At 43.6% G+C, this 245400-nt stretch overlaps 4 protein-coding genes and 1 pseudogene across 13 annotated transcripts; 3 read left to right on the top strand and 2 right to left on the bottom strand.

The window, feature by feature from the left end:
* Positions 1-99487: 99487 nt before the first annotated feature.
* On the top strand, positions 99488-144879 carry PSMF1 (proteasome inhibitor subunit 1). 2 transcript variants are annotated; one of them, XM_061437128.1, is made up of 8 exons: positions 99488-99633; positions 104721-105237; positions 110260-110412; positions 111938-112020; positions 114590-114772; positions 142181-142234; positions 143428-143586; positions 144115-144879. In XM_061437128.1, the coding sequence occupies exons 2-8, from the start codon at positions 105109-105111 to the stop codon at positions 144164-144166; spliced, it is 813 nt and encodes a 270-aa protein (XP_061293112.1). In that variant the 5' UTR covers positions 99488-99633; positions 104721-105108; the 3' UTR covers positions 144167-144879. The 2 variants fall into 2 exon arrangements, with proteins under 2 accessions (XP_061293112.1, XP_061293113.1); XM_061437129.1 differs by lacking the exon at positions 104721-105237 and having other exon boundaries at positions 99492-99633.
* A 1507-nt stretch (positions 144880-146386) lies between these two features.
* On the bottom strand, positions 146387-162704 carry TMEM74B (transmembrane protein 74B). 2 transcript variants are annotated; one of them, XM_061437131.1, is made up of 2 exons: positions 162581-162704; positions 146387-158730 (listed from the first exon to the last, which is right to left on the bottom strand). In XM_061437131.1, the coding sequence occupies exon 2, from the start codon at positions 158687-158689 to the stop codon at positions 157988-157990; it is 702 nt and encodes a 233-aa protein (XP_061293115.1). In that variant the 5' UTR covers positions 158690-158730; positions 162581-162704; the 3' UTR covers positions 146387-157987. The 2 variants fall into 2 exon arrangements, with proteins under 2 accessions (XP_061293115.1, XP_061293114.1); XM_061437130.1 differs by lacking the exon at positions 162581-162704 and adding an exon at positions 162332-162417.
* Positions 162705-173456: 10752 nt separating this feature from the next.
* On the top strand, positions 173457-181573 carry C13H20orf202 (chromosome 13 C20orf202 homolog). Its single transcript, XM_061437126.1, has 2 exons — positions 173457-173971; positions 175955-181573. Exons 1-2 carry the CDS (start codon positions 173906-173908, stop codon positions 176186-176188), a joined length of 300 nt encoding a protein of 99 aa, XP_061293110.1. The 5' UTR covers positions 173457-173905; the 3' UTR covers positions 176189-181573.
* A 12345-nt stretch (positions 181574-193918) lies between these two features.
* On the top strand, positions 193919-243460 carry RAD21L1 (RAD21 cohesin complex component like 1). 8 transcript variants are annotated; one of them, XM_061437112.1, is made up of 16 exons: positions 193919-194643; positions 199259-199544; positions 201434-201565; positions 201856-206133; positions 207316-207445; positions 208998-209091; positions 211747-211853; positions 220563-220733; positions 221883-221978; positions 222930-223037; positions 226425-226651; positions 226883-226982; positions 227811-227935; positions 231097-231192; positions 235241-235318; positions 241921-243460. In XM_061437112.1, the coding sequence occupies exons 4-16, from the start codon at positions 205990-205992 to the stop codon at positions 242107-242109; spliced, it is 1665 nt and encodes a 554-aa protein (XP_061293096.1). In that variant the 5' UTR covers positions 193919-194643; positions 199259-199544; positions 201434-201565; positions 201856-205989; the 3' UTR covers positions 242110-243460. The 8 variants fall into 8 exon arrangements, 7 of the variants coding, with proteins under 7 accessions (XP_061293096.1, XP_061293098.1, XP_061293101.1 ...); XM_061437113.1 differs by having other exon boundaries at positions 193934-194643; positions 201434-203432; positions 205958-206133; XM_061437114.1 differs by having other exon boundaries at positions 199262-199544; positions 201434-206133.
* LOC133258876 (small ribosomal subunit protein eS27-like) lies at positions 239698-240001 on the bottom strand (annotated as a pseudogene).
* Positions 243461-245400: the final 1940 nt, after the last annotated feature.

Below are 245400 nucleotides of genomic sequence, written 5' to 3'. Positions count from 1 at the left end.
TCTGATTTTGGTAGTAGGATAACACTAGCACCACTAGCACCAGAAGAGCAAAGCAGACCAGACTAGAATTGCAAGGGCTCCGGAAACCAAATGGTCATTGCAACCACAGCCCCCAAAGTAGGTGAGAACCTATATGTACACCTAAACAGTGAAACTGCCTACTAAATTAAAGATTTAAAATAGACCTAGATATAATATAACAGCCCAGATTTCTAGGATATGTGGAAAATTAAATGTCATACCAGAAACCAGAAAACCATAATTTGAATGAGAAAAGACAATTAACCAATGCTAATACCTGATGATTCAGATATTGGAATTATCTGACAAGGATTTTAAAGCAGCCATAAAAAAATGCTTTGAGAAGAAATCATACTTTCTTTTGAAAAAATTAAAATGGAAGATCTCAACAAAGAAATAGAAATTAACTAAAAAGAACCAGAAATTTATAAAACTGAAAAAATATTTGAAACAAAAACATTGCTAATAGAATCAATAACAGAGTGGAGATGCCCAATGATGGACAAATACCCCAGCTCCCTCCTTCAGCAAGTGGGGGAGCCTGAGGCATGGTCTACGCTGTCTCCCAGAACTCCCCAGCAGGGTTGAGCTCCTGTTTTGCCCAGTGGTAACTGTCTTAATGATCCATGGATTGCCTTTAGGTCCTGTTTCACTCATTCTCAGCCCTGTGTTTCCCAAGATCAATTCCCAAGAAAAGTTCTTGAACTCCAGTCTGTGTCTCAAGATCTCCTCAGCAACCCAACCAATACAGTTACTAATTCTTCTGACCACTCTTGAGGTGTGCAGGTAAAAGCAATGCCTATTTCAGAGTAAATCTTCACTAATAATTTCCATTATCTATACCAGTTTCATCATCTATAAAAGAGAGTTGGGCTTCCCTGGTGGCTCATTACGATAAAGAATCTGCCTGCGATGCAGGAGACATGGGTTTGATCCCTGGGTTGGGAAGATCCCCTGGAGAAGGAAATGGCAACCCACTCCTGTATTCTTGCCTGGAGAATTCCAGGGACAGAGGAGCCTGGTGGCCTAAAGTCCGTGGGGTCACAAAGAGTCAGACATGACTGAGCAACTAACACACAAAAGAGAGGCACCCCAGCTTCTTCCACTGAACTTTGTATTGTTCTCTTAAATCACAACCTCTGCAACAACCCCTGTCTTTCTTCTTTACTTGGGCTATTTTTTCCCAGGGGAAGGCTAGCAGCCTTGGCCCTGGGATGCTCAGGCAAACAAAGGCACTGCTTTAAGCCAGCACTGCCCCCCGCCTCGCCAACCCCAGTGGAATCACAGCCTCCATGGTAGGTTGGGGTTATTGTTTTTAATACCAGTGTGAAATAAATTGAAAAATTACCCATAAAATACAGGTTTTCAACAGCTGGCCTGAAATTTCTTTCCATAAACAAACAAGTTTAAAGAGATGCCTTAATGCCACCCGCCAACTCCTCCCCCAGTCTTTTATGTCCCCCTGTGGGAGTGGGGTCTGCTGAAAGTCTCGCCTCCCGGGCACAGGCAGGCTGCTGGGGGCCACGGGTCATCCCTAGGCCCTTTGCTAACCTGCATCTCTTACCCTAGTCTGTCTGCTCCATGAGGAACCTCTCAGACTCATCCCCCACCCCTAGTTCCCATACTGAGCATAGACTTAGAAGCCAAACTATCTAGGTTTGAAACAGAGATTTCATAAATATTTTTAAGCAAATTACTTATCTCTGCTTCTGTTTCCTCCACTGAAAACAGGGATCATGTTAGTACCTACTTCATAGGGTTGTTTGAGGATTAGATTAAATATATATGAAGCTCTTAGAACAGTGCCTGGCACGAGGCCACTCGGTGTAGCTGTTAGCTATTATTAGTTTTACAGGCAGAAGAGAAAGTAGGATAGAAGATGGAGCAGGAGGCTTAGTGACATTTAGATTTTCCACAGTGAGCCTTGTTTGGGGTTTCCTCTGGGGTGTTTATGTAAACATCTGCCCAGTGCCCTGCAGTTTGCAAAGCTTGCTGACATCTGCTCTTTCATCCCACCTGACATTTAACTGCAGAAGAATACAGGGCATGGGTTATGATTAGCCCAGCTTACAAAAAGGAAACTGAGGCCTAGTAGGTGAACAGACTCCCCCCATGTCTCAGAAAGTGGTAGACACCTATTTGGTGGTTCGAGGATACAAGATGAATCCTGATCCTGGTTGTAACACTCTGCCTTGACTCTCATCATAGACTTAGCCTTGGTCCTTCATCACACACTGATTCTTGACCCTGATCTTAGAATGAATCATAATCCTGGTCCCATATGGGGCTCTGACCCCATTCTTGATCATGGACTGAGTCCCAGTCTAAGTTGTCACCTTGGGATCAGTTGGAACCTCGAATATTGTTTCACAGTAGATGCTGACTTCAGGCTCTGATGGAACCCTGATCCTATGACAGACTGAATCCTGGTCCTTCTTATAGCCCAAGTCATACTCCTAGCCCCATACTGACATATGGTCCTGGTTTCATCCTGAGCCTCCACTCTGGCCCCAGACAGAGCCCTCAGTGGGGTCTCTAACCTGGGACACTACTTCTAGCCTCTTTCTGCATCTACTCTGTGAATCCCAGTTTCCCCTCTTCCCCAGGATTTAGTCCATCGCCTGGAAGACAATGAGAAAGAAAACTGCTCTCAGCACCCTTTGGAGAAGACCCAGGCATCAGAGCAGGATTTATAACCTATTACAGGAGGCAAGACCCTCATCTCCTTACCTGTGTTTGAAAACCCCCCTAATCCCACCCAGAGCCAGCCTCGAAGACCCAAGCCCTCCTGATGCCAGAACTCTGAGGAGTTCTATTGTTTGGGTGGCTTTCAGTTCTGATTATTTAATACAGTAGTTCATGGTTTTACACTCACAGCCCTGGTCCGCTGGGATAGGGGTTTTCTTGCTTTTGCGGTTAAAGTTGTAACACTTTTTCAAACAAGGGGAAAAATTTTAAAACAACAGTGAAAATATTTCTAAAACATGTTCACCATCAAGTTGATCTCTCAGGAATTGACTGGGGGAGAGAAGGGAAGGACAAAGAGAAGTTTTGCATAGTTGGGGGAGGCAGGTCTCTGGTGGGCTGGGGCAGATGTGCAGGGACCAGCCTTGGCTCTGGGGAGATGGGGGGCGGGGACTGACTGCAGAAAAGTGAAGGAAAAAGTCAAGGTTCATACCTCTGAACCTTCCCACTCTGGAAGAAGTTGAGCCTCTTACTTGCTATGCACCCTTAACTGTGAGCCTCACTTTTTGTCTGTGAAATGGAGATGATACATCTGTCCAAGGAAGATTCTGGAGATCAAATGACGACTGCAGAGCACCCAGCTCAAGTTCTGACTTGAGTGGGGGTGGGTGCAAATTATAGCAGTTGATGTTGTTATTATTTATACATATTTATATATATAAAAAATATATATATATATAACAATATAGAAATATATTGTTTGTCAGCTGAGAGGCAGTAGAGCTTGGTGGTAAATGGAGGCCAGCATCAGACCACCTGGGTTCAAGTCCTGGTTCTATTACTTATTTATTACTTGACCTTCCGATGGCTCAGCAGGTGAAGACTCCACCTGCAATGCAGGAGTCACAGGAGACACAAGTTCAATCCCTAGATCAGGAAGAGCCCCTGGAGTAGGAAATGGCAACCCACTCCAGTATTCTTGCTTGGGAAATCCCATGAACAGATGAGCCTGACGGGCTATAGTCCATGGGGTTGCAGAGTCAGACACGACTGAGCATGCACACATGATATGTGACCTTGGGCAATTTGTGGAACCCTTCTGTGCCTTAGTTTCCTCATCTGTAAAATGGGCATGGTAATCAAGTTATTGTGAGGGTTAAAATGAGTTAAGGCATGCAAAGCACTTAGAACTTGCCTGGCACATTGTAAGTGCCTAATACGTGTTGTTGTTTAGTCACCAAGTCGGGTGAGCATTTCAGGCAGTGGAAACAGCAGATGCAAAGGCTCAGAGGTGGGAATGAACTTGGGCTCAAAGTAGTGAAGGGAGGTAGAGTGGCTGGAGTGGAGGGAGCAGGGAGTGGTGTGTGGGAAGTAGGGCAGAGCAGAAGCACCGGTGGTGGGCTTGGGACATGCACAGCCTTGTTGGGGTGTATTCCCAGGGAGATGGGAGGGGTGGGTGGTGGTGGGGATAAGGAAGCAGGAGCTGCGACCTTTGAGGAGGACTGGGGAGGGACAAGATCAGACACTAGCATTAGAAAAGCTGGAGTTCTGGGTCCTTCTACTCTCTCCCCTTAATTCTCACAACAACCCATTTCACAGATGGGGAAATGGAGGCCCCAGAGAGTCACACAGAGGGAACACAGATCTGGCTGCCGCTAGGTCCAGAGCCCTAGCTCCCTGATCTCCCCCTTGTCTTCTCTGGCATCTGACTCCCAGCCCTAAGGATCCTCAGGACCCATAGCCTCCCGCAGCCCACACAGTCCTCAACCGCCTTCTTCCTAGCCAGCTCAGCCAAAATTGGGCTGAGGAAAAAGTGACAGGCATCAACCCTCCAGTTATCTTCAGTCCTCTTAATCCCAGCCCTTACCTGGGGGCCTCCCTAGTCTCTCTCCAATTCCTTGTAACTTCAGACCAGTTCAGTTCCTGGGAATTCTTGGTAAAGATATCCACAGTCCCAAGTCTCCCGCTCCTGCCATTTCTCCGGCTCCATCAGTGGGTGCCCTGCCCATACCATTTGGTGTTCACCATTTAGATACTTGCTGGCCAGACCTTGGGGCTCTGACCACCCACCAGGCAGGCTGGGAGAGTTAGCACCCTGGGAGATGGTAGATAAGCCTCAGCTTCCTTGCCCCTTGGGTGGGATGACTCTGGTCTCCAGACTTCCCAGTAGGATGGAAACCAGGTTGCCCACTTGCTTTCTGGGGTCTGCTCCCAAGTAACCCATTTGCACTTGAACTCTCAATGGCACCCCACTCCAGTACTTTTGCCTAGAAAATCCCATGGATGGAGGAGCCTGGTGGGCTGCAGTCCATGGCGTCGATAGAGTCGGACACGACTGAGTGACATCACTTTCACTTTTCACTTTCATGCATTGGAGAAGGAAATGGCAACCCACTCCAGTGTTCTTGCCTGGAGAATCCCAGGGACGGGGAAGCCTAGTGGGCTGCCGTCCATTGGGTCGCACAGAGTCGGACACGACTGAAGCGACTTAGCAGCAGCAGCAGCAGCAGCAAGATAAGCACCATGGCTAGTCAGTTTTACCTGTGAAATAGCTCTCAAACCCAGATCCTTCTGTCCATCACCTCTGTGACTGCCCACCTAGTCCAAGTGCCCGGCACTTCCTGCCTGTATGCATGGGAAGGCCTCCCAGGTGGTCTTCCAGTTTTGCCTCTGCCTCCGACCCCCCAAAAGCCAAAGGGATCTGATATAAAGGAAACCAGGTCATCTCCTTCTCCTGCTTAACACTTGCTGTGGCCCCCGTTTCTCCCCTCATCACAGCCTGCAGGGCCCACAGGATGTGGTCCTGCTGACCTCTTCTCACCTCTCCCCCGGGCCACACTGGTTGCCTTCCTGCTCTTCAGACACACCCCCTCACAACGGTCTCGGGGCCTTTTTTCTTGCTGTTCCCTCTGCCTGGAACACTCCCCAGATCTCCCACGCTGAGCTCTTTCTGGTCCTCCTGTTCTCAGCTTGAATGTCACCTTCTCGGGGAGGCATTCCTTGATCACGTAATCAAGGAGTCCCGATTCTCCACCACCATGCTCCGTCCCTTTAGCCTGCTTCATTCCCTTTAAGCCTTTTCCCACCATCTGAGTTGGCCTTGCGGATTTGCTCTCTTGCTGACTGTGACTGTACTCCCAAACCAGGGACCTTGTCTGCACACAATGGGCTTCTTGCCCCAGGCCCTCGGCTGGCTTCTGAGTCGAGCTGTGAGATTGGTGATGTCCCCGCCCTCTTGGAGTTGATAATCTGATTGGACAGGGGCTGGGGGTGGCAGACAGATGATGCACCAGTTGCGGAAAACGCCACAAAGGAAAAGGACTGGGAGAGAGAGAGTAGCCAGCTGGGGGAGCAGTAGTGGTTTAGCCGCTCAGTTGTGTCTGATTCTTTGCAACCCCATGGCCTGTAGCCCGCCAGGCTCCTCTGTCCATTGGATTCTCCAGGCAAGAATACTGGGGTGGGTTGCCATTTCCTTCTCCAGGGGATCTTCCTGACCCAGGGATCGAACCCAGGTCTCCTGCATTACAGGCAGATTCTTAGGGGTAATATTCTCTAAGAGAAAGGGAGATTGGATATGGGGTCCTTGCCTCAGGTACCAGCAGGAAGCTTACCAGCCCTCACTTGGCTGTTTTCTGCATCCCTAGTTCTTGGTTCTTCTTTATGTGAGGAGGAGGGAAAGATGGCTGCTCATGGTCCTGAACTAGCCAGAATTCCTACCCCTGGGTGCAACCCCCTTTGCTAGCTTCCTTCTTCTCTTGGTTCAGCTGGCCAGCTCTGCCTCCCCACCCTCCTCCATCTGCCTCCAGTCTCTGGTCTCTGTCCTGTCCACCCCACTTTGCTCCCATCTTCACTTCACTTCTCTCTGTCATCATGAAACATCTCAGAAGTTCTGCCCATCTGTGTGGTGGTTGCTTTCTCACCCTCTTCTCTCTCCATCCTCCCTGAAGGTTTGGCTTCCACTCTTCCTCTGTACTCAGCGGATCTGGTCACTTTTTGTCAGGAGATCCACTTTTTTCTAGGACTCTGCAGCTGGTATGGGTGGGGGCTTCTGGCTCAGAGTCTCCCAGGAGGTTGCTGTCCAGATATCAGCTGGGGCCACCCACACCTGAAGGTTTCGCTGCAACCAGAGGGTCTGCCCCCAAGGTGGCTCACTCACATGGCCAGCAAGCTGGTGCTGGCTCTTGACTGGGGATCTTGGTTCCTCTCCATGTGGGCCCCTCCACAGGGCTGCTTAAGTCTCCTCGCTACATGGCAGCTCATTTCCCCAGTGAAGGATTCCATACTAAGCACTTTACACACAATCTCTTTTAATCCTCACAACATCCATGCTGCTGCTGCTGCTGCTAAGTCGCTTCAGTCGTGTCCGACTCTGTGCAACCCCATAGACGGCAGCCCACCAGGCTCCGCCGTCCATGGGACTTTCCAGGCAAGAGTACTGGAGTGGGGTGCCATTGCCTTCTCCGTACAACATCCATAAGGGCCCCAAATAATGATTATATACATTTCTCAGATGAAGAAACCAGAGTTCAGAGAGAAGAAGTAACTTACCCAAGTCAAGGGCACAGCTAGGATTCAACTTCAGATCTCTCTGGTTCCAAAGCCCTACTCCTTACTACTGGGCTGCCTCTCTGAATCATCACAAAGTTCCAGCAAATAATCTGTGGCTGGGAATCACTTTGATTTGATTTGATTTAAATCTCCTCTTACTGGTAGCCTGGTCCCACTCACTCCATTGTGGGTGCCGCCCTTTTTTAGACCCTTTATCAATGAGTCACTGGTGTTACCCATTCTTCCTTCCCAATATTCTCGCCATCCCCTTCTTTTTTCCAGCCCTACACTTTCAGTCTTATCTTGGGCCATCTGGTCTTCTACCTGGAGACAAAGTCAGAAGAGGCAATACTTTCTGCTGACATTCTTTGATCTTACCCACCCAGTCTACCCTCAGCTCTCCTCTACCCATCCTCTTAGAAGACAGAGATGCAAAGGATGACCCCATAAGGCAGAATTCATTTTGCATATTTTGCAGGTATGGAAATAGAGGATCAGCTAAGGTAACATAAGGAGTGGGGAGAGGACTGGAACAAAAACACAGGCTTGTCTTATTTCAAACCCTATGCTCTTTCCACTCTACCCACTGACCTATCAACTCATCCACCCACCCTCCTATCCTCTCATCCATCCATTGACCCATCCACCTATCAATCAGTCAACCCATCTTCCCATCTACAAACCTATAATCACCCATCTTTTTACACTTCCATTCTCTCATCCATCCATCCGTCCATCTATCCATCCATCCTCCCATGCTCCAATCCACTTAATCCACCCATTTATTTGATAGTTACTGAGAACCTACCATCCATCAATCACTATTCTAAGGACTGAAGTTGGCTTTGAGCTAGACAAAGTCCTGCCCTCTTGGAGTTCACATTTTGGTTGTGGGAGGCAGACAACAAATAAATGCACTCTGCATGTGAGGCTTAAGTGCCTCAAAGAAAAGTAAAGAGGAGAGCAATGTTGAGAGCAACTAAGACAAGTTGATGGTTAAGGAAGTCCTCTCTGACAAGGTGTCACTTAAGCAGCAGTCCAAAGGAAGTGAGAAAGCAAATCTTTGTGACAACTGCCTAGAAGAATATTCCAGGTAGAAGGAACAGCCATGCAAAGGACTTGAGGTGGAAATGGGCTTCATGGGCCTGAGAATCAGCAGGGAGGCTGGTGTGGATGAAGCAAAATGAGGGAAGGAGAGATGGAAGAGGAAGAGACTGGTTAGGCTAGATGACCTCCACCCTTGTTGGTCACTGTGAAAACAGTTACCCACACTATCTGAAAGTAAAGCATTCCTATGAAAACTTTTGTAAGCCAGAATGGTGTAGGCTGAAAAAACAATTGCCTTAGGATACACCTTGATGCGGAAGCTGAAGCTCCAATACTTTGGCCACCTCGTGCAAAGAGCTGACTCATTGGAAAAGACCCTGATGCTGGAAAAGATTGAGGTCAGGAGGAAAAGGGGTCAACAGAGGATGAGATGGTTCGATGGTATCACTGACTCAATGGACATGAGTTTGAGCAAACTCCAGGAGATAGTGAAGGACAAGGAAGCCTGGCGTACTCACAAAGAATCGGACACGAGAGCAACTAAACAACAAACATCTTGCTGATGGATATGCACAGTATAAACTGAGATAAAGCACAGATGCTCACAGACACAGTTCAAAGCTATGGTGGTTTGATACTGAGATGCTGAGTGTAGTTCTGGGCGGATGGAGCTGGGTGCGGCCCCTCTCGCTGCCCAGGCAGTGTGCTGGCTTGATAAGGACTTGCTGCAAAACAAACGCTGAGTGCTATTTTGTCTTCACTTTTTTTTTTTTTTTGTAAAAGTGAAAATCCTTTTTGGATTTATTTTGGTTAGTGTAAACAGGTACTAAAGTAGATGTTTCATAAAAGCAGAGTGGTCTAAAGTGAACTTTCATAAAGCGGGGGATGCCTATAAATGAATTCTGTTTCCATTGAGTTAGCCAACAGGGTCGCTCCAATAATAGATTGATTCCTCATCTGCCAAGGAAGGGGCCACAGAGCTGTGGGCATCAATACTTCCTGATCTCTCTTTTCAACCAACCAGCCCAGTGCCTTTCACAACTGCCACTGGAGCTGGCGCCAGAGACAGGTGCCTAGGAGGCTGAGTCCTGTGCCTCAGTTTCCACAGGAGATGAGCCTGTCCTTCACTGGGTGAGGAAGGAGAGGGGCTAACCATTCCTGAACACTATTAACATCTCTCAACCTATTTCATCTTCACCACTTTCCAAAGCTGGTGTCATTGAATCCATCTTATAGAAGAGGAAATTGAGGCTCTGAGAGGTCATGAGCTTGCTTCAGGTCACATGGCCAGGAGATGGCACCAAATTCACCCATATTTCTACTTTTTCAACTCTACTCAATTAAATCTTTCAAAAACTTAGCTTGAGTTCCTACTGGGTGCTGGACTCAGCGTAAGAGACACTTGTAGCCTTATGGCCAATTTTGAAGGCCAACTTCATAGTCACCTGGCACAACCCACCATTCTCTTGATGGGAAACAAGAGACGCTCTGAAGGTACATCCTGCAGGTCACACAGCTTAGAGAGGAGGCGGCTGGGAGAGTAATAGCTTATTTTATTACACCTCTGAACGGTCAGAAAGGGAGAGAAGCCATATTTTCCTCCACAACTTTAGTAACTTGACTTGGAGCTTGACAACAGATGTGTCCCCAGACTGTTGGCTATAAACCAAACCAATTTTCTCTACCGATTGTCATTGTGTTTGGGGGCATAGAGCCTGGGACATAGTTGTGCCTATTCTGGGGTAATAATTCCATCAAATAAGCACATCTGATAAAAGGCAGAATTTATTCATCAATAGATTTCTTAACTGATCAATCAATTGATTTCTATGTCCCTATTGTACAAAGGATTTGAGGCAGCTTAGGAAGAAAGTAAAGAGTGGAAACTGGTCATCTTCTGTGAATCTTACATTCTGCTCATCAAGGAATACCAAAAAAAAAAAAATCCAGCTGCTACATAGCTGGGGAACAAATTCTTGGTATGGAAGTAATTCTTCTAAGGCCAGTGTCCTCAGAGTACATTCCAAATGCTTTTCCTATTTTCAAATTTAATTAGGAGATGTTTCTGTAGTGTGAGTCATCTTTTAATAATGGGGGGTGTTTATTAGGGAGTGGGTGGGAAGGGGACAGGACAGTTGGACAATTCAAATCTGAGCTCCCTGGGTGTGTGATCTTGGGTAGCCACTTCACTGTCTGAGCACCAGCTCCTTTGTCTGTAAATTAAGATTTAGGTAACATAGATTTGGGGAATGCTAAACTAGCTCATACGGGCTTCCCTGGTAGCTCAGCTGGTAAAGCATCTGCCTGCAATGCAGGAGACCCTGGTTTGATTCCTGGGGCAGGAAGATTCCCTGGAGATGGGATAAGCTACCCACTCCACTTTTGATGGGCTTCCCTGGTGGCTCAGATGGTAAAGAATCCACCTGCAGTGCAGGAGACCTGGGTTCAACCCATGGATTGAGAAGATCCCCTGAAGGAGAGCATGGCAACCCACTCCAGTATTCTTGCCTGGAGAATCCCCGTGGACAGAGGTGCCTGGCTACTGTCCATGGGGTCACAAAGAGTTGGACACAACTGAGTGACTAAGCACAGCACAAACTAGATCATACATATGAAAAAAAACCCAGCACTGTCTTCTTTTCCCATTCTTCTTCTCACTTAGTCTACTAATCAGCCTTGGGGACCATGGAAGGAATGTTGTTTTCTTCCTCCAGCATGAATTACAGCCTTCCAGAGACCATTCAGCGCTCCTCTGAAATGGCATTTCAGATCAAGTCAGATGTACCTTCTTACACTGGCATATCTTTCTGTCTCCACACAGAGCCAAGCACATAACTGTAAAAATGTCTTTGGATAGGGTGGGAAGTTCATTCACAAAAGGGAAAAATCTCCTGGGTTGGGAAGGAGCCCTAGAATATAAGTGCTAAGATTTGGTTAAAGGGTAAGAAGAGGGCATCTGGGAGTTACCGCAAATGGAGGCAGGACTGAGCTGAACAATGCTGTTGTTGAAGGTGATGGTGGTAGATTATAGTCAAAGAGAGGGAGAGAGCACAAGAGCTGGAAGGGAAAATATGAGCTTCCATGAAAGAAAAGGGCTGATTCACTGATTCGTTTTGGGGATGAGCATCTCTTCCCCCCTGCTGGAGAGATCTCTGCTTCTCTGGGACAACAGGCATTGGTCAGGGTTTGCCCATCATGCTTTCTTACTCCCTTTCCTCTGTCTCTGGGGAACTCTTTTCCAATTCTGGGAGTCTGGATGAAGGTGTCAGTCAAGATGCCTGTCATTCTGGCTACAAGAGGAGGGCTTTCTAGTTAGACTAGAACTGGAGCCAGTTGGAATCTTTTCTTTCTGTTGGGGCTACAGAGAGGATCTCCCTCTTCAGGCTATTGCAGTGTAGTCTTGGGGATGTTGTTTCATTATTTATACCACATGGAACAAAGCTTGTCTGAAGCAGAAAAAAATGATGCTACCCAATAGAGATACAGAGAGAAGCAAAGCTAAGTGTAGGGGGAGGGCTGCCAATATTGTCCATGTGTCTGCATCTCACCATACCCACAGCCCATTGGACGTGACCTTTTTGGGATTACTACATTCCCTTTGTTCAACAAGATTTCTGAAATAGGGAACTAAAATACTTCTGATTGGTACAGCTGGCAAATCAAGACAGACCTCCTCTTTAGAAATAGCCAGAGCAGGAATGGAATGCAGTAGACATGGAGAGGCTGAGTGAAGGTCTAAGATGTTCTGCTGACTCACTGCAGCCCTTGCTCAAGTCACTGCCCCTCTCTGGGCCTCAGATTCATCATTGGTGGTGAAATGAACAGGAAATAACATCATTTATTTATGCCTCATCTTGTTGTGATTATATTTTAAGGCAGCTTACAAATATTAAGAGATTGAGCCAAAGCAAGAATGACACCCAGTTGTGAATGCGACTGGTGATGGAAGTAAAGTCTGATGCTGTAAAGAGCAATATTGCATAGGAACCTGGAATGTTAGGTACATGAATCAAGGCAAATTGGAAGTGGTAAAACAGGAGATGGCAAGAGTGAACATCAACATTTTAGGAAGTAGTGAACTAAAATGGACTGGAATGGGTGAATTTAACTTAGATGATCATTATAGCTACTACTGTGGGCAAGAATGCCTTAAAAGAAATGGAATAGACCTCATAGTCAACAAAAGAGTCTGAAATGCAGTAGTTGGGTACAATCTCAAAAATGAAAGAATGATCTTTGTTCATTGCCAAGGCAAACCATTCAATATCACAGTAATCCAACTCTATGCCCCAACCAGTAATGCTGAAAAAGCTGAAGTTGAACAGTTCTATAAAGACATACAAGACCTTCAGAACTAACACCTAAAAAAGATGTCCTTTTCATTATAGGGGACTGGAATGAAAAAGTAGGAAGTAAAGAGATACCTGGAGTAACAGGCAAATTTGGCCTTGGAGTATAGAATGAAGCAGGGCAAAGGCTAACAGAGTTTTGCCAAGAGAATTCACTGGTCATAGCAAACACCCTCTTCCAACAACACAGGAGAAGACGCTACACATGGACTTCACCAGATGGTCAACACCGAAATAAGATTGATTATATTCTTTGCAGCCAAAGATGGAGAAGCTCTATACAGTCAGCAAAAAAACACCAGGAGCTGACTGTGGCTCAGATCATGAACTCCTTATTGCCAAATTCAGACTTAAATTGAAGAAAGTAGGGAAAACCACTAGACCATTCAGGTATGACCTAAATCAAATCCCTTATGATTATATAAGTGACAAAGAGATTCAAGCAATTAGATCTGATAGACAGACTGCCTGAAGAACTATGGATGGAGGAGGTTCATGACATTGTACAGGAGGCAGTGATGATCAAGACCATCCCCCCAAAAAAAGAAATGCAAAAAGGCAAATGGTTGTCTGAGGAGGCCTTACAAATAGCTGAGAAAAGAAGAGAAGCTAAAGGCAGAGGAGAAAAGGAAAGATATACCCATCTGAATGCAAAGTTCCAAAAATTAGCAAGGAGAGACGAGAAACCTTCCTCAGTGATCAGTGCAAAGAAATAGAGGAAAACAACAGAATAGGAAAGACTAGAGATTTCTTCAAGAAAATTAAAGATACCAAGGGAACATTTCATGCAAAGATGGGCACAATAAAGGACAGAAATGGATGGACCTAACAAAAGCAGAAGATATTAAGAAGAGGTGGCAAGAATACACAGAAGAACTGTACAAAAAAGATCTTCATGACCCAGATAACCACGATGATGTGATCACTCACCTAGAGCCAGACATCTTGGAACATGAAGTCAAGTTGGCCTTAGGAAGCATCACTAAGAACAAAGCTAGTGTAGGTGGTGGAATTCCAGTTGAGCTATTTCAAATCCTAAAGATGCTGTGAACATGCTGCATTAAATATGCCAGCAAATTTGGAAAACTCAGCAGTGGCCACAGGACTGGAAAAGGTCAGTTTTTATTCCAATCCCAAATAAAGACAATGCCAAAGAATGTTCAACCTACCACACAATTGCACTCATCTCACACACTAGCAAAGTAATGCTCTAAGTCCTCCAATCCAGGCTTCAACAGTATGTGAACTGTGAACTTGGAGATGTTCAAGCTGGATTTAGAAAAGACAGAGGAACCAGAGATCAAATTGCCAACATCTGTTGGATCATAGAAAAAGCAAGAGTTCCAGAAAAACATCTATTTCCGCTTTACCGACTATGCCAAAGCCTTTGACTGTGTGGATCACAACAAACTGTGGAAAATTCTTCAAGAGATGGGAATACCAGATCACCTGACCTGCCTCCTGAGAAGTCTGTATGCAGGTCAAGATGCAACAGTTAGAACCAGACATGGAACAACAGACTGGTTCCAAATCGGGAAAGGAGTATGTCAAGCCTGTATATTGTCACCCTGCTTATTTAACTTATATGCAGAGTACATCATGAGAAATGCTGGGCTGGATGAAGCACAAGCTGGAATCAAGATTGCTGGGAGAAATATCAATAACCTCAGATATGCAGATGACACCACCCTTATGGCAGAAAGCAAAGAAAAACTAAAGAGCCTCTTGATGAAAATGAAAGAGGAGAGTGAAAAAACTGGCTTAAAACTCAACATCCAGAAAACTAAGATCATTGCCTCTGGTCCCATCACTTCATGGCGAATAGATGGGGAAACAATGGAAACAGTAAGAGACTTTGTTTTGGGGGGGGCTCCAAAATCTCTGCAGATGGTGACTGCAGCCATGAAATTAAAAGACACTTGTTACTTTGAAGAAAAGCTATAACCAACCTAGATCAGATCAGATCAGATCAGTCGCTCAGTCGTGTCCGACTCTTTGCAACCCCATGAATTGCAGCACGCCAGGCCTCCCTGTCCATCACCAACTCCCGGAGTTCACCCAGACTCACATCCATCGAGTCAGTGATGCCATCCAGCCATCTCATCTTCTGTCGTCCCCTTCTCCTCCTGCCCCCAATCCCTCCCAGCATCAGAGTCTTTTCCGATGAGTCAACTCTTTGCATGAGGTGGCCAAAGTACTGGAGTTTCAGCTTTAGCATCATTCCTTCCAAAGAAATCCCAGGGCTGATCTCCTTCAGAATGGACTGGTTGGATCTCCTTGCAGTCCAAGGGACTCTCAAGAGTCTTCTCCAACACCACAGTTCAAAAGCATCAATTCTTTGGGCTCAGCCTTTTTCACAGTCCAACTCTCACATCCATACATGACCACAGGAAAAACCAAAGCCTTGACTAGACGAACCTTTGTTGGCAAAGTAATGTCTCTGCTTTTGAATATGCTATCTAGGTTGGTCATAAATTTCCTTCCAAGGAGTAAGTGTCTTTTAATTTCATGGCTGCGGTCACTGTCTTTAGTGATTTTGGAGCCCAGAAAAATAACCAACCTAGAGAACATATTAAAAATCAGAGACATTACTTTGCCAACAAAGGTCCATCTAGTCAAAGCTATGGTTTCTCCAGTAGTCACGTATGGATCTGAGAGTTGGACTATAAAGAAAGCTGAGCACTGAAGAATTGATGCCTTTGAACTGTGGTGTTGGAGAAGACTCTTGAGAGTTCCTTGGACTGCAAGGAGATCCAACCAGTCAATCCTAAAGGAAATCAGTCCTGAATAGTCATTGGAAGGACTGATGCTGAAGCTAAAGCTCCAGTACTTTGGCCACCTGATGCAAAGAAATGACTCATGGGAAAAGACTCTGATGATGGGAAAGATTGAAGGTGGGAGGAAAACGGAAGGACAGAGGATCAGATGGTTGGATGGCATCACCAAATCAATGGACATGAGTTTGAGCAAGCTCTGGGAGTTGGTGATAGGGAAGCCTGGCATGCTGCAGTCCATGGTGTCACAAAGAGTTGGACATGACTGAGTGACTGAACTGAACTATAGATATTATAAAACCAGAAGATGAGTAAACAGGTAATGAAATTGAGAGGAGGAAAAAGAATGTGAGCTCAAGGATGAGACCAAGTTCCTGAATGAGTGCTGTGAGGTTCTGAACAGATGTCAGAAGTGACTAGCACGGTTTGTTCTGAGCTTTCTTACAGTCAAAGTGAAGAAAGAAAAACATGGTTACATGGTTTCATAGCGGGGAAACCCCCAAGCCAGTTCCCGAGCAGAAGACCAACTTTTCCTGGAATAAAAATTTAGACTAAATTTTCTGTTTTTCCCCATTATAAAGACTTTGTGAAACACCATGATCAGAGAGAAAAGACAAGTAACAGGCTGGAGAAAATATTAATAGTTGCAACAAATATAAATCAGAGGATTTAAATCCATAATAAATCAAGACCTCATTCAAATCTGTCAGAAAACACATCATCATAAAATGGGCAAAGGGGAATAAAGAACCAATTCACAGCAGAATTCACAATAGATAAAATACCTGTCAAATCAGCAAAAACCATCAAAAGAATGGGCAATACCAGTGTTGTTGAAGATATGAGGCAATGGACCAGCTCAGACACCTCTGTTTTCTTTTAGAAAACGAGATGGCTGGTTGGCATCATGGACTCAATAGATATGAGTTTGAGCAAGCTCCAGGAGATGGTGAAGGACAAGGAAGCCTGGTGTGCTACAGTCCATGGGGTTGCACAGAGTTGGACACGACTGAATGACTGAACAACAACAACATCATTTGACATATTGTATGTTTATGTGTTTATCTGTTTGGGACAGTTTCCCTGACCAGACTGTGAGTTCCATGAGAATGACTATTGCCTTTTCACTGTTAAATCCCCAGCACATAGAACAATATCCCAGAACAGAGTCATAGGTGCTCAATAAATATTTAGCAAAGAGCATGAGCAAGTGACATGAATGAACAGACAGCATGTAAATTAGTGTAGCATATTTTGGAAGGTGATCTGGCAGCATCCATTCGATTTTAAAGCCTCACTCACTGATTCAGAAATTCCTCCTTTGGCCATCTTCTCAACAGAAACACACAAATTCTCAAAGGAATGGATCAAAGAATGTTCTGTTAAATGGCATTGTTAAATGGCAAAAGTTGGAACTAATCTAAATGCACAATAACAAGACACTGATTAAGTTATGGTATGTCCTCACTACAGTCCATGGAATTCTCCAGGCCAGAATACTGGAGTGGGTAGCCTTTCCCTTCTCCAGAGGATCTTCCTAACCCAGGGATCAAACCCAGGTCTCCCACATTTCAGGAGGATTCTTTACCAGCTGAGCCACCAGGGAAGCCCATGGAATACCATATGTACTTCTTTAAAAAAGTAAGAACAGATTTATGATACTTAATGTGGTCTGATCTCTAGGACACATTACTCAAAGAAAATAGCCAGACACAGAGCAACAGCAGGTAGTATCTGTGGGAAAAACAAAAACTCTATTTCTCATCCACCTATGTATCTATATATCTATTTCATATATCTACCACTGTGAACAGTTTGGTCAATCTATCCATACAAACAGACAAATATCTTGGAAAGAAAGACCAAACTGTTCACAATGGTAGCGTCTGGAGAAGAGGAAAAAAAATGGGGGTGGGGGGCAGTGTGCAAAGGACTATGTTTACTTAGAATTCTATTTAAGTATAAAATGCTTTTAAAGTGAGCACACATAGGGGTAAAAGTTGATAACATTTCACAAAATCTATACATCTAACCAGCATTCAGATAAAGAAGGAGAATATGACCAGCACCCAGGGCCCCTCTCTGCTCCTCATCCTCTTGAGGGTCATTATCTGTATCCTCCTATCACCTTTGTCACCTTAGATTCATCTGTCCACTTTTGAACTTTGTATAAATGTGACCCTAAGATGGATACTTGCCAACAAAGGTTCGTCTAGTCAAGGCTATGGTTTTCCCAGTAGTCATGTATGGATGTGAAAGTTGGACTGTGAAGAAGGCTGAGCGCCGAAGAATTGATGCTTTTGAACTGTGGTGTTGGAGAAGACTCTTGAGAGTCCCTTGGACTGCAAGGAGTTCCAACCAGTCCATCCTAAAGGAGATCAGTCCTGGGTGTTCATTGGAAGGACTGATGCTAAAGCTGAAACTCCAGTACTTTGGCCACCTCATGCGAAGAGTTGACTCATTGGAAAAGACTCTGATGCTGGGAGGGATTGGGGGCAGGAGGAGAAGGGGACAACAGAGGATGAGATGGCTGGATGGCATCACTGACTCGATGGACGTGAGTCTGGGTGAACTCCGGGAGTTGGTGATGGACAGGGAGGCCTAGCGTGCTGAGATTCACGGGGTTGCAAAGAATCGGATATGACTGAGCGATGGAACTGAACTGAACTGAAGATGGATACAACTCTGTGTTTGGGCACCCAACATTCTATTTGTGTGTTTCACTATTTTTACTTTTTGATTGATATATTTGTGTACATTTCAACTGTGTTCAAAGAGAATGTATCACCTGTATTCTACATATGTGAGTTGGGTAATTATAATTTATTAATTAAAATACATCAACACAGACAGTGTGTGAGCACCAACAATTTGCCTTCAGCATATACAACAGGGAGTTCCCCAAGGTAAGAGTAGAGAATGAGGTCATAGGCTGCTGTTTCGGACCCCTCCTCCCAGAGCTGGTGGCTGGGATCAGGGAATCTGTTTTCTGGGCTTTCTTTGGCTGTGGCTGAGGCTTTCCTGAGAGTTAGAAGTTTGGCTTCCCTGATAGCTCAGACATAAAGAATCTGTCTGCAATGCAGGAGACCAGCGTTCAATCCCTGGGTAGCAAAGATCCCCTGGAAAAGGGAATGCCTCCCACTCCAGTATTCTTGCCTGGAGAATTCCATGAACAGAGACTTGTGGACTATAGTCTACGGGGTCGCAAAGAGTCAGGCCTGACTGAATGACTAACACACACACACAGGTTTGGCAGATGGTGCTCATTTTTCATGATAATACAGCTTCCCTCTGGTGGCCCCACCTCCCTGAGCTTGAGCAAGGTCCCCCGCAGGCCAGCACAACCCAGAGAGGAGATGGACTTTGGTGTAGCAAGGGCTGAACCCAGATTGTCTGGCTTTAGATTCTGAACCCATATTTTACAGTTTGGTAGCGAAATGGGCAACCAAGAAAATGATGAAGACTTGCTAACCAAGAGGCACAGGGCTGCACAGATATCGGCACCCAGGGAGACTGGGTGGGCATGGATTGGGGGAGAATGGGAGTTCAGGGACCCTGGTGCAAAATGCAAAAGAAAAGCCTGCAGGCCAGGCGGGGTGGTGGTGGCTCGGGTGGGTGGAGGGGGTTCCGAGGCTGTGTGTTCCTTTGGGACCTTCTTGACCTCTGCGGGTGAAGGAGCCAAAGCTACCATCTTTGGTCACTGGGAAACATTGAAGAGTTTCATCTGTCATCTGTGATTCATTATACCCATTTCCAACGTTGCACAGGGAAAGCAGGCATAAGCAGACAATATTTGAAAAAAATTTTCTTTAAGAATTTTTATTAACTATTCCCCTCCCTCCCTTCTTTTCTTACTTCCTTCACTTTCTCTTCTTTTCTTCTCATTTTGTTTCTCTCCTTCGCCCTCTCCTCCTGCCCTTCTTCTACTTCCTCCTCCTCTTTCTTCTCCTCCTTCTCTTCTTCTTTCTCCTCTTTTTCCTTCTCTTCTGAATATTTAACAGACATATGCTGTACAAACACAGATAGTACAAAAGGGTTTACTGGGGAACGTGTACACTTGTCCCCTAGCCCCTCAGTTCCCCTTCCAGGAAGCAGCAACTCTTTTTAGCTTCTTTCTTGTGTTTTCACTCAGAAGTGGTTTGTGTAACCAAATGGAAAAGGAGGTGACAATGGGAGATGATATCAGACGTGGTCCCAAGACCTTCCCTTTAAACACCAGCCAGCCACAAGGAAGGCCTCTGCTGTCCCCATTTCTGGAGCCTGGGTTAGCCTCCTTAAAATCGAAGCATCCCCCTGCCCTCTCAGAGTGGGTTTGGAGGTCCAGGAGAGAGGGCGGTGCAGTCCTGTGGTGTAAGGGCCCCATACTTCACAGTGTTCCCCTTTTCACCTGCTGCGAGACACCCTGGCCACTATTTTTTTTTATCAGTACTTAGAGAGCTGCCTCTCTTTTTCGCAGCTGCATGGATTCCATGGTTCAGATGTGCCATTCGCTTATTTAATTGATGCCCTGTTGATATTTAAGTTGTTTCCTGCCTTTTGCTATAACCACAAGGCTGTAACACCTGTCTTTATGCAGATGTCGTCTGCACATTATGAGCATGTGCAGAATAAACTCTTAGAAGTAGAGTCAGTGCAGCAGAGGTAATAGGTATCTCTTGTAACCTGTTAAATGTTGCCAAATGGCCTGACCCTCCAATCAGTGCAGCAGCCTGTTCCCCACCAGCAAGTCGCCCAATACTTTTCATGTAATTTGCCGTCTGTATTCTAATTTTGTCAACTGTCCCAATAATGTCCTTTATAGATTTTTTTTTTCAATGCAAGATGCAGCCCAGGATCACCTATTGTATTAGTTGTTGTGTCTGTTTAGTCTTCTTTAATCCGGAATCGTTTCTGACCTTTCTTTGTCTTTTATGACTTTGACATTTTTGAAGAATGTAAGTATGTTGCTTTATGGGTGTTACATCACTCACTTGGGTTTTTGTTGTGTTTCTCTTGATTAGACTCAGGTTATGCCTCTTCAGTGGAATGACTGAGAAGTGATGTTATGTCCTCCCTCCTGTGTTGCATCAGGAGGCACATGGTATCAGTTTGTCCCTTTGCTTGTGTTAACTTTGATGACTTGGTTAAGGTGGTATTGTTTCTCTGCTGTAAAGATATTACTTTTTCTTTTGTGATTAGCTTTTAGGGATATACTTTAATATCTTTATTAAACAGATGTCCTTGTCAAACACACATTTCAAGGGTAAATTTCTTCATTGGGAGTGATGGGAAGCATTTGCTCCTGTGTTTAGGAACCATTTGCTCCTGTGTTTAGGAACCATTGGGTTGCCTTTTCATTAAATTTTGATAATGATTTTCTTTTCTTAAATTTAGATTTTAATTTAAATTTTACTTTATTTAAAAAACAACCCAAATGGTTGAGCTTAGTCCTATAGCTTTTGATCCACCATGATGGTAATAATTTTTTTTCCTTTTTAATTTTCGTTTCTCTAGCACCTCCAAGTAGGATTGCTTTCCCAGAAGTCATGTGGGTCTCAGGCCCAGGGACGAGCCTGGTTTGCCTTGCCCTCTCTGATAACAGTCAGAGACATTCTTGGCTGCAGTAAGGGGCAGAGAGATGCTTCCTCCCATTCCCAGGGGACTTCTGCTGTCATAGGCTGCCGGTCAGAAGTGGGCCAGGCTGAGATTACAGCCAGACCTGAAAGCCAGCCCAAGTCCTACAATTATTATCCCCTAACCATACCCCGTCCCCAACCTGGGGGCAGTCCTTCTATCCATTGCATCCTCCGGATGTTGAACAGTGTTCCAGAAGGAGGACAACCCTCGCAGCATTGTGCTGGCACACCACCTACCCCCCCTCACCTTTCCATACTGGTACCTGGAGTGGCCCCAGAGGAGGAAAACTTTCAAGGTGTTTTAGCCTTAGATCTCTGCTCACATAAAATCCTAGTCAAAACGCCAGCTCACTCAATATCTCAGGGTGGAGTTGAAAACCCTTTGTACGTTCTACTCTTCACTTTGCAAGCATTCCCAGCCATATATGCCAATTGCCATAACGTCTTGACAGTCACTAATGAAATAAATTATTCATAGCCAATTCTTATAAGGTAAAAATTTTAAACTCTTTCAAATTATGTTATGGCTAAGGACTATAAAGAAAGCTGAGCGCCGAAGAATTGATGTTTTTGAACTGTGGTGTTGGAGAAGACTCTTGAGAGTCCCTTGGACTGCAAGGAGATCCAACCAGTCCATCCTAAAGGAGATCAGTCCTGGGTGTTCATTGGAAGGACTGATGTTGAAGCTGAAACTCCAATACTTTGGCCGCCTGATGCAAAGAGCTGACTCATTGGAAAAGACTCTGATGCCGGGAAAGATTGAGGGCAGGAGGAGAAGGAGACGACAGAGGATGAGATGGTTGGATGGCATCACCAACTCAGTGGACATGGGTTTGGGTGGACTCCGGGAGTTGGTGATGGACAGGGAGGCCTGGAGTGCTGCGGTTCATGGGGTCACAACAAGTCAGACACGACTGAGCAACTGAACTGAACTGAACTGAAAATATATTTAGAGTGGGTACATTTAAAAATATTTGATATACTTTTATTTAAGAAAAGAATGCCAGGGACACATAGTGAGCCACCCTCTCGCACATCCCCCTTTCCAAATAAATCAGGGTCACCTGTTTTTGTCTATCTCTAAACCGTTCCCTTTAGTGTTATCCTCAAATTGCATGTTAGTGATGGGACCAAGTTCCCTCCCCTTTAACCGTTAGCCCCTTGAGGCATCCTGGTCCACCATCATTCCCTGGCTCCAAGAGTAGTACCCTATCTTAAAAGAAGAGATGGGTACATTGGGCTCCATTTACATTGAGAGGCTCTTTATTGAGGTAAGGTGATGAAAAAAGAGCTATAGGATAGATGACAGAATGAATGAATGAGTGAATTCACACTGGTTCCTTGTGAGGTCTGAGGGCTGTGACACTTCATTTGCATGGTGATTGCAAAAGGCTTTCAGGGTTTAGATTTGGAGGAAGAAGGACTGTCCTCTGTTCTCACTTTACAGACCCTACTGGTGCAGGTAACCACTCCCAGGAGACTGTGAACAGCCTGGAGCCACCTCATCCTTCCCTGGGGTGTATTTCTTTTGATGCTGTCTGGCAGTGACTGGTCACATCAGTGACTTTACCAGACCCCACGGGACTGCACTGCTCTCTCTCCTGAACCTCCAAAACCACCATACCTCTGAGAGGACAGGGGGACGCTCTGTTTCTAAGAAGGCTAACCCAGGCTCCAGAAATGGGGACAGGGGAGGCCTTTCTTGTGGCTGGCTTGTGTTTAAAGGGAAGGTGTTGGGACCATGTCTGGATATCATCTCCCATCACCTCTAGGGATGCTCCTGCTGAGGACACTGCAGAGCTCTGGGAGGGACCTGCCATGAGGAGATCTGCCCTCCCCAAGCGCTAGGAAGTGGAGCTGTGTTGACATGTCCACTCTGGCACTTCATAGCTCTTTGACCTTGGACTGGTGATTTCTTCTCTCTGGGTCTGAATTTCCCTCTCAGTAAAATGAGGATAATCTGCTCTGCACCCTCTTAATGCCAATGTGAAGATCAAATAAGAGTGGGTGTGAAAAGGCTTTGCAGGGAGCCCTGCACACACAGGGGAAACATTCTCATTAAGAGGGAAATGAACTTTTATTAAAGGAAAAGTAAAATTCAAAAGAATGAGCTAACCAGCGTCTTTAAAAGAAGTGGCAAACAGGACAGTGCTCATTCCTGACTTACCCACTCCTCCCCCACCTGGCAGGCTCCTGTACCTCTCTGAGGGTCAGTATCTCCCCTAGGAAGGCCTGCCAGACTGCACTGCCCTCCCAGCATGCCTCCTCCATCTGCCTGATTTATGCCCTGAATTATGACTATTTACCTGACAGTCTCCCCTCTTGGTCTGGGAATTTCTCTGGGTAAAAACTGCACCTGATTCATTTCAGAATTTCCAGCACTTCGCACAGAGCCCGGTGCATTGTAGGCACTCATAATTGCTTATAGTCATAGCTCCAGGCTAGAGGATAGCTAATAGTGGAATAGCAGGGGCTGGAGTCTAAGGTTGGTGGACGTTGAAAGCAGGCAAATTGACACTCCCTTCCCAGCACCTTATCTGAATGACTCTCCATCCAGTTTTGAAACAAGGTCTAATCTACCCATGACTTCAGACCAGGTGAAAGTGCCTGGGTGTGGGGTGACTTATTTGTTCTGGTTTGCCCAGGACTTTCTCAGTTTTAGTTCTAAAATATCATTTCCTGGGCAAACCAGGGCACTTGGTCACCCTACTTTGAGTTAAGGATCTGGGTCCTGTTTGCCATTGAATATCTGTGGTAGATATTGTATTTATTCTGACATTACCCCTCTCCTATTTTCCTTCTCCCATGCTGGCAGAGTCCACCTCTTTTGTTAGAGGCTAAAAATGGCAGATACTTTCCAAGCCTCTCTTTTAGTGAAGTGTGGTCATGTGACCTGGTGGCCAACAAGACAAAAGAAAGAGTCAGCTGAGAGTTTCTGGGAAAGGGTTTCTTCCCTCTCTATATACTTATCTCCCCCACCCCGCTTCTTCCTGCTTTTGGATATTGTCATGTGAGGATGTGATGCTTGGAGCTGTTGCAGCCATCTTGTGGCCGTGAGGGAACATCTCACAATATTTCTGAAGGATCAAAAGAGTTTGATAATGAGCTAACCCTGGGACCACAGATTTCTTATTTTGTGTGATAATAATAAATCTCTTTGGGCCTAATGAATCTTTTTTTAGAATAAAGCATTTTGTAAAAATATTTTAATAATCCTGGCAATTGTCATATACCTTACACAGAAAATTGACAAATTGGACTACATTAAGTATTTTGTTTATCAAAATAATCATTAAGAGAACAAAAAACAGTCCATGTACTTGGAGAAGATATTTGAAATAACTCTCCAGTAAAAGACTCATATATATCAATGACAGATGAACAACCAATTTTTTAAAAAATGGGACAAAACTTGAAAAGGAACCCCACAAAAAGAGGAGACCTAAGTATCCAATAAGAGCATAAAAATGTGCTTAACATCATTATTTATCACAGAAATGCAAATTAAAGCTGCAATGTGATATAATCTCATATCCACCAGAATGGCTAACGTTTAAAAGACTAACAATACAAAGTGTTGGTGAGGACATGGAATAACTGAAACTCTCATATTCTGATGGTAAGAGTCTAAATTAGTATAATTACTTTGAAAAGTGTTGACCAGTAGCTACTGAAACTGAACACAAACTTACCTAATGACCAGGTAGCTTCACTCCTTGGTATTTACCCAAGAGAAATGAACACATATCCACAAAACGATTGTGTATGTATAGTTTTATTCATAATAAAGATGTTCACAGTAACTCTATTCATAATAGCAGAACACAAGAAACACCACCAATGTCCATCCATAAGAGATAGATAAATGAGTTGTGATATATCTGTACTATTCTATACATAATGGAATATTACATCAGTTCAGTTCAGTCGCTCAGTCATGTCTGACTCTTTGCGACCCCATGGACTGCAGCACGCCAGGCCTCCCTGTCCATCACCAACTCCCAGAGCTTACTCAAACTCATATCCATCGCGTTGGTGATGTCATCCAACCATCTCATCCTCTGTCGTTCCCTTCTCCTCCTGCCTTCAGTCTTTCCCATCATCAGGGTCTTTTCCAGTGAATCAGTTCTTTGCATCAGGTGGCCAAAGTATTGGAGTTTCAGCTTCAGCATCAGTCCTTCCAATGAACATTCAGAACTGATTTCCTTTAGGATGGACTGGTTGGATCTCCTTGCAGTCCAAGGGACTCTCAAGAGTCTTCTCCAACACCACAGTTCAAAAGCATCAATTCTTTGGCACTCAGCCTTCTTCACAGTCCAACTCTCACATCCATACATGACCACAGGAAAAACCATAGCCTTGACTAGACGGACCTTTGTTGGCAAAGTAATGTCTCTGCTTTTGAATATGCTATCTAGGTTGGTCATAACTTTCTTCTGAGGAGTAAGCATCTTTTAATTTCATGGCTGCAGTCACCATCTGCAGTGATTTTGGAGCCCCCAAAAATAAAGTCTGACACTGTTTCCACTGTTTCCCCATCTATTTTCCATGAAGTGATGGGACCAGATGCCATGATCTTCGTTTTCTGAATGTTGAGCTTTAAGCCAACTTTTTCACTCTCCATTTTCACTTTCATCAAGAGGTTTTTTAGTTCCTCTTCACTTTCTGCCATAAGGGTGGTGTCATCTGCATATCTGAGGTTATTGATATTTCTCCCCACAATCTTGATTCCAGCTTGTGCTTCTTCCAGTCCAGCATTTCTCATGATATACTCTGCATATAAGTTAAATAAGCAGGGTGACAATATACAGCCTTGACATACTCCTTTTCATATTTGGAACCAGTCTGTTGTTCCATGTCCAGTTCTAACTGTTGCTTCCTGACCTGCATACAGATTTCTCAAGAGGCAGATCAGGTGGTCTGGTATTCCCATCTCTTTCAGAATTTTCCACAGTTGATTGTGATCCACACAGTCAAAGGCTTTGGCATAGTCAATAAAGCAGAAATAGATGTTTTTCTGGAACTCTCTTGCTTTTTCCATGATCCAGTGGATGTTGGCAATTTGATCTCTTGTTCCTCTGCCTTTTCTAAAACCAGCTTGAACATCTGGAAGTTCATGGTTCACGTATTGCTGAAGCCTGGATTGGAGAATTTTGAGCATTACTTTACTAGCGTGTGAGATGAGTGCAATTGTGCGGTAGTTTGAGCAATCTTTGGCATTGCCTTTCTTTGGGATTGGAATGAAAACTGACCTTTTCCAGTAAAAAAGAATAAACTACTGATATGTGCAATGACAGGGATTAATCTTAAAATCATTTTGTTCAGCATAAGAAACTAGACATTAAGAAGTTCATACTGAAAGATTTCATTTCTGTGACGTGCAAGAACTGGCAACACTAATCTGTGCTTTTTGAAGTCAGGTTAGTGGTTATCCTTTGCAATGATGGCAGATGATGGGAGAATTAGCCATGAAAGGGAAATGAAGTTGGCTTCTTCATTATGGTGCTGATCTGGATTGATCTAAGTCACTGGCCATTTCTTCATCTGCTTCTCTTCTTTGTATATTGTACTTAAGTGTTACAGTATCTCCTAGTTTTCTTAAAGACAGAGTTTGTATTTCTGTTTATTGTTCTTGTCTCGGGGAGATATTTTTAACAAGATAAGGGGAGTAGAAATGCCTTTATTTAGTTCAGCATCTTAAAATACCATTTCATTAGAGTTTTGAATATTAAAACACCATTATACTGTGCGTCAGCAATGTGGGTTTCATGAATCTTGCTAGACAACCTGTATTATAGCCCAGATGGCTTAATGTTCTGCTTTTACAAATGCATTTGATACAGTTAATGAAATAGCAAATTATATATTAAGGAAAGCACAGATAAGTCTTTGCTGGCTGGGCAGAGGGCAGAGAGAGGGGCAGTCTCAGGAAGCCTTGGCAAAAGCCCAGAGGTGGAAAAGAGGGGTTGAGGGGTAAGGCCAGTGTATCCCTGCTGTGGCACCGACCTTGGAGGTTTCTGTTTAGACATCCCCTCAAAGGGAACTTCTCCCCACCCATCATTTTTACCTCCGACCTGTGCTCTATTTTCCTCACCTGACTGCCTGGCAATGGGTTAAATATTGACTTCTTCATCTTTACTGTCTATCTGCCCCCACTGGAATGTAAGTGCCATGATGGCAGATGTTTGCACTTCTGTATGCCCAGTGCCTAGAACAGGGCCTGATGTATTAGTAGATGCTCAATAAAGAGCTATTGAATGCACGAATGAATGAGTGGCTGAATGAGTTCCAGGTTTTTATCAGAAGCTCACAGCTTGGAGGACACACATAGAGGCTGAGGGGCAATGAGAGAGTCTGGTGGTCCAGGCAGTGGGTCCTGAGCTGTTTGCTGTAGTGGTCACTGCTCTTGGGAAACACAGCTGCTTCCTCTCTAGTAACTGCCTCCTTAGAAGCCAGGGGACTATGAGAAAGAACACAAAGTCCCTTTATTCAGGGGAATGGATTCCATCTCGAGGCAAATTGTTACCTCTGAGGCCACCAGCTGCCCAGCCAGCCCATCACCATGGCCTCCCTCTCAAGGATGTGGGAACAGGCTGGGCCAGAGCTGAAATTGCCCTGGAAACTAGTTTCCTCTTTAATTAACAGGGAGAGCGACCAAGCCTGCTAATGGAGTGGGATATGTGGTGGGGTAAGGGCAGGTTCATAAAGTCCCCAAAGGAGCAAGGTCTGTTTATTTTCTCCAAAATGTTCCCCTTTACCCAGAATAGGGTGGGGCCCAGCGGGCCGCAGGCAGGGAAAAAGCTTTAACCTCCAGCCTGCGCAGCTCAGCACGTCACAATTTGACTTGCTTTTTTTTTCTTTTTAATAATTGCAAACTTAATGAAAAAATAACCTAACCCCAAACACAGCAGGAACTCATGGCAGTTGGCGGGAGCCCCTGGCAGCTATGAGGACAAGATGCAAAGGGTCCAGAGTAGCTGCTGGAAGATAAGGGATGCCCTTCATCTGGAGCCTCTTTCTCTCTCCATCACCAGCCTTGACTCCCTATTGCCTGTTCATCGTACCCAAATGTCTCAGCCTATCCTTAGAGCAGACTTTCTTCAGGCCCCTCCAGGGAGGACACAGGCCCAGAGGGGAAAGTTGTCAGGTGTGTGCATGTGAGAGCTACGCAGTTAGTGAGGTTGGTTGGCATGACTTCTCAGAGAGAGCGGGAGGGAAGTAAAAATACATCCTATTAAAATCTGCACTCTGGCTGGGTATGCCCAGCATACCAGGCAGCTAGTCCTGGGAAACAGGCTCTGTGGTATCCTTTTTTTACATCTCAGGACATGAGCCCAGGCCTGTCTGGTTTTTAACTCACAAGTTAAGTGCTCTGAAGGGAGCTGGGGGTAGAAATCAAACAGCAGCAGCAGCTTCCATGGATTGTGGACTTACTCCGTGCTGGACACTGTGCTGAGTTTTCACTGTCACTATCTTTTTTAATCTTTACAGAAATCTTACATGGTAGGTGGTGTTATTGGCCCATTGTACAAATGTGGCACAGAGAGTTGGTCCAGAGTTGTGCAATCAGGAAATGGCCTAAGCTTTTATCATCCCTCGAGAACGTATGATCTACAGTGAGTGGGGCCAGAAGTGAGTTTTGCGATCTCCCAAGAGCAGATAGCTTATCGGTTTTATTCATTTTGTGTTCCCAGGGTCTAGAACACAGTTTAGCATGTAGTAAATGTCTAATAAATATTTGTGGAGCGAACAAATGAATGAAGGTGTATGGACCTGGAAGTAACTTCCAAAAGAACCATCCCAGTTCTCCCTTCCCCAGCCAGATGACCTCAACTTACCTTGAAGCAGACAGGTATAAAGGGGCTCAAGAAGCCAAGCTGAGAGGTAGAACTTGATTTGAAAGAGAGCAGGGAGCTACAGTAGATTTTTGAGAAAAGAATTTCCAAGTTATGGGAGTTGGGGTGGGGGAAACTGTCTTTCTGTGTCCCATGGATTTCAGGAAATTAGTCAAGGTCAATGAATCTTTGGCCAGAAGGCAGGTTATCTCCAGGGCTATGTGTGTATTGAGGGCAGAAGAGGACATTTCTCAGAGTTTGCAATTCCCAGGCTTGTCACGCGCTTTGGGTTGGTGGCTGAGAGTACCAGGGTCAAGCCAACCATCCAGGTCTTCAGCTTGCCCTGGTAAATCCCTCGATCCCTGGGGCAGGGACACCGAAACATATGTCCGGAGCCAGCTTCCAGAATCAGTGTATCATTGAATTTTTGAACAATGGATTTTTTGAATTTCAAACTTGGAGCCTTGGAGACCCAGGAACACCCATCTCAGATTCTGAGGCCATAGAAACTGTTGAGTCTAGAATAATCATAGGAGCAAAACTGAGTTCTTACCATGCTCTAGGCACTGTTTACAACTATTAACTCATTTAGTCCTCATAACCCCTCCATGATCATAGCTACTGTACTCCTTACTTTACGAATGTGGAAACTGAAACACCAGAAGGTCATGAATTTTGCCCAAGGTCACTCAGTTAGTAGGGGTGGGGCTGGCGGTGGATGATCCAAGGCCATCAGGCTGTAGAGCCCACTGCACTTAAAATCATTGAGACGCAGAATCATAGAAAGCTACATGGGCAGACTTATACAGCCACTGAATCTTAAAACTGTAGCATTGGAGAATCTACCATCGTTGACTTGTCAAATTCTGGGGTCAGAAAATTCAGGCATTTTATAACCCTGGAATTCTAGGCTCTTGGGGGCTTTGAATCAGAGAGGTTTGGATTCTTGTGTATCAGACCAACAGAGAGGACCCTGGGTTGCAGACCCTCTTCCATGGCAGACAGGGATACTGAGGTCCACAGAGGGAAATGGAGGTATCCAAGAGAGGCAGAGTCTGGTGGACCGAGTGTTGGTGTTTAGAGAGAGAAATCTGAGTGAACAAAGCAGGGCCCAGGGCGGGCAGCGATCTGTTTGTGATTAGCTGTGGGTTTCAGTGCTGCCGAGGAATGTGTCCACGGTACCACTTACCCTGCAGGTTGCTGCCCACTTTCTTCCCCATCAGATGTTTCCCTGGGAGCCTGCCTTCGCCAGGCTTGATATCCTGTTTACACTGCTGACAAATTGAATTTTCAGAAGTTGGCCTCCTAGAAGCCAACTTAATATGTTAGAAGTTTTCTTTGCCTGCATTCTGTTTCTTGGTGGGTTGCTTGCTCTCCAGAAGCCCAGAGGGAACCCATAGAGATATTCAACACTCAAATATCACCAAAGCAGGATAAAGGAGGGGCGGGATCCATGGACAGACCCCAGGGGCAGCAATAGAGACGGAGTGTCCCCAGACAGGGAATGATAGGCTTTCCCAGGTTCCATGCTGCTCAGGCCATCTCTGGGAACATAGCTGGAGGCCCTTGATCTTTCAGTACCGTCAGCCAAATGGGACTTGTCCAGTGGAGGGATGGGGAGAGGTGAGTGGAAAGCTCTAAGAGATCTTTAGCCTGAAGCAGATGGAGTGAGTGCTTTGCTCAGTCCTGTCCAACTCTTTGTGACCCTGTGGACTGTAGCCCACCAGGTTCCTCATTCCATGGGATTCTCCAGGCAAGAATACTGGAGTGGACTGTCATTTCCTTCTCCAGGGGATCTTCCCAACTCAAGGACTGAACCACATCTCCTGTGTCTCCTGAATTGCAGGCAGATTCTTCACAGCTGAGCCATTTGGGATGCCCACAGTAGATGAGAGGAAGCTTGAATTCTATAGCTTAGCTTCCCAGGTGCTGCCCCCTTGAAGGCAGAGAGAATTCTTGGGAGTAGACCCAACACCAAGGGTAGAAACCATCTGGAAAATTTGGTTCTATCAAAAGCATCGGTTCTCAAAGTATAGTCTGGACTCTCTGGAGTCCTGAGACCATTCCAGGGGGTCTATAAGGTCAAAATTATTTTTGCCACACTGAGACATCATTTATCCTTATCACTGTTCGTGGAATTCTTCAAAGTTGATGTGGCATGTAATAGCACCATCACTTCAAAAACAAACAAAAAAGATTAACGTGAAAATTCATGGAAAAAAAATACCTGTTTTCAATAAAGATCAATATTATTAACTTTCCTTTAGATTCAGGCTCCAATATGAATTTTTCAAATTATTGCATTAAAATATTTATCATGATTACTGAGATTTTTAGCATCCCTTAAATCTTATACTCATTTAACTACCCCTTGTCCTGGCTCTAGATATAATCCACATGAATAGACGCTGTTTGGGGGTCCTCAGTTTTTAAAGGTATAAAGGCATCTCAAGACCAAAAATGTCTGAGAATCACTGATCAAAGGGACCACGTTCCTTCAGCTCAAGCTATCCAACAATGAAAGGGATTATGTTCCAAGGTAATGAGTTCCCATCGCAAGGTATTTGCAAACACAGTGATTAAAGCATCAGGGGTGGGGAAAGCAGACCGTGTCCAGGGATCTCTTGCCTAGATGCCTAGAGCACCTGCCTAGAGCATTTGGCCTCCAGCTTCTCCATGGCTCCTGGTAGCCAAAGGATCTTCTCATTTTCCCACAAAGGAAACTCCTCCCAGCGGTTTCGTTTCACACTCTAAGCAAAAACCAAAGTCTTCAATATGGCCGACGAGGTGCCCTGGCCCCACCTCCCTCTCCTAGCCCCTAACTGGCCCCACTATCACCACGCTGTCTTCTTTTCGGATCCAGACATGTCAAACCCATCTCAGGGCTTCGCACCTAATGTTCCCCATGCCTGAACACCCTTCTCTTCTCTCTTCCACGTGGCTGCTCCTTCATCTTCTTCAACTTGATGGCCACTTCCTCCAGGGAACCTTCCCTGACTACCCCTGAGAAAACAGGATTTCTCTAACATCTCTCTGTCATCTCTCATCCCCTTGTTTCCTTCACAGATGTCACCACCATCTACTTTACCTTTATTTGTTGGCATGTATTGTTCTCATCTGTTCTCCCCATGAGACCATCAGCGCCTCCAGTCCAGGAAGCCCGTCCTGATGGTGGATCCCAGTACCTGACCTAGCACCTGGCATGGGGCTTGAGAAATACTTGTTCAGCAAATAAGTTCATTATGAATGAACAAATGAGCAAGTTAAGTAAGTGGTGAAACCAGTTGCCCACCGATGCCCTCACATTCACCCAAGGCACCCAGGCCTGAAGCCCAGTTCAACACAGATTGCTGGAAACATCAGTAACCAATGCTGGATGGTGTCTGTTAAAGTATTAAGTGTTACATGTTTGCCTCTCAGCATTAACCAAGTGGGAGGAAAGAGAGATCAGCCTGCCTGGAAAAATCAGCTATGGCTTGGATGAGCTGGGGCTTGAATACAAACCTCTAGGCCTTTGCTACAGCTTCCCTGGTGGCTCAGTCGGTAAAGCATCTGCCTATAATGCCCCAGGTTCGATCCCTGGAGTTGGGAAGATCCCTTGGAGAAGGAAATGACAATCCACTCTGGTATTCTTGCCTGGGTAAATCCTGAGGACAGAGGAGCCTGGAGGGGTACAGTCCATGGGGGTGCAAAGAGTCCGTCATGACTGAGCGACTAACACTTACTTCCAGAACATCTGTGCTATGGGGCAGGAGCTGTGTCTGTTTATTCACTGCTCTGCCCCAAGCACCTATCCCATGGTAGGTGCTCAGCAAATGGTGTCGGGTGAATAAAAATAATACATGTATAATATGGACCAGGCACTATATAGGTATTATCTTATTTAATCTCAAAGATCAGTGAAATAGGGATGTTATCATCTTTATTTGATAAATAAAGAAACTGAGGCAGAGCGAAGTTAAAGACTAATTTACCCAAGATCACACCACTAATAAAGGTTGGAGCCAGAGACCATGGGTTCTAATCCAGTCCAGTCTGCCTTCGTCTTAGCCATTACCCCAGCCTCCACTTGCTTGCTATGTGATCCCATTACTTACCCTCCCTGAGCCTCAGTTTCTTTATCTTTTAATGTAATACCCATGTCACAAGGTGACCGTGAAAGTTCAATTCCTACAGAGCTCTTAGAGCCCTGCCTGGCACACAGTAAATCTCAGTTCCAATGAGCCATTCTCATTGGATATTCTATCGGCTCTTATGGAACAAAAGGGCATAGAATGAAACTTCCCAAATGGACAAATCTTCTGTGATTTCTGGAAAGTCTTGGGAAACTTGTCAGTTATGGAAGTTGCAGAGAAGAAAGCCTTAGAGGGGAATGTGAAAATGGTGACCTCGCCCAGGCAGGCTGATTTGTAAACTACTTTAGGAGGGATTGCATAAGACATAGCACTGATGCTCCCTGTTTCCCAGGCACTGTGCTAAGAGCTCCAGAGTGTCCCTTGTTGATTCTCCCCCTCCAGTCCTATTATACAGTTGGCACCACTGAGGCCTGAAGAAGTGAAAGGACTTTCCCCAAATCCCACAGAGGGTCAGAAGCAGAATTGGGACTCAAACTCAAGGGAGGGCCCCAAAGCCCACACCCCCAACCACTGTGATCAGTCACCAAGGAACAAGGCGGGCCATGAAGACAAGGCAGAAGGTTAGAACATTCTAGAGACCCAGAACTGGACCATCAGGCTTTGCCCTGGCCAGGGTCCCACCCTCCTCTTCTGGCCTTCCTTTCCATCTCCCACCCTCCCAGGTTCCTGCCTAGGAACCCCTGCCACAGCTACGCTTTCCACTGGTTCCCAAGGTAAGTATCAGTGTCCAAGAGTTTATTCATGAGAGCTCTCAGGATACTTACTACCTTGAGACAGCAAGGAAGACAGGACTGGGGTGACAGAAAAGCTGATGCATGGTGGAGGTGATAAAAATCTCAGCTGATCCCACAAGGAGCTCTGGCGCTGAGATGACCCTTCAGAGTTGCCCCCAGCTAAGGACAGAATCGAATATTTGTATTACACATTGCCAGGGGCTGCCCCCAGGAAAGCATGGACAAGGCAGTTCCCAGCTTCGAGTCATCAGCAGCTGATTCCCATCAGCCAGAAAGGGTGGCCGAAGGGATCCAGGCGGAGGCCCCAGGATCCACTCCACCTGCCCATTGTTATCTATGGTATGCTATGCTAAGTCACTTCAGTCATGTCTGACTCTGTGTGACCCCATAGACGGCAGCCCACCAGGCTTCCCCGTCCCTGGGATTCTCTAGGCAAGAACACTGGAGTGGGTTGCCATTTCCTTCTCCAATGCATGAAAGTGAAAAGCGAAAGTGAAGTCGCTCAGTCGTGTCCGACCCTCAGCGACTCCATGGACTGCAGCCTTCCAGGATCCTCTGTCCATGGGATTTTCCAAGCAAGAGTACTGGAGTGGGTTGCCATTGCCTTCTCCGATTGTTATCTAAGAATGAGCTAAATACCGGGGATCCCACTGACCATGCACGCTCTACCTCTCAAAAAGCCTCCCTGCGTATGTTCTGTGGAGTCCCTCACTTCATCCTTGAAGGAGGACGCTATTATCCCCACTTTACAGGTGTGGAAACTGAGGCTCAGTGAGATGAAGATCTCTCCTGGAATTACGTGATTGGAGAATGCTGTAGCTGGGGTTCAAAACCAAGCTGTGAGACCTTAGGATCCTGCTTTTGTACCTTGTAAGAACATTTCCCAGGAACTTATAGTCCAAACATCTGATGTCTTGTAATAAATGTTGGGAGGAAATGCAACCTCAGGGTGGGGGATGGGGCCATCCCGCCCAGAAAGCCTGAGAAGAGAGGCAAGGTCAGCCAGGTGGAGAAGCTCCAGCCACAAGGCCCTACATGACACAGACTCTGCCCCTCGGGAATATTTGATGAGTGAACAAATGCATGAATGGTCAGATGGGTGAATGGATTGCTGCTGATAGAGTGCAGACTAGAAGACCAGACAGGAGGCAGGGAGTCCCATGAGGTGTCTAGAGCAGCTGTCCAGGTGAGAGGGAGTGGCACCTAACCCTGCAGGGAACGTGGGGATGGGGCAGTAAGAGAGACGGGAGGTGGACTGTACAGGATTCTCTAGAGCCTCTCTCTGCATGGTTGCTCAAATCCTACCCATGTTCCCGTCTCCATGCCCTATGCTGTGCCAGATCCCTTCCCTTTCCGTGCTGTGTTGCCCATTTCCCAGCTGCCTCCTGCTCCGCTTCCTCTGGGAAGACTCCCCAACACTGCAGCTCTCCCTCACTTGCCCTGCAGGACACCTGCCTTTCCCCTCACAGTTTAACCTTCCGTTTGGAGAGATCTGTGTTCAGGTCCCAGCTCTGCGTCACTTGAAGGCCAGACCAGTGGGGAACTCCGAACAGTGGAATGAGATGAGGAGTGCGGAGACACTTGTCCAGCATGGTGGGATCTCCCTGCTCCCGTATTGCCTGCTTGTTAGCTCTCTAGAGGCAACATCTGAAGATAGGTGTCAGAGTCTGGATCATTGAAAATAGGAACATCATTGAGGATGGACCCTAAATTCTCATGGAGAAGAAAGCACAACTCTTTGCAGAGGGGCTTGCAAAAACCCATGATTAGAAGGTACCAACCTGCCAATGGGAGAAGGCAATGGCACCCCACTCCAGTACTCTTGCCTGGAAAATCCCATGGATGGAGGACCCTGGTAGGCTGCAGTCCATGGAGTAGCTGAGGGTCGGACACAACTGAGCGACTTCACTTTCACTTTTCACTTTCATGCATTGGAGAAGGAAATGGCAACCTACTCCAGTGTTCTTGCCTGGAGAATCCCAGGGACAGGGGATCCTGGTGGGCTGCCATCTATGGGGTCACACAGAGTCGGACACAACTGAAGTGACTTAGCAGCAGCAGCAGCAACCTGCCAACGAAGGAGACGTAAGAGATGTGGATTCGCTCCCTGGGTCGGGAAGACCCCCTGGAGGAGGAAATGGCACCCCATTCCAGTATTCTTGCCTGGGAAATCCCATGGACAGAGGAGGCTGGCAGGCTACAATCCATAGCATCCATAGGCAAAGAGTTGGACACGACTAAAGTGACATAGCACATCAGAACAAAAACTCTCTGAAATAAATGAGTTTGGACTCCATCAGAGCCCCTAGTACAGGGAACCAGGCCTGATTTTGTGCACCACAAAATCAAGTGAGGCCTGAGGAATAAAAGGCATGCAGCCCGTGTGAGGGGCGCACCACCCTCACGTCTATGTCTGTATCAGTTGACTCCTTTGTTTGCTGGCAAACTGGATCACACAAAAAGGGGATCGACTGAACTGGAAAGCCCAGGCTGGAGCTCCAGGTAGGCAGGATGTAAGGACTCCAATGATGTCATTAAGGTGAATTTCCATTGTTTTTTGCTCAGCATTCTCTAGTGTTGGCTTCATGCCCAGGTCACTGCAGAGGCATAATGGCATTAGGAGTGCCTGCTTGGACTATTTTGGTCACAGACCCTGAACCAATTGCTGTGGCCAAGGCCTGGGAGATGCCCCCCATTACACTGACCAAAGAGCAGGAAGGGGTTCTCAAACAGAAATGAGAAGAAAGGGGAATGGACTCTACGGAGGTAAGTAACCAGCGTTTTCCATAAGGACCTGCTATACACTAGGTGGGCTTCCCAGGTGGCGCTAGTGGTAAAGAACCCGCCTGCCAATGCAGGTGACCTAAGAGAAATCCCTGGGAAGATCCCCTGGAGGAGGGCATGGCAACCTGCTCCAGTATTCTTGCCTGGAGAATCCCATGGACAGAGGAGCTTGGCAGGCGATAGTCCACCGGGTCTCAAAGAGTCAGACACAACTGAATCAACTTAGCACACAGCTACCTAAGTAATAAGTAGCTACTATGTGCTTTGCTATTTATAGGTGAGGAAACAGCCTGAGAGAGATAAAGTCACACTCACAGTTCCAAGGGTCAAAGGCAGGCTTCTATCTGGCACCAGAACCTGAACTCTTGAGCATTCCAGCATCTTGTTTCCAGGCAACATCTGCTAGAACTCAGGCTTGATGCAGGTGGTTAGAAGGAGGGGAACACTCCCAGGAGGTCTTCCAGGACCCCCTCTCAGACAGTCTGACACCCGGCAGCAGTGGCTTTAATTAAACCACACAGAGCAAACCCATCTGGGACTATCTGAGGGGACAGAAGAGCTGGAATGTGGTAGCCAGGGCTTGTGTGCGTGAGCTCAGACCAGCCAGGCCTGAAGGAAGAAAAGGCTCCATCCACCCTCACAGGACTCTGTGGGGTTATTCTGAATATTTATTGAGCATTTTTTTCTCATGGCTAGAAAAATTCTAGGTCCTTTGTGTGTCTTAACTTCTTTAATCTTTTCAGCAACTCTGTGAAGTTGGTGCTCTTACCAATTTCCATTGTTGAATTATGGAAACTGAGGCACCCTGCGGTCTCAGCTCAGAGAAGGTGCTCAGAAAGTGTGTTTATTGTTATATCAGAGGATCTTTAAACTTGGATTCTCTGGGTTTCTCCAGGACTCAGTTTCCCCATCTGCAGCTCCTACCATCTCTCAAAGAGTCTGTTTCTACCACATCATGGGACCAGCATGTCCTATTTCCTTTCTCTCCTGCCCTTTCTCCACTCAAAGGCCAGAGTTTGGACAAGGATCATTCTGTACTTAGACTTGTGGGGTGTGTTCTCAAAAATAAAGATCATGACTGACATGAAATTGTCTAAGGTCACTAAAGTCAATAAAAGCAGAGCTCAGATTCAATCCTAAGTCTGATAGCCAGCAAAGTATTACTTTTACTATGTACTTTTCATCATATGACATAAAGGCTGGAGGGAATAGAATGAATAATTGACTAATCATTGTTTTAGTCAAAGGCACAAAATTAGTGCCAGATAGATCCTGGATCACCCTGCATTGGAAGAACAGATAGATGGGTCTGTGTGTAAATGGATGAAGGGATGTACTTAGAGGAGAGTGAATTGGATGGGGAGGAGATGAGTGGGTAGGTGAAAGGATGGATGGATAAGGTGAAGCTTGCACGGATGCTGGATTACTGACTAGATGGAAGAGTAACTTGGTAGATGGTTAGGGGGAAGGATGGACGTGAGATTAGGTGGGCAGACACTTGAATACTTGGATGAATAGATGGATGGGTAAATAGGACAGAGGGAAGGACAAGTAGGTAGCTAGATGGGAGGACAAATAGAATAATGCTGACAGAAACATAGGCGAGTGTCTCTGGCCTCCTGGCTACCTCCTCCTGGCTGCCTTTTCCAGTGGAAAACTGAAAATCACGGGCCCTGGAAAGATATTTCCCTGTGTGGTCTGTTAATAGAGGCCCAGAAAGGCCAGCTGAAGCTGAAAGGCCATCCCCCACCAAGACCCTGTCATTAACCACTCTCTCCTACCCCGCCCTTGGGTGAAAGTATGAGCTGGTGGCCACTGAGGGTCTGGGCCCACCCAGGCCCCTCATTAAGTCTTATTAAACCCACAGAGGGGAGGATGAAGGGGAGGACGCTTTTCTCCCAAAGGTCAGCTGCTGGAAAAAGAAGGTACAGATGTACTCTGGGGGTGGTCGTCTAGTCTCAAGCCCTGAGGAATGTGAAAGTTTGCCTGACCCAACCCGCTCCACCCCCAACTTGCAGGCTGGGAAACCAAGGCCCATCCAGGAGAGATGAAAGGCCCACACAGAAGTCAGCACAGCGTCAGACTTAAACCCTGGCCTCCTGACTTATAGACAGCATGCTAGCCTTTCCCTGAAATCTGCAGCCTTAACATCCACATTGGAGAAGGAAAGGAATTAACATGATTGGGGGCCCCTACATATGCTGTTGGCCCCCAGGGGCTCAAGCACTCTCTGTCCTTGAAGCTACTGCTTTCCTCTGTGTCTCTGCTGGTAAAATGGGGATTATTTGCCCTTTCATTGATTCAATAACTATTTATTAAACGCCTACTACGGGCCAAGCACTGATCGAGGTGCTAGGAATATGGCATTAACTAGTGAAACAAGGTTTCCACTCTCACAGAGCTTACCTTTTAGAAAGGGATAGAGACAATAAACTAGCAGGTAAATAAAATGTACTATGAAGAAAATCAAATAGGGATATGAGATGTATGGTAATGTACGGATACTCTTTTGGTGGAATGATTAGGGTCGGAGTGCCTCTCTAAGAAGGTGACCATGACTAAAGTATCAACTGTCCATCAAATCTATGCTCCCCTTTGCAGTTATATGGAGCTGGAGCTGACAAGCGGCTCCCTGGGCAGGGTCAATGTTTCCCAGCCCTCTTTGGGCATCCAGCTGTGGCCATGTGACCAGCTCTTGCCAATGGGATGAGAGCAGAATTGATGAGTGCCACTTCTAAACCTAGACTTTCAGAAGTGGGTGTGCTTGCTTCATACTTCTTCCTTTTCCACTGGTGGAGTGCAAGTGACAGCAAGACCCCAGGATGGAAGAGCCTGAACTCCTGTATCACCATGTGGAAAAGAGCCACCTACTGCACTGGTGCAACCATTACATGAGTGAGAGACACACTTTTGCTGTGTTTGAGCCATTGCACCTTCTGGGGACTTTTTGTTTCAGCCCTTTAGCTGAGCTGAGGCATACCATGATGTTCAAACTGAGACCTGTAGGCATGTGATGAGCTGGATTATGGCATCACAGGCAGAGGAAATGGACTGAGCTTGGCATATCAGAGGAATAGAATGGACACCAGTGTGATCAGAATGAATGGCACAAGACCTGAAACATACAGGCAGGGCCTCAGTCAGGAGTGCTGACTTTAGGGGAGGCCACTGTGGGTTGAACCAGACATGGAACAATGAATTAGTTCCAAACTGGGAAAGGAGTGTGTCAAGGCTGTATATTGTCACCCTGCTTATTTAACTTATATGCAGAGTACATTATATGAAATGCCAGGCTGGATGAAGCACAAGTGGGTAATAAGATTGCCTCAAGAAATATCACTAACCTCAGATATGCAGATGACACTACCCTTATGACAGAAAGCGAAGAAAAACTAAGGAACCTCTTGATGAAAGTAAAAGAGGAGAGTGAAAAAGTTGACTTGAAACTCACCATTCAAAAAACTAAGATCATGGCATCCGGTCCCACCATTTCATGGTAAATAGATGGGGAAAAAATGGAAACAATGACTTTATTTTCTTGGGCTCCAAAATCACTGCAAATGGTGACTACAGCTATGAAATTAAAAGATGCTTGCTTCTTGCAAGAAAAGCTATGACCAACCTAGACAACATATTAAAAGGCAGAGTCATTACTTTGCCAACAAAGGTCCATCTAGTCAAAGCTATGGTTTTTCCAGTAGTCATGTATGGATGTGAGAGTTGGACTATAAAGAAAGCTGAGCACCGAAGAATTGATGCTTTTGAACTGTGGTGTTGGAGAAGACTCTTGAGAGTCCCTTGGACTGCAAGGAGATCCAACCAGTCCATCCTAAAGGAAATCAGTCCTGAATATTCACTGGAAGGATTGATGCTGAACTGAAACTCCAATACTTTGGCCACCTGATGGGCAGAACTGACTCATTTGAAAAGACCCTGATGCTGGAAAAGACTGAAGGCAGGAGGAGAAGGGAACAACAGAGGATGAGATGGCTGGATGGCATCACCGACTCGATGGACATGAGTTTGGGTGAACTCCGGGAGTTGGTGATGGACAGGGAGGCCTGGCGTGCTGCAGTCCATGGGGTCACAAAGAGTTGGACACAACTGAGCAACTGAACTGAACTGAACTGAACTGTCTGTGGGTTGGGCCACAAGCAGGGGAAAATTACAAAAAACTGGTTCACATTTTGGAAAGGTCCCTCCGGCCGCTGGGCAGAGATGAGCTGGAGGAGGCAGGACTGGATGTGGGACCAGGAGGGGCTGGTGGATTCATCCTGGCAGAAGGTGATGGTGGTCTGAATGAGGCTGAGGGGTAAGAGAGAGGGGAGTAAAGTGAATAGATTCAGGGTATATTTTGGAGGGCTTACTGATGGATTGGTTGTGGAGGGTGGGAGAAACGAAATAATCCAAACAAAATCTAACTCAAGAGCCAATACATATAGTAATAGATCTATCGGAGAAGGCAATGGCACCCCACTCCAGTACGCTTGCCTGGAAAATCCCATGGATGGAGGAGCCTCGTAGGCTGCAGTCCATGGGGTCGCTGAGGGTCAGACACGAATGAGCGACTTCACTTTCACTTTTCACTTTCATGCACTGGAGAAGGAAATGGCAACCCACTCCAGTGTTCTTGCCTGGGGAATCCCAGGGACGGGGGAGCCTGGTGGACTGCCATCTATGGGGTCACACAGTCGGACACGACTGAAGTGACTCAGCAGCAATAGATCAATAGGGCTTCCCTGGTGGCTCAGACGGTTAAGAGTCTGCCTGCAATGTGGGAGGCCTGGGTAGATCCCTGGGTTGGGAAGATCCCCTGAAGAAGGGAAAGGCAATCCTCTCCACTATTCTTGCTTGGTGAATTCCATGGATAGAGGAGCCTGGCAGGCTACAGTCCAAGGGTTCACAAAGTGTCAGACAGGACTTAATGACTAATACTTTCACATTCATTAGACTTTTGGAGTATCTTTCCAGCTCACAAACTGCCTCCCTGGAGAACCTCCCACCCATGGGTACTCTGATTAGCTCATAACCCATCCCCTCCCCCGTTGCTGAATGGACCAGCAGTGGGCTGCAGATTAGGGCTCAGTGGATCAGGTCATCCTGGCCATCAGAAGTGAGGCTGAAGTGGGAATCAAACCAGGTTCAGGGCTTTCTCCTTGACAGAGACCCCAGGGAGATGGTCCTAGAAGTGGAGGAAGAATAAGCCTTCCCAGGGCTAGGAGAGGAAGCTTGTAACTGCAAATGGAATCAACCCCTCTCAACCACAGCTGGAATCACCATTTGCCAAGTGAGGAGAGGTTCACTTGGCCTGGCAGTAGTAGATTGCAGAGCCCTAACCTGGCAGGGCAGGAGAGGGTCTCCCAGGACAGAAGACAGGTGAGGCAGGCCAGATCCTGTGCCCCAGGGTGGGAGTCATGACCACTGGGATCTGTCCACATATTTCTTCCCCAGCTGTCAAGTGGCTGAGTGGAGTAGATTATGCTTTCCAAAAAGGCACAGTATTTCCATTCCCAAATGCTCTTCAAGAACCTCGGCACTCTCTTTCAACAGGAGAGTCGATTTCACCTCCCCTGGAACCCGGGCAGAATTTGGGACTGACATTAAATACAGTGTAGCGGAGGTGACACTGTCAAACTTCCAAGGATGAGACAGGAAAGATGATAGAGCTTCACCCTGGCTCGGTCTTGGGACACACCTTTGGAATCCAGTCTTCCACACTGTGAGGAAGCCCAGGTCCCAAGAAGTCAGATATAGATGATCAGGCTGACAGCCCAGCCCAGGTTAAGTGTGAAGGTCCTGGAGTCTAACTGGGTTCAAATCCATGACCCTTCATGAGTTCTTTCACCTCATTTCTTTATCTGTAAAGTGAAGATGACAGTAATAATACCTCTGTCCTGTTTTGTCAGGATCACATAAGTTAATCCATTTAAGCCCTTAGAACAGTACCAGGTAAGGTGAGCTAGTTATGAAGTGATAACAACAACTGCAGAGTCCTCGACCAATGAACGGGCTTGGCACACAGTAGGTACTCAGTAAATGGTAGGAAATGTTCTTCGCTTTCTCTCACTCTGTGTCATGTATCACCACTCAGCATGGTACTTATCTGTTTACGGGGTTGTTGTCATGTCCTCCACCAGAATATGAGCACCATGAGGGCAGAGATTCTCTTTCATTCTCTGCTTTACCCCCAGAGCCCAGAACAGTGCCCAGTACATGGTAGGCACTCAATAAATATTTGTTAAATGAATACATTTCTATTCTAGTTTTTAGTTCCATGCTTGGCACACAACAAGTGCTCAATACATGTTGATCATCCTCACCTCTATCAGCTTCTCCATCCTTCCAACCCCTTTTCCACTTGCTCCAGGAAGCCCTCCTGGGCCCCAGGGTACCCACTGATTGCCTTGGGTCCTAGCCACCCCAGGCCAAGTTCTCCACTGACCACCTGAGCCCGGTTATCAGGTGTCACACTTCCTGTTGAGCAGACGCTCACCTTGTTCCCTGAGCCTCCTGCCCAGCATGTGTGCCATGCTAGGTCTTAGAAGGGGCTGTTGAGCAGAACCAGCTCAGAGAGGAACTCCTGGTTCCCTGTCCACCCCCAACCCCACCCCAGACACACTCCTGTCCCTGGACAGACCACAGAGATTTTCCACATTGCTGAGGAATGGTCAGATGCCACCAGACCCTCCCCTCTACCACCCCTCCTGGCTGCAGGAACTGCAGCCCCACTGGGGCCAGAGCCATGCCCCATGCGTGACTCCAACATCTGTAATACTTTCCTTTCTCCTCATAGACCTCCTCCTTCAAATTCCTCCCACTTCATTATTAGTATATATAAAAAATTTAAAAATTAAGCTGTCTTAATCATTTTCCATATTAGCTGACAGCCGGCTCCCATATGCCTGGGAGTGAGACCATTCCTCCTGTGCTCCCCTCCGCTTTTCCAAAATAGCTAACACCAAACAAAACCCAGTTTTCGAAAACCCTCAGTCTTGGATCCTCCATAGCCCTGTTTCCTGGGGTCCTGTCTGGCTGATGTGGCCTGAGTCAGAAGTAAGGGATGGAGGTTCTCTTACATTCCCAGTGAGAACAGACCTCAGGATTGGGCCAATCATGGTTCAAATCCCATCATCAACACTCCCATTTTTCCTTTGTCTGTTTTGTCTAGCTCAGGCCCAGAAAAGGAAAAAACATGAATTCTAGAGCAGACAGGTCTGAATTCAAACTCCAGCCCTGTTGTTTATACCAGCTGTGCACCCTTGGGCCAGTCACTTAGCCTCTTTGAGCCTCAGTTTCCTCAACTGTAAAATGGCAGAAAAAATAGCACCAACTTCTTGGTGTTGTGATGAGGAGTCAAGAACACCATGCATGCATGCCAGGCACTGAGCCAGGCCCCTATTAGCATCCCCTCATTTCATCTGCACCACAACTCACTTTACAGAGAACAGAGGGCCTGAGAGATTGGGAATCTCCTCTGAAAACAAGCAGCATGGAGGTGGAGGAGCTGGATTCTAACTTGGTAGGTTTCCTGACCCCAGCCCCTGTACCTTCAGGATCCATCCTGGTGCTGGCCTTCTAGAAGTACTCCATAAGGGCTGGTCTCCCTCCTACCCAGCTTCACCTTGGTCTTTCCTTCTCTCTTGGCCTTGAACCTGGGAACCAGGAATTGGCAGCCCTACTAAGTCTTCCCCCACTACTCCACCTCTTCATTGCTAGGCTGTGGTCATCAGGAGGGTAGGTAGGGGCCCATGGCCCATGCATGGCTGACTCAGGCCATCCCGGCTCTACTCTGGCTGCTCATCAGAATCACCTGGGCCGCATCTCTGGGCTTGAAGAAGTAGAGGTTCTGAATGGAACCTGAACTGAATGTGAAGTCCCAAGCCAGAAAGAGATACATGATTTTTCCAGACCTAAAACTTGAAGACTGTTTTGGTTTTTGCTTAATTGATTTTTTTTTGCAAACTAATTTTTTTTCTTTACAAAAATTAGCTTACTTCATTGTAAAACCCCCCAATATAGCTCCTAGAATATAAATATCCCAAATAGAGTTTGGCTAAAATAGCTACCTGTTCTTAAAATATTTATATTGATATTAATATGTCATAAAGACTTCTAATACTTCCTCTACACTCTTGATACAAACCCCAGTGGTTTTAGCTCTCTATAGTAAATATTATTTGTGAGCCAGGCACTTTGCATATATAATAATTTCTCATCCTTTTTATAGCCCTTGGGGGGAGGTATCATTTATCTCCATTTTAAAGATGAGGAAATTGAAGCATAAAGTACTTAAAGGTCTGTAAGATCCGTGAGCTGGATTTGAACCCAGGTTCCAGCTGCAGAGTCATATTTGTGCTAATGTGGCCTCCACATGATTCTCCAGGAAGCCCCTGGCCCCACCAGAAAATAACACCTTCCCACAGCCCTGACCCATAGTCTGTGAACTTCTCTCCTTGGACCAGACTGGCCTTTGCCCTGAGAGGCAGCATCAAGTCTAGGTGCCTGGGTTCAAATCCCAGCTCATTCACTCACTAACCATGGCAGCTGGGATAAGTCCTTCACCTCCTCAGCTTCTGTTTCCTCCTATGTTCAGTAGAAATACTACCCTCCCACCCCACCTTTTAGGGTTATTGATGGAGTGAAGCAATCATGTACCTAAAGTGCTATCCCAGAGTGGCTATAATTCTTATTTTACTTCTAAGTCCCTAAGTGGGGTATGTAATATAGGTTCTGATTACTCATTGATGGTGAAAGGAAGACTTAGAATAACAAAATCAAGGGACTAGAAATATTACAAAATTCTGGCAATAGATCCCTCTGGGAGTGAGATTATGGGTGATTTTGTTGTTATCTTGGTGATTTCCCCCCCAAACTCTCAGCTTGAAGAATATGATACTGTGTTTCCCTAATTCTATGACATTATAAGCTATGAGGTGCATTGTCAATAGCATTTTTTCAGAGGAAAAATGAAAATCCTACTATATGGAATTGTAAGACATCTCCCAATTTTAGAAAAGTTAAAGTCTATGGGGGAAAGTACCTTTGAATCAAGGAAATATGTTTGTAATCAGGTAATCAAGGTGGTGGTCTACAGGAGAGGATAAAATTTATTTTTGATTTTGCATTTTTATTGTTGAAGTATAGTTGATTTACAATATTGTGTTAGTTTCAGGTGTGCAGCAAAGTGATTCAGTTAAATATATACAATATATATTTAAATACATATATACACATACATCGGAGAAGGCGATGGCACCCCACTCCAGTACTCTTGCCTGGAAAATCCCATGGACGGAGGGGCCCGGTAGGCTTCAGTCCATGGGGTCGCTCAGAGTTGGACAGGACTGAGTGACTTCACTTTCACTTTTCACCTTCATGCATTGGAGAAGGAAATGGCAACCCACTCCAGTATTCTTGACTGGAGAATCCCAGGGACAGGGGAACCTGGTGGGCTGCCGTCTATGGGGTCACACAGAGTGAGACATGACTGAAGCGACTTAGCAGCAGCAGCAGCAGCATACACATACATATACATTTAAATATATATATATATATTTAACTGAATATATATTTTTCAGATTTTTTCCATTATAGGTTATTACAAGATGATGAATATATTTCCCTGGCTATACAGTAAATCCTTTCTGTTTATCTATTTTTCTGTTAATCCCATACTCCAAATTTATCTTTGGGAGCCATAAGTTTGTTTTCTATGGCTATGAGCCTGTTTCTGTTTTGGAAATAGGTTCATTTGTATTAGATAAAATTTATTTGTGAAAGAAGAGGATACAATGAAAGTTTCATTGCATGCTAGAACCCTGGAATGTCAGTTTAGCCCTGCCACACACACCTGAATGGCCTAGGGCGCTTGAAGGTAAATATGGTGCCCAGGGCGGCCCTGGTCCTAATAACCCAGCATCTCTGGGCTGGGACCTGGGGTCTGTGTTTTACGCTGACAGGGTGGATGCTGAGAACTGTGTTAGAAACAAGCCTTCTCCTCACTTTGTCTCTGTCTTACAGATGAGAAGTCTCAGGACCCTGCTGCTTGAGTGGTATAAGCAGCAATCTCCTCCTTTAGCCCCAGGGTCTTTCTTACCTTCTCCTCCTCTTTGCTCTCTCTGCCTAGAGCTGTTTTTTCCCTCTCTCCCTAATGGAGTGTCCCCTGTTCTCCATTAAGGAGACTCTGGGTATTTTTGTCTCTTTGAGTGCTGCATTCTATTGCCAGCAAATAACTTCAAATAGAAAAAATGTGCCCAGAATTAAACTGGAAAACAGAAAATAAATAGGAAGTGAGGTGGGTTGAGTATTAGCCTGTTTTCTCAGAGAAGAGGAAGTGGCGATCCCAGCATCCACTGTCAGGGAGGGTGCCGAGGTGGAAGAAGGATGGTCACAGGACTGGGGCGTGAAAGGACTGGGTGCTGTGGAGACTGGATGGCAATGCGCGTGATGCACTTTGCACAGAACATCTCTGCTCATGACGTCTGAAGTTACTAGGCAGACTTGATGCTGTGGATTTTGCGATGATCATGTGGACAGAGTGTCAAGAGACCCAAAGTCCTCCAATGATACTTCCCAGTCCAGAGCTGTTTGAAAACACACCATCCGGTGTCACTTGTCAGTAGGTGCAACTTCAACAGCATCTTTCTATGGCCTTCCCTACTCTGACCCAGCTGTTCACAGCTGAGAGTCACCTTTCAAAAGCTTAACTCAGATCATATGATTCTCCAACTCCAAAACTTTCCAAAGCTCCCCACTGTCTACAAAACATAGTTCAAACCTGCAGCCTTGGAGCCCCCCAGCATAGAGGGCAGAGAGAGTTTTAAAGCTCATTTTCCTCTCCCTTCCTTCCACCCTCTGGTCTCTAGCCACACAGAGCTGCTCCTGGGTCCCCCCCAGAAAAGACCTTCCCTTCCTTTCCACTCAACTGGAAGTCAGGCTCTGAGAGTTAAGTTAATCATATGCCTTCACTCCAGTCACACTTTGTTACTGGTCAGAGTGAGAACTTCCCTTGTTTTATTATTTGCCCCTTTCATGCCCGAGTCCTATTAACCAATCTTCTTCTACCTCGGCACCCTCTCTAATGTGTCTGGTGTATGTCTTTAAATATGTGTGTGCCCTTGGAGAATATACAGTGTTGTTTTCTATGTGCATGTTTTTAATTTACATAAATGCTATTAATATCATTTCTTACCTTTTCCCCTCAACACTGTTTAAAGATCTAGGCTCTGTGTGTATGAGCAACCATCATTTCTAACTCCTGCATGGTCTATCATGGTGGGCATCCTCCATGCCTTACCTGCCGATTCCCTGATGTTGGAGGCCTAGGTTACCCCTAACTCCCCACAAGAAACCTCTGGACCACTTGTCATGCAAGAGGACTTAACAGCTTCTGATTATTGCATAAGCCCTTCATTGTCTAATAATAAGTGGCAGGTACCTAATTTAAAGTAAAGCTGATTTAAACAAAGGACGGAGTGTAGATTTAAATGTTCATTACCAGCTGCTTCTAATTAAATGCTACTTTTCATCTTAGAACTTCCACACCCCCACCCTCCCACCTCTAGCGACTCCAAGGGAAGGAGGGCTGCTGCAAAGTGGCAGCAGGTAACTGCCAGGACCGCAGCCCGCGCCCTCCTCCTTGTTGCTGGGGCCTGGTTTTGTCCTGTCTTCAATTCCCTCCCCAGATGCACATGTTTCAGAGGAGGTGGACTTCAGGTTCAGGAGGTGAATCTTTCTCTAAGGCAGTGTTTCTCAATTATTTTTTCCCATTATTATCCGCCTACACAGACTTCTTAGACATTCTTTCTCCTAATTGTGCCCCCATGAAATTTTATTACCACAGATGATATATTTGTTTATATAGTATTGCCCTTTGGAGAACCACAAACCATTGTAATAACTAAGATTTTTTCATCACCCTCCCCTGAACAAATTTTCACCTCAGAGGAGATATTGCTTCAATTGTATGCGTGCAAACATGCTCAGTTGCTAAGTCGTATCTGACTCTTTGTGACCCTGTAGACTGTAGCCCTGCAGGCTCCTCTATCTGTGGGATTTCCCAGGCAAGAATACTGGAGTAGGTTGCCATTTCCTTCTTCAGAGATCTTCCTGACCCAGGGTTGAACCCATGTCTCCTGCATTGACAGATGGGTTCTTTACCACTGAGCCACCAGGGAAGACATTTGTCCCTATTGAGACTGCATCAACAGAGGCAATTGCCCTGGCCTGTGATTGATTAGAACATGGGCTGGTGAGGCCAGTGTAGACAGTAAATGTGAAAACCTCAAAAGAAGGAACAGTTTCTTTCCAACCTTTGGTCTTTATCATGGCTGAATGTGATGCCTGGATCTGCAGCAGCCATCTTGTGACTGTAAGGACAAGACTGATGTGCTTCTGGTAGACAGAAATAGGAGACAGAACCTAGGAAATTAATCATATTGTTCAGCTAAAGCAACCATTCCTGAAGGTGCCCTGACCATAAAATCCCCATTATATGAAATAATACATTTTCTCTTTTTAAGCCCATTCAGCTGTTTTATTGTTATCTGTAATTACAGTTGAAGGCATCCTAACAGATTTTCTTCTCTTTCCTAAACACTCTAGCAAATGTCTTAAGCAGAGGTTCACTGGCATTGGTTGGTCTGGTTAGGCCAAGAGCCCACACTCAAACCAGTGACATGCCCACCTACCCTTGTGTCTTAGGGGTACAAAGGAGTCAAATCCCCCAAGGACTGAGAGTGGGGACTACTCCTCAGGGAGGACCAGGAAGGTTTTTCCCAGAGGGACTGTGAATGCTGGGAAGGCAGACATGACAGCTGGGTTCCACACTCACACTGTTCCTTCTGCGTGAAGCATCTTGCCATCCTCTCCCGCTCCCACCCCCACCCCGCACCACCCTACACGCTCATCCTAGTGCAACCCACAGCTTCCTTCACTGGAAGCTCTCCCCAGAGCCCATTTGAAGTTATTCCTTCTCCTTTGTTGGTGCCTCATGGGGCATGCATGGTCTACCCATGGTCCTGAGTGGCCAGTCTTCATGGCACATAACCACCTACCCACTCATCATTAATCAGCAACTTCTGTGGCCACCCCCTGACCTTGGGGTACCAAGAAAGAAGGAGACATGTTCCCCATCCTTGAGGATGTCACAGTCCAGAGAGAAGAGCAAGACTCGTAGGTGATCATTCAATACATAACTTTTAGAGCCTTCTCCAAGTCAGTTCCCAGGGTACAGAGGTGAGTAAAATATTCCTTATCCTCAGAGAAAGAGGGAACTCTCCAGCTGGTGGGACAAACAGACTCAGAATAAATTAGTAAAATGTTTAATGGGATGACAGAAGCTACTTCCCATCACTCTGACTAGGAAGAACAATGAGATTCCCTAGACTGCCCTGACTTAGATGTCAGACAAGTTGGCACCATTACCAGAGGTTGGTGCAGTGGATGTCTTTGTGCCCTGACCAAGGTGACCCTTCGTCTTACTCCTAGATTGGCCAAGCTCATGCTTGTGTAAACAGACATGGATCTGATGGGAAGGAGAGGTGGAGAAAGCAACACCTGACCTCCAGGAATCAGAACTAGTGCTGCGTGGGCAGAGGTAGTCTATGCAAGCAGAGGCTAAGATTTTGGAGTAGAAGGTGATTTTTTTTTTAAGAGTCATCATCTATGGAAGGAAAGAGGAGGAAGCAGGGCAGAGCAGCAGGTCCAGCAGAGCCTTCAGCAACCTGGTGAGGAAATTGGGAGCAAGAATGGCCCTTCAAACTGCCCCAAAGAGGTCCAGGTGTGTGGACCTTTACCCCTGTCCCGCTTATTCACCAGATGCAAGCTGCCCCAGCAAGGCTTGACTTCTGTCCAAGAAGTCACCCTGATGGGGTTGACACCAAGGCACTCTGCCTTCTTTAGGCCTTCTAGGATTAGCCTCAGTGACCACTCTTAAGAGGGGGAGGTCAGAATAGCCAAAACTAAGGTCTAGAGAGTAGGAGCCCTTGAAAAAAGTTGTTTTGCATGGTTAGCTCTTTGAAATGTGAAGCTAAGTCTTTGAGACTGCCTGAGAGACCTTTGATAGAAAACTCCATAGATAAGGAAAGCGCATAATAATTGCTGATGCCCCAGTGCAGTCAAAAAGAATGAGGAGCCACTGTGTGTGCTCATGTGACAGTTTTTGGTCATGTGGCAAAGGGATGGGTACTGGAAAAGGTGAGAAATTAGGAATAATAATATAATCTACCATGACATATTTCTGGTGAATGACAACCCCTCCAACTTCATCCCATGACCCTTCCTCACTGGCCCACCATGCTCAAGGTCAACTGCTCTAACCTTCAGCCCTTCGCAGCCTTTCAGCCTTTTCAACACACTGTACCTTTTACCTGAAATACTCTTTCTTCCCCTGCCCCACTCAGATCTCAACTGAGAAGTTGCTTCCTTAAAGAGTTATTGGATCTGTGCCAAGAGATTTGCATGGACACCAGCCTTGACTCTGGGAACAGGCATGGTTAGGTGAGGCCAGGTATCTACATGTAGTCTGAGCTCTCCTTTTCATTCCTGGGAAACCCTGTCTCCTTTTCATTCCTCCATTTTCCCTTCTGCTGGAAACAGATAAAAATACTTTATTGTATCAGGTAAGAATTCTCTCAGCTGCAAACATCAAAAACCCCAAGTAATAGTTGCTTAAACAATACCTGACAAAAAGCCCAGAAGCAGGAAGTTCCAGGGTCAGTTACCCCACACAGTAATGTGATTAAGGACCCAAGTGCTCATTCACACTTGTTCCACTCTTCTCTCCCCTTCTCACTCTTTCCATTCCAGTTCCACTCCATCATCTACCAACCATTTGCCTTTTGTCCACAAGCTGTTGCCTCGTGGTGGCAAGATGACTGTCATGGCTCCAAAGACTTAGAAGGAAGCTTTGAAAGGAGGGCTGGCATCTATGAATTCTGTTCACATGTTTGTCTATTTTATCAGGAAGCAAAATAGCCTTCCCAGAACCCACTCAGCAGCTTACCCTTACAACCCACCGGGCAGACACAGACCACATGGCCATCCTAGTAGGTGAGGGAAGCGGGTATGCCAGTATTAGACTTTTATCTTCAGCCTCCTTGGCGGGAGGCAGCAAAGGAAAAGGAGGTAAGAACTGGTTCCTGTAATCAATCCACAATGCATATCTTTCTACCTCAGAGTTTTCGTGAAAACTTAGGTTTGCTGGTAGCACTCTGAAGGGCACAGCCTACTTTAAAAATAAATACTTTTTGGCCATACCACATAGTACATGGAATCTTAGGTCCCTGACCAGGGATTGAACTTGCACCTCTTACATTGGAAGCTTGGAATCTTAGCCACTAGACTGCCAGAGAAGTCCCGAGGATACAATCTACTTTTGTTGCTATTCATGACCTATTAAGAGAAATCAGTAATGGAAGAGAACAATAATACTTTCCATTTGTTTGACAATAGACTTTTCAAAGGTGGAGAGAAAAGCTAATACTAAGCACAGCCCTTCCCAAGTGGCACTAGTGATAAAGACTCTGCCTGCCAATGCAGGAGACTCAAGAGACACAGGTTTGATCCCTGGGTAGGGAAGATCTCCTGGAGGAGGAAAATGACAACCCACTCCAGCATTCTTGCCTGAAAAATTCCATAGACAAGCATGGCAGGCTACAGTCCAGGGGGTTATAAGGAATTGGACATGAGTGAGCGACCGAGCATACACACAGGCACAGCCCAGGTCCCCCAGACCATGCTGAGTGCCTGACCTGAAAGCCTATCTCCTCCTCTGGTGACCTCTTCAATTAGGTCAAAACAGCCTCTGCTAAACCACCCAGGGTCGCCATGCTGCCAAATTCCATGCTCACTTTGCTGCTGTTCATGATTTGAATTATTTGCTATTCATTATTTGAATCTGCCTCTGCATTCATGTTATTTTATTGGCCAGTTGATTGCTCTCTCCTTGATATATGATCCCACCCAGGCTTCTGTAGTCTGGCAGGCCTGGCCGCTTCTCCTCCACCTGGCTTCTAAACGCAGACTGACTCAGGACTCATACGGGAGCTCTTCTCCTTTTACCCCCACCTCCACCTAATCTCCACCTCATCTGTCCCAGGGTTTCTCAAATCCTAGCTTGGATCAGCCTCACCTGGTGGGCTTGTTAACACAGGTCACTGGGTCTCTCCCCTCACAGATTCTACAGGTCTGGGGTGAAACCTGAGTGTATTTCTAACTGAGTTCCAGGTGATGGTGATGCTGCTGATCCTGGGACCCCACCTGGAGAACCACTTGGTCTCAGCCAGTGTTCAGAGCCTTGGTTCTCAGCCTTGGCTGCATATTGGAATCACCTGGGGAGCCTGAAAATACTGATGCCAGGGTCCCAACCCCATAGAGATTCTGATTTTAGTGGACTGTATTGTATCTTGGGCATCTGGAGTGTGTAAACCTCCTTGGGTGCACCCAAAGTTGAGAACTGTTGATCTGAATACTACCTAAATGTGGATGACCCCCAGATTCATTTCCCTTTCCCAGACTTGTCCTTTAGTTTCAGCCCAACCAACATTCATGCAAAATCTCCACTTGGTTGAGTCACAGATGTCTCAGCGTAATACATTCAAAGTGGATGTCTGAATCTTTACCTCCAAATATGCTACTTTTCTGTCTTCTCCGTCTCGGCAGATGGCAATTGTATGTCTCTAATTGCTCAGGCTAAAAATCTTGAAGTTATCCTTAACACCTCTTTCCCCTTCAGGTCCCTAAGTGCAATCTTTCAGCATACCCTGCTGATTTTACCTTTCATCTTCAATTCTCCGCCTGACTGCTAACACCTCGGTCAGGATGCTATCAACTCTTCCCTGAGTGGTCTTTGCAGCATCCTACTTCTCTTTACTCCCTCACCAATGCACTCTCCCCATAGCAATCAGAATAATCTCTGAAAATCATAGACCAGACCACGACACAGTCCCTGTTTATAGTGCTACAAAACTTCCCTTTCCTTTGACATAAAATATCAGCTCCTGTACCCTTCTCAGCCATTCTTTCCCTGGCTTAGGGGCTGCAACTATACTGGCCTTCCTTCTGTTCCTTAAACACATGCAGTCATTTCTTGCATTTGTGGTTCCATTCACCTGGACTTGGATTTCCCTGGGTCTCTGTTTAGCCAGCTTCTTCTCATTATTCAGGTCTAGGCATCACATCTCCAGAAAGAATAGCCCTGACCTGTCAGTTATTCTTTTCCTTTTTGAAGTCTTTTTTGGCTTTATTGAGGTATAACTGACAAAAAACTGTGTATATTTAAGGTACGCAATGTGAGGATTTCATATAAATATATATTGTGACATGATCACCACAGTCAAGTTAATTGTCATTCATTACCACACATAATTGCCTTTTCCCCTCTCTTAATCCTCCCTCCATACTCCCCCCGACAATCCCATTTGTCCTGTATATCTGTGGGTTGGTTTCTGTTTTGTTGTGTTTGTTCATTTGTTTTGCTTTTTAGATTTCACCTATATGTGAAATCAAACAGTATTTGTCTTTCTCTGTCTTATTTGTTAGCATAATACCTCAGGGTCCATCTATTTTGTCACAAATAGCAAGATTTCATAATTTTTATGGCTGATAATATTACCTTGTGTATATATACTACATCTGTATCCATTCATCTGTTGATGGACACTTACATTGTTTCCATATCTTGGCCATTGTAAATAGTGCTACAATGAACATAGGGGTACATGTATCTTTTGGAATTAATGTTTTGGTTTTCTTTGGGAAAATATCCAAAAGTGGAATTACTAGATCATATGGTAGTTCTATTTTTAATTTTTTAAATTAAATACCACAGTGTTTTCCAGAGTGGCTGTACCTATTTACATTCCCACCAACAATGCACAAGGGTTCCCTTTTTCCCACATGCTCTCAACATATATTTGTTTTCCTTTTGGTAACAGCCACTCTGACAGGTGTGAGATGATATCTCACTGTGGTTTTGACTTGCATTTCCTTGATGATTAGTGATGGTGAGCATCTTTTCATGTGCTGTTGGTTACCTGTATGTCTTCTTTGAGTAAATGTCCTCTGCCCGTTTTTTACATTTAATTTTAATTTTATATTATAGTTGATTTACAATGTTGTATTAGTTTCCAGTGTATAGCAAAGGGATTCAGTTGTACATATATCCCTGGTGGCTCAGATGGTAAAGAGTCTGCCTGCAATGTGGGAGACCTGGGTCTGATCCCTGGGTTAGGAAGATCCTCTCGAGTAGGAAATGGCAACCCACTCCAGTATTCTTGCCCGGGAAATCCCATGGATGAAGGAGCCTGCCAGGCTACAGTCCATAGGGTCGAAAAGAGTTGGACACAACTGAGCAACTTCACTTTCATTTTTTTTTATACATATATCCATTCTTTTTCAGATTCTTTTCCCATATAGGAATTAAAAAATATTTAGTAGAGTTTCTTGTGCTATACAGTAGGTCTTTAATAAGCTCTCTGCCTCTTTCTCTTTTCCTTCTAAGGTCCCTATAATGCAAATATTGTCCTAGAGCTCTCTTAAACTAATCTCATTTTTCTCTTTTTAATTTTTTCTGTTCAGCTTGGTTGTTTTCCACTACTTTGTCTTCAAGGTTGCTGATCTGTTCCTCTGTATTATCTAATCTACTCTTGATCTAGTGTATTTTAAAATTTCAGTTATTGTATTCTCCAGCTCTGTTTGATTCTTATATTTTCTAGCTCTCTGTTAAACTTCTCATGGTGTTCATTCATTCTTCTCCTGAGTTCATTAAGAAGCTTTATGATAATTAGCTTGAAATGTTAGTCACTCAGTCATGCCAGACTCTTTGTGACCTCATGGACTGCAGCCCACCAGGCTCCTCTGTCCACGGGATTTTCCAAGTAAGAATATTGGAGTGGGTTGCCATTTCCTTCTCCAGGGGTTCTTCCCGACCCAGGGATCAAACGTGGGTCTCCTGCACTACAGGCAGATTCTTTACCAACTGAGCTATAAGGGAAGCCCTAATTAGCTTGAACTCTTTATCAAATAGACTGCTTAGGCACACTTTGCATTGCTCATCTTCTGGGATTTTATCCTGTTCCTTCATTTGAAACATATTCTTCTGTTACCTCATCGTTCCTTTTTCTCTAGTTTTATTTTGGTGACTTAGGTAGGTTACATTTCCCGGTTGTGCAGGAGTGGTCTTGTTTGGACACCTCTTATGCAGCCCAGCAGCATTCTCTGCCTAGTCACCAGAGCTGTATGCTGTAGAGGTGCCCCCGCGTGGGCTGCATGGGCCCTTCTGTTGTGGCAGGGCTGAATACTGTGGTCATAGAGTAGGTAGGGCTATCCGCTGGCCTGGTTGGCTGCCAGGCCCTGCCTCGTGTGGAGGCTACTGGCCTACCGGTGGGCAGGGCCAAGTCCCTGGGTGGTTGGCTTGGTTACCCGTGGGGTCTCCGCAGCTGTTGTCAGGTAGTTATGAACAGGGCAATGTCCCTTCATGGCTGGCTGGTCAGAGTGGTGAGCAGGTAAGCTGCTGGCACTAATAGGCTAGAGAGAGGACTCCAAAATGGTGCTGCCAAGCACCCGTGTCCTCATGGTAGAACGAGCTCCCCAAAATGGCTGCCACCAGTGTCTATGTCCCAGGGGGGAGTCTCAGATGCTTCCTGCCTCTCCAGGTGAGTCTCTAAGATCAGCCAGTGAGTCTGGTCTAGGCTCCTTTTAAATTACTACCTCTGTACAGGGTCTCAGAGCAGGTGAGATTTTGCATGCACCCTCTAAGAATGGAGTCTCTGCTTCCTAAAGCCCTGGAACTTCCCTATACACAGTCTTTGCATGCGTGCATATCAAGTCACTTCAGTCGTGTCCAACTCTGTGTGACCCTATGGATTATAGCCCACCAGGCTCCTCTGTCCATGGGGACTCTCCAGGCAAGAATACTGGAGTGGGTTGCCATGCCCTCCTCCAGGGGATCAAACTGGCATCTCTTAGGTCTCCTGCTTTGGTGTGCAGCTTCTCTACCACTAGTGCAACCTGGGAAGCCCCACACAAGCCCTGCTGCTGCTGCTGCTGCTGCTGCTGCGTCGCTTCAGTCGTGTCTGACTCTCTGCGACCCCATAGACGGCCTCCTACCAGGCTCCTCTGTCCCTGGGATTCCTACTGGCCTTCAAATCAAGACATTATGGGAAAACTAATACAATTATGTAAAGTTTAAAAAAAAAAAAAAGACATTATGGGGGGTCATCTTCCTAGTGCATGGCCTAGGTTGGGAGCTCCTTAAGGGGCTTGGACCCCTTGCTCCTTTGGGAAAACACTGCAGCTGTGATTATCCTCCCAGTTTTGAGTTGCCTACCAAGAATTGTGGGTCTTAACTATAAGCAACAGTTAGAATTGGACATGGAACAACAGACTGGTTCCAAACAGGAAAAGGAGTACATCAAGGCTGTATATTGTCACCCTGCTTATTTAACTTATACGCAGAGTACATCGTGAGAAATGCTGGGCTGGAAGAAGCACAAGCTGGAATCAAGAAAATGAAGAACTAAAGAGCCTCTTGATGAAAGTGAAAGAGGAGAGTGAAAAATTTGGCTTAAAGCTCAACATTCAGAAAACTAAGATCATGGCATCTGGTCCCATCACTTCATGGGAAATAGATGGGGAAACCGTGGAAACAGTGGCTGACTTTATTTTTCTGGGCTCCAAAATCACTGCAGATAGTGATTGCAGCCATGAAATTAAAAGACATTTACTCCTTGGAAGGAAAGTTATGACCAGCCTAGACAGCATATTCAAAAGCAGAGACACTACTTTGTCAACAAAAGTCCGTCTAGTCAAGGCTGTGGTTTTTCCAGTGGTCATGTATGGATGTGAGAGTTGGACTATAAAGAAAGCTGAGCGCAGAAGAATTGATGCTTTTTTTTTTTTTTGGCTCAAGACCCAGATTCTTTTTTTTTTTTTTTTAATTTTTTTTTTCTAATTTTATTTTATTTTTAATCTTTACATAATTGTATTAGTTTTGCCAAATATCAAAATGAATCCGCCACAGGTATACATGTGTTCCCCATCCCGAACCCTCCTCCCTCCTCCCTCCCCATACCAACCCTCTGGGCCGTCCAGTGCACCAGCCCCAAGCATCCAGCATCGTGCATCGAACCTGGACTGGCAACTCGTTTCCTACATGATATTTTACATGTTTCAATGCCATTCTCCCAAATCTTCCCACCCTCTCCCTCTCCCACAGAGTCCATAAGACTGTTCTATACATCAGTGTCTCTTTTGCTGTCTCGTATACAGAGTTATTGTTACCATCTTTCTAAATTCCATATATATGCGTTAGTATACTGTATTTATGTTTTTCCTTCTGGCTTACTTCACTCTGTATAATAGGCTCCAGTTTCATCCACCTCATTAGAACTGATTCAAATGTATTCTTTTTAATGGCTGAGTAATACTCCATTGTGTATATGTACCACAGCTTTCTTATCCATTCATCTGCTGATGGACATCTAGGTTGCTTCCATGTCCTGGCTATTATAAACAGTGCTGCGATGAACATTGGGGTACACGTTTGAACTGTGGTGTTGGAAAAGACTCTTGAGAGTCCCTTGGACTGCAAGGAGATCAACCAGTCCATTCTGAAGGAGATCAGTCCTGGGTGTTCATTGGAAGGACTGATGCTGAAGCTGAAACTCCAATACTTTGGCCACCCGATGCGAAGGGCTGACTTATTTGAAAAGACCCTGATGCTGGGAAAGATTGAAGGCAGGAGGAGAAGGGGACGACAGAGGATGAGATGGTTGGATGGCATCATCGACTCAGTGGATATGGGTTTGGGTGGACTCTGGGAGTTGGTGATGGACAGGGAGGCCTGGCGTGCTGCGGTTCATGGGGTCTCAAAGAGTCGGACATGACTGAGTGACTGAACTGAACTGAACTATACCACATCTCTGCTTCTCCCACCTGTCTTGTTGTGGTTCCTTTTTCATGTCTTTAGCTGTGGGAAATCTTCTCTGCAGGCTTCCAGGTCATTGATAGTTGCTCTGTAAATAGTTGTAATATTGGTGCAATTGTTGGAGGAGGTAAGCTCAGGGTCTTCTTACTCCACCATCTTGGCAATACCGTCCCCATCATACTTCGTATCTTTCTTAGACCCTGTAAGTCTGCACTTGTTTGATTTGTAAATTTACTGGTTCATAGTTTTTCCACCTAGTCTATGAGCTCCATGAGGGCAGGAACCATGTCTGTGTTGTTCAAGACTAGAGCCTCAGTGTCCAGAAGAGCGAATGATACTTAGTGGCTGCTCTAAAAACATTTGAGAAAGGAATGCTGAAGGGGAAGATGGGAGGGCAGAGAGAGAGAAATGAGGGGAAGGAGAAAGGAAGGTCTGGCAATTCTTAGAGCCCATGAACTACCCAGGACCATTTCCCATGCTTCCACCCAAGAAACCATCTGAATCAGAGATTGGATCTCAAGTCAGTATCTTGGTAGCTCAGGATTATTTTTACTAGAGAAACAGAATATACAAGCAAAATGTATAAATGCCTGTAATTTCCTTGAGAGCAGTGTCCATAGATTACATACCCTTTCTACTAGTGTTCTGGTGTGTGCACAGACACTGACTCTGCCTGGGAATTCAATACATGTTCCAAGAATGATTTGAAGGCTTCTCTGGTAGCCCAGACAGTAAAGAATCTGCCTACCATGCAGGAGACCCAGGTTCAATCCCTGGGTTGGGAAGATAACCCTGGAGAAGGGAATGACAACCCACTCCAGTATTCTTGCCTGGAGAATTCCAGGGACAGAGGAGCCTGGCGGGCTACGGCCCATGGGGTCACAAAGAGTCAGACATGACTGAGCGACTAAGCACAGCACACCAGGCTCCTCTGTCCATGAGAGACTAACACTTACCTAAAGGTACTCTAAGATTATCTCGTCTTGGTCTCTCCATTGACTGAGCTAAGCAGTTCTGATATCCCCTTCCATAGGACTGCTGCCAAACTTAGAACTTCATCCTGGAAGAAAGAACTGGCAGTCTCTTCCAGTTGATGAGGATCCTCATATGCCCTGGCTACATCTGCAGCCCTGCCCTTCCTAGGTGACTCCAGTTGCACCAGCCTGTCCCAGCAGCTTGAGTGTATCCTTAGTTACAAGCACTCTGCAGGAAGATGTCTAACTGCCTTTGCTAGCACATAGTTAATCCCCCAGGGGGCTTCCTCTAATTAAAAACAAAACCGCAACTGTAGCTGTGCTAAAGCATATCCACATGGTGCTGCTTAAAAGGGACAGATTTACAAGGTGTCAACAACTCCCGAGGGCAGCCCTGCCCCAGCACCAGGTGCTGCAAATCATCAAAATTGGAACCAAATGAGTTGCTGGGGCTCAAGAGACAATACCCAGTAGGTCTGCTGGGTGGTTCTGAGAAACTTATGGGAAATATTTGAAACACATTAATTATGCTTCTGCCACAGGGCCTTTGCACTTATGTTGTGGATTTAAGTATTTGTTGTTGCTGTTGTTGTTCAGTTGTTCAGTCATATCCAACTCTTTGTGACCCCATGGATTGCAGCACACCAGTCTTCCCTGTCCTTCACCATCTCTCAGAAATTGCTCAAACTCATGTCCATTGAGTCGATGATGCCATCCAACCATCTCATCATCTGTCCTCCCTTTCTCATCGTGCCTTCAATCTTTTCCAACATCAGGGTCTTTTCCAGTGAGTCGGCTCTTTGCATCAGCTGGCCAAAGGATTGGAGCTTCATCTTCAGCATCAGCCCTTCCAGTAAATATTCCAGGTTAATTTCCTTTAGGATTGACTGGTTTGATCTCTTTGCTGTCCAAGGGACTCTCAAGAGTCTTCTCCAGCACCACAGTTCGAAAGCATCTATTTCTTCGGCACTCACCCTTCTTTATGGTTCAACTTTCATGTCCGTACATGACTACTGGAAAAACCATAGCTTTGACTATATGGACCTTTGTTGGCAAAGTAATGTATCTGCTGTATATTTTCAAGCACTGTCTAGGTTTGTCATAGCTTTTCTTCCAAGGAGAGACCGTCTTTTAATTTCAAGGCTGCAGTCACCGTATGGTTATAATTTTCCATCCATTGTATTTTTATCCTAATTGACCCTTAGATTGTCTCATTTTTGGTCAGTAGGAACCTCTTTAAGTTGGCTCTTGGGTCATTTTGACATATCTCCATTAGTTTTATATGTAGTAAAATGTCTATGTGTATGACAAAATATTCCAGGCTTTTCTCGTCCTCATTTCTGACCATCTCGCCAAGCAGTCCTGGTTCCTTTTCATGGAAAATGGTAGTTTAAAATCTCAATCAGAATGCTAGGAATGCTCAGTGCTACTGGGCTGGTCGTTATTTCTAGACCTTGTCAGTGGTCAGAGCTATAATATATGTATTAATATGTATAGTAGCTCAGGAGTTAATACTGGAACTTTCAATTCTAACTTAAAACTCAGATTGTTTATTCAACTTCTTTATAATATATTTGTATCTTTTTTCTTATGCACTGAGAATGCTAGCTCTCAGTGTCAGAGAGGATGATAGCAAGAGTCCATAATTGGTCATTTTCTTGATCCCATGCTATACACACAGCAATCTTAGATTAACAATACTAACACTATTACCATCAATTATAATTACTGAGAAGAGATTTAAAATTTTTGCATAGATGATCTCATTCCCTTTCTCATTTTTAAGTTTACATTATTATACATTAAATCTTTTAATAATGTATTCTCCCCTTTTTAACCATCACCTAATCTTGGTTCTGCAAAAAGGTATATATTAATGCTCACCACCAGTCTTTATTTTGACATCTCTTTACCATAATCATTTTTATTTCCATATCAAAGTTTCTTATATTTAAAGAAAAGAAAACTAGGATTGCAAAGACAAGGCCTTAAAGAAATTGGCTACCAATAAAATTTGAAAAGAAAACTTAATCATTTCAGAAATGGTTAACCAGCTAAGTCTGGCAATGGTATGGGGAAATGGGCAGTCTCATAACTTGTTAATAAGAATGAACATTGTTATAGCATCTCTGAAGAAAAATGTAGCAGTACATTATCAGTGTTTGCACTTGCATACCCTTTGACTCAGCAATTCTCCTCCAGGAATCAAAGGGAAAAGAAGACTTTAGGCATACAAAGATAGCATGTTCATTTTTGCTGTCTGAAGCTCATTGTCTAATAGATTCTTCAGGAAAGACTCATGGAAACAATATCCCCCAAGTTCCTGTGTGTTGATAACAGTTTGTGTCCTTTGTATTTGGAAATCAGTTTTGATGGATATAAAAACCTTATTTATCATTTTCTTTCCTTTGGTATCTTAAATATGTTGCTCTATTTCATTTGACCATAAAGTGGTGTTTAAAAAAAGTATGATGACAAGCCTATGTTATTTCTTTATGTAATGACTTTTTTTTTTTTTTTTTTTTGCATAGGTGTCCAAGTTTTCTTTATTTTTCTTTAAAGTCTAGGAATTTTCCTGGAACATGTCTTGGTCAGTTGAGGTCAATATTGTCAAGTATTTATGTTTTCTTTCGATACATAATTTCAAAAAACATTTTTTTACTTCAAGAAAGTTTCTTTGAATTTCATGACTGTTTTGAGAGCCCCTTGTCAGCCTGTTTCAAAACCAGATGGGGGGAAATTTCCAGATGAAACTGGTAAGAGAGGGAGAGCAGGTTGACATGAGTAACTTTTTTTCCCAGTGAAGTTTGAGCCCACGCTGCAAATTAATCTCATTTCTTAGATACAGGTAATCGCCCATTGAATCAAACCCAGAAAGGGCAAGGGATCCAGCCAAGGTCACACTGAGAGTTGAGAAGAGCTGCCCTCCCCTCCCCTCCACTGCATCCAAGTCACGGATCAGAGTCATCACATAAAATGAATCAGCGTCAAAATATGAATTCTAGAAGAGAGCTTTGGCAGGGCCATCCTAGACAGACCCATGATCTTATGATGTTTGTTTCAAACAGTTCCTACTTCGCCAAGTTCATTATCCCACTGAACTGCCCAGATGTGCCTTCTGCCACAGTGGGACACAGTTCTGAGGTTTTCTATCACCATGGTATGCTTTGGGCCAGATCTGCAACATCTAGACTTTCATTGACTCCATATTTTTCTTCATATTCCACTTTTCTTTGTGTAAATAAATATCTTAAAATGCACATAAGAAGATGTACTTTAAAAATTTTTAATCACATCACAACTATAAATAGAAAAGCAAGCATCTATCCCTTGTTACGTTTCCCTGGTGGCTCAGATGGTAAAGAATCCATCTGCAATGCAGGAGGCCCAGGTTTGATCCCTGGGTCAGGAAGATCCCCTGGAGAAGGAAATGGCAACCCATGCCACTATTCTTGCCTGGAGAATTCCATGGACAGAGGAACCTGGTAGGCTACAGTCCATGGGGTCGCAAAGAGTCAGACATGACTGAGTGATGAACACTTTCAATTTCATCCCTTGTTATGACTAGAAAGTATCTATAAAAGTAAACACTCTAACAACTGAATAATGTATTAAATTCTTGCTAGATAGTCTTGCCTACATGAAAAATGTGAACCCGAGGCATGTTCTCTGTTTAAAAAATGATCAGCAAGTGTCAGAAAAGTGCTGGAGACATACTGCCTCCTGAGACTTTCTTTTTTAAAGATATCGGAAGGACTAATGAAGACTTAGAAATGGAATAACACTCCCTCTGTGTGATTCAATGGTTAAGAGTTCTGCCTGAATCCTGCCCAGATCCCCTTGGGTACACCCAAGGGTACATCCACACTTGAATGGGAACTGACACAGTGGGGAAAGAACTGGAGAAGGAATTCACTGGTGCCATTAACTCCTTTCCCTGTTTCAGTCAGCAGTTGGTATATAACAACCACCCCAAACCTCAGTGGCTTGAATGACTGATTACTGTAGCTCATGCATTTGTTACATAGCTTAGTGTAGCTAACCTCCTCTTTTGTAGGAGGAAAGGCAAATGGCATAAATAGAGGGAGAGGTTAGGGACTGGGACCAATAATGCCACCTTCCACAGTAATGAAATTGCTTGCGTTATTTTTGTCACTTTCGCCGCTTATAAGATAATGATGTTGTCGGACTATAGTTATCAACTCTTTAGCCTTTTCACCCTGAGGGACTCTTTTTAGTTTTTTCTCTACAGGTCCAAATCCTGAAAGATTTTTATGTCTTAATTAAACTGAATTTAATAAGGTGAAATATCTTTTCAGCTTTTTGAAATAGCACTATCTTTTGGGACCTCAATTTTGAAATCACTAGATTAGATTCCCTTTACATATCTAACATTCCAGTTTTTCCAAGATTCTACAAATTTATTAAGCAATTATTCTATGATAGTATGCTTTTAAAATTGTCAAGAATCTAGTATTTTTTTTGTTACATACTTCTAGGGTTCAAAAGCTAGTCAAAGAAACTTTATTTTCAAAGAGTCTGTGTTTGTATTTCTAAGATTCAAAGGCTTTATGTGCCAGCACATCTTAAAACAATAACTGAAGGGTTTCCCATGCATTTTGTATTCTTTGTCCTGTTTCCTTATGCAGGATAAAGTCTGTTTTAGGGAAAGTTCCATATGCACTTGAAAAGAATATGCATTTTTTACTGCTATTGGGTAAAGTAGTCTATAAAAGCCAGTTAATTATAGTTGTTTAATGGTGTTCATTCTATACCCTTGTTGATTTTATGTTTACAAATTCTATAGATTACTGAGGGAGCTGTATTGAAACCTTCAACAATAATTATGGATTTGTCTATTTCATCTTTCAGTTCTGTGTGTATGCTTTCTATATTTTAAAGCTCTTTTTCTGGATGCATACATGCACACTTTAAAATTGTTTGTCCTCTTAGTGAATAGATCTATTTATCATTATTTAATGTTTCTTTTTACCCCTAGTGATTTTCTTGGCTCAGAAATTCACTTTGATATTAATGTAGTCACTCTGTAACTAGTGCTAGTATGGTATATAATTTTCATCCTTTCAATTTTAACCTGCCTATGTAATCATATTTAAAGTAAATTTCTTTTAGACAACATATAGTTAGTTGGGTCATTTTTTAAAATCTATTTTGACCATTTTTCACTTTTGATTATTAATAGTAAATTTAGACCATTTATATTTAATGTACTTGTTATTGATATGTTTGGGTTTAAGTTTTATGTTTTATTGTTTATTGTTTTATATGTTTTATTGTTTTCTGGTTGTTCCCTCTATTTTTCATTTCACTGTTCTTCCTTTCCTATTTTTGAGGGGTTATTTGAACATGTTTTAGTATTCCACTTTAATTTACCTATGGTGTGTGTGTTTACTATCTCTCATTGTATAATTAAGTTTAGAGGTTGCTCCACTGATTGCAGCTGACGTTGATACTTGTCACAATCATTTGGAGTTAATATTTTATGACTTCAAGAGAATTGTAGACACTTCACCTTCAGATATGTCTGTTCACTCTCCTCTCTTTATGTTATAATTATCTAATGTATTACATCTACATATATTGAAATTTCCATCAGATAGTGTTCAGGCAAATTTTCACTTATAGCTTTCAAACATATTTTAAAGAATGCAAGAGGAAAAGAATAGTCCCTTATTTTTTACTCACATGTTTGCCATTCTATGACCCATTATCACCAGCTGTGTTGCTCCTTCTTCATTTCTGATCTTCCAAGTTCCCTTCTGTATCTTCTATCAGGAAAATGTCCTTTAGCAATTCTCTTAGAGTAGGTGGCTTGCTGGCTATGGGTTCTCTTAGTTTTCTTTCACCTGAGACTGACTTTTTAATTTCACCTTCATTCCTGAAGGGCATTTTTGCTATATACGGAATTCTGAGTTGACAGTTCTTTTCTTTCAGCATTTTAAATATGTTACCCACTTCCTTCTTATTCTCTTGGCTTGTACTGTAAAAATCTTCTCCAAAAATGAAGGGGAAAAGTATTATAGGGGATATCAGACAGTTAATAAAGATGAGTGAGTGAGTGAAAGGCACTCAGTTGTGTCCGACTCTTTGCGACCCCATGGACTATACAGTCCATGGAATTCTCCAGGCCAGAATACTAGAGTGGGTAGCCGTTCTCTTCTCCAGGGGCATCTTCCCAACCCAGGGATTGAACTCAGATCTTCTGCATTGCAAGTAGATTCTTTACCATCTAAGCTACCAGGGAAGCCCATTGTGTGTTATTTTTCTTGATCTTGTATTGCTTGGGGTATTTGTCAGCTTTTCAAATTTTGTGGTTTATTTTCATTTTCTTCTCTCATTCTAAATAAACATTCACATTTATACCTAAATATATATTCATAATTTTCTTTTCTTTTTCTTAAAGAGGGTCATCCAAAATGGCATAAACTTTAGACTTCACAAAAACTAGATCCTGTCCTGCGTCCATCCTCTACATTTGCCTTCGATCCCTTCAAGGAGATGTCAAGATGAGAAAAAAAAAACAGACAGACACTGGCTGAGTCCCCAGCTAGATTCCTCCTTCTTGGCCCAGTTCAGGAGCTGAAAAATTCTGCATGAAGTGCCTAGGTAGACACCTCTGAGTAACCTCCTGCAGATTTCTGCAGGTCAGAGAATCCAGGTGAGCCTGACACCTGACGGTGGCAGCTGTGAGGCAACAAAAGCCAATAGGCTCAGCTAAAAATCAAAATGAGGAAGGCATAGCAGGAGCAGGCAGCTAGTCCTGATTGCAGGACTAGATATACAAGATGCTCCCTCCATCCAGGGATTGTGTGATGCCCTGTAGACCTGGACATAACCCAGCAGGGAAGAAGACTATTAAATGGAGATTTCAACCTCTGTCTCTGCTCCTCCTCCTTTCTCCTACCTCTGCCCAGACATCCCATTTGCCCCACTGTTTCTCCCAGGACAGGCCAAGCACACTCCAGTCCAGTCTCAGGGCCTTTGCACTCTCCATTCCCTCACCCAGACGGACCCTTCTTCTCTGAGTCTTCATAGACCTCACTCCCTCACATCTTCCAGGTCTCTGAATGAAGGTCACCTCATCAGAACACTTTATCTGACCACCCTCAATAAAATAACACTCATTCTCCATCACTACTTTTGCCTTCCCTCTGCTGAATTTTTCATTAGAACACTTAACACTTATGACATTATATCATATATTTGTTTTTTTTGTTTCGTTTTTCACCTCTCTCTCCCACTGGGATGCAGATGAAACTTCATGGTATAAGAAGTTTTTATCTGATGTCATGGCTATATTCTCACCCTGTTTAAAAAAAAAGAAAATACGTAGTATACAGAGGCCCTTGATAAACATTTGTTGAATAAATAATAATTAATTCTCTCCCATATGTATGAATGGAAACTATTAATAATAAATTAAGTTTGTGCAAGGAAAAATAAAATTATAGTTCCTGGAATTTGTACCTGACTTTTCTATCCTTGGTGTTAAGATAGACTTTTTAGAGTCTTGTTGGGTATAAGATTCTATAATCTGCCCTGCATTTGTTTCTAAGTCTCTATTATAGAGACTGTGATTCTCTGTGTCTGTATCAAGAATCTTGGAAATCCTGGCCTTGGTGGCTCTGGACAGCTCACCCTGAAATATAAAGCTGGATCTTAATGACTCCAAGATGTACAGGATAAACCAAGGGCACCCAGCTTGATTTCACATAGCGGTTCCAGCTTGGAGGGATAATTGGAAAGATTATCACCAGGAAATTGTTTACAGGACAGGCGAACTCCAGACACAGCCATCACCACCCCCAGCCCCAGGCTGGTTTTCATTTCACATAAATGGTTTTCTGAGCAGACAAAAGGGCAGAACCCTGCCTGGTTTGGTGGATTTATGAGGCAAAAAGGGAATGCCCACAGAGGTCAGGGATGTCCCAGCCATCAGGGAAAGGTAAAGGTCCTAAGATAATGGCAGTGCTCCCCCTCCCCCAACCAAGGCAATAGGATAGTTCAGTCCCAGGGCCAGCACACCCACAGGCTTGCTGGGGCCAGGCAAGGGACCTAAACAAGCAAATACAGCTAGGCAGAGGCCAAGGTAGACAGGATACCTATACCCCTTCTCAAGAAGGCAACTCTGACCAATTTTTTTTCCCATCAGGCATGGCAATGTGGCCAGATTTTCTGAGTTCCCTTTAAAAGCCAAATCCCAAGTTTGTACATGAAATCTTCCCATTTTAAATGTTGGTAATGGAATAAAAAAATTTTTTTAAGCACCATTTTCTAGTTAATATTTCCACGTAACAAGTAATTCCAAATTTAGTGACGTAAAGCCACCATTTTATTACTTTCATGGATTCTTTGTGTCAAAAGTCTAGACAGGGCACTGCGGGGACAGCTTGACTCTGCTCCACGGTGTCTGGGGCTTCAGCTGGGAAGATTCAAACGGCCAGGGCTACAGTCATCTGGAGGCTTCTCTGCTGCTGCCCAGGCAGGGGTGACTCAAAGGCTGGGACTGTCCACTGGAGCAAGTGCCTACACGTGGCTTCTCCATGTGGCCCAGGCTTTTCACAGCATGTGCTCGGGTTCCCAGACAGAGTATCCTGAGAGTGAGCACTGTGTGAGAGCCAGGTGGAAGCTGCCTGACATGGTATGCTTTAGCCTCACAAAGTTCTCTCTCCTATAAGAGGATTATACTTTCTGTGCCACTGACATCAGGACTGGCCACATGACTTACTTTGGCCAAAGATCTGTGAGCTTGAGTGATGTCATGGCACTTCCGAGCAGGTGCTTTAAGAACCACCGTATGTTTCCACCATAGGTTTTCCCCCCTTCTGGGATATCACACCAGGTGTCCCAGTAGGGTCACTGGGTCCCAGAAAGGACCCAGCTGGGTCCTAGAAGGAAGATGATGTGGAGAGAGCTGCAGCCAATCCTGGGTGTAGGATGCACAAGAAATAAACATTGGTTATTGTAAACCTGAGAGATGTGACATTTGTTACCGCAGCATAACTTAGAGAAGCTGACTGATACACAAATATAACCAATGAATTGATAAAATTTTTTCATTATTTGTTAGAGTATAAATTGTATAAGTAGTATACTTACCTTTTATAAGTAGTACATTGATGCTTTACATTAGTTTCTCATTGTTCTAATAAACAGAAGCACTCCCCCTCCCCAAATATTTATAAGGATTTATATTTTTAAACAAGTCTGGTAAATATTTCTTGCATCTTCTCCATTCTTTTTCTGAAATCCTGGATCATCTTTGTGTGTGCTTGGGTGCTTGTGTGCTAAGTCGCTTCAGTCGTGTCTGACTCTTTGTGACCCTACAGACCATAGCCCAGCTGGCTCCCCTGTCCGCGGGATTCTCCAGGCAAGAATACTGGGGTGGGTTGCTAGTTCCTCCTCCAGGGGATCTTCCCAACTCAGGGATTGAACCTGCACCCCTTATATCTCCTGCATTGGCAGGCAGGTTCTTTACCACTAGTGCGATCTTCACCATCATTATTTTGAATTCTTTTTCTGGAAGGTTGCCTATCTCCACTTCCTTTAGTTGTTTTTCTGGAGTTTTATCTTTTTCCTTCACCTGGCAGATAACCCTCTCTGCCTGTTCATTTTGATTAAGTTTTGGTAATTGTGGTTTTCTTTCTGGAGGCTGTGGGATTGTAGTTCTTCTTGCTTCTTCAGTCTGCCCTCTGGTGGATGAGGCTAACAGGCTAGTATAAGCTTCCTGATGGGAGAGATTGGCTGTGGGAAAAACTGGGTCTTGCTCTGGAGAGCAGGGGAGTGCTCAGTAAAACTTTAATCCAATTGTCTGCTAATGGGTGGGGCTGCACTCCCTCCCTATTAATTGTTTGGCCTGAGGCAACCCATCCCTGGAGTCTAAGGCTCTTGTTGTTCAGACTCTTTGTGACCCCATGGGCTGCAGCAATCCAGGCTTCCCTGTACTTCACCATCTCCCAGAGCTTGCTCAAACCTATGTCCACGGAGTCGGTGATGCCATCCAACCATCTTATCTTCTGTAGTTCCCTTCTCCTCCTACCTTCAATCTTTCCCAGTATCAGGGCCTTTTCTAATGAGTCTGTGTAGGGCCACCCTAGACAGATGGGTCATGGTGGAGAGTTTTAACAAAACGTGGTCCACTGGAGAAGGGAATGACAAACCACTTCAGTATTCGTGCCTTGATAACAGTAAAAAAGGGCAAAAAATAGGAAACAGAAAGATAATTCCCCAGGTTGGTAGGTGCCCAATATGCTACTGAAGAAAGTGGAGAAATAACTCCAGATAGAATGAAGAGATGGAGCCAAAGCAAAAACAACACCCAGTTGTGGATGTAACTGGTGATGGAAGTAAAGTCCGATGCTGTAAAGAACATTGCGTAGGAACCTGGAGTGTTAGGTTCATGAATCAAGGTAAATTGGAAGTGGTCAAACAGGAGATGGCAAGAATGAACTTGACATTTTAGGAATCAGTGAACTAAAATGGACTGGAATGGGTGAATTTAACTCAGATGACCATTATATCTACTACTGTGGGCAGGAATCCCTTAGAAGAAATGGAGTAGCCTTCATAGTCAACAAGAGAGTCCGAAATATGATACTTGGGTGCAATCTCAAAAATGACAGAATGATCTCTGTTTGTTTCCAAGGCAAACCATTGAATATCAGTTAATCCAACTCTATGCCCCAACCAGTAATGCTTAAAAAGCTGAAGTTGAATGGTTCTATGAAAACCTACAAGACCTTCTGGAACTAACACCCAAAAAAGATGTCCTTTTCATTATAGGGGACTAGAATGAAAAAGTAGGAAGTCAAGAGATACCTGGAGTAACAGGCAAATTGGACCTGGGAGTACAGAATGAAGCAGGGCAAAGGTTAACAGTTTTGCCAAGAGAATGCACTGGTCATAGCAAACACCCTCTTCCAACAACACAAGAGACAATTCTACACATGGACGTCACCAGATTATCAACACCAAAATCAGATTGATTATATTCTTTGCAGCCAAAGATGGAGAAGCTCTGTACAGTCAGCAAAAACAAGACCAAGAGCTGACTATTGCTCAGATCATGAACTCCTTATTGCCAAATTCAGACTTAAATTGAAGAAAGTAGGGAAAACCACTAGACCCTTCAGGTATGACCTAAATCAAATCCCTATGATTATACACTGGGAGTGACAAAGAGATTCAAGGGATTAAATCTGATAGAGTGCATGAAGAACTATGGACAGAGGTTTGTGACATTGTACAGGAGGCAAGGGTCAAGACCATCCCCAGAGAAAAGAAATGCAGAAAGGCAAAATGGTTGTCTGAGGAGGACTTACAAATAGTTGAGAAAAGAAGAGAAGCTAAACACAAAGGAGAAAAGGAAAGATATACCCTTCTGAATGCAGAGTTCCAAAGAATAGCAAGGAGAAAGCCTTCCTCAGTGATCAGTGCAAAGAAAAAGAGGAAAACAATAGAATGGGAAAGACTAGAGATCTCTTCAAGAAAATTAGAGATACCAAGGGAACATTTCATGCAAAGATGGACACACTAAAGGACAGAAATGGTATGGACTTAACAGAAGCAGAAGATATTAACAAGAGGTGGCAAGAATACACAGAAGAACTATACAAAAAAGATCTTCATGACCCAGATAACTACAATGGTGTGATCACTCACCTAGAGCCAAACATCCTGGAATGTGAAGTCAAGTGGGCCTTAGGAAGCATCCTAAGAACAAAGCTAGTGGAGGTGATGGAATTCCAGTTGAGCTATTCCAAATCCTAAAAGATGATGCTGTGAAAATGCTCCACTCAATATGCCAGCAAATTTGGAAAACTCAGCAGTGGCCACAGGACTGGAAAAGGTCAGTTTTCATTCTGATCCCAAAGAAAGGCAATGCCAAAGAATGTTCAACCTACCACACAATTGCACTTATCTCATGCTGGCAAAGTAATGCTCAAAATTCTCCAAGTCAGGCTTCAACAGTACATGAAACCTGAACTTCCAGGCATTCAAGCTGGATTTAGAAAAGGCAGAGGAACCAGAGGTCAAATTGCCGACATCCACTGGATCATCAAAAAAGCAAGAGAATTCCAGAAAAACATCTACTTCTTATTTATTGACTATGCCAAAGCCTTTGACTGTGTGGATCACAACAAACTGTGGAAAATTCTTAAAGAGATGGGAATATCAGACTACCTGACCTGCCTCCTGAGAAATCTGTATGCAGGTCAAGAAGCAACAGTTAAAACTGGACACGGAACAAAAGACTGGTTCCAAATAGGAAAAGGAGTACGTCAAGGCTGTATACTGTCACCCTGCTAATTTAACTTATATGCAGAGTACATTATGTGAAATGCCAGGCTGGATGAAGCACAAGCTGGAATCAAGATTGCCAGGAGAAATATCAATAACCTCAGATATGCAAATGACACCACCCTTATGGCAGAAAGTGAAGAAGAACTAAAGAGCCTCTTGATGAAAGTGAAAGAGGAAAGTGAAAAAGTTGAATTAAAACTCAACATTCAGAAAACTAAGATCATGACATCTGGTCCAATCACTTCATGGCAAATAAATGGGGAAACAGTGGAAACAGTGAGAGACTTTATTTTGGGGGGCTCCAAAATCACTACAGATGGTGACTGCAGCCATGAAATTAAAAGATGCTTGCTCCTTGGAAGAAAAGCTATGACCAACCTAGACAGCATATTAAGAAGCAGAGACATTATTTTGCCAACAAAGGTCCGTCTAGTCAAGGCTGTGGTTTTTCCAGTAGTCACGTATGGATGTGAGAGTTGGACCACAGAGAAGGCTGTGCATTGAAGAATTGATGCTTTTGAACTGTGGTGCTGGAGAAGACTCTTGAGAGTCCCTTGGACTGCAAGGAGACCCAACCTGTCCATCCTAAAGGAAATCAGTCCTGAATGTTCATTGGAAGGACTGATGCTGAAGCTGAAACTCCAATACTTTGGTCACCTGATGCGAAGAACTGACTCATTAGAAAAGACCCTGATGCTGGGAAAGATTGAAGGCGGGAGGAGAAGGGGACAACTTTGGATGAGATGGTTGGATTGCATCACCAACTCAATGGACACGAGTTTTAGCAAGCTCTGGGAGTTGGTGATGGACACGGAGACCTGGCATGCTGCAGTCCATAGGGTCGCAAAGAGTCGGACACGACTGAGTGACTGAACTGACTGACTGATGGTAGGGCTAATGATGACATCCAAAAGGGCTCTCACCAAGGGCAGGACTGCTGCTGCCATTGCCCTTGTCTCTGTAGTTAGCCACTGTGGCTCCAGACCTCCGCAGGCATCCCTCTAACACATGCATGTAGGTCTGGTTCAGTCTCCTGAGGGGCCGCTGCTCCTTTCCCCTGGGTCCTAGTGCACAAAATATTTTGTCTGTGCCCTCCAAGAGTGGGGTCTCTATATCTCCCAGTCCTGTGGAAGTCCTGCAGTCAAATCTCACTGGCCTTCAAGGTCAGATTCCCTGGGGATTTCTGTCACTTTGCCAGATCCCCAGGCTGGAAAGCCTGACGTGGGGCTCAGAACTTTCACAGCAGTGGGAGAACTTCTTTGGTATTATTTTTTGTCCAGTTTGTAGATCACCCACCTGGCGGGTTTGGGATTTGCTTTTATCGTGATTGCGCCCCTTCTACCGTCTTACTGTGGCTTCTCCTTTGTCTTTGGGCATGGGCGATCTTTTTCGGTGGGTTCCAGCATCCTCCTGCTGTTGATGGCTGTTCACTAGTTGCGATTTCAGTGCTCTCACAGGAGATGAGCGCACATCTTCTGCTCCACCATCTTGAACCAATCTTTTATTTTTAAACAAGTTTGAAGAAATGTCATTGTTTTCCACAATGGCCCGTCCCTCGTTTTAGGATACTAAAGACTGTAAAGTCCCGCAATAAGGAAAACTTCATTAACTCAGTGTTTCCCAAAATCACTTCATGGTAGAACCTGCCATTTAATGTATCATGAGAGTCTGGGACACAGGTTATTCAGGTTATTCTCAAATTGGTTTTTTTCTGTTTGCTATTAGGTAGTAAGCACAAGGTGCTTTACATGTATGATATCATTTAAATGCTATAACAGCCTCTTTGAGAGAGACAACATTATTCCCATTTTCCAGCTGAGAAAGCAAAGGCTTAGAGAGACAAATTGACTTGCTTGGAGAAACCACAGTAAAAAAAAAAAAAAAATGATGGAAGCAGGGCTTGTATCTAGGTCTGGAAACAAAGACTGAGCTCTTAACCCACCTAACTTCTTCCTGGCTCCAAACTCAGCTCCCAGCTCTGGAGCTATTTGTTGATGCTTTAGTATCCACTGAATCCTGTCCTCTCCACTTTACTCCTAACTATACCCCTTCATGCTCCTCATAGCCTTCCATCTCCTCTCCATCTTTAAGCCTTCTTTAAGGCTTAGCTCATGATCCATCCTCCAGAAAGCCTTCCTTGACTACTTTTCTTCATAGTGAACTCTCTCTTACTTTATAGTGGAGTAGAACATTTCCCTAAGATGTAAAGTCTCACACGCCCTTAGACATACTGAATCAAAGACTCCAGGGACAGGGTCCACCTGTCTGCGTTTCAGCAAGTCTTCCTAGTAAGATACAGGTGTATTTTCAAGTGTAAGAACCACTAATCTAAGTTCACAACTTTGGTTCCTTTCTCCTGACCAGCATGTAGTGTAGGAGGAGACACTGGACGAAATTCTGGAGATGTGAGATGAATCTGTTAGGGAGGGGGCTTCTGGGAAATTTCATCATCCTTAATAGGATGAAAGACTCTACTCATTAAGATGTTTTTGGTTTTAAGCCACAGAAAATCCAGCTAATAGGAGCTTAAGTAAACAGAAGTTTTATTATTCTCACTTTTAAAAAGTCTAGAGCTAAGCAGCAGCTAGCCTTGGCTTGATGGCTTAGCAATGTCTGTGATTCTCTTGGCCTTTGCCTCCGAACACAGAATGGCTGCCACAGATTAGGAGTCACATCATATTCCAGGCAGGAGGAAGAAGTGAGGAAGGCTGCTGCAAACCATGTCTGTCCCTCCTCTAGGGGAAAGTAGAGATTTCCCAGAAGCCCCTAGGAGGTTTCCACAAATGTCTCACTGGCCAGAATAGGTCATAGGGGCACCTCTGGCAGCAAGGGAGATTGGCTATTTGGGTATTTGGGTATTTGGGTTTTCCAACTAAAGAGCCTCTTGATGAAAGTGAAAGAGGAGAGTGAAAAAGTTGGCTTAAAACTCAACATTCAGAAAACTAAGATCATGGCATCCGGTCCCATCACTTCATGGCAAATAGATGGGGAAACAATGGCTAACTTTATTTTTCTGGGTTCCAAAATCACTGCAGATGGTGATTGTAGCCATGAAATTAAAAGATGCTTACTCCTTGGAAGGAAAGTTATGACCAACCTAGACAGCATATTAAAAAGCAGAGACATTACTTTGTCAACAAAGGTCCGTCTAGTCAAGGCTATGGTTTATCCAGTGGTCATGTATGGATGTGAGAGTTGGACTATAAAGAAAACAGTGTGGAAGAATTGATGCTTTTGAACTGTGGTGTTGGAGAAGACTCTTGAGAGTCCCTTGGACTGCAAGGAGATCCAACCAGTCCATCCTAAAGGAGATCAGTCCTGGGTGTTCATTGGAAGGACTGATGTTGAAGCTGAAACTCCAGTACTCTGGCCACCTCATGAGAAGAGTTGACTTATTGGAAAAGACCCTGATGCTGGGAAAGATTGAGGGCAGGAGGAGAAGGGGATGACAGAGGATGAGATGGTTGGATGGCATCATCGACTCAGTGGACATGGGTTTGGGTGGACTCTGAAAGTTGGTGATGGACAGGGAGGCCTGGCGTGCTGCAGTTCATGGGGTCGCAAAGAGTCAGACACACTCACACACTCAGTGAGCCACTGAACTGAACTGAACCTCTATAGTGAAGGCAGGAAAAGAAGGGTTGGGGATGATGTGGGGTGAGCAAACCCACAGTGTCTTCCTCACTGACATGAGATCTAGCTACTCCCAGCTGAAAAACTTTCTGACAGAAAGTAGTACCAGTTAAGACAAGGGATCAGACAAAAATCTGATGTGAGATGACTCTATTAGGGAGGAGGCTTCTGGGAAATTTCATCAACCTTAATAAAATGGTCATCCTATTAAAATGGTGCGGAAGTCAGGCCCAGGGTCAGTGCACAAACTAATGAGGCTCCACCACAGATTTCTCCAATATTTTTCCTGTCTTACTACGTTTGTTTTCCATAGAATCATTCCTCCTAGAATATCAGAGGAATGCACCCTCGGAATTTACCAAAAGATGCAGACAGGGTAGAGGAATTTGGGTACCGAGGTGGGAAAGTGAAAGTGAAGGTCACTCAGTCATGTTTAACTCTTTGCAACCCCATGGACTATACAGTCCATGGAATTCTCCAGGCCAGAATACTGGACTGGGTAGCTTTTCCCTTCTCCAGGGGATCTTCCCAACCCAGGGATCGAACCCAGGTCTCCCACATTGCAGGAAAATTCTTTACCAGCTGAGCCACAAGGTGGGAAAGACTTGGGCTAATTTCTGGCCTGTCATTTCTATGCTGTGTGACCTTAGGCAGGTGGCTCCACCTCTCTGAGCATCAGTTTTTTCATCTGTAAAATGGACCTAATGAGAGCCCCTGCTCCCCTCAGTGAGGTATGAGGATTAAATGAGATCAACAGCATATTAATAAAACAACAAGCTCCATTCCTAGTACTAAGGTAGGTGCTCAGTGAACTGGTTTCTATTGTCGCTATTATCAATCATTTTAGCACAATCTTGCTGTTGTGGAGTTGAAGACGTTGCTTTTTAAACATCAGGCCACAGAAAATCAGTGGACAGGATTCTTATTGCACCTCCTTTGAGGTGCTTTAATGAAATGCAGAGCGAAATTCTTATTAGCATATCGGTCCTTTCTGTGTAAAGGACCGTCATCCTAAGCATGACAGTGGTACCCTTGAGTGTAGGGGGAAGAAGGTGCCTACCTCCTCAGCCCCTTTATCAGCAGCTCAAGTCCAGTCGGGGGAGGGGAGGTCAGTGACTATCCCCCTCCCAGGATGGAGGTGGCCAGCATCCTGAGCTGCCCTCCACACTTCCTGACATTTGTGGTTTAATCAAGCCCCATTAATCCCTCCAAGTATCAAAGCCCAGCACAGGAACCACAAACTCCCACAGCCTCTGACGGGAATTGTGTGGCTAAAGCCAAGGGGAACTCTTTGAAAGGTAATTAGTGTCCTTTGAATTCAGGGCCCTTTGATTTTGCTTCCTGGCTTTAAATGGTCACAGGAGATTTTGCAGCAAGGAGGAAAACAAAAAAGCAGCAGCCAAAGCTCCTTGCACTGGGCCTTCTGCCTCCTCTCGGGTTGTGATATGGCTTGGGAGAGGGTATTTGTGAATATGGTCAGAGGTGGATGAGTTGTCGAAGGGTTGTTTACTCATTCATTCATTCAGGCTCATGCTCTGCGCCAGGCACCATTGGTAAGCATGGGATGTGCAAATTTCACTGGTCATTCGTTTATTTTTAACATCTCCATGTCAGACACCAAGCTGGGCCCCATGGTCCTAAGCTTGTTATTCACTGGAGGAGGCACACCATAAACAGATAAATAAATAAAAATAATGGCTTTGAGAATAGAGTGTGTGCGAAATCAGTTGCTCAGCCATATCTAACTCTTTTACGACCCCATGGTCTGTAGCCCGCCAGGCTCCTCTGTCCACGGGATTTCTCAGGCAAGATTACTGGAGTGGGTTGCCATTCCCTTCTCCAGGGGATCTTCCCGACCCAGGGATCAAACCTGGGTCTCCAGCGTTGGCAGGCAGATTCTTTACCACTGAGCTACCTGGGAAGCCTGAGAAATGAGTACCAAGAACTAAATACTGTTCATTCAATGAAAAATGGAAGAAGTGTCTTCACTGTGGGGTCAGTCCCTCTAATTCTTAAACTGGGACACCTTCTTAATACATCTTTTCCTTTGCCATCTTTTAATACCCATAAGGTTGAAGAGAAGTCTTTATTTCCAGTAAGGAAACAGTCAAAGGGCAATCATTAATTAGAATTTCATTTCCGGGTCAGGGATTAATAAAGAATAGAGGGGAATGTGACAAACTCAAAAGAATCATATTTTATGCAAAGAAGGCAGTTGTTGGTCACTGCTCTCCTATTGTTTCATGTGGAAATGTGGGATATTTCAGGTATTTTGTGAAATCTTCAAATTTAAAAATATCGATGTAAAGTGTAGTACAAGACTAAGAAATTAATCTGTAGATCAAAATACTCATGGGAGCATGAGTTTGCATCCTCCATACAATAGCCAACCTCTAAGATGACCCCAGTGGCCCCACCTGCTGGTGTTTATTCTCTGTGTCATCTTTCCTGCATTGAATCAGGGCTGGCCTCTGCAATCAGTAGGAAACGGTAGACCTGGTAGTGTGTGGTTTCTGAAGCTAGCTCACAAAAGCACTGAGATTCCATCTTGTTCACCTGAATCACTCGCTCTGGGGGCAGCAGCCAAGCCATGAGGACACTCAAGCCGTCCTCCTTTGAGACCCATGGAAAGAGGTGCTGAGGCTCTCAGCCTCCAGCCAGCACCAGCTGGACAGCCACAGAAGTAAAACTACTTGGAAGAGAGTCCTTCGGCCCTAGTCAAGCTTCAGGTGAGTGAAGCTCCTGCCAATACCTAATTGGACCCTCATGAAAGACCGTTAGACAGAGCTGGCTGGACTGCTCCCAAATTCCTGACCCATAGAAACCATGAGAGATCACAGGTGATTATTGTTGTGACTGTTGTTGTGTAACCCAAGGGTTGACAAATTTTATCTATAAAGGGCCAGGTAATGCTTCCAGTGTGGCTCAGCTGGTAAAGAATCCACCTGCAATGCGGGAGCTGGGTTGGGAAGATCCCCAGGAGAAGGGAATGGCCACCCACTCCAGTGTTCTGGCCTGGAGAATTCCATGGACAGAGGAGAAACTGGCAGGCTGCAGTCCATGGGGTCGCAAAGAGTCAGACACGACTGAACGACTAACACTTTCACTTTCACAGTAAATATTTCAATCTGTACAGACCATATAATCTCTGTTAAAACTATTCAAGTCTGAAAAAAGTAGCCCTGGGTCATACATAAATGAATGAGTGTGGCTGTGTTCCAATAAACCTTGATTTACCAAAACAAGCAGTGGGCCAGATTTGACCTGAGGACCATAGTTAATAAATCTTTACGTTAAGCCTCTTTGTTTTGCAATTGGTTATGTGGCAGTATAAAACTAATCGGCGACTTCAATTTGTGAAGTGACCTGAACACCTCGCATTTCAGGCAATGCACACTGTTGGTGCTTTGGAGGCCAGTTAGAAGCTGCGGGCAGCACAAGCATCGAGGGACAATGGTCCCAAGAAGAGACAATGAGCCCAGGCTTGGACGAGGAGATGACACAGATGGCCTTTGTTCTCCCTGCCAGTCAACATCACAAGAATGATATTACAACCATAATAAAGACCATGCCCTTTCATTCTCCCTGCACTATCTGGTGCTGACCTTGAACTGTCTCAAGAATAAACAAAGGGGACAGATAGGGAAGAAGCCTTCTCCCTCTGCAAGTTCTGTGAAGAGTGTGCAGAGCTGGCATGGGGCAAGCTCCTCAGCTGCTAATAAGGCTGAACCTTGAACCCAGGACAAAGAAACTCTCGTGGAGGGTTCTAGGAACACTGCCTCTTGCCCAGTCTCTCTGCACCTTCCATGTGCCCTCTGCAGCCTGTTCCTCACAGCCCCTCTGAGCACCCAGTTCCCTGCTGGAGTCAAAGCTGCAGCTGGGCACAGCCTGGGACCAACCTGAGCCTGAAACATGTGTGGTATGTGGGGCAGTAGCTAGCGCAAGGTGCTCAGGAGCTGGGGAGGTGGGAGAAGAGAGGCAGAGGGCAGGAAAATAAAGAAGGGGAGGAGAAAATGGAGAAGAGGGCAGAGGAGAGAGAATCGAATCATCCAGAAGAGTTGGATACAGGGCTCACACAGTGTCACCAGAATCTTGCCTCTCTCTTGATCCGTCTGTGTGAATTCCATTCTCTAGCAACCCAGGCAGCTCCAACTCGTGGATTCTACAGCCACACAAAGCAGTGACAGTAGCAATCCCAGCAGCAGTTTGGGATCCACTCTAATTGGCTCTCAGGTCACATGCCCGCATACTGTAACCAATCACTGTGTCCAGGAAATGTCCAAGTCAGATTGGCCTGGGTCCAGTGCTCCACCCCAGCCCTCCTGGACTGGAAGAAGAGGAAACCAGCCAGAAGAAAGGGAAAGTTTTAGGCTCAGGGCAGGATAGAGTCCCAAATTGTGTCTCCTTTAGAGTTTGCTGATTGAAAATTTCCTTTCCATTCTCTTCCTTGTGTAAAAGGGGCGATTGTACTGTAAGAGAAGGATGTGCCTGTGGTCACACAACTTATCAGTGGTGCTGTGCACTGAATGTTTGCATATGCCTTTGAAATTCATATGTTGACGCCCTAATCCCCAGTGTGACAGTATTTGAAGGTGGTGCCTTTGGGAGGAGGTAGGTTTAGGTGAGGTCATGATGCGAGAGACTGCAGGAAGGGAACAGTGCTCTTGTAAGAAGAGAAAGAGACCAGAGACACCTCACTGCCCCGCCATGTGAGAATACAGCGAGAAGGCAGCCGTCTACAAGCCTAGAACAGGGCCCTCACCACACACCGAATCTGTTAGTACCTTTATCTTGAACTTTCCAGCCTCCAGAACTGTGAGAGATACAGTAGCCACCCAGTCCTTGGGGTTTTGTTACTGGAGTCCAAGTGGATTTAGACAGTGACAAAAGCCAGGCATGATTCAGGGCCTTGCTCTCTGGCAACTGTCTCCTCAGGGGCAAGGCCAAATGAGCCAGGTACTGAGGGAGCCAATGGGGCTCTGAGGCTACCTGGGAAGATTTATGGCAGGGCTAGGGGGTGGGGTGTGTTGTTGAGGTCTTTCAGCAAGGGCTTGTAGAGTGGTCAGGGTTTCTGTGCACTGACAGCAGAGAAGAGGACCAGGCTTCTCCCAAAAGGGATTCTCCCTTTCTCATCCTCTGGGGACCTAACCATCTGGTGGGGAAATGCTGTAGCTAGGGGGACCAGCTGTAGCTACAGAGTGTTACCAGGACATTACAGGAGAAAGCATTACAGTGTGGGAGTCCCAGCACTGGCATTTGTCCAGAAGGAGGAGGTCAAGAAGGCTTCCTGATAGCAGGGACGTTTGAGCTGAATTTTGACAGAAGAGCATGTTAGCTAGAAAGGCTTTTCCAGTGATGGGATGTCATGTGCAAAGCATAGAAGTGCAATAGTTCATAATGTGACTTTTTGTGGTGGTTTAGTTGCTAAATCATGTCTGACCCTTGTGACCCTTGGACTGTAGCCTGCCAGGCTCCTCTGAGGCTTCCCAGGCAAGAAGGCTGGAGTGGGTTGCCATTCTCTTCTCCAAGGGATCCTCCCAACCCAGGGATCAAACCTGCATCTCCTGCTTTGCAGGTGGATTCTTTACTGCTGAGCCACCAGGGAAGCCCCTCACAATGTGGTTGCAGAATAGTAAACAGCTCTGCATGCTGATGTGCCAGAGAAAGGTAAGTGGTGGGGTTGGGGGGGAGGTACCCGCAGGCCCTGATGGCGCAGCCCCATGTCTGAAACTGACCAGAGCCCTCCCTTTATTCCTCTAGCTCTGGGGAGCTGAGGGAGAACTCGGGAGGATATAATATGGGCAGTGGCAACTTGTAAAGAAGCAAGTGACTTTGATCTCAAGAGGGATGGAGGTGGCACAGGTTGTAGGGGCAGAAGGTGGCTAACTCAAACCACCTTGACCCAAAGAGCAGTTCAGGAAGATTTTGGGGTGACTCATTCTATCAAGTTTTGTGAAACATCTGTGGGGAGGTAACCATAAAACTTGTTGTTTTCTTTCTTGAAGACAGCTGGGTAATATGAGCAAAAGCCTAAAACATGCATATTCTTTAACCTGGAAGTTCTACTTCTAGGGATTTATCCTAAGAAAATCAGTAAAGGTGAGGGCAAAGATTGAGCTTCAAGGATGTTTATTGGAACACTCTTTAGATAGGAAATAACTGGAAATGAACTGAATATCCAAAAATAGGAGGGTGGTACACCTAATGACTGGAAGTCTGATGATGGATACTTCTTTAGTCATTCGACTTGCTGCTGTGGTAAAGATCAACAATTGCCAGACATCTGTCCATGGGCCAAGGCTGCTCTGTGAAAAAGTAGTTACTAGTCTACGGCAAAATCAGAAAAACAGAGACAACAACAAGATGTTCATTAAACATCATTTTTTTGTGTGTGTAACATTATCTCCATTCTACTTCTTTGGCTTAATGATGAGAAGGGATATTAACTTTTTTCTTTCTAGGCTGCACATAACAAAAAAATCCAATTAACGGAGACATAAACATGTAGAGGCGTTTTTTTTCAATGTGAGAAAGAAATCTAAAAGTAGCAACCACTGGGGAAGTGCTTACCAATGCTGGGCAAGTAGGGATCTCTGTGATTCTCTTACCCTTTCCCTCATGATTCCAAGAAGGCTGCCACTACTCTTGGCAAGGTATTCATGTTCAAAGGTAGAAAGAGTTGGGTATGAGATGGTGTCATGACATTTTCCCTTCTACACGAAAGCAAAAATTTTCCTAGAAGTCTCCAGCATTCGTGTGTGTTCTAAGTTGCTTTAGTCATGTCCGGTTCTTTGAGACCCTATGGACTATAGCCCGCAAGGCTCCTCTGTCCATGGGATTCTCCAGGCAAGAATACTGGAGTGGGCTGCCATGCCCTCCTCCAAGGGAATCTTCCCAACCCAGGGAATGAACACATATCTCCCACATCTCCTGCACTGGCAGGTGGGTTCTTCACCACTAGCATGACCTGGGAAGCCCCAGCAGACTTCCTCTTATGTTTCATTGGCTAAATTAGGTCCCAGGGTCACCCTGAGTTGCAAAAGGGTCTAGGAAATCAAGAATCTGGCAAAAGGAAATGGAATTCCATGTTGGATTTACTAATGATGATTAACTGCCAGGACAGGGTACACAGCTCCCTTAAAGAAAACCAAGAAACAAGGGGGGTTGGGTGGTAGGAAATGACTGCTGAGAGCAGCCACGCCTGCTGCATTTGATGGAAAGAGTGTTGGCAACCTGAGATCAGGCTTCCCTAATTTTTCAAAGGTGAGATTTACTAGTTCACTAAATACTGAAGACTAGGAACCACAGGAATAGATTCCTGTGTTGCCCGGAATTATTTAGGGGCTTCCGTTAGGGTGAGAAGGTGGGGAGAAGGGTGGAATTACTAGTCCGCAATCATTCTTCAGCCCAATCATTTCCACTTTTGTCTGAATATTACCGTGAGTATCCACATGAAATTCTACTAGATGTCTGTGGAGGTATGTGTGTTTCTTGTGCATAGGTGTGTATGTGTATATATTGTATATCTTCATAATCTACATATTTATTCATAAGAGGAAGTGAGCCCCACATCCTACAACTCTGACACTTTGACCCTTCCCTCCTATCTATATATATATATTTGAGAGAGAGGAAGATCTAGAAAGATACACAGCAGGAGTTTTAAACTGGTGACTCCCAAAGCCTCAGTCAGTATTTAAAAATCTTTGACTTTTGAATGTCCTCAGACGGGCCACATACTCTCAATTACTCCATAGATTCAAACATTGCTGATATTCTTAACATCACAATTCACATATTTATGTGAATTTTCTGTTCTGTTTTTAGGCCACCAGTGCAGTATGTGGGATCTTAGTTCCCTGATCAAGGACTGAATGCATGTGCACTGCCTTGGGAGCATAGAATCTTAACCACTGGACCGCCAGGGAAATTCTTATATTAATTCCCATATAAATTGATTTCACCCTCATATCTTTATACTGATTTTAATACCACTTGATTCAAACACCTCTATTCATTTTAATACCACATGATTCACATTTACATTAACTGCCTGGCCCCCTGTGCATTTATTTTGCGACCCCTGAATACACCAGGGCATGAACAATGGCTCTCTCTAGGTCATAGGTTGTTTTTCTTTTTTTTCTCTTTTCCTGGTCTGGCCTGTCTAATTTTGCTAAAATAAACAAACACGGCTTTTGTAATAAGGGGAAAAGACGCCATTTTAATTAAAAAGTAATAACAATGTGGCCTGTGATCCTGTGGGCTGTTGGGCCATGCTCCATCAGCCCCTGTGGAGCCTGGCTCCTCTCTGCTGCCCCTGCCTCCCGGCCGGCTTCAAATGTGCTGCCAAGTGAGTGACTAGGGTCCCAGCCTTGCCCTCTGAGTGAGGCTCTCCCTAGAGGTGTGATGGGAGATGGGGGCTGGACAGCCTCTGAAGAACAGGCTCTTCCTGGAACAGTTCAGACAACCCATTTGGGGTCTGAGGTTCTTCCAAACACGGAACTCAAGTGTGGGGGACATGGTCCTTGCAAATGCCAACTGCTTTGCTCTGACTGGGGCTGTTGATAGATATATAGCTTCAAGCTAATGTGGTATTATCACAGCACAGCTCCATTCTCGGCTACTGCGAGTCACCAGGACAACATCTGGTTTGAATCTTTGCTCGTTATGACCTAAAAAAATAAAAGCTGAAATCTAAGCCACCCCTTTAACACTCTGTATCTCGTCTTCCTTCAGTCCTCTCTTGTTCGCCCCCATCCCTTCTCTTTTTTCTTGCACTCCAGAAACTTCAAGCCAGGTGTCAGAATTTTGAAATTATCCAATCTGAGTGCCTTTCTCTCCTTTCTTTAGAGACGGAGACATTGAGGCCCAGGAAGGAGCAGTGACAACATCGCAAACCTTTTCACTGACCTGCTAAGTAGCCTGTGACAAACTGTTTGAGTCCCTCAGTTTCCTTTTCTTCAAGGCAGGACAGTACTGACACCTTCCAACCCATCCTTTCCAAAGAACCCCTGCAAGGAGCAGACAGGAGAGCGGGCAGGAAGCACTGGGCTATCAGCAATACAGTGGTCCCTTCACTCAAGTGCTTATAGTTAGCTAGTGGTTGAATTACGCTTTTCTAGATTTCAAGTCTCCTGATTTCTAATTGCAGCAACCTCTGTAATTTATTTGGGAAGAAGGACTGGGAAGATAGTAACAATAATACCTTTTAACATATTAGTTATTGCCTTCAGTGCCGTAGGAATAGTGCAGCATCACAGCAAAGAACAACATTCTGCAGTCAGGTTATGGCCTTGAGCAAGCACATCACTCTTTCTATCTCAGTTTCCACATGTGATCAATGGGGTGATAATAGTGCCTACCTAATCAGTTTGACTGGAGAAGGCAATGGCACCCCACTCCAGTACTCTTGCCTGGAAAATCCCATGGGTGGAGGAGCCTGGTAGGCTGCAGTCCATGGGGTCTCGAAGAGTTGGACACAACTGAGCGACTTCACTTTCACTTTTCACTTTCATGCATTGGAGAAGGAAATGGCAACGCGCTCCAGTGTTCTTGCCTGGAGAATCTCAGGGACGGCGGAGCCTGGTGGGCTGCCATCTATGGGGTCGCACAGATTCGGACATGACTGAAGTGACTTAGTGGCAGCAGCAGCAGCAGCAATCAGTTTGATATGAGGATAAAACAAGAGCATGTGTGCAGGTTGTGAGACTACCACAGGGAGCATATACACACAAATGATGGAGTCTTTGCTTTCTCTAACTGATCTCTTTGCTGCTCTGGACATTTGACAGCAGCCCACCTTGCAGTGCATCGTGTGTGTGTGTGTGTGTGTGTGTGCGTGTGTGTGTGTGTGTGTGTGTGTGTATGCGCGCGCGCGTGTGTGGTGTGAATAAAAGAAGCTCCCAGAAATCTTGCTACCTCTCTCTACTTCTTGCTCCCTGACTTCTCTCTCTTCCCTGATCTTCCTTCCTAGGCAGAAGGGTCATCCCTAAACAACTTATCTAAGATGGTCAAGATCCATCTTCCTACCCATCAGGTCAAGGTTAGGCTTTTCACATATTGATGAAACCTAGGAATTGAGAACAACTTGTTTCTCTCTAAATAACTCGGGCTTTCAAGACTCTCCTTTCTTAAGAGGGAATCTATTCCTGTTTAGAGGGAGAGAATTCCTATTTTGAGAGTCCAAGGCTGAACATCAACATTTCCCCTTGAGCTTCTGCCATTACAGTTCTGACCCCTGAAGGCAAATGAATGCCTCTGGCTGCCTGTGGGGAAGTTTTGGTATAACAAAAGGGAAAGGGGAAAAGTACTTGGAAATGTTTCAACATTTTAATCCTTAAGACACTTTGGCCAGGCATTTCCTCAGTGCCTGGCTGAAATAGAGTTCAATAGTCTTGGCCAATTTATTGTTATAATTCATTCCCCATAATATCAAGTACTATCATTTACCCACTTTTGAAAATAAGCCCTTTTATTCATGTATAACTTACATACAGTATGACATATACAAAGCGAACGTACCATGTAACAAACTGTCATCCCCATGTTCCCTCCCAGTCATTCTCCCTTCCCTGCTCCAAACAGTATCCTTCATCATAACTTCAAACAACATGGATTTGCTTTGCCTGGTTTATATTTATACACAGAATCATGCAGTACGTATCTATTGTGTCTGTCTTCTTTCACTAAAAAGTATGTTGTGAGACTCATCCATCTTGTCACATAAAGTAAAAACTATTCATTTTTATAGCCCTTTAGCTTTCTAGTTACAAACATACCACAATTTATATATTCATTCCACTGGCCACGGACGTTGAATCATTCCCAGTTTGGGGCTATTACAGATAATTATACAAACCCTTTTTGTATACTTTCTGGTGCTCATTTGGACTAATTTCTATAGGGTATAAACCTGAGAGTGAAATTGCTGGCCATAAGGTGTGCATATATCTGGCTTACTAGGAGGGATTGGGGGCAGGAGGAGAAGGGGACGACAGAGGATGAGATGGCTGGATGGCATCACTAACTCGATGGACGTGAGTTTGAGTGAACTCCGGGAGTTGGTGATGGACAGGGAGGCCTGGCGTGCTGCGATTCATGGGGCCACAAAGAGTCGGACACGACTGAGCGACTGAACTGAACTGAGACACTGTCAGTTTTCAAAAGTGGCTGTACTGATTTTAAACCAATATGTGAAAGTTTCAGTCGTTCCACACCCTTGTCTGTACTTGGCAGTGTCAGATCTTTCCTTTCTAACCATCTTGGTGAGTGTGTAGAGGTATCTCATTGAGGCTGAAAATTTTGCTTCCCTGATAATCAGTGAGCTTGAGCATCTTTTCATTTGCCTTATTTACCACTTGAATGTTCTCTTGTGAAATGTTTGTTTGTGCGTGTTGTCCCTTTTAAAGCTGATTTTTTTTTCCTGTGCATTTGCACAGCTCTGGGCGTACACACAGTCCTCACATTCACATGACCGTCCAGATTCCCGGGAATATATCAGAGCTTTTCATAGCCCCTATGGACATTTCATTCTCCAGCTTTTCCTTTAAGGGCTTTTGGTTAGCCGATTGTTTTCCCCAAATGCTATCCATAACCTCAGGCAGCCCCAGAGTTAAACAATAGCCTCTAAATATTTTTGAAAAATGCCTCCAAGGAAAAGACTTTTTGTGTTGGGTGAGCTCCTAGTCAATTCAAATAAAAACAGTCTTGCAAGTGGGGTCTTCCAGGGAAACACCAGACAGGCCAACTAATGACAATAGCCTGGAATGAGGCTTTGAAAAGAAATTCCGTCTACTCTATTCCCTCTGGGGGCTGCTGCTATTGCTGCTGCTAAGTGGCTTCAGTCGTGTCCAACTCTGTGCGACCCCAGAGACGGCAGCCCACCAGGCTCCGCCATCCCTGGGATTCTCCAGGCAAGAACACTGGAGTGGGTTGCCGTTTCCCTCTGGTGGCTGCTAGGCTGCTGGATTTCAAGTCAACCACAGAGTTGGGGGTGGAAAAATGGGAATAGGGCAGGTTAAAATGCCACAAATATCAATGTTTTTGATAAGATTTTGCCCTATTTTGAATAAATGATTTCTTGATTGTTGCAGGTATTTAGTTTCAAGCATTCTGGAAAACATTGATTTTGACAATTTTTTGGCTTCCTTTTATAGAAGAATTTTTGGAAGCCTTACTCCATCATTTTCACTTTTCAAACCTTTGGCAGATACCGCCTTATCTTTTGCCCCAATCCTAAGAGGCAGGTATTGTTATTATCATTACCTCCATTTTACAAATGAGAAATCTGAGGCACAGAGAGGTAAAGCCACTGGCCCCAGGCCACACAGACAACTGGTGGAGCCAGGAGTCGAATGCAGAGGTTGACTCTAGGGCTGGCAAGCTCACAAGGCTATTTCGTACCCCCCAGGATTGAGACAATAGGAGTTAGGATTGAGACATGGAGTCAGGAAGGCTGATTTCAAGTCCCAGTTTTGCTTCTGTTCCATTGTGTGACCTTGGGTGCACCAGTTGCTCTCTGTGTGTCTCAGTTTCCCCGTATACAAAATGACGTGGTTGGCTGATTGTCTTCTATTCTCTCTCAAGATTTGGGGTTTTCCCCAAGTCTGGGGTGCCCACTAGACACTCAGATGAAGTTATGAGCCCTCGATGGGAGGCAAGCCTGGATGCTCCTGCTATAGAGAATGTGCGCAGCTGTCACAAGACTTCTCTGGCCCAGCCTAGTTGCCAAGGGGCTTTAGGTGACTGCATAAAAAGCTTTCTCTGCCCGAGAAGACTCTTCTGTTAGGCCATGGAATAAAGAACTCTCTTTTTATTTAGTTTAAAAAATTTCGAAGTCTCTTCCTAATATTTGGCTTTAGGTGATGCCTCTGACCTTACCTCCCATCTCTCCCTCCCTTCCTGGGCTCTGAACACGCATGTTAGGCACATTACCTCAGGGCCTTTACACTTGCTGTTGCATCTGTCTGAGCTACTGGCCTACTCTCTCACCTTCTTCAGGTCTGTGCTCAAATATCCCTTGTCAGTGAGACCTTGCCCTGTCCTCTGTAGTTAAACTATGCCAGCCTCACTCTTATCCAACTTTCCCCCTCCCCATTTCATTTTTTCCCCTCTTGGGACAGATGATTTTGTTACATAAGCCAATAAATTGTTTTGTTTGGGGTTTTTTTGTCTCAACTAATTTGAGTTTTCCTTCCTTTGCAAATTAAGCATTCCTAAGCATTACAGCCTTTGATGAAGACTTGACAGCTAAACTCTTCAAAGGTAAGGGCCCCTCCCTAGCCCCACCGAAGCAGTTGGTATGGAGTCCAATGAACTGGAGCCATGACCCAAAGCAGGACAACCTGCCTTGTGGCTGCAGTTGACACAAAGATGCTCTAAGATCTTTGCACACACAAAGATGCTGTGTCCAGCATGGCTGCGGGGCCATGGATAAGGCCAAGGGACCACCCCCATTCAGAAGAAAATGGCCTATGCCCCATCTTTCCCATCCTTGCCATCCTGGGGTTTAACCCAGCCATTGGGAAATATTTTTTCTTTTTCCTTGTTAAGCTGGGCCAGCCCTTTCCACCAGGCCTTGTGAGCAAGGTGGAAACTACGGTGCTTCCGGACAGGCTGAGGTTTGTGGCTGGAGGCTGGACCTCATCCCTGCCATGTCCCTGATAGCCAGTGTCTCTGACCTGCCACACCCACGTCACCTGCCCACCAGGCCATTCCCAGACTTGCCCTGGACTGGCCAGCTCAGCAGCTGTGGAGTGCTCCAGACAGTGGAGGGAATGTGAGATGTCATTCAGAGGTCAGCTGATGCAACTGTCCTGGAGAGATGGGCGGAGTGAGGCCAGCAAGGGGAGGAGACCCACCCAGGGTCACATAGACATTCAACAAAACCCCAGGGCTTGCAAGACCAGAGTAACTGGGTTTTAACCCAGGCTTCGCTTAATTTCAGGGTGATTTGGGGTAAGTACCAACACCTTTGTAGGTTCCTTAATCAAAGGTTAGAATGGTTTCTCTTGTATCGGGTTGTGAGTAGGATGAAATGAGGAGCATAACAAATAGCAGGGGTTTGACCCAAACAGTCCCTCGGCAGGTGGTAACTCCCCCAAAGAACAGCTCTGGAGCCCCTGCTGTTCAGTCGCTAAGTCGTGTCTGACTCTTTGCAACCCCATGAACTGCAGCACGCCAGGCTTCCCTGTCCTTTACTATCTCCCAGAGTTTGCTCAAACTCATGCCCATTGAGTCAGTGATGCCATCCTACCATCTCATCCTCTGTTGCCCCATTCTCCTGCCTTCAATCTTTCCCAGCATCAGTCTTTTCCAGTGAGTTGGTTCTTCACACCAGGTGGACAAAGTATTGGAGCTTCAGCTTCAGCACTAGTCCTTCCAATGAATATTCAGAGTTGATTTCTGTTACAATTGACTGGTTTGATCTCCTTGCTGTCCAAGGGACTCTCCAGAATCTTCTCCAGCACCACAGTTCAAAAGCATCAATTCTTTAGCACTCAGGCTTTTTTATAGTCCAACTCTCACATCCATACATGACTACTAGTAAAACCATAGCTTGGACTATATGGACCTTTGTTGCAAAGTGATGTCTCTGCTTTTTAATATGCTCTCTAGGTTTGTCGTAGCTATTCTCCCCAAGGAGCTGGAGCCCTAATAAAAGGTGAAGCCTTGCTGTACGTGAGGCTCCATTCTAAGTGCTCTACTCCACCAGCTCATTTCAACTTCACAATAACCCTGGGATGTAATACAATTAGTAACCCATTTTACAGATGAGGTAACAAACCCCAAAAAGCTGAGATGTGATGCACTTTCCAGGATGAGAAGCCTGGACTGTTCCTGCCAAGATGGGTTATAGAGGAAACCACAGCATACCGTTGCTGTCTGATTCTGTCATTGAGTCATTTGCACCTTTGCAAAGTGTAGGTAACTAACAAATAGGCAAACTCTGCCTTGTCTGGTAGAACTGACTTACCTCCCCTTTGTGGAAAAACTAACTTTGCCTCCATTTATAATTCAATTCCTTTGCATCATATAAATGTGTGCTTTTTGACTTATCCTTTGTGCCAGTTATAACATCCATCTAGTTCTCTTATCGTTTAACAAGTAAAATAAAACTTTTAACATGTCATTTTTAGATTTGTATGAGAGTCATGATTGTACCTTTTTCTGAAGGTTAGCTTTTAACAAGGCCTAAGAAGTCAATGCCTGATCCTTATGGAATAGTTCTGGAAATCAACTCTCCTGTTCTCCCTTGCTCATCTCCAGTGCTCTAGACTCAGCCCTTTCAAGTGTATTTTCTAGATAATCATCATACAGGATGCTACTGGTCACTTTGCAGTTTATGAATGAGGAAATTACTGCTCAGACAGGCAAAGCAAGTTAGCCAAGGTTACACAGCCAAGGGCTTCCCTGGTGGCTGAGACGGTAGAGGATTTACCTGTAACTCAGGAGACCCAGGTTTGATCCCTGGGTCGGAAAGATCCCCTGGAGAAGGGAATGGCAATCCACTCCAGTATTCTTGCCTGGAGAATCCTACGGACAGAGGAGCCTGGCAGGCTACAGTCCATGGGGTCACAAAGAGTTGGACATGACTGAGCGACTAACACTTTCGCTTTTCACTTCACATGGCTAAGGCCAACAATTTCTCCTTCTAGAGCTGTTTGTGTGTCCTGCCTCCTTGACTAGACTGTAAATCCAGCTCCAGGTAGAGTCTAAAAGATATATTTGGAAATGTTCTGGTGCATGTGACAGGCCAGGCAGTGCTGTGGAAACAGGGCAGCTCCCAGAGCCTGCGGCAGGTCACTCAGTCTCAAGGGAACAAGGCTGCAGCACTATAGCTGGCTGTGCCTTTGGCCCCTCCAGACCCTGAAGAACAGCCCAGGCCTATGTGGTGGCCCACTCTGTCCCTTCCTACATCTCCCCACTGAGAAGACCACCCATGGTCAAAAGTTTGCAAGTGCTTGAGCCTGGACTGGAACCCAGGAAGTCCAACTTTGCATGCTGCAGGCTTCATGCTAGGTCTCCAAGACCGAGACTCAAGCCCAAGTTTTCCTTCTCAACCAGTGTGTGACCCTGGGCAAGTTATTTAACCTCTCTCTGAGCTAGTTAACCTCTCATGAAGTAGTTAAGATAATTAGATAATGTAAGCCAAGTGTCAGACACATGGTAAATCCTTAATAAACAATGCTATTTCCCAAGGCCTCATTATCTCAAATAATGAGCTGTCACTTAGGAGCCCCTGCCACATGCCAGGCACTGTGGAAGGCGCTTTGGTGACATCATCTCCAGGAATCCTCCTAGCAATCCTTGGGGAGAGACCACTGTAGCCACTATCTGACAATTTGAGAAGTCATTTGCCCAAAATTGCACAGAGTGAGCAGTGAGGTTGAGATATAAACCAAGTTGCCTGACTCCAAGACCTGGACACTTTTCCCTACTCTATGTATTCATTAATTCATTCAATTCAACAAGTAGGGCATCTACTATGTAAGCAAGGTACCGTTCTAGGAGGTAGAGATACAGCAGCGAATCAAACAGACACAAATCCCTGTGCTCCAAAAGCTGATGTTCTAGCTACAGAAATATCAAGAAAAGCTTTGGCCTTTCAGGGTGAGGCTGGTCACCCACCTCCACCTGCCTGACCAAGGTGGGGCAAGTACCTGATGGGACTTTGGGGATGGAGCTGGACATGGTTGGGTAGTGGGTAGGGGGAAGGATCAGGACCAAATCTATGAAAAAATGAATGCGAAGACGTCTGCTAAGAGAAGTGGGGAATGGCTTCACAAACAGCAGAGCAGACTCTGTGCCCCCGGGGCTTGGATCCCTGAGGACTATGTCTCCCTGAGGTCAGCAATGCCTACAGCTAAAAGCAGGTATTTCCATGCAAGAAAACTCTGACTACACTGTAGACAAAGCCTGCTTTGGTGTCTCGGATCTAGGGCTCCTCTGAACCTACAAGTAGAAAAAATCAGGATGAAGATGTATACCTTACTCTGCATGGCTGTCTCCGGTGGACATTTGGGTAGGCCCAGGCGCCCCCTTGTGGCTTCCCTTGTCTGTGCATGGACCCTCCATGTGTTCCTTGGTTGGAGGGCCTAGGCCATTTCTCTGATCCCAGTTTGAACCCCTTTCCCCTATTCTCAGCCTTTCCTGCCTCCAGCTGAGGCCTGAAAAACTTAGTCGCAGTTTTCTCACACTTTACTGTGTAGACCTTGGAACACAAACTTGCTTGCAAGCCCTTGTGATGCTATCCGCAGGCACAGACATGTGCTGGCTTAGCATGCAGACATAACTTTTGGTGCAAATCCTGACTGTGTCCACACTTAGAAGCAACTGTACAGACTTGCTGTGCCTTGTACGTGTGTATTCAATTGCTTCAGTTGTGTCTGTTTGCGACTCTATGGACTATAGCCCGCCCGGCTCCTCTGTCCATGGGATTCTCCAGGCAAGAATACTGGAGTGGGTTGCCATGCCCTCCTCCAGGGGATCTTCCTAAACTGGGGATTGAATGTGTGCTCCTCCTGCATCTACTGCATTGCAGGTGGATTCTTTACCCACTGAACCACCAGGGAAGCCCTGCTTAGCCTTACTTTTCTTTTTAAAAATGAAGATCATAATAGTGTCTGCCTTAAAGAGCTATGAGAATGAAATAATACTCATTGGCCAATTTATCTGTTAAACCTCAGTACCATTCCTGTTCTACACACACTCACACACACACATGCATACACAAAAATTCTGTGCTGACTTGCCATCAGAGTTCCAGGTTAGCTTCAGACAATGAGAGGCAGCAAAGGCACATTACTGCTTCTCCAACAGCAGCAGCAGAATCAGGAGTTTTAGGACTCAATTTTGCAGATACCTCTGCAGGCTTTTCTCTGAACACAGCCTCAGGACAGGAGGCAGCTGCGATCACTGCTAGTGGTTTCCTGCGTTTTCTGCCACTTACAGACTCTTTGAAAGCTACCTCCAGCCTGATCTTTACATTTCAATGCATCCAACGGCTTTGTAAGCCCCCAATTTTTCATATCAAATCCATTCCAGCTGGATGTGGAGTAACTAGGGCTCTCATTCATGGTCCTTGGAGTCAGATATAGCACAGCTACCTTGGAAATCCATTTGGCAGTTTCCATATGACCCAGCAATCCCACTCTAGCAATGCACCCAAGACTAATGAAAACATATGTCCACACCAAGACCTGTGTTGTTGTTGCTGTTCAGTCACTGAGTTGTGTCTGACTCTTTCTGACCCCATGGACTGCAGGGCACCAGGCCTCCCTGTCCCTTACTATCTCCTGGAGTTTCCCCAAGTACATGAACATTAATAGCAGCATTATTCACAATTACCCCGAACCCAAATGTCCATCAGTAAGATAAACTGTGGTACAGCCATAGAGCAGAACATTATTCAGAAATAAAAAGGAAGGAACTGACATACACAGCAACACAGATGAACCTCAGACGGTACGATGACAGATATAAACCAGGCAAAAAAGAGTGTATGTTTTATGTGTCAGCCATGGAAAGGTGCCAGTCTCTCTTCAAGAAAGAAACTGCCAATCACCTGTGAAGAGTGAAGCTCTCCAACAGCCCATAGCTGTAGCACCTTTGGGATAATGCTGAGGCCACACTCTTCATGGCAGTTCTCGCGGTGACAGGTCACTGAGGGAGTGCAAAGAGGTGCTTGACTGTTTCTGCCCGATGTGGGACTCTACGGGAATCTTTGTTCTGAGCCGGCTGAGATTTACTCAGAACTGCACCAAAACCTGAGGCTCCTCCTGCACAATTTTCATTTCTTCCCCCTCTTCTTTCACAGGTGTCAGACCTGCATCATGGAATGAAAATCCTTCTCAGCTACTCCTGCTTTTTCTCCCCTTTCTCTTTCATAAGCCTTCTCTGCAATAAATCTCTAGCACTGCTAACTCCATCCTGAGATCTGCTTCCCAGGACTCCTAACTGACATTCTTTTTGATGAAATTTTAAGAGGGGCCAAATTAATCTGTAGAGATAGAAAACAGATCAGTAGTCAAATGAGCAAGAGGTTGGAGAGATCAATTGCAGAGGGGCATGAGCAAACTTTTTAAGTAACATGAATGCACTATATCTTGACTATCATGGTGGTTATACTGGTTTATACATTTTTCAAAACCTATTGAAGTGTACAATTGAATTGGTAATTTTATTGTATGCAAATTATACTTCCATAAAGATGTTTTTTTTAAAAAATCTCTGCTTTCTAGAAATATCTAGACCATGTGGTGGTTACAGGATTGTATACTTTGTCAAAACAGAACTATACACTAAAAAGAAGGATTTGTACTATGGTAAGTTTTGTTGTTATTGTTGCTTAGTTGCTAAGTGTGTCCCACTCTTTTGCAACCCCATTGACTGTAGCCACCAGGTTCTTCTGTCCATGGCATTTTCCAGGCAAAAATACTGGAGTGGGGGGCCATTTCCTTCTCCAGGGGATCTTCCCAACCCAAGGATCAAACCCACATCTCTTGCATTGCAGGTAGATTCTTTACCACTGAGCTACCAGAGAAGACCTGTTAGATACAAGTTATACTTTCATGAAAAATAGAATGAATCATGAAAGTAATTTTAACTGGTTATCTCAAGTGATTATTACTTTAATGCGTCACTGCAGAACTCACACTTCTGATTTCAAAAATTACTACAAAGCTACTACAGTAATCAAAAGAGTGTAGTACTGGTATAAAGGACAGACACATAGACCAATGGAACAGAAATAAGAGCCCAGAAATTAACCCTTGCATATATAGTTAAATGATTTTTGACAAGGGTGCCAAGACCATTCACAGGGAAAGGACACTCTTTACAACAAATGATGCTGCTAGGAAAACTGGACATCCATATGCAGAATGAAGATGAATCCCTATCTCACACCAAACACCAAACTTAACTCAAAATGGACCAAATCCCTAAATGTGATATCTAAAACTATAAAACTCTTAGAATAAAACAGGGTAAAAGCTACATGATATTAAATTTGGCAGTGATTTCCTGGATCTGATACCAAAAGCACTGCTAAGTCGCTTCAGTCGTGTCCGACTCTGTGCAGCCCCATAGACGGCAGCCCACCAGGCTCCCCTGTCCCTGGGATTCTCCAGGCAAGAACACTGGAGTGGGTTGCCATTTCCTCCTCCAATGCATGAAAGTGAAAAGTGAAAGGGAAGTCGCTCAGTCATGTCCGACTCTTCGCAACCCCATGGACTGCAGCCTACCAGGCTCCTCCATCCATGGGATTTTCCAGGCAAGAGGACTGGAGTGGGGCGCCATCGCCTTCTCCAACCAAAAGCACAGGCAAGGACAAAAAATAAATAAACAAATTGGGGTTCATGAAAATTTAAAACTTTTGTACACCCTAAAACTCGATCAACAGAGTAAAAAGCAACCCACAGAATGAGAGAAAAATATTTGCAAATTATATATCTGATAAGGGATTAATACCCAGAATACATAAAGAACTTTTAAAACTCTACCAGACACACACATACCACAGACACAAAATCTCAATTCAAGATCTATGTGAGGGAAACTACAAACAACTCTGATGAAAGAAATCAAAGAACTAAATAGCAAGATATTCCATACTCACAGATTAGGAAGACTCAATAGTATTAAGATGTCAGGTCTTTCAAACTTGATCTATGGATTCAATGCAGTCCCCATCAAAACCACAAGTTATTTTGTGGATATCAACTTATTCCAAAGTTTATGTAGAGAGGCAAAAAACCCAGAATAGTGAACACTATATTGAAGGAGATCAGTTTGACTTCAAGACTTACCATAAAGCTACGGTAATCAGGACAAGGTGGTACTGGTGAAAGAACTGACAAAGAGATCAATGGAACATAGCAGAGAGCCTAGAAATGAACCCAAATAGATACGGTCAACTGCTCTTTCACAAAGGAGTAAAGGTGATGTAATGGAAGAATGATAGTCTTTTTAACAAACAGTGCTGGAACAGATAGATACACACATGCAAACCAACAAAATTATCTGGACACAGGCCTTACATCCTTCACAAAAATTAACTCAAAAGGAATCACAGACCTAAACATAAAATGCAAAACTATAAAACTTCTAGAAGACAATGTAGGAGACGTTATATAGATAATCTAGGGTCTGGTGATGACTTTTTAGATACAACACCAAAGGCATTTTCATGAAAGAAAGAACCAATGAGCTGAACTTCATTAAAATTTTAGAAGTCTGCTCTGCTAAACACACAGTCAAGAGAATAAAATGACAAGCCACAAACTGGGAAAAAGTTAGCAAAAGTCATATCTGATAAAGAACTTTAATCCAAAATAAACAGAATTCTTAACAACAATGAGTTATTCAACAATAAGAAAACAACCAATGTAATTAAAAATTGGGCCAAAGACCTGAACAGACACCTCGTCATAGAAGATATACAAATGGCAAGTAGGCATATGGAAAGATACTACACATCATACGTGATCTGGGAAATGCAAATGAAAACAATGAGCTATCACCACACACCTATTAGAATGGCCAAAATTCCAAACACTGACAAAGTAAATGCTGGTGAGATGAAGCAACACGAACTCATTGCTGGTGGGGATGCAAAATGGTACAGCTATTTTGGAAGACAGTTTGGCAGCTTCTTACAAAACTGAACACACTCTTATCATGCAATCCAGGAATTATGGCCCATGGTATTTACCCAAAGAAGCTGAAGACTTACAGTCACACAAATGCCTGCACATGTATGTTGATAGCAGCTTTACTTACATTTGCTTAAAGTCGGAAACAACCAAGATGTCCTTCAGTAAGTAAATGGGTAAACATCCGGGTAGTGAAATGTTATATATGCGTGCTCAGTTGCTCAGTCACGTCTGACTCTTTGCAACCCTACAGACTTTGCCCACCAGGCTCCTCTGTCCATAGGATTTTCCCAGCAATAATACTGGAGTGGGTTGCCATTTACCCCTCTAGGAGTGGGATGTAATGCAATGCTGAGAACAAAAACAGACAAACAAAAAAACAAACCAAAAAAAAAAAAAATACCAAGCTATCAAGCCATGAAAATACATGGAAGAACTGTAAATGTGTACTACTAAGTGAAAGAAACCAGTCTGAAAAGACTACATGCTGTATGTGTAATATTTTGGAAAAGGCAAACTATGAAGAAGTAAAAATAATGGTGGTTACCAAGGATTAAGAGGGAGGAAGGGATAAATAGGTGGAGGGAAAAGGATTTTTAAGGCAGTGAAATTACTCTGTACGAATCCATGATGGCAGAAATATGTCATTATACATTTGTTCAAACCTACAGAATGTACAACACCAAGAATGAACCCTGATGTAAACTAAGAACTGTGGTGATAATGATGTGTCAATGTAAGTTCACCAACTGTAAAAAATGTACCATTCTTTGGGGGATATTGATAAAGGGAAGGGCTGTGCATGTGTTGAGGGAGAGAGTATATAGGAAATTTCTATAACTTCCTTTCAATTTCTGATGTGAATCTGAAACTGCTCTAAACAATAAAATCTATCCCAAAACAACCTAATTCAAAAATGGGCAAAAGACTTGCACAGACAGTTCTTCAAAGCAGATATACAAATGGCCTATAAGCACATGAATTGATGCTCAACATCGCTAATCATTAGGGAAATGCAAATCAAAACCATAAAGAGATATCAGTTCATACCCATTAGCATGGCCACTATCAAAAACAAAACAGAAAATAACAAATGTTGGTGAAAATGTGGAGAAATGTGAACCGTTGTGTACTGTTGGTGGAAATGTAAAATGTTACAGCCCCAGTGGAAAACAGTATGGTGATTCCTCATAAAATTAGAAATAAAATTACCGTTGATTCAAGAATTCTACTTCTGGGTATATATTCAAAACAACTGAAATCAAGGTCTTGAAGAAATATTTGTACACATATGTTCATAGAAGCATGGTTCATAATAGCCAAAAGGTGGAAGCAACCCCAGTGTCCACCAACAGAGGAGTGGATAAGCACAATGTAATAGATATAGACATTCCATTGTATAGATAGATAGATATGTGAACAGGTATATAGATATATATCTGTCATTTGTTGTTGTTTAGTTGCTAAGTTGTATCCGACTCTTTGCAACCCCACAGACTGTAGGCTGCCAGGCTCCTCTGTCCATGGGATTTTCCAGGCAGGAATACTAGAGCAGGTTGCCATTTATTTCTCCAGGGGATTTTCCCAACCCAGGGATTGAATTCGCATCTCCTACTTGGCAGGCAGATTCTTTACCACTAAGTAACCTGGGAATCCATATATGTGACATATTAATAGATATATACATATATATATATATGGAATTTTATTCAGCCTTTAAAAGGAAGGACATTCTGACACATGCTACAATACGGATCAATCTTGAAGACCTTTAGCTGTGAAATAAGCCAGTTATAAAAAGACAATACTATATGATTCCACTTAAATGAGGTATCTAGAGTAGTCAAATCCCTAGAGACAGAAAGTAGAATGGTGATTGCCAGGGACTGGGAAGAGGGGAAGATGGGGAGTTCATGTTTAATGGGTACAAAGTTTTAAGTTGTGCAAAATGAAATGAGTTCTGAAGATGAATGTTGGTGATTGCACAACCGTATGTATGTATTTAATACCCCTGAACCATATACTTCTAAATCATTAAGATAACTAAATTTTGTTATATATATTTTACCACAATAAAAAACTTTCAAAAAACTAACAGTTATATTAAAATTATATAATATATATATATATATATATATATATATATATATATTCTTAAAAAATTATCCCATCTAGGTGTCAAATATGCTGGGCACCCCATTGACAAGGCAAATGGGAAGTTCAGATACTACTGAATAGTATCAATCATGGAGGGCTTCCTGGAGGAGGTGTAGTGGTTGACCTGATGTTAGGCTAAAGGGGCAGGATTCCAGTGGTGAATGATTCCACCTAACTGTTCATTTGGATCCTGCTTCTCAGCTCACTTTTTCACAGTTTCCAGGGAGATCGTTTCCAAGGAACTTGGAATATGCATATTGCTGTCACTTGGCAACCAAGAACTGGTGGGTGCAACAACTTGCCATGTTCTTCCACCATCCTGGGCCCTGATCTCTGGCATGGACTCTGAACAGCCCAGGCCGCTGGGCCCCAGCCAGGGAGGCACCTTCTACCAGCCTCACAGAGACAACTGAGACTCTTGTTGATGGCGGTAAGTCCACAGAATGCTAGATGGACTGAGGGCATGGCACAGACAACCTTCAGCCCCAGAGGATTCCCCCATTTGCTCCCATTCATGGAGGACCCTGGAGGACCCCAGGATCCAGTGTGAATGGAAGACAATCCTGGTCTCAAGGGATTCCCAGCCTAGTGCAAGAGATAGAACTCACTTCATTCTTTCAATACCCAGATGCTAGTGCCTACTCCATGCTGGCTGCTGGCCCACAGACCTTGAACTGTGGCAGATCGGAGTGAGTGAACAAAACACCCCGGTTGCCTCGCCTTCAACTGAAACAACTCTGAGACATGTCCTACACTGCTTCCCAGAGTTGCCTGGCAGGACTGAGCTTCAGGTGCCCACAGGTAGCATCCTGGCATGAGCACATAACATACATTGGCTCCCTTCCATTCCCTGTCTCACTTCTCTACTCCCTTACTGCTATTTCCTGGAATCAGCCCCCCAGTAAACCACTCAAATCCTCATCTCAGGCTGGCTTCTGTGGGAACCCAAGCTAACAGGGATGATGTATCACAAGGAAACAAAGTTCTGTGAGCTGTAACCAATTGTATGCAAAGCAACGGCCAAACCAAGGGGAGCCATCTACCCAGGTTCAGGCAATGGTGGAGGTGGTGGGGACTTTGCCTTTAAAACACTTACAAGCAGTAATATAATGGACCAACAACCAGTCTACTTTTCTTATCACCATGAACCAGTCATTCTAACCAACTTCAATGATAAAATTCTCTTCCCCACTGAACATGATAGATCTCACTGTCCATGCCCACCCTTTGGCACCCCACTGAGGCTACCTGCACTAACAGAGAGTAATTGACTGTGAGCAGAGGAGATGGGGGAAGGTCTTACTCATGCAACAGTGACCCGCCAATCACACAGTACCAGCTGCCTGGTACAGTCCTCCAGGTGCCCCTCTGCCATGGCAGTTTTCACACTGGGTTATCTCTGTCATTTTTTTAACCACTAGACAGTGAGCTCCATAAAGGCAGGAACTAAGGCTTGGTTATCTGGGCCTGACTCATAGTAGACACTTAGGAACGGGGCTGCTACTTTTGTGCAGTGCACAGCTTGCATCACTATTCGTGGTGATCCAGCCTACTGAGGTTTTGTAAATTAGTGAATGAATGAATAGGTGAGAATTTTCAATAATGGGGAAGGACACTGCAGAAGGGATACAGTAAGCAAAAGTAGGAAGCTTGCAAGTGCAACATTTCTCAGTGCAAAGGGCAAGTAGCTTTATGTCACTGGCAGCACTGCCAATACACGTCAGGAGTTCCATGGTCATCAGCTTTAGCACCACCCAACCTGCCTCTTGAGAAATTTGTACTCAGGTCAGGAAGCAACAGTGAGAACTGGACATGGAACAACAGACTGGTTCCAAATAGGAAAAGGAGTACATCAAGGCTGTATATTGTCACCCTGTTTATTTAACTTCTATGCAGAGTACATCATGAGAAACGCTGGACTGGAAGAAACACAAGCTGGAATCAAGATTGCCGGGAGAAATATCAATAACCTCAGATATGCAGATGACACCACCCTTATGGCAGAAAGTGAAGAGGAACTAAAAAGCCTCTTGATGAAAGTGAAAGTGGAGAGTGAAAAAGTTGGCTTAAAGCTCAACATTCAGAAAACGAAGATCATGGCATCTGGTCCCATCACTTCATGGGAAATAGATGGGGAAACAGTGGAAACAGTGTCAGACTTAATTTTTCTGGGCTCCAAAATCACTGCAGGTGGTGATTGCAGCCATGAAATTAAAAGACGCTTACTCCTTGGAAGGAAAGTTATGACCAACCTAGATAGCATATTCAAAAGCAGAGACATTACTTTGCCAACAAAGGTTCATCTAGTCAAGGCTATGGTTTTTCCTGTGGTCATGTATGGATATGAGAGTTGGACTGTGAAGAAGGCTGAGAGGCGAAGAATTGATGCTTTTGAACTGCGGTGTTGGAGGAGACTCTTGAGAGTCCCTTGGACTGCAAGGAGATCCAACCAGTCCATTCTAAAGGAGATCAGCCCTGGGATTTCTTTGGAAGGAATGGTGCTAAAGCTGAAACTCCAGTACTTTGGCCACCTCATGCGAAGAGTTGACTCATTGGAAAAGACTCTGATGCTGGGAGGGATTGGGGGCAAGAGGAGAAGGGGACGACAGAGGATGAGATGGCTGGATGGCATCACTGACTCAATGGACGTGAGTCTCAGTGAACTCCGGTAGTTGGTGATGGACAGGTAGGCCTGGCGTGCTGCGATTCATGGGGTTGCAAAGAGTCGGACACGACTGAGCAACTGATCTGATCTGAACATGTGTTTGACCTACCTGCACTCTGCCTCAGACATGCTCAACCAGAATCTCTGCAAATGGGATTCAAGAACCTGGGCATCCCAGGGAAACCCCAAGAACACAAAATTTGGAGAAGTACTGGGCCAGCTAACAAAATGGATAGTGGATTTCAAAAGGGTGAAATTGGCCCCACTGGGCTAAGCCCAGGCCAATATTTCATTCATTCACCATTCATTCATTCATTACAATAAGTATATATTGAACCAGGGAAGCATTAAATTACACCTGTGCACTAGACAGACATGGTCCCTTCTCCCTTGTCACAGTTTAGTGGCAAGCCAGTCATCAAATTATTAAGCAAATAAATATTTAGCATAGTGTCAGGTTATGATTAAAGCTTTGCAGGAAAGACAGCAAGGTAAGGGATTAAATAAAGCTATGACAAAGCTAGACATATTGAAAAGCATATTAAAAAGCAGAGACATTACTTTACGGACAAAGGTCTGTATAGTCAAAGCTATGGTTTTTCCAGTAGTCATGAATGGATGTGAGAGTTGGACCATAAAGATGGCTGAGTGCCGAACAATCGATGCTTTCCAACTGTGGTATTGAAGAAGACTTAAGTGTCCCTTGGACTGCAAGGAGATCAAACTAGTCAATTCTAAAGGAAATCAACCCTGAATATTCATTGGAAGAACTGATGCTGAAGCTCCAGTATTTTGGCCACCTGATGCGAAGAGCTGACTCACTGGAAAAGACTTTGATGCTGGAAAAGATAGAAGGCAGGAGCAGAAGGGGACAACAGAGGACGAGATGGTTTGATGGCATCGCCAACTTAATGGACATGAGTTTCAGCAAGCTCCAAGAGATGGTGATGGACAGGGAAGCCTGGGGTGCTGCAGTCCATAGGGTCGCAAAGAGTCAGATATGACTGAATGACTGAACAATAAAGGGGTTAAAATAGGATATTATTTAGCTGGGATGTCAGGGAAGCCCTCTGCTGAGGCTGAGAGGAGGTGAGGGAAGGAGTCACCTAAAATGAAGGCATAAACCATGCAGGTCTTTGTGGAAAGAGCAGTCCAGGGGGAGGCAGTGGGGGTGAGAGGAAGGGACTAGATACAGAACACATTCTGAGGGTAAAGTTGGATCAGATGTGGGTGTGAAAGGCGAGGGAAGTCAAGGTTACTACAGTCAGGAGTGCAGAGGATGAGAGGGGAGTTGAAGGAGTTAATGTCTAAGAGAGAGGTGAGGGTGGGGAAAGCATATCAGATGATGGTTCCTGCAGACCCAGGGGAAGGACTTACTTTTCTTTTGAGTGATGGGAATCCCGGGAGGTTTCAAGCAGAGGGATGTGATCTGGTGTGTATTCTAACAGGATCTCTAGTGGCAGAGTGTAGAACAGACTTTTAGGAGTCAGAGATGGAGTAAGGCAATTTAGTGGTTGGTGCAGACATTCAAGTGGGGGATGATGGTGGCTTGCAGGAGGGTGCTGACTGGGACCAGAAAACTAAATTTATTTGAGTAAAAACAGTAAGTGGTACAAATCAGGAAGAAGACAGTCAAATAAATGACTGACATTTGGAAGTAGATCAGCTCTGCATTCAGCAGTTGTGTCTTCTTGGGAGAAGCAGCTTCCATTTTCCAAGTGAAAAATGAAAGTGTTAGTCTCTCAGTTGTGTTCAACTCTTTGAGACCCCGTGGACTATAGCTCGCCAGACTCCTCTGTCCATGGGATTTTTCAGGCAGGAACACTGGAGTGGGTTGCCATTCCCTTCTCCAGGGGACCTTCCCAACCCAGGGATGGAACCCAGGCCTCCCGCATTGCAGGCAGATTCTTTTCCATCTGAGCTAAATTTGCAAAATGGGAATGATAATGGAACATACTTCATAAAACATTTGATAGAATGATACGAAGTTTTTCACCCAGGATCCAGCACACAATAAACATTTAATAAATGTTATCCAATGAGCCAGACTGCTAGATTGCAGTACCATCTCTATTGTTCACTCATCTTGGTCAAATACACTCTTCTGTGTGTGTTTGTTGCGTTGTGCAGTCACTAAATCGTTGTGTAGAACACTAAAAGTGTTCTACTCTTTTGCGATCCCATGGGCTGTAGCCTACCAGACACCTGTGTCCATGGGATTTCCCAGGCAAGAATACTGGAGTGGGTTACCATTTCCTTCTCCAGGGAATATTCCGGACCGAGGGATAGAACCCGCCTCTCCTGCTTGGTAGGCAGATTCTTTACCACTGAGCCACCCGGGAAGCCCCGTGTGTCTGTTTACCCATCTGCAAAATAGAGCTATCAAATACCAACTTTATAGGGTTCAGTCTTGAGGGTTAAGTAAATTAATACAAGTAAAACATTTACAATAACGTTCCATGGAGCAAGCACTGCATTGCTGCTGCTGCTGCTGCTAAGTCACTTCAGTCGTGTTCGACTCTGTGTGACCCCATAGACGGCAGCCCACCAGGCTCCCCGTCCCTGGGATTCTCCAGGCAAGAACACTGGAGTGGGTTACCATTGCCTTCTCCAATGCATGAAAGTGAAAAGTGAAAGTGAAATCGTTCAGTCGTATCCGACTCGTAGCGACCCCATGGACTGCAGCCTACCCGGCTCCTCCGTCCACGGGATTTTCCAGGCAGGAATACTGGAGTGGGGTGCCATTGCCTTCTCCGAAGCACTGCATTAAGTGCCGACTATTACTACGAAAATGTTTTAATCTTATTTCGTAATCTCTTCTCCTACCAGCATACGCCCACCCTATTTTGCAGAAGTCTGTGACTCAAAACAAAGGTAGCCTCTCTTCAACGATGCCACAACCTACGTGTAGTACATCTACCACCTACAGAGAAGATGAAGATCCCAACTTTGAAGGACCTCGCTCCCAGGGGTCCTGCCCTGCCCATGTTCTGCCTGACGGAACCTTTAGGAGTCTTCCTTCTGTTTCCAGCCGGGCGCTCTCGCGCGGTAGCGCGGGAGTTGGAAGTTACTTCCGGTGGCCACACCCCCGCCTCTGGGCGTCTCCATTTTGGTCGCGCAGGTTGACATTAGACCACTACCTGCGGAGTAGCGGAGAGGAGTCAGCAGTGTTGTGAGGGCCTTGTCGGCTCACCGCACTTTCTTCCTCCCTTCCTCCGCCCGCAGAAGCCAGGGTCGCCCATGGCTGGCTTGGAGGTACTGTTCGCGTCGGCGGCGCCGGCCATCACCTGCGCGCAGGACGCGCTTGTCTGCTTCCTGCACTGGGAGGTGGTCACGCACGGCTACTACGGCTTGGGTGCCGGCGACCAGGTACGCCACGGAGCCAGGGTGGCGTGGGACCATTGTGGAGGCGGGAGGCGTCTTCTGCCCGAATCCAGATCCCGGAGGCCTGGTCCAGAGTGCCCGACCTTCCCCCTTCCCAGGTCCGGGCCCTGAGGCTCATGACAGTTTTGGTACCTGTACTCTGCGGCTCAGGGAGGTGCTCTACTGTTGCATTCTAGCTGGCACAACGTGATTTGAAAACCCATGGTCAGAAACTCGCTCCAGCACCGGCTGGCGTTCTCCCAGGCTGGGATTTTGCCCTCTGGCACCGAGACGGGGGTAATAAGCTCCCTTGAGCACTCCTCACCTACCCGGGGTGAGGGCTGTATTCAGTACCACCCTCCTACTGTACTGGAGCGTTCACCTGGATCCAAGCACCGTATAGAGGGACACCAGTATAGGGGAGCGCTTGGACTCAGCTCCAGTCAAGAGCAGAGGGCTCGACACCCTTCACTCTACACTGCAGGGCCCCGTGCTGCCCACTCACCGTTGTCATCTTGACCTCAGGCTCCGGGCCAGCAACCACCTCCCCAACATGTACACACATGCATCCTGGGTGTGAAGGCCAATTAAACTGTCCTTCACCATAGCTGTCCCTGCAGAAGCAGCCCCTCCTGCTCTCCCATTCTCAGACTCTGCCTCTTACAGCTGGGGGCCTTGTTGCCAGTCCCCACAGAGCCCCAGGACTGCCGGTGCCAGCCTGCCTCACTTGATTCTTTGCTGTAGCATTCTCCCATCTTCCCTGCCCCTTCCCTGTGGCTCTCCCCCGCAGGGTCATTGTACACATCAGCTTCCTGTGAGCACTGACCTCGACCTCTTCGTGCGCAAATCCTGCCAGCAACTCTGTTGGAGACTCTTTGACAGCTTAGAGACCTCAGTCTGTGTGGATCATTGCCTGCTCCTAACCGCCAGCTTTCCCCTGTCTGTACTCCAGGCTTCCAAGTTTTAAGAAAGAACATGATTTGCTTTAAAAAAAGATCCCTGACTGAATCTCAGAGGTGCACTCTGTTTACCATGCCACATGTTGAGTTCATGCAAAACAGAAAAAGTTGCTGGCTCCAGACCTCTTGGGGGAGGCCCCAGGAGAGTGCACATGGGGAATTGGAAAGCATTACCCACTGTCTGTCTGTCCACTCCAGTGCTAGGTCAAGCATGTGCCCCTGGGGGATGGGTGTTTGTGTTGCGCACTAAAGCGTGGTGTATTTTTGCTTCTCTCTGCCCTTAAATGCTTCTGGGGCTCAGGTTGTGCTTGTCGTCCTCTCACTTCTGCGTTTACTTTCATTCAGAGTAGAAGCCTTTTGGAGGAGTATCTTTCCTATTAGTTTATTCAAGAGAGGTTTTAGTTTTCCAGCGTGGGGCCCGCAGACTCAGCTGAGACCAGCAGTGTTTGCAAAGTTCAGAGAATGTTTGTCTGAAGCAGCCGCCTCCTGCTTCCCACCCTTCTAGGGGTGATAAGAGAGAGAGGAAGGTCCTGAAATTGTGTACTTGATCATTTACTATGTTGACAGTTAAATAGAAAGCTAAATTGTCTCCTTTTCTCTTTGGTTCTATATTCTCTGGTTCAGGAAAACTGTGTACATAAAACTTGATTAGAAGAACAATGCATTTTCAATCAAAAATTCAGTATTGAGTTTGGATTTCTTTCTTGAAGTCAGCACCACACCTCGTAAGAACTTTATAGCTCTGTCAGGTCGTTTAGGTGGCCAGGGAATAGAGATGGCCACAGGCTTGAATTCGAGGATTTTGTGTTCTGTTGTAGGAATTTAAGGATTATGACAAAAGAGAAAAATGCCTGAAATGATCTTTTTGAGACACATTTTAGCCCAGGGATACTGGGATGCACTCACGGCCATTAAAGAATACTTCCAGCCCCAGGATTTTGCCTAAGGGGACAGCTATCTTTACATTGTGGGGTGGGCATCTTTAGCCATAACACAGGCAACCAGGAGCTCTGAATGCCAAACCCAGCTCTGCACCTGACTTACCATGACCTTGGACAATTCTCAGCTCCCTCTTGTTGTTTAGTTGTAAAGTCATGTCTAACTCTGCTACCCCGTGGACTGTAGCCTGCTGGGCCCCTCTGTCCATGGGATACCCCAGGCAAGAATACTGGAGTGGGTTGCCACAGCCCCCTCTTAGCTCTTAGATTTTTTTCATCCAAGCCAGTTAAACTACACAACCATGTACTTTGGCTACTTTCCAGTTGTAGCTCTTTGGGAGGTCTGATATTGATGTCCTAGTCCAAAAGGCAGTTGAATGCCATGTTTGACTTGATATCACCAAGGCCAGTCTCTTTCAGTCCCACCTGTTTTCCCTTATCAGGGCAGGCGCTGAGCTTGGGAGCACTGGTTCTGCTGCAATGAGAGGTATCAGCCCCGCCAGACCCCAGTAGTGTCTCTTGCTCTGGAAGCCAGATGTTATGGGGCAGTGAGCAGGCCCAGTTACATATATTCCAGGAAGAAATTCTGGTAGGTTGAATGCTGTACATGGAGAGTAGAAATATAAATTCAGAGGCCCTTGATACAACAAAGACAAGTCATATTATCAAATTCTTGGCTTCCAAAGTAAACCATAAATCCAGGACACTACACGTGTTACAGGAAATTTACCCAGCTGGGGGTGAGGGGATAATTTCTTAAGCAGAGTTGGCTGATAAGTTTCACTTTTGTTTTCTGTCACTTTCATTTCCCTGCTTCAGGCCTGTGAGTTTCCTTGTCATTTAGCCAGGTTTGAAACCAGGTCAGTTGCAACATCTTGAATTTTATTTGGCACCACTTTGCTCATTTGATTTACAAGGCCTAGAGGTGACCAAAGAGGAGAGGCCCACAGTCTCTATTCTTGGCTTCCCGTTGTCCTTGGTATCTGTGAGGTTTGTGTGCTTAGACCTTTGTGTGTTGTTGTTGTTCTTCATCTTTGGTCCCACTCCTTCCCACTATAGTCTCGTGAATACAGATCTTCCCAGTCCACTTGCTCTGTGTTTAGCTATAGACATATGCATCCATGAAAATAATATAGATGGTTTTTTTCATGTGTTTTAATTATTCTTTTTACATAAATGGTACCCAACTGTAAATCTCATTTTTTAAAAAAGTTTGTCATGTTGTTTATTTTTACCTATAATACTGCAATTAGATCTAGTTGTCTCTTCTCACTGCTGTACTATGGGCATATTGTGCAATTTGCCTCCCCTTTGGTGCCCCCAACAAGCCCTTGTCATATTCCCTGTGCCTCTGTGTACAGAATTTCTTTTAGGAGTGGAGGTTTAAGGTCTTGGGGTATTGGCTTATCTGATGGCACTAAATATTACCAAATTGCTCTCCAAAGGGTGTTGTATGAATATGAACAGCCTCCAGCAGTACTTAGAGGTTGCCATTCTCCTTACACCCACACAAACACCTGGCAAAAAATAGAAAAACGGATAATAGCAGTCGGATGGATGGATCCTGGTATCTCTGAATGCTAGTAAAGTTGAACAACCCTTTATACAGAGTTAGTTGCTCTTACCTTTTGCCAGTTTTTCAAGTGGATTATCAATTTTTATAGTTCATTTTTCAGGCATTCCCTTTTTGTACTAGGTATTGATTCTTCTTCATTTGCAGCCATGGCACATAGCTCATCCTAGCCTGTGGCTGCCTGTTCACTTCGTTAGTAGTAGCGGTTATTGATCGGAAGCTTTAAATTATGAGCAGTGTCAAAGATAGCATTTTTTTCTTTTGTGGACCTTGTTTAAGAAATCTTTTCCCATCTGGAAATCAGGTTTTGGGTTTTTCCATAGAAATAGTTTGAGAACTATGTCACAAACATTAGTGTGTAAAAGGAAAGTCCTTGGGTTTGTTTTTCTTTTAAGAAAGGAGAACATCACAACTCCCAGTGATGCATTTTTACATCCATTTGGTTGGCAAAAATATTTTAAGTTGGACAGTAGCATGTTGCTGACCACTTGAAACAAGAACTTGGATACATTGCTCATGAGAGTGTAAATCCGTACTTTGGCAAACAATTGACTTTATCTTATAAATTAAAAGTTCTTCCCCTAGATATATTTTATAGAAGTTCATTTCTATGTTACTAGGAGATGTGTGAGCTAACCTGTGTACAAGAGCGTTCATAGCAGCGTTATTTATAATAGCATAACAGATAAGTTGGAAACACCCCACATATCCATCAAGGGAGTGTAACTTGCAGCATATTCATACCATGGTGCATTATGTGGCTGTGAACTATGTAGCAATGGAATGCACTGTGCATCAACTATAGTTACGGATAACTCTCAAAACAATATTGAATGAAAATGACAAAAGTGATGCCATTTATATAAAATTCAAAAACATTTGAAACAACTTATTTTTAGGATTTGTGTATAGTAACATAACTATAAGGAAAAGTAAGGAAATTTTTAAAAATACAGACTAGTGACTACCCACAAGGGAAGAGGAGGGAGATTCATTAGGGGTACACTACTCAAGCCATGTTCTTTGTCTTAAGCTGGTTGTAGATACCTAGTTGTCCATTTTATAATTCTTTTTTTTTAAATCTTGTACATATGCTGTATTTTGTGTTTGTATGAAAGTTATTCATAATTTTTGTTAAACCACTACAGTAGTCTGGAGAGGTGTCATTACAGTCTATTTTTAGTCACTACTTTCATGATGCCTTTGCAGTTGGCTGAAATTCCAAACTTTGAGAAACATTGTCCTTAGAATTTCACAGTATTCCTTGAGATGACTGGCCTTATTCTTGGCAGGGAGATGGAGAGATTATTCAACCAAGACTGTAGCTTCTAAACAAGTTCCAGTGCTGTGTCACAAAGGCAGTCAGGAGTGAGGGAGAAACACTGGAGCTGGAGTCCAGAGACCACAGATCTCTCACTTGCTGTTGGACCTTGGACGTTTTACTTCTCCCGACCTCCATGTCCTCATCTGTAAAGTGAGGGAACAGGATTAGATTATCTGTAATTTCCTTTTTTCAGATCTGAAATCATGATCTTTCTCCTCTCTGGTGTCTTCTCAGCCGGGTCCCAATGATAAGAAATCAGAACTGCTGCCAGTGGAATGGAACAGTAATAAAGACCTGTATGTCCTCCGGTATGAGTCCAAGGATGGGTCCAGAAAGCTCCTCGTGAAGGCTGTCACCGTGGAGAACAGCATGATCATCAATGTGCTGGTGAGTGTAGTCACAAAGAATCTGATGTTGGGAATGGACCTTGGGATCGCCTTTTTGAAACCCATTTAAGAGCCCTCAGTGTACGTGAAGCCTTTAGCTAGTGATCCTACTTCTGGAACTTTATTCTGAGGCCAGGACCCTAAATGTAGAAATGCTTTGTGTTTAAAGATGTCTACTCCTTATTATTGTAAAAGGAAGTGCTTGCCATCACAAAGGAATAGTGAAGTAAATTAAGGTAGATTCATTCAGGGACAACTTGGGAGAAAACAAAAAAAGCTTACTGTAGCCCTAGGGGACGGCTTTTAGTTCCTTAGACTTGCTTGGCTCACAGCTTTTTGCTGCCTTGAAGCCTTTATCCTTCTCATTTTCCCTCCTGGAAAGCTCTTCCTCTCTCCACCTTTGCTGCCTCACACAGGTACAGTCCTTTAGCCTGACTGACTCCCTCTTGTTTTCTTTTCACTTACTCAGAAAGTTCAGTCAGTCCTGACTGCTTCCTCTAGTCTGTCAGAAAGATCTAAATTATGCCTCTGCTTCATCATTTTATTTTCCTGCCTGGTACTTGACACGGTTTGCAGTTAGTTCATTACATTTATGCTTTGGTGTAATATTTTGTATTCTGCCACTATAGCAGAATGTTCTGTAGTCTATATAACATGCCCTCTAAGCACCCTGAGGGCAGTGACTCTCTAGGTTTGGCCTGGTTGTCTGGATTCATATAAAGATATCATGCAGTCTGTAGTGTTCTGCACTTTGCATTTTTACCTTGATATGTTTTGGAGGTCTTTACATGGCAATGCAAATGACTATGCCTGATTCATTTTAACCACTATGTAGTATTCCATAGTACAATAATTTATTTACCCCTCTTCCTTTTGATGATCACTTATATCGTATATCACTCAAGATTCTTAGTTTGAAACAACGAAATCCCTTTAGGTTCATTTGAATAGTTGGGTTTATTAAAAGAACTGGGATAACCATGTTGTCAGAAGGGCTGGAGAAGCAGTTTGAAGGCTGAGCTTCCAGGGCATTGCTCCAAACCATGCTGTGGAAACCAGTGCTGCTGCCGTCAGCCCAGGGCATTAGGTACTGGCTGGCTGCCAACCCAGGGGCCCCCTTCATGAGCCACTGATGTTGTAGCCCCTGTGCTTCTGCTGCGGCCCATAATGGCAAGATGTCTGCTTCTTACCCAGCCTGTTTATCCATGTTGCTCACCGCCAAGTTGAAGTTGTGCATCTATTTGGCACCCCATTCACATGTTTGATTTCAAGCTGCAAAAGAGCTTGGGAAGTAGGTTTTTCTGGGCTCTGCCTCAGAAAGGCATTATTCCTAAATCAAGAGTTGGCCCCAAATGCTCAGTGTGTATTTCATCTGTTACAAATAGTCCTTGCATATGTCGCTTGGTGCCCATGTGTATTTCTTTAGGTTGGATATAAAATTGTTCTTCTCCCCTCTAGTTGCCCACTTACTCACTCATTAGACCAGAAATACCCCAGTCTCTCATTTTTTGTTTTCATTTTTCTAGGAACATGGCTCACAGCAAGTGTCAGATTTGACCCTGAACTTGAATGATTATATCGATTCAGAACATCTGGTTGACTTCCACAGGTATTTCTAAGCGATGGCTTTTGCCTGGGAAAAAAGAAGAGAGAATCAATGGCCAGACGTAAGGAATGGACTTGAGGTGTTAGAGAATGGAGGAAGGTTAACAGAAGGATCCTTCTCCTCGGCACTCTGTTCTTTCTGTTTTTAATTTATTTTAAGAGAAGATTCGTGTGGGAAATGCCCCGTGAAATAAAATGATGCAACTTAGAGACCACAAGTCTGCAGGGTAGAGATGGGGCCAGGCCAGTGACCTCTTAGGATAAGGTGTACCTACTCTGGTACACTCCATTCCCCAGTTTTTTGTTTTAATGGACTTTATTTTTTACAGCAGTTTTAGAGTCACAGCAAAATTGAGCAGTAAGTGTAGCAAATTCCCTGGGACCTCCCTCTTGCCCCGCACTCTCACCATCCTGCAACAGAGTGGTGCATTTGTTATAGTTGATGAACCTGTGCTGACCCATTATCACCCAGATTCCATTCTTGGTGGTGTTGGGGTATGTTTACTTTCGTAAGAAACTGCTGCACTGTCTTCCTCAGTAGCTGTACTATTCTGCTTTCCCACCAGCAGTAAACGAGAGTTCCTGTTGGTCTGCATCCTTGTCAGTGTTTGAGATTTTGGCTGTTCTAACAGCTGTGTAGTGGTATCTCATTTTTGTTTTCATTTGCAGTTCCCTGATGACATATGATGTTGAATATCTTTTCATACGCTTTTCTGTTGTCTTTGCATTTTCTTTGGTGAGGTATCTGTTCAGGTCTTTGATCCATTTTTTAATCAAGTTGCTTTCTTAAGGTTGAGTTTTAGGAGTTCTTTGTATATTTTGGATAACAGTCATTAATCATATATGTGTTTTGCAAATATTTTCTTGGAGTCTAACTTGTCTTCTCATTATCTTGACTTTTTATTTTGAAATTTGCAACCCCTCAGAAAAGAGGGTTTGCAGAACTAATACAGTGAACACCCATATACCCACCACCTAGGTTCACCAGTTTTTAACGTTTTGCTGCATTTACTTACTTTTTCTGTATGCTTTTTTGTTCTTGAGCCATCTGAGAATTATTTCCAGACTTTATGAACCTTAAGCCCTAAATATTTCAGCATGTATCTCCTTCTTCTTATGTAGATGTCCTCCTGTATAACCTTAAGGCAGTTATCACACTCAGGAAATTTAGTTTTAATACATTAATGTCATTTAGTACACAGTCAGTGTTCAGGTTTCTGCAGTCATCCAAGCGGTGTCCTTTCTGGGTAGTCTTTTAGTTTTCAGTTTGAGGTTTTTGTTTTTTTAACCCAGCCAAGTATCACAAATTGCGTTTATTTTCATGTCTTTTCAATTACCTTTAATCTAGAAGTTTCCTAGACTTTTATTTTTCTTAGCATTGCTATTTTTGAAGACTTGAGGTCAGTTGTTATATAGAACATTCAGATTGTTAACTTATCATTTGATTCAGGTTGGACATTTTCAACAAGAACTCTATGTAAGTGAGGCTATGTTCTTCTAAGTGCTTCATGTCAGGCTCATGACATCTGTCTTATAGATTTGGTTCAGTTTGGTCGCTTGATTATGACAGTATTTGCCACCTTTCTCTCCAGTAAAGACATCTGTTTTCCTTCAGGTTTTGATTTACATTTATGAGGTTTGCTTTTTTTTTTTAATTTATTTTTTATTGAAGTATAGTTGATTTACAGTATTGTGTTGATTACTGCTGTATAGCAGAGTGACTCAGTTATACAATGTAGACATATATATCATATTCTTTTCCTTTATGGTTTATCACGAGGTAGTGAATGTAGGTCCCTGTGCTACACAGTAGGACCTTCTTGTTTATTCATTCTGTATATACCAGTTTGCATCTGCTAATCCCAAACTCCCAGTTCAGTCCTCTTCCACTTCCTCCCACTGGCAACCACCAGTCTATTTTCTGTGTCCCTGGTTCATAAGATTTGTTTTTTGACTCAGGATATGACTCATTTTAAAATGACAGATTTTTAGGAATTCCGTAGAGTCCTGCTCACTCCCTGCTACCTCAGTCTGCCTTAACACTTCAGCGATAGCTCACATGGCTTTTCTCTCACAGACAGAGAAAAAGAGGCCTAGAGCAGCCTTCCAAGGCCCCTGAGTTAGTGACAGAATTGGACATTAAGCCCCGGAGCCCTGCCTACTTGGACCAGGAACCTGGTTATCCTTCCCATGGGGCTTTGCCTTCCATGACTCTTCCCATGACATGTGATGAACACACAATGAGGCTGAGGGCAGGGTGGGGTGGGGTGGGCCCAGAGGAGTCAAGGCCCTGTGCCCCTACACCTCACCTCTTTCTAATGGGGTGGTAAACGAGAAGGGGCAACTCAGATGCCTAAGAAGCTTAGGCCCAAATCGCGGAGACAACGCCGGGCTATTGCCCCCCTTACCCAGGTCCGCCGGGCGGCCTGTTCCCACCCTTGCGAACAGTCCAAACGCTATCAGGGCCGTCGCCGCTATTGTCGCCACCGCCGCCACCAGCACCACCACCAGAATACTGTGCGCAGGGTTACCAACCAGCTGAAAGCAGCTGACGCCTCGTCTCCTTTCTTCAGGGTCTACAAGAACAGCGAGGAACTTCGGTCCCGTATTGTGTCTGGGATTATTACACCTATTCATGAGCAGTGGGAAAAAGCCAATCTAAGTCCCCACCGGGAGTTTCCCCCTGCCACTGCCAGAGAGGTGGACCCACTCCGGATTCACCCACAGCACCCACATACCAGCCGACAGCCTACCTGGTGAGTACACAGCCCATAGAGGGCAGCCCCAGCTTCTCTAGAAGGATTCTATCCATGACCATCCCTGCTGCTTGACCCCTCTCTGGACCCCCACATCTCTTCAACGGAATTGTCAAGAGTCTTGGTATTTGGAGATAGGAAGTGGAGGTCTGAGTGAAGCAGTGAGTTCTTGTACTGCTGCTAGTCACCCCAGCATCTTAAGGCTGCATGCATCTTTTTTAGAGGCTACATAGAGCCTCTGACTCGCCCAAGGGTCAGTGCCTCTGAGGTGTATGTGTAGTACTCCAGAGTTGCTGCCCAGCTGGTTCAGTTATTCATTCCAGAGCTGTTTGTACAGGACTCTGAATCAGGCTTTGAGGGAAAACACAAAGATGCAGAAATACTGGAGGTTCCTGGAGGGGATGTCGTCTCAGTGTTCCCTTTCTTTGCATTTCACTTCATTGTAGCCCCCGATCTCTTTGACAACGTGAAAACTTTTCCAAAACAGCATGAGGTCTGAGCAAGTCACATCTAAGATCTTTGCAGATTGGGATGGCAGTATGTAGGACTGGAGACTTTTGCTCTGAGAGAAGACAAGGAGCAGGGACACCATAGTCTGTAGCTGAGATGGCACTTCCCAATTTGGACTCCATGGTGCGGTAGTAATGGTGGGCTTGGCAGGGTTGAGAGGGAGGGCTCACTGTACAGCCATAATAAGCACTCAATAAGTGTTAACTGCCATTGTAAATACTCTGTGTTGCAGTTGTATACCTTTGATTAATTAAATGGGAAATTTATTACTATAATAAGTAGTAATTGGCAAGTCTCTTTGACAATTTTTGGAAATACTGGTTTCTGTGGGCAAAGTGGAAATTGATAAAAAGTCTTGAAAGGTTGGGAATAGCTTGTTTGATTATTTAAGATGACTTGCCTAAGGTCACCAGCCAGTAATAAAGAGACAGAGCTGGAGCTGGGGGTTCAGATGTCCTCACTCTAGCCCAGTGTTCTGCTGTGATGTAACCAGAATATGTTGACAAGGTTTAAGGATAAGCCCTAGACAGCAGTCAAATTGGGGAAGACTTTTAGATCTTACTAAGTGGATAGTAATTCTCAGCTGTCTCAGATTTACTTCCCGTATCAAAACATATTTTCTGAAATCTCCTTTACTCTCTGAAAATGGAGTTCATAGATAATCTAACTTACCAAATGCAAAATTTCAAAAGGGGTCATATAAAGTATAATATAAATGAGAAATAAATAGTAAATAATGATAAGATAATGTTTGTTTCATTGTGTAGATGCCTGAGCATAACTACACCAGAAAAGATATGCACTTGTATGTGGGGTTATCTTGAATTTGACATCATTTACAAATCATATATCTGACAAGAGACTTGTATCTAGAGATACATAGATACGTAGAGAACTTTACATTTCAGTAATAAAAAGACAACCCAATTTCAAAAATGTTAAAGGATTTGAATAGACATTTCCCCAAGGAATGTGTACAGGTGGCCCATAAACGTGAAAAAAGTGGAAATCAAAACTACAATAATAAACTACTGGTTTGTGCACATCTTCATGTACAACTTTTGTACAAGAATGTTCATAGCAGCATTACTCATAATAGCCTAAAAGTGGAAACAACCTAAATGTCCATCGGCTGATGAATGGATAAATGTGATATATGCATACAGGGAAATATTTGAGCAATAAAAAATGAAGTACTGATACTGATACACATCACAACGTGTATGAACCTTGAAAACATTGTGCTAAGTGCAAAAAGCCATTTATGTGAAATGTCAAGAATAGGCAGATCCACAGAAACAGAAAGTAGATTATTTGGTTGCCAGGAGGTGAGATGGAAGGATTAAAGAGCATGAATGGGGGATGACTGCTGATGAGTACAGGGTGTTTTTTTAGGGTGCAGAAAATATTCAAAAATTAGAGTAGTTGCACTTTCTATAAACATCTAAAAACCACCATGTTAACTGGCTTAATTTTGTGGTACATGAAATACCTCAGTAAAGCTGCAAAAAAATTTTAAAAGGTCCTAGTTTTGTCTTACTTGGAAGCATGAATATATAACAATTGAAATAAGGGTCCTAGGATCAGACTATAAGAGCACTGATAGTAATAGCCCATGATTGAGATTTTGTATTTTCCCTTCAACTGGAGAGTGGTTTGATAATAACCTAAACAATATTTTTTGAGACTAACATTATACTAGCAAAAGGAATTTATTTAAAATTAGTTACTGAAGTCTTTCCCCCTAAGAAACAAGGCAAGGATATCCACTCTCACAAGTCTTACTCAGCATAGTACTGAAAGTTTTGTCACCACATTAAGACAAGAAAAAGAAAAGGCACACAGATAAGAAAGGAAGAAATAAAAGTTTACATTCATAGTTGACATAATGGTCTACATGGAAAATCTCAAGGAATCTACCAGAAAAAGAATATTATGAGCCTAGTAAGGTTGTAGGATACCAGCTCAACATCCAAAAGTCAACTGTATTTCACTGTATTAGCAATAAACACATGGAAATAGATGTTTAAGATACAGTATAATAGCTTTTAGCTCAGCTGGTAAAGAATCCGCCTACAGTGTGGGAGACCTGGGTTTGATCCCTGGGTTTAGAAGATTCGCTGGAGGAGGGCATGGCAACCCACTCCAGTACTCTTGCCTGGAGAATCTCAGTGTACAGAGGAGCCTGGCGGGCTGCAGTCCATGGGGTCGCAGAGTCGGACACAACTGAACACCTAAGCACAGCACAGGCCACCATTTAGAATTACTGAAAAAATTACACTGAAAAAATTACTTACACTTAGGTGTTAGTCTGATGAAACATTTCAGACTTTTATGCTGAAAACTGTAATCAAAGAAGACCTAAATGAGAAACATCACATGTTCATGAGTGGAAGACTCAACATAGTAAAAATGTCAAATACTCCACAAACTGATACACTCTGTGTGTTAGTGGCTCAGTCGTGTCCAACTCTTTGCCACCCCATGGATTGTAGCCTTCCCGGCTCTTCCATCTATGGAATTTTCCAGACAAGAATACTGTAGTGGGTTGCCATTTCCTACTCCAGAGGATCTTCTCGACCCAGGAATTGAACCCGTATCTCTTGTGTCTCCTGCCTTGGCAGGCGGATTCTTTTCCCTCTGCATCGAAGATGTCACATACTCCATAAATTGATACAGTAGTTTAATGCAATTCCTATCATAATCCCAACAAAAACTTCTGAAGATAGAGCAAGATTATTCCATAATTTATATGGAAAGGCAAAAGAGTTTGGAGTAGCTAAAAATAATTTTGAAATTAAATAAAGATGGAGAAATCATTATACCCAGTATTCAGGCTTATTATATAGCTACATTAGGTGGACAGACTCATAGGTCAATAGAACAATGTCATTGTTGTTCATTCACTGAGTTGTGTGTAACTCTGCGACCCCATGGACTGCACCATGCCAGGCTTCTCTGTTCTCCACTATCTCCTGGGGTTTGCTCAAATTCATGTCCATTGAGTCGGTGATGCTATCTAACCATCGCATCCTCTGCCATCACCTTCTCCTTTTTTTGCTTTCAGTCTTTCCCAGTATCAAGGTCTTCTCTAGTGAGTTGACTCTTCATATCAGGTGGTCAAAGTATTGGAGCTTCAGCAATAGTCATAATCAGGGTTGATTTCCTTTAAGATTGACTGTTTTGATGTCCTTGCAATCAAGGGACCCTCAAGAGTCTTCTCCGGCACTACAATTTGAAAATATCAGTTCTTTGGTACTCAGCTTTCTTTATGGTCCAGCTCTCAGGTCCATACATGACTACTGGAAAAACCATAGCTTTGACTGTAAAGACCTCCGTCAGCAGTGATATCTCTGCGTTTTAAGTCTTTGGGCTGCGAAAGGCATTTTGAAATATGTAGGCCTTGTTCTATGCCTAGAAGATGGGGATAGAGGCTAGGAATAGTGCCAGCCAAGCACAGGCCTGCTGCAGACAGAGCCAGCCCTGTCCTATCCTGCCCTTCATGTTTTTTTTGGTTGGCTAAAACTCCTGGCCCACTAGCACAGGCATTCACCCCATCCTTGAGAATACTACCATGCAGTTCAGTTCAGTTCAGTCGCTCAGTCATATCTGACTCTTTGCGACCCCATGGACTGCAGCACACCAGGCCTCCCTGTCCATCACCAACTCCCAGAGTTTACCCAAACTCATCTCCATTGAGTTGGTGATATCCTCCAACCATCTCATGCTCTGTCGTCCTCTTCTCCCGCCTTCAATCTTTCCCAGCATCAGGGTCTTTTCCAATGGGTCAGCTTTTCGCATCAGGTGGCCCAAGTATTGGAATTTCAGCTTCAGCATCAGTCCTTCCAATGAACATTCAGGACTGATTTCCTTTAGGATGGACTGGTTGGATCTACTTGCAGTCCAAGGGACTCTCAAGAGTCTTCTCCAACACCACAGTTCAAAAGCATCAATTCTTTGGTGCTCAGCTTTCTTTATAGTCCAACTCTCACATCCATCCATGACTACTGGAAAAACCATAGCTTTGACTAGATGGACCTTTGTTGACAAAGTAATGTCTCTGCTTTTTAATAAACAGTCTAGGTTGGTCATAACTTTTCTTCCAAGGAGCAAGCGTCTTTTAATTTCATGGCTGAGATCACCATCTGCAGTGATCTTGGAGCCCAAAAAACTAAACTCTGTCCCTGTTTTCACTGTTTCCCCGTCTGTTTGCCACAAAGTGATAGGACCAGATGCCATGATCTTCGTTTTCTGAATGTTGAGTTTTAAGCCAACTTTTCACTCTCCACTTTCACTTTCATCAGGAGGCTCTTTAGTTCTTCGCTTTCTGCCGTAAGGGTGGTGTCATCTGCATATCTGAGGTTATTGATGTTTCTCCCAGCCATCTTGATACCAGCTTGTGCTTCATCCAGCCCAGCATTTCTCATGATGTACTCTGCATATAAGTTAAATAAGTAGGGTGACAATATACAGCCTTGACGTACTCCTTTCCCAATTTGAAATCAATCTGTTTTTCCATGTCCAGTTCTAACCGTTGCTTCTTGACCTGCATACAGATTTATCAAGAGGCAGGTCAGGTGGTCTGGTATTCCCATCTCTTGAAGAATTTTTCAGTTTGTTGTGATCCACATAGTCAAAGGCTTTCGCATAGTCAATAAAGCAGAAGTAGATGTTTTTCTGGAATTCTCTTGCTTTTTTGATGATCCAGTGGATATTGGCAATTTGATCTCTGGTTCCTCTGCCTTTTCCAAAACCAGCTTGAACACGTGGAAGTTCTTGGTTCATGTACTGTTGAAGCCTGGCTTGGAGAATTTTGAGCATTACTTTGCTAGCGTGTGAGATGAGTGCAACTGTGCAGAAGTTTGAGCATTCTTTAGCATTGCCTTTCTTTGGGAATGGAATGAAAACTGACCTTTTCCAGCCTTGTGGCCACTGCTGAGTTTTCCAACTTTGCTGGCATATTGAGTGCAGCACTTTCACAGCATCATCTTTTAGGATTTGAAGTAGGTCCACTGGAATTCCATCACCTCCACTAGCTTTGTTCGTAGTGATGCTTCCTAAGGCCCACTTGACTTCACATTCCAGGATGTCTGGCTCTAGGTGAGTGATCATACCCTCGTGATTATTTGGGTCATGAAGATCTCTTTTGTATAGTTCTTCTGTGTATTCTTGCTACCTCTTCTTAATATCTTCTGCTTCTGTTAGGTCCATACCATGTGGTTATTTTTCTCTAATTCCAAGATTATTGGTGTTTTTCAAGTGCATATCCCCTTTACCCTCCTTTTTCAGCCCTTTGTATCTCTATCACCTGGACCTATATCTTGCACATTTTTAATGAGTTCTCTATCCAGCAAATGCTTCCCTCTGGGTTCAGAGATCCCTGGGCCTGGGCCCATACTTTTGAGGCATGTGCTGTCCCTCTGGTATGGGAGACAGGTGAGTAAATAAGAGTTTATATAACTGCCAGGTTATCAGGGATTAGCACAGAGATCCCCATCGGTGGCCTAGGAAAGACTTCTTGGGGGTTGCTGCCTGAGCTGTGTGTTCATGGGGAAGAGGAAGAGTGTTCCTCAGGCTCATTTTCTTTTTTCCTTTTCATGTGTTTGGATTATTTCCTCAGATTTCTTTCTAGGGAGGTTGTTCCAGGCTGTGAGACCAGCAGTCCAGTGGCATCAAAATCTGAAAGCATGGGGTTGTCTCTAAATTTTGGTTTGAGAAAGAGTTCATGTCAGAATCCTGGGATATAACAGCTCTGAAGGATAAGACTAGATTTTGCAAGGACTCTGATGCCAGGCGTACCTGATGTACCTGAATCTCCCCAATGGACAGTTGGAAATCACTGAAGAATACTGATAGAGGGTGGTGGTGTCCTTGCTAAGGATCCTCGTGGATTGGAAGGGATGAGGCAAAGGGCCAAGGCTTATCACTCCTGTGTACCACTTTTAGCAGGTGGGACTTCTTTCCCTTCTTTCTGCTGCCTCACCTACCTCTCATGTCAAGGAGAGAGTATCATATGGTGGTTAGGAGTACAGGCTTTGCAGGTTGATCAACTGGCTTCAAATCCTGGCCTTGTAGCTTTGCCTGTCTCAGTGATAACAGTTAGCCTTGGTTTTCTCATGGGCAACTTGGGAATTATTGTAGCTGTCTCAGGAATATGATGATAGATGTCATATTGAGCTCATTGCTCAGAATATAGTGAGTGAGTGAGTGAAGTCACTCAGTCATGTCCGACTCTTTGTGATCCCATGGACTGTAGCCTACCAGGCTCCTCTGTCCATGGGATTTTCCAGGCAATAGTGCTGGAGTGGCTTGCCATTTCCTTCTCCAGGGGATCTTCCCGACCCAGGGATCGAACCCAGGTCTCCCGCATTGTAGACAGTTGCTTTACTGTCTGAGCCACCAGAATATAGTAGATGTTCAAGAAATACTCCATGGATCTTATTCAGGTCAAGCAGAGATGAGAACAATACTGAAGGTGTAATGACTAGATGGTCCCCTAGAAGAGAGACCTTTTATTTTTTTTAAATAACATAGCCTATTCCTCTGAGAAAAGGATTTGATGCTGTGGAGCCACTTAGGTGTGAGAGTATTGACCCAGAGGGTGTGCTGGGAAACTGCAGTTAAGCCCAGGACCTCTATGGACATTGTTTCCATCGTGAGGACATGTTCCTCACGGTGGCCACTGCTTAATCTAGGGTAGGAAAAACTGCTATTTCTTGGCTGTCCACCATGTGTTGACTGCCATCCCCAGTGTTTTTGTTTATGGCTGCTCACCTTCCAGACAGTCCTACGTAGAGATCAGCGGCATCCCTGCTTTTCCAGAGAGGGAGACAATGGATAAGGGGAGGCAGCTTAACTTGCCAGAATTTTCTAACCAAGGTGGTGAGGTCTGGGCTTTGCCCCTACGTGGGACTCAGAAGCTTATGCTTTCCCCATTGCATGCTTCAGTTTTAGTTCACATAATCGGTTTGTGTACAAGTTCAGTGTAGTGAGTGCACACTGATTATGGAGGAAAATGTATCCCCTACCTCTCTGGCCAGTGAGATCTTTCTCAAGTAAGCTAATCTTCCAGGACTAGGACACTGAACTGGAAGAGGAGGCAAATGTTTAGGAGGCTTTTTGTCAGCCACTAGCGAATTGACAGGTCTTGCCTCTGTAGTCCCCTTCTCCCTCCACGCCCCATTGCAAGCCACCTTCCCCTGCAGCACAGATGCTTCAAAGACGACGTCTCTGTGAGAGCCCTACCAACTGCCGTGGTGTTGGGCAACTGGGCACTCACACTGTCACCTTTTTGTTTTTTCCACCAATGCCAGATTTCAGGGTAGGGCCTGAGGGCAGGAAGAAGGGAAAGAATGGGTCAGCAGAGGGCCCATTGGACTGAACAGCCTTGGGTTATGTTCTGAGCAGGAAGCAGCAGCCTCGGCCCCTTGGTATAGCATACAGGTCTGTGTCTCACCCCGAACGTCCGTACCGTGTTGCCTGTCCCACACCTGGAAACCTCCAAATGCAAACTGAAGTTGAGAGGTCTTGCTTCAGTAAGTGTGTGGTGACACGTGTGTCCAGAGCTTGTCAGAGGATACTGGTTTGCTGGTGTGATGCTGGCATAGAGGGAGAGGACATTCCATTACAGTGGAGAATTGAGGATGCAAAGTAGGTCTGTTCTGCTGAGATCTCTCGGGAAGAATTACTGAAAACAGCCCATCTGTGAGGGAAATTTTTTTTAATCTAAGCCTAACTTTTTTGTTGTCATTATGATGCTAACCCATTTCCCTTTGCTCCATCTGTCCTCAGTCAGGAAACTGTATGCCCCAAATCTTGTTCTCTGTTTTGAAAAATCAATTTTTCCTGTGTTTAACCAGCTTTGCTAAAACTAAACCCTTGCATATAAAGCTCTTATGTCATTCAAAATTCATTTTTTAATCCCAGTCAATCTGTATCTTTACATATTTTTAAAATATTCTCAATATTTGTGTTCCACATTTTTTTTTAATTTTATGTTTTATTTACATTCTTTTTTAGTATCTGATATTTTATTCTGCTGATACATGCTATAATTTGCCTAGTCTCCATTGGGTATTTCAAGAATGTCCAATTTTTCATTTTAAAGAGTATACTATGAACATCTATATAATAAAATTTTATTTCCTGTAGTTACATTTCCTATGCTTGCAGATCTCAAATTTTTTTGTCTCAGGAACTCCCTTGCATGCCCCCAAGTTACTTAGGAACCCAAAAGATCTGTTTGTTTGAGTTATATCTGTCAGTATTTACTATATTATCAATTACAGCCAAACTATCTTAATTATAAATTAAAATTTAAATATGCATTTATTCATTAAAAATAATAAACCTCTTGTGTGTTAAATAACAAATTTTATGAAAATACTTTCCAAATCAAAAACTTAGTGAGAAGAGTGACATTGTTTTCATTGTTGCAGATCTTCTTAATATCTGGCATAGAAGTCAGCTAGATTCTCATTTCTGCTTCTGCATTTAGTCTGTAGCTGATAATGTTTATGTTTAAGCCTTAACATAGTTAAGTTGTTGGAAAAGAGAGGATTAGTTTAGTAATTTTGAAATAATTGTGCATTTTCTACTTTGTATTACACCAAAACTTGATAAGTGATAGTTTCTTTAAGGTATTAACCTAAAACAATAAATAAAAGTGTTAATTACTCAGTTGTGTCTGACTTTTTGTGACCCCATGAACCGTAGCCTGCCAGGCTTTGCTGTCCTTAGAATTCTCCAGGCAAGAATACTGGAGTGGGTAGCCATTCCCTTCTTCAGGGGATCTTCCTGACCCAGGGATCGAACCCAGGTCTCCTGCTTTGAAGGCTAATTCTTTACCGCTGAGCCACCTGGCAGACCCATTTATAGAGAATAAGGGGAATCTGGTAGTTCAGTTCAGTTCAGTCACTCAGTTGTGTCTGACTCTTTGAGATCCCATGGACTGCAGCACACCAGGCCTCCCTGTCCATCACCAACTCCTGGAGTTTACCCAAACTCATGTCCATTGAGTCGGTGATGTCATCCAACTATCTCATTCTCTGTCCTCCCCTTCTCCTCCCACCTTCAATCTTCCCCAGCATCAGGGTCTTTTCCAGTGAGTCAGCTCTTCCCATCAGGTGGCCAAAGTATTGGAGTTTCAGCTTCAACATCAGTCCTTCCAATGAACACTCATGACTGATTTCCTTTAGGATGAACTGGTTAGATCTCTTTGCAGTCCAAGGGACTCTCAAGAGTCTTTTCCAACACCACAGTTCAAAAGCATCAATTCTTCGGTGCTCAGCTTTCTTTATAGTCCAACTCTCACATCCATACATGACCACTGGAAAAACCATAGCCTTGACTAGACGGACCTTTGTTGACAAGGTAATGTCTCTGCTTTTTAATATGCTGTCTAGGTTGGTTATAGCTTTTCTTCCAAGGAGAAATGACCTTTTAATTTCATGGCTACAGTCACCATCTACAGTGATTTTGGAGCCCAAAAAACTAAAGTCTGCCACTGTTGACACTGTTTCCCCATCTACTTGCCATGAAGTGATGGGACAAGATGCCATGATCTTAGTTTTCCGAATGTTGAGTTTTAAGCCAACTTTTTCACTCTCCTCTTTCACTTTCATCAAGAGGCTCTTTAGTTCTTCTTTGCTTTCTGCCATAAGGGTGGTGTCATCTGCATATCTGAGGTTATTGATATTTCTCCTGGCAATCTTGATTCTAGCTTGTGCTTCATCCAGCCCAGCATTTCTCATGATGTACTCTTCATATAAGTTAAATAGGCAGAGTGACAATATACAGCCTTGATGTACTCCTTTTCCAATTTGGAACCAGTCTGTTCCATATCCAGTTCTAACTGTTGATTCTTAACTTGCATACAGATTTCTCAAGAGGCAGGTCAGGTGGTCTGGTATTCCCATCTCTTTAAGAAATTTTCCACAGATTGTTGTGATCTGCACAGTCAAAGGCTTTGGCATAATCAATAAAGCAGAAGTAGATGTTTTTCTGGAATTCTCTTGCTTTTTCGATGATCCAACGGATGTTGGCAGTTTTATCTCTGGTTCCTCTGCCTTTTCTAAAACCAGCTTGAACATCTGGAAGTTCAGGGTTCACACAGTGTTGAAGCCTGACTTGGAAAAAATTTTGAGCATTACTTTACTAGCGTGTGCGGTGAGTGCAATTGTGTGGTAGTTTAAGCATTCTTTGGCATTGCCTTTCTTTGGGATTGGAATGAAAATTGACCTTTTCCAGTCCTGTGGCCACTGCTGAGTTTTCCAACTTTGCTGGCATATTGAGTGCAGCACTTTCACAGCATCATCTTTTAGGATTTGAAGTAGGTCCACTGGAATTCCATCACCTCCACTAGCTTTGTTCGTAGTGATGCTTCCTAAGGCCCTCTTGACTTCACATTCCAGGATGTCTGGCTCTAGGTGAGTGATCACACCATTGTGATTATCTGGGTCATGAAGATCTTTTTTGTACAGTTCTTCTATGTATTTTTGCCACCTCTTCTTAATATCTTCTGCTTCTGTTAGGTCCATACCATTTCTGTCCATAATCGAGCCCATCTTTGCATGAAATGTTCCCTTGGTATCTCTGATTTTCTTGAAGAGATCTCTAGTCTTTCCCATTCTTTTCTTTTCCTCCATTTCTTTGCATTGATCGCTGAGGAAGACTTTCTTATCTCTCCTTGCAATTTTTTGGAACTCTGCATTCACATGGGTATATCTTTCTTTTTCTCCTTTGCTTTTGGCTTGTCTTCTTTTCACAGCTATTTGTAAGGCGGCCTCAGCAGCCATTTTGCTTTTTTGCATTTCTTTTTCTGAGGGATGGTCTTGATCCCTGTCTCCTGTACAATGTCACGAACCTCCATCCATAGTTCATCAGGCACTCTGTCTATCATATCTAGTCCCTTAAATCTATTTGTCACTTCTACCGAGCTGTTATAATCAGAAGTCTGTTGGAAGAAACTGGAAGTTTACAGTATAATGGCTTTTCATTGGCTGAGTTGTGCCACTCTCTCATTAGCTGAGCTATTACCAGCACAGAGGAACTCTTTCTTCTTCCACTGAAAGTAGTAAGATAGTGTTACTTCCTGCAGGAAATGGAAGATACTCTCTTCTTGCTGGAGTCTGTGTTGATGTCCAGTGATACCTACTTGAAAGCTCTCCCTTCTGGCCTGCTCATTCTATTTTAGTTAGGTTTCTCTTCATTAATTTTCACAAAGGGTTAGTTCCAGTGTAAAATTTGAATTCATATCAGTGAACTTTTTGTATGTTATTGCATTAAAATCCACTGGTCTATCATGCCCTTTTAATGGATCTTTTACCAGTGCATGCTGTTGGAAGATCGTGGATTGGTTGTTTGGAAAATGCTGGTTCACTGGTATGTGCTAATCCACTAAACATTGACACATTTTATTACACAATACCTAAAAAATCATATTCATGAATATTATTAATCTCATCAGCATCTGTATGGGGAACCCACCAAGTTAGTGATGAATGGTGGTGGTGGTTTAGTCGCTAAGTCGTGTCCAACTCTTGCGACCCCACGGACTGTAGCCTGCCAGACTCCTCTGTCCATGGGATTCTCCAGGCAAGAACACTGGAGTGGGTTGCCATTTCCTTCTCCTAGTGGTAAATACAAATTTACAAATGGCAGATTTTCTTGAAAGCTTGAATTTTATCATTGGCAACATATACTGTCAGTTATTTTCCTTGAAGTAACAGGTTCCATGGTTTTCAGAAAAGTGTCTACTGTGTAGCTCAATCTGAATAACCTTGGTTTGTCATTTTATGTAAAAATAGTTTTCCATGAAAAAATGGCTACTTTAGCTAGCAGCTTAGCTGCACAAGTTTCTCTTTGAGACAGCCATTGTATTTCTACATGCAACAAAAGTGCTTAATGAATATTTCCTGTTTCATCACACAGAATATTAAAAAGAAGTGTACTCAAAGATTGAGACTTTAGATAACACTTGGTAATTTTTACCACTTCTTTAAGGACATTTTGATGGGAAAATGGATGGGGGATGGTAGTTGGAGTGGCTGGTGAGTCAGATTGCCATGACTGCTAGTTACTCACTGATGCTTTTGTTTTTGTGTTTTTTGTTTATTTTTGGCTGCATTGGGTTTTAGTTGCTGCAAGTGGGCTTTCTCTAGTTGTGGCGAGCTCTGCTCTTCCTTGCTATGCACAGGCTTCTGATTGCAGTGGCGTCTCTTGTTGCAGAGTACGGGCTCTAGAGTGTGCAGGCTTCAGTGGTTGTGGCATACCGCTCAGGAGTTGCATCATACGGGTTTAGTTGCCCTGAGGCATGTGGAATCTTCCTAGATCAGGGATCGAACCCCTGTCCCCTGCACAGGCGTGTGGATTCTCAACCACTGGACCACCAGGGAAGTCCTCATCATTGCTTTTGTACCATTAGTAAAAATATCAACACAGTGAAGAAAGCAGATAGTTTTTAAGATGAAATAGTTTTAATATCTTTTTTTTTTAATGTTTACAAGCCCATTTGAATGTACTCTTTTGTGAAGAGTCTATTCAAATCTTTTGCTTGTTTTCCTGTTGGATTGTCTTGTCTTAGGATTTGTAGACATTGCTTATATAGTCTGGATTTAGTCTTTTGTCAGACATGTACAACAAGTGTCTTCCCTCTGTAGCTTGCTTTTTCACTCTGTTAAGGGTGTTTTGTTTTAATTAAAACATTCTTAATATTTTATGTAATTCGATTTATCAATACCTTCCTTTTATATGTGGTGCTTTTTTGACCTGTTTGAGAAAATTTTGCCCTGTCTATGGTCATGTAGAATTTCTCATATACTCTAGAAGCTTTGTTATTTTACCTTTTATATTAAGATAATCCATTTGAAATTAATTTTATGTGATTGTGAGATACATGTTTTACCATAGTGATATCCAGTTGATCTAGCACCATATTTGGAAAAGAATTATCCCCTACCTGTGCCACCTTAATAATTTTCATTTTTCATTACTTGTGATACAATAATAGTTGCCCTCATTCTTTTCATTGTAATGGAAGTAATCTTGATCCTTTTGATTTTTTCCCCCATGGATGGCAAAGCTGGTTCAGTAATATTTATATGACTGCTAGGTAGAGTGCCAACTATTGCAGAAATTGCTAGGCATTTCATCCATATTCTCTTATTTAATTCTCTTAACCCCATGAGATTGGTAAGGGCTACCCTCCTTTTACGGTTTACATGAAACTGATGTTCATGTATAAGTAATTTGACCACGGTCATTCATGAACAGAAGTTGTGTTATAATAATAGAATATTGGATAGGGACTCAACCTTCAGGGAGTTCACAGTTGGTTAGGACTGATTACCCTTTTTATTCCAGACCATAAGTGTTTCTAAAACAATTAAAGAAGTATGTCTCAGGTCTGTTGAAGCTCACAGAAGGGTGATTACTCTGAAGGGTTGAGTTAGGACAGGATATAGAAGGAAGGGCTTCACTGAGATAATGCATGATGAACTAAATTTTAAGGGACTAATAAAAGTTCTGTGGTATTGGGAGTAGTTGGTATTTGTGGCCACGAGAAAAATGGATACAAATGGGGCTGTGAAGTCATCTTGTCATCTCCTGTGTGTGTGTGTGTGTGTGTGTGTGTGTGTCTATAGGCAGGGGAGGGACCAAGGGGTTATATATTACTTGTGCTGGCGTGTGAAGGTGAATGTGGGAACCACATCACAAGGGATCTTATGTGCTAAGAAGCTTTGATCGTGGGGTAATGGGAGCCATCAAAATGGTTTGGATAGAAAGTGATTCATTTGGGACCTTTTTAACCATTCCCGCTGTCCAGGGAATCCCACTTAGAATGTCAGCTTACATAGTTAATATCTATTGAGCCTTTACTGTGTGCCAAGCTATTATTACACTAAGTATAGAATATAGTCTCTCTTAATCTTCATTAGCAAGAGAATGAGAGGTACCTGCTCTTGTTATCCCACTTTTTGGAAAAGAAAACTGAGACACAGGTTAATCAACTTGCCCAAAGAAACAGCTCATAAATGTTGATGTGGGATTCAGCCCTTAGTATTTTCTCCTTTTGACACTTATATCAGCCATTGCTTCAGAAGAAACTATCTTGGCTTGAATTATTCCAAGAACAAAGAGAAAGCTGGTGTGGTGGGAACGTGGTGAGATACGGTGATAGGAGATGACTCTGCAGGGGTGAGCACAGGACAGTGTGTGTAGAGCCTTGGCATCAAAGTCAGGAGCAGTGGGAAGCCACTAGGTGTGTGTAGCAAGAGAGAGACTTGATAGCCTTTCTTTTTTTTTTTTTTTTAATTCCTCTGGCTCCTTTGTAGAGAATGGATTAGAGAGGGACAAGAGTAGAAACAATAAGATCAGGTAAGGAGCTGACACAGGCACTCTGGCAAGAAATAATGGTGGTAGATGGTGGCAGATATAAGGATAATCTGGGATATATTTGGAAGTACACTTTACAGGACTTGCTTATGGGTTGGCTTAATGACGGGAAGAAAAAACCACGATGATGCAAGGAGGTTTTTTTTAGCCTAAGTCATTTCTAATTTCAGGCTACCATAGCTTCAGGGAACATGCTTTTCATGCAACTTAGAGCATAGCTCTGAATTTTCTTAGCATGCATTCCCAACAGTAGAATTAACTACATTAAGGACTAACCTGTAAAGAGCAATATTGCATAGGAACCTGGAATGTTAGGTCCATTAATCCAGGCAAATTGGAAGTGGTCAAACAGGAGATGGCAAGAATGAACATTGACATTTTAGGAATCAGTGAATTAAAATGGACTGGAATGGGAGAACTTAATTCAGATGATGGTTATATCTACCACTGTGGTCAAGAATCCCTTAGAAGAAATGGAGTAGCCCTCATTATCAACAGAAGAGTCCAAAATGCAGTACTTGAGTGCAATCTCAGAAATGACAGAATGATCTCTTGTTCATTTCCAAGGCAAACCATTCAATATCATAGTAATCCAAGTCTATGCCCCAACTAGTAATGCTGAAGAAGCTGAAGTTGAATGGTTCTATGAAGACCTACAAGACCTTCTGGAACTAATATCAAAAAAAATGTCCTTTTCATCATAGGGGACTGGAATGCAAAAGTAGGAAGTCAAGAGATGCCTGGAATAACAGGCAAACTTGGCCTTGGAGTACAGAATGAAGCAGGGCAAAGGCTAATAGAGTTTTGCCAAGAGAACTCACTGGTCATAGCAAGCACCCTCTTTCAATAACACAAGAGACGACTCTACACATGGACATCACCAGATGGTCAATACCGAAATCAGATTGATTATATTATTTGCAGCCAAAGATGGAGAAGCTCTATACAGTCAACAAAAATAAGACCAAGAGCTGACTATTGCTCAGATCATGAACTCCTTATTGCCAAATTCAGACTGAAATTGAAGAAAGTAGGGAAGACCACTATACCATTCAGGCATGACCTAAATCACATCCCTTAAGATTATACAGTGGAAGTGACAAATAGATTCAAGGGATTAGATCTGATAGACAGAGTGCCTGAAGAACTATGGACGGAGATTCATGACATTGTACAGGAGACAGGGATCAATACCATCCCCAAGAAAAAGAAATGCAGAAAGGCAAAATGGTTATTTGAGGAGGCCTTGCAAATAGCTGAGAAAAGAAGAGAAGCTAAAGACAAAGGAGAAAAATATACCCATCTGAATGCACAGTTCCAAAGAATAGCAAGGAGAGATAAGAAGGCCTTCCTCAGTGATCAATGCAAAGAAATAGAGGAAAACAATAGAATGGGAAAGACTAGAGATCTCTTCAAGAGAATTAGAGATACCAAGGGAACATTTCATGCAAAGATGGGCGCAATAAAGGATAGAAATGGTATGGATCTAACAGAAGCAGAAGATATTAAGAAGAGGTGGCAAGAATACACAGAAAGTGATAGTGAAGTCACTCATTCATTTCCAACTCTTTGCAACCCCATGGACTGTAGCCTCCCAGCTCCTCCGTCCATGGGATTTTCCAGGCAAGAATACTGGAGTGGGCTGACATTCCCTTCTCCAAGGGATCTTCCCAACCCAGGGGTTGAACCCGGGTCTCCTGCATTGTAGGCAGACGCTTTACCATCTGAGCCACCAGGGAAGTCTCAGAATACACAGAAGAACTATACAAAAAGATCTTCATGACCAAGATAACCACAATGGTGTGATCATTCACCTAGAGCCACACATCCTGGAATGTGAAGTTAAGTGGGCCTTAGGAAACATCACTATGAACAAAGCTAGTGTAGGTGATGGAATTCCAGTCGAGCTATTTCAAATCCTGAAAGATGATGCTGTGAAAGTGCTGCACTCAATATGCCAGCAAATTTGGAAAACTCAGCAGTGGCCACAGGACTGGAAAAGTCAGTTTTCATCCCAAAGGCAATGTCAAAGAATGTTCAACCTACCACACAATTGCACTCATCTCACATGCTAGCCAAGTAATGCTCAAAATTCTCCAAGCTAGGCTTCAACAGTGCATGAACCTTAAACTTCCAGAGGTTCAAGATGGATTTAGAAAAACCAGAGGAACTGGAGATCAAATTGCCAACATCCGTTGGATCATCAAAAAAGCAACAGAATTCCAGAAAAACAGCTACTTCTGCTTTATTGACTATGCCAAAGCCTTTGATTGTGTGGATCACAACAAACTGTGGACAATTCTTAGAGATGGGAATACCGGACCACCTGACCTGCCTCCTGAGAAGTCTGTATGCAGGTCAAGAAGCAACAGTTAAAACTGGACATGGACCAGCAGACTGGTTCCAAATAGGAAAAGGAGTACATCAAGGCTGTATATTGTCACCCTGCTTATTTAACTTATATGCAGAGTACATCATGCGAAATGCTGGGCTGGATGAAGCACAGGCTGGAATCAAGATTGCTGGGAGAAATACCAATAACCTCAGATATGCAGATGACACCACCCTTATGGCAGAAAGTGAAGAAGAACTAAAGAGCCTCTTGATGAAAGTGAAAGAGGAGAGTGAAAAAGTTGGCTTAAAACTCAACATTCAAAAAACGAAGATCATGGCATGCAGTCCCATCACTTCATGGCAAATAGATGGGGAAACAATGGAAACAGTGAGAGACTTTATTTTTTGGAGCTCCAAAAATCACTGCTGATGGTGACTGCAGCTATGAAATTAAAAGACACTTGCTCCTTGGAAGAAAAACTGTGACCAACCTAGACAGCATATTAAAAAGCAGAGACATTACTTTGCCAGCAAATGTCTGTCTAGTCAAGGCTATGGTTTTTCCAGTAGTCATGGATGGATGTGAGAGTTGGACTATAAAGAAAGCTGAGCACTGAAGAATTGATGCTTTTGAACTGTGGTGTTGGAGAAGACTCTTGAGAGTCCCTTGGACTGTAAGGAGATCCAACCAGTCCATCTTAAAGGAGATCAGTCCTGAGTGTTCTTTGGAAGGACTGATGTTGAAGCTGAAACTCCAATACTTTGGCCACCTGATGGAAAGAGCTGACTCATTTGAAGAGACCCTGATGCTGGGAAAGATTGAAGGCAGGCATATAGAAGAAGAAGATATAACAATTATAAATATATATCCACCCAACATGGGAGCACCGCAGTATGTAAGACAAATCCTAACAAGTATGAAAGGAGAAATTAACAATAACACAATAATAGTGGGAGACTTTAATACCCCACTCACACTTATGGATAGATCAACTAAACAAAATTAACAAGGGAAAAAAAAAAAAAACATGTATCTATAAAGTTCACTAAAGCAAAGCACAGTAAAATGAGGTATGGCAATAAAAGGCATTAAATTTATCAAATAAAAAAAAATAAAGTGCTGAAAAAAAAAATGATTAAATAAAATGTGAAGAAGGGAAATAATGTGCAAAACAATGATGCAGGAAAGGTCTTGATACAGAACCTGGGCGTGTTTAGGGATGGTGAGCAAGCAGGACAGTAGCAATAGACACACTGGGGAGTTTGGTGACAGTGATCGGGGCACTATAGCAGGTAAAGAAATGCAGTCAAGAAAAATCTGTTTGTAATGGTTCAAGTCTCATGACTCCTAGTCAATGTTCTTTACTTTAGAGCCTAGAAACAAAAAGATGTGGAGAAAAAAAAAAAAAAAAATATATATATATATATATGTATCTTTCCAGTAAAATTCAGTGTTTATCATATCATCTGCATTGGGGAAAAAGTCTTGCTTCTAGCATGTTGTGTTACATTTTTGGTCCTTTTTTCCTTAAGAGATATACAATCATATGGCCAATTGTATCATGAACAGAGTCTACTCTGGCTGGCCATCTAATTTCCCAGGCTATTCTAGTAAGAATTTAAATAAACAACATTGAAGACTATGATCTCAATATCAGAAGCTCACAAGGATGATGAACAAGAAAAAAAAAACAGAATGAGTGACTAATAAGTCATTCATGAACTCAAACTATCTAGAATAATTAAAATGTCCACATTCAGCAGATAAGCCATTGAAAGCAAATTTTGCTATTTTTTAATGATCTGACTCACACTGTTGCAGGAAGTTTCACTTAATATACTTATATGATTATGTAGATCAATGTTTACATTTTTACATTCTTATAGACATGTTGTGAAAATAAAGTGCATAAATAACTTAAAAAAAAAAAAAAGATTGAAGGCAGGAAGAGAAGGGGATGACAGAGGATGAGATGGTTGGATGGCATCACCAATTAGATGAACATGAGTTTGAGCAAACTCCAGGAGATGGTGACAGCCAGGGAAGCCTGGTATGCTGCAGTCCATGGAGTTGTAAAGGGTCAGACACAACTGAGTCAACTCAGCTGAGCTGAAGGACTAAGCCTCTTTTTAAAGATTTTGATACACATTGCCCAGTTGCCTTCCTGAACACTGGTATTAATTAGCATTCTCCCTCTATTTTGATGTCATTTGCCTGTCCTTTTCATTGCTGGAGTTAGTCTCCTTTTTCTTTTAAATTATTTAGAAAGGCATCATCGTTAAAACATTTGTAAGCTTAACTGAACCCAAATTCAGTTTTTGTTATTACCCCATTCTTTGCTGGCTGTTGACTGGAGACCTCTCTCTCATCTCCTTAAACCTCTTGAATTTCTCCTCACATGGCTGCCTCCATATTTAAAGCCAACAGCAGTGTGTCAGGTTCTTCTCATGCTTCAAGGCTTTCCTTCCACCTTTTCTTCTGCCACCAGCCAGAGAAAGTTCTCTGCTTTTAAAGGTCCATATGATTAGATTAGCCCACCCAGATAATCCCCCATTTCTGAGGTCCTCTGTGCCATAAAACATAAATGTAGGAGTGATTTCTTATCACACGCACAGATTCTGGGGATTAAGAAGTTATGGAAGATAGAGAAGGGGCCATTTTTACCAAATGCAAAATACATTTCCCCTTCCCTAGAGTTCTGAGGACTCTTGTGCCATTACTGTGTCAGCTCAGCCTGAAAATATTGTCTAAATCTCTTCTACTTAAAGGACCCAGATCTCACCTTCTAAATCATCTAAATTAGGTATAGTGGAAGCTCCTGAATACAACTGCTTTCTGTCTCTTGTCCAGAGATACGGATTGTCTGTTCCTATCATACACTGGTTGGATGGGCGAAGGATAACAGTTAACTTTTTTCTAACATGGGAGAAAAACATGAACATGAAAGTTACTAATTACAGCATTATTTATAATTACACACACCAGAAGCAATACCAATACCTACATTAGAAGAATTTTAAAGATTTTCTTCACTTCAGTGAATATTATTTGGTCATTAAAAATTTTAGTAGCAAGGACAAATAGCATGAGAAATATAGGACACAAATGGAGGAAATTAGTACAGATCTAATTGTACTTATAATTTTCACATAAGCATATAAAAATATGCTCATGAAAAGACTAGAAAGGGCAAAAATAATCATTGTGTTAGAGTCGGATGATGGGTAACATTTTCCTTACAATTTTTTAGTATGAAATATGCATATTTTTCTTTTAAAAATCTTTGTTCACATAGCCTAAATGCAGTATTTTCCAATCATTCTCAATCTCCCATTCACCTTTGAACTCATAGGATATCCTTGGAATTAGGAAAGGGAAAAGTGTTGTGCTCTGCTTGCTCAGAACACATAGCTGGTGCTCTACTTGTACACACATTCTTGTCTACAGTTATCAGCATCTCCCAGTCCTGAGTTTCCACATTTGGCAGGACAAAGTACTTAAACCTAGATCACCATGATTCCCCAGCTGAACTTGTGTCCTCACTGGGAAGCAGCCTAGCCATTTGAGGTCCCCAGACCAGCAATGTCAGATCACATGGTAGCTTTTACAAAATGAAGCATCTCAGATCCCATTCCTGATCTTCTGAATTAAAACCTACATTTTAGCAAGATTCACCCCCCGATTCATGTGCACATAACAACTTGAACAGAACTGGCCTAGGTGGTTCAAACAATGCCATTAAAACTGAATCAGGGGTCAGGGTCGAGAAATCTTCAGGTAACTACTGCCGGAAGTACTGTGAAAACACAGCCGGCACTCCCAAAGAAGTGTGATGTGCAGATGGAGAGCTTTGTGTTCACGCCTGGTGGTCACCAATGAGTGCAGACCAGCAGCTGTGTTTAAAGCAGACATATTGGTATTGTGTACCAGTTGAAAGCCTGGGTTTGGAAACTTTTGATTCTGGAGTAAGCACACTCCATCCTGACTTTCCCATTGATTGCAGCTATACAGAATGCATGGAGCAGTTATTTGAGGATGCTGAAAAATAGCAGGTACATTGGGAGAGAAGACCAAAGGCTGAAATATCAATAAACTGGCCTCTGGTATGAACTCAAGGAAGCCCAAAACGAAGAATTGGATCTTGGTATGGAAAGAGAGCACTCCAGGAGAGTCCTCCATTCTGGCTAAAGTACTGAGAATGGGGTCTAGTGCTTAGAGAGGGTGGGAAGAAAATCTCCTATGTATTTTCTTCCTTTTCTCCGAAAATTCCCAACATGTGACAGTCCAAAAACACTTAAAACTGAGGGAAAAGACTCTTCCTTTCCAAGAAGACTTGTTTCAAGAGTATGAAGTGAACCACTGCTGCTTTTATTGTTCTCCCTCCACCTGATACAGCGTGTGGACGTAGGCACTGTCAGGGGAGGTACATGGCAGAGCAAGGTAAGCAGTGCCCCAGCTTTCTGGCCAGAGGACCAAAAGGAAAAGCCCCAGGACCCAGAAGGTACCAAGGAGATACGTTAGTTGCTCATTCGTGTCCGACTCTTTGTGACCCCATGGACTCCTCTGTCCATGGAATTCTCCAAGCAAGAATATTGGAGTGGGTTGCCATTTCCTTCTCCACCAAGGTGATAGATCATAGAAAGGAGTGCAGAAAGCAACTCTGTAAAGTTTGTGGACTCCAGGCCTTATCTGCACAATGTACATAAGTGGATGTGATTCTAAATAGCACACCAAAAACTTTGGGAACAGAACTGTAGTATCGCCCACTGCCAGGTCTCAGACTGACCACTGGATAGCACATATGTGGTACAGAACTAGATAGCGCTACAAAGGCTTTGCAAACAGAACTGACATTGAAACCTGAGCTTGAATCCCAAACCCAGCTGGGTTGGTTGTCTAAGACAACAATATCAGGATTCTCCTGAAACCTCGTAACAAAATATTAAAAATTTTTGGGACTGCAAAGAATCAAGTATTCCAAGATGACACAAATGTTGGAATAATTAGCTGACAGATAAAGCAGCTGTTAGAAAAATGCTCAGAGAAGTAAGGGCAAATAGTCTTGAAACAAATGGAATGATAAAAGATCTCAGCTCGGAAACAAGATACAAAGAATAACCAAATGGGAATTTTAGAAATGAAAAATACAATAATCAAAATAACTTCACTGGATGAATCCATAGCAGAATAGAGAAAACAGAGGAAATATTAAGTACTTGAAATAGATCAATAGAAATTATTCTATCTGAACAACAGAGAGAAAAAATATTTTTGTCCCAGGAACCTGAGACAATTATAAAAGATCTAACACTGGGACCATGAGAGTCTTAAAAGGAGAAGAGAAAGAGTGTAGGACAGAAAAATTATTTGAAGAAAATAATGGCTAAAAACTTTCCAGATTTGGCAAAAGACAGAAACTTACAGATTTTAAAAGCTCAGCAAATCTTAAACAGGATAAACCCAAAGAAGTCCATGCTCATACATAATCACATTGCTAAAAATGAAAAAAAGTCATGAAAGCAACTAGAGAGAAACATGTGTTGCTTATAGTGGAATAAGAATTTGAATGATTGTGGATTTCTCATCAGAAAACCAGAAGTAAGTTGATCATTATTCTTAAAATATGGAGAAAAAAAGAATTGTCAGAACCAGAATTCTATATCCAACAAATACATCATCTTACTTCTGAAGGATTTTAAGATATTCTTAGTATAAAGAATACTAAGAGAATTCATAGTCAACAGATTTTCTCAGAAGAAATTGCTAATGAAAGTTCTTCAGACAGAAGGGAAGAGAAATCAAATAGAAACTTGGAACATCAAGAATAAAGGAAGAGCAATAAAAATGGTAAATATTTAGATAACTATAATAGGCTGTTCTCTAGTTCAAGAGAATTAGAATATGTTTAATTTGTTGTTGTTGTTCAGTCACTAAGTTGTGTCCAACTCTTTGCAACCCCGTGGACTGTACCACACCAGGCTCCTGTGTCCTCGACTATTTCCTGGGGTTTGCTCAAACTCTTGTGCATTTGAGTCAGTGATGCCATCCAACCATTTCATCCTCTGTCATCCCCGTCTTCAATCTTTGCCAGCATCAGAGTTTCTTCCAAAGAGTCGGCTCTTCCCATCAGATAGCCAAAGTATTGGAGCTTCAACTTGAGTATCCGTCTTTCCAGTGAATATTCAGGGTTGATTTCCTTTAGGATTGACTGTTTTGATCTCCTTGCAGTCCAAGGGATTCTTAAGAGTCTTCTCCGACACCACAATTCACAAGCATAAATTCTTTGGTGCTTAGCCTTTATGGTCCAACTCTCACATCTGTTCATGACTAATGGAAAAACCATAACTTTAACTCTATGGATCTTTGTAAGTAAGGTATTGTCTCTGCTTTTTAATACACTGTCTAAAAATACATTTTCCTTCCCAGGAGCAAGTGTCTTTTAATTTCATGACTGCAGTCACCATCCACAGTGATTTTGGAGCCCAAGAAAATAAAATCTGTCACTGTTTCCACTCTTTACCCCTTCTGTTGAATTATGAAGAGAGAAAACAGAAGAAAAAAAGAGAACAATTGGAAAAGCAATAGTAAAATGGCAGACCTAAATCTAAACATATCACATTAAATGTAAATGGTCTCAACATACCAATTAAAGGAACATGGCTTTTGAAGTTGGGCAAACCTGGTGTAAATTCATTCTTGGCTGCTTATACCTATGTGGCTTGTGTAAGAACACTTGCTTCTTTGAGCCTCAGTTTCCTCATTTGTAAAATAAGTATATGGCCTCAGAGGGCTGTTACAAAGATGAAATAACGTAATGTATATAAAGAACTCTGCACATCCATCTGTTTAAAAAGTAGAGGAGATGCATATTTGCTCATATATGCAAAGTATCTTTGGAAGGACATACAAGAAGCTGATGTTAGTAGTTGTCTATGGGAAGACCTGGTAGGCTACAGGACAGGGCTAAGAGGGAGATTTTTTTTTTTTTTTACTTGTACAGGTCCAGAGTCTTTTATCTACAGCTCTGAAATAAAAGAGCACTGAAAAAAAGTGTGTTTTGTTTTTTTCATAAGATTGACACCAAACCTTTTTTGGTAGCAAAACGTGACCTGAAGTGGCATGAAGTTCCTTACATATTCATTTTATGTGAATTCTCATTCATTTTGCAGAAATTTTAGGGTTTTGTTTACAGGGTGCTACATAGTAATATGTTTGGTATACTCCTATTTCTAAAATATGAAAAATTCTGAATTCTAAAACACATTCAGCACAAGATTATGGATCTATGTAGCCTTTGAATTTTGAATTCAATCTGTGTATTGTCTTGAATTTTGAAACTGGTGAAGGCATTACCTATTCACAAAATTAAATCTTAAAAACTAAATTTAGCATGGTGCCTGACACAAAGTAAGCTGTCAGTAAATATCAGCAGCTGCTGTTATTCCATTCTTCCAGGCTTTTCCTGTCAACAAATCTGTTCATGTCCAATACGACGTTTCACCGTCACAGCAGACCCTGTGACTGTTACTGTTTAGATTTTACATTTTTAAAGACTGAGGTTCAAAGATTTTGTGACAGATGCCTGCCAACCAGCCAGGCAGCCCCCGACCTAGGATCCCGAGGTTTTTTCTGTTCACCAGACCACCTCAGCCAGAAGAATGGCATCAGCAGGATTTGTGTGCCGAAGAGAGCCAAGTTGTTTTTATCTAAGAGCAAAGGAGAGAATGAGGAAATTATGTGTGGTCAGGATCACCCCCAAATCCCATTAGACAGTCCAGTGGGCCCAGCCAGACAGATGTGCCTATAGCATTTAATGTACCAGCATTCTCCTTCAGGGGCTTCCCAGGTGGCTCAGCTTTAAGAATCTGCCTGCCAGTGCAAAAGACGTAAGAGATGTGGGTTTAGACCTGAGTCAGGAAGATCCTGTAGAAGAGGGCATGCAGCCCACTCCAGTATTCCTGCCTGGAGAATCCCATGGACAGAGGAGCCTGGCAGGCTATAGCCCATAGGTTGCAAAGAGTCGAATGTGACTGAGGTGACTTAGCATGCTCACACTCTCCTTCAGTTGATTACCTGATGAAGTTTTAGGGACTTGATTCTAGACACTGTACAAAAATTACCTTTAAAAAAAAAAAAAAATCCTGAGACCCTCATTCAGCACATTAAGGACTGAACCTATTTTATAATAGGTTCTGGGTGTGTATATGAGGAGCTCACAGAAGGGTGCGTGTGTTGCAGTTAGACTATGTTGAGTATGAACCTAAGGGATATGCCATGACCATTTGAAGTACCCAAATTGTTGGGGTGGGCCTGGCAACTGCCTTTCTTTCCTCTATTGTTCTTTATTTCTTCTCTCCTCACATTCTGTGATCTCGGAGAGATAAATAGAGATGGCTCCATGTTTCAGGAGGCATCAAGGCTCATTTCTCCAAGTCATTGTTATAGTTGGTTCTGTTTGCTGCTCTGTAAGGGGGCAGTTTGTGGAGATAGATAAAATGCTTCCTGCCCTCTGCACCACCTGGTCTGTCCAGTGAGGCAGGTTATTGGGAGGCCACCAGAAAGTTTGACTGCCAGCTCCATGAACCATGGCTTGGAAACAATAACCTTGATCAGGAAAAATTGCTTCCCTTGGAAACCATGTCCACCTAATCACAATGTCTTTTCCAGCTCATTGGTAGAACTGACTGGAGAAGCACCTACTTTTGGATTTTTTCCCAGCTCTTTAATTAATGGCTTCTTACTAGAAGCTTCGATTAACTGCTATTTACAAAGCTTTTCTGAGGTCTGCCATGCCCCAGAACTGTCAGGTTTGTATTGCTTGCCAGGGCTCCAGGTAGATTCCAAAGCACACTTTTTCAAATACCAGATCTTTTTTGTTTCATTATATCCATAGCCAGATCCTTTATAGAAAAAGTAGGGAAGTATAAAGAGGAAATGTCACCCAGGTATAACTGTCACTGTTTTTATTTTCAGTTATACTTCTTTCTAGTTTTATTTATACACACACACATTTTTCCTAGGCTATTGATAATCCCCTTTTCTCTTCGTTAACACTAGAACATAAACATTTTTCCACATCATTTTTAAACATTCTCAGAACATTTGTTTCCATGGCTGCATGATCTACCTAACTGGTCCCCATTTGTGACCAATCCACTTCCCTTGGTTAAAGTCTTTATGATGATATTTGAATTTCTGTAAGAGGATTTGTTGTTGTTTAGTCACTAAGTCATGTGTGACTCTTTCATGACTCCATGGCCTGTAGACCACCAGGCTCCTCTGTCCTTGGATTTCCCAGACAAGAATACTGGAGTGGGTTGCCATTTCCTTCTCCAGGGGATCTTCCCCATCCTCGTACATTGGCAGCAGATTCTTGACCATTGAGCCACATGGAAGCCCTTATGATGGATACCTAGGCATAAAATTATCAGACCATGAAATGTAAAGATACAAAAGGCTTTTGAGAGTCAGTTACATTTTGTGTGTGTGTGTGTGTGTATGTATGAGTATAAACTTAGTTTCCACAAAGCATGCACTGATTTATGCTTCTGGCTCCTGCAGTCTCAGTGTGGGCAAAAATTGGTTCTTCCTGGGGGGTGGAAAAAAACCTTAGAAATTTGTGGCTATCCAGTGGTTTCCAGTGCATAAACTGATATACAGTGTCTGCTTTTATCATTTCATGCAGAGGCCATAACGAGAAAAAGGTTGAGAAACAGAGTTCTAGCTATATATGAGCACCCATCTCACTCCACCCTTGGAAGCTTTTAAATTTGAGCTTTTGGTTTGGGATTTTAGAATAGTATTTTTCTGGTCTAAATGTTCTTAATTCTTTGTACAGACTTTAGGAACCTGAGAAAGGTTTGAATACAATAAAATGTATGTGTTCCCACTGTTTATATTTTTATCTTTCTACATTATTAGGAATCCTCCATGTTTCTAGCCTTGTGTCCAGCTCTTTTCATGTTACTGTGCTGTGTAGTGTTTTCAGTGTTAGTCTGTGCCAAGGACCATGTTGAAGTACCCCTTGTGTTCTGGTCTTAGGCAGGGACTCCCCCACCTCCATGCCTGGGAGTACGTGTGTGTCTCCACAGGCGTCAGCTTTGGACCTCTGGGAGCCCAGGCGCCAAGCTGCTCTGGGACTTTGAGTAATTGTCCCTTGTTTGTTTCAGGTGTGACCCCCTGGGCCCGTTTGCTGTCGGGGGAGAGGACCTAGACCCCTTTGGGTGAGTACTGCTGGGGAGCTGGCAGCAACATGACTTGGTCTCGTGGCCTTTCAGCCCCAGCTCATCTTCTAATTTTAGAACTTTTCGTCAGTCTTCCTTTGGGGTGAAGGAGGCATTTGTTGCCGAGTGGCTGAGGAAGCACTGCTACTGTTCTGCTCTGCCATGCCTGGAGCAGTGCAAGAGGGCTCTGAATGTTGGGGAACAACTGAGCAAGCCCAGAGGGCAGTTCCACTGTTGTTTTCTGGCCCCACTTGCCCTGGTGGAACGATACCCCCGGGGGGTCTATCAGGTGAAGACTGAAAACACACAAGTGGGTTACAGACCTGAGGTCAGTTGAGGGCTCTTCAGAGGTCATGACCTTACTTGATAAGGGAGGGTCACTCATCCCTTTTAGACTCTAGGGTAGTTCTTGTGAAGTCCCCAACAGAGTTAGAGCCTCAGCTATGCAAAGGCTCAGTGCTTCTAGATTTTAAGCTCTGCTGCAAAGCATGTCCCCAACTTGAGTGTTTCATTTTTAGACAGTGGGGAAAATAAGTCTGAAGTTAAGCTTGAACAATTAAGCTTAAGTTTTTAACTTAATACTTTTGCTTGAGCTGAAGTTAAGCTTGAACAAACTTTGACCTCAATGTTTGGGGTAACATCAACTTCTTATTCATCCTCATTTGAGCCATTAGGTCAGATCCTTAGAACTCCATGAGGAATGGGTACTATCAAGAGTCAGACTTGGACAATCAAGTCATAGAATGCCCAGAGACCCTTCAAGGAAACCACAAAAAAAAAAAAAACAAATAAAAGCTAGTATTATAAATTGTCTCAATTCATTAGCCCTTAGACCTAAAGCTGTGCCTGGAAGAGCCTTGTTTTGGTTCTGCATTCACCTTGACAAGTTCTGGCACATGTTCTTGATCAAATCGTGCCCCCCTCCTTGGCTGCAGGACATGGCAGGGATCTCAGTGTTGTGGGGTCCTGGAGCTTGTAGAGCTGAAAGTGCAGGCCACGATGGCCAGAAAAGGTGTGCTTTTTTATGTTCTTGCTCTTGCCCACTTCCTGCTGGCACTCAGGCAACCATCCACGCATGTCTGCTTGAGCCATCCAGAGCTGGTGGCCAATTCACTTTTACCTACATTCTCATCACCTTCTTCTCCAACATCTGCTTGCCACACCTGCTTACCCATTATTCCTTCTTGTCTCAGGTGTCGGAGAGGTGGCATGATTGTGGATCCCCTGAGATCCGGCTTCCCAAGAGCACTTATTGACCCGTCATCAGGACTCCCAAACCGGCTTCCTCCAGGCGCTGTGCCCCCAGGAGCACGCTTTGACCCCTTTGGACCCATTGGGACCAGCCCATCTGGGTAGGTATTCACTCGGGGATGCTGAGAGGGAGGACCCGATAGCGGCTCAGCTCAGCATTGCAGGGATAAAGGCATCTGACACCAAGCGCAGAATTGCCAGTAGTCCCGGGCCTTGCTGCCAAGAGAGTGGAGCCTCCTCCAGGCCCCTGCCTGGTGCTCCCTGAAGCCTTCCATGAGCTTCCCATTCCTCAGTGGCTCCCTTCCCCAGCTTCCCTCCAGGAGGACTCAGAGGAGGGGTTGCTACTCACATTTACTGGACTTCTTGTATGTGCCAGGAACTCAGTGGATTCTTAGGTCAGCACTTGTGGATAGATATTTCACAGAGACAGAAATCAAGGCCCTGAGTGATGAAGGAACTTGTCCAACATGGGAAAATCAGAATTCAGACCAACTCTAGAGCACATGGTCTTTAACTCCACAAACCACCACATCATTCTGGAGGCAGGCTCCCTCCATTCAGGACCCTGTCTACCTGTGTGCCCCTGACTCTTCATCACCCCAACTCACCAGCCCCTCTTTCCATTCCAGACCTAACCCAGACCATCTGCCCCCGCCGGGCTACGATGACATGTACCTGTGAAGGCCTCAAGAATGTAACGTCCCAGCCTTCCCTCCACTGTCCTGGAGCTGCCACCGCGGGCCCCTTCAGCACCCGTTTTCTTGCGGGCTGGGGGCAAAGGACTCTGTCCATGTGTTTGCAGGCCGGCTGGGATTGCCTCCCCACCCCCTACCAGAGCCAGGGCACCTGCTGCAGTTCTCCACCTGGCTGCATATAGGTCCCAAAGAGAAATCAGTGTGTGTCTCACCACCAGCTCCTCTCCACTTCGCAGGGGAGACTCCGGCAACATATGCCCTTGACCCGATGCAGTTCCAGCTGCATCGCTATAAGAACAGAACCCATTTTGGATGTTATTATTAAGAACCAAATGTCAATACAAAAATCATGTTGCCGGTCTCCCACTCTTCTTTACTGCACAGCTCCTTCCATGTATGAGACTTGAGAGTTTGGATCTTTGAGGGGCTAAAGGACTCTCTTAGGCATCTTCCTTTCATGAATTGCTCTCACTCCTGATACCACTAAGATGGTCTGGCTGCATGGATGAAAATGAGTGACTGGAACCCCCATAGGCCACAGGGATGACTTCCACAAGGCCAGGCGCATTGCAGAACGACTGCATCTCTCTGCAAAGGGCAAGACGTTCCAGTTCTGCTTGTCTGAGCCTGTCCTCTGGGTCTGTCTGTGCCTGGGCAATGGCCGCCTTCAAACAGAGGAATAAACAGAGCAGACCTGAAGGCTAATCTCTTTTTTGCCACTAACTTAACTGAGTGACCCTATGCAAGTCCCTTCCCCTTCCAGGGCCACTGTGCCCACCTGCGAAATCCGAGGTGCCTTTCTTGCTCTAAAACATCCTGGTGTCGGCTTCTATGCATGATGATCCCTAGTAACTGGGGCAAAAGGTAAAGAATGAAGGTACAAGGCTTTGTGTGGTGATTACCTACAGAGTCTGCAACTCTGTGCCTCTACCCACCGTGAGGCCCCGACATGAGCATAGCAGCACAGTGCTGGACATAGGGACAAGCAGGGAGCCTGGCCTCTGGAAGCCAGTGTGTGACAAGGGTGAATGGAGGAGTTGGTGATACAGGAAACAACCCAGGAAGGCATTCCACCCCCAGGGAGCCCCAGCCTCTGGAAGTCTGTGTCCTGTATCCAGGCCCACCTGACCTTTGGTGTTCTCCAGATCCTTTTCAGCCCTAGGCCTGACAGACGTGTTCAGTGATGAACCCCTGTGCTGGAATAGAGAAAACACCCTAGAGCACCAGACTCCGAGGCAAGAGATGAAGGCACCAGTCACTTTCACTCCACCGCTAGCATTTCAGCCATGGGTGGTGCCTTTTTCAGCTCCTTGGACTCCTTTCTCTAAATTAGGAGATAGTATTTGTCTGTGGGCAGAGGGCTACCAGAGCCTTCCTAAGGCATCTGCTAATGTGCTATATAGCTTGGAAGTGCCTGTCTGCTGTGCCCAAGAGTGGGTTACAAGTAAACTAGACAAGGCATATATGCCCAGGGTCAATCCAAGATGCCACCTGGGTATAGGTGGGGAGGCTAGGGCTTCCTGGGCGTTTCTGGCAGGCTGCATTTCAAGCACTGATTTAGTGAAGGACCAGTGTAAAGCTTTTAGAACAGCTCTGCTCTGGAAAAAGACCCAGAGGTCAGGCAGAACTGCAAATGCAGTCATCAATGGCCATCTTCCCCAAGAGCCAGCAAATGGGTGAGATGTTTTGTTTGGAAGCTAGATCATACCTTCTACAAAGAACTTGAGGCAATTTGCTCATAAAAGCATCCTTTATTATAAAAAGAAGCATTTAAAGGAACATCAGACAAGCAGGGGACGTAAATAACTTTTAGGACCCTGATTCAGGGGAAGGACAAGATTGAAACAATAAATTCACCACTTAGATTTTCTAATAGTGAAAGTGGAAAGGATAGTCATAAGCATAATACTGTTTTCTGAAAACAGAAACTTCAGTGATTCATCTGCAGAATCAGTCGTTTTTTGAGTGGGTCTCCTTGCATCAAGGACTGAGGAACGCAGACTGTGCCTTAAGTTATGTGTGGGGAGGTGAACGGGACCTTCAGGAACTTCCAAGTCAGCCTGTCAGTACACATTGTGTATCTCAGCCACTTCCTCCTTCCAGCCATGAGTAATCACCGAGCAGCCAGAGGGAGTGATTCAGGTACGTTTTGTGGAACCTAGAAGTGTTAGAGCCTTAACAATAAATACCAGCACTTAATAGCCTGTTCTTCCTTTTTAAAAATAACAGCTTTATTGAGATACAGTTCACATACGCATAAAGTTCATGTTTTTTAAAGTGTACAATTCAGTGTTTTTAGTACATTCACAGTGTTGTGCACCCATCACCATATCTGAGTTCTGCACATTTCATCATCCAAAAAAGAAACCTCATACCCATTAACAGTCACTCTCCATTCCCTTCTCCCAGCCCCAAGTGACCACTCATCTGTTTTCTGTCTCTAAAGATATGCCTATTCTGGACAGTTCTTACACGTGGAATAACACAATATGCGGTCTTTCATGTTTGGTTCCTTTCAGTTAACGTTTGCAGGGTCCATCCATGCTGTAGCGTGTATCAGTAATTCATTTCTTTTAATGGCTGAATAATATTCCACATTTTCTCTATCCATTTATTAGTTGATGGACAGGTTGTTCCAACTAAAATAAGGCTGCTATGAACATTTATGTACAGGTTTTTGTTTGGTCATATGTTTTCCGTTCTCTTGGAGTGGAATTGTGGGGTCATATGGTAACTCTGTGTTTAATTTTTTGAGGAACTGCCAGACTGTTTCCCAAAGTGACCGTGCCATTGACATTCCCATTAGCAGAGTATGAGGGGCCTGGTTCCGCCCATCTCCTCACCTGTTAGTCTTGTGTATAGATATCCTAGTGGGTGTGAAGTGGTAGCTCCTTGTGGTTTTGTCCTCTATTTTAAAAAAACAAAAACGGAATTCTGACCGAGGTCAAACAAGACAGAGATCGCAGACTGTGGCTTTGGTAATAGCCACCTTGGGATTACTGACTGGTGAGACGCAAAGGAGTTAAAGTTTGAATTTTGGGGAAGTTTCAGGGCTGGATGTGATTTAGGAGAAAGGTCCTGTCTATAGGGAAGTTACCATGACCTTTCCAGGTCTGGTGAGATTCATGGTAACCACTTTTGCTTGTTTTGAAATATTTGTATTGACCCAGTGGCTTACAAGTAAAATAAACATCTAGTTCTGAATCTTTGTCTTTTGAAGTGACATAGACTACGTGTACCATCTCTGGCAGTCTCCTCATCCCCAACTCTTCTTCCTTGCCTTGTGTCCTTCCTGATTCTTAGAGCTGGCTGTGTTTTTCATTGCATTGCATTTATCTGCTCATCGTGAGCTGTCAGCCTCCATGGTGAAGTCACTGGTCTCAAGACCCTGACTCCAAGCAGGTATTATGTTCAAAACAGATTTTTTATTCCTGCGATGGATGGCTAGTACCTGTTGCCATGCAGTTAGAAATCGGGTAGCAAGCCCTGTAACAACCTCATTCTTTGAAATCCAAATTCCTTCATAGCTTCCTTTTCTGCTCATTAATGACATTCTATTACTGATCCTTGCCTCTTCATAGAAGAAAACTTAGAGTCTGTGGAGCAGTTCCTGTCTGTCACCTTGTGCTCTTGTCTGCTTTGGGCAGTTCCAATGAGACAGGTCCCACCACCAAGGAGATGAAAGATCCCTCACATAAATATCCTCAGCTTTGTCTGATATAAAACTTATATTCTTAAGGCCCATTGTTGACTTTTTGCACCAAAAGAGAGATTCAAAGGCAGGCATCCAAGCCCCCAGCCCCTGTTTGTCCTTGGGATACCCCAAGTCTCCAGCTGTGCCGAGCCCTGAGCCTCACCCAGAGGGTAGGTCACAAGTAGGAGTGGCAGGCAGTGAGGATGGTGGCTGTAGAGGAGTGGCAAGACCCAGGTGACCAAGGATACTAGGGTGCAGAGAGCAGTGACATGGGTTTGAACATGAGGTTTGCCCACTAGTGGCAGGGCTAGGTGGCAGGTACGAGGTGGAAGGCCCAGCCTCGGACGTTGGATGACCATGGGAACGGCCAGGTTCCATACTAGCCACATAAGGTGAGTGTTGTGTGACAGGGTTCTGAAAGAGGAGAGACAGGGTGGGCTGTAGGAAAAGAAACTACTTTAACTTTTTGAAACAAGATTTGGATGCAGGCAGCAGCAAGATCACATCATCATTGTCTGATCTGGGGATCAGGAAACTCCAGAGCCACACAGCAACTGCCTGGATCTGTGCCAGAAAGTAAATGCCCCTTGTGCTGCCACCTTGACCCCCTCCCCCACTTCCTCTCACCTCAGTTCCAAGTGCAAGGCTTGGTTGCATGCATCTGATAGTTGGAACCTACATCAACTCTTAAACCATAGCTGCAAAGGAGCCTGGGAAATGGTCTTTTTCCCTTTTCCTGCCTGTCCCAGGAAGGCACGTTTGGGACAGAGGTCTGACAAGCCAGTCTCCTGTGTATTAACATCCTTATAGAATGGGCCTTGATAGAGATGAGCACCACAGCCAGGCTTCTCCAGCTTGCCCAAGCCTCCCAGTCTCTCCTGAAATGCTTGCTTGAAGGACACAGTACATCTTGGGCCCCAACCCAGACCTGGATCCAGATCACTAGGGAAGGGCCCTTAAGTCCATTTTTTGTAAGTTCCTCAGGTGATTTATCTGACAGACCAGTTTGAGAATTCCTGAGAGGGGAAGGGAAGGCTATACACATCCTTGCTACTCAAACCGGCAGATTCACCTAGAAACTTGTTAGAAATGTGGAGTCTCGGGCCCCACCCAGGCCTATTAAATGAGGATCTGCACTTTATCAAGTTGTCCAAGTGGTTTGTGTGCACTTTAAAGTCTGAAACTCTCTGGTGTACAAACCTTATATCTTCTCCCTTTACCTGGATAGCAGGTGAAAAGAATCGTCAGTCTTGGTTGATGACATACTACGATTAATACAAGAACCTCCTTGTTTTAACTGCTTTCTGTGTTATCCCCTGTAACCTCTCCCTTCCTTTCTCCCCTATCACTCAAAATGTGTTTGTTTCATATGTTTTTAAATACGGGTGTACCCTTGTAAAATAGCATATGTCATATCTAATATAAGGAAATACTATCCCCATTTTTTCCAGGCCAGAAAAAGAGGGTTTGGAAAGTTTCAGTAATTTGCTCAAGAAGGCAAGCAGGGTTCTTAGAATTAAGCGGGAGTAGTTATGACTCCCAGCCCTCCCTTTGCTGGTGTGTGACTTTATCTGCAAAATGAGCATCATATCTACCTTCAGGATTGTTACAGGACCCAACCAAATAATGTGTCTTACAAACAGATAGCAGGAGCTCTGTGGGTACCAGCTATCATTACTGAAGCCATATGGGTAGATAAGACTGGGAGTTTGTGGACAAGAGGGGTTCCCTGGTGGCTCAGATGGTAAAGAATCTGCCTGCAATGCAAGTGACCTGGATTCGATTCCTGGGTTGGGAAGATCCCCTGGAGACGGGAGCAGCTACCCACTCCAGTATTCTGGCCTGGAAAATTCCAAGGACAGAGGAGCCTGGTGGGCTATACAGTCCATGGCGTTGCAGAGTCAGACATGACTGAATGACTTTCACTTCATGAACAAGAGGAAGGAAACCTTGGGCTGCTGTTCAATGATGAGAATAACTATCTGATGCCCTCAGTGTGCCAAACTCCTCCTAGTCTCATGTAGTACACCTAGCTATTCCCAAGGTAAACACTGGTAGCAGCTTAGTTGAAGTGGTGCTGGGTTTGTTCCTTCAGGGGTGGCAGAGCTGTGATGAGGACCCGAGACAGCCTGGTTCTAAAACTGGTGCTCTTTTTAGTAAAACTGCTATACCTAAACCCCACATCTTGTCCAGAGGAGGAGCATGGGCAAAATCTATTCCTGAAGCCGGAAAACAAGTCAGGACTGAAACGAGAAAGGAACAATGCTGCATAATTCCCAAGATGGCCCAAGACTCCGAAGTCAGTCCTATTGCAAAGTGTATCTCATGTCTCTGAGCACTTCCACCTACAGCCAGAGCACCCAAGCACCCAGGTTGGGAGCATCTGAAAGCACCCAGCCCAATCCCTATCCCACAGAGGAAGAACAGGCCCCAAAGCCTGTCAGGGTAACCTCTTGAGAGGCTTCATTGGCCTAGACATGGCCTTAGGCTCCATGCAGGGCTCTGTCATATGACCCCAAATGATGCTCACCCTGGCCTTCTGACTTTGGTAGTTTGGGAGCTATTTTCCCCATTGGACAGATGAAAAAGCATACCCAGAGCAGTTGAGTGACTCCCACTTTGCCACAAAGACTACAAATAAATCCTAGCCCCAAACTTGTGTATCAAACATTACCCCCAACAGTCATATTGGTCTCTTTGAGTGACAAAAATATGACCCCCCAAAATTGTCCCTCCCTCTTCCTTTTCTCCCCTCAGCCAGGCTGTAAGAGGAAGGGGCCATGCAGCTTCAGCACCCTGGTCAGCGCCCACCTAGGCACAGCTGCCAGACGAAGCCTTTGGGCGAGGGTAGGCCAATGTCGACTGCTCCCCAGTCCAGGATGGCCCTCCTCTGGGATAGACAGGCATCCCAGGAAGGATGAACCTAGGTATTCTGCCTACCAGATGGAGCCCTGCCCGCCCACCCTCCAGATTAGAACCACAGGAGCACAGCTTCATCCTCTAGGCTTCTTGATGTCTGATATAAATTCACATGAGAACCCTAAGAAGAGAGGGGGCCTGAGCCATGGGGCCCCTGGGTAAGTCCCACCTCTCCCCTTGGTTTTCCCCAGTAGTAAAATGGGGATAAAGGTGGACTTGATCCTCCAAGGATCCTCAAAGATCCCGCTGACCTTTGAGATTCCATGACTTAAATAGGACATGGGCCTGTCCAAGTTTAGTGCTGCCCCAACTGTCCCCTCTTATCCCCCCAAGAGCTTCCCACTTGGCATCTAAACCACAAGCCTCAGTGGCAGCCTACAGCCCAGATGTGCAAACATGCCCTGACCGGCCTGCACACTATTACAGTCGAGTCTGCTATTTACTGGTTGTGTGCCCTTGGGAAAGGGACTTTGCCTGCCTGTGCCTCAGCTTACTCATCTGTAAAAGGGAATTCATGATAGCACCCACTCTCCAAGATGGTTGTGACGTTTAAATGAACTAGCAGATGCAAAGACTTAGAAGAGTGCCTGGCACAGAAGGAACACTGTATTTCATTTAAAATTTGATCATCTAATGTGTATAATACATAATGGGTTCACTGAAATGTAGAAACATGAAGTGTTTTGTTTTATCCAGCTAACCTCGGTCAGAGCCCCCTTTCTCATCTTAGCATCTAGGATCCAACCAAAAACTGAATGGTCATTTTGATTTTCAAACTCAGTCCAGTCCAGTTTAAACTTATATCCAGTTCCAAGAGGTCTCTCCTCTGACCTCTTTTGAGCTCCTCTGTGGTAGGGTGGGAGGAGGGAGAAAAATGAAGAGTCTCTTCACTAGCCATGGTGATGGGGTGGGGGGTGGGGGGTACTCTTACTCTAATTCATACCGGGGTTTTGCTTTTTTATGCTGGAGTGTTTGGTAGACAACATGCAAAATTGGGGGGTGCTGTTGAGAACTATACCCAGGACTCTCAGTAGTGAGGGTCTCTCTCTCCATAAGAGGTTCTCAGCCCATCTGCTCCTTGAGGTAATATACTGGGTTGCATAGCCACCTGCACCATCCCACAGCTCCAGCCTCCCCTCACCTGCCTACATCAACTCTTGGAGCCCTGGAACACTAGGGTCCTCCACCTACCTTCAAGAGCCTCAGAACACTGGGAGGGATTGCAGGACTGCCCTTCTTCCTCCCTGAGTCCCACCACCCTTCAAGCCAGTGTGGGCTGTTCCCTTGGGCCTTCCACATCAGAAATTCTCCAGGTCAGAAGCAGACCTCATCTCCATGTTCACACTAATTCTGAGCCCCAGAATATACTTGTCAAGACCACTCAAGAATACTTTCCTTACTTCTTTCATCTGTTTGGTGCTGTACCTCAAAACCTAGCACAGAATGGTACGTAAGTCCTTTGTGAAAGAACGAAGGATCTTAGATGAGAAACACTCAAGTGGTCTGCAGCCACTGTATTTCAGTGAGTCTCCAACTGAGAGACAGTCTAGACTGCTTCTTGAGGGTGCCCCCATCTCTCTGAGTGACTTGGTGAGCCCTGGGCCAGGGAGGGGGTGGATTACTGACCCTAGCAGGTGGCATCTCATTGGACACTCCTTTGTCCTCAGTTCTGGCCTGTCAGAATTCTCAAGCAGTGGGATAATCCTTTTTACCCATGCAAATGTCCAGATGTCCAGCTGCTCTTGAAAAATCAGGAGCTCTGACAACCCTGAGCCCATCCACCAGGGCAACAGCCAATCAGCTGAAACAGACACCCCTTTAATCCTGCTACTGCTGTAGATTGCCACCTGCTTCATTAGTGACTGTCACCTGCCAAACTCTATGGGCATTGGCATTTGGGCCCCTGCTTTCATCTTTGATAGAGGAGGGAAGACACTCTCAAGAGGAGAGTCAGATGGCTGGCAGGTGAGTCAGCAATAGTAGTAACACACCTGTGGGTGTAACCCCCAGGAGTGGCTTTAGTGAAAGGAGGTGTAAACACAGAAGAATTAAAAAAAAAAAAAAAAGAGGAAGATAGGGAGAGATGGGATGAAATGAAGAACCAGGAAAGGGAGAGAGATGGCCTTTCCTGAGTACCCTTTACCCTAAGTCATTATTGGCTCAGATGTCTGCCACCCAGGAAGAGGTTGGCATGGCAGGCACCTTCTTCCCCTGTCCTCCCTGCTCCCCTGGGGCCAGCTTTCCTGCCAGAAGATCCTTCCACTCACTAACATTCCCCCAGACCCAGGCGATTAAGTTGGCTTGATCTCAACTTAATCAGATCCCTCTTCTGTGCCAACACTCTCCACCTTTGGCCATACATACACAGCTCCCTGTGCACTGTCCTGTTTCTCCAGACAATCTGTGACCAGCTCAAGGGCAGGGCCCACATGTCCCCATAGGACCTCCCCCGGGGAAGAATACAGATTAGGTGTGAATGAACAAGCAAATGAATAGTTAACATTAATGAGTGAATTACAAAGTGCCAGGCTCTATCCTCAGTGCTTTATGGGTATCTCATTTACTGCTCACTACACTTTATGGGGAAGGTGCTTCCATTTAACAGATGAGGAAACTGTGGCTCAGGGGTACTAAGCATCGGCTCAGCATCCAGGTGGGCTTCCCCTGTGGCTCAGTGGTAAAAGAATCCACCTGCAATGCAGGAGACATGGTTCAAGCCCTGGGTCAGGAAGATCTCCTGGAGCAGGAAATGGAAACCCACTCCAGTATTCTTGCTTGGCTACAGATCATGGGGTCACCAAGAGTTGGACAAGGCTGAGCGACTGAGCACACATGCACACAAGCATCCAGGCACTCGGACTCCAGAGCCAGTGCCCTTATACTTTACATGATGGATGGTCCTCAGTGAACTCCCTCCATAAGGGCTTCTCCCCCCAGTCTCTCTAAGACTGGAGTAGGGAGAAAGCTCAGAAGTGCTTGGTCCCCTGGGAGGAGGAAGGCAGTAATCCTGCTACCTTCTGTACCATACGTATCTCTTGGGCCTGCCCATCTGCTCCAGGACAACCCAACCCAGGAAGAGGGTTGATCTAGGGGAGAGGGTGTTGGGACCAAAGAAAAGAGGATACAGCAAGACCAAACTTGCTACTGTCTTTAGCCAGGCTCTGGCCACTGGGGCACAGGTTCTCTTCCAAGGAGAGGGGGTTGGTTGGAAACCTCGAGACTAAATCCTACCCAAATTCCACTATGTTTCTCCCTGAAGACACCCAACACCTGACCAGTAAATGCTAACATACCTCCACTGACAAGGAGCTCCCTACCATTCCAACCCAGGCAAGATCTCAACAAGCTTCTCCTTCCCTTAGCTGAAACTCATCTCCTCAGGGATATCAGGAGAAGCCCAGTCTTTTGGAAGAAACCAACAGACCCAACCTGAGGGCATCTCCTTGACTCTGTCAGGGCCAGTGATGCTCCCCTTTCCTCCAAGACAGATCCCTTAGACAGAACCTGCCTCCTGTGGCTTCATAATGCCTCCTTTGCTTTCCCTCCTCTTGCCCCTCCAAAACTCTCTGGACTCAGCACCACTGCTCAGCACCACTGTCTTAACTTTAGAAAGCCTTCTTCTGTGTTTCCTGATCCCCTCAGTCCCCACAGAAGGTGGAGATTGGTTGGGAATGTTTCCAGTCTCTCTCTGGAGCACCAGAGAGGTGGGAGGAAGGCCCACAGGGAAGGGTTGCCTTCCAGGCAGAAGGAGCAGCAAGTGCAAAGGCCCTGAGGTGGGCATGTGCCTGCAGGGAGTGAGCCTAGCTGCAATGGAGTGAGCAGAGGCTAGGATGGGACAGAAAGTCAGAGCAGCACAGGGGCCAGACTGTAGCATTTTCATAGGCCACCGTGAGGGATAGATCTGAAGCCTATGAAATTCAGGGAGTCATCCTTTTTGGAAAAATGAGAATTATAAATAAGTGTGATTTAGGGCCTTGGAAGGAGCTTGCACAAGTGAGAGGCCTTGTCAATGCACCCTTGACTGGCGAGAATGGTAGCTTCTGCCGAGAGTAAGAGGAGCCGTAGGACAGTTTGGAGCAGGAGCAACCTGACCTAACTAACCTTTGAATAGGACCCTCAAAGTAGATCAAACCAGTCATCCTAAAGGAAATCAACCCTGAATATTCACTGGAAGGACTGATGCTGAAGCTGAAGTTCCAATACTCTGGCCACCTGATGCAAAGAGCCAACTCAATGGAAAAGACCCTGATGCTAGGAAAGATTGAAGGCAGGAGGACACGGGATGACAGAGGATGAGATGGTTGGATGGCATCACCGACTCAACAGACATGAGTCTGAGCAAACTCCAGGAGATGGGGAAGGACAGGGAAGCCTGGTATGCTGCAGTCCATGGGGTCGCAAAAAGTCAGACACAGCTGAGAGACTGAACAACAAGGATCCTCCTGGCTGCAGAGTGGAACAAGAGCTGAGGTGGAGGGTGGGCAGGAGAGGAATTAGGACTCAAATGAGCAACCTGGACTGTGCAGTTGTGACTGAGGAGTCAGATTCCACAGATGGAACCAATGAGATCTGCTGATAGGTAGGGTGGGAGGTGAGAGAAGAAAGTCAGAAGGGTTGACTCTGAAGTTTTAGGCCTAATCCAGTCATCTCCAACCAGGGTGAGGAAGGAGAGTGATCGTGGAGACAACCTCATACACTCAGGCCTGCAGCCTGATTTTTCCCAGCCTCCCTCTCTCTGAAAGGAGGCTGAGGATGAACTTTCATTCCTCCCACTTCACAAAGACAATACTCAGGATACTTAGAGAGAAACAATACCTTGCTCAAGGTCACACAGCCAGGAAATGGCAGACCCTGATGCCCAGGTTTTACTGACTCCAAAATCAGTATCTGTTCTCATATGCCAGGAAAAGCAAGGTTTGGGGACCCTAGTAGCTTCTCAAGTAGGAGATGCAGTTCCTACAGGTGGGCACCTTCCAGCCACCACAGGGTCCCCTGGGGCCACTTCACAGCTACACCCAAAAAAAACCTCCAAAGAGAGTTCTCAGCATCCTACGCCCTGCTCCCTCCTGACCCTGTTTCTGATCTACTGGCTGGGCCATCTCAGCTGCAACCTTGGGGAAATGTTTTTGGCATCACCTAAGTTTTCTTAACTCATCGACAAAGAAATGACTGCCTCCATCCATTTTACACATTTTCTCAAGAGTACATTAGGATGCAAAGCAGGCCTCTCTGGTTTAGAGAAAACCTGAGGTTCCTGGAATTTAACCTTCTAACAGATTTACCCTCTAAACACAATTCACGGCATTTAAACTGATAGGAATTGATGGTCCTGGATGCATCCACTCAACAGGTTTAGTCTCCAAAAGAGTCCCCCACTGTCACAATAATCTATTTAGCTTGGATTGATATTTTTATTATTATCATTATAGATTTGAAAGGCCTGAGCCCATCATTTGGGATGTTCAGTTCTTCTACCTAGAGTGGGTCCTGTCACTTCGTGCATCCACTCCTCGCTTGGAGTTTTGACTTGTGAATCTTTAACTATCTCGAGGCTTTGTCCTTTTCAAACCACACCTCTTCAACAGCAGAAACAGAATCTGACAGGCCAAGATGCATAGCCTTTGTCCTCTCTAGCCCTCCCTCATCCCCCTGCTCCTGGAAAATCCTGCCAGCAGAAGCAGATATTTGATCCATCATAGAAGCGATAATGTTACACCGTCCAGATGTTCAACTCACCGGACTAAGGGCTCAGGTTACAGATAGTCAGGGCTGCTCTAGCCTCATGCCCACCCCACTCTCCCACCCCCAAGAATCAGGATCAGTGGCCCACATTGCCAACTGAGGCGGAGTACACAGAACCTGCAGGGGTTTGGGGGCTGACTGAAATGACCCCATTAGAGTCTTCAAACCAGTGACCTAGAAGGCATATATTCTCAAAGCCCTCTAGAGCCTTTCAGAATGGATAACGCCCTCCCCCAGTCCTCAAACACCTTTATCTCCTTGCCCACTAGGACCCACTTCCTTTCCTTGTCAGTAGTTTAAAGAGAGTCTGGATGGAGCCTAGAAAACACTTGACTAAGAGAAACAGAACAAACGGTGATCAATGTGGCCAGAATTTCCAGGCCACCAGAATGTGTGCCTGATTTCTTCCCCAAATAAATTGGGGCTGCACTTTGCTGCTTAGGGGGGGTTGGGAAAGGAAGGTTACAAATTCAACATTAAAAAAAAAAGTTTCTTTCCTGTTCCCAGAATAAGGTTATGCCTAAGAGACATACTATTGGGGAAGGGGTGGTCATGAAGGCCCACACTGTGTCCACAGAAATATAGCAAAGCCCTCACCCTTTCTTATTTGAAAGACCCCCTGCCCCTTGTCCAGGGAGTTAGTGAAAACTGTGCACATGACTGTAAAACTTGTGCTAGTCACTGCAGGTAATTCGATGCCATGACCGAAACCAGGCTGTCACAAACTGTATTTAGCCCAGCCTAACCTGAGGACTTAAGGGCTCCTTTAGCAGGACTGTGGGAGATGCTGGCTGTGTAAGTGGTGGCAACCCTGGTCAGAAAATGGCATGGAGAATGGTCAGCACCTGCTGACACTCTCCTCCCCTGAAGGAGTGGCCACATGCAGATACTGGGCTCCTGTTCCATACGGGAATTCCTAGGGCAGAACTGGAAGGGCCACTCCTCTCATATCACAGTCAGGGGGACTGAGGCCTGGAGAGGAGAGGTCATCCAAGGGATGACTTCTCCCCTCATCATGAAGCCACCTCCCACCTTCAGTGGTCAGGGCTGCAAGGGGTCCTTCCAAGGTCACCCAACACCCATAGGTGGCTGATGAGGACAGCAGAGATCCCGGAATTCCCCAAGGCACGGGGAACAGGATGGGCAGCCTTTCAAACAGCTCTCAACCCACAGAAATGCCAAGAAACCTCATCCTCCAAGGGCAGCGGTTTCCAGACTTTTGTATTTTTAGCAGCAGAAGCCATCCTTCAAACAAAACCTTATACAAAACCTCAAGCTACAAAACAGACGGAGGGGCCGCTCTCCTAAGCGAAGCCTGGACCAGGCCCCAAGCTCCCCTTCCTGCACCCACGACTCCTTCCACAGGGCCCTCGGTGGAGCTCAGTCCAAAACCCCAGCCTTGGGGGCCTGGTCACTCCGAAGCTGAAGCAGCCAGAAAGAGTGGGCTCTTACTTAAGACCCCTGGAGAGCATGGCTGGTCTCTGAGACCTGGACAACTTCGTTCTCCACCAGGGCCTGGCCCCCGTCCCCATGGAGCTGTCTCATGCGCAGGTTGATAGAGCCATAGGTCTTCCTGGAGCCCCTGCCCGGGACGAAGGTGGGCCTGCGGTACAGCTCGCCCTTGCACAGGGAGACCATCAGCAGCACGGACAAGAGCATGCCGCCCACTGTGAGCAGCCCCAAGCCTGCGATGATGCACTTGTCCAGGTGCGAGCCCAGGCGTGCATAGTACATCTCCAGCCGTTCCATCTCCCGCGCCGACACTGTGTCCGGGTTGACGCGAGCCTCGCGGGGGATGGCGTACGCAGTCACCACAAGGAGGATCCCGCTCACCAGGAAAACCAGGGCAGAGACGAAGCCGTAATCCACAGGGCGGCTCACGGGCTCCAGGCCTGGCCCCTCTTCTGAATGCAGGGATGCATCGTCTCTCTGGGGTCGGGGCCGCGAGGGGCCAAGGCCCCCAGGAAGGCTGGGGGAGCGGCCTAGTCTGGTATCCCCAGGGTCCTGGAAATGGGTCTCGTGCTCCTCTGAAGAGAAGCAGGCATTCTCCACACCCTCCCTGGGTGGGGCTGCTGGACCCAGAGATGCAGGTCTCCTTGGGGCCTGGGGACCATTGTTCAGTGTCTTCAGTTCCAGACCAGGGGGAGATGCCATTGGGAAGGCGGACCCCAGCTCATCCCTTGGCCCCTTGGTAGCTAGAAGAGAAAACAGAAAAGTGGAATTTAGCAAACCTCTACTACTGACAGCCTGCTGGCACCAGACATCACACAAGGCCTGCTACTAGGCATGTGGGTTTTGGGCAATGCCTGTATCCTCTCTGGGCCTCAGCTTCCCTATTTATTGAATGACAGCAATAGTACTACTTCCTACTTAAAAGGGCTGATGTGAGGATTGAGATAATCCACATAAAGTCCTCAGAATAGTAAATTCTCAGTAAGTACTGCCAATGAGCTATTATTATGATGGCGGGAATTTAAATAGGGTAGATATCAGGTTCTAATCCCAGCATCACCACCTGAGCTTGGGCAAGTGCGGTGATCTTTCCAGACTCAATTTTATGATCTGCTAAGTGGGAATAAGCATAATGCTTCCCTCATAGGGTTGATTTGAGGATTTTGTTTCATAAAATAAGGTATGTAAGGCCCACCAGTTCAATTAATGGACACTGTTGTGATGAAATGAGGATATCTGGGGGCAGGGGAAGGGGAGATGAAGGTGGTTGTAAGAACAAAGAGGAGAAAGTTAGGGTAGCTTCTAGGAGTTAGTAGCATTTGAGCCAAATCTCAGAGGATAAGTGGGAAATCCCCCAGCAGCAAGACGGAACAAAGGCATTTTGGAAAGGAAGAGGGGTTGCCTTGGAGGTCAGCTGGGACTAGCTTTCTAAATTCTCTGAAAACCAAGCCAAGGAGCCAGGGAGGCAAGGTGTTGGGGCTGGGAGGGTTAACATCCCCCTGGGTTTTGGAAAGCTCTCTCTGGCTGCTGCATGGAGGACAGTCAGGATGGGAGGGAGGACAGTGGAGGCCAGGGGTCCAGAGAGGAACCCAGTATAGTCAGGGGAAGCATAGAGGCTGAGAGGGCAAAGAGGAAGGAAGAGCATATTTGAGAGCCATGACTGAGGTCAAGGCCAAATGCCTTTATATAAATAGAAGATGGGAGGACCTGGATGAGGGTGACAGAAGGGCAGCTGGGAAAGGACAGGGAAGGGGGGCTCTCTGCTCAAAGAACAGACACCCCACCCAAGTACCTGAGCGCCTGCCCACACAGACAGACAGCACATGCACCAAAGGATACCAGCTTACAGCCCATGGGCCATATTTGGCTCATAGGAGTTTTGCTTTTTCATGTTTCTGGTCTGTTCTTTTTTTTTTTTTTTTTTGGTGAAGCAGTTGCCAATATATAAAAAGCAAAAGATTCTACACTTTAAACCTTAGATGCCTGGCTTCTCTTGCAAAATGGATGAACCTGATGCCCCTAGCCCCCTTTCCCTCACAGCCACACAGCAGGAGTTGATGATGAAGTCTCCCTCAAGCAGCTCTAGTGCGCCCCCAGCAGGCCCCCCTGGCATGTAGAACTCCTGACCACCATGTCCCCAGGCACACCCACACCTTGTGGGTACAGACATCCCAGACCCAAGTCCGCACACAGCACAGAGACCCCCAGATGCAGAGTGCCTTACATGCCCTAGGGTGTCTACACACACATACACAGGATTCTAGACCTTTCTCTGCTTTCCCATGCCTGGGTTTATTCTCCAAAGCTCCCTGCTTCAGTGTGTGTGTATGTGGGAAAGAGAGAGGATATGAGCAAATGAACGGAGTGAAAATGAATGAAATGAATGAATGAATGAAATTCAAAGAGCCTCTGCGGGAAGGCACGTTTTTCGATCTTTCTGATCTTCCATCCAACATGGACTTGCATCAGACACCTCCTCTTAGCACACACAGGGCCTTTCATCTGAGTACAAAGCCTGTTTCCACTTACAACCCATCTCGATCACCACGTCCCTTCTGCCTGAGTTCCAATTTTAAAAATGTTTACTGAGCACCTACACTCTCTAGTGGGCCCTGGTGTGGACATTTCCCTCGGGAGTATCTTAGGTAACCCTCACGAGCCCCATGAGCAGGTGTTACTATCTCCGTTTTACAATATGTAGCAAGATCCCATGGCATATATGTGGGGGTCGGGAGCTGAACACACGTTCCCCAAGAATTGTTATCACCTAAAAGCCTAAAAACCCACACACTCGCATGCCAGTGGCATCATCTGGCCGTCCTTCCCTGGTCTTCTAGGCCACACTTGTAGACTCTCTACTTTATGCCACTGTTGAACAGCAACCATGAGCAGCTTGAGGTCAGGGATACGTCTGGGTCCACAGCCCCCTGCACAAGGCTTGGAACACAGCCAGTCCTCAGGAATGGTTTCACAACCTGCTCAGGCAGACAATCCTTCCCATACAACAGGATGGGGAGTCCTATTCCCGGACAGGCTCTGGCCAAACTGCTCCCACTTTCCAGTAAACCAAGAGGAGAGGTGTGTTCATTGGCTTTTCTTTTTTTTTTTTCACTTTTGGCACCAAATGCATTTTCCTGAGTGCCCAGCCAGTAACAGGGACTGGCAGTGACCACTCCTGCCCAGTTGGTGTCCAGAAGTGGTCCCCCACCCAGGTCTTCAGCATCTTCTCTAGAACTCAGCCCCTGGAAGGGCCCAGGAACCCTCTTCCCAGACCAGCACATTGATGCCTCCATATCCCAGAAGAAACCCAGGATACTCAGATTCTTGGAGCAGGGCTCTTTCACCTGGCAGGAAGCCAAAAATTTTTCCTTAGTCTGCCAACAGAGTTAGGAAGAGGGTGGAGGAAAAGAAGATTCCTTCTTACACAGAGTTGCTATGTCTCTGACACACAGGTTCAGAGATACCTAGGAGTTACAAGGGCATGCCCAATTGCTCAAAACATAAGCAGAAACAGACAAGCTGACAATGACGCTGGTTGTCCACTGCTCACACCCCACAGCTGTACCAGTTACACTCCAATGTCATTTGCAGTCCAACAGGACCTGAAAGGTACACCTTGGTCCCACACTCAGACCCCCAGGGGCCTTTTCCATATGCAGCATCCACAGACACTGGAACCCACACAATACAACCAGAGATCCATACACCACATTGGTATCCACGCCCCAAGAAAGGACAGAGCTGGTCACACACACACGTACGCCCCAAGAAATGATAGAGTTGGTCACACACACACACACACACACACACACACACAGAGTTTACTACTCTCAGGACTGCTAAGATCCACCAAGATCCGCCCAAGTCCAGCGCCTCGCGCAGTGGCGTGCACTAACACGCGGGGGAAACAGACGCACAGCGGGCGTGGGTAAGCTTCACAAAACCCAGTCGACAGACACACGCACGAGTTGTACACAAAGCCTCGGGCGCTCAGATACGTCCATGCTGTGATACCCAAAGTTCCGAGCAGAAAGCTCCAGCACCCCAGCTGCCCGCTGCACCCACGCGCCCGCCACCCCGCAGCTCACACCCCCCTGCTCCTGCCCTTGACCACAAACACTGTTGGGCCGGGCCAGGCCGGACCGGGCCGAGCGGCGCCGGGAGCCAGGCGGCCAGGCGGCCCAGGGAGGCCGGGATCTGCGAGGACCCGCGTGCGCCCAGGTTCCCTCGCCGCATGTCCTTCGGCCCGGCCGCGAGGTCAGGCTAGCTCTCCTCGGCCGCCCCTCTCCGCCTCGGGTCCTCGGCCTCCCGCTGCCCGCAGCAGTTCCCTCTTGGCGTGCCTACCTGTGCCGAGCCTTCCTCCTCACCTCCCCACCTCCCCACGCGGGAGGCGAGGGCGCCGAGCCGCCTCCGGGCAACGGGGAGGGCGCGTCCTCCCCGGGCGCCCGCCCGCCTTCTTCCAGCAGCCGGTGTTGGTGCTGCGGCGCAGCCCAGGGGGAGAGCGGGCCCGGCCGCCGCCTCCTCTTCTCCCCCTCGGCTCCCGCCCCCTTCCCAGCCGGGCCCGGCCGGGAGCCGCGGCCGAGGCGCACGTACCTGCTCGCGCCGCGCGGGGCCGTACGGCGGCGGCTGGGACCGCCAGGGAGGCTCCGGGGAGGGAGGCACGGGGAAGGGGCGGGAGCCGGGGATCGCCGAGCGCCGCGGCTCGAGCTCCGCCCGCGGCCGGCGAGGGCGCCGGGAGTCAGCTCCGGGAGGCACTGGGAGGCGGGTAACAGACTGGGGCGAGGCTGGGGGGACGCGGCTCCATCCTCCTCCGCTTCCCCTTGGGGCAGGTCTGGTTCCCCAGCACCTCGGTCCCCAGAACCGAAGCCTCCAGCCGGCCCGGGCGCAGGGGCGGGGCGCGGAGTGGGTGCTGAAGAAGACCCCTCCCTCGGCCGCTGGCCTCGCCCCTCGTCTGGGGAGCCCCTACTGCGCCGGGTCCCCACGCTTACTCCGCTTCTCAGCCCCTCCCACACACGCAACCCGCTGGAGGGACTCGGGGTCCTCTCCGAGGTCCTTAGGGCGGGATGCTCTTCGGCGCGTGCGGCTCCGTGACTCGAGGGCGCCACCTGAAGGCGGAAAGGAAGCCTCTGATGAACCAACCTCTGTAGTGCCCCCTCCCCTGGGAAGCCCACTCGACAACCCCACAGGCTCCCTTGCCCCAGGGGCCCTTCCAGCTGTGTTCTCTTGGCCTGCATTATTGTCCTTATCTCTGGGAGCTGTGGTTTTCACTGAGTGTCAGCCTCCTTCCTCAGACTGGCAGGTCCTGGAGGCCAGGGCCGCAGACCGACGCTCCCAGAGCCCAGCGTGGCAGTGGGTGGACAGGTGGTAGTGGGACACATTTCACCGTTTCTTTCCTTCTGGGGCTCAGACTAAGGTGAATTAAATTTCACTTCACTTCAATTAAGTGAAATGCCTAGTGCACTAAAGTTAAGGAGACACTCGCTCTTTGGGAGCCCAGGCCAAGCCCAGAGAGGAGCTGGAGCTGAAGATCACCAGCTTACTGGAAGTCTCTGTGAGCAGCTCACTCTGGTGGCCTCAGGTGGAATCCTCCCACCTCTCTGAGCCTCAGTGTTCGCCTCTGCCAATGGGATCATGAAAATGCAGACTCCAGGAGCTTTGGAGGGGTCAGCAGAGGCAAACCATCCGGAAGTAGAGGCACGGTCCTGAGTCCTCAGCCGCGTCATGGTAGAGCCGGACCTGTCCTGCTCCAAAGGCCTGTGCCATCCTTGACGAGTAGGACAGCAGAGGCAGCCCCAGAAGCCAGGTGCCCAGGCCTTTGAGGCTAGGGTGATTGACACCTGGGCAGGGCTTCCAGTGCTGGGACGAGTGGGAGGGTGTCAGGCTCTTCCTGCCTTCCAGAGGCCTGGCCTACTGTTGTTGTTGTTTAGTTGCTCAGTCAAATCCGACTCTTTGAGACCCCAAGGACAGTAGCTTTGGGATTTCCCAGGCAAGAATACCTGAGTGGTTGCTATTCCCTTCTCCAGGGGATCTTCCTGACCCAGGGATTGAACCTGGGTCTCCTGCATTGCAGGCAGATTCTTTACCATCTGAGCCACCAGAAAAGGCGGATTGTTGGGAGACTTCAGAAGAGAGCTGTCTGTGGCACCAGACTCCCAAGGGAATCCTAGCTCCACCACCTTTGTGTGAAGGGGCCCCTCTTGGAGCTATTTCCTCATCTGTGTAATGGACTCAGTAAGGGTAATGGGATTAGATGAAATGTTCCCTATACAACATCCCACCATGTCCAACTCAATGGACATGAATTTGAGCAAGCTCCGGAAGTTGGTGATGGACAGGGAAGCCTGGTGTGCTGCAGTCCATGGGGTCGCAAAGAATCAAGCATGACTCAGCGACTGAAGTAAACTGAACTGAAGGGTAATGGGACCAGAAGAAGTACTCCCTATGAAGTTCTCACAGTTCCCTTCCTCAGCCTTTGCCTTTGCTGTTCCTTCTGCCTGGGACACTCTTCTTCCTGAGACCCCCCAGAATGTGCCCTCATATCCTTCACATCTTTGCTCAAATGTCACCTTCTCAGAGACACCTTCCCATGGCATCTTTTTAAGACTAGCAGTACCCCAGCACCCTTTACTCCTTAATTCTGAATTTTTCTCCACAGCATTTATCAGCTTCTGACATTTGCTTATTTCTTTCTTTATTTTCATCACCACTAAAATATAAATGTTAGGAGGCAGAGACTTTGCCTTATTCCCTCTTGCTGTATCCTCAGGTGCTAGAAAAGGAGCCAACACAAAGGGGGCTTTTGATAAGTGTTTAATGAATAAAGAATGGAGAAAATGAGCATTTATTGAGCTCCTATTATGTACTGATTAATCAAGACGACTCCATCCCCATCCTACCTTCTAGAAGTTCGTATTCTAGTGGGAGGAAAGGATAAGCAAAGGTAATATTGCCACAAAGCAAAGGTACCCTGCAAGCTTTCAGCAAGGAGCTGACCTTGTTTGGGACTCAGGATGGCTCCAGGTTCTCCTGTAGAATTGAGGGCTGAGCTGAGACTGGAAGGATGAATAGGAGACAGCCAGGTAAAAGAGAGCAAGGAAGCGAGGCCCAGCAGAGGGACTGGCATGGGCAAAGGCTCTGGCGTAGAAGGGAGTGTGGTGAGTGTGAGGCTTTATGGAAGACAGGATGGTTGCCCTGCAGGGCTCAATAAGGAACATGGGACATGAGGCTAGACTATCAGTAAGCCAGGTCACTGCAAATACTTGTAAGCCAAGCAGTTGGTTCTTTGTCCCCAAAGCAGTGGGGAGTCATTGATCAATGTGAATAAAGGGTTAACAAAAACTTTTCCTCTTCTGTGTGAGAATTTGACCTTTGGTTAACTGTCTAGCTCTGTTTCCTTGGAAACAGATAAACATATGTCACTATGTTACCTGGCAACATTGCAATGATAAAATATGACCCGGAGGAGGAGCCTCCAATGATCCATGTGGTAATGGATTTGAGTTGGAGATATTAGTATAAATTCATGTTTAGCATAATATTGATACAGATGATTACATACTTATGATACATTTTATATACAACTGTAATTGTGTATACACACAAGTTAGTATACACTGTATTTCCTTTCTCTGTCAGCTAAGAGGACCTGGCTGCATGATATTGCATAGTAATAAGCACATCTACTGCCCAGATCTTGGTTTCTAATACCACTCTCCAATAAAAGGAACCAGGGAAAAATGGTTGATGCTAGGACTGGAGCCGAAAACATACAAGACAAGCCTGGAGCATCTAATAGTGCCATAAAATAAAGAAGGAACCAACAACACACACACACAAAATGATGGGGGTATGTCAAAAGACATAGGAGTTGACTGAAAGAGCTCCTAATAGCCAAACTTGGAAAAATCTGATAAAAAAAAAAAATAAAGTAATATTGAACTATAACCTAAAATATGATAAATGCAAAAATGGGGGAAAAGATAAATCTCTGATGAAGAATTCCAAATACTCTATCCTCAAGGAAGAGAAATATAACTCCCAATTCATGATCCCATTGGCAGAATTCTGTGTAGAGATTTTTTTAATAAAATTTGTAAACATTACTTTCCATTTATAGTTATTAAGAAATATTGACTAAATTCCCTCAGTTTGTGCAGTACATCCTTGTAGCCTATCTTACACACAAAAGTTTGTATCTCCCAGTCCCCTGCTCCTGTATTGCCCCTCCCCCTCCTGGTACCCACTAGTTTGTTCTCTATTATCTGTGCGTAACTCCCCAACCCTTAAACGTGGGCTGAGCAGAGTGACTTTCCGAGAGTGCAAAGTGGAAGTGGGGGTGGAGAATAACTTTGAAAAGGAGAAACTGACAACCCTGATTACCTTGGCCAAGAACAAGGTCAACCTCGGCAGTCAAATTATGTTGATCGTAGGTATCCTGGATATGATGTGATGACAGTGGCAATTTACTTCTGTGATCTCTCTCCCCAAACCCATAACCCCCGTCTAACCATGAGATAAACATCAGACAAATCCCAACTGAGGGACATTTTACAAAGTACCTGGCCTCAAAACTGTCAAGGTCATCAAAAACAAAGAGAGTCTTGAGAAACTGTCACAGCCTAGCGGAGCCTTAAAGAGGTATGATGACTATACATAATATGGTGTCCTGGATGAGATCCTGGAACAGAAAAAAAGAGCATTAGGCAAATACTAAGGAAATGCGAATAAAATATGGATTTTAGCTAATAATAGTAGATCAATATCAGTTCATTAATTGTAACAAACTTATCATACTAATATACGATGTTAATCATAGAAATTGGCACAATGTCACTTCTGCTGCATTCTGTTGCTTTAGGGAAGCTCACAGGCCAGCCCAGAGACAAGGGTGGGGAGGTCTACATAAGTGTCTGAATACTGAGAGGCATGGATCACTGGTGCTATTATTTTCTCTATTTTAAGATGAGGAAGTGGAGGCAAGAATGATTAATAACTTGCCCAAGGTCACACAACCAGTTTACGATGTTTCTGGGGTTCAAATCCAGACCCCGACTCAGTGCTGATAACCACAGTTCTGAGTTCTGTCATAATTTTCAAAGCATGTGCAAAATTCCTGAGCTGTTGTTATTCCCCCTGACCCCCCCATTTTTTTTTTTCCTGGTTGCACCTCATGGTTTTCAGGATCTTAGTTCCCTGTCCAGGGGTTGAACCCAGGACACCACGGTGAAAGCACCGAGTCCTAATCACTAAAGAGCCAGGGGACTCCTAATCCCTTTTTTATGTAAAAATTGAGTGTTCTGTGGCCACCCTGAGGGATAGTATTAATAGAAGTACAACCAGAGCCAAGGGCTTCTGACTTCCAGATGGATTTGAGGACCTCGAAGTCCCGAGGCTGATGGAGTGCATGCCTATTCTCCCCATCACTTTCAGTTTTACCTCCTACTCATCCACTGGAGGAGGGAATTGGGGTTCAAATCAATTGGGCAGCTTGCCTCAGAGTCACACTCAAAGCGAGTTGGGGCCAAGAAATTACACTTTTCCCACCATTCCACTCTGCTTTCCCAGTCTCCACCACCTCGTCAGGATCAAATGCCTTGTTTCCCTGACATAAGTGGACGCAGAGCTGTGACCTGGGCACCTGGGCATGTGACAGGTGTATGTAGGATACATGTACACAGGGGGCCTGCGTACAGGGCAGGAGGGCTAGGATATTCATATATTCTACACAGGACGCTCATGCACAGAAGAGGTACCCAGGACTCGTGTACAGGGCACACATGGATGGGACCTGTCGTAGGTTGCATTCCCCCAGAAGCAAACCCAAGACAAGAATTTTAGGGCAAGTGGTCTATCTGGGAGGTGGTCCAGGAAGCACAGTAGAGGAGTAGGCAAGTTAGACATGGAAGGGAAGGCTTCCAATGTACTGCCAGAACACTGATGAGCACATGGCTGCTGCTGACGCTGGGGACTCAGTCCTGCTGGACTGAGTCTTGTTCCATCCAGGAGCCAAGGGAGGCGAGATATTTATCTACAACAGCTATTTGCCGGCACTGTCCTCTGCCCAAGGCAAGCATGTTCCTTAAGCAGAGAGTCAGATGTGCTTTGCAGTCGGAAGCCCTGGGCACATATGGAGAAGAGGAATATCAGGGGGATATGGCGGGGCCCTGGCAGCGTTTGCTACAGGATTCAAGAGGTGCAGGGTGCATGTTCAGGACCCATGAGTACACAGATAAGGGCACAGGCATAAGACAAATGCTTGGATTACCAGCCTTGCTGTCTGGCTTGAAGGGAAGGCCTGCTGGAAGGTGATGAACAACACAGAAGAAGAGGTGGTGTCGGGACTCCCCAAGTCAACTGGTCCTCCATCCCTGTGCTCCTGCTGGCCGCTGTAATGGCATGTGCTTGCGTGGCAGGAAAGGTGGGTTTAAGCTTCTCACAATGTGGAAGCTTCTCTCTGCTAAACTTCCACTTCATTTGTATTTCACAAAGTAGGAATGAGGGCTAAGGTGCCCAGGATAAATGAGGGACCACTTCAAGGGTTGATAGGGCCTTAGATTAGAAGTCAGACATAGAAGCAGAGCTCAGTGACATCACTGAGCCCACTGGCCCCTTCGAAGAGATGGACATAACTCTGCCCATGTGTCTCAGCTACTACTCTTGCATCTTGGATTCCCTGTCTTCCTAGCCAGCATCACAGAAATCCTCTCCCTGCTATGGACTTCACAGAGCTGTTGTGAGGAGCAGATCAGGTCATGAACAAGAAAACACTTGGAAGAGAATAAAATATACAGGAAGGACCTGAGTAGGGAAAATCAAGGAACCTGCTTTCTCTCACTAGCTCTGCTGCTGTATTTTCAGGATATTGGTTTGACTCCTATAATCCGCCCATGGGATTCTCCAGGCAAGAGTACTGGAGTGGGGTGCCATTGCCTTCTCGGACTCCTATAATAAGGAGACCCAAAATGATAATGCCTGTAAAAAAACAGAGCTCATTTCTCTTTCATTTAAAAGTATTCACGGTGGTTAAGGCTGACACAGTGGCTTCACAGTCACTGGAGACTCTCCATCCTCCACCTGATGGTCCAAGATGGCTGCCCCACCTCCAGGCCTTGCGACTACATTCCAGTTAGCAGAAGGAGGAATGCGGGAGGGGCAGGAACCCTCCTCCCTCCTGTACAGGACACAGCCCAGAAATTGCACACATCATTTCCATCCATATCCCACTGACCAGGAGTTAATCATCTGACCACACTTCCCTGCAAGGGAGTCTAGGAATGGTCTTCTGCCATGTGTGAAAGGATATAGAGGAACAACTTGCAATTTTGCCCTAGCTGCTGACTTGCTTGGGTAACTCACATCTCCATCTGAGCCGTGGTTTCTTCATCTGCACATTTTTATATTCATTCATTCACATATCTATGCCAGGGCTTATGGTATGAGGTATGACTTTTGAACCACTTGATTACTAATGAACTCTCTTGCTAACTGATCATGAGCCCTGTGAGGTCAGATGTGAGGTCTTTCTTACTCACTGCTGTGCTCCTGGCGTACAGGGCAGGGTCTGGCACATGGAAGCCATGTTACCAGCTGCCCATGGATGATGTGTGGATGGCCATTCTGGCTTTGATAACTGGTGAGGACATTTTTCCTCATTGAAGAGTTGAAGTTCTTTCCTTTCTAGGCCTCCTGGCTCCACATCCCTTTCTCCCCACGTGCCAAGCCTTTCCAAGCCTATAAAATAATATGTCTTCTGAGCCAGGAATGTGAGAGGGGGATTAAAAATAAGTGAAAGTACATCAGAACAAGTTAACCACAAGACATGGCTTCCCAGGGTAATTCGGTGTTGGCACTAGAAGTCAAGGACTGAGCATTAGAGGCTCTAACTGCCAAGCACTCCTATCAACACCACTCCTGTGTTGGACAGAGAGCCCGCTGGGCTGCCCAGCACAGAAGCAGATGCCTAACCCGAGCCCCCATTGACTCTCCACCCCTGCAACACAACAGGCAAGACCCTCCCACGCAGATCAAGGAGAATAAGTGCTAATTCTAACCCTGTTGCCTACTTGCCAGAGTAACCCTAGGAAAATCTATGCCTCTTTGAGCTTTAGTTTCCTCACCTGTAAAACAGGGTTAATAATAGGTTCTTAATCAACTATAAAATGCAGATAACACACGACTGAGCGACTTTGCTTTCACTTTCACTTTCTAATCAACTATAAAATGCAGATAACAAGGGTACCTACCTCGTAGGCTGCTGCTGCTGCTGCTGCTGCTAAGTCGCTTCAGTCGTGTCCGACTCTGTGCGACCCCAGAGACGGAAGCCCACCAGGCTCCCCCGTCCCTGGGATTCTCCAGGCAAGAATACTGGAGTGGGTTGCCATTTCCTTCTCCAATGCATGAAAGTGAAAAGTGAAAGTGAAGTCGCTCAGTTGTGTGTGACTCTTAGCGACCCCATGGACTGCAGCCTACCAGGGTCCTCCATCCATGGGATTTTCCAGGCAAGAGTACTGGAGTGGGGTGCCATTGCCTTGAGGCTCTCAAATGTTCTCAGCTCACGGCATCATTCGCATCTCTGTAATTTCTGCACAGTGCCCCAGGCCCAAAGAAATGTCTAATGGTTGTTTGTTATATTAGGTTCACACAACTTAATAATAGTAGTTTGTCCAGTATCCAACAGATATTACTGTGCTTCCCTCAAATTTTAAAAATATTTTGCAGTGTCTCTGAGCTTTCTGCAGTGCCTCTGGGTGCCCTCGCACTCAGTTTGGAAATGGCAGTCATAAGGTTTTGAGGATGAAATGGGGTTGTGTTGTCAAGGGCTCACCACGATGTTTGGTCTGGAGTCAGAGATCAATAAACGTTGGTGGTCCTCAATTGCCCTTCAAGTCTCTTTAGTCCTCTCTGGTCTCCTGCTGCTGCCACCTTATTGGGCTCCTTGGGGCCTGTGGCCCCTCTTCTGAACTAACTTCCTTCTAGAAGAGAATCCCAGCCCCACTTCCTCATTCCTCCCTAACTCTACCACACGTGTGGCACGATCTCTTCATAGGTGGAATATACTCTTAATCTGGAGCTTTTGCTTACATAGCAAAAGTGACAGTATGATTTTCAGAGCCTAAGTCTTCAGAGGCCTCACACGATTCCACCTGCTCTCTTATCCTCTGCCATTGCCAAGAGAAGAACTTGCCCCAGTAGCCTGATGATTCCAGGAAGAGGACAAGGGACCCAGGGCACAGGCTCAGGTCTGCAGATCTGAATCCCAGTGTAGACCACCCCAGCCACACCACAAACTCAAGAGCAAAAATAAACAATGTTTCAAGGTATGGAGTTTTGGAGAGTTTTGTTACATAAAATTCTTGTGAGACAACCCAACCCCTCTTACTGTATCAAATTCAAATTCTCTGAGAGAAGGCCTGATTGGATCATGTGGTCACCACCCAGAACATGACTGCTTTTACACCATCACCCATGAGCCAAGGATCTCCCTCCTGTCCAGTCTGCAGGTAAATACCTTGGTTTGGGACACCCATTTCTAATCCAGGCAGCTGCCCCATACTTACAGGGTCCAGTGCCAAAAAGCCTGGTGACCTGCCTGGAAGCAATCGTTTCCGGCCTCTGTGTTCAGAAGGGCTGTGAATGTGGCAAACAAGGGTTTCTTGTATCCTCTTGGGTTCTAAAGAGTAACAGCTCAACTAGGAAAAATTACCCATAAAATTTTCTCTGTGTGTGACAGTCAGAATGCATCTCAAGCTGTAAACTGCAGGGTATGAGAAATGTGATGTTTCTTACAACTCATTTTTGTAACTATTTTGAGCCTCCTTATGCTTAAAATGGAAACTATGAGGCTCAAGCTCACATAGAAAATTTAATAGAACCGGGCTTTAGAACCCAGGTGTCCTGGTTTTCTGTACAGTGGCCCGGCCCCCTTCCCTGCCCAGTCAGTGTCACCCTTGGAAGGATGCTTCAGGTCTCATCTCAGAGCCAGGGGAGCCCCTTTCCAGCTGCCTTGATTGTCTGGGCTATGCTTTCATGTGCCACTGACCGAGTGCCCACTTCTTGGAAGAATTCTTAGCAACCCTTTCCTCCTACTGAGTCTCAGTCTGCCTCCCTATGTCCTGTACCCCCACCCTATCTTTTGGAACTACACTTAAATAAACACGATTTTTCTTTAACTTATAATTTTTACTTCTATTAATTCTATTTAGGTTTTTTTAAAAATACCCCTTCTTAAATAGTGTCTTTTTTCTTAGGTTTTTTAATTCTTTTGTATGGTTTTAATTCTTTTCAAAATACTGTTTTGTTATCTCATCTGAAGTTCTTGGGGAAGTGAGGTCTAATACTGCTATTGAAGGTGTCTGCTGACTCTCACTTATGGTGGATGATTTCCTTGTGTGTTTGTAATCTGGGGCTATGCGTTCATTTTCAGTGGGGCTTTATCTATGAACAGCTTGTGTAGCCCAGGTTGAGGGAAAGTCCCTCCCAAATGGGTTGAGTTTGTTTTTCTGGTCACCTCAGCTTCTTATCTGTGATCACTATGTTAATTCTTAGTTTGGAGTTCCTAGTTCAAGTGGATAGAATAAAATTAAAGCCTGTGTGAGAATAGATCCTATTCATTGGCATCATAATATTAACTTGATCTTGGTTGTTTCCATCGATTAGCATGTCAGCTCCAGGAAAGAACAGCCTTTTTCTCTCTGATTTTGGGCTCTGTTCCTCTATCTGCCTACAGCAGAATTTGGCACACAGTAGGCATTCAATAGGGCTTCCCTGGTGGCTCAGCAGTAAAGAACCTGCCTGCAATGCAGGAGACCTGGGTTCAATCCCTGAGTGAGGAAGATCCCCTGGAGAAGGGAATGCAACCCACTCTAGTACTCTTGCCTAGAGAATCCCATGGACAGAGGAGTCTGGCAGGCTGCAGCTCATGGGGTTGCACAGTCAGACACCACTGAAGCAACCAAGCTGCAGCAGCAGCAGAAGGCACTCATAAGTATATGTTGAAAAGGAAAATTAAAGAACACCCACTTCACGGGTGTCCATTAGGACTGTGTTTGCCCAATTAAAAATTGGAGTTCTTGTCTCATAAAACAGGCCGATGCTACTGGTGATTCTGTGACTGAGTGATTTCAGTGCCTCTACAGTTTTTTGAGCCTTTATCTAAGGGTTGCAAGATGGTTACTGTAGCTCCAGGCATCGCATCCACATTCAAGGCAGAAGGAAGTAGAAGAAAGTAAGAGTAAAGGAGGAGCACCACTGACATTTTTCCTTATCAGGTAGGTAACATTTTCCTAGACGTCTAACAGCAAATTTCTGTTTTTATCTCATTTGCTAGAAATGGGGTGCGTGGGCATCCAGAAGAAAGGGGACTTTTTTCTTCTGGAAAATGAGCATTTCCCTTATCTATGGACTCAACAGATGGGTAAGGGAGGGAGGAAGGTGACTGGGGACACAGATGTGGTATCCCCCCCAAATGAGATTTTATTCATCTATATATGTATGTATGTGTGTATATATACACATATATATATAATTTAGAACAAAACAGGCCCTCAGAAAACAATGTGGCCAAAAAGTATGGACACCTATTTCCACAATAATTATTAATTTTGTCATTTAAAGCTTCTGTGATCCTGTGGGCGTCAGATTTGGATTCTGGAGCCCACAGGCACTGAGACACCGTAGCTCAATGATCTCCCTCCTCCTTCCTCCCTCCTTGCTCTGTTCAAAGTACTGAAGCCCTTTAAAAAAAAAAAAAAACCTACATTTTTCAACGTGAGCCACTTCCTGCTCTCATTAACTCCATCCTCAGTGACTTAGCCAGACCCCGATCCTGGCCCAAGAAGGGAGCCGGACTGTCCAAGTCTAAGGTCCCTCAGGTCCATAAGCAGAGCAGTTCGGCATCAAGGTTTCCCCCGAGGAGCTGAGATGAAAACAAAAGAAGAGCCAACCTCGAGTCTCAGGCAGACCCTGGAGTGGCTGAGAAAGGAGCTGGTAAGGCTTTGTATTTCTTTTTACCTTACACCTTCATCCCACATCTTCTGAGGCCCCCAGGTTCCTACCTCCTAGGGGCCCCCTAGGCTGGGGCAGAGCTGCAGGCTGGGGTGTAGGCCCCACAGGCTCCCATCTGGGATCAGCCACACTGTGCACAGTTGCCACCCCAGGTGCTGGGATAAGTAGGTCGTGGCCTACATAGGAGGCTCTGGGTGCAGTGCTTGCCAGACTGGTTTTAGAATTACACTGAGTCTGGTATGTGCCCAGCTCTGTGGCTTGTGGCCTCTAGCAAATGGCTTTGAACTTCAGTCTCCTTATTGTAAAAGGGGGATGACAATAATACTAACATCACAAGGGTTATTGTGAGAACTTGGTGAGGGGATGGTATAATTCACTGTGCTTGCTTGGCACATCTACCCTGGCTCTTACAGTCCTGGCCCAGCTGGAAATGGTGTACCAGAGCTGTCTTAGCCGGGGCCTTCTAGAAAGCAGACACTTGCACAAACTCTGGGGTATTCCTGCTTATTTGGAGGTGCAAGCCCAGAGGGGTGAGAGTGAGGGGAAGAGGTGCGGGGGCAAAGGCCAGTACTATTCCAGCAGATGCCTTGTGTTACCCAACTGGATGCCACTTACAAAGAAGCCCTAAAGAGGCCAGCAGCCCTCTTGGCAGCTGGTTCTCCTCACTGTGGGACTCTCTGCCTGGAGGAGGAGCTGCACCCTGCCCGAGAGAAGTTTATCCACCCCACTCACTCCTGTCTCCCATTTCCTGTCTGTAGATGTCCACGCCATGGGGCACTAATTCTCCTGAGCTTATGAACGGTGTTACCTGGTTCCTCAGTAACTGCTCAGGAAGCCAGGTCTTACATCTCTCCTTGTGATGTTTCTTCCAAGTCCAAAAATAAAAGGATGCCCCCATAGTATGTGGGGACACTAGCCAAGAGAGAGAAGGAGGTGGTTTGGGGGAACCCCAAAGGGCACCCAAGGTTTGTATCTCAATATGCCAGTTTCAACCCTGGGAGAACTTATCATCCTGAAGAGGAAGAAGAGGGCAGTTAAAAATAGACTGATCAATTCAACAACTTAAAAAACTAAAAAAAAAAACCCAAAAAACATGAGCTTCTACTTCTGGCTCAGGGGAGGGTGGGATGCAGGGACAGAAAGGATTGTCCAAAAATGACCTGCCTGGGTTGCCAGGCAACAGACCAGCTGGGACCCAGGCCTGTCCCAGCTTGGTGGGAGGGGCTGGCCCAGTAGGGATCCTCATGGGTCCAGGGGACTCCAGTGGCAGAGCCACAGCTAATTATAGGCTGTGTGCTGCTCCCTCCTTGTGCTCCCCTAAACACTGTGTCCCCACGTTAAGACTGCTTAGTATCTGAACTCAAAGAGCTGATTTTCATTTGATAAAGTACTTCTCTCCTACCCATGAGGAAGAAGAACAGGTGGGGGAAGGGAGAATGACCTGTAGGTAGAGGGGCCTCCCAGACCCAAATGCACCCCCACCTCCACATGATGCCAAGAGGTGAGTTTTGAGTCTCCACTTACTGGTCCCTGACTGGTAAGGTTCCCAGTCAAGCCTGCTTTAACCTCTATCACTGGGAATTTACATGACTCCACAAGGACTCCCCTCTGGAGCCCAGCCAAGGAGCCCCAACTGACTATCAGGGAAGCATGTCCGTCACTCTACGCAGCTAAGAGAACAAATCAGTAGCACCAACAACTACCATGGACAAAAGTCTGGTGCTCTTCCTCCAGTTCTGGAATCATAAAGCCCCCAAAGTCCTGCTGGGATCTAAAACAAGGGAGAGATCCTTGGAAGGCAAGTAATTTGCTTTCCACTTTGCAGATGAAGAAAAGGAGGCTTTGGTGAAAACATGGCTTCTGTGAGGCTGTGGGCTTGTCTCCGATTAGACAGTGAAGGAGACATCTTTCTGGGAAACGTCCAGTGCTCTGGCCGCTGCCTCACATGCTTCTTCTCTCTCCTAGACTGAGATGCAGGACCAAGATCAGAGACTCCTGCTTACACTGAGGCACCTGCACAGCGTCCTGGAGGAGCTCCGCACAGAGAGTGTCCAGTGGGAGGACGCCAGGTCTAGTGGCGGGACCTCCCCCATCAGAGCTCGAGCAGGCTCTGAAGGCAGGGGCCGCCAACCCTTTCCCTCCAGGCGCCTGGCCCATCTCCTTCAAGGGGTAGACAGCAGACGAAGTTCCCTCCCTTAACAGGCCGGAGATGACCTTGACTTTAACCCTCCCCCAACCAGTCTAAACTTTGACTGTGATGCTGTTGAAAGAGAGCACTGGAATGGGAGTCAGGAAGTCCAGGCTCTGGATTTACCCCTGCCCTCATTCACTCTATGTCCCTGGAACTGTCACTCAGCTTCTCTGTGTCACTCTCCTCTCCTGTCACTTAGCAGTATTTCACAAATAAGCTAAGAGATGTGAATACATTTGGGAAACAGAAACATGTTATATGGCTTCTGGCCAGCACCATGGTTGTAATCCTATTCTTGGGAATTTCTCACAAGGTGATTATTAAAACAAAGAAAGAGCTCAGTGTGCCAGGGTGTTTATCCAGTGTTGCCATGGTGAAAAACAGAACCCCATGTAGTGACTTGATGATTGTTTTCAGGCCTTTTATTTCCCTTTATCTGAAAGCAACAGGCCCTACAACCACCCTGGCCATAGGGATCAGCATGTGACCAGGCTTGGCCAATTACAGTTCATCATCATCCTAACAACATGATTGGCCCAGTGGGTGGCCCATGTGACTTCACAGAGCCAATCACAAACCTTCTCTGGCATTACCCTCTTGATACTTGTTCTTCTGAAGTTGCAAAGCTGGGTCTGCCAGTGGCCAGGATTACTGTGAGGTGACAGAGACCTGCCTGGAGTAGGAAAGAAAGAAGCTGTTCAAAGAGAAGCAGAGAGAGGGTCATTCAAGAGACGGGCAGGCCAGAAGGGTGCTGGCTGTCTTTAGTCCCTGGTTTCAGACTCTAGTTCGGTGAGTTACTCCTGTTGTCTATCCAGAGCAAAAAACCAGAAAATTCCACCACTATCACCTATGAACTCAGGCACCAGTTTGTTTTTGCTTAAGCTGATTTGAGTAGGGTTCCCCTCATTTGCAACCAAAACGGTCCAGATGGTCAAAGAAACAAAGAAGAGAAATCAAGAAAAAAAATTGTTTTTCCCTCATTCAGGGTTAGCAACACCAACCCTGTTTGGCAGGCAACAAGATGTATGATGTGGCAGAACCCTCAATTATATGGGATGGAGTCATAACTTTTAAAAATTATATTTGCCTATAAGAAAGACTTTTAAATGGAACAGGTGAAAATAATGTCCTGGTGTTAAGATGGTCCAATTATCATCAGGGTTTTTTTGTTTTTGAAAATCTTCTGGCATGTTGTTAGGATATTGTTTTTAATGGCTTTGAAAAAGTAAACCTATTGCATAAGGAGGCAAAGGGTGGGGGGAGGGTTGTATTATATATACAGTGTCCATAGTCAGACTAACCTGGGGCTGTTTCTATACAGTATTTGATAGTACGAAAAATTGTACTCTATCAATGGCTGAATGCATAAACGAAATGCAGCACATACATACAATGGAACATTAGTCAGCCTTAAAAAGGAAGGAAATTTTAGCACTGCTATAACTTGAAGACACAGGTGAAACTTGAAGACATAATGCTAAGTGAAATAAGCCAATCACAAAAGGACAAATACAGTATGATTCTACTCACACGAGGTACCTAGAGTAGTCAAATTCATGGAGACAGAAGGTAGTTCTGGTTGTCAGGAGTTGGGGAGCAGGGAGTCATTTAAGGATTGCCGTGCTTCAGTGTTACCAAATGACAGAGGTTCTGTGGATGGATGACGGTGATGGTGGTATAACAGCGTGAACGTACTTGATGCCACTATACACCTTAAAATGGTTAAAATTATATTTATCTTATATTTCACCACAGTTAAAAATAAATACTTTAAATTTAAAAATTACCTGTTCTGTGATGCTGGGGCTGGAGCTGGTTAGACTTTGCCAATAAGCAGGGTGAGCTAGAGGGACACCGTAGGGCTGGAGGAAGGAGAAAAGACTTGCTTCTTCATCTTTCTTCTCTTTAGCTTCTCTGGTGGCCTTCCTGCTCCCATGAGCATCATCCAGCAATGCTCCTTCACCTCACAGCAGCAATTCCTCCTGTGGCACCAGTCAGCAACCCCTTCTCAGGGCTCTAGGTTCAGCTCCATGGGGCACTTCCCCCAACTGCAGAGCCAAGAGCTCCAGCCAGAATCTCCTCCCCAGAAGTCTGAGTTCCTGCCCTCCTGGCCCCACCCTGCTTTCCAAGACTCGAGCCCCAGCTGAGCACACCTTCTTTCTTAGATACCTGAAGTGGAGTACTGCACGTCTCCTGCTTTATGTTTTTCAGTTTTGATCATCTCAGCCTCTTCTCTTTGTTCCCTCAGGCCTGGGTGTGGTAGATGCTTCCTGCAAGTGCTACTTTCATTCTATCTTAGAGATCTTTTTATAACCTTTTGGTCATCCAGTTAACAACGTTATACTTGGTTAGCAATTCTCTATATTAAATTCTCTCTGTTAAAATAACTAGGGTGGTTTCTGTCTCCAGCCTGTCTCTGACTGACACAGTTTTCAACTTTGGGCTATCATTACTGATGCTCTTGTAATCACGTCTGTTCATGTGCATAAGCACAGTGGCTCTAGGATATACAGGTTTCCTCCACTATCCAAAAGTAGAGTGTTCCCATGAAACATCTCACAAGCTGAAACTGTGTAAAGTGAAGAAACAGTTACCTTAGGACAGATCTTGCTAACAGAGGCACAAAATGCGATAGACTGAGATAAAGCACAGACACAGGTCAAAGCCAGACCAAAGCTATGGTGGCCTGGTGCAGAGAGATGCTGAGTGCAGTTCCTGGGGAAATTCTCGGGGAAGGAGTTTGGTGGCCCCAGTCCCCCCTGCCCCCTGCTGCCCCTCCCCAGGGTGTTTGCTGCCTCTGTAACAGCTCACCCCAGATCAAACACTGAACATCAGTTTCACTTTTCACTCAGTTTTGTAAAAATGAAAATCAACTTGGGCTTTCTTTCAATTCACAAAAACAGTTACAAATGTATATCTCTCATAAAAGTGAAATGGCATCAAGTGAACTTTAGAAAAGCGACAGATACCTGTATAGCAAAGAGGTGAATTGGAGGTATGTGAATACTCAAGTTTACAAGAAATGTATTTTCCAAAGTGGGGCATTTGCTTACACTCCCACAAGCTGTATCCAAGAGCTCCTGTTCCTCCATATTCCGCCAACACTTGGTATTATCAATCTTCTTAATTTTTGCCAATATACTGAGTGCAAAATGGTGTTACACTGTGACCTTAACTTGCATGTTCCTACTTATGTAGTTGTTAACCTGAGTTTATTTCCAGCTCCACCATTTACTTACTTTTTGATCTTTGATCTCCACCATTTACTTACTCTTTGAGACTCAGTTATCTCATTTATAAAAGAAAGGATAAAAATAGTATCTAGCTCATGAGATTAATATATATATTGTATAGTAGAATGCATATAACCCACCTTACACAGCACTTGACATTGTAAAGGCTAATAAATGATACCATTATTATTACTGTATAATCACAAATATATTGATTTGTGAAACTATGACTATTACAAATAGACAAGCTTGTTAGCAACCATCATCAGGCGAAGTATCTGCCTGACCATACAAAGTAACAGTGACATTTGCTTCCCATGCCCAATGCCAACCACTAGCCCCTTTTGCCTCTCCCAACTTCCCACAGCTGGGCCCTCAAACCATGACCATCTGCCAATCCCGTCTCTACTAATCTGGGAAGATAAACCCGCCCCTCTGCTGGGGTATTTGTTGTTTTTGAGATCCCACCTCTGGAACCAACGTTTAATTTCTGATCCCAGGTCAGAAAAAACTCAGACTGAGCCCAGATGCTGGGGGACAAGGGGATTGGAGTGGAAACGACAGCCTCAGTGCTGGTTCCCGGAGGGCAGGGTTACAGATCATGTTTGTCCAAGCCAACCAGTGCACACCAGAGGGAGCCTGGGGATCGTGATCATGAAGGAAAATCTAGGGTTTTCTCTGCTGAGGCAGCAAAGACAGGACTATACACCAAAGCCTTGCATCCAAGAGTGAGGAGATAAGGGGGCACAGACGGGAAAAGGACTGACAAGGTCAGAAGCTAAAAAATTAGGAGCAGAACAACAGTACAAGATGTGATACTTATTGTCAGGACAGGCAGTTCAGGGCTCACACTGTGATTTAACCAGAAAGGATCAGAGGCTCGTCTTTACTTGCTGCGAGCATCCAGACCTGGGCCAGGTGTGACAATCTTGCGGAGTGTGTTCTGGCTGTATACTGGTGTGTAACAAAATGTTCCCAAACTTAAAACATCATCATTTTATTATTGCAACAACCATTCGTCGTTGCAGTAAATCACACTTCCCATGGTTCTGGGGATGGACTGGGCTCAGGTGGGGAGCTCTTGCTTTTGGTCTTTCAAGTGGCTACAGTCATATGGTGTCCAGCTTGATTCATCCCAAAGGCTTATTCACATATCTGGCAGTGGATGTGGGCTGTTACCTGGGATCTTAGCTGAGACTGTCAGCTGGAACACCTACCCATGAACACTCTATGTGACCTGAGTTACCTCATAGCATAGTGGCTGGTGCCAAGAATGAGCATCTGAAGAGTCAAGAGGAAGCTGTATAGCTTTGATGACCCAGCCTTGAAGGTCATACAGTGTCACATCCATTGTATCCTTTGCAGAAGAAGCCAGGCACCAAGCCCAGCTCACATGCAAGGGCAAGAGAATTAGACCATCTCTTGATGGGAGGAGCATCAAAAACTTGCATACGTGTTTTAAAGCCACCACTCCGTGTAAGACTGGATAGGTTTCCAGTGTGGTATACCAGCTGCAAGGACTAGGTGGGGCTTATTATAAATTCAGGCAGAATGATAAGCAGAATCTCATCAAAATCCAACAGAAGGAACTCCAGGAAGTGAAGGGTAGGTCTGGGTCTACAAGAGTTCACTCGTCACTCCAGCCTTACTGTGTTTCATTCAATGTGTTCCTAAGAGGTGTGTTCAGCTCTGCTGCTATGACAAACCAACCTTGAGATCTCAAAACCTCAACCCAACCATGGTCCCTCCTTGGCTCACACTACATGTCCTACACTCCTGTGGGGGGCATGGGGTGTGTGTCAGGGAAGGTGCTCATGCTCGGGGACCCAGCCATCATCTGCGATGTCATCTGATGCTACAGCAGGGAAGATACATTTGGAGAGTCACACACTGTCTCTTCCACATTTTAACCAGGCGGTGACATGTGTCCCTTTTGCCCATAGCCCATTGGCTAGAATTAGTCACATGGTGTGTCCCAGCCAGGGGAGGGAGTTGGCTGGGAAATGTGAGGTGTGGATGACAGTCTGGCAAGCACCACTGTGACAAACACACTCTCTATTCTCTCTCAACAACTGGCTTCCTCACCACATCAGAGTGGGTCCTCATCAGTCTCCACCATCCCCCAGAAGCTCCTAGGGTGCACTCTAGGAACGGGGACACCCAGGCCCACCTAGACCTGCTGAAAGGAGCCTCCGAGTTGGAGTTGGGGAACTGAGTGTCCACCAGCCCCAAACCCTCAAGGGAAGGCTGAGAACCAAGGGCCGGGGGCTGTTCTGCCATCTGTCCTACTTCCTGGCTTTGGCTTCCTTTAACTATGTTTGGGCTTTACTTTCTGGTCTTCTTTCTGCATTTTTTTGTTTATCCACTTCCATTGCTAAAGATTTCACGGTCCTGCTATTTCTCTACATTGAAGTCCATAGAAAGGGAATCTGTTGAATCAGCTCAACCTTTGACATCTGAGTGCACCATAGCAGGTTAGTATAAGGTAGATTTGTTCTCTCCTCTGCCTCTTCTTCTTCTATCTCTTTTCCTTCATCACCATTGTCAATACACAGGAAGTATAATGCAGTAATTGAGTAAGGGCCACGACACCAGCATGCCTGGATTTGAATCCCAGGTCTGCTATATATTAATTCTATGCCCTTAAGCAAATAACATAACTTTTCTTGCCTCCATTTGCTCCTCTGTAAAGTGCAGACACAACAGTTAATTACCTCATATACCTATTGAGCAAATGCAGTGAATCAGCATCGTCCTGGCACATCAATCTTAGCTATTATAATGAATAATAACAGCTACCATTTTTTAGCTCAAGACAGTGTAGTAGCTCAGTATAGCCTGGAGTCTCACTGCCCGTGCTCAAATCCCAGCTTTCCATTTACTAATGATGTGCCCTTGGGCAAGTCATTAAATTCTCTGTGCTTCAGTTTCATCATGTATAGAATGGGAATGATAATATACCTACCTTCTGAGGTTGTCGTGAAAGTGAGCTAACACATGTAAAATGTTTACAGCCATGCCTGTCTTCTAACAAGGGCTGTGTATGTGCCATGTAAACTCTTCATTTTCATTATCAGTCATCTACCCTGACTACCAGCACCATACGAAACAGTGTAAAAATGCTGCACTGAACCCACTCAGCAGCTCTGCAAGGGTCATATTATATCTCCATTTTAGGAACGTAGGGCTTGGGTTTCAGTGGAACTAAGTGGCCCCAAATAACACATTGAGTAAATCTCAGATCTACCTTTTGCCTAAGCAGAGCTCTGACCCACAGCACAATGGTGCTCTTCCTATCAGACGAAGTGGAGGGAGGGGTTCCGTGGGAAAGAGGATGCAGAGATGTTGGGTTCCTGTGTCCCCCTCTCCCCTGCCGCTCCTTCTGGCAGAGTCTGGGGAGACAGTCTACGTGTGTGTATGTGTGGGTATGTGTGTATGCGAAAGGAACTCAAAGACATCTTTAGACGACACCCCCTGGAATCACCATGGTTGGTGAGCAGACCCAGAGTCGGGATGTCCCCAGGAGTGCAGCCCCTTTCTTACTCCCAGCAAATCATGAATCCAGTTCATAAGATGGGAATTCTGCCCTTCCTCTGCCCCCTGGTCACAGTCCTGCTCCTGTTTCACTGGACCAAAACCAAGATGTGTGCCAGGCTGCACTCCCTGTGGAAACTCTGGGGGATAATCTGTTCCCGACCTTGTCTGGCTTCTGGTGGCTGCAGGCATTCTTGGGCTTGAAGCTACACCTCTGCCTTCTGCTCTGTGTGTGAACAATCTCCCTCTGCCTTCCCCTTACTGAGGATATATGTGATTACATTTAACACTCACCTGATAATCCAGGATAATCCCCCATCTCAAGATCCTTAAATTAATCATTTGCAAAGACACCCTCAGAGCTCTGCTCAGGCAGAAGGTAGATCTGAGATTTACTCAATGTGTTATTTGGAGCCACTTAGTTCCACTGAAACCCAAGTCCTACATTCCTAAAATGGAGATATAACATGTAAAGTAACATTCATGGGCTCCAGGGATTAGGATGTAGGGGCCACTTTTCCATCTAGCACAGTAAAGGATCAACAAAAAGGAATTTCCTGCTCATTCCTACTGGAAATAATTCTCTGTCAATGTGCAGGGCTAAAGAGAATTTTGTACAGCCAGGGGTTACCATGGGCCCTGTCAGAAGAATGAGGACAGATGCTTATTGAACATGGGCTATGCATGGACACCATAGCATATCACCTGGCTAGGAAATACCTGTTGATATTCCCATTTGACAGAAAGGAAACTGAGACCCAAAGAGCGGGTGGTCAATGAAGGAAAAGCGGGGCAGTTGAAAGCAAATGAAACTGGTGGTTCAAACTCTGGTTTCTTTCTGATTAACGTTTTTGTGTTCCTTATCAAGGACTAAGGGACTTACTCGGTGGATGGGCGCCACCTGGTGTCCATGTGGAGTAACTCTTCGGTTAACCAGCCTGCTCTGCATTGTGGGACTGCCTTCACTGTCTGCTTTCTTACTGAGGAACGGGTTATACTGGGGGCGGGGGGGACACTGACGCTTTCTGGCCCTGAGATCTAGGTTCGGCTCTGCCACTGACTGAATGACCTGTAGCAAGTTACTTCTCCTCCTCTGAACCTTAACTCTGAAATGAAAATGACACCTGTCAGAACTGTGGGAGACCTTGTGGAAGTGCTTTGTAAATGGAATAACCAGAGACAATGAAAAGAAGCATTATCTGCAATAAAAAGGGTAACAGGTCTGGACTAATTTAGAAGAATACTTTATTTGGTAGAAACCAACACAATACTGTAAAGCAATTATCCTTCAATTAAAAATAAGTAAATTGAAGGGATTTCCCTGGTGGTCCAGTGGCTAAGACTTAGCACTCCCAATGCAGGGGGCCTGGGTTCAATCCCTGGTCAGGGATCTAGATCCCACATGCCACAACTGAAGATCCCAAGTGTCACAGCTGTGACCCAGCACAGCCAAATAAATAAGAAATATTTTTTAATAAATAAATAATTTTTTAAAAAATAGAAAAATACTTATGGTGCATCTGCTATGTGTCAGATGCTGTTCTGGATGTCAGAATAAAAAAAAATGGATAAAATTCATGCTTTCCTGTAGTCGACATTCTTGCATTCCAATTTCATTCATTTATCTACAAGTAGTTTTCTGGTGTGCCAGGCACTTTCCCAAGAAATGGGCATAGAAAGGATTTAATATATGGCTACCACACAGGGAGCAAGAACACAGATCTGGGTAGGGACAGAGATAGGTTTTACGTGCCCTGAAGCTTATAAAATTTAGGATATTCTTTGAGTAAAGAAAAAGAATAAAAAGTCATAAGTGCAGCAGTACATTAAAGAGGGGAATTTTTCTTTTATAACTATGGAAGAAATAACAGCAAATGATGAAATTTTTAAAACTGACACAAATGATAAAATCATAAACTCTGGAAATACAGCATAATATTTTTATGAATTAGCTGCCATGATATAGCTCTGTAACTTTTTTCTATATATTCTTTGACCATATAGCCATAAGATAATGATTTATTTCTATAAATAAAGACAATAATTCAGTCTTTATAAGATTGACTTTTTTGGTGCGTAGTTTAAACAAGTTTCTCTAAGTTGTAAAGTTTAATGCTATGTAAGTTCTTAGGATTATTGTCAAATTTGAAAAAATTCTAAATTTCTTTAACATTAATACATGAGCTATAACTCTTTAAAATTTTTTTTATTGGAGGATAATTGCTTTACAATATTGTGCTGGTTTCTGCCATACATCAACATGAATCAGCCACAGGTATACATATGTCGGGGCTTCCCCAGGTGGCACTAGTGGTAAAGAGCCTGCCTGCCAATGCAGGAGACAAGTAAGAGATGCAGGTCGATCCCTGGGTCAGGAAGATCCCCTGGAAGAGTGTATGGCAACCCACTCCAGTGTTCTTGCCTAGAGAATCCCATGGAGGGAGAAGCCTGGCAGGCTACAGTCCATAAGGGTTGCAAAGAGCTGGACATGACTGAAGCAGCTTAGCATGCACATGTGCATACGTATGTCCCCTCCCTGTTGAACCTCCCTCCCATCTCCCACCCCATTCCACCTCTCTAGGTTGTCAGGAACATGGGTTAAGCTCCATGTGTCACACGGCAAATTTCCAATGGCTATTTTATACATGGCATGTATATGTTTTCATGCTATTCTTGCAATTTGTCTCACCCTCTCCTTCCCACACTATGTCCATAAATCTGTTCTCTATGTCTGTGTCTCCACTGCTGCCCTGCAGATATAAAAATGAATGCATTTGAGTCAGTCCAAATGAGGTAGATGAACCTAGAACCTACTGCAGAGAGTGAAGTAAGTCTGAAGGAGTCAAATACCGCATATTAACGCATGTGTATGGAATCTAGAAAGATAGTATTGCCATTTGTAAGGCAGCAATGGAAACACAGACATAAGTCCTTTTATATAGTGACTAAGCTTAAATACTTTTTGAGTTGACAGTCCATTAACTAGTTTTATTGTCAGCATCCCCATGTGGTAGCATAGTATGAATTCCACATTATCTTCATCCATGTCAGTATTTCATGTCAAATTTCATGAGAAATTTGAATCTTCCCCCCAATGTATTTATAGAATTCACTTTTTTTGTAATTGGTTGCGCTGGGTCTTCGTTGCTGTGCCCAGGCTTTCTCTAGTTGTGGCAAGCAGGGGCTACTGTTTGTTGCTGTGCTCAGGCTTCTCATTGCAGTGGTTTCTCTTATTGTGGAGCACAGGTTTTAGGCATGTGAGCTTCAATAGTTGCAGTATGTGGGCTCAGTCATTGTGGTGCATGGGCCTAGTTGCTTTCTTGGCATGTGGGATCTTCCCAGACAGGGATTGAGCCCGTTTCCCCTGCATTGGCAGAGGCAGATTGCTATCCACTGTACCACTAGGGAAGTCCTATAATCCTCTTCTTTTAATTAATTAGATTATCACAATCAAGTCTATTCATTACTTTGATATGAAATGTATCTATTCCTCTTAATGAATTACAGTTACTCTTTGGTATCTGTGGGGAAATAGCAACCCACTGGGAAATCCCATGGACAGAGGAGCCCAGTAGGTACAGTCCACGGGGTCGCAAAAGAGTTGGACACGAGTTAGAGACTTGGGGAAGGAAATGGCAATCCACTCCAGTACTACTGCCTGGAAAATCCCATGGACAGAGGAGCCTGGTAGGCTACAGTCTATGGGGTCGCAAAGAGTTGGACACGACTGAGCGACTTCACTTTCACTTTCACTTTCACTTAGTGACTAAAGAACAACAATCTGCAGGACAATTATTCCCCTGCAGATACCAAAATCCACAGATGCTCAGGTCCTTTATGTAAAAGGATATAGTATTTGCATATAACCTACTCACACACCCCCATATTTTAAATAATCTCTAGATTACTTATAACATCTAACACAATGTAAATGCTATGTAAATAGTTGTCACTGTATGGCTGTTGGCTTTTGGAAATTTCCGGAATTTTTTTTTCAAATATTTCGCTGAGGTTGATTGAATCACGGTACAGAACCTGTGGATGTGGAAGGCCTACTCTACCACTTTTGTTATGATCTACAGGTCACTTATTTGTAAGACACTGTTAGGACAGAAATGCTAAGTGAGACATAACCCAACACTATGAGATCATAAAACACTCAAATTCCCTCATAGATATATTATGCTTGCTGTTTACAGTTCTCCATATCCCTACAAACGTAGGACTTTGATATCTTTTAGTTCATTCAATTTCTATTAGAAAGGAGGAAAAAACATGCAGGACATTTATAATTGTACAAGCTGCACTGCCAGATACACTGCCCGGACTTGGCATGCGTGTGTGTCTGCTCAGTCATGTCTGACTCTTTGGGACCCGCACTGGGCTCCTCTGTGCATGGAATTCCCCAGGCACAGTATATTATGACAGAGGGAAAGTTGAAAGACAATCTTAAATGGGCCCAAGGGAGGCAAGTGACTCCTGGAGTGGGTTGCCATTTCCTAACCGGGCTTTGCTAGGAACCAAATCCTCTGCGTATAGTTTAATACATCTGATGATCAACAGACTTTTCTATAGACTAGCTCTGGTACTGTGTGTTTCAAATCTCTTCCCCACCCATTTTGTACACACCCCTGATGCTGGGCACTACCATAACCTGTGGCCCTGCGCCTTCCTGTCACAGTGCAGGGCGAGTCAGCACAGTGGACACTAGCGGTATTCCTGGAAGCCATTCCTGCCCTGGGATGGACAGCAATGGCACACCTGTAGATGAAAGGGACTGCGAACCACATAAACGGTTCTTGTCTTCGTCTGTTTGGGCCACTACAACAAACCACCACAGACCGGGTGGCTAAACAACAAACATTTGTTTCTCTCAGTTCTGGAGGCTGGGAAGTCCAGGATCGAGATGCCAGCAGACTTAGTGTCCGGTGAGATCCTGTTTCCTATTCCATAGACAGCTGTCTTCCCATTGTGTCCTCACATGGCAGAAAGGTTGAAAGGTTTCCTTTATAAGGGAACTAATCCCACATTACTAACCCATCAACATGGAGCCCTCATGACCTAATTATCTCCCAAGTGCCCCATCTCTCAATACTATCACATTGGAGATTAGGATTTCAACATATGAATTTCGGGGGACACAACATTCAGTCCGTAACACATCTGAATCTAAAGTAATGTACACCTAACTCAACTCTGTCTTAGCTGTATCCTTCCAGTACTGCATTGAACAATATATTATGACAGAGGGAGAGTTGAAAGACAATGATCTTAAAGGATTCTAGTTAAATACCTTACTTCTGCAATGTTTATAAAAACATATACCCTGCTGAACATATTGCTATGTTCTCCCGGGACCTTGGAGGGGCCCAGGCAAGCAAGGACCCTGAAACTGAAGATTCACTGTGGTCAGGATAAATCAACTCATAGAACATGAAAAAATAATAAGTAAGGGGGAAGCTATGCAGGACCCTGTAGTTGTCAGGAAGGTGTTTGGTTTTATTCTAAGAGCAACAGGAAGACTTAAAGAGCTTTATAAGGGGAGACCGCTCTGGTTGCAGTGTGGGCAATGGGCTCAAGGGAGGCAAGTGACATGAGGGAGATTGCTGAGGAAGCTGTTACAGCTTCTCTAGTAGGGAAGTGGTAGAGAGGGTAGAGACAGTGAGAAATGAATAAAGTCCTATTTGAAGGTAAAGTGATGGGCTTGATTGCTGCTGCTGCTGCTAAGTCGCTTCAGTCGTGTCCGACTCTGTGCGACCCCAGAGATGGCAGCCCACCAGGCTTCCCCATCCCTGGGATTCTCCAGGCAAGAACACTGGAGTGGGTTGCCATTTCCTTCTCCAATGCGTGGAAGTGAAAAGCGAAAGTGAAGCTGCTCAGTCATGTCTGACTCTTAGCGACCCCATGGACTGCAGCCTACCAGGCTCCTCCATCCATGGGATTTTCCAGGCAAGAGTAGTGGAGTGGGGTGCCATTGCCTTCTCCAGATGGGCTTGATTATGGATTGATATTAAGAAGTTAGCATCAAGGACATCTCCCAGAGGTCTGCCTGAGTGGTCACTGTGACGCAGTTCCCTGAGGTGGGAAAAAGGGAGTGAAACCATTCCCAAATATGTGACCCTGTACCCATGGCTTCTCCTCTCCGGGCCACTTCCTCATCACAATAGGAGGGGAATTATTAACTACCTTGTGATACCCCACATCCAAGGGCAAAGGAGAAGCCCCAGCAAGATGGTAGGAGGAGTGAAATCACATTTAGAATCAAACTCCATACCTGCCAGAGATGCTTAGAGGGCTCAAACACCTTGTGCACACCAGGACCCAGAGACCCCACAGAGATTGAGACAGAACTGTGAGTGTCTCTTGAGGAGGTATGGGTCAGCAGTGGCCTGATGCAGGGGCAGGGGCTCTGGGTGCAGTAGACCTGGGTATGGCATAAGCCCTGTTGGAGGAGGTCACCATTAATCCCACCATAGAGCTGCCAGAAGTTACACAGGACTGGGGAAACAGACTCTTGGAGGGTACAAACAAAACCTTGTACACACCAGGACCCAGGAGAAAGGAGCAGTGACTCCACAAGAGACTGACTCAGACTTGCCCATGAGTGTCCAGGAGTCTCCAGCAGAGGCGTGGCTCAGCAGTGGCCTGCTGCATGGTTGGGGGAACTGAGTGTAGCAGTGCTTGCATGGGACCTTTAGAAGGAGGTCACTGATTATCTTCGTTACCTCCACCATAGTTTGAGCTCAAGTCAAATAACAGGGATGGAACACAGCTCCACCCTTCAGCAGAAAATTGGATTAAAGATTTACTGAGCATGGCCCTGCCCATCAGAACAGGACCCAGATTACCCCTCAGTCAGTCTCTCCCATCAGGAAGCTTCCATAAGCCTCTTATCCTTCTCCATCAGAGGACAGACAGACTGAAAACCACAAACACAGAAAACTAACCAATCTGATCACATGGACCCCACCCTTGTCTAACTCAATGAAACTATGAGCCAAGCTATGTAGGGCCACCCAAAAAGGACAGGTCATGGTGGAGAGTTCTGACAAAACGTGGTCTACTGGAGAAGGCAATGGCAAACCACTTCAGTATTCTTGCCTTGAGAACCCTATGAACAGTATGAAAAGGCAAAAAGATAAGTCAGATAAGTCACTGAAAGATGAACTCCCCATGTCAGTAGGTGCCCAACATGCTACTGGAGAACAGTGGAGAAATAACTCAGGAAGAATGAAGAGATGCAGCCAAAGCAAAAACAAGACCGAGTTGTGGATGTGACTGGTGATGGAAGTAAAGTCCGATGCTGTAAAGAACAATATTGCATAGGAACATGGAATGTTAGGTCCATGAATCAAGGTAAATTGGAAGTGGTCAAACAGGAGATGACCAGAGTGAACATCAATATTTTAGGAATCAGTGAACTAAAATGGACTAGAATGGGTGAATTTAACTCAGATGACCATTATATCTACTACTGTGGGTAAGAATCCCTTAGAAGAAATGGAGTAGCCCTCATAGTCAACAAAAGAGTCTGAAATACAGTACTTGGATGCAATCTCAAAAACGACAGAATGATCTCTGTTCGTTTTCAAGGCAAACCATTCAATATCACAGTAATCCAAGTCTATGCCCTGACCAGTAATGCCAAAGAAGCTGAAGTTGAACACTTCTATGAAGATCTACAAGACCTTTTAGAACTAACACCCCCAAAAAATGTCCTTTTCATCACAGGGGACTGGAATGCAAAAGTAGGAAGTCAATAAATACCTGGAGTAACAGGCAAATTTGGCCTTGTAGTACAAAATGAAGCAGGGCAAAGGCTAATAGAGTTTTTCCAAGAGAATGTACTGGTCATAGCAAACACCTTCTCCCAGCAACACAAGAGAAGACTCTACACATGGACGTCACCAGATGGTCAATACTGAAATCAGACTGATCATATTCTTTGCAACCAAAGATGGAGAAGCTCTACACAGTCAGCAAAAACAAGACCGGGAGCTGACTGTGGCTCAGATCATGAACTCCTTACTGTCAACTTCAGACTGAAATTGAAGAAAGTAGGGAAAACCACTAGACCATTCAGGTATGACCTAAATCAAAATCCCTTACAATTATACAGTGGAAATGACAAATAAATTTAAGGGATTATATCTGATAGAGTGCCTGAAGAACTATGGATGGAGGTTCATGATATTATACAGGAGGCAGTGATCAAGACCATTCCCAAGAAAAGGAAATGCAAAAAGGCAAAATGGTTGTCTGAGGAGGCCTTACAAATAGCTATGAAAAGAGAGAAGGGAAAGGCAAAGGAGAAAAGGAAAGATATACCCATCTGAATGCAGAGTTCCAAAGAATAGCAAGGAGAGATAAGAAAGCCTTCCTCAGTGATCAATGCAAAGAAATAGAGGAAAACAATAGAATGGGAAAGACTAGAGATCGCTACAAGAAAATTAGAGATACCAAGGGAAATTTTCACGCAAAGATGAGCACAATAAAGGACAGAAATGGTATGGACCTAACAGAAGCAGAAGATATTAACAAGAGGTGGCAAGAATACACAGAAGAACTATACAAAAAGATCTTCCTGACCCAGATAATCATGATGGTGTGATCACTCACCTGAGCCAGACATCCTGGAATGCAAAGTCAACTAGGCCTTAGGAAGCATAGCTATGACCAAAGCTAGTGGAGGTGATGGAATTCCAGTTGAGCTATTTCAAATCCTAAAAGATGGTGCTATGAAAGTGCTGTACTCAATATGCCAGCAAATTTGGAAAACTTAACAGTGGCCACAGGAATGGAAAGGGTCAGTTTTCATTCGAATCACAAAGAAAGGCAATGCCAAAGAATGCTCAAACTACCGCACAGTTGCACTCACCTCACACGCTAATTTGCCTTGGGCTCAGGTGGTAGAGAATCTGCCTGCAATGTGGGAGACCTGGGTTCGATCCCTGAGTTGAGAAGATCCCCTAGAGAAGGGAAAGGCTACCTACTCCAATTATCTAGCCTGGAGAATTCCATGGACTATATAGTCCATGGGATTACAAAGAGTCGGACACGACTGAGTGACTTTCACTTTCACACGCCAGCAAAGTAATGCTCAAAATTCTCCAAGTGAGGCTTCAACAGTATGTGAACTGTGAACTTCCAGATGTTCAAGCTGGATTTAGAAAAGGCAGAGGAACCAGAGATCAAATTGCCAACTTCCGTTGGATCATCGAAAAAGCAAGAGAGTTCCAGAAAAACATCTACTTCTGCTTTATTGACCATACCAAAGCCTTTGACTGTGTGGATCCCAACAAACTGGAAAATTCTTAGAGATGGGAATACCAGACCAGCTGACCTGCCTCCTGAGAAATCTGTATGCAGGTCAAGAAGCAACAGTTAGAACTGGACATGGAACAACAGACTGGTTCCATATCAGGAAAGGAGTATGTCAAGGCTGTATATTGTCACCCTGCTTATCTAACTTATATGCAGAGTACATCATGAGAAATGCTGGACTGGATAAAGCACAAGCTGGAATCAAGATTTCCGGGAGAAATATCAATTACCTCAGATATGCATATGACTACTCTTATGGCAGAAAGCAAAGAAGAACTAAAGAACCTCTTGATGAAAGTGAAAGAGGAGAGTGAAAAATTTGGCTTAAAACTCAACATTCAGAAAACTGAGATCATGGCATCTGGTCCCATCACTTTATGGCAAATAGATGGGGAAACAGTAGAAATAGTGACAAACTTTATTTTGGGGGCTCCAACATCACTGCAGATGGTGACTGCAGCCATTAAATTAAAAGACGCTTGCTCCTTGGAAGAAAAATCATGACCAACCTAGATGGCACGTTAAAAAGCAGAGACATTACTTTGCCGGCAAAGGTCCATTTAGTCAAAGCTATGGTTTTTCCAGTAGTCATGTATGGATGTTAGAGTTGGACTATAAAGAAAGCTGAGAGCGGAAGAATTAACGTTTTTGAACTGTGGTGTTGGAGAAGACTCTTGAGAGTCCTTTGGACTGAAGGAGATCCAACCAGTCCATCCTAAAGGAAATCAGTCCTGAATGTTCATTGGAAGGACTGATGTTGAAGCTGAAACTCCAATACTTTGGCCACCTGATGTGAAGAACTGACTCATTTGAAAAGACCCTGATGCTGGGGAAGATTGAAGGGGGGAGGAGAAGGGGATGACAGAAGATGAGATGGCATCACCAACTCAGTGGCCAGGAGTTTTGAGTAAACTCCGTGAGTTGGTGATGGACATGGAGGCCTGGCACGCTGCAGTCCATGGGGTCACAAAGAGTTGGACACAACTGAGCAACTGAACTGAACTGAGGTTGTTTGAAGAGTAAATGAGACAACCCATCAGCAAGGAACCTGGGACCTTAAATAACCTATATACTGAATGCTATTGTTATTCCAAGATTTATCAGTATTTCCTATGGAAATTCAAAGGAGGAAACCAGCCTTGGATCCTTATGCTCTTTTATTTTTCCTACTTTGTAGCAGTTGGCTTTAGTTATTGAAAGCTGTAATATTCCAAGTAGGAAAATGTTTGCTGTCCCTAAAGCACAGGTCAGTGTGGATGATCTCTTTAGCAATAATAATGACGCCTAATATTCATGAGAAATGCTGGACTGGAAGAAGCATAAGCTGGAATCAAGATTGCCGGGAGAAATATCAATAACCTCAGATATGCAGATGACACCACCCTTATGGCAGAAAGCAAAGAACTAAAGAACCTCTTGATGAAAGTGAAAGAGGAGAGTGAAAAAGTTGGCTTAAAACTCAACATTCAGAAAACGAAGATCATGGCATCTGGTCCCATCGCTTTATGGAAAATAGATGGGGAAACAGGGGAAACAGTGGCAGACTTTATTTTTGGGCTCCAAAATCACTGCAGATGGTGACTGCAGCCATGAAATTAAAAGATGCTTGCTCCTTAGAAGAAAAGTTATAACCAACCTAGACAGCATATTACAAAGCAGAGATATTACTTTGCCAACAAAGGTCCGTGTAGTCAAAGCTATGGTTTTTCCAGTAGTCATGTATGGATGTGAGAGTTGGACTATTGTAGGAGACAGGAAGAACAGAAGAAAAGCAGGCCCAGGTGAGGGCCACAGAATTTATAATTATTGATAAATTGGATGCTTTAAGGCGTGGGACTCTTGGAACAAGTCCAGAGGGAACAGTTCATAATCTTGAAAATAAGATATGATCCTGGGGGCAGAAAACCAACCCCAGACTGTTTCCCAAATGGCCTCTCAGAGTTACATGTTTTTCCGTATCTGGAGGAAATCTATAGATAAGAATATTAGTCTTAGTTACTGATTTGTTACTGATTACTGTTTCTTGTTTACCGAAAGGTTAATGATCACTTTGTTCTTTGCCCTGAAGGCCACATGAGTTATTGCTTAAGCCCCTGCACGTTCCTTCCTTCGCGGCTGAGAGTATAGCAAAGCCGGCACGGATTCAGTTTCGGCACCTTCACCTGGGAGCGGTGTTGGTCCCCTGATCCTCGCCTTTCACTGAACTCTTGTGTCTTGTTTCTCATTCTCCGCCGCTGTATCCCGCTTTCGGAAACCCTGTTTGTCGAGCTGGACTGAACAGGGACCTGAAAGTGAAACCAGCCTCAAGGCTACGCTCCTGGCGGCGGAGAACTCAGGGAAATCCGGCCAGCTCAGACGAGGAACGAACCTTGGTAAGCACACCCCTGCGGATTTGTCAATCAGGGTAACAATGGGGCAAAATCCTTCTAAGCATAGTGACTGTATACAAGTGTTAAAAACTTTGTTAAAAAGTTCGGAGGTTGAGATATCTCAATCCTCTTTTAAAGAATTGTTTTATGCCACTGAAAAATATTGCTACTGGCTAGCTCCAGACAGAGGGACTTTGAGGTATGAGGAATGGCAAGAAGTTACGCGTTGCCTGCGCTGTGCCTTCCCACGCGGGGGAAAAGAGTCCTTTGTCTGTATGGTCAGTAGGGAATCTTATTAGCACAGCTTTAGGGACAACTGCAATCCAAAGGCTCGGATTCAGGGGATTCTACAGAACAATTACAAGAACAAATGGAAGAAATGAATTTATATGATAACATTGGTGATGAGGAAGAGAAGCAATCAACAAAAACGAAAAATAAGAGCCAAAAGAATGACAGAAGTCAAGAACAGATCTTGCTCGCTCGTCCGACTGCACCTCTGGTTGAGCCTCCCCCTTTCAATCCTGAAACCCCTTGGGATGATGGATTTGCTTTTAAACCACAGATAACCGTGCCTAGTAAAATGATGCCTTTACAAAAAGGGGTTCCTATGCAGGGGGATGAAGACGCTTTAGTTCTCCCCGTGGCTGTAACTCAAATCCCACCATATCCTCAATTCCCACAAGGAGGAATGCATTACGATTACAACAGCCATACCATTTAAAACTATAAGGGAGATAAAACAGGCATGTACCCAATATGGAACTAATTCTCCTTATACCATGGGACTAATTCAGGGACTTTCACAAGTTGACCGGTTAATTCCTTGTGATTGGGAAATGATAGCCAGAACTTGCCTATCCACCTCAGAATTTTTACAATTTAGGACCCGGTGGCAAGATGAGGCAAATCAACAAGCTCACAGAAATGCGACTGCCAACCGGCCAGTTAATATAACGCTTGGTCAATTAATGGGTAGCAGAGGAAATTTTGGCATCCAAGCTCAGTTATAATTTAATGATCAATTACTTACTCAAGTGAGAATGATATGTTTAAAAGCCTAGGAGAGAATAAATCCACCCCGACAAGCCTCGGTTTCGTTTACCCAAATTAAACAATCAAATGGGGAAACTTTTGTAGATTTTATCACCAGGCTACATCAAAATTTGAACAAAACAGTCTCACAGCCTGGTTTGAGAGATTTGCTGATGCAAGTTCTTGCTTATGACAATGCTAACTCAGAATGCAAAAAGGCGATTCAGCCTCTCAAAGCACAGGGTGCCCCTCTAGAAGAATATCTTAAAGTTTGCCAGGATATTGGGTCAGAACCATATAAAATGCAACTCCTGGCTCAAGCATTGTCTAAGGCTAATAAAAAGACGGATATGAGATGTCACCAATGTGGAAAATTAGGACACATTAAAAAAGACTGTAAAGGAGGAAATTTTAAAAAGATAAAAAATGATATCAAGACTCCAGGATTATGCCCAAAATGCCATAAGGGAAATCACTGGGCAAATCAATGTAGGTCAAAATTTCATAAAGACGGGACTCCCTTGTCAGGAAACGGGAATTGGAGCCTGGCTCGGGGCCCGAAAAATAATGCAGGCACTTGGAACGCAGTTCCCTTTGCCTACCCAGCTCAACCTCAAGAAAACAATCAGTTCATGACTTACTCCCCGCAACATCAGGGAGCACAGCATTAGACATACCAGCCTTAGAAAATTTAGTAGTAATGCCCTGTATGGGAATATATAAAATACCAACTGACATCTGGGGACCCCTCCCTAAAAATACTGTTGGTTTAATAATAAGAAGAAGCCATCTCACTTTAAAGAGGGTCGAAGTTCAGATAGGAATAATAGATGAAGATTTTGAAGGAGAAATACTTACAACGCTACAACCCGATGTTCCCTATCAAATATCTAAGGGAGATCAAATTGCTCAATTGTTATTATTACCTTATATAAAATTAAATTCTCCTAAAAAGAGAATAGAGGAATTTGGAAGTACAGGAAAACAAGTATTTTGGCAAATTTTTGTTACAGATGAAAGACCAAAATTAGAAATAAAAATTATGGGAATGCAATTCCCTGGACTTGTGGACACAGGGGCAGACGTTTCTATCATTGCCTCTAAACACTGGCCTCAATCCTGGCAGTTACAACAAGTTCTTACAATTATTACTGGAATAGGAACAATGAGCAATATAGCTCAGAGTGCATACCCTGTGTGTTGCCAGGGGCCCGATCAACAAACTGTTATGCTTCAACCATTGGTCACTGATATTCCTATTAACTTATGGGCCGTGATTTACTTATGCAATGGGAAGCTTATGTTACAATACCTCCCATAATGTCTCAGACAAAACAAATTATGACTAATATGGGACTTCACCTTAGTACTCCTCAAAATTTAGCCTAGGGGCCACTGTTCCAAAGACTGCATTAAAAATAAAATGGCTTTCAGATAAACCTATATGGGTGGAACTGTGGCCTTTATCAAAAGAAAAAATCGAAGCCTTACAAACGCTAGTAGAAGAACAATTAAAATTAGGACATATAGTAGAAACTACTAGCCCTTGGAATTCACCGGTCTCTGATTAAAAAGAAATCAGGTAAATGGAGAATGCTTACAGATTTAAGAAAAATCAATGCTGTTATGGAACCCATGAGAGTATTACAACCTGGACTCCCTTCTCCCGCTATGATTCCAAAGTGATGGAAAATTATTAACACTGATCTAAAAGATTGTTTTTTCACTATCCCATTAAATCATAATGATGCTCCAAAATTTTGCTTTTACTATTCCCAATATTAATAATAAAGGCCCTAGTCAGCGATATCACTGGACTGTTTTGCCACAAGGAATGATGAACAGCGCCACCTTGTGTCAACACCTTGTAAATCAGCCTTTATGTTTAATTAGAGAAAAATATCCACAAGCCTATATTATTCATTATATGGATGATATTTTATTAGCATACTTTGATAAGAAAATTCTTCAACAAATATTCTTAGAAACCCAAAAGATTTTAGAATTGTATGGATTAATTATTACAGCAGATAAAGTTCAAATTGAAGCTCCTTATCATTATTTGGGTTATATATTAAATAGAAACACTATCTCCACAAAAAAACACAGATTCAAATTGATCAATTAAAACCTTTAAATAATTTTCAAAAATTATTAAGTGATATTAACTGCCTTCGTCCAACCTTACGGATTCCTAATTATGCCTTTAAAAATCTATTTAATATATTACGAGGAGATAATGAATTAAAAAGTCCTCGGTCTCTAACCCATGAAGCCAAAATAGAAATACAACAAATTAATCAGGCAATTCAAAATCAACGTTTGACTAGGGTAGAATTAAATCAGCCTATAACAGCCTTAATTATGCCCACTCCGTATTCTCCCACAGGAATAATCTGGCAAACAGAAGCTATAATTGAATGGGTCTTTTTGCATCATAAACAAACTAAGTTTATTGACTACTTATGTTGATATGGTTAACAAGTTAATATTTAACATGAGAACTCGTGATCAACAATTGTCGGGTTACGATCCAAAGACTATAATAGTACCATTTTCTAAAACACAAATTGAACATTTATATATTCAAAATATTGAATGGCAAATTGCTCTTTCTGATTTTATTGGTGACATTGATTGCCACTACCCTTCTTCTAAGTTAATCAATTTTCTTAAAATACATTCTCCCTAAAATAAGAAAAATAGAGCCTATTCACAATGCTGTCACCTATTTTACTGATGCAGATAAGGACCTCAAAACAGGTTATTTTGGTCCTACTGAAGATTTGGCAATCCAAATATCCTTCTGTACAACAGGCTGAGTTAGAAGCTATTTACACTGTATTATTGGATATTAAAGAACCTGTTAACATTGTTTCTGATTCACAATATGCTGTCAAGGTTACTTCTGTAATCGAGACTGTAACAATACCTAACTCTAATCTGCCTATTATTCAACTGTTTAATCAATTACCAAATGCTATTTTTTATAGAAACAATCCTTTTTATATTACTCATATTCGATCACATTCACAACTTCCAGGAGCTTTAGCAGAAGGAAACAATACTACTGACACTAAACTCATTTCATTTCTTTCTCATCACAATTTCACGAACTAACACACTTAAAAGTTAAAGGACTATAACATAAATTTCAGTTGACTTGTCAACAAGCTAAAGATATTGTATCTCATTGTCCTTCCTGTCAACAAGTTAATTCTACTCCGACATTGCCTGAAGGTGTTAACCCACAGGGATTATTTCCCAATGATATTTGGCAAACTGATGTAACACATTTGGCAATGCTGGAGTAGTCCATGGGTCTATTGACACTTATTTTGGAATATGTACATCACATCATACAGGACAAACTGCAAATCAGTGGGTCTCTCACTTCAAACAAGCTTTGCTCACATGGGACTCCCTAAACATAAAAAATTGGACAAATAATCAAACTGCTAATGATTTGCTTTCTAAAAAAGTAACCTTACAACAAACTCAACAAGTCTTACAGAAAGACAATAAGAGTTGGAAAAGGGGATTTTACTTAAACAAGGATGAGGTTATGCTCTTATTTTAACAGAAGAAGTTGAACATCGGTGGATCCCAAAATGAAAAATCCGGCCCTGGAAAGAAGAGGACCTACTTTGATATAGACCCACTGTTTGACCCCCCGGCTTGGAGCCATGTCACTGCTGATCCTTAATCCTGGACTATCTCTATCAAAAATAACCCAAGAAGCACCTTTGCCAACTTGGGGACAGATAGAGAAACTATCTCTAGAGGCAGAGAAGATGGTACATAGAAGAAGACTGCCAGAAACACCAGACAACCTGTTCTTGGCTATGGTCACTTTGCTGACCATGGCGGTAAGTACACAAGCTATAGATAGTCATCACTATTGGACTTACATACCTAATCCTCCCCCGCTGAGACCTGTGACTCTGGAAGATTCACCAGTCCCTTTATTCGTAAATGATTCTGCCTGGCTCCCCGGACCATATGATCAAAATCTTCCTACTAAAAAGGAAGAAGAAGGTTGTCAGTTGGTAAATTATACTGTTGGCTCCAATGCCACTGCTATTTGTATTGGTTTTGGAAGTATTTGTCTTAAAACAGGATATCAAAAATGGCTGTCAGTCATCAAAGAATCAAATGATAGTAAGACTTCCTTCTTTCTCTTAACTGCTCTTACTTTTTTAGAAAAGGAGGAAACTTCCAGCATGATGAATCCACCTGACCTTCATGATTGTATTGCTGAAATTAGCCATGGTATTGAAAATTGGATACAATGGAAATTATGTAAGGGATCAGAAGGTCACTTATTATTAAATGTTACAGAAAGCTCCATTATCAATTGGGGACCCCGAGGAACCCCTAAACTTAAAGAATCTAAAGTGTCTTCCCCATGGGTATATAAAAATAAGGCCCTTATTACTTATGGTAGTCAATCCCTCATATGGCATGGGGCAGGATTTGCCCCTCCATGCCTCGTTTAGATCATTACCCTATTCATAATGAAATATGGAACATACCCATGGCTTAGAAAAAAACTAATTGCTTGGAATGGAGGATATACTGAATATATTTTAAATTACCCAAAAGCTACCTTTAACTTTACAAAAAACTCTACCCACACTATTCAAACTTGTGTAAGAATTCCTTTTGTTTTTATGACTGGACCAGCAAAATATGATCCCAATTTGGGATTAATAACATGTCTTAATTGCTCATTTTATACATGTATAAGTAACACCATTCCTTTTAATGAAAGTTGGCAAAGTATTTATATTCTTAAAACCAGAACTGGCATATGGGTTCAAGTTGATTTACAATGACCTTGGCAAGAAAGCCCTACATTATATGCTATTGAAGGAATATTGTAAAATCTTAAACATATTAAATGTTTTCTGGGATTGCTAATTGCTGCCATCTTAGGCACTATACGGGAGAAGGCAATGGCACCCCACTCCAGTACTGTTGCCTAGAAAATCCCATGGACGGAGGAGCCTGGAAGGCTGCAGTCCATGGGGTCGCTAAGAGTTGGACATGACTGAGCGACTTCACTTTCACTTTCCACTTTCATGCATTAGAGAAGGAAATGGCAACCCACTCCAGTGTCCTTTCCTGGAGAATCCCATGGACGGAGAAGCCTGGTTGGCTGCAGTCCATGGGGTCGCACAGAGTCGGACACAACTGAAGCAACTTAGCAGCAGCAGCAGCAGTAGGCACTATAGATAGCTATTACCACTACGGTAGCCATAGCCGGAGTGGCTCTTCACCAGTCTATACAAACAGTTCATTTTATACAAGAATGGCGTAGGATGCCGACGTCCTTTGGACCACTCAACAAAAAACTGATGGAGAGTTGGCCTCCAAGTGGCCAACCTTCAACAATCTGTTATTTTATTAGGAGATCAACCGGTCAGTTTACAAAAACAGATGAGACTAAAATGTGATTGGAACTATACTTCCTTTTGTGTAACAGCTTACAAATATAATAAGACACAATTCAATTGGGATAAAGTTAAACAACATCTATTGAACCAAGGTAATATTTCTGTAGATATTCAAGACTTACAACAAGATATATTAAAAGCTTTTAATAAACATCTCGATGTAATTACTGGATCAGATTTTCTTGATAAGTTGCTGACAATCTTTCTTCTCTTAATCCCTTAAAACAGATCAAAACATTTGGATATGGAATTGCTCTGGTTATGGGAATGCTATTAATTATGTGTTTGTGTTTCTGCAGTCTGGAGAAGAACAATCAAGAGACAACTAAGCCAACAACAGCAACTAGCATTTCTCACCATTTCTCATCATGTGGAAAATCAAAAAGGGGGAGATGTAGGAGACAGGAAGAATAGAAGAAAAGCAGACCCCGGTGAGGGCCACAGAAGGAATTTATAATTATTGATAAACTGGATGCTTTAAGGCATGGGACTCTTGGAACAAGTCCAGAGGGAACAGTTCATAATCTTGAAAACAAGATATGATCCTGGGGACGGGAAACCAACCCCAGACTGTTTCCCAACTGGCTTCTCAGAGTCATATGTTTTTCGTATCTGGAGGAAATCTATAGATAAGAATATTAGTCTTAGTTACTGATTTGTTACTGATTACTGTTTCTTGTTTACCGAAAGGTTAATGATCACTTTGTTCTTTGCCCTGAAGGCCACATGAGTTATTGCTTAAGCCCCTGCACGTTCCTTCCTTCACGGCTGAGAGTATAGCAAAGCTGGCACGGATTCAGTTTCGGCACCTTCACCCTGGGAGCAGTGTTGGTCCCCTGATCCTCGCCTTTCACTGAACTCTTGTGTCTTGTTTCTCATTCTCCCACCCGCATCACACTTTCGGAAACCCTGCTTGTGGAGCCAGACTCAACAGACTATAAAGAAAGCTGAGCGCTGAAGAATTGATTCTTTTGAACTGTGATATTGGAGTAGACTCTTGAGAATCCCTCGGACTGCAAGGAGATCCAACCAGTCCATCCTAAAAGAAATCAGTCCTGAATGTTCATTGGAAGGACTGATGCTGAAGCTTAAACTCCAATACTTTGGCCACCTGATGCAAAGAACTGACTCGTTGGAAGAGACCCTGATGCTGGGAAAGATTGAAGGTGGGAGGAGAAGGGGAGGACAGAGGATGAGATAGTTGGATGGCATCATCGACTCAATGGGCAGGAGTTTCAGTAAACTCCAGGAGTTGGTGATGGACAGGGAGGCCTGGCTTGCTGCAGTCCATGGGGTCGCAAAGAGTAGGACACGACTGAGCTACTGAACTGAACTGAATATTTACTGAGCATTTATGATTGTTAGGCTCTTTACACGGAGAAGGCAATGGCACCCCACTCCAGTGCTCTTGCCTGGAAAATCCCATGGACGGAGGAGCCTGGTAGGCTGCAGTCCATGGGGTCACTAAGAGTCGGACATGACTGAGTGACTTCACTTTCACTTTTCTCTTTCGTGCATTGGAGTAGGAAATGGCAGCCCACTCTAGTATTCTTGCCTAGAGAATCCCAGGGACAGAGGAGCCTGTTGGGTGCCGTCTACGGGGTCACAAAGAGTCGGACACGACTGACGTGACTTAGCAGCAGCAGGCTCTTTACATGCTTCATCTCACTCATCTCTTACAATATCCCATGGCACAGGTACTTTCATTATCATTTCCAATTTACAGGTGAGAGAAACTGAAATTAAAGAGATTAAATAACTTCTCCAGGGAGCCCCTCGCTCATAAGTGGAAAACTCCATTCTAGTGACGTTCAGAGGCCAGGCAGAGGGGTTAGACATTACCACCTAACACAATTATTCTGTAGGGACCAGGTGCCTGAGCAGTGAGCTCCACGAGCAAGCCCCAGGTGGAAAACTGCACGCCCTGCCGCTCCATCCCCGCCCCGGTCCCGGGTTTCCTCCCCGACCCAGTCCTTTGCCTCTTGCACTCCCTGCGGCCTGAGCATTAACCCCGCCCACTTCTGCCGCCCCGCCCCCAGGCCTGCTCCTGCCCACTGCCCCGCCCCGTTCCCAGATGCCCCTCCGCTCTCCCCGCCCCAGTTTGGGGGCCCTGTCACTCAGTGGCCCCGCCCCTTACCCCGCCCCAACCCGCTGCCTCGCCCCGCCCATCGCCCTGCCGGGCTCTCCCTGAAGCCTACCAGATCTGGGAGCTGAGCGTCTAGGATCGACCTCGCAGACCCGGCGACTCCTCCTCCAGGCCCTGTTTCGGCTTGTCTCGCCTCAGACCCGGCGCTGGAAGTAGGGCGCTGGGTGGGATCCGGGGACTGGAGGCTCGCTGGGTCACGGGGGCCACGGCCACCTTCATCCCCACAAGTGGCCTTGCCAGGCTCCTCACTGGCGCGAGCCCTGAGGGACCCTCTGAGGAGAGGAAACGGGCGCTTGCGGTCACCCCTCAGCCTCAATGTCTCCCTCTGAGCCTCGGGCCTTCAACTCTGAGGAATCGTGTGTGGAGGAAGCCCTAGACGTCCGTGTCCTTGATGCTCGTTGTCTTCTCCTCACACCCCTACCCCCACCCAACCCCAGCGCCTTCCATTCCTCTCCCCTCCCTCCTTCTCGCTCCCCGGAAGGAGTACCCTTCATGGCTCTTCCCCCACCACCCCCGAGCGTCCACTTTCTGCCCCTTCATCCTGCCCTAAAGCTCCCCTTCGCCCACCGCCCTCACTCCTCACCAGGGACCCCTTCCCACGAATTAAGCCCACTCCCTGGCTTCTACTACCACGTATTAATACTATCCTTAGCTTTACGTTGGGCTTCCCTGGTCGCTGAGACAGTGAAGAATCCGCCTGCAATGCGGGAGACCCGGGTTCGATCCCTGTGTCAGGAAGATCCCCTGGAGAAGGAAATGGCAACCCATGCCAGTGTTCTTGCCTGGAACATTCCATGGGCAGAGGAGCCTGGCGGGCTACAGTCCATGGAGTCGTAAACAGTCGGACACGACTGAGTGACTAACACTTTTCTTTCCCTAGCTATAGGTTGCATGAACTCAATTCAACCTACAAATAACTAACTCTCAGGACATTGGGACTTTTGTGAGGGATTTGGGCCGGGGCGGGGGGAGCTGTGGATTTTGTGGGGGATGGGGGATTGGAGGCTCGAGAAAATCAATGTCTCAGGAATACTAAATCACAGGTTTGTTTTTTTTTTTAAGTTTACTAATAATCATACACGTGGGAGCAATTGAAAAGGACAAACTGGAATTTATTCCAAGATACCAAACACACAGATTAAAAAGGAAGACAGTGGAGCCAAGGCAGACAAAGGCCATACACATTAAAATCTTTAGCCCACGCATTGAGAAATGTGGTTTGGTAGATTGCATAATCACATTTGTTTTGGGTCCAGTGATTTCTTGCGGTGGAAATGGCATTGATCACCTAAGTTTTTAATTCTGTGGCTGATTTTGTTTTTGTATTTATTTTGGTTCAGTTTTCCCTTTTATTGGAACTTTAAGTAAGAAGCAAAAGGGTGCTTTTCTAGTGGTAGGTTAAGATTATTTATACGTAAGCAATAACTTGATTCTTTGTAAGTCAGTCAAGGTGTCCTGACATTCCTTTGCTAATAATGGAGCCTTATGATGTTACTAATAGTACAGTTTGTAGAAATGTACGAGGCAATGGCACCCTACTCCAGTACTCTTGCCTGGAAAATCCCATGGATGGAGGAGCCTGGAAGGCTGCAGTCCATGGGGTCGCTGAGGGGCGGACAGGACTGAACGACTTCACTTTCACTTTTCACTTTCATGCATTGGAGAAGGAAATGGCAACCCACTCCAGTGTTCTTGCCTGGAGAATCCCAGGGATGGGGGAGCCTGGTGGGCTGCCGTCTATGGGGTCACACAGAGTCGGACACGACTGAAGCAACTTAGCAGCAGCAGCATACATTTTTTACCTTTAAGTGAAGGTTTTCTTTTACCATTCTTATTTCAAAACATTTAAATCCGATTCTTTTTTGTTCTTCTCTTCTGATTCTTTTTCTATAGTCTCTTGTTTTCTTAATTTTCTACTTTATGGTCCTTTGGATTTCCATTATTTTAACTTCATAAATTAATACATCATTGAGTAAACCATAGTATCTTAAAGAAAACAAAGGAATTCAATACCTGGATATAAATCAATGATCTGACACTTCGCAAACTCAAGTTTTAGAAAAGTGGTTACCTGTGTTTGCTTTTGGAGAAGGAAACGGCAACCAGCCCCAGTATTCATGCCTGGAAAATCCCATGGACCGAGGAGCCTGGTGGGCTATAATCCATGGGGTCGCAAAGAGTCGGACACGACTGAGTGACTTCTGTGTGTGTGTGTGTGTGTTTGCTTTTCTTAGTTTTTTCCACCTTGTGTTATTCTGTTGCTTTCCCCCTATTTCCATTTCCTATTTTTTATTCCCCCCTAGTCTTCCTTCTCTATTTATTTGACCATGTGTGTATGCTAAGTTGCTTGTCCGACTCTTTGCGACCCTATGGACTGTAGCCTGCCAAGCTCTTAGAATTCAAAACCTTTATATAGTATATGTAAAATGTAAGAAGTGCTCAGTGATCAGAATACATTTAAACCAGGTGCTGTACACAGTTTATTAATAGAGTTCTGTCATTAGTTTATAGTTTTGTATTTTAAAGCAGTTTATTTTTATAAGAAAGTAATTTTAATTGAGTAATCTATTAGAAGTTAATATGTTATAGAATTAATGAGAAATGGTTTTGCTTACTGTAAAATAGCACTAAAAGTGTTTTATATTCAAATTTAAATATCTTTTCATATTCTCTCTAGTTCATTAAATATTACTAAGGAATACAGGCAACATGTTCTACACACATGTGCTTATGAGTAAGCGAGGGCCATTGGCCAAAATCTGGCTTGCAGCTCACTGGGAGAAGAAACTCACAAAGGCCCATGTATTTGAATGTAATCTAGAGATAACCATTGAAAAAATTCTTTCTCCTAAGGTATGTTATTGATTAAAATTATAGGATGTATTTACTTTGACTTAAGGAGAGGAAAGGAATTAAAAGACATTATACCATGCAATGTATTTCCTAGGAAGTTTTACTACTCAAATGGTCTTCTTTTTTTTTAATTCCTAAGCATTTATCATCTGAAAATAAACATATATTGGTTTCTGTTGGTAATTAACTTTTTAATATGTTTATCATAAATAGATTGGATCCTGAAGGATAAAGGCCATGCTTTATAACTATTTTGTGATTGTTTCTTATTCGCTAACAAAATATTATATACATAGTAGGTACCGAGTGAATATTTCTTAGAAAAATAATGAGTAAATAAATAGGGAGAGTAGAAGGAAAGGAGGATTGAGTATAAATAAAAATATATGTGAAAACTTCATTAAACAAAGCACTATATCCATTATAAAATAGTTACAAGTTACTAGAATTTGCATTAAAATATTATTTTAATATTTGTATAGGTTAGGTATTTTTCTTCTTAAGAGGATGAATTATGGATTATATATTCAATATATAATATTCAATATATAATATATATTCAATTATATATTGAAAACTTACCATGTGCCAGGCACTAGGCTAGACTTTAATTTTTTTTAGTTTGCTTAACCTCAGTGAATGTGGTATTTAAGAGCATGAACTTCTGAGTTGGTCAAATTTAATTTCTGCACCATCGCTTAATAGTTTTGTTACTTAGGCATGCTGTTTATCATGTCAGAGTCTCAGTTTTTTCTTCTGTAAATAGAGGTTGTTGTCAAAATTAAATAAATTGATATATGAAAAGCTCTTAGGATAATTCCTGGCACAAAACAAGTGTATAATAAATTGTAGTCATTATTAGTAAATTGAAATTCAGGAAGGTTAAATGACAGCCTCAGCAATTGAGCCAAGGCTTGAACCCAAGTCTGCCTGACTCCAAAGTTTATGTTGTTTTCATAAAATCAACAATAGCATATTTCATTTAAATGCCACATTAGATTATCTTCACTGAATAAAAAAGTTAATCATTTTACAAGGTAAAAGTTAAATGATTTACTTTAAATAAGAATACAAAATATCTGCTTTTTAAAGAGAAGAAATTCTTATGATTTTATAATTTTCAGAGAACAGAGTTTATAAATCTAATTTTTAATATTCTAATACTTTTAAAATTATTGAAAGGTGAAAATTGCACTGCGAACTTCAGGACACCTTCTTTTGGGAGTTGTTCGAATCTATAATAGGAAGGCAAAATATCTTTTGGCAGATTGCAGTGAAGCCTTGCTTAAAATGAAGATGACATTTCGCCCAGGTATAAATGTGATATTGATTTGTCTCACTTGTTTTTTTATCCCTTTTGCATTTTTAGTTTGGGTGGGCTCTTTTAATTGTTGATACTCTATAATTCCAGGGTGGGTATAATGAATGGAAAACTTTCTTTTGACTGAAACTTAGTTTCCATGGTTAAGAACAAATTATATTATTTTCCCTGCTCTTTTACTGTGTTTGCGGCAAGAGGTTATACTTTCAAAAACTTGAAATGTTCTTGCATATTTACATAAGAAATATATTTAAAGCTACCACAGTTGTATAAGAAATATATTTAAAGCTACCACAGTTGTATAAGAAACTCTGATATTCAGTTTTAATGGGTTTCTTTGTTTGCCATATCTGTTTTTGCCTTTATGAGATAAATTAGAAATAATGTATTGATAGAACCTAGGTATCAATAATTGTCATTGTTTTCAGAATTCTGAAGACTCTTAAGTACCACACTGTTTATGAAATATTATAGAAAATCTCTAGGCATTCCAAAGTGCTCGAGATTTATATGTGTCATACATAGAATGTCTTCAACTTTTAATTTAATTTTAGTTTTACCACTTTCATAATTTTCCACCTTGTATTACGTTTATTTAAGTACAGACCTTGCCTCTCACACCAGTCTGCAAGCTCCTTGAAGGCAATATCTTTGTGATATTTATTTTCTGAATCACTTATAGTACTTGTCTCAGTCCCATGTAAATAGTGTTCCCTCAATTAGTATTGGTGAATCAAGATTGACAAGGTTTGTTTTTTTTCTTTATTTAAAATATTTGTAGAACCTCTAGATAGAGTTATAATCATATCAAATGTGGTTCACTTACATATTCCATAAATATTTATTGAGCTCATACTTTGTGTGAAACACTATGTTAGGTTCTGGTGTACAAAGACAAGACAGTGTCCTTTTTGGCCTAGTGAGGAAGTCAGATAATGAAAAAGATATTTTTAAAATTATTATAATAATTATAGATTGTGCTATGAAGGAATATAAAGAGTACTACCACAGAAAATAACAGACATGTATTTTAGTTAGGCAAGTTGGGAAAAGCATTTCTGAGTAGATAGAATTTAAGCTTAGACTTGAAGAATGAGAAGTATCCAGCCATATAAGACATCCCTAAAGGAATAGCATTCTGGGCAGAGGGAACTGCAGGAACAAAGGTCTTGAGGTAGTAAAGTGCTTGACTCATTCAGAGAGCAAAAAGACCTGTACGTTTGGAGTAGAGTGAGTAGCGCAAAGTGTTGTTAGATCATGCCTATAGATTTTGTAGGGGTGCAGGGCCCTGTTTAGAAATTTAAATTTTATTTAAGTGCACTAGGGAAGTCACTGAGTCATTTTAAGTTTGAGGGTGATCTGACCTAATTACATATTTAATATATCACTCTTGCCATTTTGTAGAGAATGAACTGAAGAGGGATAGGAGCAGATACAGGGAAATGAGTTAGGAGACTTAACAGTCCAGTGAGAGAAAGTAGAGATTTAGTTTATTGAATGTGGGGTTTTTATTTGTTTCTTTTTTTTTTTTCCTCATTTTCAGGATTGGTTGACCTTCCAAAGGAGAGTTTTGAAGCAGCATACAGTACTATCACATTGCCCGAAGAATTTCATGATTTTGACACCCAGACTATGAAGTAAATTATTTTATTTTTTTCCTTCCTTTTGATTTTCCTGGTAATTTATTGTTTACATTTTCAGATTTCACGAATACAAATAGAACATAGTTAATAGCTGAATTACTCATGTAGTTGACAAAGACTTAAATTTAGTGTGAAATTTCAAAGTAGAACACCAAAAATGTATCGTTATGTTTGCTGAATATAGTTTGCAGTATTAACAGTACAGTCATTCATTCAATATTTGTTGAGTGCCTTCCATATGCCAAGCACTGTTATAGGCACTGAGGAGGTAACAATGAATAAAACACTGTTCCTGGTTACATGAATCTCATGTTTTAGTTGGGGAGAGACAGATAATAAAACAAACAAGTAAATACACAGTATACTAGGAGATGATCAACATTATGGAGAGAAACACAAAATAAAGTATCAGAAAGGTCTAGAAAGGCTTTACTGATAAGCTCTGAACAGAAACCTGAAAGAAATGAAGGAACAAGTTATTCAGTAATGTGGGAAAGAAAGTTCCACATAAATCAAATGAAAAAACTCTAAGGCGGAGCGTGTTGGATCTGTTCAAAGAACAGCAAGGAGGCAAGGAGACTGGAGTGGAGTAAATGAAAGGCCCAAGTGGTAGAATATGAGGTCAGAGAAGTTGCTGGGGTGCAGATGACAGAGGGTGTTGTAGGCTATAATAAGGACTTGTACTCAGATGGGGAGCACAGGAGGGTTTTGAACAGATTAAGTGAATGGATCTGACTTGACTTCAACATGCTTCCCTCTGGCTACTTACTATAAGGGGGAAAGGGAGGAAGCACAGAGCCTGTGAAAAAATTGTTGCAGTAAGAAATTAGATGAGAGATGGCAGTCTCTGTGATCAGCTTTTAGTCTTCATTTTACCCAGATGGTGTTTGCTAAGGATTGGATATGGCTTTAAGAGAAAGAGAAAAGTGAAGTTGACTGTATGATTTCTAGTATGAGAATGGAGTTATCCGTTTAATAAAATTAGGATAACTAGAGAATGGCATGGAGAAGGCAATGGCACCCCACTCCAGTACTCTTGCTTGGAAAATCCCATGGACGGAGGAGCCTGTTAGGTTGCAATCCATGGGGTTGCTAAGAGTCGGACACGACTGAGCAAACTTCACTTTCACTTTTCACTTTCATGCATAGGAGAAGGAAATGGCAGCCCACTCCAGTGTTCTTGCCTGGAGAATCCCAGGCACGAGGGAGCCTGGTGGGCTGCCGTCTATGGGGTCGCACAGAGTCGGACACGACTGAAGTGACTTAGTATAGCATAGAGAATGGCAAGCTTAAAGGGGCAAGGTAAAGGAAAGTAAATTAGGTTTTGGACATAAGTTTTGAGATGACTGTTACACATCCAAGACAGCAGGTAGGTAGTTGAATATGTGAATCTGAAATTCAGGAAAGATGTTTGATGGGATATATAAATTTGATGGGATATATTTGAGAGTTGTGAGTATTGATAGCTTACGGTGAACAGTGTCAGATTCGTGATCTCCAAAGAAGATTTAACTTCCGGGACCAGGGACCAGGCTTGATCACTCAAGAGCTTTTGTATAGCAGAGTTTTATTAAAGTGAAAAGGGACAGAGAAACCTTCTGACATAGACATCAGAAGGGGGCCGAGAATGCCCCACTCACTAGTCTTCAGCAAGGGAATTATATACTTTTTAATTAGTTATTATAATAAATCAAAAGAATGTCTCAAGTTTGTGAAAATTTTACCAGACCCACTCCCACAATTTATACTTTAGGATAACAGGATTAGAATTTAACAGTAGAAAGATCCTACTAGACCCACTTCCATAATTTACATTTTAAGATATCAGGATTAGTCAGAAGGTTTTCAGGAAGGAGAAACTGTCCTCAAGCAGGATACATTGTTGTTATATAATCCCTAGTACAGAGTTTAAACTGAGTAATTATCAGTTCCCGGCTTAAAGAAAAAAAACATTTTATGTGACTAAGACTAAGGAATGTAGAGAAAAAAGTTTGTCCTTTCCTCCTCCTTGAGAGTTTCAAACCCCCATCTATTCCTTGAGAGCCTCAGACCCCTTTCTCCTCCTCCGGGAACCCGGACTTCTTATCAACCTGCCTAGAAATTGACTCTCTCAATATGTGGATGGAACTTTAACCATAAGTCATAAGAGATCCCTAAAGGAATAAGTGTAGATTTTAAAGAGAGGGGAAGGAAGGAGAGAAAGTGGGGGGATGAGAGCAATCTGAAGACTGAATATTAAGTCATTCCTATTAGTTAATAGTCTGGGAGATGAGGAAGAACTAATAAAGGAAATGGAAAAGGAGCAACCAATGAGGCAGGAAGAAAATCAAGATACACTAGTGTAGCAGAGGTCAGTAGTTATTGCAGAGGTCAAGAGGAGAACGTGTTCCATGAGGAAGGGAGTGAACATCTATTTCAAATGCTGTTGATTATGGTGAGTAAATTAAGGATTGAGAATTGCTGGTTGGATTTGACAACCTGAAGACGATATGCATGTATAATAAACTAATGTTTGTAAGTAATACTATTGAGAAAATTCTTTATTTTTGTAATAAAACCTGTTTTTTAAAGGATTTTGTTTGTTTTTCAGTATACTTCAGAATCACTGTGTTCTGTTCACGTTTCCCTCAATCTTGTATTTCTCCATAGTGCTATTGATGTTTTAGAATGCTCTATTCAGAACCAAAGCAAACCAGAAGAAATCACACTTAGAGAAGATTATGGCAATGATCTACTTTTCCACGCTGGAAGCTTTGGTGAGAATATTTGAGAAATTAAAACTACAAGTCATAATCAGCTATATTTTCATTTTTGTTGTATAAATAAAACAATGCCAAAGCTACTTCTATGCCAGTAGAACTATCTGTAGAATGAATTTTTGATATATAGATTTAATCCCTGCAATGAGTTTATCTTTGCCTTTTTCTACTATAGGTGTCAAATGTCAAGACTCAGTCTTAACCTTTATTTCCCTTCTCAGTGTACAACCATTTATTGAATATCTACTATATGTCAAATACTATCACAGGCTGGGCAATACAGAGTTTAAAGAAATATTTCCTGCCTTCAAGGAACTTCAGGCTGGGAGAGAGACAAACAAATAAACAGTTGTTACAGTTAACATGTACACAAGGCTTTACATGTGTGCTGCATACAGAGTCTTTTAAATATATTTCTTTTAAATATGGTATCAATAACAAGGTTTTAAAATAGCTTGGGAATGAGGAGGAAATACACTAAATATACATTGATTGGGAAATAGAAACTAATGTATTTTCGAATTGAAGTTGTATGGTGTAATTTAACTTTATAGTATTTGTTGTTTTTTGTGGCATTTACCACTCTCTGACTTGTATCATGACATTTATTATATTGGTTTGTATTATTCTGAAAACTCCATGAGGGTAAGATCTGTGTCATATTCATCTTCAATTTTCTTAATGCTCAAAGCAGAGAGCATAGGAGAAGGAAGGCCTAAACCTGTCTTAGATGGAGGAGGGTGGTCAGGGTAGTAATGCTTGAGCTGCATCGTAACCTCCGCTTTTCATCCTGACTCTTCTTCCATAACTCTTATGATCTATAGCTGTGTTTCTCAAATGAGCTATGGCGAAGACCAACTTTATACTTTGTCAATTTCTGATCTGTCATGGAGTGATACTTTTGTAAAATATAATAAAATGAATTACTAGAAAACTTAAAAAAATTTTAAATCAACATAATAAGCCTCACGTTTTTGTTATTAGAGCCAACATATATAAAATTACTCTATGATGTTATGTTAAAACTTTGTAAACATTTACCTCTAATTTGTATATTTACTCTGTTGTGGATCATCACCGTCCACAGACCCTACTTTGAGTAGCACACATCTCTTACTGGCTGTTACCCCAAACCTTGAAATCTAACACATTGGTAGAGTTAATCATGGTTCTTACTGCCTAAGACACTCTATGTACATTTCCCTGTAAATGCTCTTCAGTGCTGAAACTTTAGGATCACTTTTAACTATGCTTTCTATAAGCTTCATTCCAGTGTCAATTTTTTTTTTAGAAAGTTGGACATGTCTCTCAGTCTCTTCCCACATTTTATACATCTGTGCAAGAGCAGTTGTCCTCAAATTCCATTTGTTTTTCCGTCACATTTCTTTTAAGTGCCTTGGGTCACTATAACTAACTGATAGATACTTCTGCCTATCCTCAAGGCACTCTACCAGTTTATCATCATCTTTATTCTATTAACTTTATTGTACCTTAATACAGACTTTTTGCTCCAGTCAAGCAAATGTCTTACCAGTCACCCAATACAATTTAATTGTTCTCAGTTCTGTCTTCCTCTACAGTTCAAGAAGGTGGGAAAAGTATCTTCAGAGTAGACTGACAGACCTGGGTTTGAATCTGAGCTTCCTCTGTTGATTTGCTGGGTGATATTGGGCAGATCGCCTAACTCATCTGAGCCTTACTGCCCTATTCATAAAATTTGGATATTACTAGCAACATCGTAGAGTTATTTCCTTTATTTTCTCCTTCAGTACTTTGTGCCAATAAGGAACTTTTCTCTCCTTCAAACACTAGCTCAAACCTAATGTCCTCTAAGAAATGTTTAATATAATTTCATCCTATTCTGGATTATAAAATAAGAGTGACCCCAAGACTGTTTCCTTAATTTTTTGGTGTAATCTCAGGTTCTCATGATGCTCAGTGCTCAGAATATAGTGCTGTTCATAAATGTTATTGTTGTATTGACCAAGACAAATTTTTCTTTTGGAGGCTACCAAGGCGTACCTGGAAGATGAGAACAATATTTTTAGTTCTTTGGAAAAGAATCTCTTCTATTGAGCAAATCTTTAGTCCAGTGCAGTGAAAGTTGCCTTTTTTAGCTCTTTCTAGAAGAGATGTGGGTCTTCCAGTGATATTTCATAATTTTCTTTATCAGTTAGCATTAATGTGGGTTGTTAGATGAAGGGAAGAGAGGACCGACCTCTAACCTCTAGGATTTCGGACTGCTAGATTCTCATCTCTGAGGTTCAGACTTCTGGACCAAGAGACTCAAACCCAAGAAAGGGAAGGTATATGCATGTACTGACAGTCAATCTGGAAGCAGGTCTGTTTGAAGCAGGGAGTTAATTTTATCTGCTGCTGTCAGTGTCTTAAGAATTTTTTGTCATAAGTCTCCATTTTGGCAGAATTCTAACACTGATACGAAGACCATCTTTGCTGGGTTCAGATCCTGGCTCTATCACTTATTAGGGTATGGCTGTGGGCAAGTTATAAAACCTTTCTGTGGATGTTTCCTTGTCTGTACAATGAGGACTGTAGTAGTATCCTCTACTACATGATACATAATATATAGTAGAGGATACTATTACAGGCTTCCCTGGTGGCTCAGAGGTTAAAGCCTCTGCCTGCAATGTGGGAGACCTGGGTTTGATCCCTGGGTCGGGAAGATCCCCTGGAGAAAGACATGGCAACCCACTCCAGTATTCTTGCCTGGAGAATCCCATGGACGGAGGAGCCTGGTGGGCTACAGTCCATGAGGTCGCAAAGAGTCGGACATGACTGAGTGACTTCACTTCACTTCACTACATAATATGATGCACAGATGCTGTGATCACTGACCTAGAGCCAGACATCCTGGAATGTGAAGTCAAGTGGGCCTTAGAAAGCATCACTACGAACAAAGCTAGTGGAGGTGATGGAATTCCAGTGGAGCTATTTCAAATCCTGAAAGATGATGCTGTGAAAGTGCTGCACTCAATATGCCAGCAAATTTGGAAAACTCAGCAGTGGCCACGGGACTGGAAAAGGTCAGTTTTCATTCCAATCCCAAAGAAAGACAATGCCAAAGAATGCTCAAACTACTGCACAATTGCACTCATCTCACACACTAGTAAAGTAATGCTCAAAATTCTCCAAGCCAGGCTTCAGCAATATGTGAACCGTGAACTTCCTGATGTTCAAGCTGGTTTTAGAAAAGGCAGAGGAACCAGAGATCAAATTGCCAACATCTGCTGGATCATGGAAAAAGCAAGAGAGTTCCCGAAAAACATATATTTTTGCTTTATTGACTATGTCAAAGCCTTTGACTGTGTGGATCACAATAAACTGGAAAATTCCAAAAGAGATGGGAATACCAGACCACCTGATCTGCCTCTTGAGAAATTTGTATGCAGGTCAGGAAGCAACAGTGAGAACTGGACATGGAACAACAGACTGGTTCCAAATAGGAAAAGGAGTGCGTCAAGGCTGTATATTGTCACCCTGCTTATTTAACTTATATGCAGAGTACATCATGAGAAACGCTGGACTGGAAGAAACACAAGCTGGAATCAAGATTTCCGGGAGAAATATCAATAACCTCAGATATGCAGATGACACCACCCTTATGGCAGAAAGTGAAGAAGAACTCGAAAGCCTCTTGATGAAAGTGAAAGTGGAGAGTGAAAAAGTTGGCTTAAAGCTCAACATTCAGAAAACGAAGATCATGGCATCTGGTCCCATCACTTCATGGGAAATAGATGGGGAAACAGTGGAAACAGTGTCAGACTTTATTTTGGGGGGCTCCAAAATCACTGCAGATGGTGACTGCAGCCATGAAATTAAAAGATGCTTACTTCTTGGAAGGAAAGTTATGACCAACCTAGATAGCATATTCAAAAGCAGAGACATTACTTTGCCAACAAAGGTCCGTCTAGTCAAGGCTATGGTTTTTCCAGTGATCATGTATGGATGTGAGAGTTGGACTGTGAAAAAGGCTGAGCACCGAAGAATTGATGCTTTTGAACTGTGGTGTTGGAGAAGACTCTTGAGAGTCCCTTGGACTGCAAGAAGATCCAACCAGTCCATTCTGAAGGAGATGAGCCCTGGGATTTCTTTGGAAGGAATGATGCTAAAGCTGAAACTCCAGTACTTTGGCCACCTCATGTGAAGAGTTGACTCATTGGAAAAGACTCTGATGCTGGGAGGGATTGAGGGCAGGAGGAGAAGAGGACGACAGAGGATGAGATGGCTGGATGGTATCACTGACTCAATGGACGTGAGTCTGGGTGAACTCCAGGAGTTGGTGATTGACAGGGAGGCCTGGCGTGCTGCGATTCATGGGGTCGCAAAGAGTGGGACACGACTGAGCGACTGAACTGAACTGAACTTATTTTAGCTTACCAGGTGTTCTTTTTTAAGATTTGTTTACTTATTTGGGCTTCCCCGGTATTTCAGCAGTAAAGAATCCAGCTGCAATGCAGGAGACGCAGGAGAATCGGGTTTGTTCCCTGGACTGAGAAGATCCCCAGGAGGAGGGCATGGCAACCCCCTCCAGTATTCTTGTCATGAAAATCCCATGGACAAAGGAACCTGGAGGGCTGCAGTTTCATGGGGTGGCAAAGAGTTGGACATGTGCACACATTTACTCATTTATTTATTTTTGTCTGCACTGGGTCTTCATTGCCATGCAGGCTTTCTCTAGTTAAAGCAAGCGGGGGCTACTCTTCGTTGAGGTGAACAGGCTTCTCATTGTGATGGCTTCTCTTGTTGTGGAGCACGGGCTCTAGGGAGTGCAGGCTTCAGTAGTTGTGGTGCTTGGCTTAGTTGCTGCACATGTGGGATCTTCCTGTACCAGGGATTGAACCCATGTCCCCAGCATTGGCAGGAAAATTCTTAACCACTGGACCACCAAGGAAGTCCCAGCTGACCTTGTTTTGTCTTTCTTACTGCTGTATCTCCAACCCCTAGCATATTGCCTAATATCTAGTCATTCAATAAATACTAAACAATGTTGTAAGCCATTTCTTTAATAGTCTACCTACTTTTCCATTATATAGAAGGCAAACATATTCCTTGTTTTCCAAACCCTCATTTTGGACTACAGAGAAGGCAATGGCACCCCACTCCAGTACTCTTACCTGGAAAATCCCATGGACAGAGGAGCCTGGTGGGCTGCAGTCCAGGGGTCGCACAGAGTCGGACACGACTAAAGCGACTTAGCAGCAGCACCAGCATTTTGGACTAACAACTTAAGCAACTGAAGCTCCACTGTCCTTGAAATAATATGAAATAATACTTGATCAAGCAGGACATGACCCACCTAAAATAGAATAAATAATTTTACTGCCAATAATAATTTTCTGGGAAGTTATTAAACTGTTCCACCACTAAAAACTCAATCCTAGTATTTTGGCAGTTTTTCCTCATTATTTTGGGAAAAACATTAGACTAGAAATCTGGTCTTTACTGATTAGCAGAATGAAATTACTTGAATAATTCAAATAAGTTTTTCTTTTTTATTGAAGTATAGTTGATTTACAGTGTTGTGCCAGTCTCTGCTGTATAGCAAAGTGACTCAGTTTTACACATATAGACTTTTGTTGTTTAATCGCTAAGTTGTGTCTGACTCTTTTGCCACCCCACATGGACTGTAGCCTGCCAGGCTCCTCTGTCCGTGGGATTTCTCAGTCAAGAATGCTGGAGTGAGTTGCCATTTCCTTCTCCAGGGGATCTTCCTGACCCAGGGATCAAACCTACATCTCCTGCATTGCAGGTGGATTCTTTACCACTGAGCCACCTGGGAAGCCCTTTGTTTATATACCTTCTTCTTTTTTTATATATATATATTCTTTTCCATTACGGTTTAACCCCAGGAGATTGGATGTAGTGCCCTGTGCTGTACAGTAGGACTTTGTTGTTTATCCATTCTAAATGTAATAGTTTGCATCTACCAACCCCAAATTCCCTGTCAATCCCTCTCCTTCTCTCTTCCCTTGGCAACCACAAGTCTGATCTCTGTATCTGTGAGTCTATTTTTGTGTTGTAGGTAGGTTCATTTGAGCCATATTTTAGATTCCACATACAAATGATATCATATGGCATATGTCTTTCTTTTTCTGACTTACTTCACTTAGTATGATAATCTCTAGTTTCATTCATGTTGCTGCAAATGGCATTATTTTGTTCTTTTTTAATGGCTGAGTATTAGGTTGGTGTGAAAGTAATTGCAGTTTTGTGTTGTTGAACTTCGCTGTTTGACATTGGCATACATCTTAAATAAATGTGGTTATGTTATACATCATTTTAATGCTCATTTCTTGCTTTGTGGTTTTTTTTGGCTAATGACTTATTACTTGCTTTTTATTATATACTTATTTTAGACTAGGGAAATGATGTTAGACAGAAAAAGCAAATTAGAGCAATTTTCTTATTTGAGTTCAAAATGGGTTGTAAATCGGTGGAGACAACTCACAACATCAACAACATGTTTGGTCTATAAACTGCTAATGAATGTACAGTGCAGTGATGGTTCAAGAAGTTTTGCAGAGGAGATGAGATGAGGTGAAGATGGGGAGCGTAGAAGCTGGCCATTGGAAGTTGACAATGACCAGTTGAGAGGATGCTGAAGCTGAAGCTCCAATACTTTGGTCACTTGATGCAAAGAGCCGACTCATTGGAAAAGACCCTGATGCTGGGAAAGATTGAGGGAAGGAGAAGAAGGGGGCAACAGAGGATGAGATGGTTGGATGGCTTCATCGACTTAATGGATGTGAGTTTGCGCAAACTCTGGGAGATAGTGAAGGACAGGGGAGCCTGCACCCCATGGCAGTGCTGCAGACCATGGGGTCACAAAGAGTTGGACACAACTAAACAACTGAACAACAACAATTGAGAGAATCACTGAAGCTGATCCTCATACAGCTATGTGAAAAGTTGCCAAAGAACTCAACATTGACCGTTCTATGGTCATTCAGCATTTGGAGCAAATTGGAAAGGTGAAAACCTCAATAAGTGGGTACCTCATGAAGTTGGTACTTCATGAGCTGACTGAAAATCAAAAAAATCATCATTTTGAAGTGTCATCTTCTCTTAGTCTGTGCAACAAGGAACCATTTCTCGATCAGATTGTGACGTGTGATGAAAAGTGGATTTTATACAACAACTGGCAATGACTAGCTCAGTGTTTGGACCAAGAAGAAGCTCCAAAGCACTTCCCAGAGTCAAACTTGCACCATAAAAAGGTCGTGGTCACTGTTTGGTGGCCTGCTGCCACAGCTTTCTGTATCCTGGTGAAACTATTACATCTGAGAACTATGCTCAGTAAAAAAACGAGATGCACCAAAAACTTCAACACATACAGCCGGCATTGGTCAACAGAAAGGACACAGTTATTCTCCACAACAATGCCTGACCACATATCACACAACCAACACTTCAAAAGTTAAACAAAAAGTTTATTAAGTTTTGCCTCATCCACCATATTCACCTGAACTCTCACCAACCGACCACCACTTCTTCAAGCATCTTAACAACTTTTTGCAGGGAAAATGCATCCACAACCAGCAGGATGCAGAAAATGCTTCCCAAGAGTTTGTCAAATCTCAAAGCACAGATTTTTATGCACAGTGAGGTTTAAGTGATTTTCCCCAACGTCATGGGGCTAGTAAGTGGCTGAACCAGGGTTCCAAGGAGCATTTTGTAAATATTTATTTATTTGGCTGCTCCAGGTCTTAGTTGTAGCATGCAGTATTTAGTTCCCCAATCAGGGATGGCCCAACCAGGCCCCTTGCATGGTGCCCATGGAGTCCTAGCCACTGGACCACCAGGGAAATTCCAGGGAGCCTTTTGGAAGGGTGCTGACAGTGTGTGGACACTGCCCTGAACCTCCACAATAACTGTCTGCTTTCATCCTCTCAGCACCTCTAGAAAGCTGATACGGTTGTTGAAGCATTTGTCCAAGGTAGGGCAGCTGGAAATGAAAGTCTGATTATCTGAGCTCAGAGTCTCAGGCCACTAAACACCTGCTTACAGATGAGGACACCAGGGCTACAAGAGTTGGTGGTGATGTGAAGTGAATTGAAAGTCACTCAGTCATGTCTGACTCTTTGCGACCCCATTGACTATACAGTCCATGGAATTCTCTAGGCCAGAATACTGGAGTGGGTAGCTGTTCCCTTCTCCAGAGGATCTTTCCAACCCAGGGATCGAATCCAGGTGCCCTGCATTGCAGGCGGAGTCTTTACCATCTGAGCCACCAGGGAAGTCCCCATACAACAACACAAATCAGGCAAAATATACATATATCCCTTCCATCTTGAGCCTCCCTCCCCCCACCCATCCCACTCCTACAGGTCATCACAGAGTGCCAGGCTGGACTCCCTGTGTTGTACAACACCTTCTCATTAGCTATCCATTTTACAAATGAAAGTATTTGTTGACTTTTTAATGACAGCCATTCTGACAATGTGAGGTGGTACCTCATTGTAGCTTTGATTTTTATTTCTCTAATAATTAGTGATGTTGAGAATCTTTTTGTGTGCCTACTGGCGATCTGTTTGTCTTCTTTGAATAATTCAAGTAAATTTTTATATCTCGTTTTTCTCATCTATAAAATGAGAGGAGCTATACAAGATGATATCTAAATTCTAGCTTCTAACCCTGAAATTTTTTCTATGACTAACTCAGTATTAATGATATATATTTATCTAGGGGAAGAACCTGAAATTCTCAGAAGACATAGCTTATTTGATGACAGCATATTGCTCAGTTCCAGTGGTCTTTTACTTGAACATAGTTCTGGAAGCCCCACTGGAGACAAATCTCTGTTCTGTGGCAGTGGAGATGGATTTGGAGATGAAGGAGCTGCAGGAGAAATGATTGGTATGCTCTCTGGTCATATAGAAACTGGATATTTGTTTCAGTCAAATTACTATAACAAACTGGAAGATTTATTCCAACAAACAGAAATTTCAGATACGCTTCTGTGTCATATAGATTAAAATATTTTTTACCTAAGTTTTCAAAGTCTATAGTATATTTAAACATTTAGGCTAGATCTAAGTAAATAGCCATCTTTGAACATTTATTATATAGGTTGTGAAATACATTTATCATATAGGTTCTTGTTTTTCTTTTTACAAACTTCTGGTTTCTAGAGAGAAAGAAATGAGGTTAGTGTACTCCTCACAAAATATACTAGATCATATACTAGAAACATTTTCTTTAGCAAAAATTGTGGGATGGCTATTCTAAAGGATCTGTCTAGCATTTTATATTATTATTTTATTATGATATTACTGTAAAGTAATCATAGAAATAGGATAGACAAAACTGGGAAGTCTAAATGTACCTAATTATAATGATATTGACCTTTATATATCAAATATTTTTAAATTATCTACAATAAAAGGCTGGTTATGGCAAACTTACTGAAATTTGAAAACTATGAAAAATAGTGGCTCTACCTTAGATCTCCACTAAAGGAGTTTGAAAACTTTTATTTCTTGATTTGAAGTCTAAACATGGCTTTGTAACAAGGCTACTATCTTGATAGTTTAGTAAATATTTTCTGACATTAAACACTTAAAAATACATGTTTAATAAAGGAAAGGAAATTAAATATATAAAATTTTATTTCCTACTGCATGAAATATTGTAGTCTAGGTTGTTGTTTAGTCGCTCAGTCATGTCCAACTCTTTTGTGACCCCATGGACTATAGCCCACCAGGCTCCTCTGTCCATAGGATTTCCCGGGCAAGAATACTGGAGTTGGTTAACATTTCCTTCTCCAAGGGAGCTTCCCAATCCAGGGATCAAACCCACATCTCCTGTATTGGCAGGTGGATTCTTTACCATTTGAGCCATCAGGGAAACCCCATGGTAGTCCATATAACCAATCAAATCTAATTAAGTAGGGTTCACTCTTTTTTATATCCCTTGACAACTCGTTGCATACTAAGTTATCAAGTGTTTAGTGAACAAATGACAGATTCAGCTCTTTATAAGAAAAGTGTTTATTTTGTTTTCAAGACAATCTACTGCAAGATGATCACAATATCCTGTTAGAAGAAATGCATTTAAATACAGAAATTTCCCTGCTTCCTGAGTCTCCTAATACTGTAGTGGGTATGTAGGAATTTTCTTTTGTGTAGAAAGTGAATAGATATTAATATTCAAATTAAGCCTCAAAATTTCTAGGTTTAAGGAGCAGTATAGTTTAGTGAAAGATATTAAAGAGAGTTGTCCCTCAAACTCTTAGCATGACTTAGATAACAGAGCATAGAAAATTAAGTTTTGAGAAAAGTACAATGATGGGTGTTTAATCAGGATTGGGTTTATTTGTTATGAGAGCATATTTAAATACTCTGGCAAAATATCCTGCTTTTGAATCATTAAAATAATATGTTACATAGTAAAAACATCATTAATGTTTGACATTAACATTGTTATTATTAACATTAATACCACATTAATATTAACATGGCTTGATGATCTACATACAGTTTTATAGAAATCACAAATATGGGGGTATTTTCTACTTGAAACTGGTTGTGAAAGTACTTCAGATGATTTGAAGTCTTTGTAGTCTGATTTTTGTTAAGAAGTAAAAAATGATTAGCCTCATTTTGATTTTTCACTTTTGGATGTTACATTTGCTTTCTAACACAATAGTATAAATTTAAAGCTGAAATATAAAAAGAGATGGGCAATAAAAATTTAGTTATGTACAATCCTTACAATTTTTAGCAGACATATTGTCAAATTTATGTCAGTCATTTATTGTGGTTCCTACCACTGTTTTTACTTCTGCCATGACTGTAGCCTAGCCTTAGATGTCACAGGAGGAAAAGTGGGTGATTAATATTTGACCTACCTGGACACTGTGGGTCCCAGACTATATAATCTCTGAACCTCTTCAACTCTATTAAATACATGATTCTAAAACTTCATTTGTGGCTCCAGTTAGCAATATAAATCTACAGTTAATCTTTCACTTTAATTCTCATATAGTCTTCTAGTTTGCAACATAATCATTATATTTTTAATAAATCCTTTTATGGCAATGTTGATGAGTAGCACCAGATAATCCAGAGTGTGTATGTTCACCTGAAAATGAAAAAATGGATGAAACTACAGTATCAAAAGAAGAGGAAGAATTTATCCTTGATCCAATTGATACTTCAGGTCAGAATCATTCATGTTTTTATTTTTAGCTTTGAGGTACTACTATCTCATTTACCCTGAGATATTTTGATAATTCTTAAAATGTTTTAGGAAGTAGTCAATCTAGTAATAACATTTATAATACAATAAGGGAAGAATGTGAAGAAAGTTTAAGATGATACTTTTATTCTATCCAGTCCTGATCAAACCATCTATCCAGTTTGGGAAACTGAAAAATTTAAAACTGAGTTCAGTTCCAGTAGTTATTGAGCCATTTATTCTGAGCACAGAAATGAAGACAACATAGTTCCTGCTTTTAAGAAGCTTAAAATCTGACTGGGAAGATAAACATGCAAATGAGTGTTTGCGTATTTAAAATAAGACAGAGTAAAAGGATCCAAATAGAGGCACTGGATATGAATCGAATATATCCCTAGATCTTTTAAGCATATCCTAGTTTTAAGTATTATCTTTGATATGAATTTCAGTTTATAAATTCAGGCATGCAAAGAATAAAGCATTCAACTTTTTCTTTACAGAATTCAATTCTGAGCCTCTATCCCACTTGGTTTGGCAAGAAATTCAATCTGCATAGCTCCCCTATCTGCCCTGAACCATGTAGTATCAAGTTTTGGGAGGGGTGCAGTAGGTGGAAGGGAACCTCTGGTCATCAGCCATACCGCCTTGTGATACCCAGTGTCCCAGCCTGCATAGTCTCTGTGGTCATCACATAGCCAGCCTCTTTGGAATCTTATCATATTCCTAGGATTTTACTGAGACATATCAGCAAGCAGGTTCCTTCTGGCTCCATCTGATCTCAGATTTCCACCCTTTCCAAGAAATCTAACCATCCCCCAACTGTTGCATCTTCACTAAGGAAAAGCTTGACTTCTGCTTTTCACCTGGCAAAATTAGTTAAAGGAGCAAATCCCATGACCCTAGCTATCTGTTTGGAATTTACATATGAATTTCAGTGGGAGAGGGGAAAATGCACTGGACAGATACAAATTAATGTTTCAAAAAGTTATCCTGAAAAATAAATAAGTAAATATTTAATGTATCAGTAATTTTTTTTTAAGTTTTCTAGTTAGTTAGATATTTTCAATTTAGTTCAGTTCAGTCACTTAGTCGTGTCCGACTCTTTGTGACCCCATGAATCGCAGCACGCCAGGCCTCCCTGTCCATCACCAACTCCCGGAGTTCACTCAGATTCACGTCCATCGAGTCGGTGATGCCATCCAACCATCTCATCCTCTGTCGTCCCCTTCTCCTCCTGCCCCCAATACCCTCCCAGCATTAGAGTCTTTTCCAATGAGTCAACTCTTCACATGAGGTGGCCAAAGTACTGGAGTTTCAGCTTTAGCATCATTCCTTCCAAAGAAATCCCAGGGCTCATCTCCTTCAGAATGGACTGGTTGGATCTCCAAGGGACTCTCAAGAGTCTTCTCCAACACCACAGTTCAAAAGCATCAATTCTTTGGCACTCAACTTTCTTTACAGTCCAACTCTCACATCCATACATGACCACTGGAAAAACCATAGCCTTGACTAGACGGACCTTTGTTGGCAAAGTAATGTCTCTGCTTTTGAATATGCTATCTAGGTTGGTCATAACTTTTCTTCCAAGGAGTAAGCATCTTTTAATTTCATGGCTGCAGTCACCATCTGCAGTGATTTTGGAGCCCAAGAAAATAAAATCTGACACTGTTTCCACTGTTTCCCTATCTATTTCCCATGAAGTGATGGGACCAGATGCCATGATCTTCGTTTTCTGAATGCTGAGCTTTAAGCCAACTTTTTCACTCTCCACTTTCACTTTCATCAAGAGGCTTTTTAGTTCTTCTTCACTTTCTGCCATAAGGGTGGTGTCATCTGCATATCTGAGGTTATTGATATTTCTCCCAGCAATCTTGATTCCAGCTTGTGCTTCTTCCAGCCCAGCGTTTCTCATGATGTACTCTGCATATAAGTTAAATAAGCAGGGTGACAATATACAGCCTTGACGAACTCCTTTTCCTATTTGGAACCAGTCTGTTGTTCCATATTTAGTTCTAACTGTTGCTTCCTGACCCGCATATAGGTTTCTCAAGAGGCAGGTCAGGTGGTCTGGTATTCCCATCTCTTGAAGAATTTTCCACAGTTTCTTGTGATCCACACAGTCAAAGGCTTTGGCATAGTCAATAAAGCAGAAATAGATGTTTTTCTGGAACTCTTTTGCTTTTTCAATGATCCAGCAAATGTTGGCAATTTGATCTGTGGTTCCTCTGCCTTTTCTAAAACTAGCTTGAACATCAGGAAGTTCACGGTTCACATATTGCTGAAGCCTGGCTTGGAAAATTTTGAGCATTACTTTACTAGCGTGTGCTGCTGCTGCTGCTAAGTTGCTTCAGTCGTGTCCGACCCTGTGCGACCCCATAGATGGCAGCCCACCAGGCTCCCCTGTCCCTGGGATTCTCCAAGCAAGAACACTGGATTGAGTTGCCACTAGCGTGTGAGATGAGTGCAATTGTGTGGTAGCTTAAGCATTCTTTGGCATTGCCTTTCTTTGGGATTGGAATGAAAACTGACCTTTTCCAGTCCTGTGGCCACTGCTGAGTTTTCCAAATTTGCTGGCATACTGAGTACAGCACTTTCACAGCATCATCTTTCAGGATTTGAAAGAGCTCCACTGGAATTCCATCACCTCCACTAGCTTTGTTCATAGTGATGCTTTCTAAGACCCACTTGACTTCACATTCCAGGATGTCTGGCTCTAGGTCAGTGATCACACCATCGTGATTATCTGGGTCGTGAAGATCTTTTTGTACAGTTCTTCTGTGTATTCCTGCCACCTCTTCTTAATATCTTCTGCTTCTGTTAGGTCCATACCATTTCTGTCCTTTATCGAGCCCATCTTTGCATGAAATGTTCCCTTGGTATCTCTAATTTTCTTGAAGAGATCTCTAGTCTTTCCCATTCTGTTGTTTCCCTCTATTTATTTGCATTGATCACTGAGGAGGGCTTTCTTATCTCTCCTTGCTATTCTTTGGAACTCTGCATTCAGATGCTTATATCTTTCCTTTTCTCCTTTGCTTTTTGCAAAGTTAGATATTTTATGAAACTTCAAAACTGAGTGACTTCCCTTTCAATGTGCTCCCTGCTCCACAGTTTTCAGTTGTGCACTTAGTAGGTCAACTGCCTCCTAAGCAGTTTACAAAATGTGTTAACCCTTGGCTGCTGAGACACCCTAGCTGTGCAAAAACCTTAAAAGGATAATTTTCAGTAGAATGAATTTTCTACTGGGGTTTTCTTACCAAGGCAACTCTGTAGGGTGTATTGTGTTAGACATTTCTTAGATATGCAGTGCCTAGAATATCATTTTACAGAGCTGTACAACCTATCACATTTGTACATATTTCTTATATTTAGATATTGCTGAAAAAAGAAAAGGCAAAAACAGGAAATTGCTCATAGATCCAGTCAAGGAGATCAGTAGCAAAATTATGCATAGACAGCTTACTTCCTTTACGGACACACTCATGGTTTTGGAACTTGCACCTCCTACCCAAAGATTGATGATGTGGAAGCAAAAGGGAGGAGCAGATATACTTCTGTCAACTGCTGCCCAGGATTTGACTCATGCTGAACTGAAAATGGTAACAGCTTCCATACTTTTACATGGGTGCAATGTTTGGTGATAAATAAATACATATTTATATTCATATATGCAACAATTTAAGCCCGTGAAAAAACACCCCCTTACTTTTGAATTAATTTGCTCGATGTATGTACATGAATTATAGTTTTTACTTTTTAGCATATGTGCTTGTATTTTGTTGAATTGCTTTACTTGTACAAAAAATGAGGAAAAGTGTATATTTTTACAGTTGTTTACAAAATGCTTTGTGTCCTCTGGCTTTAAACTTGGAAGAAAATTGATACAGAAGGAGTCAGTAAAGGAAGAAATGGGAAGCAAAAACATATTAGGTGAGACATCCTAATTTTGTTGGTGTTGAAGGGAATGTTGTAGAAACAAAAATGTGATTTTACATTTCAAAATAAAGATGGAACCTAATTCCATATTCCCAAATGTAAATGCTCTTAGAAGAATACTTGAACTTAAAAGAAATTGTTAAATCAGCATTGCATTTTTCTATGTGCAAATTAATTTTTGTCCAACAAACCACCTTAAAAAGATGAAGTGTATATACTATGTGGGCTATTCTTAATCTCACCCTTTCCCACCTCCCCTACCCTCATAGGCAGTACTCACAAGCCTTTGATAAAGAAAATTTTTATATCTAGTAGGATAATATATCAGTTTAAGACAACTAACCTGAGAAATCACTTGATAAGAATAGCATTTAAACAATACAGTTAACCTGAAACAAGACATTTCTATCCCCCAGAAAAGACATGAAATATTAATAATTATTATTGTGACTATTATAAAGGAATAATAAAACCAACTTATTATTGTGGTGAGTGAACTCCTGCTTCCTGGAGGCATTAAAATCTGCTGAACAATATACCAAGATGGGCTTGAATTATCCATGTTGTCTTGAGAGTTGAATGTGTGGGAGCGAGTGTGGAGGAGATAGTTGATGGAACATGGCAGTAGAGGTGATAAAGAGGCAAATGAGGGGAAAGGGAAATAAATATGTGAGACTTGGGGTGCTATCAGAAAGCTTGTGCATCCTTAAATTCGTGGATTCTAAGTTGTCTGTCAAAACTTTTCTTTTGCAAAAGCCATATTCCAGTTTTAAGTTTGAAAGAAACTTTCGTGAAATCTTTTTTACTTCCTTAACAATTCAGAGACCTCCATGATGGAAGAGCCAAATTTCCTGCAAGAGTTAAGTCAACCTAAAACTTGGAAGGAAGTGACTGATGGATCAAAATGTAGTTCTCATGAGAATACCAATAAAAACATTAACTCTGATGTAAGTTAATCAAAGAGAATCATAAAAATATTATCTTCCTGACATATATAGTGAAAGAAAATTGAGATTCTGGTATATCTTCTTACATTTATAGTTTATATTTCATCTTATGTTATTCTATATCTTCCTTGTATGCAGCAGTACTGCAGGGTAATACGTAATTTCCATCCAAAACAGTTTTTCTAGAAGTTTAAGATATTATAGTAAATCACAAGATAAGTAGTTTCATACTGAAATAGTATTTTGCATGGTACACTGAATAAATTATTATCTGTGAACCTGGTCATATGCTAAGGCCTCACATTCAGTATATCAAGGAATTCTTAAAAACTCTAGACAATACACCTATTAAAAAGAAATACGCCCATGTTTTCTTCTATTCATAAATTCACCCTCCTATCTCTATGAATAATATGTGTTAGATCCATGAATTACCTTGGTCTTGAATCTGAAGTGAAAGTGAAAGTCACTCATTCGTGTCCGACTCTTTGTGACCCCATTGACTATATAGTCCATGGAATTCTCCAGGTCAGAATACTAGAGTGGGTAGCCATTCCCTTCTCCAGGGGATCTTCCCAACCCAGGGATCAAACCCAGATCTCCAACATTGCAGGCAGATTCTTTACCAGCTGAGCCATCAGGGAAGCCCAAGAAGACTGGAATGGGTAGTCTATCCCTTCTCCATGGGATCTTCCTGACCCAAGAATTGAACTGGGATCTCCTGCATTGTAGGTGGATTCTTAACCAGCTGAGCTACCAGGGAAGCCCAGTCTTGAATCTGAAAGAATATCTAAAGATCCGTTACCAATAAAATTATTTTTAATTTCTATTTGAAAAACATAGTTATTAAAAACATAGTTTTAAACAATGTGCTTTCCAGTATTTTCCCAGTGTCAATTTCAGTTCAGTTCAGTCACTCAGTCATGTCCGACTCTTTGCGACCCCACAGACTGCAGCACACCAGGCTTCCCTGTCCATCACGAACTCCCAGAGTTTGCTCAAACTCATGTCCATTGAGTGGTGATGCCATCCAACCATCTCATCCTCTTGTCGTCCCCTTCTCCTCTGGCCTTCAATCTTTCCCAGCATCAGGGTCTTCTCCAAGGAGGCAGTTCTTCACATCAGGTGGCCAAAGTATTGGAGTTTCAGCTTCAGCATCGGTCCTTCCAATGAATATTGAGGACTGATTTCCTTTAGGATTCACTGGTTGGATCTTCTTGCAGTCCAAGGGACCCTCAAGAGTTTTCTCCACCACCACAGTTCTAAAGCATCAATTCTTCAGTGCTCAGCTTTCTTTAAAGAAAGAGGATGAGATGGCTGGATGGCATCACTGACTCGATGGATGTGAGTCTGAGTGAACTCCAGGAATTGGTGATGGACAGGGAGGCCTGGCATGCTGCAATTCATGGGGTCGCAAAGAGTCGGACACAACTGAGCAACTGAGCTGAACTGAACTGAAAATGTGTAATATTCACAGAAATTAAAAGGGAAAACATGATAGGGCTCCACAAACAAGTATATTAAAGAATCAAATGCAACCCATTATACTCATGCAAAGAGTACATCATGAGAAACGCTGGGCTGAAAGAAGCACAATCTGGAATCAAGATTTCCAGGAGAAATATCAATAACCTCAGATAGGCAGATGACACCACCCTTATGGCAGAAAGTGAAGAAGAACTAAAAAGCCTCTTGATGAAAGTGAAAGTGGAGAGTGAAAAAGTTGGCTTAAAGCTCAACATTCAGAAAATGAAGATCATGGCATCTGGTCCCATCACTTCATGGGAAATAGATGGGGAAACAGTGTCAGACTTTATTTTGGGGGGCTCCAAAATCACTGCAGATGGTGATTGCAGCCATGAAATTAAAAGACGCTTACTCCTTGGAAGGAAAGTTATGACCAACCTAGATAGCATATTCAAAAGCAGAGACATTACTGTGCCAACAAAGGTCTGTCTAGTCAAGGCTATGGTTTTTCCAGTGGTCATGTATGGATGTGAGAGTTGGACTGTGAAGAAAGCTGAGCGCCGAAGAATTGATGCTGTTGAACTGTGGTGTTGGAGAAGACTCTTGAGAGTCCCTTGGACTGCAAGAAGATCCAACCAGTCCATTCTGAAGGAGATGAGCCCTGGGATTTCTTTGGAAGGAATGATGCTAAAGCTGAAACTCCAGTACTTTGGCCACCTCATGTGAAGAGTTGACTCATTGGAAAAGACTCTAATGCTGGGAGGGATTGGGGGCAGGAGGAGAAGGGGACAACAGAGGATGAGATGGCTGGATGGCATCACTGACTCAATGGATGTGAGTCTGAGTGAACTCCAGGAGTTGGTGATGGACAGGGAGGCCTGGCGTGCTGTGATTCATGGGGTCACAAAGAGTCAGACACGACTGAGTGACTGAACTGAACTGAACTGAAAGTGAAAAGTCAATTAAACTATACCGTAGGAAGCTTTTAACTTAGTCACCATCATAGATGCCAGTTGGGGAATGGAGCTTGGAGACAGGTTGAAGATGAAAAGGGGGCCAGCAGCTTCTATAGTGATGAGAAAGGAGCAATGGGGATGGAGGATTTCTCTTCTTCCACTTCCCTTCCAGTGGACACAGTTTTTCTTCCCTCTTGCCATTGGCAGCTCCAGCAGCAGTGACAAGAATCCTGTCATCGCCCTAAGAAGGGATATTAATATCGCTTCTCCCATTCTCGTTCCCTCTGCTTACAGTTCTTCCTCTGCCACCTGGTTCTGGCATGAAATTAAAGGTAGGGGACTAGGGCAAAGACAGACTGCTTCAAAAGAAATGGTCTCAGATGCACAGCAGCAGAGACTTTTAATATGAAGTCTGTGGTAGTGATAGAAATAGGCGGGAAAAAGATATTGGAGGAATAAGAATATAAGATATAATATAGAATATAGGAATAAGATATAGGAGGAAAAAAGCAATGAGGGCAGAACATGCAAGTTCTTCATGTGTGGGAGGCATAAAGAAAATAGGAATATTTAAGTCTGGGATATTTCAGAAATGATATTTTGAGAATGCAGATAGTATTTTCAATTAGTTTTAGAAATGAGCATCCATGTGATTAAATCATTTAACAAAATGAGATTGTTCCTGTGATGACTACTACTACTGTGATGACTTACCTATATTTCCCTAATTTGCTTTAGCAGGATATTGTTGAAATGGTGTCTTCAGCTGCTGAGGAATCATCTTTAATGAATGCCATCTTGGCACAGGAAATTGAAAATTGTCCAATGGAATTGGTAAATAGATGTATAGTCTTGAGGATGTTCTTTAAAACTTTGTTCCTAAACAGTTAGCACCTTATTTACCCCAAAATTATTTTTAGCTGTAATGTTACTTTCTAAAATTACAGTTTAAATTTGTGATCTTAACAAAGATGTGTATGATTAGCTTGACAGAGCATATGTAGAATTGCTTTGATCTTTTATTCTTTCTTTGATTTATTTTGAAATTTCAAGTAATGTTTTAAAAGATATGAGATTTTTATGCTTATCAAATGTAGTCCTGGTTAAAATGTTGATAGTCATTTTTTTAAGTTATTAAAACATCTCTAAAGAAACAGAGCTGTATCATGGGGTATGCCTTAAGACATTTGAAATTTTATTTTTCAAATGAAAAAATGTTCTGACTTCTAGAGATCAGAAAAAGGGAATTGTCTTTACTGACCATTTCCCATTCCTGACTGTATTTCTTATCTGTTCACCATTTGTAGAAATAAAATAAGAATGGGATTGAAGGTTAAAGCATAAACTTCGGGTAAAGGAATACAAAGTTCAAAGGGCATGGTCTGCACAGAGGACCACAAGTCCATAGCAAACCCTGAGCTAATGTCAGACTCACCTGACTCCACAGAGATTACTGTCACCTTTCTATAATCCCTGTCCTACAGTGCTGAAGGCATTTTTAAGATTGTAATAAATTTTGACAAAAAGTTTCTTAGTAAATAATATTGAAGCACCTAGTAATGCCTAATATTAGTTTGTTTTTAGATAAATTATCTGTATAATGAGTTCCAAGACTATTACATTGTTTTTTTCCATATGACTGAATTCTCTGGATAATCTAGGACAGAATAAATACCTGAAATTTTTACCTGAAGTGTCCAAACAGCTGAGCCAGAAGACAGCTGAGTCACTTTGACCTTTCTCTTTGCTTCTCAGTTCACTTCAGTTCAGTTGCTCAGTCGTGTCCAACTCTTTGTGACCCCATGAATCACAGCATGCCAGGCCTCCCTGTCCATCACCAACTCCTGGAGTCTACCCAAACCCATGTACATCGAGTCGGTGATGCCATCCAGCCATCTCATCCTCTTGTCGTCCCCTTCTCCTCCTGCCCCTAATCCTTCCCAGCATTAGGGTCTTTTCTAACGAGTCAACTCTTCGCATGAGGTGGCCAAAGTATTGGAGTTTCAGCTTCAACATTAGTCCTTCCAATGAATACCCAGGACTGATCTCCTTTAGGATGGACTGGTTGGATCTTCTTACAGTCCAAGGGACTCTCAAGAGTCTTCTTCAACACCACAGTTCAAAAGCATCAATTCTTCGGCGCTCAGCTTTCTTCACCGTCCAACTCTCACATCCATACATGACACTGGAAAAACCATAGCCTTGACTAGACGGACCTTTGTTTTGCAAAGTAACGTCTCTGCTTTTAAATATGCTGTCTAGGTTGGTCATAACTTTCCTTCCAAGAAGTAAGCATCTTTTAATTTCATGGCTGCAGTCACCATCTGCAGTGATTTTGGAGCCCCCCAAAATAAAGTCTGACACTGCTTCACTGTTTGCCCATCTATTTCCCATGAAGTGATGGGACCAGATGCCATGATCTTTGTTTTCTGAATGCTGAGCTTTAAGCCAACTTTTTCACTCTCCTCTTTCACTTTCATCAAGAGGCTTTTGAGTTCTTCTTCACTTTCTGCCATAAGGGTGGTGTCATCTGCATATCTGAGGTTATTGATATTTCTCCCTGCAATCTTGATTCCAGCTTGTGCTTCTTCCAGCCCAGCATTTCTCATGATGTACTCTGCATATAAGTTAAATAAGCAGGGTGACAATATACAGCCTTGACGTACTCCTTTTCCTATATGGAACCAGTCTGTTGTTCCATGTTTAGTTCTAACTGTTGCTTCCTGACCTGCATACAGGTTTCTCAAGAGGCAGGTCAGATAGTCTGGTATTCCCATCTCTTTAAGAATTTTCCCACAGTTTATTGTGATCTACACAGTCAAAGGCTTTGGCATAGTCAGTAAAGCAGAAATAGATGCTTTTCTGGAACTCTCTTGCTTTTTCCATGATCCAGCAAATGTTGGCAATTTGATCTCTGGTTCCTCTGCCTTTTCTAAATCCAGCTTGAACATCTGGAATTTCACAGTTCACATATTGCTGAAGCCTGGCTTGGAAAATTTTGAGCATTACTTTACTAGCGTGTGAGATGAGCGCAATTGTGTGGTAGTTCGAGCATTCTTTGGCATTGCCTTTGTTTGGGATTGGAATGAAAACTGACCTTTTCCAGTCCTGTGGCCACTGCTGAGTTTTCCAAATTTGCTGGCATACTGAGTGCAGCACTTTCACAGCATCATCTTTCAGGATTTGAAATAGCTCAACTGGAATTCCATCACCTCCACTAGCTTTGTTCATAGTTATGCTTTCTAAGGCCCACTTGACTTCACATTCCAGGATGTCTGGCTCTAGGTGAGTGATCACAGCATTGTGATTATCTGGGTCTTGAAGATCTTTTTTGTACAGTTCTTCTGTTTTTTGTTTGTTTGTTTTTGTACAGTTCTTCTTTGCTTCTAGACACGGGTTATTTTTACATATGGTCAAGAAAACCACAACACAGCACAAGTTCAGCTGTTTTAATAATCAACTAGGCTTTCCACACTATGGACTCAGCTGTAGGGTATCCAGATAGCTCAAGTAGACAGGCTTCAGCAAAGTGCACAGACTATTTTTTCTGAGGCTTTTCCTGGTTAGTTTAGTTGTACAATATAGGTGAAACTGCAGTCTCATGGATCTTTAACAAGGAGTTGGGCCATTACTTTTCACATTTGAAAAATAGCTTTTGTGTATTTAACAATAAAATACAACATTAGTAACTGGGTGAACTAATTTATCCCAGAATCAACCAGTAAGGAATAAACATAAACATTTTACCTAGAAGAATTTAGAAAACTCTACAGAATAATATTGACCATATTTTCAGATCAGTCTCTTTGGCATGTAAGAAAGGATGCTGTATAGGCAGAACCAGGAAGCCAGTGCAGCTGGCAGGAATGGGGACTTGGCAGTCCCTTTAGCCTTAGATGATTTAAAATATCATATAGGATATTCTGAAGCTTTCTGAAGTCATCTTGGAGTCGATGAAATTGAAAGCACTGTTAGGAAGTGTCTGGGCTCCAGAGGTATACGTGAAAGCTTGACAAACAGTGGAGCTGTGATAAGGGTAACACAGAAGCTGTTAGGTTGCATGATAACAGAGATAACATAGGAAAAATTATAAAGTATTAATAGGTCAGATCTGTGCCGCTTGCCCATCCCCACCCCCAAACCCTTTATAGGCATGCTTTTTTATCAGACTTATCAGCACCTTTCCTATGTTCAGTTCTGTTCTCAGTTTATAAGTTGTTAGTTGGTAAGGAGACTTAGAGTGAGTTCCTGTGAAGGGATTTCAAGTTTATAATTTTTAAATATTATGGTGTTTCTGCAAGTGACTAAAAACTGAAAAGAAGGTTGAAAAGTTGGATCTATTTACATAATGTGAAAGGCAGTGTGTTGATCTTTTTTTTGACAAGGCATCCTTGAAATTTGAAAGGTTCCTAACCCAATTGGACACAACTCACTAAACATCAGTTATTGTTAGAACCTTTATATCACTAGATAAATTCAAATAAAGATCTTTATAATGCAGTTCTTCTCTAACTTTATGTTTACTCCTGTCATCTGAGTTCAGATTGACCAGAGCTGGGAGAGTCCTAGCCAAAAGTGGTCATCTTTACCTTTAAAAGTAAGGGTACAATGCCTGGGATGCATCACCAATACAGATGCAGAATCTCCTACTCTGGAGCCCCTTGTCAGAAGATAGCCTGGGAGCATAGATATCAGCCTATAAAAACTGAGCTATACCTGTTTGTTGGTCTTATTCTCTCAACTGCAGATGATAACCTCCTTATTTGGCAGGACCCCATGTTACGGTTGTGTGTCTTGTGTTTCTTTCTACACTATGGTTGGCAGATAGTAAACAGTCAATAAATTTTGATTAAAGGAAATATTTTATCAATTTTTCAAACAGGAGTCATGGGGGAATGAACAAAATATTGAGGCAGAAAGATGGAATCTAAGAATACTTCAGATGTTACATAGTTTGCAGGTAAGACTTGGTAGGGTTTATCAACACTGTTTTTAGTTTTAAAAATAAAAAGTTGAATTCAATCCTCTAGATATTAATAAAAATGAAACCATTTTCACTGTGTTCTTGTTGAGGCCAAATTACTCTATAGTGAAATGTATTGTAAGCTGTATACCCAGGGCTAAGTATGAGTTTGTTTTTGGTGCCCATATGCTGTAATCAATTCTTACCCATATGCATGTCCCTAGACATCTATGCTATGTCTCATTCTTGTGTTTAGCAGGCTGTCAACTAATTCTCAATATGTAATTAAATTTATAACAGTTTAAGAACAAAACAGATAATTTCAAAATTTAACATATTTTTATCAAAATAATTCATGCTTAGTCACCCAGTCGTGTCCGACTCTTTGCAACCCCATGGACTGTAGCCTGCCAGGCTCCTCTGTCCATGGGATTTTTTTCCAGGTAAGAATATTGGAGTAGGTTGCCATTTCCACCTCCAGGGAATCTTCTTGACCCAGGAATCAAACTACTGCAGGCGAATTCTTTACCACTGAGCCATTAAGGAAGCCCCATCCATGCGTATAATTTTGAAAGTTCAGTATACTATGCTGTAAGGCTGAAAGGGAAACACAGAAGTCTTTTGTCCTATCCCCTCCTTATCCCTAAATTCTGCTTTCCAGAGGAAATTGAACTATTTCTTTTAGATTTATATCTATACTTCTAATTACAAGTTCTTACTCCTCTATCCTAATATTTCAGCTTTACATTTTATCTGCTGAGTTCTTTCAACAGAAAATGAAAATTTAACTTAGTTATATCTCCCCAACCCCAGTCTATCTTCAGCACAGTATTCAGCCGTTCAGTTCAGTTCAGTCGCTCAGTCGTGTCCGACTCTTTGCGACCCCATGAATTGCAGCACTCCAGGCCTCCCTGTCCATCACCAACTCCTGGAGTTCACTCAGACTCACGTCCATTGAGTCAGTGATACCATCCAGCCATCTCATTCTCTGTCGTGCCCTTCTCATCCTGCCCCCAATCCCTCCCAACATCAGAGTCTTTTCCAATGAGTCAACTCTTCACATGAGGTGGCCAAAGTACTGGAGTTTCAGCTTTAGCATCATTCCTTCCAAAGAAATCCCAGGGCTCATCTCCTTCAGAATGGACTGGTTGGATCTTCTTGCAGTCCAAGGGACTCTCAAGAGTCTTCTCCAACACCACAGTTCAAAAGCATCAGTTCCTTGGTGCTCAGCTTTCTTTATAGTACAACTCTCACATCCATACATGACTACTGGAAAAACCATAGCTTTGACTAGACAGACCTTTGTTGGCAAAGTGATGTCTCTGCTTTTTAATATGCTGTCTAGGTTGGTCATAACTTTTCTTCCAAGGATCAAGCATCTTTTAATTTCATGGCTGCAGTCACCATCTGAAGTGATTTTGGAGCCCAAGAAAATAAAGTCTTTCATTGTTTCCCCATCTATTTCCCATGAAGTGATGGGACCAGATGCCATGATCTTCGTTTTCTGAATGCTGAGCTTTAAGCCAATTTTTTCTCTCTCAGCTTTCACTTTCATCAAGAGGCTCTTTAGTTCTTCTTTGCTTCCTGCCATAAGGGTGGTGTCATCTGTATATCTGAGGTTATTGATATTTCTCCCAGCAATCTTGATTCCAGCTGGTGCTTCATCCAGCCCAGCATTTCTCATGATGTAGGCAATGGCACCCCACTCCAGTACTCTTGCCTGGAAAATCCCATGGACAGAGGAGCTTGGTAGGCTGCAGTCCATGGGGTCGCTAATAGTCTGACACGACTGAGCGACTTCACTTTCACTTTTCACTTTCATGCATTGGAGAAGGAAATGGCAACCCACTCCAGTGTTCTTGCCTGGAGAATCCCAGGGACGAGGGAGCCTGCTGGGCTGCTGTCTATGGGGTCGCATAGAGTCAGACATGACTGAAGCGACTTAGCAGCAGCAGCAGCAGCAGCACTCTGCATATAAATTAAATAAGCAGAGTGACAATATACAGCCTTGACATACTCCTTTCCTGATTTGGAACCAGTCTGTTGTTCCATGTTCAGTTCTAACTGTTGCTTCCTGACCTGCATACAGATTTCTCAGGAGGCAGGTCAGGTGGTCTGGTATTCCCATCTCTTGAAGAATTTTTCACAGTTTGTTGTGATCCACACAGTCAAGGGCTTTGGCATAGCCAGTAAAGCAGAAGTAAATGTTTTTCTGGAACTCTCTTGCTTTTTCCATGATCCAACGGATGTTGGCAATTTCATCTCTGGTTCCTCTGCCTTTTCTAAAACCAGCTTGAACATCTGGAAGTTCAGGGTTCACGTACTGTTGAAGCCTGACTTGGAGAATTTTGAGCATTACTTTACTAGCGTGTGAGATGAGTGCAATTGTGCGGTAGTTTGAGCATTCTTTGGCATTGCCTTTCTTTGGGATTGGAATGAAAACTGAACTTTTCTAATCCTGTGGCCACTGCTGAGTTTTTCAACTTTGCTGGTGTAATGAGTGCAGCACTTTCACAGCATTATCTTTTAGGATTTGAAATAGCTCAACTGGAATTCCATCACCTTCACTAGCTTTGCTCCTAGAGATGCTTCCTAAGACTCACTTGACTTTGCGTTTCAGGATGTCTGGCTTTAGGTGAGTGATCACACCATCGTGATTATCTGGGTCATGAAGATCTTTTTTGTACAGTTCTTTTGAGTATTCTTGCCACCTCTTCTTAATATCTTCTGCTTCTGTTAGGTCCATACCATTTCTGTCCTTTATTGAGCCCATCTTTGCATGAAATGTTCCCTTGGTATCTCTAATTTTCTTGAAGAGATCTCTAGTCTTTCCCATTCTATTGTTTTCCTCTATTTCTTTGCATTGATTACTGAGGAAGCTTTCTTATCTCTCCTTGCTGTTCTTTGGAACTCTGCATTCAAATGGGTGTTATCTTTCCTTTTCTCCTTTGCCTTTCGCTTCTCTTCTTTTCACAGCTATTTGTAAGGCCTCCTCAGACAACCATTTTGCCTTTTTGCATTTCTTTTTCTTAGGGATGGTCTTGATCCCTGACCCCTGTACAATGTCATGAACCTACGTCCATAGTTCTTTATTGCTCTAGAAGATTTCTTCAGCTTTATCCTCATTTTTATTGAACTTCTTTGTTTTCCAGGAGTTTTTTTCTCAGTTATTATTTTGTTTTATTAATAATTTTATTATTGACTATTTTATTTTTAAATTATTTTATTTTATAGCATCTGAACAGCTACCCACTCCAGTATTCTAGCTTGGAGAATTCCATGGACCGTATAGTCCATGGGGTCACAAAGAGTTGGATACTACCGAGTGACTTTCACAATCTATTTATTTATATTTAATAGTTTTATTGAAGTATGATTAACATAACAATAAACCATACCTATTTTAGAATATACAGTTAGATAAATTTTGATGTATTTATGGAAACTCTCACCACAGTCAAGATAGTGAACATATCTACAATCTCCAGAAGTTTCTTTGTGTCTCTTGATAATCCTTTGTCTCATCTCCCCCACTGGTCCCCCTCCCCCAGCCCCCAGCAACCATTGATCTGTTTTCTCTCAATAGCATCCTAATCATTTTTTGTGGATGCTGTCGTCTCTTAATTTTCAGAGGTTATAGCTTTCTCCTACTGCCCTCATTGTTTCCTTAGTAATTCTCTTGGATATTAGAAATTTTATCCAAGTGTTTAATAGATCTTTGGTTTTTATTTAAGAATGAGACACCAAAAAGCTGATTGGAGGTTATATAAGCATGGGTGGGGCTTATAGACTTGTTGTCTTCATAGCGAGATAATTTTGGGTGTCCCCACCCCCACCAATACATACGCACACAGATGTCATTATCTATAGAATTTTTTTCCTTGGAATGGTCTATTTTTGCATGGTCAAATCTACTGTCTAGAAGATATAAGCATGACATCCATGGTTGAGGAAACAAAAGGGAGTAAGGGAGAAGCTGGCAGTCTCACTGCTTAGATATTAGAATTTCCCTTAATCCCCCAGTTTGTAACACTTCTCTTCCACTATCCACAGTGCCTCGTATTCCAGGTCTAAAACCTCATGGTTGGTACCTCCAGAAAGACAACTTTCTGCCTCCTGCTAGGGTTCAGGACTAATGGTCTCCTGGTTCTGTGAGGTGGTGTGGTAAACCTGAGGGTCTAATTGTTTTCAAGTAGCCTTTTAAGGAATTCTCATGTTTTTAACTTCACACTTCATTTCCAGCTTATGACATACTGCTGCCTATAATCACTGATCTTTTCCTAGGTTTTCTTTCATTTAGGGATTTTGTTTCTGTTTTGTTCAAATGTGTTTGTTGGGATGGTCTCCCACTCATCTTGATTTTGGATTCTTTGGTGCTACTTCTGTCTGAAGCAGCATCCTTCAGTAAGCCTTGCTTTTATTCCTGTAGGGTGTCAAGGACAAGGAGCAGCCAACACACAAAACCACTAGTGTTTGTGCACAGCTAGAGCTGGTGGTGATTTTATAGTATCCTGGGCATTTCACATCCATAGAGTAGGAACTGGGGCTCTGGACCATGTGCTTCTTCTCATGTTTCCTCTTCTCCTTTTTTGGAGAAGGATGAAGGTGATCCTTTTTGCAAGAGGCATCATAGGGGAGGTTTTCACTGCTGGAAATGCTCCTTTTTTCCACATTTTTCATGTTTTATTGTACTTACACTCAAATTTCACCATTAAATACTGAGCATAAGTATATGCTGGCCTTATGTCCAGATTTTTGAAATGCAAAGGTAAATTGATGAATGGCTTTAACAATGTGATATATTAGACACTGTAAAATATATTAAACAATTAGAGAATCTAGAAGGAAAGTAAAATTCTGTCTATATACATTTACCCATTTAGTGGCATAAATAAACTCTATAGGGAAAGGACGACAGATATGAAGCTTTGGGTTGCAGTTGGAGGAAAAATCCATTCGGGACTGAACTGAGAGGTCCTTGGTTGCTAACAGAATCTCCCCTGACTTCAGAATTTAAACAAACTAGTGAGTTTTTTGATTGGTATCCAAAAACCACTGAATTGTGTAAAATCCCTATTAGTCATGAGAAACAGAAGGAACAAGATTGATTAAGGAATTGGTACATGCCAATTTGAGTCATTGGGTCTGGCCAGTCAAAAGTGAGCAGAGCTGGCTAGAGGCTGAAAATCCATTGGATGTTGCAGTTCACTCATCTCAGTCTAGAGGTTACTACATTCCTCAAAAATTCTTGTTCTCCAAATAAGTTCCTTAAATGCTTTCCATAAGCAGGGTCTAGGTTCTGTATCTCAAATTGTCTTGCCTTTTGCTGGTTCTCCTCTCTGCTGGCATTTAGGTTTCAGCTTTCTCTAAGTCTGGTAAGTCTTCCACTTTGTATTTCTCTTCTTCATTTCTTTACCTTTATTTTAGAGGAGCTCCTGGAGGAAACAGAATAATCCTCTCAGGGTGTTTGTCAAAAGGGTTCTTAAAATTTACAAGGCTGTCCCTGCTCTCTCCCTGGGGAAAACCACCCAATCCACATCTTGTCTCCTCAAGAGAGGGAATAAATGAAGGCTTGGCATGCTATCTCAAAGGCTGCTGACACTGTGCTATGCTACTCCTTTGGTTGAGATTAAAGTATGATAAAATATTTAACTTGTCAATGTTTTAAAAGTTAGTGTTGGTTGCTCAGTTGTGTCTGACTCTTTGTGACCCCATGGACTAGCCCACCAGGCTCATCTCTCCATTAAATTCTCCAGGCAAGAATACTGGAGTGGGTAGTCATTCCCTTCTCCAGGAGGTCTTCCAGAGCCAGGGATTGAATCTGTGTCTCATGCATTACAGGCAGATTCTTTACCATCTGAGCCATGAGTTAAATGTTATGGACTAGCAAACAAACAAAAAAGACCTTTGTATATGGTCTTTTTAAAAAATGCTTCACAGCTACCAAATTAGTACAATATTCACAGGGATACTGGCCAGTATTCACCATAGTATTTCTAACTAAAACACAATACTCCTTCTCTAGAAATCTGATTCCAAGTGCAGTCTAATCAAATACTTCATTGTACGTCAGTTTTTCAAGTAGATTCACAGGTGTCCTGTAGTGAACCAATGTCTTTTTAATCTGTGCAAAGAAACTGGGAGATATTTATTTAGTCATATTCCCCTGCCATTACACTTACACTAGAGTTGTTTAGTTAACTCCACCCTGCAGTACCTATAAAACAAGCCTGACAGGCTGATAATCATTGTTTTTGAAGATTCCCAGGGTCCTGTGGACTTTTTTCTGCCTGAAAGTCTCAATTAATTGCACTTTTCCCAGGAGCCATTTATGTTAACATCAATAGACCTAACATTTGTATAACACATTGAAATTTGTATAACACTTTAGAGTTCTTTTGCGTGTATTTTGTCAATGAACCAAGCTGTGCTCAATGACCTGTTTTTTTATGTTTCCTAATAAATCATTTGCATTTCTCCATTTAAGAATTTCAGTCACTTATCAAAAATACCAATATTTATTATTCATTATACATCCACAGCCTGCTTTGTTTCTAATGATCTTATTTCCCTTTCCTCTTTTATAATTGTTTTCCCAGGAATCCAACAAGATGGGAATGCAGTACTTTAGTCTGATGAAGCTCTGCAGAAATAGTGACCGAAAACAAACTGCTGCCAAATTTTATAGCTTTCTTATGCTAAAAAAACATCAGGCTATTGAGCTGAGCCAGAGTGCTCCCTATGCAGATATTATAGCTACAGTGGGACCAATGTTCCATAAAATGTGAAGGAAATCCAGAACATGCAGATTTATGTCATCATTGGAATTTCTGTATAGATTGTTCAGTTTAACGCAGAAGCTGTCTGGAAGCAGCTGAAGGTCTGATCCATTTCATAGATAGGTTGAGCTCATATTTCATAGATAGATAGGTTGAGCCCATATTTCCTCTTTGTAAGTTCAGAATAATCATAGGCATAATTAGAAACCTATATGCTTCCAGAAATAACTGTAGCTAAGTAATATTTTTAACTTAGTTGACTTGAATGCATATCATTTACCATTTCCTTGACTTGAATGTTGTATTTAGGATACATTTTAAAAATACTTTATGTCTTCAAGGATTTTTATAAAGTGGATTATTTATTAAATTTTATAACTTAATAAATATTAGTAATTAATAATTAACACTTTCTTATTTCTCCACAACAATAATTTATTTGATTATAATGCATATCACTCTTGGTTTTATATAATGCCCTGGCTTTTAATCTAATATCTTAATCGAAGAGTTATAAAATTTTTCTTAGTCTCAAATTATATGAGTCTAATATAATATGGCCTTAGTCTAATTATAGTTCATGCAACCTGTTTATTTACTATTAATGATTATTATGGCTATCATTTATGTATCAGCAAAACTAACATTAGAAAAAATTAATGGATGCTTATTCAACATGTTGTTTTCAGCTATAATTCAAGTGAAGGTAACTAAAATAAATGTTCTTTATATGGTGTATACTGAGCATTTTTGACATTAAAACCAAAGTTTTTCTTTCTTAGTTGAAGTTTGAGTTAAGAGATTTTCATGTAATGCTCTGTGAGCTCCATACTATTGTATCTGGAATTATGCTACAGACTAAATTCTAAATGGCCCCTTTGAATGTATTAACTATAAGTTTTAGATGTCAAAATTCCCTTTTTTAAAATTTCCTTTAATTTTTAATTAACACAGGAAAGATTGACTTTTTTATTTTAGTGCACAGTTCAATGAATTTTACAGGTATAGATTCCTGTGAGCACCATCAGAACCAGGGTACCAAAAAAATCCCTTGTACTAACCCTTTGTAGTCACACCCTTCCCCCATTCTAACTCCTGGTAACTACTCTTCTACATGACTATAGTTTTATCTTTTTAAGAATGTCATACAAATGGAACTATATAGTAAGTAACCTTTTTTCAGACTGACTTCTTGCATTCCATCTTTGAGATTAGTACAAATTATAGCATGTATCAGGGGTTCAATCCTATGTATTGTTAAGTAGCAGTCTGTTGTCTGGATATACCACAGTTTATGTATCCATTTACCCCCTGAAAGACATTTATATTGTTTAACAATTAAAAATAGAGCTGCTGCATATACCTGTGTACAGTTTTTGTATGAATATAAGTTTCTAATTTTCTAAGGTAAATATCTAGGCCTGGGTCGTATGGCCAGTGCATGTTTAACTTTATAAGAAACTAACAAATTATTTTCCAGATGTACCTTTCTGCATTCCTATTAGCAATGTATGTGAGTTCCAGTTGACTTTTTGTTTACTTTTTTATTTTGAGATAACTGTAGGTTCACATGAACTTGTGAAAAACAATACGGATCCTGTATACTCTTCATCCAGTTTCCCCAGTGGTAACATCTTACATACTTATAGTACAGTATCAGGGACACTGACATTGATACAGTCTGCTCACCTTATTCATGTCTCACCAGTTTTACATGTGCTCATTTGTTTGTGTGTGTTTAGAATGAATGTGTTCGCTCAGTCGTGTCCAACTCTTTGCGACCCCATGGACTGTAGCCCACCAGGCTCCTCAGTCTATGGGATTTTCCAGGCAAGAGTACTGGAGTGGGTTGCCATTTCCTTCTCCAGGGGATCTTCCCAACCCAGGGATCGAACCCAGGTCCCCTGCACTGCAGGCAGACGCTTTACCGTCTGAGCCACCTGTGTGTGTTTAGTTCTATGCAGTTGTACTACATAGGTGGCTTCATGTGACCACCACCACAGTCAAGAAATAGAACAGTTCTTTCACAGGAATGACCTGTTACTTTTTTGTAGCTACTGCCACTTCCTTCCTTCCTTTACTCCCTAGCCCCTGAAGACCTTTAACCTGTTTTCCATCTTTATAATTTTGTCATTAATATAGTTGACTTTTGCAGGTTAATTTTATACCCTGTTACAGTTACAGTTCAGTCACTCGTGTCTGACTCTTTGCAACCCCATGAACCACAGCACGCCAGGCCTCCCTGTCCATCACCAACTCCCGGAGTTCACTCAAACTCATGTCCTTTGAGTCAGTGATCCCATCCAACCATCTCATCCTCTGTCGTCCCCTTCTCCTCATGCCCTCAATCTTTCCCAACACTAGGGTCTTTTCAGATGAGTCAGCTTGTCGAATTAGGTAATGTCTCTGCTTTTTAATATGCTGTCTAGGTTGGTCATAACTTTCCTTCCAAGGAGTAAGCGTCTTTTAATTTCATGGCTGCAATCACCATCTGTAGTGATTTTGGAGCCCCAAAAAATAAAGTCTGACACTGTTTCCACTGTTTCCCCATCTATTTCCCATGAAGTGATGGGACCAGATGCCATGATCTTCGTTTTCTGAATGTTGAGCTTTAAGCCAACTTTTTCAGTCTCCTCTTTCACTTTCATCAAGAGGCTTTTTAGTTCTTCGCTTTCTGCCATAAGGGTGGTGTCATCTGCATATCTGAGGTTATTGATATTTCTCCCAGCAATCTTGATTCCAGCTTGTGCTTCTTCCAGCTCAGCGTTTCTCATGATGTACTCCGCATATAAGTTAAATAAGCAGGGTGACGATATACAGCCTTGACGTACTCCTTTTCCTATTTGGAACCAGTCTGTTGTTCCATGTCCAGTTCTAACTGTTGCTTCCTGACCTGCATACAGATTTCTCAAGAGGCAGGTCAGGTGGTCTGGTATTCCCATCTCTTTAAGAATTTTCCACAGTTTCTTGTGATCCACACAGTCAAAGGCTTTCGCATAGTCAATAAAGCAGAAATAGATGCTTTTCTGGAACTCTCTTGCTTTTTCCATGATCCAGCGAATGTCAGCAATTTGATCTCTGGTTCCTCTGCCTTTTCTAAAACCAGCTTGAACATCTGGAAGTTCATGGTTCATGTATTGCTGAAGGCTGGCTTGAAGAATTTTGAGCATTACTTTACTAGCGTGTAAGATGAGCACAATTGTGCAGTAGTTTGAGCATTCTTTGGCATTGCCTTTCTTTGGGATTGAAATGAAAACTGACCTTTTCCAGTCCCGTGGCCACTGCTGAGTTTTCCAAATT

This window comes from Bos javanicus, chromosome 13 (assembly GCF_032452875.1).
Source record: "Bos javanicus breed banteng chromosome 13, ARS-OSU_banteng_1.0, whole genome shotgun sequence".
In the NCBI taxonomy this organism is placed as follows: domain Eukaryota; kingdom Metazoa; phylum Chordata; class Mammalia; order Artiodactyla; family Bovidae; genus Bos; species Bos javanicus.
Note: the sequence above shows the minus strand (reverse complement) of the source record. Positions and strands in the feature narration are given on the sequence as shown.

What these genes read in the sequence shown, in the direction of transcription:
- PSMF1 (XM_061437128.1), top strand. Translation starts at nt 105,109, where the DNA reads ATGGCTGGCTTGGAGGTACTGTTCGCGTCGGCGGCGCCGGCCATCACC. An exon ending in GCATGATCATCAATGTGCTG is followed by an intron (nt 110,413 to 111,937) that starts GTGAGTGTAGTC and finishes TCATTTTTCTAG; the next exon opens with GAACATGGCTCACAGCAAGT. An exon ending in GAGGACCTAGACCCCTTTGG is followed by an intron (nt 142,235 to 143,427) that starts GTGAGTACTGCT and finishes TTCTTGTCTCAG; the next exon opens with GTGTCGGAGAGGTGGCATGA.
- TMEM74B (XM_061437131.1), bottom strand. Translation starts at nt 158,689, where the DNA reads ATGGCATCTCCCCCTGGTCTGGAACTGAAGACACTGAACAATGGTCCC.
- C13H20orf202 (XM_061437126.1), top strand. Translation starts at nt 173,906, where the DNA reads ATGAAAACAAAAGAAGAGCCAACCTCGAGTCTCAGGCAGACCCTGGAG. An exon ending in AGTGGCTGAGAAAGGAGCTG is followed by an intron (nt 173,972 to 175,954) that starts GTAAGGCTTTGT and finishes TCTCTCTCCTAG; the next exon opens with ACTGAGATGCAGGACCAAGA.
- RAD21L1 (XM_061437114.1), top strand. Translation starts at nt 205,990, where the DNA reads ATGTTCTACACACATGTGCTTATGAGTAAGCGAGGGCCATTGGCCAAA. An exon ending in AGCTGCAGGAGAAATGATTG is followed by an intron (nt 220,734 to 221,882) that starts GTATGCTCTCTG and finishes TTTGTTTTCAAG; the next exon opens with ACAATCTACTGCAAGATGAT. An exon ending in GTCTCCTAATACTGTAGTGG is followed by an intron (nt 221,979 to 222,929) that starts GTATGTAGGAAT and finishes GTTGATGAGTAG; the next exon opens with CACCAGATAATCCAGAGTGT.